The 283,072-nt window shown below is 33.5% G+C and overlaps 31 protein-coding genes, 2 long non-coding RNA genes and 3 pseudogenes across 81 annotated transcripts; 12 read left to right on the top strand and 24 right to left on the bottom strand.

The window, feature by feature from the left end:
* Positions 1-2,793: 2,793 nt before the first annotated feature.
* LOC107905396 (probable galacturonosyltransferase-like 1) lies at positions 2,794-4,609 on the bottom strand. The gene has a single exon (XM_016832043.2). It carries the CDS (start codon positions 4,269-4,271, stop codon positions 3,207-3,209), a length of 1,065 nt encoding a protein of 354 aa, XP_016687532.1. The 5' UTR covers positions 4,272-4,609; the 3' UTR covers positions 2,794-3,206.
* Positions 4,610-10,231: 5,622 nt separating this feature from the next.
* On the top strand, positions 10,232-11,599 carry LOC107905398 (pathogenesis-related thaumatin-like protein 3.5). The gene is made up of 2 exons (XM_016832044.2): positions 10,232-10,404; positions 10,606-11,599. Exons 1-2 carry the CDS (start codon positions 10,350-10,352, stop codon positions 11,283-11,285), a joined length of 735 nt encoding a protein of 244 aa, XP_016687533.1. The 5' UTR covers positions 10,232-10,349; the 3' UTR covers positions 11,286-11,599.
* Positions 11,600-11,960: 361 nt separating this feature from the next.
* LOC107905395 (leishmanolysin-like peptidase) lies at positions 11,961-18,318 on the bottom strand. 2 transcript variants are annotated; one of them, XM_016832041.2, is made up of 17 exons: positions 17,788-18,318; positions 16,779-17,138; positions 16,544-16,681; positions 16,326-16,458; positions 16,089-16,202; positions 15,917-15,990; positions 15,762-15,836; positions 15,403-15,495; positions 15,244-15,304; positions 14,739-15,071; positions 14,280-14,406; positions 14,071-14,170; positions 13,686-13,755; positions 13,451-13,603; positions 13,214-13,309; positions 12,594-12,916; positions 11,961-12,470 (listed from the first exon to the last, which is right to left on the bottom strand). In XM_016832041.2, exons 1-17 carry the CDS (start codon positions 17,866-17,868, stop codon positions 12,213-12,215), a joined length of 2,589 nt encoding a protein of 862 aa, XP_016687530.2. In that variant the 5' UTR covers positions 17,869-18,318; the 3' UTR covers positions 11,961-12,212. The 2 variants fall into 2 exon arrangements, with proteins under 2 accessions (XP_016687530.2, XP_016687531.2); XM_016832042.2 differs by lacking the exon at positions 17,788-18,318 and adding an exon at positions 17,264-17,449.
* Positions 18,319-28,415: 10,097 nt separating this feature from the next.
* Positions 28,416-30,538, bottom strand: LOC107905399 (calcium uniporter protein 4, mitochondrial). Its single transcript, XM_016832045.2, has 2 exons — positions 29,858-30,538; positions 28,416-29,375 (listed from the first exon to the last, which is right to left on the bottom strand). The coding sequence occupies exons 1-2, from the start codon at positions 30,413-30,415 to the stop codon at positions 28,890-28,892; spliced, it is 1,044 nt and encodes a 347-aa protein (XP_016687534.2). The 5' UTR covers positions 30,416-30,538; the 3' UTR covers positions 28,416-28,889.
* Positions 30,539-36,350: 5,812 nt separating this feature from the next.
* Positions 36,351-39,697, bottom strand: LOC107905400 (uncharacterized). The gene is made up of 6 exons (XM_016832046.2): positions 39,017-39,697; positions 37,902-38,028; positions 37,282-37,421; positions 37,116-37,178; positions 36,936-37,004; positions 36,351-36,792 (listed from the first exon to the last, which is right to left on the bottom strand). Exons 1-6 carry the CDS (start codon positions 39,218-39,220, stop codon positions 36,721-36,723), a joined length of 675 nt encoding a protein of 224 aa, XP_016687535.2. The 5' UTR covers positions 39,221-39,697; the 3' UTR covers positions 36,351-36,720.
* Positions 39,698-64,825: 25,128 nt separating this feature from the next.
* Positions 64,826-67,632, bottom strand: LOC107905401 (NAC domain-containing protein 22). The gene is made up of 7 exons (XM_016832047.2): positions 67,552-67,632; positions 67,027-67,071; positions 66,685-66,853; positions 66,379-66,605; positions 66,156-66,278; positions 65,468-65,789; positions 64,826-65,343 (listed from the first exon to the last, which is right to left on the bottom strand). Exons 3-7 carry the CDS (start codon positions 66,845-66,847, stop codon positions 65,120-65,122), a joined length of 1,059 nt encoding a protein of 352 aa, XP_016687536.2. The 5' UTR covers positions 66,848-66,853; positions 67,027-67,071; positions 67,552-67,632; the 3' UTR covers positions 64,826-65,119.
* A 3,339-nt stretch (positions 67,633-70,971) lies between these two features.
* On the top strand, positions 70,972-73,183 carry LOC107905402 (protein BRASSINAZOLE-RESISTANT 1). Its single transcript, XM_041094109.1, has 2 exons — positions 70,972-71,619; positions 72,043-73,183. Exons 1-2 carry the CDS (start codon positions 71,374-71,376, stop codon positions 72,736-72,738), a joined length of 942 nt encoding a protein of 313 aa, XP_040950043.1. The 5' UTR covers positions 70,972-71,373; the 3' UTR covers positions 72,739-73,183.
* Positions 73,184-73,652: 469 nt separating this feature from the next.
* Positions 73,653-76,563, bottom strand: LOC107905403 (probable GMP synthase [glutamine-hydrolyzing]). The gene is made up of 4 exons (XM_041094108.1): positions 75,896-76,563; positions 74,928-75,069; positions 74,586-74,727; positions 73,653-74,286 (listed from the first exon to the last, which is right to left on the bottom strand). Exons 1-4 carry the CDS (start codon positions 76,284-76,286, stop codon positions 73,954-73,956), a joined length of 1,008 nt encoding a protein of 335 aa, XP_040950042.1. The 5' UTR covers positions 76,287-76,563; the 3' UTR covers positions 73,653-73,953.
* Positions 74,191-75,070, top strand: LOC121217791 (uncharacterized). The gene is made up of 2 exons (XR_005914006.1): positions 74,191-74,326; positions 74,406-75,070. It is a non-coding gene; the product is annotated as an uncharacterized lncRNA (long non-coding RNA).
* Positions 76,564-77,678: 1,115 nt separating the features above from the next.
* LOC107905404 (peroxisomal membrane protein 11A) lies at positions 77,679-80,304 on the top strand. 2 transcript variants are annotated; one of them, XM_041094107.1, is made up of 2 exons: positions 77,679-78,653; positions 79,664-80,304. In XM_041094107.1, the coding sequence occupies exon 1, from the start codon at positions 77,883-77,885 to the stop codon at positions 78,651-78,653; it is 771 nt and encodes a 256-aa protein (XP_040950041.1). In that variant the 5' UTR covers positions 77,679-77,882; the 3' UTR covers positions 79,664-80,304. The 2 variants fall into 2 exon arrangements, with proteins under 2 accessions (XP_040950041.1, XP_016687539.2); XM_016832050.2 differs by having other exon boundaries at positions 79,659-80,304.
* On the bottom strand, positions 79,725-82,436 carry LOC107905405 (deSI-like protein At4g17486). Its single transcript, XM_016832051.2, has 4 exons — positions 82,029-82,436; positions 80,816-81,079; positions 80,346-80,633; positions 79,725-80,203 (listed from the first exon to the last, which is right to left on the bottom strand). Exons 2-4 carry the CDS (start codon positions 81,027-81,029, stop codon positions 79,971-79,973), a joined length of 735 nt encoding a protein of 244 aa, XP_016687540.2. The 5' UTR covers positions 81,030-81,079; positions 82,029-82,436; the 3' UTR covers positions 79,725-79,970.
* Positions 82,437-85,055: 2,619 nt separating this feature from the next.
* LOC107905406 (J domain-containing protein required for chloroplast accumulation response 1) lies at positions 85,056-89,582 on the bottom strand. 4 transcript variants are annotated; one of them, XM_041094104.1, is made up of 9 exons: positions 88,520-89,582; positions 87,590-88,218; positions 87,231-87,503; positions 87,063-87,134; positions 86,763-86,824; positions 86,474-86,539; positions 86,299-86,376; positions 85,840-86,016; positions 85,056-85,433 (listed from the first exon to the last, which is right to left on the bottom strand). In XM_041094104.1, exons 1-9 carry the CDS (start codon positions 89,014-89,016, stop codon positions 85,395-85,397), a joined length of 1,893 nt encoding a protein of 630 aa, XP_040950038.1. In that variant the 5' UTR covers positions 89,017-89,582; the 3' UTR covers positions 85,056-85,394. The 4 variants fall into 4 exon arrangements, with proteins under 4 accessions (XP_040950038.1, XP_040950037.1, XP_040950040.1 ...); XM_041094103.1 differs by having other exon boundaries at positions 87,063-87,503; XM_041094106.1 differs by lacking the exons at positions 85,056-85,433; positions 85,840-86,016; positions 86,763-86,824.
* A 547-nt stretch (positions 89,583-90,129) lies between these two features.
* LOC107905409 (probable protein phosphatase 2C 55) lies at positions 90,130-94,227 on the bottom strand. 3 transcript variants are annotated; one of them, XR_001686520.2, is made up of 7 exons: positions 93,939-94,227; positions 92,697-93,587; positions 92,277-92,601; positions 91,700-91,849; positions 90,989-91,279; positions 90,626-90,714; positions 90,130-90,385 (listed from the first exon to the last, which is right to left on the bottom strand). XR_001686520.2 is itself a non-coding variant. In XM_016832056.2 (6 exons), the coding sequence occupies exons 2-6, from the start codon at positions 93,425-93,427 to the stop codon at positions 90,694-90,696; spliced, it is 1,518 nt and encodes a 505-aa protein (XP_016687545.2). In that variant the 5' UTR covers positions 93,428-93,587; positions 93,939-94,227; the 3' UTR covers positions 90,130-90,693. The 3 variants fall into 3 exon arrangements, 1 of the variants encoding a protein (XP_016687545.2); XR_001686522.2 differs by having other exon boundaries at positions 90,130-90,379; XM_016832056.2 differs by having other exon boundaries at positions 90,130-90,714.
* Positions 94,228-94,699: 472 nt separating this feature from the next.
* LOC107905412 (cytochrome P450 734A1) lies at positions 94,700-97,293 on the bottom strand. The gene is made up of 4 exons (XM_016832058.2): positions 96,433-97,293; positions 95,730-95,974; positions 95,269-95,632; positions 94,700-95,187 (listed from the first exon to the last, which is right to left on the bottom strand). The coding sequence occupies exons 1-4, from the start codon at positions 96,919-96,921 to the stop codon at positions 94,768-94,770; spliced, it is 1,518 nt and encodes a 505-aa protein (XP_016687547.2). The 5' UTR covers positions 96,922-97,293; the 3' UTR covers positions 94,700-94,767.
* An 8,742-nt stretch (positions 97,294-106,035) lies between these two features.
* Positions 106,036-108,199, bottom strand: LOC107905410 (cytochrome P450 734A1-like; annotated as a pseudogene).
* A 1,289-nt stretch (positions 108,200-109,488) lies between these two features.
* On the bottom strand, positions 109,489-112,573 carry LOC107905411 (zinc finger protein GAI-ASSOCIATED FACTOR 1). The gene is made up of 4 exons (XM_016832057.2): positions 111,969-112,573; positions 111,429-111,825; positions 111,075-111,307; positions 109,489-110,432 (listed from the first exon to the last, which is right to left on the bottom strand). The coding sequence occupies exons 1-4, from the start codon at positions 112,114-112,116 to the stop codon at positions 109,723-109,725; spliced, it is 1,488 nt and encodes a 495-aa protein (XP_016687546.2). The 5' UTR covers positions 112,117-112,573; the 3' UTR covers positions 109,489-109,722.
* A 7,191-nt stretch (positions 112,574-119,764) lies between these two features.
* Positions 119,765-129,415, bottom strand: LOC107902640 (probable serine/threonine protein kinase IRE4). 7 transcript variants are annotated; one of them, XM_041094099.1, is made up of 18 exons: positions 128,926-129,415; positions 127,835-127,914; positions 127,535-127,744; positions 125,843-127,096; positions 125,268-125,440; positions 124,926-125,178; positions 124,388-124,480; positions 124,085-124,225; positions 123,913-124,005; positions 123,559-123,751; positions 123,390-123,475; positions 122,556-122,644; positions 122,383-122,434; positions 122,186-122,242; positions 121,618-121,764; positions 120,995-121,069; positions 120,775-120,902; positions 119,765-120,206 (listed from the first exon to the last, which is right to left on the bottom strand). In XM_041094099.1, the coding sequence occupies exons 1-17, from the start codon at positions 129,113-129,115 to the stop codon at positions 120,807-120,809; spliced, it is 3,282 nt and encodes a 1,093-aa protein (XP_040950033.1). In that variant the 5' UTR covers positions 129,116-129,415; the 3' UTR covers positions 119,765-120,206; positions 120,775-120,806. The 7 variants fall into 7 exon arrangements, 5 of the variants coding, with proteins under 5 accessions (XP_040950033.1, XP_040950034.1, XP_040950036.1 ...); XR_005914005.1 differs by having other exon boundaries at positions 119,863-120,206; positions 121,618-121,702; XM_041094100.1 differs by lacking the exon at positions 119,765-120,206 and having other exon boundaries at positions 120,525-120,902; positions 125,843-126,243; positions 126,328-127,096; positions 128,926-129,407.
* A 621-nt stretch (positions 129,416-130,036) lies between these two features.
* LOC107905414 (uncharacterized membrane protein At1g75140) lies at positions 130,037-132,529 on the bottom strand. Its single transcript, XM_016832059.2, has one exon. It carries the CDS (start codon positions 132,270-132,272, stop codon positions 130,188-130,190), a length of 2,085 nt encoding a protein of 694 aa, XP_016687548.2. The 5' UTR covers positions 132,273-132,529; the 3' UTR covers positions 130,037-130,187.
* Positions 132,530-133,264: 735 nt separating this feature from the next.
* On the bottom strand, positions 133,265-135,582 carry LOC107905415 (outer envelope pore protein 24A, chloroplastic). The gene is made up of 3 exons (XM_016832060.2): positions 135,270-135,582; positions 134,815-135,171; positions 133,265-133,503 (listed from the first exon to the last, which is right to left on the bottom strand). The coding sequence occupies exons 1-3, from the start codon at positions 135,465-135,467 to the stop codon at positions 133,423-133,425; spliced, it is 636 nt and encodes a 211-aa protein (XP_016687549.2). The 5' UTR covers positions 135,468-135,582; the 3' UTR covers positions 133,265-133,422.
* Positions 135,583-137,038: 1,456 nt separating this feature from the next.
* On the bottom strand, positions 137,039-138,082 carry LOC107902641 (transcription repressor OFP7). The gene has a single exon (XM_016828783.2). It carries the CDS (start codon positions 138,080-138,082, stop codon positions 137,039-137,041), a length of 1,044 nt encoding a protein of 347 aa, XP_016684272.1.
* Positions 138,083-145,501: 7,419 nt separating this feature from the next.
* Positions 145,502-147,260, top strand: LOC107903168 (uncharacterized). Its single transcript, XM_016829211.2, has 3 exons — positions 145,502-145,915; positions 146,025-146,363; positions 146,448-147,260. The coding sequence occupies exons 1-3, from the start codon at positions 145,619-145,621 to the stop codon at positions 146,928-146,930; spliced, it is 1,119 nt and encodes a 372-aa protein (XP_016684700.2). The 5' UTR covers positions 145,502-145,618; the 3' UTR covers positions 146,931-147,260.
* Positions 147,261-148,818: 1,558 nt separating this feature from the next.
* LOC107905416 (uncharacterized) lies at positions 148,819-150,331 on the top strand. The gene is made up of 3 exons (XM_016832062.2): positions 148,819-149,322; positions 149,404-149,619; positions 150,049-150,331. Exons 1-3 carry the CDS (start codon positions 149,056-149,058, stop codon positions 150,112-150,114), a joined length of 549 nt encoding a protein of 182 aa, XP_016687551.2. The 5' UTR covers positions 148,819-149,055; the 3' UTR covers positions 150,115-150,331.
* A 3,751-nt stretch (positions 150,332-154,082) lies between these two features.
* LOC107905417 (deoxyuridine 5'-triphosphate nucleotidohydrolase) lies at positions 154,083-155,745 on the top strand. Its single transcript, XM_016832063.2, has 3 exons — positions 154,083-154,907; positions 155,000-155,091; positions 155,200-155,745. The coding sequence occupies exons 1-3, from the start codon at positions 154,555-154,557 to the stop codon at positions 155,442-155,444; spliced, it is 690 nt and encodes a 229-aa protein (XP_016687552.1). The 5' UTR covers positions 154,083-154,554; the 3' UTR covers positions 155,445-155,745.
* On the bottom strand, positions 155,591-160,171 carry LOC107905418 (uncharacterized). 10 transcript variants are annotated; one of them, XR_005913996.1, is made up of 8 exons: positions 159,842-160,160; positions 159,203-159,753; positions 159,042-159,092; positions 158,693-158,765; positions 157,390-157,461; positions 157,157-157,263; positions 156,364-156,411; positions 155,591-156,221 (listed from the first exon to the last, which is right to left on the bottom strand). It is a non-coding gene; the product is annotated as an uncharacterized lncRNA (long non-coding RNA). The 10 variants fall into 10 exon arrangements; XR_005913995.1 differs by having other exon boundaries at positions 157,157-157,270; positions 158,693-159,092; positions 159,203-159,532; positions 159,705-159,753; XR_001686526.2 differs by having other exon boundaries at positions 157,157-157,270; positions 159,842-160,159.
* Positions 160,172-163,475: 3,304 nt separating this feature from the next.
* On the bottom strand, positions 163,476-165,916 carry LOC107905420 (glucan endo-1,3-beta-glucosidase 7). The gene is given in 6 exon segments (XM_016832064.2): positions 163,476-163,823; positions 163,912-164,224; positions 164,321-164,656; positions 164,758-165,035; positions 165,038-165,421; positions 165,723-165,916. Coding segments are annotated over 6 exon segments (1,416 nt in total). The 5' UTR covers positions 165,790-165,916; the 3' UTR covers positions 163,476-163,785.
* A 10,143-nt stretch (positions 165,917-176,059) lies between these two features.
* LOC107905421 (phosphatidylinositol transfer protein 3) lies at positions 176,060-190,114 on the top strand. Of its 19 annotated transcripts, none has more exons than XM_041094083.1 (9): positions 177,944-178,543; positions 187,344-187,478; positions 187,558-187,610; positions 187,708-187,791; positions 187,928-188,019; positions 188,160-188,336; positions 188,468-188,566; positions 188,635-188,880; positions 189,162-190,114. In XM_041094083.1, exons 5-9 carry the CDS (start codon positions 187,954-187,956, stop codon positions 189,459-189,461), a joined length of 888 nt encoding a protein of 295 aa, XP_040950017.1. In that variant the 5' UTR covers positions 177,944-178,543; positions 187,344-187,478; positions 187,558-187,610; positions 187,708-187,791; positions 187,928-187,953; the 3' UTR covers positions 189,462-190,114. The 19 variants fall into 19 exon arrangements, with proteins under 19 accessions (XP_040950026.1, XP_016687556.2, XP_040950017.1 ...); XM_041094089.1 differs by lacking the exon at positions 177,944-178,543 and adding an exon at positions 186,420-186,736; XM_041094086.1 differs by lacking the exon at positions 177,944-178,543 and adding an exon at positions 186,420-186,741 and having other exon boundaries at positions 187,558-187,598.
* LOC121217100 (uncharacterized) lies at positions 176,365-182,847 on the bottom strand (annotated as a pseudogene).
* A 2,580-nt stretch (positions 190,115-192,694) lies between the features above and the next one.
* Positions 192,695-197,114, bottom strand: LOC107905423 (respiratory burst oxidase homolog protein D). The gene is made up of 12 exons (XM_016832078.2): positions 196,278-197,114; positions 196,035-196,194; positions 195,899-195,947; positions 195,647-195,760; positions 195,129-195,554; positions 194,622-195,008; positions 194,434-194,529; positions 194,196-194,311; positions 194,006-194,108; positions 193,846-193,907; positions 193,202-193,740; positions 192,695-193,106 (listed from the first exon to the last, which is right to left on the bottom strand). Exons 1-12 carry the CDS (start codon positions 196,924-196,926, stop codon positions 192,997-192,999), a joined length of 2,811 nt encoding a protein of 936 aa, XP_016687567.2. The 5' UTR covers positions 196,927-197,114; the 3' UTR covers positions 192,695-192,996.
* An 8,452-nt stretch (positions 197,115-205,566) lies between these two features.
* On the bottom strand, positions 205,567-209,612 carry LOC107905424 (uncharacterized protein At1g01500). 2 transcript variants are annotated; one of them, XM_041094077.1, is made up of 3 exons: positions 208,897-209,612; positions 207,506-208,312; positions 205,567-206,098 (listed from the first exon to the last, which is right to left on the bottom strand). In XM_041094077.1, exons 2-3 carry the CDS (start codon positions 208,211-208,213, stop codon positions 205,865-205,867), a joined length of 942 nt encoding a protein of 313 aa, XP_040950011.1. In that variant the 5' UTR covers positions 208,214-208,312; positions 208,897-209,612; the 3' UTR covers positions 205,567-205,864. The 2 variants fall into 2 exon arrangements, with proteins under 2 accessions (XP_040950011.1, XP_040950012.1); XM_041094078.1 differs by having other exon boundaries at positions 209,205-209,429.
* A 305-nt stretch (positions 209,613-209,917) lies between these two features.
* LOC107902642 (phosphopantothenoylcysteine decarboxylase) lies at positions 209,918-211,893 on the top strand. Of its 2 annotated transcripts, none has more exons than XM_041094079.1 (3): positions 209,918-210,287; positions 210,593-210,950; positions 211,383-211,893. In XM_041094079.1, the coding sequence occupies exons 2-3, from the start codon at positions 210,606-210,608 to the stop codon at positions 211,662-211,664; spliced, it is 627 nt and encodes a 208-aa protein (XP_040950013.1). In that variant the 5' UTR covers positions 209,918-210,287; positions 210,593-210,605; the 3' UTR covers positions 211,665-211,893. The 2 variants fall into 2 exon arrangements, with proteins under 2 accessions (XP_040950013.1, XP_016684273.2); XM_016828784.2 differs by having other exon boundaries at positions 209,932-210,287; positions 210,603-210,950.
* Positions 211,894-212,517: 624 nt separating this feature from the next.
* Positions 212,518-213,835, top strand: LOC107905429 (ABC transporter F family member 4). Its single transcript, XM_016832087.2, has one exon. The coding sequence runs from the start codon at positions 213,101-213,103 to the stop codon at positions 213,560-213,562; it is 462 nt and encodes a 153-aa protein (XP_016687576.1). The 5' UTR covers positions 212,518-213,100; the 3' UTR covers positions 213,563-213,835.
* A 1,698-nt stretch (positions 213,836-215,533) lies between these two features.
* LOC107902643 (S-adenosyl-L-methionine-dependent tRNA 4-demethylwyosine synthase-like) lies at positions 215,534-218,062 on the bottom strand (annotated as a pseudogene).
* Positions 218,063-219,181: 1,119 nt separating this feature from the next.
* Positions 219,182-223,998, bottom strand: LOC107905426 (probable methyltransferase PMT28). 4 transcript variants are annotated; one of them, XM_016832082.2, is made up of 8 exons: positions 222,495-223,998; positions 222,262-222,411; positions 221,304-221,574; positions 221,105-221,197; positions 220,545-220,719; positions 220,107-220,349; positions 219,805-219,999; positions 219,182-219,688 (listed from the first exon to the last, which is right to left on the bottom strand). In XM_016832082.2, exons 1-8 carry the CDS (start codon positions 223,344-223,346, stop codon positions 219,490-219,492), a joined length of 2,178 nt encoding a protein of 725 aa, XP_016687571.1. In that variant the 5' UTR covers positions 223,347-223,998; the 3' UTR covers positions 219,182-219,489. The 4 variants fall into 4 exon arrangements, with proteins under 4 accessions (XP_016687571.1, XP_016687572.1, XP_016687570.1 ...); XM_016832083.2 differs by having other exon boundaries at positions 219,182-219,723; positions 222,495-223,827; XM_016832081.2 differs by having other exon boundaries at positions 219,182-219,999.
* A 1,429-nt stretch (positions 223,999-225,427) lies between these two features.
* Positions 225,428-231,744, bottom strand: LOC107905428 (DUF21 domain-containing protein At1g47330). Of its 4 annotated transcripts, none has more exons than XM_016832086.2 (13): positions 231,557-231,744; positions 229,931-230,219; positions 229,234-229,310; positions 229,070-229,153; positions 228,871-228,984; positions 228,606-228,692; positions 228,367-228,506; positions 228,189-228,276; positions 227,217-227,290; positions 226,822-227,009; positions 226,400-226,659; positions 226,140-226,186; positions 225,428-225,918 (listed from the first exon to the last, which is right to left on the bottom strand). In XM_016832086.2, the coding sequence occupies exons 2-13, from the start codon at positions 230,106-230,108 to the stop codon at positions 225,810-225,812; spliced, it is 1,446 nt and encodes a 481-aa protein (XP_016687575.1). In that variant the 5' UTR covers positions 230,109-230,219; positions 231,557-231,744; the 3' UTR covers positions 225,428-225,809. The 4 variants fall into 4 exon arrangements, with proteins under 4 accessions (XP_016687575.1, XP_016687574.1, XP_016687573.1 ...); XM_016832085.2 differs by lacking the exon at positions 231,557-231,744 and adding an exon at positions 230,570-231,452; XM_016832084.2 differs by lacking the exon at positions 231,557-231,744 and adding an exon at positions 230,319-230,541.
* Positions 231,745-246,843: 15,099 nt separating this feature from the next.
* On the top strand, positions 246,844-254,144 carry LOC107905430 (5'-nucleotidase domain-containing protein 4). The gene is made up of 17 exons (XM_016832088.2): positions 246,844-246,978; positions 247,696-247,997; positions 248,097-248,174; positions 248,292-248,512; positions 248,827-248,919; positions 249,087-249,170; positions 249,428-249,544; positions 249,739-249,844; positions 249,916-249,978; positions 250,056-250,109; positions 250,229-250,296; positions 252,553-252,622; positions 252,967-253,037; positions 253,318-253,378; positions 253,474-253,533; positions 253,646-253,708; positions 253,824-254,144. Exons 2-17 carry the CDS (start codon positions 247,725-247,727, stop codon positions 253,944-253,946), a joined length of 1,605 nt encoding a protein of 534 aa, XP_016687577.1. The 5' UTR covers positions 246,844-246,978; positions 247,696-247,724; the 3' UTR covers positions 253,947-254,144.
* A 6,833-nt stretch (positions 254,145-260,977) lies between these two features.
* LOC107902644 (transcription factor RADIALIS) lies at positions 260,978-262,002 on the top strand (the record flags this gene model as incomplete). The annotated part of the gene is made up of 2 exons (XM_016828785.2): positions 260,978-261,465; positions 261,714-262,002. Coding segments are annotated over 2 exons (513 nt in total), but the record flags the coding sequence as incomplete, so codon positions are not given.
* Between the last annotated feature and the right edge of the window lie 21,070 nt (positions 262,003-283,072).

Here is a 283,072-nt window from a genome sequence, read left to right as displayed (position 1 = left end):
GAAAACTAGAAATAAAAATCTTATATTATGTGTACGTGTAAAAATCACAAATTTAACATATAATAAATAATGAAACGTACAATTTAAAATTAATTAATCATAACAACACATAAAATATGTAATGATATTAAATTAAAAATAGATTAAAATTATTAGTAAAATATTATATAAAATATATTAAAATAAAATTTTGGTTAAGTAGTAAATTTAATATTTTATTAATTCATTTAGTACGGGTTCAAATCTAACCATTTTTATATTTTTATTGGCTTTTATTAAAATTAAAATATTAAAATACCCTTGAATAATATACTTATTTTAATTATAAAATGATAGTTCCATAATTTTTCTAACTTGGTTGATGCTTGGCTAACTTGTGACACCAACTCAATAAAAACTTAAATAATAGTATAAATTATATGTATTTGGCAAAACGTTTACTAATCTCATTTAAGAATATGAACATATTTTGGCAAGTAGGATATATCTAAATCATAATAATGGTTAACATATTATTTGTTCATTTATATATATAAATTTTTTATATTTCAGAGAAGTTAGTAAAAATTAAAAATCTTATCACACGTATATGTACATGGAAACTATAAATATAGAACATAAATGTGAAATATGTGTTTAAAAATCATATATAATAAATAATGAAACATATAGTTTAAAAGTAATTAATAATAACATATGAAATATGTACAACTCAACCGAGTTGGTGACTCGTTTGAGGGTGACACCGACTTAGTCAAGAGCTTAAATAGTAGTATAAATATACATTTGATAGAAGTAATAAAGCATGCATAATTAAATTTTAAGGGGGAGTATTTGATAAATTGACAAGGTACTTTTTTTTTATTCCACAAAAACAACTTTAAAAACTAACATGTGTCTCTTATTTTTTTAATATTTTATTATACCCTTATAAAACACTTGTGAGTCCCTTAATTCTATTTGTGAAATCTAAAAACTCGACTAGCAGTGTACTAAATATTTCCTTATAGCAAAATAAAGCTTTAACTAAGTGATAAATTAAAGATCTTATTAATGTAATTGATTCGGGATTAAATCTCATCATATATATATTTTTATTTTTATTTTAATAAAAAATTAAAATATTCTCAATAATATAAATTATTTTAATTAAAAAACAATATAATTTTCCATGACCCCATTGAAATAACATCAACTTAGTCGAAAATTTAAATAATAATATAAATAAACATTTGAACTTTGCCGCCTTATTTAGATAATCTCTTGTATTTTTATCACACTTAGTAACTTAATTGATACTCAAATAAAGCATTAAAAATGAATTGACACCTAAATAACTCCCTAATATTTAACTTATATTCAAAAATAGTATTAACCTTTAATTTATATTTCTTTATATAATATATTCTTATTACACTTAAATAAGTCATTAAACTTTAATATGTGTTCATATAGAACAATTTTAAATTTTTATGCAATATCTAGAATTATTCATAACCCCTTCTCAACCCTTAAATAGGAGAATAATACGCTTCAACGCATTTGAACATATGACTTCCTGCACTGATAATAATATTAATATCAATTAAATTAATATTCAATGCATTTGCTTGTGTTACTTTTTGTAGGTATTGTATATTATGTTTCTTTTTTTAGTTTTGATTTCAATAATGCTGCTTATTAATTAAAGTAAAAAAAGCATTAATTAAAAAAACTGAAAGCCCGTAACACATTCCATACTAATAATTAAAAAAAAAATGATTTGAATGTCACATGGTATCATATGGTGAACTGCCATGTTCGGCACCAAATGACTGCCATGGCATCAAAAACCTAATTTTCTTTTTTTGTAATTTATGTGTAAGAATCAATTTCAAAAGAAAAATATTTTATTATAAAATTATATTATTTTTTAAAAAAATATTTAATTAATAAAACACAAAAACGCGTTAAAATCAACGAATTAAAAAAAGAAGCGAATTCAGAAAAAGGAAACAAAAATTGAGTCGACAGGCAACAGTTTCCAAAATCATTTTAAAGAGCTACTCGCTTTCATATCAAATCAACCGTACAAGGCCGGCTTCAGAAAAGCTGGACCTACACGCTTTGAAAATTTCCTCATCCCAGCCGTACGATTTTCACAACTTTGCAAGTTTTACCACGTGGTAACCAAGGAAGGTCCAATGACCTTCATGTACTCCCAGAATGCTTAATCTACCGACACCCATTTTACTTTTCTTCCATGTCACAAAATTAATGTAACAAAGAATGCTGGCATTTCAGAATCGTAATTAACTGAACCGCAGACCAATACTGATTTTTGTTTGTTCTTTTTAAAAAAATAGTCATTCGAAATCTCATTTCAATTTTGGTTGAAAACTTAATCATAAAAGAATCTCATCAGCTGGCACATGTCTTTCCAGCCATTTCCACGTAAAAGACAAATTCCACCCATTTAAATACGAATTTCAATTTTAGATTTGAAAGATTTTGGTTGGATTTCATTTATCTTCTTATGTCATATCGCATTTTAATTATAAATTTCTATTTATACGTGAAAACCCATTTTTTATCGTTGCCCAACTAAAGCTTAACAAAATCCATTAATGTTCCAGGATGTAGGTCGAAGAAAGACGGAGCCTTTTTTCAGAAATTGGCAATCATAATTTATTACTACATGTACTATAAAAAAGATTAGATATGAATAAAAACTTATGTATTATGCTTTGTACAAAAGGAAAATTGAAAATCATGGAGTATTAAAAGGAAAGCAAGAAACTGATTATGTACAAATTAAGCCAATATTTATATTTATTAAACAAAAAATAATAATCATGAAAATTCACAAGACGCCCCATAACAGCTCTTTTGCTATACAGATTTTGATGGCAGTAATCATCATACATCCGAAATGAAAATCTCAGGAACTCATTATCTGGATTTTCTTCTCCTTATTCTTCTTACAAAAAATTTCATCATGTTCAAGGTGTAAAAGATTATATGCAGTATAATATAATACCTGTTATAATCTACAACAAACAACTTTATCATCTCCCCCATTGTTCTCCTCCATCATTACGCTTCCACCCTTTCTTGATGATTCCGTCACTTTCTCAGCAAACTAACACTTGCCCAGAAAAGTTGGCAGCTAACCAATTGTAGTCCAGCTGCAAATTAACAAGCATTTCCCGTTTCTTTCAATTCAATCAAGAATCTAAAGCGAATGGAGTTTCCAGGAGATCATATGGTGCCCACAAAGCGTCCAAAGGGCAGGGTCTGTTAGCATCAAGCCTCGCCCAAGGTTTCCCTTTTCCACTCCAATGCAAAAGACTAACCGGACCAGGATGCAAATCTCTGCACAAACCTCTAAAATTATCTCCCCCGAGCCCATGCTGGTTCCATCTATGATCAACCGGCACTATATTTCCGGCGAAAACTAACAAAAATGGTGGCAAAGAACCCAATTCGTAAATCCTTATTCTTTTCTGAAGCTCCATCCATTCTTCAATCTTTGTGGTGTAGTCTCCCTCTCTCCATCGATCAAGGTCGATTACCATAACTCCGGTGTTGAAGTAACAGGGTTTGCGGTTCGCGAAAGTTAAGGATAAAGAAGGGTTAGACCAAAACGTCGGGGTAAAATAGGTGGTGAAGTTTGCATTGCAATGCTCTGGTGCGGCCAAGACTGGGTCGTCTCCAAGTGGGGTTGCGGCGAGTTTAGCTATGTCATCGACGAGAACGAGGTCCGAGTCAAGGTACACGACACGGCGGACGCATGGAGGAAGGAGATTGGCTAAGTAGCTTCGAGCGTAGTTCAAAGGGCAATCCAGAGCTGAGCGGATGGAGGTCGAAATGAGGCGCGAGACAGAGGAGTCATCAAAAGGGTAGACCCGGAAGTTGAGGTATGGGAAGGAGGAAGAGATGGTGGCGAGTAAAAACGTCGCGTTGGCCGTGGCAGAGGCTACGAAATGGAAGGCGATGTTCTGAGGGCAAGAGGAGTGTTGAAGTACCGAAAGAATAGCCGCCATGGATCCCCGGATGTAAGCCGTGTCAAGAGTCATTGCCACATGAACCGCTTGATCCGAGCACAAGATGGAGGCTTCACCGTCTGATTCATCTTCATCAACCAGCACAGCACAATCTGGAGAGTTGTAGAATTGTGGGGCTTCTTTGAATTGTTGGGTTATTGGTGTAGCGGTGACACTATTAGAGGCCAAGGCAATGACAGTGAAGAGTAACACAATGAGCAAATCAAAGCGTGGTGGTTTACTCATTAGTGAAAAAGGGAGGGTACGGTAAAGGACTACAGGAGAGGATTTGAAAACAGGGAAGGGGCTGCAAATTGGTGGCTAAGGCTGAAGGATGAGGTTACGGAAGGGGACTTTTTAAGGTGGCTGGTTAGTCTTAGAATTTTCTTTGAGGGGAAGTTGTTGTGTTCACATTGATTCTAGATTGTTTTGCTTTGCTTTGCATAATGTGTTGAATTTTGTTCTCTCTATATATATGTATTCAAAGGGGTCCACACTATGGTCCTACATCCTTTTCCATCAACTCTCAAATGCTATTTCCTCATTTCACTCAATAAAGAAAGCTTTGCATTTTGGTAAAGAATTAGAGTTTCTCTCCGATGTAATTGAGGTTTTGGTCATAGTTTATATATTTGTATGTTTTTAGTAATAAACTATGGTTGATTACGATATTTGTTGAATAACATGAAATCTCAATTTCCTAATGAATATTCGGTGTAGTGCTAATAAAATATATTGTATTTGTTAACTAAACATAAACTATAAAATTGATATGAAAAGCATTTTCTTTCTTTTTTACCAATAAATCCTCATTATTGTCTAAATAAATGAAATTGCTCTTCCTTTCATTGTATTTACTAAAGAAAGCATGGACATGGACATATATTTTGATTGAAGTTTAAGAAAAATGAAATAAATAAAAATCTATTAAAGCAATATGGTAGGGTTGTTGATGCTTCTTCATTGTAAGAACATTTTAAGTATTTAGATATGGTAAAGAATCGCAGTCCCAGAAAACAATGGTTCATCAACCAGCAAAACAATTATGCTTTGTAACCAAGTATGCTCTCTTCTATATGTATTTGCTACCTTCCATCCCCACAAAAATCACCTATCTTCATAACTTTTTTGGTACATTGCAATTTTTTTTTAAGAGAACAGATTTGAACCTTGGCATATGAGATGCCATCATAGAGTGAAATCTTACAGTATTGTTTTAATGAAAATCTTGCTTGATACTTACAAAGACTTGAAGAATGTGTTTATATATATTCAAAACAAGTAGCTAAAATAGATATACTATTTGATTTAAAAAGCTATATATATATATTATCAGCTATCACACACAACTGGGGGAAAAAAAGAAGAAGAAAGGTTAAGATTTTATTACTTGATTATTTACTTTTTTGTTTTAAGGTGGTGTCTCAAATTTTTGGTGATTTTGAACTTTATTGATGGATGAGTAATTGCCTGTCATCACCAACTTTTGGCATAAATGTATACACGATTTAACATAGTAATTGGAAGGGGTTGAGTTGAGTTAGGGAAATAATGGGGGTAGTCATTCTCCCATATCATAGCCATCATCATTCATCACACTATCGACCCATCCCTGTAACATGCCGCTGTAATACGGATATGCATGTAACATGCAGCGCAAGGCAGTGATATATGATATTGTTGGGATAAAACATAGAATAAAGGATTCGAATTTCCATTTTTATCAAATAATTATGCAAATTTTAATATAAATTTAAATCAAACGCTTAAACCTAAGCTTTGGTAAACACTTAAAAGCAGATTCTAAGGTCACCGACAAACTCCCAGACCAGAGTGGTCATAAAAGTCGGCTCAAATGAGCTGCCCAGCACATGCTTCAATCATATCTGTCTCTTTTTTGGATCCAAAGTCATTCCAAAAGTATTATAAAAGGTATATATTCTACCGTGTTTCAGTTCAGTACAATTATGGAACAGGACGAACAATGGGTCCAAACTCGTTAACCCTTCTGAATAAATGAAAATCTTATTGGTGTTGAAATTTTGCGTGTTCCTCTTTTTGATTTAATCCATTAAAAGAAATAAATGTTTCTTTTTATCTGCAAGATCAAACAATTTGACATAAAATATGTGTATTTTCATCTACTTACAGAGAAGCTTCTTCAACCATGAGACTGAAGTTTCCAGCACACCAAAGTTTACATAAGCGTGGACCATGGTTCATGTCAAATGGTTCTTAGTATTATACGAATCAGTGAAAGAAATAGCCTATTTTATTTTTGAATAATTTAATAGTATTAAGCATTCGTTAATCCTAGGCCAAGATTATCCATTTCAGCCGCAACAACTTGCACAAAAACTGCTTCATGTTATGTCACTCAACCGTACATTGATGGTCACTTAATGCTTGGAAGATGGAAACACACCCAGGCAAGCCTGACCCTATTATGAGGAGCTTAGAGCTTTTGATTCAGTTCAAGCACACGTCCCCATTTTGTTTAGATGTGGAATCAATGACATTCACTTTTTTTTCATGCATTTTTTCACTCATAAAATTAAAAGAAGTCAAAATTTATGGAAAAAATAATTAATTAATAATAAGGTTTCATATTGGTAATGGTTGACCTAGCTTTTGTCATATATGAAGACGCCATCGAGAGCTTCTGAGTAATTTCACAAATGTAGACGTTCAAATTCAGGAAATGTAGTCTATGAATCTGTATGTTCACTAGGCCCCAAACTCGTCTTCTCCATTTTATTGTCTCTTTATATCTAATTTGAAAGATTTAATGCTTATGAAGTTTAGTAGGTTTTTTGGGAAGAATAATATTATCGGTGTCGGATTTAATGCATCTACAGTAATGTAAAATATTTATTTATTTAAATCACAACATCGAACCAGAACAATATATAGATATAAAAATTAAAAAATAGAAAATAAAATTAGATCGAAATATTATACTGATAGTTGAGGCATGTTTTGACAATTTCCTTAAGATAGATTAGGCCGCTCTTTTAGTGCTGGAGAAACGTTGGTCGACTGTCAAGGTGCAACAACAAGATGAGCACGACTGCAGTGATCAACGAACAGTGGCATTGCCTTCATCTATCACCAGAGAACAGTTTGAAAAATACATATTTCACACTTGATAACTAACCGATGTGAAACTAAACTTTCCATTTTCCTCAATATAATTCACAAGTGGTTTACTTTGAGCATCAATTTCTCATTCATCACTCAACCATTTTGAGCATATGATATACCACTGTAAAGGTCTCATGGAGTAAAATATAAAACAATAATTTAATGATTCAAATATTTACCTTTACTAATTGAGAATATATTTCAAAGCTTTCAAGAAATCTATTTTTTTTCCAACATTATCATGGCTTGTATGTCTTAAAGATCAAACATTTTTCTCTATGGCTTAATTTTTAATTAAATTTTTATACAATTTTCTTTAATATGTATGTTTTGGATTTTATTTTTAATGTATTTGAAACTTGGGACTCTTTTCCTTGATTGCAATGTTTTATACAGAATTATCTATTCGAACAAAAAAAAAAACAAAAACAGGCGCTAAACTCTAAGCCGAGAAACCTAATGGCTTACAGCTTTAGTCCTACAAACAAAATGGGGCCGCAATAAAAAATTAAAAATCTTGAAACTGGTGGATCAGATGAGTGCAGGATTCTTCGATCAAATGGGGCCTCATCTCAAACATGACTGATAAGTGATAGCAACAATTGAAGCCCATACGTACTTTCGACAAAATTAGTACTTGAAGCAGAACTCTATGATCAACAGCCAAATCATGCGATGGCCGTCTCAAAGTAGTTTGTGAAAGAAAGACTCCACCTTCATTTTGATCGTATAGGTCCTTTACAGCGCCAATAAAACCACTTATATGGGAGGCTCACGGGCCAGATTCATTGTTAAAATTTTTAGGTCCAACCCCAATGCATCCACTTCATCCTTTTACATAACTAAGGTTAACTTTGTAAAATATTTTTTAATTACGTTTAATTGAATTGTAAAAGTTTCAAAATTGTATCAATCTCGTCTTTTTATTAGCTAAATTATCAATTAAGGTTTTAAATATCGGTTTCGATCAATGTGAAGTATATTTAAAATATATAGATCAATTTGTAAATCCGTTTATACATATCACATAGATAATTTAGATTTGACAATTAATATATATATGAAGTAAATACAAGTATTTACAATTTAATCCACACACGTATTTTAAACAAGCCTAACATGACATTGGAGTTGCTGAAGGTAATGACAAAACTAATAAAAAATCATTATCGCTACAATATTGATACTAAAAGATTAGATTAGAATGTGTTGAATGAATTAGGATACAGTCTAATAAAAAATAGCTCAAGAATGTCTAAAATTGGTAAGACTTGAAGAATGCAAATGAATTGAATTCGGAACATAGAAAGCAAAGTTAGGCTCCTAAAAGGAATTGCAGTAATCTGTCATCAACCTTATATTGCTTAAACATGCAGCAGGGGAAGTATCAAATGAACGATTGGATTTTAGAAAGAGACTGAAAATTGATTACGTTCATTATTTCTACCTACCTGTGCTTCAAGGATGTTTGCCAGAATCGCTATTTTCATCCAACAATCCAATTCATTCACGAGTTTACTGTATAAAACTGATGCCTTGATTGCTTCCTAATTAATTTGAAGGTTAAGGGTTGGTTTGGTTTAGCGGGATTTTCTTCTTAGGGAAATGAATGAATCCTCATGAATTTATTTTAGTTAGAATACGATCCGTAGCTACCAAATATGAAATCGTTTCTCACACATTTCATATCCTTGAAAAAGGGTTTTTATTGTTTTTTAAGTAATAGTTGATTGTCAAATTTTTTAATCAAAGTGGATTGAAAGGTAATTAAAAGTTGGTTATTGAGTTCTCATCATCGGGGTGTGGCCAAATGAGACACTTTTGCCGGTTATTGTCAACTTTATTTTGCATGTGTTAGGTTTTCCTCTGTTCCCATCCAACTCCATTATTGCATCACTTGTTTGTTCCGTGTTATGTGTTTTTAATCTCAGCCCTTGGGGTTAGGGTTAGGGTTAGGGTTAGGGTTAGGGTTAGGGTTAGGATTATGATTATGGTTATGGTGCTAAAAGAGGTTATGGTTAAGGGAGGTATCTTCTGCTGTCTCCTTGTCAAAAACAAACATGGCAATGTCTGCAAAAGATTTAGATTCGATGTTGTTTGCCATTCACCGCATTATCAGACAAGCTTCGATCAGCTGTATCAATATGCCAAAAAAGGAAACAAACCTGCAGAGAAGTGTTTCATGTTTGGATTGAAGGAAAATGAGAACAAAGTCGAAACCCAAGAAATATATTACCGGAAATGCAATGATTAAGTCCCATAATAATGATTAAAAGAAGGGATTTTGGGTGGAGTTAAAATGAGATTAAAGAGGGGGTGATTATGGATTAATTAAGAAAGCTAATGGGGAATGGTGGTGGAAAATATAGAAAAGGCAGCTCGTGGGGGTTGTGGGGGGGGTGTTGGGAATGGCAGGTTGTGCTGATGTTGGCCACGTTTGTGAGATCAAATCTATTATGTTATGTTGCTTCACGACACACCATGATCACCAATCAACCTAGTCGTCTCACTCTTTAATCCTTTTTTTCTCTTTGCATCCTATGTATGTTTAAAACTGTCTCTTAATCATGCCCAATAATAATAACATTGGATATTTCTTTTTCTAAAATCTAAATTATTTGTCTATGAAGATCCACTTTTATGCTTAAATCAGTGAATGAAAAAAGTAAAAAGATGAAGTAAAGAGTGTATTTTGGAAAGATTTACTAATAATTCAGGCAATTTTATTGATTGAGTTCCAAGATAATGAAAGAACATATATATGTTGTATGACTCTTTCAAGATTTGGACCTTGATTCTTGGTTAAGGTACCAACCTGTTAAGCCTATGGCCAGGCCTGTAGGAAATTCAAATTGGAACTATCCCAACCCACCATGAAAAGATAGGGTTAAAACTTTTAATGTGTAAAAGAAAATGTAAAAGTTTTTGATAATTCTTTCAAAACTGAAAAATCAAATCTTGTTAATTTGTTTTTTTTTTTTCAATAAAACAAGCTAATCTTGTTCACGAAAAGATAGGGCGACCTTTATATATTTGCAACCTAATTTTATGGGGAACTGGCCTATTATAAATACGATAACATTCTATGTAGTTCCCCACATCATCCCAATTCTCCTTGCATCAAATCATTTAAATCCTTCCCATTTTCTTCTCAAATCTCTGCTTCTTCACAAAGCAGTAATGGCGATTTCCTCTGGGATTTATCTTCTTTTTCTACTGAATTTCTTCTCATTTGGTAAATGCATTCCCTTTATTTGCATTAGAACATTATTCTTTTCTGTTTCTTTTCCATTGTTTATTTTATGGTTTATGTAATAAAAGCTTTTATCTTTTCCACTTGAAGATGAGTATTTAGAATCAATGCTCAGTCGATGGTTCAAATTTTTTATTCAAATATATAACATTGACTGAACTTTGCTTATAACAACGATTTCAGGGACGATATTTTCTTCAGCAACAAGCTTTACACTCGAAAATCGTTGTAGTTTCACAGTATGGCCTGGTTCCCTGACCGCAAATGGCCCTCCCCTTGGTGATGGTGGTTTTGTATTGGCTCCTGGTTCATCATCCCGACTCCAGCCTCCACCTGGTTGGTCTGGTCGCTTTTGGGGTCGAACTGGCTGCAATTTCGATAACTCTGGCTCAGGCAAATGTGTAACCGGTGACTGTGGTGGCGCGTTAAAATGCAACGGCGGTGGCATCCCACCCGTTTCCCTGATCGAATTCACCCTTAATGGACATGACAATAAGGACTTTTATGACATTAGTCTCGTAGATGGTTACAACATGGCCGTAGCAGTCAAGGCAGTTGGTGGTACAGGGACTTGCCAATATGCAGGTTGCGTCAATGACCTCAACACAAATTGCCCCGCCGAGTTACAGATGATGGACTCAGGTTCTGTCGTCGCTTGTAAAAGCGCCTGTGCCGCCTTCAACATGCCGGAATATTGCTGCACTGGTGCACATGGTACGCCTCAGACTTGCTCACCTACGAAGTACTCACAATTGTTCAAAAATGCATGCCCTACGGCTTACAGTTATGCTTACGATGACGCCACTAGTACCATGACTTGCACCGGGGCGGATTATCTGATCACATTTTGTCCAACCAGCTGATGAACATGATCTTGATTTGATTGATAACCCATGTTTTATTTGGTACTACTTATCACTCTATCGTTTAAACCTGATTGGATTGCAAGGTTTTAAAGTTAAAAACACTTCAGCCGATAGTTTGCTTCATCTGTCTAGAATAGATGCAAAGTTAGGTTTTAATTAAGGATTTATGTTTAGATATAAAGATTGTGGTTTGGTTTGGTTTGTTTGGTGAGAAAATAATTAGTGTATGAATATGAAAAGCATTATTCACCAATCTAATGATAATATTCAAGAACCGAGAAATAAAAAGACAAGTCATAAGCTTTGCGTGAGCCACAGCTTCTATGGAGGATGCATGGTTTTTGAAAATATGACAAATACAAGTGTTGTTGTTCTTATGTTTTTAACGAGAATCCAAGTAAACCTCGACTTACTTTTTTACTTCAAACGGATAAAAAACTCTCTTATGGATGAAACCAATTTTAAAGGTGTTTAAAACCTTAATTTAAGGTTATTACGTCACTCCTTTTTGCACTTCATAATGAAGAACCATAAATTTGCTTTAGAAACAAATAAAAGAGTACTTGTTTTTCCTTTTTCTGAATAAATTACGAAACAATTACCGCCTGTATTACTAAAATGAACTAGTTTTGAGCATCGTAAGAGAAAGGACATACTGAGATAAGTACAAAATTAATGAGAATTTTGCTTTCCTTTCAAGGCCTTCGGCCAACAGTAAATGAGGTTTTTTTTTTTTGGGGGGGGGGGTTGTTTTCTCTACAAGTGGCTTTCATCTTTCAAAGCCTAATGATGTCCAAATTTTCTAATTGATTTTGGGGCCAAGCACAAACAAACTCTACAGCTGGGACACAGTATTATGTGCCACCTTTACTATGCTAGAATCCTAGAAAATTACAAGTCAAAAATTAGAAGAACAATTAGAGCCTATGACTGACTATATTCTATAGATGTTCTTTTCAAAGATGTATTGCTTGAAAATAAGCTAGTTCGCAACCAGTTAAACCACGAAAGCTTCAACTCACCAGTGCCGGTGCATTGGCCATCACCTTCCTCCTCACTACTAAAAAGTGTTTGGTCTGAGCAGTCTAGTGAAGCTCCACATGCTAAATTATATGACTGACATGCTGAATGGCATACTCGTAATCTGTTGTCCCCATCATTATCACATTTTTGGATAGAAATCTAGTGTCATATAGATTAAGCATTTTTTAGGGTCGAGCTCCTGAGATTGGTTATAAATGGAGAAAATAGGTACTACAAAAGAAAAATGCTTGGAAATAGAAGAGCAGGGATGAGTAACTTTACCCAGCAGGCTAGTTGCTTCGCAGCTGCATCACAGTAGCTGCTCCCGAAGAGATTATTAAATAATTTTTTAGCACCGCCAGGGAACAGACGGTAGTAATTCGGCATGACAACAACTTCTTCTAGCTGCTGCAATATACTTGCCTCACTGGGTGCACAGTGTTGCCCAGACAACTCCCTCTCCAACACATTTTTGCATACTGAAAGACTGGAGAGGAGTGTGGAGCTGTTCTGGCATGTGTAGCCTGCATAGTCAGAGCAGCGGAACTCACAAACTCCATTGTCACAGACCCCACCATGTAGGCTGCATTGTTCATCGCAGACAGCTGCATAAAATTCCAAGTAAAACAGTCTGAGTGAAAATTAAAGGGAACTAATTGACTGACTGTATTTATCCCCTCATGCAGGCATGAATAGGTATCTATGAATGCATTAGTATGTTGAAGCAGCAGTCAACGATGTCACAAGCTAGAACCCTCAAAGTTTACTCCACAAACACAGAAACTTACAGAAAACCATTAATAGGATAGAATAAAACATGTATACTCCAAAAGTTACATAAATAAATAACTATTCAGTAACTCTAAGAATATTTTCCAACTTAAATATTTATAACACTATACCTGTAGAGCAATCAACTCCGGTACGGCCATTTTCACATTCACAAACCCCATTTGACAGACACTTTCCACGCCCATTGCAATAGTTAGGGCAAGATCCTGGAATTTATAAGACAAGAGGACAAAGGAAAATAAGATCAATTTATTGAAAAGGATTAGTTAGGAAGAGAGTTCATATACGAGGTTTTGTATAACACGATGTCTAAATAATGGAATACAGATGGATCCTTGAGAGCTCACTTTTACTACAATCATGACCATGGAATCCAAGAAAGCAATGACATTTTCCATTGACACAGTCACCATTCAAATTACAAGAATTGGCACATTGCTCTGACACAGAAACAGGGCGATTGCTACAGAGTTCGTTGTAAGCAGGACAAATCAATTCTCCTACAGATAAAACATCAAAAGAAATTATTAATGCATATAGATAGGATCTTATTGATTAAAAAGTTAAGCAGATCAAAATTACCATTAAATCCAGGGAACTGAACTGGTCCACCAGCTTCAGGACATGCCTTCCAAATACCATCCACAGCAACCTAGAAAGAACAATTATTTAACAAAATTAATGATAAACTCCGAGGTGGAAAGAGTATAAACCTCAATGAGCCAGTGCTTCTTTGCCAAATTTAACTCTCTTTTTTTAAGCTCGAAATTTAACATTTAATGTTATAAATAAAAAGGGTATTTTCATTCAGCCATGGCATGACTGAAAGAAGATTTGTTTTAATTTGGACATTGCAGTAAATCAACATTTGCCAAAGAACTATATTTTGAAAAAAATACAATGACAGCCCACAAAGGTCATAACTCTCAAGCTATAAGGCTGCTTTTACACAAACACCAATCCATACCTCTAAAGAGTTATTTACACATCTGTGCTGATAACAACCATTTCCTTGGGTGATAGAACCCCGTACAAAACCAGTACGTACTAAGGACGAAGCCATGCACCTATTCATCACAAAAGAAAATTCATCAGCCATTGCCTTACAAGGTCAAACTGTGTCCCATGTAAGAAAAAAGTTTATGTCCCGCAGAAGTTTATAAGGTCAAAACACACCTAGAGTTGCTCCCTCTTACTTCACCTAACATTCTGTCTGGGGCCCTTGCACTGTTAGTATCTGTACAAGATCCATCGGAGTAAGCCACAAAGTATGTGCAATAATCAGCCAGAGAAGACTGGCCACCTGCAAAGGTCAAAAATAGAAGTTCATAAACCTTACAAGGACCAAACTAAAAATCCAACTATGTTGATAACCATTAAAGGTATTCCACTAAATGCCCATATCTTGAAACCATTTCATTGACTAGCATACTTGAGTTGCATGAAGAACATCAGCATCAGTTTAGGAAGTACATTTTGATGTAAACCAACATTAAAAATAACTTTCTTTATGTGTGAGCTAATCGAAATTTCATGTCAATACAGTGATTCTTCAATCTTCACAAATAATTCTAGGGCTCAGACAGTCTCAAAACATAAATGAGACAGATAAAAAGAACCAAATGAGAAAAATACCCTTGTTAGCCAGAGGAAAATACCGAGCCCATTTAGGTAGGTCTCCACTATAAGTTACAATCGGGCAGTAACCCTCTGCTTCCCTGTTATATGTACAACCAGAAAAATTGGTTGTGTTGCAATGATAAGCCCCCTTCCAGAGATTGCAAGGAGAAGTAATAAAATCAGTTCCTTGGTTGCGACCCCAATCAAGATGATCTGCCATGCTATAGTTAGCTTGATACCATCCACTATCCTCCAACAAAGCCAAAGTCATTTTTGAAACCACTGATCTTGTATCCACAGATCCTGTCATTATTTCATTCATCAAAAGCCTCTTTTCCCAATGAGATCCTGCAGCCAAGTCATCACTCAAGCATTTAGGACCAAACTGCTGCATCTTCAATTAAGAACCTTATTATGTATTGTACACTAGTTTTTAGATGGTTTCCAAGAGTTAAAAATCCCAAACCAGCACCTCAATAAAGTGGAAAGAGACAAAAATAACAGGGACAGAAGTCAATACCTGATGTGCCACGTCCTCCCCCATCTTCTAGCTCTAAGCCCGTAAAATTTTCTGAGAATGCCTGTCAATTAAACTATCAACTATTTGTTTGATTTTCTTATTTTGTTTTTCAGTAATCTAAAGCCACAAAACTCAGCACAACTGAGAAGTTAACAATACCCCATAATGATGTCGTGAGTGCATGACAACACGTGGAAGCACTACACGAGTTACCATCCTTCCAAGCTTTTCATCCATGCTCTGTTCAGTAACCTGCAAATTGCACAGAAATGACCGTGTGATAGTAAGGTTCTAAATTACATCCATGAAATACTCACACAATAAGAAACATAGGCTTTTCTTATTGGTAGTGACAAGACATAAGCAACAGAGTCTCAAAAGCATTCATACAACTATGAAGTCAAACACCATTTTCAAAGGCAAAGAACAAGTCCTGAGGATTTGTGCTTTGACTTCAGAAAGTTTATCACACAAATAGTTTATCAAGGGCATATTAATTCTAGATGTCAAGCAATTACCTTACTACGCCTCCTTTTTCTCTCGTCTCTAAAGTGGGCAAAAGCATGCGGATCAAAGCCAAGAACGTGCATAACCTGGAACAAGATTAGACGAGTGTTTAGGACATGAAATTTCCTTCTATCCTTCTATGCTAATGAAAATAAAATCGTCAAACCTCGTGGATAAGAGTAGCTGAAAGTAAAGTCTCTGCTTCAGCTGTTAAATGTCGAGGAGCAACATTCACGTGGCCTACAAAACAGAAGTTGGCCATTGCTTCTGATTTTAGATTTCTACTGCACATGACAGCAACATATTCCACGATTAGAGATGGAGAAACAAGAAATTACCAGCAATTGCACGGCCCCATTGGTCACGTTCACATGCTACCGCCCATGCCAAAGTGTTGCCAGTGGTAGGTCTCGTAGTCACAAGCAGGACCAAGTCCGCATCAACAACACCCTCTGCAAGAAAATTTAAAGATTTAACATATACAAAAGAACAAACCTAACAGGAAAATACTCTTAGAGGCCACATTCAAGATGAAAGTAGAATCTGAACAAAGAAATGGAACTGCAATGAGATACCTTCAATATATTCACGTGGAAGTTGCACACCTCCATCTTGTCCACATGCAGAATATCCACTCAATCTCAAATTCCCTTTCACAGGCTCTACAGCCAAGGCTCTCTTAAACCAGTCAGCTGTCTGTCCTAGAGCCTTCACAAAATTTCTTTTGAAAGTCAGCATTTGATTAATCATAACTCAAAGAAAAGAAAACATATTTGTAAATACAAAGTAAAACCTCGCGAAGGCAATGACGTTTATCCTCCCCGGATATATCATCCAAAGTGCAATTATACCAACAGCCACCATAAATTGGAGGACCACCATGGGGATTGCAGGAGGGTAATCCAGGAGAACTCACAGGAGGCTCCCCAAGCTGGAAACGAACAAACAAACACCAAATATCCAACATTAGATTCACAACCATGACCAGACCAGCAATATGGAGTTTATAGGAAACATATAGGACCCACCTTCACAATGTCACCAACTTTTCGACAATCTCTATCCCGTGAGTGACCAACAGCATCATAATTTAAATAAATTCTTATAGGTTGCTTAGCATCCTTTGTATGCCCAAGCAATTCAGGAACCCCAAGCAACGACCTTCCTTTGTGGTGGACATGATCTGGGATATCGGAATGTTCATAAACCTGAGGGGTAACCGAGTAAATATTACGACCTGGTCGTGTCCTCTGCTCAATTATCTGGTCATGAATACATGAATGTGAGACAATGTTTTCACTACTTCCTCTTTCTGGGACTTCCCACTGCAGATGATTCTCCCTAAATTTTGCAGCAGAAGCTTCAAACCATAAGAATATCAATAAAATCTGCAGTAGAAACCAGAAAAGCTTGAGTTTAAAGGGAAATGCACAAACAAGAAACCCCAAAATAAAAAACGAAGAACTCTATGCAACAACGGATCTAATAAAACAGAGCGACGAGTGGCTAATACCGGCACAAAGATTAATTTTTTGCAAATCATGAGCTCCGATTTAGCTTACTTGATGTGACGTTGACCCCAAAAATTTCAACTTCAAGTAACTCAAAAGTAATAAATTGGGGATATAGCAAAAAGCAGTAAATGTATGAGTTCCAGCTACTTTTCAGATTTCATTAAACTAAGAGCTCACATTTTTACCAACAACTAATCCTTAGTAAACACCTTCCAGAAAAGGAAAGCGCAGCAAAAAAGGAAACTAATTACGACGAATTAACTAAATATAAATAAAACTATGAAGTACAAAAAAGAAACATCTTTATACGAAGAAACAAACAAACAATTTTTCTTGATATACATATAAACAGTAATGTTCGAAATATCTCTTCCTTGTCGAACTAATTTGTCCTTGACACCAAAAGCTCTGCAACATTTTGTACTTATTTCCACAATCAAAAGCATACACCTTCCAGCCCTTTTACTATTCAAACAGTTTTTTTTTTTTCAAAAAAGAAATTAAAGTGAAATGGGAACTTTACCTTGAATATAATGGCGGCAAATCGAAGCTTAAAACCAAATCTGACTACGGTTGTTGAACCAAAGCGGATTAGGAGCTCCATTAAATATCTAAAAAGTAGACACTAACTCATCTAATCTCTATCGATTCTTCAATCGAGTTTACCACCAATAAAACCAACCCTTCCATCCACATTTCGACACCAAAATCCAATCCGAAAACCTTCCCAACAAAAAACAATTTTACGAAGCTCTTTCGATTTGTAGAAGCCCAAACAAACAAAAGAAGGAAAGGAATATAATGGTGAATAACTTACAATTTAAAAAAAAACAAAAAACAAAAAAATGGATTATTCTCGTGCAGTGAATCAACACTGCTAGAAAGACAAGATTTGTAAATTTTCTTTATCTGGCTTTCCCATGTGTCTGGTTTTTTCTCTATTCTATTATGAGAGATGAGAAACAGTGACAGTGAAGAAAAAAAGAGGGAAATGAAGAGAGAGGAGAGGAAATGATATATATTATTATATATAAAATATCAGCAGATGTTGTTGGGGGTGGGTGGAGACCATCATTTTTTATTCTATTATCATTGGCAAATTTTTTTGGTTTACATATGCTCTCACTCCTTCTACACTTTGGGCTTTTAAGAATTAGTCTTTTTCCAAGAATTTAGGTGTAGTTTGATTTTGAAAAATATTCTTTTCCATTTCTAAAGAATTTTATTTTTATGCAAAATTTTGATTTGAAACATAGATATAAGAAAAACATGTTTATTACCTATTTTTATACTATAGAAATATAAGAAATAAAATAAAATAAGTCCTACATTTGTATAGATTCGATCTAGTGTAAGAGATTTGATATATAAAACTAAATTTTATTATTTTTTCTATTTCTTGCATATTTTAATTTACTTAAAACTATTTCTATAAATTTTCAACCAGTGTTTCTAGAAGCTAAAGGAAGTCTTAGGCTTGAAAGTATATAATTTTTTATTAAATTTGAATAGGTGAGATTTTTAAAATTAAAAATGAATCCATAAATATTTAAATATAAGCAGTATTATTAACTGTACTTTTAATTTTTTAAACTCGAAAGAATTAAAAACAAAAGGACTATTTTGTTTAAATAGTATAGGTTTTCTAAATAAAATAAGTGGAAATGGTAATTTTAGGTAGACGTCTGGTAGCCCTCCATGCTTGCTTATTATAAAATACTAATTTTCCTTGCCAACGTTTCTGTATTATAAAATGATTAGTCAATAGCTTAATCTTTTCCTACATTAGGTATATCTGATGAATTTAATGTTGATAAATTATCAAATTAAATACCCTCACATATATTAATTAATATTAAAGCCAGCGTGCCCTACATCTACTTGCCAATCTATCAGAAGATATTTGGTCCTACAGTTTGGATAAGATGTGGCAAATATATCCTTATTTTTATTTTAGGTAGATCCATTTAGTTAAAAGAAAATGGAAGTGGTGAATGAGTTTACAACTATTATCATAAATATAAATATAATATAATCTATGTTCAATTAAAATGGTAACAATTTAGGGGCTTTCTCCATATAATATCTATTTCTTAAATTACTCGCCAAATATGCAAAGAGATGCGAACACGTTTACGGGGTCAATGGGAGAGTTTGATTCGCAATTCAAGCAAAGCATTGAAAATGGCAGAGCAATTAATAAGCCAAGGCACGGCTGCATAAATTCATAAAAATAACAACGTTTTTCTCATGCATGCTTATCAGACAGCAAGTGGGTATATTTGTACAGCTTGGTAACTCCTCACGTTATGTAAACAAGTAAGAGATTATTTATTAAAGGCAAAACAAAACAATACCATCATTTAAGAAAGGTAATTCAAATCCAGAGATCTGGAAGAATGCTTTCAGTTCACTCCATGGAGTGGGGTCCTTATTCTTAGAAAACAACGGAACAGCATTAAATTTCAGTTTTCCTCTTTGCCGACATTAATTACGGCAGGAGCTCCTTACAACTTGATGTTTATTTTATGTCGCTTCGGTTATTTAAGACATATAGACAAGTTGGAGTCCAGCTCCTTCACTCAACTATGAAAAAAATATACTGATGAGTTTATAGGATGGAAGGCTGTCAGTCACATGACAAGAGATCGTGGAAGCCATCTAGAAACCGTTGGATTCCAACGGTTGAGATGTGGATGATTTATTTGCGCTGGGAAAAGCTGAGCAGAGCAGGCTCTTTTGTGTTTTTTCTTTTCTGGATTGGAGTATATATGTTTGTTAAGATTTGAATGCTTATAAAAGGAGATTATTCCCCAATGGCCAGCATGCTTATAAATTAATGAGCACAACTCTAATTTAAAAAACATTCTGGATTAAGACCTCTTATCGGTTTCATTTAATTGAGTGTGATTCCAAATTTTCATCTGTTTTTTTAAAGGTGTGAATGGTTATTACCATTTCCATTTATTTTTAAAAATCTAATGGTTAAAAGATTTAACAGATATTAACATTTCCATTTCCATTTGTGAATATCTGAATTATAAAAGAAAAAATAAATAATTTAACACATTTTAGCATTTCCATTTATTTTGGAGTCATTTGATAAACAATATATAAATTTAATGGCTAAAAGAGATGAAAATTTAAATAAATGGCTAAAATGACTTTTTCTTTAAATTACAAGGTCATATAAATAAAGGTTTAAAATTTGCACTTATTTGAATTGAATTTTGTTTTTATTTAATTTTTTTATGTAACAAATATTTAAAATAATAAAAATAGCTTAAATTTGCATGTAAAGGATGCTTTTTTCAAAAATATATAGGCATGAAAAAGATTTTCAAACTTCATCTAATAATGTCCAAATGCTATAAAACAAGAATTGTCTTATTTTAATAAGTCCAAAAATAATCCAAAACTCATATGAAAAAATAAGAATCAAATCAATTTGAATTATCAATTAGTTCGAGTAATCTTACACTCTTGGAGATAATGTAAGATTCTGGAATAATATTTTCTTGCTTGGGTTTCAAAGATTACATGAAACGATAATCTTATGCTCCCAATAGTGTCAAGACGTTGAGATATATGGAGTAATATCAAAACCACGTATTCTCTATGTAATCTTATGTAAATCGAGATTTTAGACAATTCTACTCTTAATGATTTCAATTCATTTTACTTAATCTGAAATGAAATAATAATAAAATCTAATGATTTTTTAAAAGGAATAAAGTAATGATTTAAATTATCCCATTCTTTGATATATCTTCAAGTACTATTTCAATTATATTTTTTATTATAAATTGAAAAAATTAATATTTCGTTGTACTTATTATATTTTGGTCAAATTTACATTTAAATGATAACAAAGAATATTTCTTAATACAAATGTTTTTATTAAAAAGAAGTCCTAACTCCTAACTATTTATTATTATTTTTCAATTACATTTTATTTAAACTATTTTACTAAAAATATATATTAAATTATGAGTAAAATAAAATATCATAAAACTTAAATTATTGTGTTGTAAAGAATAAAAAATAGAATCAATTTTTATAAGAATAATAAATTTTGATATTTCGACTAAATACATCAAAGAAAGTAATATAAAATACCAAATATTGTGATAAATAATATTATATATTGATAATTTTATTACCAAAAATAATTTTACATTTAATTAATCAAACATGAACACAACAATGACCTAATAATACCTACTCAAGAGTAAGAACCGAAAATGAATGAAAAGGGACAAATGAGGTTGTTACTTGGTCTAATACCCACTAGAAATTAATACTAGGATTTTTAGGTTGAGAAAGGGTTATAGGAAAATATTATAAATATTGAATTTTAGAAAATAATTGTATAAAATAATTATGTGAAGTTGGGATTCAATTTAGCTAGTAGAGTTGATGGGATTAGTTGGACACGGTACAAGTGGTTAGATTTACTCCCAAAGAGAAAATGTTGTTTGCTTTTTCTTGATAACAAAAAGTGTTAGCTGGGTCTCGAGTCTAGAGCCGAATGCTGCTTCAAGCGGTATAGTAGTAGTGGTAGACAGGCAGGTCTAATTTATCTGAATAGCAAATATCTTATATTTACAATCATTAATCGAATTACGTTGGGTACTTTGTTAGGGTGGGTGAGTGGTGAGTGCTGAGGTCCAGGGTTGGGAAAACAAAATGAGCTGAGCAAAGCAGAGCAGGATTTGGATATGGATTTGGGTCGGGTTAATGGATAATGATGAATAAATATCATAATATGCATGGGACATGGCTACATAGCTTCTTAAAACGATGTGGAGTGGGCACCAAACTCTAATAATTTTGTACTCCATGCCCCAGTAGAAAGGGTTCAAACATCTTTTTCTCTGGATAATGATATGCAAGTGAGCTGTTAGACTTTGAGGGTGTAATATATATATATTGCTTTAAAAATAAGAAGTGGATGAGGTTTAGAAAATATGTTAATGTTGCTTAGTCCAAATGCTAAGAAAGAACCAACACTGGTTATCCGATGTGAATGTATAAATTGAAAACTTCAATGCAAAAAGCTGCTTAAATTTGTTGACTTTGTGGAATTGTATGCACCCGCCCACCATCCCCTTGGACCTCGATTTCCTCTTTAGTCTGCTCCAAAGCCCATTTCTCTTTAAGCCCCCTTTTCTTTTTTTCTTTTTCATAAAAAACTTTAATCCGGTCCGAAGACCCAATAAAAAAATTAGAGAGTTTAGATAAAAATATAAGCTCAAAAAATAGGTTTAGGCAAAAAATGAGGCTCGTTTTCTAAACAAACCGAGTCTCAGGTAAGCTTTTTTGGTCCGGACTTGTCTCAGCTCGAATTTGCAAACTATATAAATAATTGTTGATACGTTTTGCTACTGTGTTGTTATTTAGCTATTATATTGTTATTATTTTATTGTTATTATTTGGATACTGTATAATTATTTTTTATTAATTTTATTATTATTTTAGAGGTATTTGCTTGTTAAGTTACACCTATTTTAGTGTTTTTTAAGTACAAATATTTTTTAATTTAATTTCAATTTGTTGGGAAATATTTATTTTAATATTTTTAGTGTATTTAATGTATTATATTTTTAAATTTATTTTTATATAAAAATAATATTATAAACAAAATTAATATAGGCGAGCCAGGTTTGGGTTTTAGCATTTTTTATTCGAGTTGGGCTTTGACAAAATTTTAGGTCTATTTTTCAGGTCGGGTCTAGCCCAAGCCTAGAAAACGGGCCTAAAATTATGTTGAAGCCCAAGCCCGCCCATGATCACCTCTAGTCACAAATATTTGGACTCAAAATTAATATAATTCTATCGTCTCGATGATAGTATGTGCTTCGCACTGATTCAACTCAGTAAGTTCCACAAGGTGATGATCTACAAATAGGTAAAACAATTAGAGTAAACATGTAAATGCTTAGTAAGTTAAAATGGAAAATAATATATAACACCCCTAACCCTTATCTGTTACCGAAATAGGGCTACAGAGCATTACCGAACTTTACGAATTAAATACAAACATTTCCCAACTTTTGTTACACATATTAAGGATCAATTATATAACACTTATATTGTCCCTTAGAAGGACTTTCGAGGCCCAATATTCACCTTAGAAGTGATCCGGGACTAAATCGGTTACTCAGTAAATTTTCCCAAAATTTCAAAAATTTTCTTAAAAGCAGGGGACACATGCCTGTGTCTCTGCCCGTGTGGACGAAAATAGGTCATTTTAAAGCCACTTCTCTCACCCATTTTGACATTAACTTGTACTCAAAATTTACATACACCAATATATCCCAACCACAATTCAAACTATTTCATTGCCAAACCAACCCTATACATGCCATATAAACCAAAATTTAAATTGCAAAAACTATCGGAATAAACTGGATAGTGTAGCTTGATGTGTTGATCCGATCTTCTGACTACACGTTAATCTACAAGAACATTAAACAACAAAATTAAGCTTAATGAAGCTTAGTAAGTTCAATAGGTTAAACTTTGATCTTATAAAACTTAATATAATATAATAAATTAAATTGTAAATAAATTATACATTTTTCCCTGTCAATTACAATATAATCAATAAACACACTTCCTTCAGATCAATATCAATAATAATATATAAATCTTTCAATTCAATCACATAAGTCTTTTACCATTTCTTACTGAATTGAAGAACGGCTTACGGATATGAGTACATCGTTCTTTTTGTGCCATAGTCCAACTATGGTCTTACACATGTATTGCCATGGCCCTGCCATGGTCGTACATTTGTAGTGTCATAACCCAATTATAGTCTTATCATTAGAATGCCATAGCTCAGCTATGGTCTTACACATGTATCTATACTACCATGGTCCAACCATGGTCTTACGTTCAAGGTGCCATAACCCAGTTATGGTTTTTTCATTAAAATGCCATAGCTCAGCTATGGTCTTACATTTAAACATTGCCATGGTCCAACCTTGGTCTTATCCGTCAATTCATTCTTTGCCACAGAACGATCGTACTTAATCCTACGTTCTACTCGTTTTAAACATTCAATTCAATTTTTATACTTTTACAATAATCTTAATTTCAACAAAAAAAATATGAATAAATATATTATATCATTCCTAAATTGGCAAATAATCATGAAATTTTAACCATATGAACTTACTCGGGCTAGATTGTAAAATTTTTAATAGTTTAGAGACTCCTCGGCTAATTTCCCTTCTCGTTAATCTACAAGCTCTTGATTTAGAATATAAATTTTTCATTCATTAGCATATATTTTAATTTTAGTCCACTTCACAATTTTTACCCTTCAAATTTCAAAATTACACAATTACCTCAACTTTTACAATTTTTTCGATTTAGTCCCTCACTAATTAACTCATCAAATGAGCTAAATTTTCTCAATTAACACTTTATCTAAATATTATAAGCTACTACACAGCCTTTAATAAACAAAATTTAATACCAAACCCTAATATTTAATCTTTTTCACAAATTGGTCGTAAAATATATTTTTATCGAAATTACTTGATAAAATCATCATATAACAAAATTAAAACTTCAAATCCATGTTAATTCGTCATAAAATCCAACACTCATCAATGGTAACTTTCAAAATTACCCATAGAATCAAAAACTAATGAATTAGATAGTTGGACCTAATTGTAAAAGTCTTAAAAACACAAAAATTAAAAGAAAAGAGCAAGAATTGAACTCACATGATGCAAAAATATGAAAAACCAGCTTAAAGGACCTTCAATGGCGTTTTTGGACTGAAAAGTAGTAGAAGAATAGCCTAGAAAAGTTTAGAATTAAATTTATTTAAGTTAATTTCACAAAATTTACAATTTTACCCTTTTGTCACATGTTTTTTTTTCTTTTCTGCTTATGTCGCCTCATGCCTTTATTTTAGGCATAATTGCTCCTTAAGTCCTCCTTTGTTCAATAATTAAGCCATTTAATCACTATTTCTTTAATTAGCAAGTTTTGCACCTTTTTCAATTTAGTCTTTTTTAGTTAATTAACTATCGAAATGATAAAATTTTCTAACGAAAATTTAATACTACCTTAATGACACTTTTTAAATATTTATAAAAATATTTATGGCTCGGTTTATAAAATCGAGGTCTCGATGCCTCGTTTTTAAAACTAATTAATCTAACAAATATTTCTAAAGCATAATTCACTAATTCACAAGCCTTCCTAAATTCACAATCAACTCATAAACATTATAAAATAAAATTTATGAGCTCACTTGTCAGATTTAGTGGTCTCAAACCACTATTTCTGACACCACTGAAAATTGGGCTGTTACATAATATGTTTACCATATTTATATACAAGCATGTCAGCTACCTTAGTTTGGCTATGACATGACACATTAAAATTTCAATAAGGTGAGCAAAAAGCATTCATGCACCTTAAACATCATAAACAAAATTCAAAGCATAACCAATTTAAATCACCTTCGCATAACTTATCTCAATGTCATATTCTAACATCAATCTACAATGTTATTCCAATTCCAATTAACACATTTCAATGACATATCCCGTTATCAATCTATAAGGTTTTACCATTTAAACATATTCATTTCAGTGACATGGCAAATTATCAATCGATAAGGTTATACAATTACACACAATCATCACATTTTCAAGTTTCTTATTTCAATTATAATATTTCACCCGATGGAATCCTAATAAAACAGAGTTGGATACATGAGTGAACTACACCACACCAGGGTCTTTGTAGAGACATATAATGCTCGATGATCCACAACAGATGTTGGATCTCGATATAACTTGTAATAATCTCTGAACAATCTCATATCCCGTACAAGCACGCATATGACCCTATTGGCATGCCGATTGTATCCTAACCTTTTACCAAGTTCACATGGGCATTAATTACACACATTTCATTATCATCCCTGTAATCAATCATTTTCACACGTTTATACCCTGTAATTATCCATGTTTACTTATCACACCCTGTAAATGATCACATGTTTCATTTCTATACCTTGTAGTCATTCAGATTTTCACATTTATGCCTTATATTATTACGTAATAGTCAATCATCACATAACATTTCAATTTAATTTATTAATAGCCATACATGCCAAATTCACTAGTACTTCAAAGCATACTCAAGCATACATATACCAAATTAAATACAAGTACACATATCATACAAAATGAGATGTAAGTTCCATATGAACTTACTTATTCAAAACACAAACGAGTGGATTCTTCAGGGACTAATATGCAGATTTAGCTTTTCCCCTATTAACTCCAATTTGATCTAAATATTGATCTAGATAAATATATTGTTTATCAAATTATTGTCAAATAGTATTATACAATACTATAAGATGCATGGTTCTAGTAAATCCATTTTTCAATTTTCTCACATATTTTACATTTTATTCAATTTAGTCTCTAAACTTGGGATAGACATAACTTTCAATTCCTAGCTTCGGATTAAAATCTGATTTCATATATTCTCATTTGGGACCTTATATTTTATATTCCTAACATAATTTCATGATAGATTTTATATTTATTCAATTTAGTCTCAAATGTAACAAAGTTAACAAACAAGCTAAATTAACTTTACAATCTAAGCTTGAAATATATCAATTTCAAACATAATTCATCAAGTAATAAACCATGCAACATTCTAAAACTTTAACAATTTATCAAATTGATACATAGGCTAGCTAAATAAAGTTCTCATGACCCAAAATCTTTAAAAATTACATGAAAAATGACTTATTTACCTTCAATTTATTTATTGGCAGAAAGCTTCAAAAGCTTGAAGAGTTTTATTTGGTTTCTACAATGGTGGACGGTGAAGGAGAGAAAGATGATGCATTTTTTTTTGCATTAACTTATGCTTGTATACCATGATTAATCACTAATTAACATAGTTTAATTAAGTTAATCATGCCTTAGTTACTTTAATTATCTCTTAATCATTTGTATAGTAGAAAATGGTTTGTTCACCATTTTGAACATTAGGTTAATTGCTAGATAGGTCTTCAAACCTTTTGCCAACTAAAAATTTATAGCTATTAGATTTTATAATTTAGTCTCTGGGCCTTAATCAACTACTAATTTGACAAAATTATTCGACCAATCTTTAATATATTTTTATATTAATTCTGTAATTATTATTATTTTATATTTACAGACTCGATTTATAAAAATAGGGTTTCAAACCGCATTTTCTGATACCACTGAAAGTTGAGCCGTTACACATGGTTGGATTGTTTGCATAATACTTTAAATATTCATAATAATAAAGATATTGATGATGGTTCATAAAATTATTAATAAAATAAAATAATTAAAATTCTTTTATATTTTATATAAAAGCACTATTAATAAATAATTATAATTATTTTTATTTTATGCCAATAAGATTTTATTACTTTAACATATGCTAAACAATAATATATGTATCATTTATTTAAGGGGTTTTATTATTCTTAATTTATTCAAATACATTCAATGATCTAATAGTTAATTAATATTATTTTTTTATTATCACATAATAATTAGTAATACATTAATAAATATTATTCTAATATATAATATAATCAACAATAAAATGTATTATTGTCCATTTAAAAATTTCTCTCAATTCGTTTTTTATATATTATAAATAATTTATAGATGATAAATGATGTATAGATATTGCATGTATTAGTAATTATTATACAATGATAAACACAGATAATCTAATTGTACATTCAATTTTTACAACTATTATCACTGGGTGCATATTTGTAATTTTAAACTAAGTATCAATTAATTAGTGTTATAATCATATATAAATTAAACTACGATTTAGCATATTTTCATTCAAGTAGTACTTAGAGAATCATCGAAAAGTTACTTTTTAATGCGATAGGTTTTGTTTTCACTACCAAAAAAGTTTCGATTTTTAGATGATTTAAACATTTCATTTTTAGGGGTTTTTTGTTGTTGTTGTTGTTTATGGGGAAAATTTCATTTTTTGTTGTTAGGTAGAATGATAAAAGGTAATTATAAATAAAACTTTTTAGGCTTAAGTTCGATATTTAGATATTTTATTTTTAACTGATTTAAACCTAATATAAAAATAAAAAAGCTAATTATTTATTATTTTCTTAAAAAAAAAAAGGCTATTCGTTTGAAATTTATACTAGTACTACTCTTTACAAAGTTCCCTGAGAAAAGACTTGGGACCAATTTACAAGATCATTAGAGAAAGACCTAAATCAACTCACGCCCTCAAAAACTAGGACACGTGATCTAATACAAAGCCAGTTAGTTCATCGATAATAGCCTATTGCTGTACATCTAAGAACCACTATGCATGTGGATCTTGCTTCTTGCTTTGCTAATTTTGGTTTTACAGCACTCTACTTAATAGTACTCAATCGTCTGAAGAATCGATACTGGATAAGAACAATTATGATTCAAATATCAAAGTCACTGGCGATCCACATCATAGAATCCTTAGTTCCTTTTTCTATTTCGCATAATATTATATAACTAGTGCTAGAAGAAGAAGAAGAAAAAAACTCCATTAGTTTCCTTTGCAGGAGCGTCAAAGGAAGGCCTCGTCTTCATGTTTTAAGGTGGTAGAGGAGCAACGCTCCAAGCTCGGCAAGGCATTAGAGATGTTGGGATAAAAGGCTTGACGAAGTTTATTGTATTTTTCGATGTCAAAGCCGTGGGCCTTGACGAGTTTCTTTTGTTTAGTTTTGAAACGGCGTTGAAAATAGCCTTCAAAGGAGGGTTCGGTGGAAGTGGTGAGGAAAAACCCATAGGCAGAGGCAAAGTGCAGGGAGGTGACGAAGAAGCATATGGGCTCCATCACGTCCCAACTTAGTTCCCAAAACGTAAGCCTCATGAATCCCAGTGTTTGAAACAGTAGGAACCCCAGCCCACAATAAAGCTCACCACGAACCTGAGCCTTGGCCTTTTTGTCTATTTCAGCCTTTTGTTTCTCCATTTCTTCTAGCTCTTTTCTTCTTGGGTCATCTGGGAGGGCCATCGATTCCGAAATCATGCTTTCCATTGATTTAGCCAACTGCGGGAATAAAACTCAGTCAACAATCAATTCATACCCCCATGCTTTAGGTTAGTCATTCATGAACCTAATTTAGACTTTTAGAAATTAGAATGGTCATTTAAAAGCCTTCGTTTAGCCTACTATGACTGTCCACTGCAGCTGACCATTCGGCTGAACCAGACCCACTTCGCAACAGCGCGTGCATTGCACTCCAAACAGTTTGGAAGACTAGTAATGGATTATTTATATTTATTTTTAAGCTTTTATTGACTCAGGGTGAGTTTGGATGGGCAATTGAGTGCGGTGTGCGGTGCGTTTAGTTTAGTTTACTTTTTGTCTCACGCACCAGTATCGCTACAGTATCTAATCTCAATGTCACCGCTGTTTTTACGTTAACCGCAAGTAAACGAACCGCTCATTCAAACTCACCATTAGTCACCGATAATATATTAAATAATAATTCTTAAAATAAATAAGATGGAGGGAGAGAAATTTTATACCTCTTCGGGGCGGAGGAAAACGACGTTCCCTAAAACGATGACGTTTCCCGAATGATCCAGCACTTTGGCGAGTTCTAAACCTTGAGCTTCATTTCCACATCTATCAAGGCAGATCTGAACAAACTCGTAATAAGAAATCGAACTTTTTGGAATCTCTCTTAGCTTCGCTTTAAGCTTCTGGATTTGAGAAGCCCTCAATAGCTTCCTCGCATCTTCAACAGAAACCTTAGCCCTGGCATCCGTTGGTAGAGGTCGAGGCTGAGCTATTCCTTCCAACTGAAGCTGATCTCCAGAAATGTTTATGCCTCGAAGCTTTTCTCTCAACTTTTCACCCACAGGAACCGAGAAGATCTTCGGAAATCCCGGCGACGGCTGTTCCAAAGGCCTCAGGTGAAAGAACCGTCGGAAGAATCCTCTTTCACCGGAATCAGGCAGGGCCACGTACTCCCGGCGAGGTGCGGTATGGAGTGAGATCGGAGAGTTCTCTACGGTAGCAAGCGATGAGGTGATTCCATAACAGCTCAACGGACGCTTCCCAAGAGTTTTCCGGAGCGCCATTGATGAGGAATAGAAAAGGAGAGTTTTGTATAAGAGAGAAGCTGGGAGATCGTGGTGGGTGGGTGAGAGGATCTATATTTATAGTCCAAAGTTTGAGGAGAATCTTTAGAGAATCTAGCTAATTTTGGTTGTGTCATAAATTATGAACTTACGAAAATGAGAATATTTTATACTTAAAAATAATAGTGATAATTAAAACAATACATCGTCATGATTACATAAAAAATGCAAATTAATAGATTATTTGTGAAAAGTAAAAGAATATATATTTACCAAGGCTTTATAAGTAAGAAGTGGTTAAAAAGCATTATTAGAATCCTGTGCATACTTATACATTATTGTATTCAAGAATATCTTTAAATTTATTATTCACAATGTTGATTTTAATCTTTTGAAAGTTAATATTCATTTCTAAAATATTGGATCAAAACATTAATTGATCTTTGATCTTTGATCTTTGATCTTTGTCTTTGTCATTTTGTGACTCTATTTCTATTTGATTAAAATTAAATTTTGCTATACTATTTTAATTTAAAATCATTTGAATACAAAATTTAACCAAAAAATTATTTTTATATTTTACTTTAATATTTAACAATAATATGTTTATTAATATAATATTAAAATGATTATTTTATTTTATAATATATATATATTTGAGTTTTTATTTCGTTAAATAGAAATTTTAATTTAGTTAATAATTTATTTGAAAGAACTTCTTTTACCTTTATTTTCAAATCATCAAATTTGATATTAAATGGTAAATTTTAATTAAAAAAATTAAATTTGGCGTAAAAATTTAATAAAATTCAAAGTCTAGTAGTAAAATTCAATCATATAAGACTTGAATGACAAATTTACTCATAGTTTTAAAATATAATGACAAATGTCAATAAAAACAAAGTATCGTGGCAATTTTCAATATTAACCTCCTAAGATTTATTAAATGAATTTTTAATAAAGGGATAATGTTACCCATTATTAGTTAATTATTTTGGCAATTAATTAATTAATTAATTATACTATCTATTTTTTATCTTCAATAATTTTTACAATAAACATCTAATTAGTTACAAAAATATTCTAATTATTATTAAGTTAATATAATCATTTTATTGATAATAAAAATATTTCAATCCCCTATTTGATATAAACTCAAGATACATAATTTTATAAGAAACGAGACTTGAACTTAAGAAGTTGAAGTTTCAAGGTTTTAAGCATTACCATTAAAAAGGGCCTAATTGTTTATAACTTTATTCATTATCAATATTGAAATTTTTTTAACTTTATAGAATTTTTTTTTAATTTTTTTAAAATTATGCTTAAGCATAATTGTGATTTTTAAAATTATTTATTGACGTAAAATATAAAATAAATATTGCCATGTTAGTGTGAAGTGCATGTGAACTGTTACGCGAATGGCCACACCAACATTGTTAAAAAATAAATATTTCAGACATAATTTCGCTAAGTAACAATTTAACTCATTTTAAAAGATTAATGAAATAGAATAATTGTAAAATTGACAAAAAAAAATATAAATATTTTGAAACTAAATTTTATATTACACTAAATTTTGATGTGAAGCTTAAGACTTAAAAAAGAAATGCTGGCATGAAATTACCAATATATTTATTGTTTAATTAGATTTTGTATATATGCTTACAGATTAATTATATTATTTACTTGAATATTGAAGTAAATATTATTAAGAAGGCTTTACCTAATTTTATCTTGGCTCCAACAGTATTAAGTTAAAAGAGTAAAAAAAGAAAACCCAGGAAATGCAGGGCAACAGCCTGTTGGCGTGTTGGGCGGTGTGAGTGGAACTAGAAAGAAGACATTAACCTTACAAATTCACGTGCCCTGTCAAATTTGCCAATTTGCAGACAAAATCGCACGAGAGAGACAGAGACTTGGGCGAGTGTTGCTCGGAAATTTTAGGCGTATATTGTGGATAAAGAGGGTCACCATTTTTGCCCCTAATTAATTGATTTGGACCCTCTTTTCATATTTTTCACGAGCACCAGGTTATATATCTCAACCGGCCAAAACACATATTGTAATGCATGTTATGAAGCCGAAACATTTGAAATTGGGGATGGGAGATCATGATCCCGACCATGTCTCAATCAGACAACAACATTTCAGTTTTTTGGCTTTTAAAAAATTTGACAGCTAAATAAACTTGCGTGGAAACTTGATTAATCTTTTTCCAATAAAACACATGCACTTTTTATTTGTTTCTTTTGTATGCGCAGAGTTCTTTCACGAAACTTTCTGATTAGAATGCTTAATTAACCACTCTGGCACCTTTAGTTTACCTACAAAACTATTATCGTAGCAGTAGATATTTGTTTCTTTTTTTTACTTTTAAAAATTGACAGTGGGGCGGCTGAGGATGTGGAGATTCTTACTGCAAGTGGGTTAGATATTCATAGTTAGCCTTAATGTAGGGATCCATGAATCAATGCAGCCCTCTGGTAGGAATCTCGTGTTCATCACTGAATAAGAATTTAAGAATCCCCGCAATTTGGGGGGTTGGAACTTGGAACAAAAATGCAGAATAATTTTAGGATTTGATGATTACATCAGTAGCTGATGTAGTTGAGATTCTTGGGCACTACTGCTAGTGGCAGTGGGAAGTCTACTACCCCATTTCAAACTCGTTACAATGTAAGACTAATTAATGCAGGGAGAGAATCAGCTTCTGAATTCATGAAGAAGGCAGGCAGGATGCTCGTTAGCAAATTATATAAGAGAGTATTAAGCCTGAAATAGAATGATGTTTTGATATTTGATTCTTCCAGTAACAGGGACTGGCGTATCAGCCAAGGTGGCCTCAAATCTGCCACATAACCCAGCATCTGTAGTCGAATTTATAACCATGAATACTTTCATTTGTTTTTTCAAGTATCATTTTATCCGTATCCGAAAATGACTCGAGTGAGGTTTGACATTGTTTGTGGGGATGATGATGGCAGCAAAAGTAGGCAACCCAGTGGTAGAACATGCATCCATGCGATGTTAGGCTGGAATCCTTATCTAATGCTGCTTAAATATGACGCTCCATTTGGCCACCAAATTAAAACTTCCCTTCCTCCTTTCATCATTTGATGCAATTTAAGCCTCCCCCCCCCTTTAAATGTCATTAGAAGAATATAAGTATTATTAGATATGGTTAATTAGATTTCATAATTATGTCCAACTATTTATCCAACACCAACATTCATACAAGTTTCGTGTTGTCATCTATAAAAGGACTGTAGATAATTCTTTGGGGACAATTGTGGTGGGGATGTCAATATCTTTAGGATCCGAAGCATGCTTATTCTCGTGCATGGTGGTGTCTGAGGCAAGACCCATTTCGGTGATTGATTCAATCTTTTTTATTTAAAGTCAAATATCTTGTCAACTGTTTTAGCCCAATACACTTCATAATATATTTCTGTATATCACCATTAGTTTCATATCATCCAAAACAACGAGATATGACAAAAGTAAATTGTTGTTTTATTTCTATTAAAAAATAAGTAATTAGTCTGTGTATGTTCGATTAAAAAGTAAATTGTTTTTTTCCATGAAAATTTTCATTTTTTGTATTGTTAAAATTTTGCGTGGCCGAATAACTAGATAGTGACATGTGACATATCACGTGTACCTAATGTTGATGTACAAGGATCAATTTTTAACAGTAGAGATTGATACAATTTTTAACAAAAAGACTAATTTACTTTTTGATCTAATGTATAATGACTAAATTATTCAATTTTTAGTAGAATGACCAAAATACAATCTGATTTTTAATACAATAATTTCTATGATACTTTTACCAGAAGATAAACATGAACTATATTCCAATGACTTTCAAATAAGAGAATTAATACACATCATTTTGTCCTTTTAATATGGATAATCTTTGCTCAGATTTGTGAATAAAAATGTAAGATATGCGAAAATGAATATTTATGTCACTCATAATATGAGTAACAAATTTTATAATAAATATATCCATATATAAAAAATTAATAAAATTTTAATTGAAAATTTAAAAGCCCTAAAATCAAATCTTATTATACACAAAATTTAATTAAAAATATATAAAAAGAAACAAGGCATAATAATGCAATTTAGTAGATGTTGGTAGTGGGGGGGGGGGCAACTCTTTCTGAAAAAGCCTTTTTGTATATGCTTGATGACGCGAGGGAAAGCATTTATTAGCACCGACGAGCTTAGGTATAAAAGAAAATGAGAGCAGTGTTTAAAATGGGAGTGTGGAATTGGCTCTTTTTCATTCCCTTTACCGCCATCAAGGGAAAAAGCTGATTTAAAATAATCGTTGCTTGAATATAATACTCACGCAATTTCTTTCCTTTCATCACCTTCAATTATGATCCTTGTCATTACTAACACCTACACTGCATGAATAAATAATCATTCTTTTGTTCATACACTTTATGCAAATTGTCAAGAAATCCCCACTTTTTATCTTCTGAATCCAGATAAATCATCTTTTATCATTTTTAACAACACTGCTCGCTATCAACATTGGGTCGTATTAATGCTACTTGTCCATGAGTGTTGGTTTAATTACAAACTATGCACCAATATCGAATTAAAATAATAAAAAAGCAGTTTTTTGTTGAATTAAAGCGAAAATTGGTTTGATCTTTTTGACCAACGACCTGGGGCCATAAATCTGACAACACAACTTGTTAATTTTAAGAAACAAGACAAAGATTGGCCGCAAAGAAAGACCTAGAATTGTGGAATCTGAGAATGAATCTTTGACTTAAACAGGCTGAATCTTCTCAATTAATGGGAAAACCAAAAACTCTTTCCAAGCTGTGGCCTCTTTTAATTTAATTTAAACAATACACATCTGATTGGTAGCTGATTGTCCACAATTTTGGACATGATGCCGCCTACAGTTGCCTTTTCTGTCCAAGCTTGGAACTTTCAAATAAAAAGGTCTAAAACGAGCAGCTAAATCATAAAACACAAAAATAACCCTATGAATTTAGTCACTATAATTCGTTAAGTTTTAGTCCCTATACCTATAAATAGTTGTTATTAAAATCATTAAATTAAATAGTCAAATTTAACAAAGAATTTTTCAAAATTAAAAAAACATGACCTAACCACTCATATCATAATTTAGCCAATCAAAATAATTTCCCCCTGCTAAATTAATCTACTTGTTCAGATTCAACATATGAATATGTTTTCTTTTAATAAAGACCGTAATTTAAAAATGGAAATTTTAAACACACTGTTCAATATAATTACTTATATGTAATTATAGACCCTGAATAATTGTTTAGTCTTAGGTTAAAAGATCGACATTTTCCTATTCCTAGAGATTTAAGGGTTAAAATACATTATTAGTCCTTGTATAAAATACGAAATTTAATCTTGTACTTTGGAAGTTAAAAATTCAATCTCCCCATTTTTTTAATTTAAAAATCTTAACCCCATAAACTGTCACAACCATAAGTCTCGTCATATAAAGACAACTCAGTTTTAAATTTAACAAAAAATGCTTCTAATTCCAATAACTAGACCAAGATTTTAAAATCAATAAAATAAAACTTAAATTTTAACTTTAACTTTAACAATAAAGAAACTAAATCTCAAATTCTATACAAGTACAGGGACTAACATCATATTTTAACCATACCCAAATTTAAAGCAAGGGTTTATTGTTGAATATTTCAGAGTCTAATATGCATGCTTGTAGAACCCATTTAATGTCAAGATATTTTTAACCAAAATTCACTCTAATCAATTAGGCCAACTTGGTTTCCATTACCCATTTTGCAAACCATGCCGAGCCCCAAATTGATTAGAAATTGGGCCGCTCAAACTAAATCCACTAAGCAATTGCTTATCAATTAAATATAAATTATTTATTAAAATAATAACACCAATATGAAGCAGCCAAAGCAAGAAAGAAGAATATACACATTTTCCCCCAAGAAATCCACATCTCCAAGTTAGCAGTATGGTGAAGATTGAGGCAAGCTTTAGAAAGGAAAGAGGTCTTGTATTGTAACCAAGTTTTGGAATCAAATATCTACACAAACTTGTCTACGGTCTACCAAAATGGAAGAACCTCTATAACTCGGTGAATTACTAAACCTACTTGACAGAGATACCCGAAATGATTAACAAGCAACAAATACATTACAGTTATCACCAACAACAGAACACATCATTAGGATACCTGCATTTCTGTTAGCGGCTTTGGGATGTTGACAACCAAACTCAGAGGCATCTGAATCCCATCATCATGCTCCAGCTCATTTACAAACCGTCTTCAATCTCTTAGCTGCGTGAACAAATCCCACAATTACCTGCAGCTCATCCATTTGCTGCAACAATAGATGGCATTTTCATGGTGTAATCAGAAATTGTCCTTACTGTTCAGTCACGAGGTGGAAAAAACTACAATACAGTTGTCTTAAGCAACGAAGTCAAAAGAAGGAGAAGCTGCAAGAGCGGTTGAGTAAGTTACCTGCGACATGAAATGCCTTTGAACGACATCAACTAGTTGCTCTTTTGATGGATTGGGAATAGTATCTACCTAGCAATACCAAAGACGAATGACATTTAAACCATTTATTTCTTTGGCGGTAAATGTGGTACAGGCGAGCATCCATGGTTCTAATTAATTAGTTCTCCATGGAAAACTTACAAGATTGAAGTGTCGCCAATATCTCCATAAAGCAGCAATCTCTAGTTTGCTGAGGTCAACTTTCTACAGGGGAAACAATATAACGTATAGCTAACATCATGTTGCAATACACCCGAAGATTGAAGATTGTATAAAAAGAAAGCACAGGTTTAAAAAAATAATTTACCATGGATCCACGGGATGTAGAAACAGTCCCTTTCAACTGCGAGTCACAAGAAAGAGACCTACTCATCGTCTTGTGACAAGACCCAGACGATTTATGCGCTCTATGCCTTGATCTGTGGGACTTTTGAGTGTCATCAGATGCTGGGAAATTGAAAGATCAAACAAACTACATTAAAAAGACTCAAGTGTAGTGGGACCAAAAGAAGAAAGATAAGGAAAATGAGACACTGAAGCTTTTAGAAATAGTGAAAGCTAAAGGTGGCAACAGAAATGGATCCTATTCAACAATCTGAACTCCATCTCACAAGAGAATATTATCCAAAATCACAACACCAAAAGTATTAGGTATTAGAATAGTCAATCAAAACGTCAAGGATTGCAGCACTCTGCTTCCAAGATATAAACCTCTTACACAAGACCCAAGACGCATAATATCGGTACCCCAAAGTCAGCACAAGTAAAAGAAATATCTTTCCTACTAGTGAAATTTTAAACAAATTAACAGTTGAATGAAAAGTACATGGCAACAACAAAGCTTTAGACTTGAATAACTCACACAGGAAACTAAAATTTAGAGGTAGATGCAAATTTTGAATTAAACAAGTCAAAAAACAAACTCACCCATGTCTGATCCATTCCATTGCACGTTTTCAAATTCGATGTCATCGTCTTCTTCATTACCAGTAGGAGCTTCGATCACACTGAGGGCATTTCTCTGTAGTTTTACTTCTATGCCATTGGTAAGAACCTGTTGTTTTATTGAGTAGAGAAACAAAATATCACTATCAGCTAAAAGGTGAATGAATGCCTAATCTACCAATATTGTCCAATAAGGGGACGCATATGGAGACAAGTTTCCAGATATTCGGAAGTAAAAAAAATAATGTTTTTGTTAAAATAATCAGTTAGAGCCAAAATGTGTTTCAATCCACTAGCACATCTACAGTAAAAAAGAAAATCAAGATCAAAGTATGATTATTTACAGCAACCAAAATCATAAGAAACAATGGAAAAACAAAGAAAAAAAAGGGTTTCTTGTTGAGAAACATTCTGAAATCAATCAAACAAGAATACATGAATAACACAATCATGCAATTGAAAATCTAAGCTCAGTATAAGACAAATTCCTAATTTATCTATTTTCTTAAGAAAGGACAAATTAATCCCCTGGAAATCAAATCTCATTCTACAAATACCAGAACAGCATCGTACAATCTCTAAAACGAATCAACATGCCAGATCCATTGACGGACACTTACATGCAATCGAAACCTACCATCCGAGAACCCGAACTTGCGATTTTTGAGCAATAAAGAAACTTTTATTATTATTATTATTATTATTATTATTATTATTATTATTAGATGGAAGGATAAGCATCAAACTAGAACCAAACTAAGACAAGGGACAGCTAAATTTCCAGTTTCATTAGAAAATAAAATTTATCAAATACGCTAAAAAGGATTCAATGCGCAAAAATCACCAAGACAATATGTAAAACCATTGAATTAGCCAAAAAGCAAAAGGTTTATTTGATTATAAAAACCTTTAAAACTTTCAAAATTCCTCAAATTGAATCCACATTATCTTGAAAAACAAAACCAAATTTGAGTTCACCTATATAACTCTATGAAAATCCCCAGTTTTATAAACAAGAAATTCAAGTTCCTCCAATTCCCAGATAAAATCTAAACTCCGGGCCCCAGGAAAACGGAAAACAAATTCCAAGGAATTACCAGCCAATGCCACCCGCCAAGTCCAACAGCCTTCTTGACCACGCCTTGCAGACCAACGAGCACCGATTTAGTACGGTTATTGCCAGTCACGACCACCTTAGTATGACGGGGTAATACCGACAGCTCTTCTTCGCTACTGTCTCCATAGCTCTGTAACTGGGAGAAACCATCGCCATTGACGGAAGTCTCCATTGCCTCCAGCATGTTTCTTTCTCTTTTTTTCTGAACTAAAATGATTGCCCAACTCAGTGAATCAAACAGGGGTCAAACTAAGGTCGAAAACCGAAGCATTAAGGACCGAATTTGCAATGGATCGGAAGGTCATGCATCGCTGGATACGTATGTCGGATTTTCGTAAGCAAAACAGAGGGAAAATAAGGCGAAATATAGGAATTTCGGTGAGATAAAAAACACAGTTTAGAGAGAGAAACAGCCAAAGGAAAAAGATAGAACACATATGAAGAAGCAGTTTACATTAGTGAGAGAAATTTGAGAGTGACTGGCGTTTGTTTATTGGTTGGTGACGTTGTCAATCCCAACGACGTGAAATGCACCAATCATAAAACGCCACGTAAAAGGACGAGAGGTTTGTCTTTAATCATGTGCTTCATAGAGAGGGAGAGAGAAGCCAGCTTGGTTTGCGGCAAAATGGAGTTTGTGGGAAAACTGAAATGACGGTCTTACCCTTGTTTCACATTTCAAATTTGAAAATAATAAAAAGAAAGGCAAAAGGGTTTTTGGAGCCAATTTAATATTTGTGTCTTTTTGGGGTCTGGAATTCGGACATGACAGGTTTGTCCAATTTGAAATCCTTATATTTAATTACACTTTAATCAATATTTAACTAATTTTGAAGACGACTTACCAAATAAAAAGTCTTGAAAAATAATTAAGTTAATGAAGGGCACAACATAATCTTGATTCTAAAATAATTGTTTCTTACACAATGTCAAACAAGTACAACTTTAATTTGAAGTAACCGATGTTTCTAGTTCTACTCGTTTCTTTAGGTACATAATTACAAATTTACGGTGGATTAAAAGGTATCCTTTAACTAAAACTAAATATCATTATTCCATGTGATTTAGGAAATGGGAAAAGATTCAAATGGAAGGCAACCTGTAATGTAAACCAATCAAATAATAATGTTATAATCAATCTAAAACAATAAATTCTTAAAATTTACAAATACTACACTGATTTATAGCATATACAAGAGGTAATACAACACCATCATGGTCATCGAATTATGTTTAGATCGTTTGATCTATGATAATAATATCAATTTTTATTTAAATTTATTAATAATTTAATATTCTTTTTATTACTTATATTATAATAATATAAAAAAATGAAAACTAATATACCATAAACTTAAAAAATTGGGTCGGATTATATCCAACTCAAGCATTGAATTTAAAACTTAAAACTGGCTAATATTTTAAGGGAGGTTTTTTTTTTTTTTTCCGAATGCTTTGAACGTGTCTTCAAACTTAAGCAGGTAATCTGAACCCAACTCAGATAAAAGTCATAAAACCGTAGCGCAGGCTAAACGAATAGCCGTAACGGATCCCGGAAAGAAAAACATAAGCGGGACCCATTTGGCGGGAGAGGCGTACCTGCCGTCGGTGATGTCTTATCCAGTATGGGATAACACTACCACCCTTTCCTGAATTTCCCGCCAGATTAAATCCATCACATCCGTTGATTTAGAATGATTTCATTCCAGCGCCGTCAGATCATTTCTAAGGGAATGTAACCCTCTCATTCAAAGCTTTATTAAAGAAAAATAATGGTTTTGTTTTGTATTTTATATTTTATATTTTTTAGAGGAAAAAGGCAACATGTGTAATGATAATAAAGTTGAAAGAAGCGGACACCTCAGCATAAAAAGTAAAACAATTAGGGACAATACAAAACAAATAACTGCAACCAAATCAAACAACTAATTTGTGACCTGATACGTAATCACAACCGTTGTTTGTCTTTATCGGACGTACTGTATGGTTTGGTTTGATTTTGGTTTTGGTTTTTGTAGGCATTGCTACACTGAATTTATTCGAAGGAGTGAAAATGTATGAAATTGAGGCTGAGTATTTCTTTTTAGAAGTATTTTTGAAATAAAAAATATTTTTAAATAAGTTATTTTTTGAGAGAGAAAAATATTGCTCTCAATTTAAAATTTGGCTCAAATTTTTTTTTAAATTAGAAATTTTAGTTTCTCCACAAAATCTTTTTTTTTTAATATTTTTGAGAAGTATTCTTAGACTAGGCCTGAATTAATTAATATTGGCCAAATAATGATGTAATAACCCAATTTACCTGGGCTTGTATAAATAACAAAATAATAATAATTAATACAGTCCAAAATCAAATACAGTGGCCCAAATGCTTAAGTGCTACCCACTAAAACCCATTAAAATTTAAACCCAATTTGCCTAGACCCTAGCCCAATCACGGAGCGGCCCAACGTAAAATCAGAAGCAGGAAACCCTAGGGCAAACCCCAACGCCGCAACAGCTTCTCTCGTCTGCGCGTGCCAGGCCTCTGCTCTTACGTGCGCCTTCATACCCTCCATATCCGCCACGAACACAGCCACATCAGCCCCATGTACCTGGAACGTCGCAAACAAACAACAAGCAGACAAAAGGACAAAACAGGCTAACAACAAATGGGCAACGAAATTACAGCAAAAAGAGGGTAACAATGGGAGAAAACAAAGGGCAAGGAAAGAAAATAAATAAGGGGAGCAGAAGAGATTTTTGGGGGATTTTTATTATTTTTATTTTATTTTCTTGGATTCGGTTATATAAGACCGATTCCAACACTGTAAAAGGGGATCCGATTTTGAAAAAAAAAGAATAAAGAAAAAGAGAACGATAAACAGTTCAAAAAAAAAGAGGTGATTCACCATTTGTTATTTTTTATTTTTATTTTTCTCTGCGTTTCTCTACTGTTTTCTTTGATTCTTTCTATTTTCTATACAAAAAAGAGGAAAGAAGAGGGGTTACCTTCGTGTTTCACCGCGAAATCCTTGTTTGCTTCGCCGAGATCGGAGTTTGGCAAGGGTTTCAAGACTAAAAAATCGGCAGAATTTGAGAAAGGTGAAGGGGATTAGGGTTTCAGTGGTTTCGCAAGGCCTAAATTTGTTTTAGTTTTGTGTTTCTATCAATCTTGGAACGACGCTGTATAAGCTAATCTTAATGGCTCTAAAACGGCGCTGTATAGGCCATTGACCCGATGATCCGACCCAAGCACGGCCAGATCTGCGCGTTTTGGTCTAGGAAGGAATATTTTGCCGTTGGTCCTCCGATTTGTTTCATTGTTTTAATTTGGTTCTTTTATTTTCCGAATTTGCCCCGTTTGTTTTCAATTTTATTGTTTTAATCCCTTTAAAACGCAGTGTTTGAAAGTTTTGGATAATTTCCTGATTAGCTCTCCAGGTTACGCGCATCTTGCAAGATTGTCCTCTATTTTAATTTTTTTTGTTTTTTTTTAAATTCTGTTTTTATTATAATTTAATCCTTTGTATTTTTTTTACTAATTAAATTTAACATTAGTTTTTTTAATATAATTATTGTTATTACTAATTTTTCGTTATTATTGTTATTTTATTATATATTACTGTTATTTTTAGTATTATAGATTGCTATCATATTTATTTATATTTTTATTTATTCTCAAATATATATATTATTCTACTACATATTATTTTAAAATCATCCTATACTATTTACTTTAAATCAATTTGTATTAGTTATTTAAAGCTCATTTTCATATAATATTTTTTTTCACCTATTTAAATCATTTTCCATATCTTGTTTTAGACTCTATTTTATTTTTTTCTTCATTGCAACTATATGTATATATTATTATACTATTATATATATTAAATTATCCGTTTTATATATGCTATTTATCTAAATAAATATATATTATTTTATATCATTTATTCTTAATTTTCTTCATTTTCAATTATTTCAAATTTTCCTACTTATTATTTGTTTTAAATATTTTATATTGTTAATATATCAATGATTTTTAATATCTTTTCTTTCATACCATCTTTTAGTTATTTCAAAACTTATACATGGGATTTGTGTTTGTGTTAATTCTCTTGCTTGTTAGGTTTTACTAGTTTTTAATTATGGATTATAGTAGTTGCATAATGTATAATATAGGTTTGTTGCCCTTATGTATATTGTATTGTTTATTTGTATTTTATTGATTCTTTGTTGCTCATTAGCTTGTATTTAGCTTACGATTTTTTCTCTCTCACAATCTACATTGTAATCCTCTTGTGTTTTATTTGTCAAAAAGATTACCTTCTAATCAAATATTAAAATCGTTTTATTCAAAGGTTTTCAAGAAAATGCAATACTCGGTATTTGGGATCTTCGAGAGGATTGAGCCCTAACGTATTGGGTTCCAATTTTCCTTGTAGAATCTAAATAATCGAGATTTTTTTAATCAAAATATAAATAAAAAGCTTATTCTCGGGAATTCGATACGTGGTGTCCTAACGCATTGGATATGACATTGTTTTCTCGAGACGAGGATTTTTCTAGCGAATGAAAATAAAGTCAATATTTGATATTTAGGAATTTTGTAAAATCGAATCCTAATTTACTGGGTTTGATTTTCTCATTTGACCCAAATAATCAGATATCCTTCTCAAAATACATAGTTTTTAAAAGTCAAACTTAATTTTGAGGATTTGAAATGTTGCACTCTAACTTACCGAGTGTGACAATTTATTTCTTTGAAGTAAGTGAGCCTTATTATCCAATTCATTTTATTCAAGATAAAAGGATTGTATTTTAAAATCTTTTCAAAGTTTCGACACTAAGACATTAAACAATCGATTCGGTACCAATTTTGGACGTTACAAGGGTGATAACCCTTCCTCGTGCGTAACCGACTCCCGGACCTATTTTCTCAAATCTCGCAGACCTAAAATTATTTTCAAGGTGATCCGATCACACCTTACCCCAATAAATGATCGATGGCGACTCCCATTTTCATTTTCAAAGTCGATTCCCGTTTTTCAAATTAAAAGGTGGTTTCGACAAATGATTTAGAGGTTTTTTTTCCAGAGTTAAAATATCCACCATCGGTTGCAATGTTTAATCATTTCTTCATAGGTAAACGATTGGCTATGGAATATGCTTCATTCATATGAGTGGAGATCAAACCTCTAATCTCATGATTAATAGATCAAATGAGTAACTATTACATAATACCTTGTAATTAGGAGAATTTATTTTATAGATTTTTCCCAGCACATCATCCATAGCCCCTTTTCTAATTATTTAATAGTATTTCAACAAAAAAATTTCATATTATTGACACACAATTTTAATGAATTTTTTTATTTAAAACCCTAAACCTCAAACTTCAAATGAGTTTAAACTCATTCGAGGTTTAAAACTTAGGGTTCGGGGTTCATAATTCATGATTCATGATTTTAGGTTCAAAGTTTAGGATCCAATGTTTAAGGTTAGGATTTGGGGTTCAAGGTTAATAGTTTATGGTATGGGATTTGGGGATCAAAGTACAAAATTTACTAAAATTATGTGTTAATAACATAAAAAAATTACTGAAATGTCATTAAATAATTAAAAAATAACCATAAATGATGCGGTGAGAAATGTCTATAAAAAATAATTAAGGTATGTACTGTTTCAGTTTTGGGATTTAGTTTCTGTGTTTGTTTAGGGTTGATATTTCATAAAGACTTGTAATTATTTAATCAAACGTAAATGTATAAATATAGGTTTGTGAATTTTACAAGTTTAAATCATGTAATTGTAAACGCATCTTAGATGTTTTGGTAATCATAAATTCAGTTAATTATTATTTTCTTAGATATAAAAGTAGACTTTTAAAAACCAACTTTTGTTTATTCTAAGTTTGATTTTGTGATTTTATCTCAACAATTTTATTTATACAAAATAGAAATTTATTCGTAAAAGAAATTAAAAGTAGAAAGATGATGAATTTATATATTATTATTTTTAATTTAGTACGTGATCAAATAATCAAATGTCAAATCAACAGATAAGATTAAAATTTTACTTATGGTTAAAAGTAATATTCTCTCTCTTCTTCTTTTTTTACTCTACCACCTATCTGGAAGGTTAATCCCTCGTCACCGCTGTCAACGCGACTAGCCTTTGCATCAACCGTTGCGGGGCTCTCTCCTACTTTCTTTCCTTTTCTTCCCTTCTATTTTCGGCACAATAAGTTTGAGGCCCTCCTCCCCTTTTACTTGTCTCATGGATCCCTCATGGTCCTCCACTCGTCATTGGACCTGGGCTCCATTTTCCTTCTGGGAGTTTCATTGGTATTTTGCCTCTGATTTTGGTGAAGCCTTTGTTCTCATGGTGGTCTAATGATGGCACCTCTTCGGGATCTCACTGGTTTCGTTTCTCGACGGTACTTGGTGTAATATCACCAAATCTACTTTTTGTGGATGTTGTTGTCGTTGTCTTAGATGTTGCTCCTCCTTCAGTTAGTTTTCTCACCAGCATTATGGTGGTTTCGACGTTTATTTTGGACTTTACGATGACATGGGCTCTGCCAGAGACGTCCATGTCATTGGGCAAATTGCAATAACCTCTCGCTCTCTCCCAAAGCTTTCCCCGTCCCCTCCCATGCAGCGGCAACGAGGCAAGTGGTAGGTAGGGGTTTTGGTTGGGCTAAGTCTTGGGTTTTGTTGTATTTTCCTAAGCTTTTATCTATTTGTTTCGTATTTGATCCCTTTTTTTAATAAACCTTCTACGATGAGCAAAAAAAAAAAAAGGCTTTGCTGTAGCTAATAGATATCCAATGTAAGTTTCATCGCATATCTAAGCACTTAGACCACGAGTTGGCTTATGCTCCGAATTATCTTCATGATACTTCCTTTTTAGAATCCTCGTGTAATTTTAGAAAAAGATACCCCATGGAGACCAAAATAAGTTAAGCACCTTTAGCATCCAAAAAATCTAAGTTGATTAACAAGGCTCCAACTTCAATGCAGACTTCTTCTGTCACAATAAACTCTATGGAAGAACTTACATGTGAGTTACACACAATAGGATTCAATTTGATGTTGGAGCATGGCGCTATTGGAACCAGAGATCTTGGCCTCCCAAAGTTTTGTTCATTAAATCCCTTAAATTTCTTGAAAATGTTAGTTTGACACCCAAAATTTTTAAAAATTCTCGCTAAGCCTTCTAAAAATATTCATCAAGCCTTCCAAATGTTCTGAAAATCTTAATTAACCCCAAAAACATAATGTCAAGATTTGCCTTTGATTTGATGTATATGTTTTTTCTAAGATTTCCAAATATATTAGTAAAAAAAATGAAAAGAAAGGCAAAGTAATATTCTTTTTTTTTCTCTTTTCTAAAATGTTACAAATAAAAGTTTGAACAACTAAAACTATAATTAAATAATCATAATGCACTATCAATTTGTAACTAGAATCAAAATTTAAGGATGAAAAAGTTACCAAATGTATTTTTTAATAAATATTAAAATGCATCAAGGAGTAAAAGTTAATAAAACTAACCAAATCATATATTTAATATTAATAAGATGTGTATTAATATATATATATTTTATTATGTAATTTATTTATTCATTAATATGAAAGAATTATATGAAACAGCGACAACACATCATTTATATTATTTTTTTAATAGTTTAATGTCACATCATTATTTTCATCTTAAATTTTAATTTTTTTATCTTAAAAAAATAAATTCAAATAAAAATTCTGAAATTTAGAATAAAATTATTAATTTAACATTAAACTACTAAAAAATAATATTCGTAGAATTTTTTTTCCTTCGTACATCGAGCAAAAGACAAATAAAGAAATTATATTTTGTAGTCTGTAAATACGATGCATGTATGGGCAAAGGAAACAACCAATCCTGGAAAATGAGATTGTTTGAGGAAATTAGGAAAGGAAAAGACCAATAAAGACATGGGAGCTAAAAGCGGATAACACGCTGGGGGCTCCACCTAATTTTTAAAATTTCTTCTTTTGTGTTTTGCCCACACTTATTTCGTCTTCGCTCACAGGTCACAGCCATCTGATCTAAATTTCTCAATTCCACACTTTTATGTACGTACTTTAAGAAATAATCACAATTTTAATCCTTAAAGGTTATATTTTTTTGTCAATTTTTATTTTTAATTTCTTGAAAATAGTTAAATTTGAGTACTTGTAACAGTCTAATTTTCAGTGGTCCCGGAAACAGTGATTCGAGATCACTAAATCCCACCAGTGAATTTTAAAATTTAACAAATAAATACATATGAGTCAAGTGTGATTATAGAAGAATTTTGGATTAGTGAATTTTGTGATTTAAAAAGAAATTAATAAGTAACTTAGGTCTAAAACAAGGTATCGAAACCTCAAACTCATAAACCGAGCCATAAATATTTTTAGAAATATTTATATAGTGTTATTGAGTTGGTATTAAAGTTTCGTTAAAAAATTATAACGTTTGGATAGTCAATTAATTAAAAAAAACTAAATTGAAAATAGTGCAAAATTTGTTAAATTATGATTAAATAGCTTAAGTGACTAATAAGGAGGGATTAAAAAGGCAATTAGGCCCAAATTATATGGGCTAAACGGTTTGGGCAAGAAAGAAAATCAGCAAGAAAACAAGGAGAAACAAGGGCAAAATTAGAAAATTTGCAAATTAAACAAATAAAACAAAGACAAAATTGAAAAATCTAGAGATTTCTTCATAATTCATCTGCAAAAACGCCATAGGAGGTCTAAAACAAACCAGTTTCTCTTTTTATACCATGTGAGCTCAATTCTTGCTTTTTCTTTCAAATTTTTATGTTTTGTGACTTTTACAACTAGGTCCAACTATTGAATTCATTAGTTTTTGATTCCATGAGTTATTTTGTAAGTTACCATGAAGAAGTGCTGGGATTTTATGATGAATTATCATAGATTTGAAGCTTTAATTTCATTATATTATGATTTTATTAAGTGATTTTAGTAGAAAATGATTTTTAGGACCTAATTCTGAAAAAGCTAGGAATTGGGGTTTTGTACTGAAATTATAAATATAAAAGACTGTATAATAGCCTAAAATGATTAGATAAAGTGTTATTTGAGGAAGAATTAGTTTAATTAAAGTGTTAATTGAGTAGGGACTAAATTGTAAAAACTATAAATTTTGAAGTAAAAGTGTAATTTCAAAAAATGAAGGGAATAAATTACGAAGTGAATTAGTATTGAATTAGATGCTAATGAATGGAAAATTTTATATTATAGATCGGGAATCCGAAGTTAAACGCAAAAAAGAGAAAATATCAAACTAGTCCCTAAAATTTTACGACTCCTACAAGTTGGCCCAGGTAAGTTCATACGGCTAAAATTTTATGATTAATTGTTAATGTGAGAATGATTTAATGTATTAATTTGTGTCTTGTTGTTGAATTATGATTATTGTAAAAATGTGAAAATCAAATTATAAGTTCAAATTAAGGGATACGCAAGATTGAGTACGTAGGTTTAGTAACCAGTGATGAATTAACGAATAAGTCCATGGTGGATCCATGGAAAAGTGTGGAATGTAGGTATGGTAATTCAGTAAAGAAAACCATACTGAGTTGTGGAACGTATGTATGGTATTTCAGTAACAAAAACTATACTGAGTTGTGAAAAGTAGATATGGTATTTCAGTGAAGGAAACCATACTGAGTTATAGCATTGTAAAGGATTCAAACAAATCGTGGCACCGGGCAAACGATTTACTTAAATCCGTAAGACGATCCTTAATTTGACAAGAATTTGTAAGTGCAATTGAAGCTAAATGTTGGAATATAAGTTGATATTTGATATTGAGCTCGATTGAATAAATTCATTGTTTGAGATTGTGGTTGGCAGGGAATGTTGTACTATACTTGTTTATTATAATTGTTAGTGAAAGTTTGGTGAGATTTTATTATGAGCCTATGAACTTACTAAGCTTTCTGTAAGCTTACTTGTGTGTGTTTGTTGTTTCTTGTAGATTGATGTGAATATATATTCGGAGGATCGAATCTACATAAAGGATCACACTATCTAGATTTACTCCAGTAGATTTTGTTAAACAATTATTTGATTTATATGGCATGTATAGGGGTTAAAGTAATAAAGTAATAGTATAAATGAATAAGTATGCAAAGCAAATCTGAATGTGATGGTTAAGGTAGATATTGAAATATACATGTTTTAGCTTGAAATGGTTGATTGTGTTTAAGTTCGGTAATGTCTCGTACCCTGTTTCGCCATCAGACACGGGTAATGGGTGTTACATTTAGTGATATCAGAGCTTCAGTTCAGCCGATTCTCAAAATGCGTGTGATGTGTAAAGTACTTAGAAATACATGTCATATAAATCTGTGATAGTGTGATGTGTATGATTCGATCTAATCCTTGTTTTTATTATAGATTGTCTTCGACTTGTAAGGGTGTCAGAAATACCTGAACGTACTGAACAATAAGAAGTTAACAGTAGAGTACAGACCTCTGAGCAAGGAACAAGCAGTAATATTATAGTTTCTTTGGTTCAAGAACAAGATCTTAAAAATATGATATATGGAGTGATGAATCAGTGGTTTACTGATTTAATGCAATGAAGAACTCAAACTCAACAACCTCCTTCCCCTACTGCACCACCTGTGGCACCCCCGGTTGCTCCTCCACCTCATTCAACAATTGAATCTAGTAAACGTTCTCCAATTGAAAAGCTTAGGAAGTTTGGAGCTGAAGAATTTCGAGGTAGGTCGGATGATGACCCTGCAAAAGCTGAGTATTGGTTACAAAGTCTAGTAAGAGTTTTTAAACAAATGGCTTGTTCTTCGGATGATTATCTGAGATGTGCTGTCTCTTTATTAAAAGAAGAAGCATATAATTGGTGGGAAACTGTGGAAGCAGTAGTAGCTGAAGAGAAGCTTACTTGGGAATTTTTCAAGAGCGAGTTCAAAAAGAAATATGTCGGTAAGAGATATCTGGACAAGAAGAATAGGAAATTCCTTAACTTGCGACAAGGAAATCGAACGGTGGCTGAATATGAAAGAGAATTTGTATACCCAGTAAATATGCTCAAGATATTGTACTAACTGAAGAATAAATGTGTATTAGATTTGAAAAAGGGTTAAATGATGAGATTAGAATGATGATTGGAGGTACAGAAATTCGAGAATTTGTTATTCTGTCAGATTGAGCCCAGAATATGAAAGAAGTATATAACAGAAAGAAGCAAAGAGGGAGTCAGAATAAAGAATCTTTAAAGAGGAGTTATTCTAGATCAATATCGACAGTTCCAACTAAAAAGTTTAGAGATGATTCTAGCCCACCTACTTCAACTTCAAAAAGATCGAATAAAAGTAAGACAACTCAACGAAATGTTGCAGTAACTATTAAACCTGTGGCTAGTGTTAGTAGTGTACAGAATTCTTCCAAGCCTAGATGTAAAAATTGTGGGAGGTTTCATATTGGTGAATGTTGAGGCAGAATAGGAGCTTGTTATAGGTTTGGAGGTACCGATCATTTTATTCGAAACTAACCCAAACTATCAAATGAAGAAGAATAACAAAAGAAAAAACAAGCAGTTACCTCTCAGAAAGGCAAACGTTCGGGTCAAAGTAATGCAGCAGGAACTACACGCTTGGGAATGAAAAATTCTGCTGTTCGATCAGAAGCTCGGGCACCTATGAGTACATATGCCATTCGAGTAAGGAAAGAGGCTGTAGCTCCAAATGTGATAGCTGGTGTTTTCTATCTTTGTGATGATTCTGTGTATGCATTAATTGATCCTGGATCTACACATTCTTATGTTTGCACTACATTAGCATCAGAAAAGAAATTGTCTGTTGAATTTACTAATTATGATGTGCAAGTCACAAATCCATTAGGACAAAGTGTACTAGTTAATTTAATATGGCAAAATTGTCCACTGAAAAAACAAGGCTGTGAATTCTCTACTGATTTGATGTTGTTACCTTTTCGGGAATTTGATGCTATTTTGGGAATGGATTGGTTGACAAAACATGATGCTGTAGTGAACCGTCGAGAGAAACGAATTGATTTGAAAAACCAAGCAGGGGAAGTAATTTCAAATGAGTTTGGAAATATAAAAGATGGTGTCAGAATTATTTCAGCCTTTTCAGCTTAAGAATTGGCACAGAAAGGTAATGAAACATATTTACCTTATATTCTTGATACCCAGGGTTCTAGATCAAAGTTAGAACAATTTCCAGTTGTCAATGAGTTTGCTGATGTGTTTCTTGAGGAATTGTCGAGTTTATCGCCAAATCGTGAAGTCGAGTTTGTGATTGATATGATCCCAGGAAAAGCTCCGATATCCATAGCACCGTATAGAATAGCACCGACGGAATTAAAAGAGTTGAAAACTTAGTTGCAAGAATTATTAGACAAAGGGTTTATCAAACCAAGTACGTCTCCTTGGGGTGCTCCTATATTGTTTGTAAAATAGAAAGATGGCTTATTAAGACTGTGTATAGATTACAAACAGTTGAACAAGGTTATAATCAAGAATAAATATTCATTGCCTCAAAGGTGATTTGCTTGATCAACTCAAAGGTGTTGCACTGTTTTCAAATATAGACTTCAGATCTAAGTATTATCAATTAAAAGTTCAAGAATGTGATGTACCGAAAACTGCTTTCAGAACTCGGTATGGTCATTACAAATTTTTGGTTATGCCATTTGGGTTGACAAATGCTCCTGTAGCTTTTATGGGTCTGATGAATCTGATTTTTCAACCTTATTTGGATAGATTCGTGGTTGTATTTATTGATGATATACTAATCTATTAAAAAACAGAGCCCGATCATGAAAAACATTTGAAAATTATGTTACAGACCTTGAGAGAGAAGCAATTGTATGCAAAATTTAGCAAGTGTGAATTTTGGCAACATGAGGTCGGATTTCTGGGTCATATTGTGTTAGCTGAAGAGATTCGGGTATATCCGAGTAAAGTATTTGCAGTGGTGAATTGGAAAATTCCAAAGAATATAACAAAAGTGCAATGTTGCTTGGGATTAGCAGGATATTATCGCCGTTTTGTTAAGAATTTTTCAATGATTGCTTTGCCGATGACTAGACTACTATAGAAGAATGTAGAATTTAGTTGGTCTGAAGAGTGTTAGCAAAGTTTTGACCAGTTGAAGAAAATGTTAAAAGAAACTCCAGTGCTGACTCAACCAGAATCGGGTGTGTCGTATGTCATATATAGTGACGCATCTCCAAATGGTTTGGGTTGTGTGTTAATACAGTTGGGAAAAGTGGTAGCTTATGTGTAACACCCCTTACCCGTATCCAACACCGGAATAGGGTACGAGGCATTACCAAAACACATACACTTGTAAACGTATTTAACCGAGTTATAAAATTTCATCAAAATTAAAACTTTCAAAATAATTAACATGTTTCCATAACTTTTCACAATATATCCTCAAAATATTATAATCATAATAATTAGGGCCTGCGAGACCCGATACATACTCATGCAATTTAATGCTTCATTTCCATTTCATACAATTCGCAATTTCTCATGCTCATAATTTAAATCATATCACTAGCAATTTCCATTTAATTCACGTACAATTCAATGACATCAAATTCAAAACTAATACGTATTTACCATTTAACTCAATGTTTATTGATTATACCATTCAATAACACATTTATGAAATTCTCAATTTAGCAATGAAAATATCACTTTAGTTTGAATAACAACATCGTCCTGATATAAATACACTACCACTTATCCATTTACTTTAATTCTTTTGGGCCCATTTGTCACTTACCATCCTTAATCAAATTAGGGAACGGTCACGGAAAATTGAGTTCTTCACTTTCACTTTGCCATAGTATAACTATGGTCTTACGTATGATCACTTATCACTTGTCCCTGATCAAATAAGTGTAGCCACCTATCACTTTGTTTCTTGATCAGATAAGTGTAGCCACTTATCACTTTGTTTCTTGATCAGATAAGTGTAGCCACTTATCACTTTGTCTCTTGATCAGATAAGTATAGCCGAAGCTATCACTTATCACTTTTCACTTGTCACTTGATCAGATAAGTGTAGCCGAAGCTATCACTTATCACTTTGTCACTTGATCAGATAAGTATAGCCGAAGCTATTACTTATCACTTTCCACTTGTCACTTGATCAGATAAGTGTAGCTAAAGCTACCACTTATCACTTTGTCACTTGATCAGAAGTACTCAAATCCGGCGTTCCGCTCAATTTGATCATTTATTCATAGATCAGGCTTACCAACATGTGTTAATTCATAAACCATTCATGGTATTATTTCATGCCAAATCATATACTGAATATACCATACACACATACTATGAAACTTTATTTTCACACATGAGCTTAAACCATGACCAATAATGCACAAAAATAAGCATCATTCATATTTCATCGTTTATGAGTTATAATCAAACATATGACCATTTATACACGAATCATTCATATATTTCCCAATTTTCCTCCTCCTCCTCTCCATTCCACATCCTTAATGTGTATAACACACTTAAACAACATTAACCATAATTTCAATATTCACTAACATGTATATTCAAAGCTGTTTATCCGAGTCAGAGTCACTAAATTATTTTTATCCGGAGCTACAGAGCTCCAAATTAAGATCCGTTAATTTTCCCTGAAACTAGACTCACATATCTTCATATCATAAAATTTTCATAATTTTTAGTTCAGCCAAATAGTACAGTTTATTCTTTAAAGTTTCCCCTGTTTCGCTGTCTGACAGTTCCGACCACTCTTCACTAAAAATTAATTATCTCATTGTAAAGAATTCGGATGATGTTTTAGCTTGTTTCTTCTAAAAATAGACTCATTAAAGATTCTAACCATATAAACTATAACTCATAATCATTTTTTTACAATTTTTAATGATTTTCCAAAGTCAGAACAGGGGAACCCGAATTCATTCTGACCTTGTCTCACAAAATCTATTATATCTCATGATTTACAATTCCATTGCTCACATAATTTCTTTTATAAGAAACTAGACTCAATAAGCTTTAGTTTCATATTTTATTCATCCTCTAATTCAATCTTTACAATTTTTGGTGATTTTTCAAAGTTACACTACTGCTGCTGTCCAAAACTGCTTTAGTGCAAAATGTTGATTTCCATTTTGCCCCAAATTTCACAGTTTATACAATTCGGTCCTTTCTCAATTAACCCCTCAATTAATCTAATTTTCTCAATTAGTACTTTACTAGACATTATAAGTTGTTACACAACTATTGAAATTCAGAATTTCCACATATAACTCTATCTTCAAACTCTTTTACTATTAGGTCCCAAACATTCACTTTCTATTCAATTCTTTCAATAAAATCAGCATATGAACAATTTAAAGCTCTAATTTCATGCTAAATCATCATATACTTCCAGCACATATTCATATCAACTTTCAACTTCTTTCATAAAATCAAAAACTAATGGATTTAACAAGTGGGCCTAGTTGTAAAAGTCATAAAAATACAAAAATTTCAAGAAATAGTCAAGAATTGAACTTACTTGTAATAAAAATATGAAGAACCAGCTTGAAGAAGCCCTTCCATGGTGTTTTAGCTGATGAGAATTCAGAAAAATGAAGAGAAATCTAGATAATTCCACTTGGGTCCTAACTTTATTAAGCAAATTTTGCAATTTTCCAATTTTGCCCTTAATTCTCCTTACTTTCTTGCTGATTTCATGCCTCTGCCGTCCAGCCCAAATAGACCTTGGGTCTATTTGCCTTTTAAGCCCTCTTCCTTTTATCATTTAAGCTATTTAATCATTTTCCAAAATTTTGCATTTGTTACAATTTAGTCCTTTTTGTTCAATTAATTATCGGAACTTTAAAATTTCTTAACGAAACTTTAATACTAACTTTTTAACACTCCATAAATATTTATAAAAATATTTATGGCTCAGTTTAAAATCCCCGAGGTCTTGATACCTCATTTCGATTCTAATTATTTTAATATTTATTTCTAGTGCACTATTCACTATTTCAAAAATTTTCCTAACTTCATATTTAACTTATACTTACTAAATTAATAATATTTTCTACCCATTTGTCGAATTTAGTGATCTCGAATCACCGTTCCGACACCTCTGAAAATTCAAGCCATTACATTTTTTTTTCGTCGGATTTGTGGTCCCGAAACCACTATTCCGACTAAGCCTAAAATCGGGCTATTACAACTCTCCACCTTTAGGGATTTTCGTCCCCGAAAATCTTACCAGATGGTAGGTTAATGATTTACTTCCACAGTATATTTCAAATTCACACATGATTTTGGATTTTCATATCTTTTACAGATAATCACATAGATTCATAAGAAAATCAGGATAGCGATATTTCAGCATCTGAAGCTACACAAAGTATCGAAAAATTACAATCCATATAGAATGATATCCATTTTGATAACCTGAGTAGTTTTCAGAACTATCAAATATTTCTCTCTTTTTATATTGTCCTCATTTTCTAATTCATTCACTTTTCCGACCACATTATTATTCTCCCGTACACGAACTTCTGTAACACTACACTCGTAAGCTTATTCAACCAAAATCTCACAAATTTCATTGTAACATTTTACTAATATGGGGGTGAGTGTAGTAAAGCCTCAAATTTATCTTACACATAAATGCGCATAACACATACCATCACAAATAGCCAATTCATTACTAAGTTCACATTCTCAAAGCATTTAATAAACATTTGCTTTTAATCACTTTTGTTCTCAACACAAAATTCTAACTCAAATCACTAATTCACAATCAAAATTTCTATATAGCATCATAATCCAAATATCATAACTCATATGCTTGTATAATTATAACATTCATCAATAAAAAAATGTTTTATTCTTTGATCCATACCTTTATGAGTTTCAACTCATAATCATACATTTTCACTCAAACATTTTAGTATTTATTTCTATACTATTAGAATTAACTCAGTTGAAAAACATATCTGTCTCATCAAGATAATTTTCGTCATAGAACAATACTGATAAGGGGGTGATGGTGAAGTCATAAATCTTTCAACTTGCTCTCATAGATACATATATATATATATGATTTTGTATTCATCATCAATGTAATACCATCATAACCACGTAATTCATTCCAAGCAAATTAACACATCTATTTATTACAAATGTTTTCTGTCACTCACAATTTCACACAACGAATTTACTTACTCAAGCTCAACGTTAATATCTAATTAAATTCCAATACTTGGCTTCTATTTTACTTACCGACATTTGCCAAATTAAAGAATGTCTTACGGAATTGAGTACTTCGTTTTCTCGATGCCATAGTCCAACTATGGTCTTACACGTAATCACAAATCACATACCGATGCCATAGCCCAACTATGGTCTTACACGAAATCACATATCACTTACCGATGCCATAGCCCAGCTATGGTCTTACACAGAATCACATATCACACATATCACTTACCGATGCCATAGCCCAGCTATGGTCTTACACGGAATCACATAATCACATGTTCACATGTTGCCATGGTCAAACCATGGTCTTTTCCGTCAATTCATCACATATCACTGAACGAAAGTACTCATTCCTGCGTTCTACTCAATTTGACTTCCAATTCAATTTTTCATACTATTATAATATTCATGGTTTAGACATAAAACAAAATATCTTATTATCTTTAATTTAACAATTAAACATAAGATTCTATCATATGAACATACTAATTTCACTTATTCAAACAGATGTACATACACACGTTCCATCTATTTAAGTAAATTTGCTTATCATATTCACTTAATCAAATATGTTGAGCACATAGCATTATATAATCACCAACATACTTGGATGAGCTTGTCACAACATAAACTTTTTTTTTTTAACTTATAGTCATCTCTTTTCATACATGAACACATCCATATCACAAATTTTTATACTTACCTTTCCAAATTCCAACATAACGTGAGCATATTTCATTTATCTCAATATCATTTTTAGCATTATCGAAAATAGCTCGATTAAAAATCATCTCTGTCTTAACAAAGCAATTTCGTTAGAGCCCGGAGATATCACATCATCAAGAGTAATAACGTGGCATGTATAGCTAGGCTCACATATGCTACATTTGGTCCGAGAACCGACTAAACCGTAGCTCTGATACCACTAAATGTAACACCCCTTACCCGTATCCAACACCGGAATAGGGTACGAGGCATTACCAAAACACATACACTTGTAAACGTATTTAACCGAGTTATAAAATTTCATCAAAATTAAAACTTTCAAAATAATTAACATGTTTCCATAACTTTTCACAATATATCCTCAAAATATTATAATCATAATAATTAGGGCCTGCGAGACCCGATACATACTCATGCAATTTAATGCTTCATTTCCATTTCATACAATTCGCAATTTCTCATGCTCATAATTTAAATCATATCACTAGCAATTTCCATTTAATTCACGTACAATTCAATGACATCAAATTCAAAACTAATACGTATTTACCATTTAACTCAATGTTTATTGATTATACCATTCAATAACACATTTATGAAATTCTCAATTTAGCAATGAAAATATCACTTTAGTTTGAATAACAACATCGTCCTGATATAAATACACTACCACTTATCCATTTACTTTAATTCTTTTGGGCCCATTTGTCACTTACCATCCTTAATCAAATTAGGGAACGGTCACGGAAAATTGAGTTCTTCACTTTCACTTTGCCATAGTATAACTATGGTCTTACGTATGATCACTTATCACTTGTCCCTGATCAAATAAGTGTAGCCACCTATCACTTTGTTTCTTGATCAGATAAGTGTAGCCACTTATCACTTTGTTTCTTGATCAGATAAGTGTAGCCACTTATCACTTTGTCTCTTGATCAGATAAGTATAGCCGAAGCTATCACTTATCACTTTTCACTTGTCACTTGATCAGATAAGTGTAGCCGAAGCTATCACTTATCACTTTGTCACTTGATCAGATAAGTATAGCCGAAGCTATTACTTATCACTTTCCACTTGTCACTTGATCAGATAAGTGTAGCTAAAGCTACCACTTATCACTTTGTCACTTGATCAGAAGTACTCAAATCCGGCGTTCCGCTCAATTTGATCATTTATTCATAGATCAGGCTTACCAACATGTGTTAATTCATAAACCATTCATGGTATTATTTCATGCCAAATCATATACTGAATATACCATACACACATACTATGAAACTTTATTTTCACACATGAGCTTAAACCATGACCAATAATGCACAAAAATAAGCATCATTCATATTTCATCGTTTATGAGTTATAATCAAACATATGACCATTTATACACGAATCATTCATATATTTCCCAATTTTCCTCCTCCTCCTCTCCATTCCACATCCTTAATGTGTATAACACACTTAAACAACATTAACCATAATTTCAATATTCACTAACATGTATATTCAAAGCTGTTTATCCGAGTCAGAGTCACTAAATTATTTTTATCCGGAGCTACAGAGCTCCAAATTAAGATCCGTTAATTTTCCCTGAAACTAGACTCACATATCTTCATATCATAAAATTTTCATAATTTTTAGTTCAGCCAAATAGTACAGTTTATTCTTTAAAGTTTCCCCTGTTTCGCTGTCTGACAGTTCCGACCACTCTTCACTAAAAATTAATTATCTCATTGTAAAGAATTTGGATGATGTTTTAGCTTGTTTCTTCTAAAAATAGACTCATTAAAGATTCTAACCATATAAACTATAACTCATAATCATTTTTTTACAATTTTTAATGATTTTCCAAAGTCAGAACAGGGGAACCCGAATTCATTCTGACCTTGTCTCACAAAATCTATTATATCTCATGATTTACAATTCCATTGCTCACATAATTTCTTTTATAAGAAACTAGACTCAATAAGCTTTAGTTTCATATTTTATTCATCCTCTAATTCAATCTCTACAATTTTTGGTGATTTTTCAAAGTTACACTACTGCTGCTGTCCAAAACTGCTTTAGTGCAAAATGTTGATTTCCATTTTGCCCCAAATTTCACAGTTTATACAATTCGGTCCTTTCTCAATTAACCCCTCAATTAATCTAATTTTCTCAATTAGTACTTTACTAGACATTATAAGTTGTTACACAACTATTGAAATTCAGAATTTCCACATATAACTCTATCTTCAAACTCTTTTACTATTAGGTCCCAAACATTCACTTTCTATTCAATTCTTTCAATAAAATCAGCATATGAACAATTTAAAGCTCTAATTTCATGCTAAATCATCATATACTTCCAGCACATATTCATATCAACTTTCAACTTCTTTCATAAAATCAAAAACTAATGGATTTAACAAGTGGGCCTAGTTGTAAAAGTCATAAAAATACAAAAATTTCAAGAAATAGTCAAGAATTGAACTTACTTGTAATAAAAATATGAAGAACCAGCTTGAAGAAGCCCTTCCATGGTGTTTTAGCTGATGAGAATTCAGAAAAATGAAGAGAAATCTAGATAATTCCACTTGGGTCCTAACTTTATTAAGCAAATTTTGCAATTTTCCAATTTTGCCCTTAATTCTCCTTACTTTCTTGCTGATTTCATGCCTCTGCCGTCCAGCCCAAATAGACCTTGGGTCTATTTGCCTTTTAAGCCCTCTTCCTTTTATCATTTAAGCTATTTAATCATTTCCCAAAATTTTGCATTTGTTACAATTTAGTCCTTTTTGTTCAATTAATTATCGGAACTTTAAAATTTCTTAACGAAACTTTAATACTAACTTTTTAACACTCCATAAATATTTATAAAAATATTTATGGCTCAGTTTAAAATCCCCGAGGTCTTGATACCTCATTTCGATTCTAATTATTTTAATATTTATTTCTAGTGCACTATTCACTATTTCAAAAATTTTCCTAACTTCATATTTAACTTATACTTACTAAATTAATAATATTTTCTACCCATTTGTCGAATTTAGTGATCTCGAATCACCGTTCCGACACCTCTGAAAATTCAAGCCATTACATTTTTTTTTCGTCGGATTTGTGGTCCCGAAACCACTGTTCCGACTAAGCCTAAAATCGGGCTATTACATTATGCTTCTCGACAGTTAAAACCGCACGAGAAGAATTATCCTACACATGACCTTGAATTGGCTGCAATTGTATTTGCTTTAAAAATTTGGAGACACTATTTATACGGCGAGAAATGCTATGTGTATACAGATCATAAAATTCTGAAGTATTTAATGACTCAGAATGAGTTGAATTTGAGACAGAGACGGTATAGATCAGACCCTTCACATGTAGTTCCTTCACATGTGGAACCAGTGAAAATTTTAGCCCGAGAAGTTAAAGAATTGCGGAACAAACGGGTACCGTTGGTAAAAGTGCTATGGCATCGACATGGTATGGAGGAGGCAATCTGGGAAACAGAAGAATCAATGAATTCACAGTATCCGAACCTATTTTCAGGTAACAAATTTCGAGGATAAATTTTCTAAAGAGAGAGAGTTGTAACAACCTAATTTTCAGTGGTGCCGGAAACAGTGATTCGAGATCACTAAATCCAACCAGTGAGTTTTAAAATTTAATAGATAAATACATATGAGTCAAGTGTGATTATAAAAGAATTTTGGATTAGTGAATTTTGTAATTTAAAAAGAAATTAATAAGTAAATTGGGTCTAAAACGAGGTATCGAAACCTCGAACACATAAATCAAGCCATAAATATTTTTAGAAATATTTATAGAGTGTCATTGAGTTGATATTAAAGTTTCGTTAGAAAATTCTAACGTTTGGATGGTCAATTAATTAAAAAGGACTAAATTGAGAATAGTGTAAGATTTGTTAAATTATGATTAAATAGCTTAAGTGAGTAATAAGGAGGGATTAAAAGGCAATTAGGGCCAAATTATAAGGGCTGGACGGTTTGGGAAAGAAAATCAGTAAGAAAACAAGGAGAAACAAGAGTAAAATTGGAAATTTTGCAAATTAAACATATAAAACAAAGACAAAATCGAAAAATCTAGAGATTTCTTCATAATTTATTAGCAAAAACGCAATAGGATGTTTGAAACAAGCTGGTTTCTCATATTTTCATACCATGTAAGTTTAATTCTTGCTTTTTCTTTGAAATTTTTATGTTTTGTGACTTTTACAACTAGGTCCGACTATTGAATTCCTTAGTTTTTGATTCCATGGGTGATTTTTTAAGTTACCATGAAGAAGTGTTGGAATTTTATGATGAATTATCATAGATTTGAAGCTTTAATTTCATTATATTATGATTTTATTAAGTGCTTTTAGTAGAAAATGACTTTTAGGACCTAATTATGAAAAAACTAGGAATTGGGGTTTTGTACTAAAATTATAAATATTAAAGGTTGTATAATAGCCTAAAATGATTAGATAAAGAGTTATTTGAGGAAGGATTCGTTCAATTAAAGTGTTAATTGAGTAGAGACTAAATTGTAAGAACTATAAATTTTGGGGTAAAAGTGTAATTTTGAAAATTGAAGGGTATAAATTGCGAAGTGAATTAGTATTAAATTAGATGCTAATGAATGGAAAATTTTATATTATAGATCGGGAATCCGAAGATAAACACGGAAAAGAGAAAATATCAAACTAGTCCCTAAACTTTTACAACTCCTACAAATTGGCCCAGGTAAGTTCATACGGCTGAAATTTTATGATTAATTTTTAATGTGGGAATGGGTTAATGTATTAATTCGTGTATTGTTGTTGAATTATGATTATTGTAAAAATGTGAAAATCAAATTGTAAGTTCAAATTAAAGGATACGCAGGATTGAGTACGTACGTTCAGTAAACAGTGATGAATTAACGAATAAGTTCATGGTGGATTCATGACAAAGTGTGGAACGTAGTTATGGTATTTCAGTGAAGAAAACCATACTGAGTTGTGAAACCTAGGTATGATATTTCAGTAACAAAAACCATACTGAGTTGTGAAAAGTAGGTATGGTATTTCAGTGAAGAAAACCATACTGAGTTATAGCATTGTAAAGGATTCATACAAATCGTGGCATCAGGCAAATGATGTACTCAAATCTGTAAGACGATCCTTAAATTGACAAGTATTTGTAGGTGCAATTGAAGCTAACTGTTGGAATATAAGTTGATATCTGATTTTGAGCTCGATTGAGTAAATTCATTGTTTGAGATTGTGGTTGGCAGGAAATGTTGTATTAGACTTGTTTATTATAATTGTTAGTGAAATCTTGGTGAGATTTTATTATGAGCCTATGAACTTACTAAGCTTTCTGTAAGCTTAGTTGTGTGTGTTTATTGTTTCTTGTAGATTGACGTATATATATGTTCGAAGGATTGGATCTACATCAATGATCACACTATCCAGATTTACTCCGGTAGATTTTGTTAAACATCTTTTTTATTTATATGGCATGTATAGGGGTTGAAGTAATAAAGTAATAGTATGAATGATTAAGCATGCAAAGTAAATCTGAATGTGATGGTTGTGGTAGATATTGAAATATACATGTTTTAGCTTGAAATGGTTAGTTGTGTTTAAGTTCGGTAATGCCTCGTACCCTGTTCCGGTGTTGGACATGGGTAAGGGGTGTTACAGTACTTAACTTTTCAAAACTAGTCGAATTACTTATTTTTAAATAGAAATACAGATCAAAGCTTTAATTTTTTAAACATGTTAATCCACATGTCAATCCATGTAGAGTTCATGCTATTTTTTTATTTGTTTGAATGTTTTACAAATTTCAAACAATTTGTTAACGTGGTTATTGAAAAATATGAAATTGATTTTTAAGTGTCAAGGAAGTGCTTGCTTCCTATTTATTGAAATGTTTGAATGGATTGTGTTGATTATTTGGAGAATATTAAGCCCAACAATGAAAGTAATATTACTTGTGAAACTCACATGGATGGTTGGATCAAATTAACTCACCCGAGACAATCCATTGCAACATGGACATTTGGATTGGATTGAAACTTTATGAGATTGGTTGCCCAGAGTCCACATTTTGTTGTATTACCGTTTAAATGGGATTGTTATAAATATTCTATGTTAGCAAGTCTCGAATGGAAATTTGTTTAAGGGAGAGAATTGTATAGGTTTTTGTACTGGGAGTTTTTATAACTTATATTGTTCAAGTTAGGGAACTTTTCTTAAAGTGCAAATTGTTAGTAAAACCAATTGTGTTTTTTATTTTACTTGCTAAGTTCATAGTGGTGAAAGTATTGTTATTTAAGGTTCAAAAGTGAGATGAATCACCACTGGCTGTGTGATAGGTTAGGATCACTTGTTGTGGCTATTGAAGAGAGTGAATATTTCTCACAGAGCTAGGCTTTGCAAATGTATGGAAATCGAACTGCCTAAACAATTCCTATGTGTTCTCTGTGTTTTCGATTTCCAAATTTGGCCAAAGAAGTGACCACTTCCCTATCACTTCTTCCAAGCACTCGTCTTAAAATTGAGATGAGTGTAACTTTATTATTATTCAATGTTCCAACAGCATCGTAGCTAGCTTAACTCGCATGTTTCATATTACCTTTACAATGGGATAGCACAAATTACAAATAGTTACTAATTATGGGGTGATTTGACAAGTAATACAAGATCAATAGTTAAAAGAGATAAAAAATTAAATAGAAAGTTAAAATAATTTTTTTTGTAAAGTTGAAGAGCCAAATAAATCATTTTTTAAGTTCTTTTAAAGATGAAAAGTTATGGAATGATAATAGGCAATTTAATTTCCAACAAAAATAAAATGGATTATTTAATTAAAAATAGTGGATAGCTAGAGTGAATAGTTTTTTTTTTTTTAAGAAAGAAAAGATGACAGCTATTCTTACAATGAACTGAATGATATTTGAGGGTGTTGATGTACTAAATACCATGGGTTTTCCAATCGAATATCGAGTTTAATCTAGATCAGATTATTACATATTTTATTATAAATATATAACATAGACATATTTTCATTGGCGTCATAGTATATAGACAACAAATGTCCTAACATATGGTTACATACATATAGAGGAATTTAGGCAGACATGTGGGAGGAGGGATAAATTATGTCTAGTTTTTGTAATTATTGGTTGTTCTTTAATTACAAAGTTTGAAAATAAATAGAACAAGTCCAGCATGTACCCAAAGAAAGATTTAAAAAAACAACTCAGGATTATAATAAATTAAAGCTGGATCCCCAAATTAATGGTACCAAAGGCAATTCTACATTTTATTGGTGGTACTTAACAACCCCCATTTCATTTAGTAGTAGTAGTAGTGAGGTCTCATTTGGTTTGGTATCTAGGAAAAGTAAGATTAATCCAAAGTTTGCTATATTCTATGTTTTGATTTAATTTTGTTGTTATAACTACAAGTGTATATCTATACTATATTTAAATATTTTATTAATCGAGTTAGTCTAATTCAGATGTGAAATTACGAATAGAACTTTTAATTTTATAAAAAAATAAATTTATGTGAACGATAATAATTTTAATTAAAATAAATTAATAACGAGTCCACGTATGATTTACATATAATTAAAAATCAAATATGGCTATTAAGTCAAAGCGTTATTTGGCATCAAAATTTCAATTTATAATTTACAAATTTATAAATTCTGACTCTTAAACTTGATATTTCTATAAACTTAAATTACATCAAGTTTTAATAACGCATATAATATTAAAGTATCACGTTACTAAATTCAAATTAAAAAATGGAAAATAAAAGTTTCAAAACCAAGTATTACATGGAAGAAGGAAGTGATCGACCATTCTTAAAAAGAGGAAAGATCCACTGCTTCTTGGGCTTGCTAACTGAGACACTGGATGATCAAGTTTCTTTCTTTCATCATCTTTGAATAAGAATCTCATTACTTTGACTAATGCAGTGACTTTGCAGTTTTAGGTGCTGCTATACAGAACAGTACTTAATCTAAAAAACATGTTTCATTAATCATCTAAATTCCATGCTAATTTACTTTCTCTGAAATTACCATCCCATCTAAAATGGCATAAAGCAGAAGTACTTCTTTCTAAGCACTCCCCCTAAACTACCTCCCTTTCTTCTTCCACCATGGCTCTCCGATGGTTTACGAGATGACGATGGACCTTCCTCCACTTTGGCACGCTTTGCTACCTGATTGTTCGGGTCTCCACTCACCCCAGTTTTGAAGGATTCATCACCCTCACTGCTTGAGTTGCTTCCTTCAACACTAACTAAACACCCTGCTTATAATAAAATCAAACATCAAAACCTAGGCATGGGAACAGCTTCATCTCACCAATCAAAGTAATGCTACAAGTAAAGAAGAACAATGAGATGTGCCCGGGCAAAGAAAGAAACTTGTACCTAAAGTAGCTGGAACCATATCCAACTCATTTGGTTTGTCGCCTGCCAAGACATCGAGCTTTTTACCTGAATCTTTTTGTTCTAAAATTTGTTCGTCGAGTTCTTGCAAAATAGCCAACGAGTCGAAACATTCGCCCGATGAAATGCTAATGGCACTTGAATTATCAGAACTCGAGGAAGGTGATGCTGGGTTATCAAGGTCCTTCAGTTCCAAAAAATTGCCTCCGGCAAAGAAACCGATATCATAACCTCCCGAGTCCGTCCCAAAGAGGTTCTCTCCTTCATTTCTCTCTGCAACAGCCAATGCTTCTGTCTCTTCATGCTTGTTCACCAACAAGTAATGACAAAATCTCAGAGACAAAAAAAAAAAAAAAAATGAACACCAAAAACAACGTATACTTGTTAATGAATTGCTCATGTATTTTCTAAATCTGGTTGTCCACTGGTATCTTATTTATCCCAACTATAGAAAGGGAAAATTTTCCCTAAACAAATGTTTTAGGCGCATCTTGGCTGATATTTTAGGTAAATCCTAAAGGTGCGCAAAAGCCTCAATTCATAGTATGGTCTAAAAGCCATCAAGTTAAAAATTTTACAATAAATGTGCAATGGAATCTGGTATCCCCAAAAGGAAAAGAAAAAAAAATCAAAACCCGAATCGATCAAACAAATGCGAAGACCGACATACCTGAGGGTTTCTTGAACTACTGTGAGCATCGAGATCAAGATGTGGAATCAAATGATTCCCTGTTCCATTCTCAACCATCTCATGGCTGGGAACAAGAGAAACTCGGCACAGGGAGCTGGTTTCCTGCATATAATCCAATCAAACCAGTTAACGGGTTTAGTTGGAATCGAAATAGGACAAACATGTCAACAAAGTATACGACTTTCCAGTTTCGATCAAGTACCTGTTTCTCCTTCTCGTCGCACATCCTCTTCACAGTTACGTTGAACATCTCCATCACCCACTCAGTTTTACGTTGACGAGGTTCTCGACCCTCGTAATATTCAAGACTTGTTCTCCAACCAATCATCTCAGAGTCGGAAAAAACTTCACGACCCTCCTCTTTGGTCTTCCACTCGCCACCTTCCGTATCGACTGCCTCCTTGGAGTTAATCAAGAACCAAACGCCTCCTGCAAGTAGCAATCAAGTGGCAAGGGCATTAGTTAAAGAAACCCTGGAAGAGTTGATGACAGAAGTTAAGCCGTTTACCAGGTAAATTTTTGGGGTCAATTCCGTAAGGATTTACGTGATCGATAACATTGTTTGGCAGAGGAGATCCACTGGTTATTTTAACGAAACAGGTAAAGAGTTCGTCCATATTGGTGCACTTGAAACTGATATCCGGTGGTGGAGCAGCTACCGGCGTGGCCATCGTGATCTGATCACATTCAACAAAAATAAAAACAAGCTGATGACCAAATTCTTTTCTTTTTTGCCTTGTTTGATCTAAACTTTGATTCGCATACTATTTTTCGGATATATATAAAAACAGAGTAGACGCGGTCAAACAAGAAGAAGAAAGAGAAGAAGGAGAAAACTAAAAAAACAGACCTCACTTCCGGTGTAATCGATTTGCTCGAAATTCAATCGTACACTCTGTTCACACAAAAAATAAATAAATCAAAATTTAAAGGAACCGATCGACAACAAACTTCGATTTTTTTTTTGTGTGTGTGTGTGTACTTTCTGTTTAGTTTACAAAGAAAGTGTAATTGTAAACAAAGAAAAGGGAAAAAAAAGGGTATCTTTCAGCTTGGGGATCCCAGACAGAGTCATTGACTTTGTTTCATACCAACTTCTAGTCTTCTAATGCTAAAAAAACCATAAGAGAAAAACACTTTCACTTTCCTTATCTTTCTTTCCTTTTCTGATCAACCAAACAGAGACGACATCTCAGTTCATTTACAGATATATCTATATCTATATTATATATTCATATGGAATGGAACAACATCTCAGCTGGGTTACATGAACGAATTACTTTAAAAAAAACAATAGAAAACAAAGAACTTAACCAAAAAAAAAAAGAGAATGAAAAGGAAAAAAACATATTAGAAATAGAAAAAAAATCCTAACCAGATACTAAGCAGCCACCGCAGAGAGATAGTTTGGGGGGGGGGGTTCGCTTCCACAACGTTAGCAAAACTACGTATTTATAATAATGATGTAATTAACCCTGGTTAGGCACGTCGGTTCCTTATTAGTTAAACGAGTGGTAACACGCGGAGTATTAGTATTGGCTGCAATCATACAACTCCGGTGATCGTATGATTCCCTCCTAGTGTCGCGTGGCTTTGCTTTGTTTGCGTTTGTAATAAATTTCGTCATCGAAAATTTTAATTTCTACCGAAATATTTTATTATCCTCGTTAGGTAAGTTAAGCAAAACATTCTCAGTTTCTTTAAAAGTATTGATTCTACAAGTATTAATCATTTGAAATGTTTTCATCAAAATTAATTTTATGGCTTTTAACTTTATTAACATACTATTTTATGTAATTCCAAATAATCTTGGTATAAAGCTTAAAAGGGTAATTTACTATATATTAACAACTATTTAAAAATATCAATTAATATTTACCATAACTTATCAGATATATTTTTAAAAAACTTTGTAATAAAATGATTAATTATAAATAATTAGGGAAGTAAAAAGAAAAGCAGTCAAAATATTTACGATATAGTCGTTAAATTGTATCTTAATTTTGTAATAATAATTCCTAACAACGAGGGTTATTATTAGCCTATTTCTCTACGGAATTTTTAGGGGATTCAATTAATATTTTTTTTCACGATTACTAATATTTAATTTTCCATACAATGTTTACAATTAATTATAGTTTTTTCTTAACTTTAAATAAAAATATAATACGCTTCGATGCATTAGAACCTACATATTTTTATATTAGTAATAATATAAATATCAATTAAGTTAAGATTCAATCTACTAAAATTAATAAGAGCATTAAAATCAAGAAAATATATTATCTTCCTTCAATTAATAAAAAGGAAGTTTATAGTTTTTGCCATTAGTTGATTCATTTATGACCGGGGCCCACGCCACAAAATAAGGAAGATTGTAATATGAAACTTTGCATTTGCTAGAGAAGAAAATGACACAAATATTTTGTTAATGGTTAATATTTTTGTTATACAAATAATATAAAATGTGATTATTCAAAAGCTCACATGAGTATTAGTCACTTGCATGATCTTATCTTGGTCGCTTATAATCCATTGAGAAGTATTTAAGACACATATAATGTTTAAGGAAGATAACGTGTTACTGCGTATGACACCTAATTACCCATTACATGTTATATCAGCGGATCATAACTTATATATAGGTGTGAATGAACCATTCAAGAATATAATAGAATAAACACTCGACAATTTTATATATGAAATATTTTAATTTCATAAATTAAATTTTAAATATCACTGCAGATTTATTTTTTGTTTCTTTTATATTACAAATGAAGGTGTCAATGAATGTGAGATCAAAATTTATTTTAAAAAGGTGATGTAAAAAATAATTTTAAATAAGTTTTTTCGAAAAACATGACAACACTGCCATGGAAACGCGTACTTCACCTTAAGTGACTGAGATGAGAATTAAATGATTAGAACATTCTTTTCTGTACTCTTAGGTCCAGAAAAAGGAGCCATTCTTCATCTTTGTTTAATGTTACCCCAACTACAAGAACCAGAACCAGAACCAGAACCACCATAGTTCTTATCAACAAAATTGACTCAATATATATATATAAAATTAAAAAAGAGGAACTAACCAGCGTTAAATTCTAAACCCCACCGCAGTTTGTGTTTTTATTTATAAAAATGGTAAATTTCGTTGGAGGGGGAGGATGAGGTGGACATCGGTCGTTGGCTGAGGTCACGTAATCTATTGCAAATAGAGTTGTATGCTTCCCCGAAGCTTCCCATCCACGGTTAAGTCTCGCGCGCCATAAAACTAAAAATTTTGCATTTATTTAGGGATGGAATCATCTTGGATATATAAATTAAAGAATTTTGAATTATGGTGATGGATTACAGTTTTCTCTTTCTTTTCCAAAACATGAAACAGGCATCGACTTGATGATATACCGTCCAACATGTTTGAAAAAAAATACAGTGAAATCGTTAGTCAAAGAATGGACCACGTGGGTCACTTAAAATGGGAGTTTGTCAATGTTACGTAAAGTGTTGTAGAAGGACACTATAACACAAGAGAGTTGGGTCAACAATGAGTAGTGTTCCAGATGCAAGTTGAGGATAGGATTTAGACCTATCAGTTTGTTGCTCATTGAGTTTGGATAGATAATTTTCACTTTCTACTTGATAATCAATAATATGATTAATGTCTATAATTCACACTTTAATGATCAAAATGAAACAAATAATGAATTTAAATTTATTAGTTGAATAAAAAATGATATGATATTATTTTGTTAGTAGATTTTGATTATTCCTAAAGTCATCCTATCTAATAATTAATTCGTTAACATTTCTTATATTATCATTCGCCACACGATCAAAATGTACTTATCTTTTTGACCATTCATTTCAGCATAAAACAAAGTTGAACATATTTTGACTAATTATTAAAGATGGCTAGGAAAAAGAAAGTTGAAAATTACACCTAATACAAAAACTTCGCACCCAAAATGAAAAAAGTCTAGAAGCCTCAATATGAAACCTTCTACACCCAAACAAACCAAAGCACAAAACTCAAAATACTTCCTACTTAGGATGTGATATTTAAAAAAGATAAAATAATAATTTTAAAATTGCAAAAAAAAAAACCCAATATGTTTATAAACTTCTAATATTATGATTTAACTAAACTTATATCGTTGTATGTGAAAGCGTTCCAAGTTCACCAATGCTACTATAAAATATTTCACCCACTTAATATCATGAATTACTTTTAAAATTTTACTTAAAAAATATTTTATAAATTTTATAAATAAATTAATTAAAAATTACCAATTAAAATAGATCAGAGGATAAACACGGAATTAGTGAAGCTTTGAACGTAAATCTTGCACCATTGCTTCATGAAACAAATTAATTTTTATAATATTATATACTCCTGGCAATTATTTACTGCAACTTACCATGTACTGTATCGCACTAAAATACATGTTGTGGTCCAATCTAATGTTGGGGCCTTTTTGTCATGTTGGAGAGTCATCGGCTGTGATCATAGCCTTCGCCTTGGATACACATAAGATGGTATGGTATGTTTTGTTGGATTTTAGAGATGATGACTCCATAATAATTTTATTATTTTAACATAAAATGAAGGAATGAGAGTATATTGTGCATTTAGTATGTAAACAAATAAAAGGAAGCCGACAAGAACCCTGATGTTAGAAACTGATCAGATGAGCTGTCTGATACGCTCGTATCCGGTGGGGTCCCATCCTCTGCAACGACTTGGTCCCACCTTTCCCCTTCTTTTAGTTCTTTATGCTACTGCTATTATTATTTGGTCATTACTCGTAACAGTCCTTTCCCCTTTCTTTGTCCCGCTTCCCCACGTTTCCACCTTATTTCCACGTGTCCCCATCATCCCCCGTTCGCTCCCCTAATCCAACGCTCTCAATTCCTCTCTCTTCTATTCGCATAATTTCTATTAAAAAAAGCAGAGTGTGTGTTTCCTTTCTCTTCTTTTCTCATTGTTTCTTCTTCGTTTATTTTTTATTTTATATATATTTTTTCCAGCGAAGGAAAAGCGTATTCCTCGTGAGCCTCTCCTTCCTTATTTCTAATTCCCTTCTCGTCTTCATTTTTTCTTTTTCTTTTTAATAATATTAATCCTCTACAACGCACCTCACGACGTTCCCTCCCCTCCCTACATCTGCACCTTCACCGTTGTTGTAGAGTCAGAGAAATGACGTCAGATGGGGCGACGTCGACGCCGGCACCGGTGCCGAGGAGGAAACCGTCTTGGAGGGAGAGAGAGAACAACAGGAGGAGGGAGAGGAGGAGAAGAGCTATCGCTGCTAAGATATATACTGGGCTGAGAGCTCAAGGAAATTATAATCTGCCCAAGCACTGTGATAACAACGAGGTCCTCAAAGCTCTTTGTGCCGAGGCTGGTTGGGTTGTTGAAGATGATGGCACCACTTATCGAAAGGTACCTAATTTACCCTTCTCCTCTTCTTTTCACTACTCACATAATGGTAGATCTGTTCAAACAAGATGCAACTCTTTTCCTTCTCTGCTCATTTTGTTTTGGTTGTAATTTGGTTGGATCTAGTTCCCATAGTGATTTTAGTTTGGTTATGCTTTCTGGGTTTTTTTACTTGATCTGCTTTATTTCAGTTTGATTTGGCTTCTGTTTGCTTGCTTGGAATATTGGAAAAATCAAAAGACAGTCCTACATGAAAACAGTAGTTCTTACTTAAAGGCAATAATCTATTGATCTGTGTTGGAACTGAAACTTTATTGACTGGACTGTGAACAAATTTTCTTGATTAGCTGCTATTTTTTCTTGTATAATCCTCTTGAGCCTTGATTTGTTGATAATTTTTGGTTTTTAAATGGATTTGTTGTCCAGGGATGTAAGCCACCTCCGATTGATATAGCAGGCAGTTCAGCTAAAATTACCCCATATTCTTCCCAAAATCCTAGTCCCTTATCTTCTGCATTTCCAAGTCCAATTCCTTCATGTCAAGTTAGTCCTTCCTCCTCTTCCTTCCCCAGTCCCACTAGGACTGATGCAAATAATCCGTCTAGTCTCCTTCCGTTCCTCAGAAGCGCCATTCCTTCGTCTCTGCCTCCTCTCAGAATCTCTAATAGTGCCCCTGTGACACCACCACTTTCTTCTCCAACATCCAGAAATCCTAAGCCCATTCCCAACTGGGAGGCCATTGCCAAAGAGTCCATGGCCTCTTTTAACTACCCTTTTTATGCTGTCTCTGCACCAGCTAGTCCAACCCATCGTCATTTCCATGCCCCTGCTACTATACCCGAATGTGATGAATCAGACACGTCCACAGTTGAATCTGGTCAATGGATAAGCTTTCAAAAGTTTGCACCTTCTACATCTCAAGTGCCGACTTCGCCAACATTCAATCTTGTGAAACCTTTGGCTCCACAAAGTTTGCCCACCGGTTTTATTGGAGAGCAAGGGCGAGTTTCAGAGTTTCAGTTCGAGAGCGGACAGGTAAAGCCGTGGGAAGGTGAAAGGATTCACGAGGTAGGATTGGATGATCTGGAACTCACACTCGGAAGCGGGAAAGCTCGGTGTTGAAAAGAGGCTAACAGTCTGAGTGATTGTTGTGAAAGCGTGTTACAACAGAAGAAAGAGCCGGTTTTCCCTTCCTGATTCTAGGTTCTCACAGTCAGATACTAAAGAGCGTTAATTGTCGTTTCATCCACTCAGTGAAAGCTGGAAATCATAGAACAAAGGTGGCAGAAGAGTTACAGTTTCATCCGCATTGTTTCGTTTCTATTTCAGTCGGTTGATACTTGCATTCCCTGGTTGAATCCTTAGGGAATTGGGTTTGTTTTTATAAGCATTACTTGTAGATACTGTGGGATATTTCTGGTTGTGATAGAGTTGATTAAATCTTTTCCTCTTAGGCTTTGTAGTCTTGGGTAAAACCGCAGAGAATGATATTGTTGTAGTGGTTTGTACTGTTAAATGTTTGTATTGAATTATTTGATCATGTTGGTAAGCAAATTTTCTATATTCAGTGCTGAGATTCCATTCTATTTACGTGGCAATCACCTAACCAAGAAGCAAATCTAGTCGTACTAAACTTAGCTGATGACCTCCCACCCACTGCCAACACTGTTTTCTACGCTAGAGTTGGCTGCATCTATGGTGGGGATTGGCCCCCCGACAAATCCCACGTTCACTACAACGATGGGCGTCAAATAATTATAATAATGAGAGAACATGTTTTAGGTATTGCGCATGACCAGACTCTGATTGGAGTGGTCTGGCCTGGTCTTATCTACATCTCTTCGGTTGATTTGAGTCTCCATTTTGTTTCCATTCGAAGGTTGGCCCATCTGCTATGTAGCTTTATGTCGTCATCGTATCATTTTATCTAATTATAAGCATTTCCCATAACCATATATCATGCAATTCAACTGTTCAAATGATACAGACACGAGATATGTAGCAAGAAAGTAGTGACTGGAAACAAACAATGAATATCTATAAAGATTGAAATTTTATTACAACCACCAAATGACAAGAGAACAGCAGGTTTAAGCCTTAAAAACTAGTGTTATAAAGCTCTACAGAGGCTAACACAATTACAAGGAACACATAGGTTGGGTAGATGACACAGAAGAGGATGAAGAAACACGATACAATACAGTGAGGGAAATACTAACCAAATATTTCGGAACATCTAAGTCATCATCAGTCTCTTGCTACTAAATTCTTCTCATTACTAAGATTTGCGTGATTAGTCAAGAGAAAGGTAAAGGTGGCGTGTGGCTCAGGCATTCACTAGCGAGATAAGCAAATGTTCTCTGCATCTTTAGTTAGTCTCTCTATTTCCTCAATCTTTGGTTTTATGTCTTTTTTGACGGTTGCATTGCATTCTTGGCATCTGAAGCAAGTTACAAGATGATCATTAACAATACCGGCCACTTGCATGAACGAATAAACAACAGTAGGTCCCACGCAGCAGAAGCCTCTTCGCATCATGTCCTTGCTCAGGACTTCAGCTTTTGGGGTCTTAACCGGTACTTGACGCGCATAACGGAATGCATTTCTTAACGGCTTGTGGTTTACAAATCCCCAGCAATAGCTGCTGAAAGAGCCAAATTCCTGCTGAACCTGCAAAATTTCAATAAACCATGGGGCTTTAGCATAAAAGGTATCTTTTGTTCCCTTCAAACTTAATCCAGCTGCTATAGGCAAATTGATGCCTTTCTAAGTTTGTTTTATGCGTGTAGGGAGGGGAAGAGAGTTTGCAGAAGCAACAATTATCAGTTTTAGAAGTTGTCAATGCTTGCTTGCTATTACATTAGACATGAAACAAAACAAGGAAATATGAAAGATTTGATGCTACGGGTTTGACTTAAAGGCTCGCCCTTTTTCCACTCTTTTTCCCTAATAAGGTAACCAGATGATACCTTAAGAATAAGTTTAGCATTCTCCACAATTGCACGAAGCTTCGCTTCAGAAAGCAATAGACAACCGTCAACTTTCAATGATAGCATCTTCTTTTCGGTAAACTGTGCCATTGATGATGGATCAAAATCGTCAAAAAGCTTCCTGAAAAAAGAATCAAACAAGAAATAGAACATTGATAAAAAACATTCTTCTTCTACCATCTCTTATCTCCTTTTATGTCGACAGCTTAGAAAATAAAGGAACGAATAAATAGAAGAAAACCTAAAGAGAGGAAACTAAAGAATCAAGGAAGTATCTCGTCACGACCTAGTTCAGTTCGTAGAGAGTAATGACAAAGATACCTGAATATCTCCCTCTTTTTGAGAACCGTTGGCCAGCTGAGTTCAGCTAAAGCTTGCGAAAAGACTAGTAGCTCAAACAGCTTCCTGTCATCATGAACCGGAACACCCCACTCTTCATCATGGAAAGAAGTATACAAAGGGTCTGCACAAATAATTAAACTCTAAACATCAAGTTATCCCAATTCCCAGGACATAGTCGAGGACAAGCCATTAGTGAATCTTAGCAAGATTGATACACGCGCATGCACCTAGTTTTTGATTGTTAAAAAGTTCAAAAACATTAGAAAAGTTAATGGAATCACAAGCTGTTATATTGTATAACACAACAAGTTATTCTATAATAGCCTCAAATCTAATAGAAAAAGGGGCCGAACCAAACTTCATTCCTAAACAGGTCCGAGCTTTCACAGGAAAAAAGAGAGTAGCCTTTTCAATAGTGGTCTAATTCAATACCAAATAAACCTCAATGTGAGGGTAACTTTCCAAAAAGAGAATGCAGAGGTAATTTACATTTCTCAATATCAGAAGCTTGTTGGGGTCATCAGCTTGAAACAATAACGTTAATTGCCTATGATCTAATGAGAACTATGCTACCTAACTATCATAAAAAGGGATAGTACATTATAATCCTGACAGCAACATCAACAACAAAATTAAAGAAAAATAATTGCATGAAAAAAGAGAGGAAATAACTGAATTTCCAGACATTTACTTCAACTTGGTGTCATTTTCAAAGCACTATGTCATGTAATAAAAGCTTTCAACTTCTCCAGCAGAGAAGACTTGAGTAAAACATTAAATGGTTAAAGCCTCAATGTTATCACCATTTATTAGGCACCGCTAAGTTCCTATATCTAGTAAATTGCAACTATACACATTAAAAAGAGATTAACTTCCTCAGTAAAATTGAAATTTTTACCTAAAAAAAAATCAGTAATTTTAGATGGTTTTCTTTTTAACTAACTTACCAGAAAACGGCGTGATCCAATCACATCGTTTTAACGGTCCCAACATTGCCGGAGAAATTTCAGTGACAACCTCGTCAGCCGTCGAAGCAACCTTGGGTTTGGCTTGCTTCACCCCGTTTTGCTTAACGGTTTTCCTAGAACTTGCCGTTTTGAAGGAGGAATTGCTCGAAGAAGAGTCAGAGGAACAGCAACTGTCGACGAAGACATTGCTTTGTACAACGGACTTTGGGCTCTGAGAGACGGGAACTTTCGGTCTTTGTGGCTTTTTTAGAGCTTCGGTTCTTCTCTTCGACTCGTCCGAAACCCTAACTCTGTTCCCGGCCGGACCGAGAATCGCTCGCGGTTCCGTTAGCGGTTTCGTCGACGACCTGGGCCTCGTGGCTACCGACATTGCTTCGAAAAGTGAGTGAAACCTTCAAATGCGAAGTGTTTTTCAGCCTGATTTGAGCTTCAAAAACATTTAACTCGAAGCCACTGCCTTTTTCCTTTTTCTCTTTTTGAAGTGATAGGAGAAGGAATAAAAGGGATTTTGGGAGGGCAAAACGGTCTGGATATAGTGGATAAATTTTGGGTTTTTGAGGACGAAGGAGGAGAGGAGTCCGAGAAAAGCAGAGGAAAAATACTAAACGACGAAAAGAAACAGAGGAATCGCCGAAGGTTTTTAAAAAGGGATAACCGTAAAGGGCAAGTTACCGGTTTTAACCGGTGATGTGGCCGCGTGTCGGTTTCAATCCCATTTTGGAAGGGACTGAATTTATTTGTTTTCATGTACCAAATTGGCCCCTGCCTTGCGTGGCTTGAGCTAGTTGCCCACCCTTAATAATTTTATCACTAGTAATTTTTTCATAAAGGATAACCACCCAAAAATTTTATACCTTTAACTCTAAGCGACTCCTATAATTTTATCGTAAACAAACCCTTAGTTACATTTATTTCTAAGAGATAATGAAATAAGCCATTGTAGCATGCTAATTAAACGGTGAAATACGATCCGAATTAATTTGATTTTGATATTATTAAAAATAATTAAATAAAGTTAAATTAAAATAAATATTTTTTTAGTGAAATACAAGAATCGGGAAATTTCGAAGAACAAATGCGATTAACACGACTCAAATACAGACCACACTTGAGGCAGTGAATACTCTAACCATCAAGCCATCACATGGGGTTCGAAAAAGAGTACTTTTAAACCTATTTTTATATAGTAAATATTAACCCCTTTACAATTTAAATTGATTCATTTAATAATAAAAAATAACTTGATTGTGTGTGCTACTTTAACCCTAATTAAACAAAGGTAAATCATCGTTAATTATCAATGATTAATCATGGAAATTATCTTGTAATCATCATCACTGCTGATTTTGTGATCTTAAAAAAGGAAAAGAAAAGAAAAAAGATCCTACAAAGATTAATTATGATTACAGTTGGACATGATTATAAAAAAAAGAAGTAAATAATCCTCGTTTTACGATTAATCATGATTATGAAATATTGTAAATATCCGAAGGTGATTAAATAGAGGGTTGTCCAAAAGATAAGAAAAATTGATGATAAAGGAACCAAAGGGACTTAGGCTAAGGGTCGTATTCAGTTGGTAATATGTAAAATGGTAGGGAAAGTAGTAGCTTTGCATTGCAGGGAACGTTGTTTTCATTTCCTTACCGTTGAGATAAAGAATCCAGCAATGGAATTATCAGCCAACGGCTACATTATCACCATTGACCTGGTCCTTATAATCAACCCACATCCATTTTGATATATGGACTCTCGCATGGTTTATGGCCCAAAACATCTTTTGGACTTCGGATTAGGCACGCATACCAATTCATATCTGTCATGCTTTGCTGAAGTTGACACTTCCAAATTCCAAATGCATCCGCACGTCGCCGTTTCATACTATGAACCAAGAATGTTCCTCTGACTCACTCTCTCGCCTCCCATTTTTCTCCTCCAGCTTATTGCCTTCTCTCTCTCAACCCCCATGGATGCCAAAGCTTCAACCGTTGGTTCCTCCCAAACCGCAACCGCCCAATCGGAGCCCAAAGGAAAGGACTTCCTCAACCATCTCGAAGTTTACCTCGCGAAGCGAGACGGCGTCGACAAGCTCCTCAAGATCTCTCGTTACGCTACCAAGATCATATTAGCCTCCTCGGTTCTCCCGGAAACGGTCCCACTAACTCGCCAACTCAAGAGTTTCGAGTCGAGTGTCGGGCTGAGTCGGAAAGCATTTCGGCTCGGGAAATTCGTTCAGGACGTCAACGCTTTGAGGAACTCCCATTTGGATTCCAAGGAAGAGATTCTCCTCTCGGTTATCGCCTACGGCGGCGAGGGTTTATACTATTTCGTCGAACAGTTTATTTGGTTGGCGAAATCAGGATTAATCGACGCCAAACATTCCCGCAATTTACAAAAGATCAGTGCTTGGGCTGAGTTGATTGGGTACATCGGAAGTATTAGCCTTAAGCTTAGGGATTTAAAGAGGATTAAGGAAGACGAGGCGTGCTTGAATTCGAGTATCGAAATCGCGATTTCAAGAGGAGTTGGGCGTACGGAAGAAGAAGAAAGGAGGAAGAAATTGAGAGAAAAGAAACTGATGAAGCAACTTTCAGTTGTTCAAGATATTGCTGATGGGTTAATGGCATTGGCTGATATTCGAGACGGCAAAGGAAGGTTTACGGATCCTCTTTTGCTGTCTTGCGCCGGGCTTTTATCCGCTCTTATTAGTACGTATAAAAACTGGGTTTCATGCTAGGTATGATCACAGGAAACTTGCTTCACCAATCTTTATTATTATTGTTATTATTACATTTAGTCATTTACTGAATCTTGAGAAGAAAAAACTGTGGTTCTCTCGATTTACATTTTCATTTGTTAATAAGCGTATACACAGGCAGTGATTGGATATGGATTTGTGCTATAAATTCATTGTTGAATTAATACAGGTGTTGTTGACCCCAAATCCTGGTTACTGAAACTTGATGTTTCATAATGAATATTAGTATATTTTTTTTGTTTGACTCAGTTTACATGTATTCAACTGGTTAATGGGAAGCAAATTCCTTTTTTTGTGGTTGTCATATGTCAGCTTCTCTCATAATCTTTAGACAACATCATAGGTTCTCAAACAAATAGTATTTATTTCCACTACTGGGCTTTGCCTTCTCTCATCTTCCACTTCCAGTTAAGAGGAGTTTCTTTACTTCATGCAATAATTTTTAGACAATATCTTAGTCCCAAGTTCTTGAGTAAAGAGTCCTGGAGCTCCTTTGAAATTTCTGGTTTGTTCTTTACTTGGAATTGGACATGGACTCTCATCCAAGAAAGAGCTCTTGGTTAGGATGATAAAGAGTTAATACAAAATCCATTTCTTCCCCTGCCTTCCTATGTCTGCTCTTGATATACTAGAAAGGAATGCCCCGGTTTTGTATATCGTGATCTGTTAAATGTTCATGTAACACAACTTTTGTAATTAAACCATCCTCAGCTTGGTTAAGTTTTACTACTAACGTAATTTGAATGTATACACATAAAAGTTGAATTGGGTTCAGGTTTGGACTTAGCGAAATCATCCTATCTCGTCTCCATCCTTACATGTCCCTGATCTTTAAGTAAAGCTGAAACGAGACAAACGGTTTTTAAGGGAACGTAGAAGAAAGAAACTCTTGGTTGGCTAATTGGCTTGGCTCTATACTTGTTCAAGTTCTATGTTTCAATTAAGGTTGCTGAGTTTTTAATAATAAAAACAAAACATGAACAGAACAGAACAGAGCAGAGCAAAGCAAGACGTGGTTATCAAAATGCTGGAAACTGGAAAGCCCAACTCTAATCAATGGTTGATGATCTATGTCATTATCATCATCGAAAACTTGCATTAATACATAGGGCTTTTGGAAAAGAAGTGGATCAGCCATCTTCAAAACAGATCTTAACAACACGTTTATCCTTACAGACATTACAAAATACTCCACAACTATAGATGTCTACACTAAAATAAGATATCTGCAATCGTCAAGCTCATGGAGCCTCGACGCCGAATGTTGGATTTTTTCAACAAAGTAAGTCCCTTATCTCACCTTTCCTTCAACAAAAGTTTGTTTGATTTTTTTGGTTCCCACAGCGGTAGACAGCCTCTTAAGGGTGATTGTAAAAGTACTGAAGACTTCTGCCGTATTGAAACCGAAGATAGGCAACTGAAGGCACACCTCAGCCTCCTCTTCTCGCTATCGTATGGTTGATAATTTGGATCATGCTTCACAACCGATGTCTTCAGTGCTTCCGGAAGAATGCAGTTGCACATTGAACCTAACACAAATGAAATGATGTGGTTGGTTATTGTTTTATCGTTGTGAACATCTATGTTACTCGAACTTTTCGTTTTTCTTAAATATAAAATGTTGGGATAACAGTACAATCTTGCGAGCGGTGGGATGTCATAAGGATTTACCTATTCTTGCCAATCGATTTACCCATTTAGGAATGTGTTTCCCAGTCAGCCTGTAACAAATATCCTTGCAGAAGTGGTTGCAGTTCTTGACGATCAAATGATATGTATCCCCTTTGAACCTAGCCGAATTGCACTCCATGAACTCCCTTACTTGGAGAGGGTCCAATGAAGTGGTCCCGATGAATATTGATTTCCTGAACTTGAAGCCCGGACACTGCCGCGGTTCAACCTCAAAAACACCACTGGTCGGATAATCATGAGCTCCAAAAGCATATTCCACACCATGAACTGTACAGCATATGGATAAAGTTATGAAAAAGCTAAACTTAAAAGACCCAAAAACAGAGCAACAGACTGGCAACAAAGTTGCCAACACCATATCCTGCACATCCAATTTAAATGCATCCTGAGTTCTATAGAAGGACGAAAACAAGGGGGCAAAAGTATACTATTAGAAGTAAGATGGCTACCTTCGACACCAGAATGATAGATACCAAGGCCTGCCCAGTAAAAATAGCCATTCATGGGCGTTAGGTCATATACATTCAGATAGACCGGTGTGTAGCCTGGATCAGAACTAGCTGGCTTCACCTTCGGTAGAAAACAACGAGAGGCTGATTTGTTTTTCAACAGACGTGGCACCACAGACATAGATTTCCATCTCTTGTTCGACTCAAAATCCATATTTCTTGCAATAGTAAGACCGGACTTCAATTATTGCCTTATACAACAGCCTGGGGTAAACTAGTATACATTAGCTATTTGTTTGAAATAAACAACTGTTCACAATCACCATAGAGGTTAAAGCAAGAGAAGTTACAATGGAATCTGAAAAAAGAAGACGATGAAGGTAAAATCCGTTGCTCTCGTATTACAACACGTAACAATCTCGTAAGAGCAGTTTCAAGAAACAACAAGTATCAAAGCATCAGAGGATGTTCAAATATATGAAAAACATTTTTAAAAAATTTAACTTTATAGTCTGGGTAACATAGTTATGGAGAAGCATACAGATTTATCAAATGACAAATAATATGATGGTATAGAAGTGATTGATTTTTCATTTTAGTAGGCCAATGCCAGCTAATTAACCAGCATTTCACATGAAACTATACAAAACTATTACTCTGTGCGTGGGGTATAGAAATCATAATGAATAGTTTATCTTTCTGGAGATTTTTATCAATGAATTAAGTCATATAGCCAGGGGAAAAAAAAGAGAAAATGTCAACAAGAAAAAAAGGAAACCCCAATACAGTAGGATCCAAACTAAAAATGGAAAGAAAATTAAATTTAAATAAACAAAAAAGTAGTTTTTAGAAATAAATTTAACAATCGAGTCTAACATTTTCCAAATTCATCTCCAGAATCCAGATGGAAATAGATTTTCAACATTACTCAAACAACATTTTTTTTATACGGGAAAAAAAGGAGCAATCTTTATATGTACTTCACGAAAAGGGAAAAGAAAAAGAAGAAAAAAATCATGAGAAGAGAATCGCTTCAGATCTACTAGAAACCGTTCATAACCAGAAGAAAATACAATAAGTCAAACAAAACAACATCAATGTAATAGATCTGACAGATTTAAAAACCTTAATTTTAACGATATGAAATGTTTGAAAAGAAAACAAAGCAAAAAACAAAAAAAGAAAAGGGGGGGGGGAAGGAGAGAGAACGTACAGATTCAGAGAAGAAGGCCATCAAGCGTCGGAAAAAAAAGCAAACGCCATTACAATAAATCAATACGCAGACAGCACAGAACGAAACGTTTAGCTTTTCTGAGGCAGCGAAGGAAGACGACGATACTTTTTCCTTTCGAATAACTTAATCCCTCAAAGCATTTAAGAAGAAGAAGAAGAATAAGCAAAACCTTTGCATATTCTTCTTTTTCTTCCTCGCAAAATTTCTTTTTGTCTCACTTCGCAGCTCAATCACTGCCACGCTTTTTCAGTTTCTTTCGGATATATTACTGATTTTTTTACTTCTTAATTACATCAAATAAAATATCATTTTCCGTTTTTTCGTCAGTGACTCGTGGAGACTATTTTATCCACCCTTTTATCTTATCAAGAAAAAAAATATATTAACAACTGGTCCCTACATTCATGTTCTACTATTATGATTAATCCTTATTATAAATTTTAAAGCTATTTCGTATTTAAAATAAGGGTTGAATCTTTGATTACGGGTTAAAATAGGAGAAATTTTTATCATTTTACTTAATTTTGTGATTATTACTATTTTGATTTATGATATTAGACCGTAGTGTTTTATAACCTATGAAAGGGAAAAAGTATGATTATTTTAATAGAAAATTTCAACTAGTATTAAGAATGTAGTATTTGCCAAATAAAACCAAAGCTTGTATTACTTGGACATGTGAGGGGACTTAATAAAAAGTACTGTATCTTATAGTTGTCTTTGGTTGGACAAAAACATTAACTAATATTATTTAGACATGTTCAGTTTTTGGTATTCGAAAAAGACAAGTAGGAGAAGCGATTTATGAAAGACAGCAAACTTAGGCGGAACTGGGCGTGTTACCATTAACTTCACTTCAACTCGCTTCATTCTTTATTATTATTATGTTAAGCTTTGTTTATAAATTATTGATCAATAATTATTCAGTAATTAATTTTTTATTAATTTACCCTATAATCTATTAATTTTATAAATATTATTTTCATCATTATCGTTCAATATTATTCTTTTTTACTTTTCCATATTCAAATTTGATTTATTATATTTATTTTTTAAAATATTAAAATTTAGGTATACATGAAATTTTAATTTGATCCAATTCTTGTAAACCATTAACACAATTATTGATATAAAATTATTTTATATTTATATATTGCATACATACATAATTATATTTATTCAATATAAAAATAAATTAATATATTTATTTTTTTAAATGTGCATGATTAAATCAAAATTAAAATTTTAAATATATATTTGAATCACGTATATAATTACACCAAATTAAAATCTATATATAATATAATTTTAAATATTATTTATGCAACATTATCATAGGAGTGACCAAGAGACGTATTAAAGGCGGCATATGATAAGAGAAATCAACCCATATTTACATCTCATTCATGCCTAAGCCAAAGATTCTTTCCAGCCCCAACATCACTCATTTATCTTTATTTAATTAAAACTTTAGCCACAGTTGTAATTTAATTGAATTTTTTTGGGATGGTAAAACTTCACACGTGTTTGTCATAGGATGCTGACGCACGTGTGTTCCAGCAAATTGTCTCCGTAATAACTTAACACGTGAGATATGTTGCGGTTTGCAGTTACAGTCTCGTTTTAGCTTGGCTGTTTCAGTTGACTTCATTTTCCCACCCAACACCATTAACTTCCTTAGTTGTCTTTTGAAACGCGTAATATCCACAATAATATTATGTAAAAAAATTAAATTTCAATCTACTTTTTTGGGGGGATATAATGATGAATGGCTCGTGAAATTCACATCCAATGAGAAGAACATTATGGTTGTACCATCATCAATCATCATAGGGTCCATATATGGGAATTGGCATTGGCACTGCCATTGCCAGCTAACCCCTTACTCAGACCTACCTTTGTATTGTCTCTCTACCACTTTCAATCAATGTAACATCATCTTTGCCCTTTAGTTTTTATTTCAATAAATAAAAAGAGAAGTAAATCATCAAAGTGTAACTAAAATAGAAAGAGCACTTGAAATTGAATTAAATTGCATCCTTTTAATAATAGAAAGTTGAATTCAAGGTATGTCACTGTCAAGTCAAAATAACATCAAATTTAGGCAGTGGATTTGGTGTAATTTAGTTGTCAAAGGAAAATCCATCCACCAACTTCTTATTTCCAATAATAATTTCTTTTAATCTTGATATAATCAACATCTTTTATATATACATGTACTGAAATGATAATGGTAGTAATTTCAACCATAATAAATTAATTCCTACTTACTATAATCATCAAATACAAATATTTATTTTTATCGAGTTTTTAAGTATAAAATAATTTACATTAGTAGGGGATATTTTTATAAAGTAAAAAGAAATTACAAAAGGTGAAATTTAAATTTAATACATAATAAATCTTGAACATTTTAACTAAAATTTCGTATGCCTTTTTTTTTTTTAATACCATTCTGGATTTGTCACCCTTACAGTGAGGCAGCTACCATTCCAATAACAGCTGATTACTATATATTGGTTAGTATAATAAGGACAATGTAACGGGCAAGGGAAGAAGATGGTGAAGGTAACACAAATTATGGCGCAGTGTCTGTGGTGGTAGCCCCAAAGATGACAATCTTTTTTCTTTTTGGATGTATTTGAAAACGACAAGTGAGTCAGAGTCAAAACGCAACAATGTTGCCCATAGTCATGACTGTGTCTCTGCACACATGAAGCCAATTTGCACCTTATCTGGTGGACCCTTTTTCTTCTCACTCTGATGGATCATCAGATAATGACGCCAATGCTTTTAGGTTTTTAATCAATAAAATTGCATGCTTCATTTTCTTATTAATCACACAATACTTGAAATTAACCAATGACTTGTTTCCAAATTTTCCAAATTCAGTGGCCGGTACAAAAATATTAGTCAAAGTTAACGAAAGAGGAGCCTTTGCTGCAGAAAATATTATTCACTATAAGATGGAAGATGCCAGAAAGATGGGTAAATGAACACGAAGAATTGACCACCCGTACATCACCTTTATATTCTTTTTAGGCCATTACAATGTTCAAACAAGGTGAACCACCCCCCTTCACTTTTCTTTTTCTTTTTTTTTTGCAGAAACTGCAAACTAATAGGTACAAAGAAGGTGATAATGTTAAAAAGTCCTGTTCTTGAATCATATGCCATTGCTCAAAGGATATATGCATGTATATACATATACATATACATATACATATACATATACATATTAAATTATCTGTTAATTCACTCATTTTGGTTGTTCTTCTAGTGTAACATTAAACTTGGAAAACTCGGATTTCTGTCAAAACTTAATCGAATATAGTCGTGGGATAATCACACCGAACCGAGTGAGTTGAAATGAGTCCATGCGTCCTGAAAATTACAAGCAGACATTAAGGAATTAAAGATTGACAAATTTAAATGCTATTGTCCTAATAAGAAGAAAAGTTGGCCGACTAAACAAACTGTGGCCAAACAACCGGTCATCCCATGTGTAAGAATTTTCAAACTTGTGGAAGTCCTTAAGGGATCTGCCCCGAAATGTTCGCCCATTTGTCTTAACTTGGAGACAATTTTAAGTACAATAATTGATCATATGAAACAGATTTGGCAAGCCAGCATGGATTGACAAATGGCTAATTACTTCTGTTGTCACAGAGAGCTTGTTACATATGATAGAAGTGTTCATTGAGAATACACATATAAAAGACCATTCATCAAGAATCTATTGGATCAAGTTGACGCCATTTCAAGAAATTTATGCAAATTTATATATTACCTGCAGAATATCGAAGACTCGTTGTGCAATGTATTTTTTATCTGAGGCAGCACTCTTCTGCTGTAGCTTATCTGGATGTAGACACAGTAGAGCTTTTTGGTATGATCTTTTCACAGATGGTCCTTCAATTATGTCCACGAGAGGCACCGACTTCCAACCGCTATCGGGCCAAAGAACCTATGTGTACGAACACAACCGATGTTAGTCTTTTAAGAGACAATAGAAAGTTTATATTGGCCTCAGGTTCACATTTACATCAATGAGACACTGGACTGATAAATTCGAAATGAACTGTTGGGTTTTCGAACAATGTGGCTATGCCTAAAGCTTCTGAATATTTCAGGGCATTAATGAAAGTATTGATTTAGCCACTGAAATTAGAGGCTTGACTTGAGAGTAATTCAGTGAAAACATGAGAGACAGTTTTACTTGGGATGAGGTGAATCCGTTACTACTTACATATTGTAAGGTTGACAAAAGCGAACGAATATTGCCTTGTTTACCATCTGACCATTGCTGTATTTTATCATCTATGGCCTGCATTTAATGAGTACCAGCTGAAAGATCTGAAGCAACATGGATGTATGTGCAATTGGGCATAGGTTATAACGCTATTTAGTGCAATCTCTATTACCATGATTTCTTCAGGATCAATGCCAAATTGTGGCAAAATTTTCTCTTCTGGCCTCAGTTCTTCCACCTGCTCAAAAGCCAGAGTGGACCAGCTCATTAGAAGGTCAGCCAAAATTATATCATTCCTCCTAACAAGTAGCCAAGTAACAAATCATTCAAAGGTGTATAGTTTGGGGCTCCGGGGCCAATTTACTTATTAACCCTAAACCTGGTTTTCAGATTAAAATGCTGAATTCATAATGTCATTGGAAGTGTATGTTTGAACTCATAGAAATGGATGAGTCGCATACCAAAATGTAGTTATCAAATGACTCTGCTGGATCTTCAACAATAGTCTTGAATCCATCAGAAACTGATGCCAACAGAGTAAGTGAATAATCAGTATGAACATATGAAAAATCATGGTGTAGTAATTGAAAGAAAGATCGAATTATGTAGAAATAGAAACTATTTGATCGTAGCAGTTCATGTAAGTAATGAACTTGCTTCTATATGTGGTCCAAAGCACCAGAAGCAGATTATGCAGAATTCCAAGAACATAATGAAAAATAAAATCCCATATAGAGTGAAAAGGGAACAGATAAACTAACCGGTATCATTCACCGAGCTATTGATGTTCTTCTCGGATGCACCGTTACACATGTGATTCGCAGCAGGAATATCTGAATATGATTTCTTCTTCAGCACATTGTTCAAGTGAATTTTCTCAATCCTTTTATTCATGTTAATACTTGTTTCAATCTCTGGCTGGACTGTACCTCTTTCCTTCCGACTAGAGCCATGATTCTCTGGTAGTGCGGTGTCCGTTCTAGGTTTCGATGAAGCATCTTGGTTGAAAATTTTGATGAATTCTTTAACCTTTCCTCTAACTCTGGCTTTTGTATCATCCCAAGAGTTCCTAGGGGAATGTTTTATTCTTGTTGTACTGGCTTCTACATTTTTTGAAGTATCCCTTTTCTTTACATCTTGTTTCTTGGCACTCATTTTAGAAATGTCTTTGCTTCCACAATTTCTAGTTATCTCATCATTGCCTATATATATAATTGAAGGAAAACAATACAAGAAACAACACATCAGCACCAAAACACATAATGTAGAAGTGGAATATGAGACTAACCTTGTTCGTCATCGTAGTCATCATTGAAAATCAAGTTCAGAGGTTTCGGTTGAGGCTTGTGAATTGCTTTTTCAACTGCAGAAACTTTTCCCTTAGAAACATTCTTATCAGTGCTTTTAAGCTTGTTTATGATTTCTGACTCGGATTTGGTAATGTTGCCTTCCTCGATAACTTGACCGGGTCCTCCATCTTCATTTCTCGAATCAATTAGCAAGCCTACATTTTCACTCTTGCCGTGCTCTACTCTAAAAGATTTACAATTATGCAGTTTATCTTTTGGTTCCCTTGCTTTGCTTTCACTTGTTATCCATCCATTAGCACTTGAGCACCTCTGCAGTTTATCCTTCCCTTTGAGTTTATCACTTCCCCTTAAAGGAATGGCTACTGGTACACCTCCTATGTTTGCCCATTTGTATATTGAGAAGTGAAATCGGCTGCCGTTTTTCGAAATCTCCAAACTACTCGAATCTCCATTCGGATTGCATTTTGTCTCAGTCTCCACATGCTTAGTTGGGTTTGTCGACTCTCTCAAATAACTTAAGCCATTGGAAGCCCCATCCTTGCTTTTAGATGTGGTTAAATTGGGGAGGTCCATTCCTTTGTTCACTTTAGAAGGAAGGCTTAGAAGTCTGTTAATGGCAGCAAAAATAAGCCATTGGAGGAAACATGAAATCAGATGGGTGAATTAAACCTGTTAAATGCCAAGTTTACTTCTTCTTCTGTTTTTTTTTTACCATAGAATACGGGGGAATGTATATAGATGCAACCGAAACATTAAAGATACAAATGCAGCTGAAACTAGAAGATTAGAGACATAACTAAGAAACAAGACAAAAAAAAAATTCTGCAAAAACTGACAATATATATTGATTATGATCTTGTCTTTTGTATTGTCCGGTAATATGTCAAAAATATGAAGGCAAGCAGTACCTCGATTGAGCAGGGAATGAACTGCCAAAAGGTTCAGGCTTTGGTGACAAAGATCTAGCCGGTTTTATTAACCGTGAACTTGGTGCAAAAGGGTCATTCATTTCGTACTTCCTTGAAGAACTCGATGAATGGTTCCCTTGAAAAATATCATGGAAGAAATCACTTTTCGAGCGTCTTATCCGGGCCATCCCTTCTTCATCGAACACTGGCTTTTTGCTGAAACAAGACCATGGATTCCGTGATGATGAAGCAACAACCGGTTCATCACTTCTTTTGAAGGCAGGTGATGAATGATCAGTGTTGTTTTCAGTTTCACCAAAATCATATTTTGTCTCTTGAATTAGTGGCCTCCTCGGTGCGCCACCGAAGACATCATGGAAGTCTATATCTGAGACTGAGCTTCTACGTGGCATCTCCGGAGAAGAACATGAAGCCGTGAATGTAGCTTGAGGACTATAACCTGAAGGAACACTTTCTCTCTGAGAAAATCTCTGCATTTTGGGTCTTTAAAGTGTCAACATGCTTCCATAATTAGTTGAATCAAGTGGTACAGAACTAACATGTTTCCCATTGATGAAGCAAAGGAGGTTTCTTGAGAAGAAAATAAAATGTTTTGGTAGAGAAAGTTGGAGGAGGGAAAAGACAGACAAAGACAGAGTGGGGTTAGAAAAAACAACTTACATGTTTGAGAAGTTTTTATCAAAGATTTGCAGCCACAAATCATCTGTGGGTTAGAGTTGAAAAATGGTACAGAAGAAACAAAGGGTAGGGTGTTAAAGTCAATCACGCGTCATTCAATGAACAGTTTTCAAAATTGTTGAAGGTTATTTTTTGGCGTTACAAGGTTGAGTCTGAGTTAGTTTTCCGCAAACCCATCCACATGATTTTCCTTTTTTCAGTCCTAAGATCTTCAGGATGAAGGAAAAATAATCGAAGTAATGGTGTTTTGGTAGAAAAGTTCATCCAACTTCATAAGGACCCATGTGGCATGTAATTGATGCTTGGATGGTAAAGAGAAATCCCAAATTCAAATAGAGAGAAATGACCAGAAAAGATCTAATAAATTTGGCACTAGTATGGGGTTAAGGGGTTTGCATTGCATCCATACAGGGCCTACCTTGAATGCAAAATGCCTACAAATTTCAGATTTAACTGGCAAAGATTAATGTAAGTGGGTTGTGTGTGGTCGCATCAAAAATTTATAATCAAATACAACCACCTCCTATCTTGTGACACATAGCTCACTTATATAAATGTTGATTATAACAGATAATTCGAAAATTGACAAATATCATAATTGGTTTTTTTAGAGTTTGATAATATTCAAATTTGAATATTTCAAGTACTATTTGCAACAAATTTAGAGCGAATTTGAAGATATTAAACCTCAAATATTTATCATCCAAATCCAATTAATTTCTCACTCTACCTTCTATGAGCAGTTTTGGATTTTCATACAGCGGAGAACATACATTGAGGAGGCTTGTTTGATTCAGTGCTTCACCAGCATTCTATTGATCATTGAGAAGAGATGGATCAAATATTCAAACTGCTTTGGCGATAGAAAGAAATTATCCAACGTTGTATAGCAAGTCATTCAATCTTTCAAATGAACAGAATAGTCCTTTGTTTACTGAGGATTTCGTATACTAATGGAATGATATTAGTGTATTATTTATTATTAATTACAATAATGAGAGGTGTTGAACATGGAGAGCATATCATCTCACTTCACTCCACGAACATAAAAGGAATCAGTGTGACAAAAAACCAAAACAAACAAAAGACAACTGGATAGCCACAAATCAAGCCAGCCAACTCAAGTTTCCTGGCTACAAAAGCTCCAAATCCTTATCAAGCCTTGTTCTCCCAAGAAGAAAAGAAAACATGTATTATTTGCATTTTTCAAGTAACTACAATGAATGCAATGTAAACGAAATGATAATTAACAAATACAAATGTCAGATTGTTTATCACATCTAATTTTAATGCCTATGCATCAATGATACTTGTTAGCACAACAAGAGGAATTTTCTTTTTGCTCCGAAGCCAAAATATTTGGCAGTACTCCGGGAAAAAAACTTGGCAGTAATTTTTTATGAATACCTGAGTAAATGGTGTCACTCCCAATGTTCATTTCGATGTAGGTCAACTGGAAGGCAACTGCTCAGAATTCAACTCTTTTTGCTTGAAGCCTAAAACGCAAGGGTAATTAGGTAAACAAAAATAATAAACTCTATTAATGAGAGACATTAAACGAAATCCAGAAATTTGAAAGGAACAGTCAAATCATGTGTTAGGAAAGAAGAGCATGCAAACATGTTTTTACCAGAAAAAAAAAGAGTTTTTATCAGGAACTCTCAAACGCAACAAAAATTTTAATCTTATATTCATTTCTCTTTGTATTTTGACTCCCCTAAAATGGGATAAAAGAATTTAAGATCAAATGCATGAGAGAAAGAAACATACTTCATCAGAGCTAGTAACATATGACACAACAACAGTTATGTCATCAAGTTTTCCACCATAGTAACGGAACCCAGCATCTTGTGCCGCAGTTGAGAAAGGAGTTTGTCTATCTTTAGCCTGTGCTCGTTCTCGTGCCAATGCTGCTATCTTCTGAGCAGTCACTTCAGGCCCAAAACCAGCTCTCAGTGCATGAACCACCACTGCAGTAATTTCATTATTGTACAAGTTATCAAACAGTCCATCCGTGCCAGCAATGATAACATCTCCTGGAGCAATGGGAACTGCAAAGATCTGATTTGAGCAGACAATTTAGATTGTTCAGATATTTCATAATCAATCAAATCATTGAAAGCCTCACATGCAATAACCAAGCCAGAAAAATTATTGTTCAAGACAGAAAAAGGGAAAGTATAAGGTGTAAAAGATGAAACACGAATCAAAATTAGTAAACCAATGCTTAATAAATAATTTAGATAACCTATCAGTTCTCGAGAATAAAACGGTATCCTCTAACATTTAGATATTTAAGCTATTAACCAGAGGAAACATTCAGCAAACACAACATCTAACATGTCAGGTCCACCAAAGCAAACATCCATCAAACGTAGACATTTTTCTCATAAGACTACACAATCAAATTTTATTCCTTCAAGAGTCGCAAGAAGTTATCTTTTCCCAGAATATAAGCACAAGAGGAAATTGTATAACTACCTGACCGGAGCTAGGTAAATCAGCATTATTTCCACTCTCAAGTTGATATGTGAAGTTAAAATCATGCTGCTGAACAGGGGATCTAAATATAGTACATCCATCCCGAACCACCATAAAACCACTGTCCCCCAAGTTTATAGCACGAAGTCCCTGCAGGGAAAACCCAAAAAATAGAATATACTATCCAGCGAGTAACTTCATCCATTTATTCCAGGAAAAAAAAAAGGGTAGCTTAAGCAGTTTTGCTCGAAGAGAAATGTAGAGTAACAACAAAGAATCAATTCTCAGACCTCACTTTTCATCATTTCAGGTTTTGCCTCATTAACAAAGATTTTACCCCCTACTAAGGTCATATGCTATGGAAAGTTTCTATGAATTGCCATTATGTGGATGGAATCGCTTACAGAAACATTCATACAAAGATGTCCATTGTAGTCACTAATTTGTAGTTCATAAAGCAGAATATTGGTTTAGATGAGAGAGCTTGTGTTCAAAATAACTATCTCATGCAAAAGTTACTCATGTTGGAATACGAAAACAGTACATGATAGGCAAGCACAGAATAGAAATGGCTTACCTGGTCTCCAAGTGCTATGACACATGCTGTTGAGGAGCCTTTTGCCTTTATGCTAGAGTGAGCTTTCTCTAAGACTCTTGCAGGGTTGATTGAACCCTTAGGCTCCTCTTGGATAGCAGATACAGATTTAGACATGAGCTCCCTAGAAAACTGACCTGCATCAATACCCAGATCAGCCCAGCCACCAACTCCATCCGCTACACCTATTGCTTGTTCATCCGCGCATATGAAATGAGCATCCTCTCCTCCAGTATCTTCTTTATCAGGATGGGGAAGATAGCAAGAACCTGAGAGCAGCTTCAGAGTTTTGCCGGCAGAAATCTTCCTGTCATGATTGTCAAGCACAGTATAAATATAAATTGCATAAAAAATATTGTAAGATTTAGTAAGAGGAAATTCAAAACTGCGCAGAGATCATACTCTTCTGAACTGGTAACCTGTTCTTCACCTCCAGAATTATCAAAGGAAACATCACGGGCTGTCCCAGCTGATAAACAAGAAGGCAATGAACTGTGGAAAGCCCTTGAACCTGACCCTGAGGAAAGATTACAGTTGCACCATCTTTTTCCAATACTATGCAAGAGCTGTCCATAGATTGCATAATTGTTAGGTCTCTCAAGATTTTTCAAACTTATTCTGGGATGTATGCTTCTGTTGCCATAAAGTATATCAGCACTACTTGTAGACGATGAAAGGTGCCCATGCTTTAACTTCAATGAATCAACAAATCCACCAATTACAACTCCAGAACTAGAAACAGCCATAGGATTACTCTGACATTTGCTCACAGTTGGTGGTATTTGGCTGGAGTCAACAAGTGCACAATCAATATGATACCTACAAGCCTGGAAGGCAGGGCCTGAAACAGATGGAACAAAAACAGTTCGAGGAAATGCGCCCACAGCAGAAATGTTCCTTCCACAATTAACTGATAGAGAATCTGAGCATGCAGCCAAAACTGTCCCACTTGGAAAAAATCCTTGCAAATCAGCAAGTCCTGAGAGACTTGAAGAATGAAAAAACCTGTAATTTCTAAACCCTAGCTTCCCTTTTCCAATCAGAATTTTAAGTGAATCTTGTAGCTCGCATTCTGTTCTCTGGATTCCATTCCGAACCGCACTCCTCATCTTCAAAAACAAAGCAGATGGCATCCTATCTTCTTAGGCAAAGCAAATTTGCTTCAAACCGTCTATTTTACAGAGAACACAAAAGTCAATACTATATGCAGAAGAAATCTCCAAACTTTTTTGACACATCTAGACCATAGATAATCCCTGCTCTCCCTTTGAAAAATAGCAGGAATTACGAAACCTGAAAAGAAAAGTGTTGGCCGATAACAAGTTAACAATCAAACTAGATAAACAGAAACAAAAATAGACAAGAAACAAGATGTTGAACGGTAATACTGCAAATATCAATTATACAGAACATAGGAAAGTACGTAGAGCAAAGATTACCAAAGCTTAAGTTCAAAATTGATACGTAATCTAAGTCAGCTAAAGAAAGGAATCAAAACCTACCCAGATGATAAATCCAAATCAGTTGGTTAAAATAACTATCTAACAGATAAAAGGAGAAAAAACAATAAATTCCTTCAAACCGGAAATTTCAGAAGTCCACGCTCTAAAAATGAAACTTAAATTAACAAGGCGCGAAACTCACCTCTAAAAAGGCATCAAAGCCAAACATATAAAATCAAAGTCCCGAATCCCCAAAAGTTCTGGGAAACTAGAATGAACCGGTTGTTTGGAGGGAAGGGCCGGAAACCGGTTCTATTGTGGATGTGGAGTTCACTTTACGAAATCCAAAATAGAAGTCGAGAGTGTTCTACGTCAATGAAACCCTAAAAATATTTTCAGGGAGGTAAAGTGGGAATCAAAAGCCGCCAATTTCCCGTTTTCCTTCTTAGGATAAGATTAGATTTTTAATGTTGACCAACTAATTGCGTACGTATTGACGGATTTGACTCAATGGTTTCGATTATATTTGGGATCTCGACGAGGATAGAATTGTCTTTTGTCATGTTTATTTGAATCATCCAAATACCAAATGGGTCGGAGGAGGATAAATGGACTTTTTTTTTTTTTTTGAACTTCTATTATTAGACATGAATTTGGATGAATTAGGTATCCCCTCGTCCATGTCTTGGACGTATCTAACATAATACTGATGTGATAGAAAGTACTAGAGAAAATTAACAATTAAAATTTGTTATTTCATTCTAATTTTTTAGGCGTAAGTTTTCATTTAATTTTCTATAAATTTCTTCCTTTCTTGATGTTGTATTTGGATTATTCAGCATTCAACTACAACAATGGCGGCTTCATACTTGGGAGACAAAATTGGAGTGGTTTTTTTTTTTTGCTGGAATTCCCATTTAAGGAAACGCTACATCAATCTCACATAACAACAACGAGTCAGTGTTCACAAAAGCCTTGAAACCATATATACCATCTTTTGCATCTATTTTACATCGATAAAGAAGAGTTCTTTATTTCATAATCCTTGTCAAGCGTATCTGAATACCATACTGAGGCTGCAAGGTGATGAACAACAAAGGAGCATGAACATACGTTGAAGACACTGCCAATGAGTATTGCCGGATAATCATGGCTAGAACTATTTTCATCTCCGCCATGGCTAAATTCTGCCCAACACAAATTCTAGGCCCCAAGCCAAATGGAATGAACGAGGCTAAGTGCTTTCGGGGTTCTTTGAATCTTGAGGGCTTGAATTTGTTAGCATCTTCTCCCCATATATCAGTGTCACGATGAACAGCACTCAGTGCCAAATAAAGCTGTGTACCTGCAGGAACATCTAGCTTTCCTAGCTTAAAATCCTTGACTGCTTCCCTCATCAACATCACTGCGGGAGAGTATAGCCGAAGTGTTTCGTTGACTATCATGCTCACCTGTTCATTGAATCGTTTATGCAATCACATCTCTTAAACATGAATCGACCAGAACCTGAGAAATCAATTGATAAAACTTACAATTTTTAATTCACTCAAATGCTCTGCAGCTGGAAGCATATCGGTTCCACATATGCCAACCACTTCGTCTCTTGCTTTATCTTGCCATTCCGGATTCAATGCCAAAAGCAGAAGTGCCCATGATAAAGCATTAGCAGCTGTTTCTTTCCCTGCAAAATAAAAGGTCTTGCATTCGTTTATAATTTCTTCCTCTTCTAACCTCTCTTCTTTATCATCCTGATTCCTATATGAAGACATCAAAAGACTGAGTAGGCTTGAAGAGTTTTCTCCTCTCTTGCTGTTAGACCGGATCAGTGCCCTTACAGATTCACGAGTTTCATTTTCTAGTCTCCACCTCGCTCTATTATTTTTAGTAGGCAAAAACCTTACACAACAATTACTTAGGCTTTTTAGTACGATATAAATATTTACATGAAGAAACTAGTTAATTTCTTACGAAAACTGAAATAAGAAAAGGTTACCTGAACCCTGGGATATAGATACTTCTTATGGCCTTTGAAAACAACTCCATCTGCTGTTCTTGTAACATAAAGATACGTTTTCCTTCTTCAAAACTGCTACCGAATGCTGTTCTGGATATAACATCAGCTGAGAGGTTATGAAGTTCTTTGTTCACTTCCAATTCGAATTCATCTCTCCCACCTCTTTCTTCCTCCCATTCCTCAAGCATTTTCGTAGTAGCAGCTACAATTTCAGGTACCCAACCCTGCAGTTAAAAGGAGTTTTGTTCAAAAATAGTGTTGGTTTGAGTTACATCCATTGATAATCAAGATTTTCACCCCCCTTTTTATGGATGTTGGAGAATTCCACTACACTGGGTTTTTACATTCACACATTTTCTCATGTCAATGTCTGTAACTTGTATGCATCACGTAAGCCCTTGGGCCAGACTTAGGCTTGTTACCATCAGCACCAACCCAACTTGAGGGTACAGTTTATGATTTGAAGACAAATACAATCAAGTGAAGTGAGATACAAGGCCCACGACTAAACTGTACCATAGATACTCTGTCTTGGCCATAAAAAAAAGGGTACAGTTTAGATAACCCTTAATAAAAACAAGATAGAAAACTTTCACTGAGCTGATAAATCATTGAATTTGAGGCCCATAATTTTTTTATTAAAAAACACAAGTAGTATGAAGTATGAACAAAGGAATTTTACCTTTACTCTTTCCATGTTGAAGGCTTGATTTGCAATCCTCCTGTGAAGGGCCCATTCTTCACCTTTCAAACCAACGAGTCCCTGTCCGAAGAGCATCCTGGACATGGGGTTAAACCCAAGCTTATCAAACGACCCGCTCGTGTTGATGGTAACCTCCTTGATCATATCAGGATCCGAAATTCCCAGCCTGGGTTTTGACCCGAACCAATACAGAAACGGCGTCCCATACATGCCGGACCACCTGTGATAGAACGGAGCCACGCGGTGGAGGACATCGTGGTGGTCAACTGGAGCTGGCTTCAACTTAACTTCTTTATACAGACGTTGGATCTCAGCTGAGTTCCCAAAGATTGGACGGTAGCCAGGGCCCCTTACTCCTTGTTTCTGGAAATGGTTTTGGATCCTCCACGGGATCCATATGATGGAGTAGACAAATTTCAAGACACAGATGCAAAGAAACGATATGAAAAGGAGAGTTAAATGATTCATACTTCAATAATCTTAGTATCTCTAAAGAGTTTGGCGTAAGTTGGGAAAGATGAGGGAGAGAGCTGTTAATGGTGATAAGTCACATGGAGCGTTGAATATCTAAATTATATTTTTAATTCTGTAAAGTAATGCCTGCTTTTCAACAACTGTCGGACTTACATAGTCTACTTGTAGATTATTAAATTGCAAACGGTTATTGGCTTGTAAGCATCATATTCGGCCCCAGGTTTCCCAGATACAAGTGATCATTTGGAAATTGATCACACGATCCCTAGTTTCCGGCTTTTTTCTTTCATTATTTTATATTTGATATATGGCTTAGTGATTATTATATTTGTTATGGGCGTTCATTCTGTAATGGATTCGAGCTATATGGATTATTTGTTTGTGGTATGTAAGTTGAAATGATTTGTTTTTATTAAGGGAATATATGATTTTAATTCGACTTTTAAGTTATGAGCTTGTTGTTTTATCCCGTATCGATAGTTAAATTTTATCAAAAAGTAGTGTGCATCGCATTATCAATGGAGAATGAGGGATGGACTTTAGAGATAATATTGTCGGAAGGAATAACCACAAACCCCGAATATGACCGTAAAACGAACATAAAAATGTATAAAAAAATTAGATGCACTTGTTATCCACGTGTTCAAGTTGGTTGAATTTTTTAAATTTCTTTTAACAGTTAATAATAATTCGATTTGGTTTGATTTTTTAATAAAATGTAATTTTTTAAGTAAAAAAGTTTTATATAGTAATTTTAAAAAAAATATTTTATATATAATTTTAAATTATTTTTACTATTTAAAATATAAAATATTTTTTGTATCATAAAAAAATTAAACTTATTATAAATTAAATAAAAAATAAAATTCCATTTGTTTTTGCATATCTAAAGGTAAAGGGACACCAGTTCAAACAAAGGTTGACAATTAACCAAATCCTACCTTGTAATAGAGTTGTCCCGGTCCGCCCCTAACAAAATTTTAGGCTTGATTACTAGGCCTGGATCAAAATACTAAAATTTGGGCCCAATTTGACCTATATTAATTTTTTTAAAATTATATAAAAATTTTAAAAATATAATACACTAAAAATATTAAAATAAACATTTCTCAACAAATTGAAAATAAATTTTAAAAAATTCTTTATACTTAAATAACACCAAGATAAATGCAACTTAACAAACAAATGTCTCTAAAATAGTAGCAAAATTAACAACAAGACAAATGTTATACAATATTCAAACATTAACAACAAAATAATCTCAACATAATAGTGAAATGGTAACAAAATAGTGGTAAAAAATGGAAAAACAACAAAAAACAACAAAAATTTTTATTGAAAATTTGGGTCAGACTGAGATCAGACCAAAAAACCTTACTCAAGATTTGACCTGTTTTTTAAATGGGTCTTGTTTTTTTTGTCAAGCCCATTTTTTAGGCAGGTCTTCAAGTCGGGGCAACTCTATCGTGTAAACAAACAGGGATGGAGACTTATTACTTAGCCAATATTCAATCTTTGTAAGCAAAGTATTGAAGGCAAAATACTATCCTAATTAGGGGTGGATGGTAACGGTGGCAAAATGTGGCATTTCCAAATTTTGATAAATTTTAATATAACTCTCCTAAAATTTTTGAAAATTCTCATTAATCTTATAATTTTTTAAATATTTTAATTAAACTCAAATTTTGTTTAAAGAATATTCTCATTAATCTCTTAAAATTTTTGAAAATTTTAATTAGACCCACAAAATTAAGTCCCAACATCTACGACTCATCCTAATATAGTTTTTTTTAAGATCAAAACTCGGCACCAGCCTTTCATTTACTGGTGTAGTATTTGAGAATAAAGGAGAGTGAAAACAATATATCAATATGTACATAATTCGATAGGTGAATATCTGGCATCAATCCTGACCAACAGTTACTTAATAGAAAGATATTTGGAGTAAAAAACTAATCTAATTAAAGAAATATTTGAGGCCAAAATATCCAACAAAATCCCATGCATAATCATGTGTAGGTTGAAAAAGACATATGGTGAAAAATAGGGGTGAATATTTGATCGAGTCGAGTCAAAAAATTTGAGTTAGTCAAGATGACAAATCCTATTTTAGCAACCGAACTAAATTTAATTTTTTTTAATCGAATCGAATCAAGTCAAAAAATTTCGAGTCAAGTCGAGTCGAGTTAGCGAATCCTATTATTTATACTCAATGTTGCATTTACATAGACAAATTATTTAACTAATAGACAAAGTATAAGATTATTTAACTACATAAATAATATAATGATTTTGCCTTCTAATTTAATGGGTAAACATTTATCAAAACGATTTAGTTTTCCTTTTAGCTTAATGATTTTGACTTTTAACTTTTAAAAAAACAAATATTTATTAAAACGACGTAATTTTGCCTTTTCTTATTCGGATTTTCAAATAACTCGAATTATGTAATTCATATTCAAGTTAAACAAAAAACTTAATTTTTTATTCGAGTTGATCCAAATAACTTGATTAACTCAAATAACTCAAAATATTTAATTTAAATTTTAAATTTTTTATCGAATTTTTCGAATCTAATCAAATTTTGCTCACTTTTAATAAAAAAATGCACAGTGTTGAGGCTTCCATGATGAAAAAAAGGGAGGAAGGGCGAGAATCGTAGCTCGAAACAACAACAACAAAAAGGGGTGAAGTGTTGGCCGCGAGAGCAAGCCCTATGGAAGTGGAACATATTGCAAACCCATCAAAGCACTTGCTTGTCTGCTCTCACTTCACTTTGCAAAAGACTTGAGATTTGGGAATGTCATTGTGGAAGGAGTGTCACTTACCTTTATCAAATGATTGAAAGAAGGGTTATTGTGTAGATCTAATATTGTAAGACTAATATAAGATGCAAGACATGAAACCCTAATTTTCTTTTAATTGCTCCTTCAACCACAAATGAAGATGAGAAAATCTATTAGCTTATGAATCGAGAAAATTGATATTAAAGAGTTGGGCTAATACAATTTGGATTGAGCTAGAGGAGTTTGGTTCAAGTCATCCTACATTCGGTATAATATTTCTATTTTAAGTGCGTAAAGATTATTTTGAAACAAAAGCATTATATTTTCAATAATGTCAAAACTTCAAAATATAAGAGATAACTTTACCACTGATTATTTATTAGATAAATAAATTTATGAGGTAATCTTCATTTTATAATTTAGTAAAATTTTCTTACATTTGCATCAACTTTGTAAAACAAGACAAATTCTATAATAATGATAAATTTGTAAAATTTACTTTTTAAATAATTTTATATTGCATGAACTAAAAAACAAAATCTTATCTTCCACCTAATTGAATCAAACCCAATAATATAATATGCTTAATAATTTATTAAGTATTTTTTTATTTCGATAATCATTTTACCAAATAAAAAACTCTTTAAGAATATCTATGAATTAAAAAATAATTAAACTCTAGAAAACGTTGACTTTTTTATGCTTAACCAGAAGAAGTGTTGTAAAACACGTAACAGATAACAGAAAGTGTTGAATTAAACTGATCGATTATTTCTGAAACCAACAGACAATGGCAAACCATTACCCTTAAAACTAAGGGCACATCCTATGACAAACCATTATTAAATCAACATAAAACAATTAATAAAGACTCAATTAATAAATCAACATAAAACAATTAACTAGACCAACAATCTCTTGTAACAACTACGAGTCAACGATCACAAGAGCCTTAAAAGCATACCATATTTTGCATCGATAAAGAGGTGTCCTTGTGAGTATCTAAAACCCATTCTTTATTGTTGTTCCAATAGGGTCGGAAGCGTGTAAATTATTGTACTAAAAAATCACACAAAGTTCAATTCCCAGGGAAGAGAGGTGGATCACATGGATCTCTTAAATACCAAGTCTTTCCTTAGACAGAATATCCCTTCTATAGTAATTTAATAGCACAATTAAATACTACTATTATACCCTCAAATATTGAAAGAAAATAGGACAAGAAAGTTTTAACGAGGTTCGGTAAATTATACCTACGTCCTCGGGCACTAACACCAGATGATAACTTTACTATCTTCAAAGTATTACAAACAAATAGAATTCCTTAAGAATTCTCAAATGGGAGAAAAAGAAAACTAAGAGAGAAAGATTGGTTGGGATGAATTGAAATGAGAAATGAGAAGGCCTATTTATAGTTGAGGTTTAAGGACCAAACAATAAATAGCCCATTATCTCAAGGACCAAAAAAAAATTATCCCTTGCCACTTTTCCAAAGTTGGTGGTTGTCATTATTGATTGTCTCCCATTAATGTTAATGGCAACCATTATTAATTGTCTTCCATTAATGTTAACAATCTCCACCTTGAAGATTTGATTAGGATAATCACATCTTCACACACTTCCTTCAACTCCCCAAATTCGATAAAGCTATATTTTGTAGTGCCTACAAATGCGCTCTCGAGCGCCATACACCTGAAGGTGCTCAAATTCTCAGGAAGTTAATCAAGTTCAAACAATGATTAAACTTGATTGTTGTTACCACCTTGGTCATCATATCTGCGGGATTATCTGCTGTCGGAATCTTCTGAAGTAGAATTTTTCCTTTTTTAAAGACTTCCCGCACAAAGTGATATCTTACGTCGATATGCTTGGTTCTTGAATGATAGACTTGATTTTTCGCTAAATGAATAGCGCTCTGACTGTCACAATATAAACTTATGTGACTTTGAACAACTCCTAAGTCTTTCAACAATCCATTAAGCCAAATAGCATTCTTAACAGCTTCTGTAACTGCCATATATTCTGCCTCTGTAGTAGACACAGCTACTGTAGACTGTAAGGTAGACTTCCAACTCACTGGGGCTTTCGCAAGAGTAAACAGATACCCCGTAGTTGAACGACGTTTATCTAAATCACCAGCAAAGTCGGAATCAACATATCCAACTACAAACTGACCAAGTGCTTCATCCTGTTCAAAAATTAAACCAACATCTACGGTTTTTCGAAGATACCGTAGAATCCATTTCACAGCTTGCCAATGTCCTTTTCCAGGATCATGCATATACCTGCTCACAACTCCAACAGCTTGTGAAATGTCAGGCCTCGTACACACCATCGCATACATCAAACTCCCAACTGCATTAGCATATGGGACTTTCGCCATATATTCTCTTTCTTCTTCAGTTTTCGGAGATAATTGAGCACTAAGTTTCAAATGAGAAGCAAGTGGGGTACTTACATGTTTTGTGTTTTCATTTACACCAAAACATTATAATACCTTTTTTCAGATATTACTTCTGATTCAAACAAAGCTTGCCTCTCTGTCTATCTCTACTTATCTCCATACCGAGAATCTTCTTGGCCTCACCTAGATCTTTCATCTCGAACTCTTGATTCAACTGAGCCTTCAGCTTATCTATCTCTTTTTGGCTCTTCGAAGCGATTAACATATCATCAACATACAAGAGTAGATAAATGAAAGATCCGTCATGCAGCTTCTGCAAATACACACAATTGTCATATTTGCTTCTTGTGTACTTCTGCCTTCTCATAAAGCTATCAAATCGCTTGTACCACTGCCTCGGGGATTGCTTCAATCCATATAGCGATTTGTTCAGCTTACAAACCCAATTTCTACCACCAGCATCTGTGTATCCTTTGGGCTGAGTCATATAGATCTCCTCTTCTAACTCACCATGCAAGAAAGCCGTCTTAACATCAAGTTGAGCTAGCTCCAAATTCAACTGTGCTACCAAGGCCAACAAAATTCTAATGGAGGAATGCTTCACAACAGGGGAAAATACATCATTGTAGTTAATTCCCTCCTTCTGAGCGTAGCCTTTAGCTACCAATCTTGCCTTGTAGCGAATATCCTTCTTGCTAGGAGATCCATCTTTCTTTGCGAATACCCACTTGCATCCGATTGCCCTTTTACCTTTCAGTAATTGCGCCAACTCCCAAGTATTGTTCTTCCGGAGAGACTGCATTTCTTCATCCATGGCGCTTTTCCATTTATCACTTTCTAAGCTTTGCATTGCTTCTTGATAAGTGATAGGAATATCATCAACAACGGGAAGGGCGTAGGCCACCATATCAGTAAATCGAGCAGGTTTACGAATTTCTCTCCGTGGCCTTGCAACTGCAACTGGTTCTGGTGTACTTAGTGGTTCTTGGGTCAGAACCTCTTCAACCTCTAATTCCTCCATTGTGGCTGGAGAATTAGACTTATTAACTGGGCAAATCCCCATCTGCTCAAACTCTACCTGTTTTGGAGTACACTCCACCTGCTGTGGAGTATTGCTCGTCTGAATATCTTTATCTGCTACATTTTTCAATGTCGCAGATTCATCAAAGGTAACATCTCTACTACAGATCATTTTCTTTGTGCTTAAGCACCAAAGACAAAATCCCTTCACTCCAGAAGTGATTCCCATAAAGAGAGCTTTCTTTGCCCTCAGATCTAACTTTGACTCCTTCACATGGTAATATGCAGTGGTTCCAAACACATGTAAGGAATCATAATCTGTAACCGGTTTTCCAGACCATACCTCCATAGGAGTTTTTCTTTCTAATGCAGATGATGGCAAACGATTAACAAGATGGCCAGCGTATGTCACAGCCTCAGCCCAAAATTGCTTGCCCAACCCAGCATTGGACAACATACATCGAACTTTCTCCAGCAATGTTCGATTCATACGCTCTGCCAATCCATTCTGCTGTGGTGTATCCCTAACTGTGAAGTGTCGAACAATACCATACTCTTGGCACACATCGAAGAACGGATCACTTTTATATTCCCCTCCATTGTCCGTCCTAAGCCGCTTGATTTTCTTGCCAGTCTGGTTTTCGATCATAGTTTTCCATTTAAGAAAAACTCTAAGCACTTCATCCTTAGTTCTCATGGTATACACCCAAACTCTTCTGGAAAAGTCATCAACAAAAGTAACAAAGTAGTGTTTTCCTCCCAATGAAGGTGTCTTGGAAGGCCCCCACACATCTGAGTGAACATATTCCAAAATACCTTTTGTATTATGGATAGCAGTACCGAATTTCACTCTCTTTTGCTTTCTCAGAACACAATGCTCGCAAAATTTTAATTTGCAAGCCTTTGCACCTTTCAACAATCCTTGCTTTGCCAGAATTTGCAAGGATTTTTCGCTGGCATGTCCCAACTTCATATGCTACAACTGTATTGAGTCCAATTCTTTGTTGCCGGAAGCTGCAGCGACTGCTCCAATAACTGTACTACCTTGGTAGTAATACAAGTTATTTTTCCTGATGCCCTTCAATATCACAAGTGCGCCAGATGTCACTTTCAAAATCCCATCTCTCATAGTAACAACTGAACCATTGGATTCCAGGGCTCCCAATGAGATGAGATTTTTCTTCAAACTGGGCACGTACCGAACATCAGTCAGAACTCTGGTTGATCCATCTTTATTCTTTAATTGGATTGAACCTATCCCAACAGTTTTACAGGCATTGTCATTGCCCATATAAACAACTCCTCCATTTAGTTCTACTAAATCAGAGAACCACTCCCGGTTAGGGGACATATGATAGGTACAACCCGAATCCAATATCCACTCATCTGAATGGAACGACGATGATGATGCAACCAGTGATAGTTCAGAGTCACTGGTATCATGCTTTGCAACACAAGCATCTACAGTAGCTTTTCCCTTATTCTTCAGCTTTGGACAAATTTTCTTCCAGTGGCCTTTCTCATGACAAAAAGCACATTCATCTTTCCCGAGTCTGGACTTTGACTTTGATCTCCCCTTTTGAGTTTTCTTCCGAGTGTATGAACGACCTCGGACTACTAAAGCTTCTGTATCTCTGATTGAGTTTTTCTGTTTGTCCTTCTTTCTCTGTTCATAACTGTATAAGGCCGCACAGACTTCGCTCAGAGATATATCACTCCTGCCATGAAGTAGAATAGTTTCTAGGAACTTAAACTCCTCAGGAAGTGACCCCAACAACATCAAAGCCAAATCTTCATCTTTGAATGTCTCATCCATATTCAGCAAATCAGTGACTAACTGATTAAATTTGGTGATGTAATCATTCATTGTGGTACTTGGGACGTATGTGAAGCGAAACAGTCTTTTCTTCAAGTGGAGCTTATTTTGACTGTTTTTCTTCAAAAATTTTTCTTCAAAAAATTTTCTTCAAGTGCCACCCACAACTTATTTGCAGAAGTCTCCTTTGAAAAAGCATACCTCTGCTCTCGAGAAAGGCATGATCGAATTGTGCCACATGCCAACCGATTGATCGCCTTCCAATCTTTCTCCTGTACATCATCTGGTTTCTCTTCATCAATGGCAATGTCTAGACCCTGCTGAAAAAGGGCATCTAGAACCTCACTTTGCCACATACCAAAATGGCCCGTGCCATCAAAGATCTCCACGGCCAATCTTGTATTTGCAATTGTCGGTCTTGTCCACATGGACGATGTTGAAGCTCCTACACCGACCGTTTTCTCCATAATATTTCAATATACCTAAGGAAATCTTTTCTGATGTGGAAGATCAGTTTAAACTGCAACCACAGAGCATACTACGATTAACCTTCGGCTCTGATACCACTTGTTGTTCCAATAGGGTCGGAAGCGTGTAAATTATTGTACTAAAAAATCACACAAAGTTCAATTCCCAGGGAAGAGAGGTGGATCACATGGATCTCTTAAATACCAAGTCTTTCCTTAGACAGAATATCCCTTCTATAGTAATTTAATAGCACAATTAAATACTACTATTATACCCTCAAATATTGAAAGAAAAATAGGACAAGAAAGAACACAAGAGTTTTAACGAGGTTCGGTAAATTATACCTACGTCCTCGGGCACTAACACCAGATGATAACTTTACTATCTTCAAAGTATTACAAACAAATAGAAATCCTTAAGAATTCTCAAATGGGAGAAAAAGAAAACTAAGAGAGAAAGATTGGTTGGGATGAATTGAAATGAGAAATGAGAAGGCCTATTTATAGTTGAGGTTTAAGGACCAAACAATAAATAGCCCATTATCTCAAGGACCAAAAAAAAATTATCCCTTGCCATTTTTCCAAAGTTGGTGGTTGTCATTATTGATTGTCTCCCATTAATGTTAATGGCAACCATTATTAATTGTCTTCCATTAATGTTAACATTTATTTCATAATCCTTGTTAAGAGTATTTGAACACCATATTGAGGTTGCAGGGTGATGAACACCGTAGGGGCATGAACATATGTTGACGACACTTCCAACGAGTATTGCCTGATTATCATAGCTAGAATTATTTTCATCTCCACCATCGCTAAATTCGGCCCAACACAATTTCTAGGCCCCAAGGCAAATGGGATAAACGAGGCCGAATACCTTCAAGGTTCTTTAAATCTTCCGGGATTGAATTTGTTAGCATCTTCTCCCCATATATCAATGTCACGATGAACAGCACTCAGTGACAAATAAAGCTGTGTACCTGCAGGAACATTGAGCCTTCCTACCTTAACATCCTTGAGTGCTTCCTTTATCAACGACACTCCTGGCGAGTATAGTCGAAGTGTTTCATTTATTACCATGCTCACCTGTTCATAGAATCATTCATGCAATCATCTCTCTTTAATTTGATCTTAAACATGAATCAATCGGAACCTGAGAAATCAATGGATAATAAAACTTACAGTCTTTAAGTCACTCAATTGCTCTGCAGCCGGAAGCTTATCGGTTCCGCATATGCGAACCACTTCGTCTCTTGCTTTGTCTTGCCATTCTGGATTCAATGCCAAAAGGAGAAGTGCCCATGATAAAGCATTAGCAGCTGTTTCTTTTCCTGCAAAGTAAAAGGTCTTGCACTCGTTTATAATTTCTTCCTCTTCTAACCTCTCTTCTTTGTCATCCCAATTCTTATACGAGGACATCAAAAGACTAAGCAGGCTTGAAGGGTTTTCTCCTCTCTTGCTGTTAGACCGGATCAGTGCCCTTACGGATTCACGAGTTTCCTTTTCTAGTCTCCACCTCGCTCTATTATTTTTAGTAGGCAAAAACCTGACATAACAATTACTTAGGCTATTAGTACGATATAAATATTTACATGAAGAAACTAATTCACTACTTGAGTAAATTAAAATAAGAAAAGGTTACCTGAACCCTGGGATGTAGATACTTCTCGCAGCCATTATGAACAACTCCATCTGCTGTTCTTGTAACATAAAGATACGTTTTCCTTCTTCAAAACTGCTACCGAATGCTGTTCTGGATATAACATCATCTGAGAGGTCATGAAGTTCTTTATTTACTTCCAATTCGAATTCATTTCTCCCACCTCTTTTTTCCTCCCATTTCTGGAGCATTTTCGTAGTTGCAGCTACAATTTCACGTACCCAACCCTGCAGTTAAAGAGAGTTTTGTGCAAAAATAATTAGATTTAAGTTATTGGGGAGACAGTACCAGCACTGTGTTAATGTATTGTATCAACTGAAATTGATTTATACATTAAATATTGAGTATATAATTCAGTTTCAGATTTATTTTTGCTTATATTATCTAATAAGAAATTATTTAAAATAACTAAACATGAAATTGTTTTGAATTGAAATGATTAAAAAAATTAAAAACAAATTGTAAAACATTTTGAGATGGATAAAAACTTACGCAGATCGGCTTACCTGTTTATAAATCATTGAATTTGAGGACCACAAATGGATTAAGGACCATGTATGAACAAAAGGAGACAGTTTTATTTTACCTTGACTCTATCCATTTTGAAGGCCTGGTTTGCAATCCTCCTATGCATGGCCCATTCTTCACCTTTCAATCCAAGAAGTCCTTATCCGAAGAGGATCTTGGACATGGGGTTAACCGCATCTTCTCAAACGACCCGTCCGTGCTCATGGCTACCTCCTTGATCATACCAGGATCCGAAATCCCCAGCCTGGGTTTCGACCCGAACCAATACAAAAACGGCGTCCCATACACACCGGAACACTTATGGTAGAAGGGAGCCACTCGGTGGAGGATATCGTGGTGGTCAACTGAAGCTGGCTTCAACTTTGCTTCTTCGAACAAACGCCTGATCTCAGCTGAATTCCCAAAGAGTGGACGGTAGCCAGGCCCTGTTACTCCTTGCCTTTTGAAATGGTTTTGGATCCTCCGTGGGATCCATATGATGGAGTATATAAATTTCAGGACCGAGATGCAAATTAATGATATGAAGACGAGAGTTATAGGATTCATACTTCAAACTATGAGCTGGGAAAGATCTTGGAGCTCGGGGGCTGTTAAATAGTAGATTGGCCTTCATTATTATATTTAGAGTCGACAATGGAGATTATTAAATTGCAAATGGTTCTTGTCTTATTGTGTCATGGATGATGATCCTGCTGTGTAGGAAAAAGTGGCAATTAAAATCTCACCTCACCTGCGAAGGTATGAACTTTGTAGCTTTCATATTCTCGCTTGAGTCTCCCCAAACTATAAAGTGATTGTTTGTCAAATCAACACTTATAATGCCATATTATTCCAGCATACAACTGCATTTTCCAAGATTGAATAGGGCATGGGTTCGAAGTTTGACTCCATTTGCTTCGCTTTTACCACATTTTTTTTTATATTTTATCTATGTTTTCCAAGATTGGATGTGCAATGTAGATTATAATTAATATTATAATTAATGTGGTGGTGTCAATATCACTTTCATGGCTTCCCAAACAACTATGAAAACTGTGTTTAAATTTAATTATTGAATTATTGATGTGATGCAGTAAAAAATGAATTAAAATCCCAAACAAACGACTATCATATAGCCAATTAGCCAAGTTATTCCAAACATGAGTTTATTGATCAACGGAAATATCTTAGCTTGAGATTAACTGTTAAGTTGATAGTTATATTGGGATTGTTCAGCATTCAAGTACGACTATAACAATAATGTGAACTTGTACGTAATTTGTTAATGGAGTGTTAAACTCTCACTAATCAAAACTTACCAATATAAAAAAAATACTCCATAAAATTCCATGGGGAAAGGCAAATAAAAGAGAGGGTTTTTCCCCATCCCCCAAATTCCAATTTAAGGAAACCCTGCATGTAACAAAAGCCAATGAAGCTGAGGAAACAACCATTTGTTTCTCATTTATCTATCATATACTGGAGTCGGTGGACCAGGTCGAATTTTCCCACTCTCTGCATATATTTTCTGAAAGCGTAATGGTTTGAAACGCAACCCCACCATCCATAAAAACCGCAAGGGCCCAGCTGCCAGCATACACATGCACTTACGGCTTGCCAACTCACGTCATTAAATGGGGTTCCTCAGTTCTGAAATCTCTGAACTCCAAACTCCAATGGGTCCACCGTCTCCTGTTTAGAAATTGACTACCCATCCCCCCTCATTTGACCGACGCTTTCCCTTCATCCTCATCTCATCGTCATATATATGAACTTAAATTGGGGTTCGACGAAAGTTGGCAAATTGTTTTAAGAGTGTTATGTTGAGTCCATTTTTGGGAAACTGGACCCTGAGTCGACAGTCAAATTGGAACTTGTAGGTGAAGCCAACAATCAAGAAATAAATAAAAAGAAAAGGCTGTATATAGTAGCATCATATTTCGTGCTACATTTGCTAGCTGCTAACTAGAGGAGATCCTGTACAACCTTTTTCCCCCACCCATATCCTCCAGGTTTTACCTCAAAAGGAAATTTACTTTAAAAGCAAGTGCTAACAAAAGGAAACCCAAAATTAATGTCTAACTCCAACTTGTAATCTCCTTCTTTGGGTTCTAAGCACCCTAATCTCATTTTCTCTAAAGCATGGCATTGGCTGGGCCATTGGGTTTTCTTTCAGCTCCACCTTCCCAGGTTTCTATAGGCGAATTATTACTCCCTCCTGCTCCGTACGATGTGGCGGTTGCCGCTCCTGCATTGAAGCCACCTCCAAAGGAAGTGAGCAACGCGGATAGTCCACTTGAGGAGGCTCCGCCGTCGGCCATGCCAAGGCCAAGAAGATCGAGCGTTGTAGGCTTGTTTCCGAACAGCGAGGATGAGCCAATCATGGGATTGGTTAACTCAGAACTTCCGTTTGAGGGGAAGCCAAGGCCGAGACTGGCTGTTGCTGTATTGCTCTCGGACTTAACGTTAGGATCTTGACCAGCAGGGGAAGCTGATGATACTGCCAAGCCTAGACCTCGAAGCAATGAAGGGTTGGAAGCCGCGGCACCCATTTGGGCAGCTTTTTGTAGCAATGCAGTAGCGGACATGGCTGGCTGGGGAGATGGAGCATAGTGGCAATGGTCGTTTTCAGGTCTGGTGAAGATGGAGGAGCCATTGTTGGATAGGTAGAGTGGAGAGGAAAGCGAGAGGGATGTGCGCTCCAATGGTGTCGTCGCCTGAAGGAACGACGACGGTGCTGAGATTTTGGATGGTTGAGAGTTGGGTGCAAATATGCTAGCGAAAACATTGGTGGTTGCTGTAGTAACTGCTGCTGGTGAAAGTCCCATTGGATTTTCTGGTACTTCTGTAACCACAAATACACATAAAATAAGATTGTAAAAGCCATTGACAAAGGAAACAATGATTAAGAGATTAAGGTAGCAGAAAAAGAACAAAAAGATGAAACCCAAGAATGTAAAAAAGAAAATGAAAACATGGTGATTAAAAGGGAGAAGACTTTTCTTTATGCCCTATAAAACATGAAAAGCTTTGAGAAGCAAAAGCAAAAGGCAATAATGGCTTCCTTTCTTTCACTGATCAGTGCAGCCCTTTTTGCTTTTTGATCATTGAGATTTACTTATTGAGACACTGTTAACTATCTCGCTCGTGAACATCTTCCTCTCTCTCTTATTCTTCTTCTTATTAATATTATTCCTCTTCTCTCTCTCTCTCACTCTCTCTTTACCTACCACATTTGTTAGGTTCCCCAAGACTAAATTTCCAAACGAGAACGACAACAATAACAGACAAAAGAAACCACAACTATCATTTGAATGGACTCTCACATGAACAAAAAACAATTTCAAAGCTAAACACCCTTCAGATTATCTTAACTTTGACCTATATCTAAATAAACAAATGCAAAAATAGCGGAGAATCCTCAATATAAAAGTATATATACACAGTTTACACACACATAGAAAGACCCATGCTAAATTTTTTTTACCTGAACTCTGAATTGATAAACCTGGTGAAACTACACTAGTGGTAGACGGTGTTAAAGGCTGAGGTGGTGGCGATGTTGCGGCAGCTCCTCCTCCAACCATAGTGGTGTTACCACTTCCATTTCCGTTCACGTTAATGTTTCCTTCAGGATTAGCAACACCTAGTGTTTGGGTCCTCGCACTTTCCTCAGCTAACGCATCGCAGAAAGCTCTATGCGTTATAAAACTATCCCTCCTTCAAAAGCAAAAAAGCATCATCCAAAGTTAAAACCCAGAAGCAGAAAAGAGAAAAGAAAACGTACAGAGTTGAATTATGAACGGAAAACGGATGAATAATTGTAATTTGGATTACGTACCTTGAAAAGATGGTGCCACAATCGCATTTATATTCTCGCGTGCCGCAAGTCTTCATGTGGGCCTTCCAATCGGACTGAACGGCGTACTTTTTAGAACACCGCTCGCATTTCCATTTCCTTTCCCCATGTTTCCTGCAAAAGTGTTTCTTGATGCCGGTGAGATCACCGAGGGCTCTAGCAGGGTTGTGGTGGACGCAACTCGGCTCGGGGCACACGTAGACTCGCTTTCGAATTTCTTTGCTTGTCCTTTGGCGTAGCTTCCATGGTAAGTTATGGCCCCGTCGGTGGAGTTGCAGGTTTTGATCACGTTGGAAGCCTTTGTTGCAGATCTCACAAACGAACCGGTTGGTCGCCAGTAGGGTTTTGGGAGATAAAGCTATCACCTCAGCATCTGGATCTGAAAAATGAATCAAAAAAGAAAAAGAGATGATCGTATTTTCAACATTGCCAGACAACAATAAATAAAACCAGGAAAATTAAAAATTAAAAATATTGAGATGAAAGAAAAAGGTGGACTTTTGACTGTTCTTATAAATTCACCTGGCATCCCTGGAAGATTTCTTTTCTTCTTCGGTGGTCCTCCGCCTGTGAGTTGATTGTCTTGAATCTGATTACCTAAAGAAGATGCAGTGGCTTCTCCAGAAGCTGTAGAAACAGTCATCGCCGACGAATTTTCGAGCTCTACCATGCTTTAATTAACTCCAAAACCCCCCAAACAAACCTATTTTCTCTTGTTAATTCCTTTGTTTTCAGCTAAAAACGAATAGAAAAACCCAGTTTTACAGCAGGCTTCGATACAATAATTCACCGGGAATGATGGTTTGGGCTTCAAAGATTAAGAAACTGTTTTCACTTTTCGAAAGAAAAAGACAGTTTTCAAGTATATGGCTTTCATCTGAGTGAAAACAAAAACAAAACTAAGTCCCCCCCCCAACCCACCAAGATTCAACTAAGTCGTCGTTGAGTCAAGACCGGAAGAGCACGGGGAGAGGTCCCATAAGGCGGCTTCATTTCTATTATATATACATACAGATAAACAGAAAGAGAAAATGAGAGAAAAAAACAGAAGGAGAAAAGCAGAACGAAAAGAGAGAAAGAAAGAAAGAGAAATTTTGAATGTAAGTGAAATAAAAAATGAAAAAAAATAGTTAAAGCGGCGCCAGATTTAACCATGGTTAAGTTAAGATATCAGCTGTCCTTCAACTCCAAGTTCTGGCTGCGTTTCCGAATCTGACCGTCCACGTGTCGACTTTTCCAGCTTGCTGACATTTTTCGGGAGCAGTCGGGACTAGGCGGTGCTTGTCGTTTTGTTAGAAAAGCCAAATGAATTTTCCTTTAATTTTTTTTAACTCATTCCTCACTCCTCTAGAACTACTATTATTTTTGCAAACCTTGTTTTAGGCTCATAGTGAAAAGTCCATTATACCCCAAGGAGAAACTAAAATTCACCGTCCTCGAATGATGATATTTTGGGATTTTCATGCCAATTCAACGTGCGTTTTCTACAACTGAGCGATGATAATTATAATTATAGTTAAAGAGCATATAGTATAAATAAATAAACTGCTTTTTAAAGTAATTGTTTTGTTTATATTTGATTTAACAGTAATGGCATGCGAAGGTGCAGATAAGGACGAACAATACAAAGAGACAAACCTGAAAGATTTTGGTCCGAAAGTAAGTGGCTTTCTCGTGATTATTCTCAAAATTCTTGTCCGATATTGAAAATGCGGAGACAGGTGTTTTTCTTTTTCGTTTCTGTATAGTACCATATGAGAGAGTATTCACATCTCTTCGTCAAAATAACCATTATGATTTTTATGGCTTTCCTTTTCCTGAAGCTTTTGGTAAAATATGATTGCATTTTTCTTGTGTCGACGGAAATGGGTATCGTATCGTACAGTGAAATATCTTAGAAAAAAACAGTAAGTAAAATATTTTAACATTTATATGATGTTTTTGAAGGAATTTCATAAATTATTTTATTTCATATAAGTTTTGTTATAATGGTGTAGTCCGTACGTTACAGTATATTGAGGACGACAAATGTCCATGAAGCCCTAATATCTGCTTCAACATTGATTCATTCTTCTGCAATTTTGTTTTAAGGGCATTGATGATCTGTTTCATGAATTATCATGGCCTTTTATGCGGTTTCATAATAAGATCAAAGATTGAAAGACCACCCAACCCATATACTAACGAGGGCCAAGAGAACCGCCAGATGTGTGGAGTTTGCTTGTTGCGATCAAATGAAAAATGTTTAAATTGATATTTAAAATCTTTTTTATAAACATTATATTTGAAGTGACGGACAAAAAAAAGAGAGGGGAAAATGAAATCTATTTAGGAAATGATCGGAAAGTTGAATCCCACGTTGAATATATTGTGCAAACACGTTTTTCTTGTACGTAAATGATATATTTATTTTTAGGGTAAATTATAAAAATAATTATTTTTGTTTGTCTTAAATTATATTTTTCATTTATATTTGAAATGTTACGTTATAGTCATTTACGCTATTGTTTTGTTACGAAGTAGTTGCTCTACCGTTAAACTGCGTTACCTCCCTAACGGTAGTCCTACATGGCAGTCTAAATGAGTTTTAAATGCCAACTTGGATATCCAGTTGCTGAGATGATTAAATAAATTTAATTTGGACCGCCACACAGGACATCTAAGTTGACATTTAAAACTCATTTCGGCTGCCACGTAAGACCGCCGTTAGAGAGGTAACAGAGCTTAACGGTAGAGTGACTACTTTGTAACAAAATGGTAACGTAAGTGACTAAAACGTAACGTTTCAAACATAAGTGATTAAGATGTAACCTAAAACAAATAAAAGTGACTATTTTTACAATTTAACCTTATTTTTATTTAATTTTTACAAAAATATCTTCACAACCTAGCCGGAGCGGATTTACATCTAAAGAAAAAAGAAGCTTTCCAGCCTAATTTACTGATTATGGCTTAAATATTTTAAAAATTATAAATATAATGATACATAAAATATAAATTAATTTATAATTTTAAATAATTAATATAAATATTTCACTTTCATAACAAAAAGTGTAAAGTAGAAAACATTTAAAATTCAATTTTTTTGCATGTGAATGAAAAAAATATTCTTTTAACACAACTTTAGATTTTTTTTTAAAAAGAAAATGTTTAACATTATTTTTGAGGTTAAAAAATGGTTCTGGCCCCAAAGTGAAATTTGGTGTGTGGTGACAAATGCAGGAACTTTGTTCAAATACGAAGTTTAGATACGTATAAAAGGTAAAGTAAAATTTGTTTTGTAGTGAGGAAAAGGCACCGGCCTTTGCTTAAAAAGTTGACTCAATTTGGGTATGATTGGCGACGTCAACGTGTGTTTAAGTCATGGACGGCCCAGATGGATTTTCATTAAAGTTCAATTGTTTAACTTAACATGTTTTAATTATTCATAATCCACAAAATTATTGAACTTGGGATAATCATATCATTTGGCTTTATTTTAAGTTGCAAATGCAAACCCAATTATTAATTTCTCTTTTAAAACAATACTAGATTTTTATTTGTAATTTATAAGAAAAATTAGTGTTTAATTAGAAAGTCAAATTTGGTTTGATATTTCATTTTATTTTCTTTCTTTCTTAAGGTATTTTGGGTAAAAGATTGTATGAAACAAAGACATCACACTATTCTGTATCATTTATCAATTATTTAATGTTGTTTCAGTATTTTTTTCATGTCATTAACAGATTATTTTGATATTTTTTTTTAAACTTGAACCCTTAACCTTTGGATCCAATACCCTAAACCTTAGGTTTTGGACATTAAACCTTTGATCGAAGACTCTAAACCTTAGACTTTATACTCTGAAATCATGGACCCCAAACCAAAAATTAAGGTTTAGAGTTCGTGTTAAAAAGGTTACCAAAATGATGTGTCAATCGCATAAAAAAAGATACTGAAATGACATTAAATAATTAGTAAATAATATAAAATGATGTGACGTCTTTGTTACACACTATCTATATATGACGTGGTTTTAACGTGAAAATAACAAAATACAAAGCAAAGCTAGGTCTAGGATAAGTTTTAATGATGTTTTTTAAACATGGTCAAGAGTCGGCTTGAAAAAAAAAAGGGAAATTGGCTTGATTATGTTTAGAGTAATTAATTAATTAAATTAGTATGCATAAGTTTATATATAAAGAATTATAACAACATGCATCATCAATAAATTAATAAAAAATATTAGAAGTCATTAAAAACAAATATAGGTTTTATGTTTTTGGTCAAAAATAAATCTTTAATTAATTGGGCCCCACAGGAAAAGAAAAATTAAAAGAAATCTAACCCAAAGATTAAATAAGGCTAAAATTAGGAAAGGCACTTGTTTTACGTAGTTTGGCAAATAGTACACTAGATGCTATTAGTTTGGATAGGCTGCTAGAAAGATCAAGGGGAGATTTCGTAAGAGTTGAGCCAATCAAGTGTTTCAAAGGTGGAGCCATGCTTTGCATTAATGGATAATATTTTTTTTCCTTTTCTTTACCTTTAATTAATTTTAGAGTTTGGGATCTCATATTTTAGAGTACCCAATTTAAGACTTGTGTAAATTTGATTAAAATCATCCGTCACATCAAAAAATTAAAATAAGGTTACATTTAACAAGCTCTTTTTTTCTTTCTTTTTTTTTTTACAGAAACAAGCTTAATTTTTGGATCTTAATAGCAGGGTCTAACCAATAATAATCCAAGTCCTTTAATAAAAATATATTTTAAAATAATATATAATAAATAGTAAAACGTATGATTTAAAACTAATTAATAATAACACATGTAATATGTACGATATTAAAATTTAAAAAATAGATTAAATTGTGAGTAGAACAAAATTTAAACATGAAATACATTAGATTAAGAATATTCTCGTCTGGTTACCAGTGTAATAATATGAGGAAAAAAACTTATTGACTACATATGTTTTACAATAGATAGAAATAAAACAGAGAATAATTAGTACAATTTTAAACTTGAAATTAGCCAAATGAATAAAAAAAGCTCTTGTAAAAATAAGATTTTTTTTTCAAAAAAGTAAAAAAAAATTCTCTTTACTAAAAATAAGTCGTATACTAATACATACGTAAAAAATAATACTTCTACCAAATGTAGCATTTAAATGCACTACAGTTGTTAATTACAGTGTTGTCATTAATCTTGAGTTGATGTTCAGTTAACTTGTAACACCGACTTAATCGATAACATTATCAATATATAGAAAAATATCATGACACTGTATTTGTTGAGTGGCAATGTTAAAGTTTTATTGATTGAAATTTTATAGGTTCAAATTCTACTGTATATAATTTTAAATACAAATAAGAAACATTTTCATAATTTCTTTAACTGAATTGATTTTCAATTTACTCATGACACCGACTCAATCAAAGATTTAAATAATAGCGACATTGGTGTCTCTCTTTATTACCAATAATTTAATTTGTTTTTTTTCAAACAAAATTATTAATTTTAACGTTCGAAATTTAACAGTCCTCAACGTGAAATTCTTGATTTGGCCTCTACACAGAGGCGAATCTAGGAGGACTGGCAGGGGCCCGGCCTCCCATAAAATGTAAAATTATTATTTAGGCTCTTAAAAATTTTAAATTAGTAAAAGTAAAATTGTACTTTGGCCCCCTTAAAATTATAAAAATCCTATTTAATCTTTTAAAAATTATAAATATATAGACTATAAAAAATTAAGATTTCATCCGGCCCTTAAAAAATTATTTTGACTTCGCCCCTGCATCCATAATATTGTTTTTATATCATTCAATTTCTTTCATACATATTATAGAATCGATGGATGAAAAATGTGAAAATATTTCACCCTTAATTAGGTTAAAAAAAAAAGACGTGAATAATGAGTCATGCCATTGCCATCGAAACACGAGAGAGAGCTTAATTAACAAAGAAAAACCAAATATATATAGTTACATTTCAACAAAGAAGGCACACCGTATACCTTATCGTATAAATCATTGGTAAGGTGTCGTACGTTTATGAAGATGCCCTTTTTTACGTTTATCTTTACTAACTTAATCACAGCTATTTCACCTTAAACCAAATTATAAGCTATAAATGTGTTTTAATTAAAGATTAACCTTTCTAAAACATCTCATGTAATCATATATATACAAGAACACTGAAAAAGGAATATCAGTAAGTTCATAGGTACGGCTTTTGCGCTCAACTTGTCTAACAAGGAGGATGTGATTGATGTTATGTGTTAACATTCAACACCCATATAGGTCTGAAAATTAAATATTAGGTAATTTGTTTATTTTTCATCTCACAAATTTTCATAAAAGAATTTCAATTAAATCTGAAAAATAAAGGGACTTAATTTCAAATTTTTAAAAAAGTACAGGTATTTGTGGCATATTTTAACCTAAATCCTAGAATTAGTAGTATAATTGAATGAAAAAGAGAAGAAGAAGAAGAGAAAACCCCATCCTGTTTTAGCTCAATACATTTGTTGTTTTCCTCGTCATTGTAGGGAAAATGGATTGAGTAATAAAAGAGGGGGGGGGGGTTTGGTTCTAAAAACAAAACAACATGGTATCCAGCAAGTTAAATAATGAAGCAATCTACTTTTAACAGGTTTCAGGTGGAAGAAAACCTGAGCATTGGATTTTATCATGATTATGATTCATCTTCAACGAGAAGTGATGATCTATTTTCATCATTGTTGTATGCATTGACAATGATTTAATAGACGAGGATAAATAAATAAAACTCCACCATCAATGTACTAGATACAAACAACAATTCTATTATTATTTACATGCTGCAAAGGTAGAAATGTAAGGTGACGAGCATTTGTCAAAAAGGAGAGGAAAAGAAGGTAATGAATTGAAAGACAGGGCCTGGAGTAATCATCACCATTTTGATCAACTTTTTGGTTCCTTTATTTTTATTTGTTTTTCTGATTCCAATGGCAATAAGTAACAAAAGGTCCACCTTGAACCCAGACAGATAGCCCCATTCATCTCACACTTTTTCCACCTTTATACATACAAGCCAAGTATGATATTGTGAAGAGAAAAGGTGGGGGTCGGATTCAGGTACTAGCTTAGCTTCAAGCATTAGTGGGTTTTGGCCCTCATCCTATTGCTTACCTGTTTGCCACCACTCTATACCAATAGCAGCGCCAGGGTTATACTGAATTTAACCTTTTCAATTAAAATGATAATGCAAAGTAGGCAACGGCCGGTGTGAAAATGACACACTTTGGAAGGACTGGAAGACTGGCTTTTACTAACCTCCAAAGGTTGTTTCATTTGTATTAGGTGCAAGGAAAAGATGTGAATCTTTCTTTGCCCAAAATTCTTACAGTTGGAATTCACAACAAGTAGGGCAACGTGCATCCAAGACCTCCCTTTAATTTTTGGATTCCGATTTAAATTATTATTTTTATTTTTATACCTTTTTGTATATGTAAATTTGGCGACCACCAAAATTGAATATTATTGTGAGATCCATGTCAGTTTAAAAGCATGAGTACTTTCCTCTTTACGTAATGTTGTAGCATTTGTGACTGTGATTTAATTAATTGAATATTCCCACCGGGAAGAAGAAATTTTAATTTATTTCAATGTAAAAAGTAACGCCCCAAGGTTCCACTTTCCCACCCTTTCTTTATACTTTCCAACATGATTAATACATGAATTTATTTATGAATATAATATCTATCTATAGCTTAAAATATTTCTCCAATTTCTTTTATTTTTGAAATTGAGTAAAATGACCGCTGCCAATTTTAAAAGTGAGCAACTAAGGTAATTAATCACGGCTTTAATATCTTTCATCAATTGTACATCATTCTGATTGGTATAGTAACAATTTTAACCTTTGATGTTTACATATTTTGTCATTTTGACCTTAATTCTAATAAATTTTACAATTTACCATCAACATTTACATAGATGTTGCAGGATAATTTGGTTAAATTAGGGCCAAATGATAGGATGAACTTTTGAGGACTAAAATTATTATTATACTAATTAATATCATGCCCAATTGATGGAAAATATTAATCTCGTGATTAATTGTCTCTAATTAATTACTCACTCTCGAAATTGAGAGGAATCACTTGAAAGGTCTTTTTACGCTATCTATATTAATATTCAAAGCTATCACCTCAGACTTCAATTGAGTTGTGAGTTTACTAAAAAATTCCTTATTTTTATAAAATAATATTTTCTCAATTTTGCCATCTCAAATGAACATATATTTAGTACTTACGTTAAATACAATTGAAAGAGAAAAGGAAATATTTAACTTGGTGGCAAATTCATCTGGACCTTAAAGGGAAGGCCCATGCAGGCCAAGCCCAACTGTGGTCAAAATTAGTAATACCTTGAGCATTGGACAAAGCTTTAGCCATTTATAAATATACCAATATGATTCAATTCAAGTTTTCAGGCATGGTAAACAGGTTAGTGATTTCAAATGATATAAAGCTACTGATTTGATTATTTGCACAACATTAAGCTATACATTATAAAGCTACCAAATCTTTTGTAGGATAACCTTGGCGTATTAGTCTCCTGAATCTTCCTCCCATTCCCATCCACAGTTGCGTCTTCTGTGTCTACTGGTAAGTTCAGCCGTAGCCCAACCAACACCGGAATTCGAAACATTAGGGCTTACACCAAACGTAAAGTCCACCACCGCCAGCGTCTCGTTCATCTTAGCTTCTTCTTCTTTTTTTTCTCTCCTTTCACTTTATATTAAGCACGAATTTAGTGTTTATAATAATATTTTTAAGTTATTCTAAAACAAGTTTTATATATACATGATTTTATATGCGCATTAATATACTCAGAAAATATATATAAGACAAAATTGAAACAATTTTGCTTTCACTTAACATTATAAATTAAAAAAATTTAAAATATTAATTAAAATTTATTATTAAACAGTTAATCCAAATATTTATTAAGAATAAAATTTATTATAAAAATTAAATACATGAAAATGATCTTTTATTTAATAAGGGTAAATTCATAAATTATAATTACATTATTAGGAAAGTGCTTAATGAACCAAACATGATAATATAACTTTAGGACTTTAATCAGTATCTTTCGGTTTATACTAAAAGTTGAGAAGTAATTTTCCCATCAATCAGATTCTATTGAAATCATAACTTGAGAAATTACAAACGCTACCGAAAAGCAGGTGTGAAACTCTCTAATTATTTAGGGTCGCTTGAACCATTTTCTCTTTCCTTTCATCGATCATTTTGACTAAAATAAATGATCCAAAGACATGGATTTATGAAAAGATACCTTTGGTACTAGATTCAACAATGAATTTGAAGCTATATCCCCAAACCTCTGGATGGAGAGGACTTGGCTGAATCCTTCCCAGATTGTACGAGTACATCATGATTTATTGATGCCAATTGTGACAAGTTCTGCAAAACAAATAGTATATTTGAAAATTTGATCGCTACAAGTGTATGAGTAAATATACCTCTGTATGTCTCAACATGATTAAGTGCCATACCTTAAAGGAAAAATTTATTAATGAGAGATTAAGAGGAGAGGAATCAAACTCTGCTAAGTCACCGCATTCATCCATCTGAATAAAGAAGAAACGAGATAATCATGATAGAGCTGCCGCATGCATGTAGCAACAGAAAACAGATTTCATCGAAATTGAAAACATTTTTTCCTCTACAAAATCTCCTATCGTAAAGGATGAATATTGCATGTTCTTTTTTTTTGTTTAAGTATTTTTCATGTCCCTTTTTATGCTTCATATTTGAGATTTATGGCTGTTCTTCTCAAGAATGTTATCTCAAAAGGTTTGAACCTATGTTCTCTCATTAGGAGTGCAATATGCCTTGCCATTGCACCAACATTTGTTGGTATTGCAGCCATTTTCTTGATAGAATATATACTACTCAAAACCAAGCATAATAAAACCACAAAGCTTTAACCGCTAATTGGGTTTGGCTATGGATATAAATTAAGATCCTCAGTGGCATCATTCAAAATGAAAATTCTGGATTAAGACTGAATCTGTGCATGACTTCCGACATGTCCGTCCCTCTAGGTTAAGTAAAAAGTATCACTTTTTGATCAGATTCACTAGCGGATAGTATGGTCAATGAGTTAGAAGATTACCTCCGGTCCAGTATTTGATCCTGAGTCATAAGTCTCATTATCAGAACTGCTACATTCATTCTCAGGGATTCCGCCGGAAATTTGACTAAAACGTGACAAAAAATAGCTGGTGTCATCTGCACTATCAGTGTGTGGTACAAAGGCAGCCTACAACAAGTTAATGTTAACATGCTAATATTGGATCTCCATCAAAGACAAATCAACAGTTTCAACTATTCTCCTAACCATGCCCCTTTTCTTCTGCCAAAAATTGAACATTCTTGCTGTTATATACAGGATATATACATGCATCAAAAAGTAAGAAAACATCTATAAAATGTTAAAACTTTCACAACTTGAGAAGAAATTACCAAAATTACTGTATCAATACTAGAAGTGCTTAAGCATACACGGCAATACAAATGGGTAATGGTTATAAGCCCAATAGAAAAAGACAATAAAAACCTTAAATGATTGTAATGAGTAACACCAAGCCATCTTCAAATAGGTATTGAAAGACTATCCCAGAGAACATAACTGTCAGACATTCTGCTAGAAGCAAGAAAGAATGGCATATGTGGATTCATACCTTTTGCAATGCAAGACTATCCCAGTTAACTCCATTGAAAAAAGCATGTGCTTTTACCTGTAAGATGGTCCTCCTTAATTAAAAAAGTCACAGTAATCACGGTAGCATAATATAACCTTTTTTTCAAGTTTTACTAGTGAATGGACGGTATATTTAGCTTTTCCATGAAATAAAAAAGTTAGAAAGTGATGAAAAACCTCAGTTGCTCCATTTGCTCCTAACCGCTGTTTGGGATCATGTGTAAGCAACCTGTAAGAAAATGTACCAGAACTGAATAAGTTGTTCTGAATGAAATTTTCCCTCAACAAGAGAAGGCAATAGAATACAAGCTATCATCATATCTTAAAGATTCAAAAAAAAAAACAACAACCTGTTAATTAGATCTTGAGCCTCATAGGACATCTCACTAGGCACAGATGGCCATGGAATCTTTCTGTTCAGAATGTTGTCAAAAATTATCTGCAAAGCAATGACAAGAATGAGGCATGAAACAGAGCAGTTCCTAGTTGCCAACATACTTCTACAAAGCATTATGCTAATAAGAAGGAATCCTGTAAGGAGTGAGTTCAAGAGATGAAAGAGGAATCCATGCCACTTTTCAAACAAATTCAAAGAACATAAAATGCTTAAAAGATGCATGGCGGCTAGAGATCATACATTATGGTCACTAAAAATTGCAAGATGAAATAATATCCAGACAACTAAAGTTTAATGCAAAAGTTTCATCACTTAAACATGTATCCAAGAGACTAATTTGATAAACAGAGTTACCATCCAGTTCAACGAGAACAACAAAAACACAAATTCAAGTTAAGGAATCTATAAATGTTGCACTTATTATGAAACTTAAAGGCAAGATATTGTTTACATCAATCATATATGGTATAGAGACAGCCATTTGCAGTTATAAAACAAAACCTTAGCCGTGACTTCACTTCAAAAATAAAGGTTGTTGTATGTGTTCCCTTTTCAAGACTTAAGCTAAAGATCATAAAATTTCTTGTTTTGGGCAGTAGAATCATGTCGTTGGAACTTGAGAGGCAGCACAATGAATTAAAAGAGCCACATCAACATAAAGATTCAATGAAGCAGGATTCTGCTTGACCACAAAATGGAAATAAGAATTGAACGCCTTGATCAAAGTTACATACTGAATTAAAGATGAGGATATGAACGAAAGAAGAGAATACTTGAAGATATATACCTCAGGGCATTCAGCAGCGAAAGGTGGAATTCCTGTTATGAACTCAAACAAGATTATACCCACTGACCACCAGTCCGCAGCATAACCTGCATGAATCTCAATGTAGAAATATCAAATGTCAATTCTACGAAAGACTTGGAATAAACCTTACATCAGCTTGAATCCACACCATGCTCAGTGCCAAGAAGAATTTCGGGGGCCAGGTAATCAGGTGTCCCAACAGCTGAGTGCCGACTTCTATCCTCCATTTGTTGCTTATGTAGATTACAAGTGTCTAATGAAGTTGTTCCAGTTGTTTCAGGTCCAGATAAATCAATTGTGTTGTTTATGAGGCCAATTTTTGATAGTCCAAAGTCTGTAAGCTGGTAACATAAGCAATAATTAGCTCATTAACATTACAATAACATGAAGTTAATGAATATACGCAGAAAGAGCAAGTTAAACTAGAACTCGATGCTTCTTGATCAGCTACATAATGTACTTAATACATTGAAAAAACAAATCCACTGTTCATACACCAGACCTTAATGTGACCATCATGTGCAATTAGTATGTTGTCTGGTTTCAAGTCACGATGCACAATTCCAACGGAATGGAGATACTCTAAAGCAAGAACCTGAAATATGGATGTAATCTAAGAGAAGTCCAGACAAGAATTAGATTGGTATGCATCATATACAATGATTGGTACAAACCAGCTCCGCAATATATGTACGAGCTACTTCTTCGTCAAGGCATCCAACCTTTCTGAGTAATGAGTATAGATCACCACCATTGAGATATTCCATAACCAAATAGAGGTTATCTCTACAGGTGAATGAATAAAAAAAACGAACCTGAAATGATGAACTCACATCTTTTTATTCAACTAGCATCATTGTAAATAAGAAAATTTAAAGCAGAGCAACAAGATAAACTTGGAAAATGTGGTTAATGCATTTTATTTAAATTAAAGTGGAGAATTTTAGAGCTCAAAGCATGCTAGAATTGGAATTTACCACAAAAGGGTTCCGAACTGCTATTAGAATATTCCGTTCAGCTAATATACGCTCAATATCATTTTTACGTATCATATCCAATTTCTTGAGAACCTGCATAAGCAGAAAAATTGCATTGAGTTACAGAGTAAAACCAGACACTTCCCCCCCCCCCCAAAAAAAAACCACCACAAAAACAAAAGTGCTGAAGATTACTGTTCATCAATCTAATGCTTTACAAGAAAATTAAAACCTTGAAACTTATAATTAGACTTCTTTTTAGTATGTTCTGGCAGAAGAAATCATAATGTTGAATTCAAATTCCAATCAACTAACTCAAGAGATGTGTTGGCTGCACAAAGCTCCAAATTATTCTTAGAAGTCAATTAAGCAACCAGTTGATGCTGTCAAAGTTCAGTTTTTAGAAACAGAAACATGTATCATAATAGATTCTTTGGCATTTTCCTTGTCATGTACATGCGTATTATAATAGACATTATAGATTCTTGTATGTCCTTTATTTTCTGTTGGTGGAAAATAACAAAAAAAGGAATTTTACCTTTATTGCAAATAGGTCACCTGTCGTCCGTTTGCGTGCAAGAAAGACTTTACCAAAGGCACCTCTGCTAATTGGTTTGATGATCTCAAAATCATCTATTGTTGTTCTCTCTTTGTGGGACATATGTAAAGGAGTTGACACCGTGCTACTTTGAGATGCATTATCTGAGAGATGTCTAGAGTTTTCTCTTTGTTCAATGCAACTCGTTGGACTTTTTATATCTGCTGCTTCACATGCAAGTATACATTTCTCCCTGCATGATTAGTTAAGAAACACAATGACTGATTGAACAAGTTGAGATATGTGTTCAGTCTCACAAATATATCTTTAACATTGCACTACCTCAGAAGAGTTTCTATTCGGCCTCCAAAAGTATCTATTACAAGAGCTTTAAGCTCACTATGCTGTAAAACATCCTGCAAGTCTTGCATGCATGCAAGCAAGAACTCATGAGACCCTTCTTTCAACAAGTCTGTGTCTGCTACACAACGAGCTATATCTGCAAGGTCAACCATCTGCAGATACAACAATAAAAGTGCTGATTAACCTATAAAGAGCATCGAACTTTAACATTACAACATTAGATGCATGACAGAAGCTCATTGCGAACATAATATCAGAAAAATGATTGAAAGAAAGTATATATTCAGGCACAAGCATGCGCATATATAGATTTGTCAAAAACATACAGCCAGATTATTGTTATCCATTTAATTAGACCTTGAATTGGGTGAATATACAACTTAAGGGTTTCTACTTGACAGATCTGCATGAGAAACACATTAGTTCTATAAGATTCCTTACGAATTCATTCAGCATCTTCACATTTTGGCAAAACATTATAAATATTCTTCACAACAAGAAGACAGGATGACAATGTCAAATTACAAAATGAGAGATCCTCAAGATCAACAAACCTGTTGCACATCCTCTAGCTCAGAAGGATTGTTACGCTCCAACCAGAAAGAATCAAAGTGACTTCCTCTTGGAGTATTCGTAGAGGATAGTGAAGTCATGCTCCCAGTTGAGGATGCCGCTCCATGGTTGCCAAGCCTCATGCCCAAATGGCCCTTAAAGTCAATAGAGGCTAGATGAGAATCCTCAATACTGGCAGTGTCCATCTCATGTATGTCCTCAAACATTCCTTCAACACCCTTGTTTCGCCACTCACTTATCTTGGGAGAATAACCTTCAGATGTAACTGCAGAGCTCAAATTTTGCATTCTTGAATTCTCAGGGCTCCCAATGGAATTCAAATTCCGTGACTCTATAATCAGTTCCAATATTTCTGCCAGCTTTACTAGGCATTCGTCTACATCTATACAATTCAGTGCACATTTATCTGCATATGCACATATATAAGAATGAGATTCTAAATGAGAAATAGGTACAGCTACCTCACATATTCTACAGATCACTGAGTCAGATCCATCTAGTGTTTGTTCAGGCTCACTAAGTGAACCATGAAAATTATGGTTGTGCTCATGAAGTGAACTATAACAGAAATTTGTCACTGAATCCCCTACAAAATGACCACCAGGGTGACAAAATTGTTGCTCCTGTGAAGTAAAATCAGACTGAGATCCCTGTGCAGCTGAAATTTTCTCAGAATTAGTGGAACCTTTTCCAGAAGTTATACCATTCTGTCCACCTGGCTCAGGGAAAAGAGGCACCTTATTCTGTCCCTGCAAATTGTGTTCACCACCTGCCTTCTGATGCACAGCATTAGCTGAATGAGAATCAGCAACTTCGGAAGTGAGAGACCAGCTCATTTCAACAGCAGGAATGCTTTCTAAACATTTCTTAAATTTGTTAAGAGAATTCTCATCAATTGGTTCTTTCTCTTTCTGAAACTGCAAAAGCCTTGTACAGCGTGTCAAAATAAAGAGCATACGCGTGCACAGCCACTTCACCAATACTGTTTGACATTGTTGTCTTTTTTCTGTCAAATCTTGAACTATTGTTTCACACTTAAGACGAAATTCAGTACAGGTCATTTCAACACATTGCTGGGCAAGAAGCAGAAGATCTTCTGCCATTTTGCGACCCTCCTGAGATGAGGAGTCTATGGTCTGAAGAACATCCATCACATCCCCAGCAAAAGTAGCCAGCTCCGTGTCTACCACCTCTTTAGCAGCATCAAATCTTGAATGTAATGAACCAAATAGTTCCTGATGATCAATTCATAGAAAGAGAAAGGCAAAGGAAAAGAAAAGAAACAAGTATCAGAAACATAAGCACCAGCTTCTCCATTAAGGTTTCATAATGTTACTACTATTTTTCATGCAGAGTTACAGTAATAACGATCCACATAAAGTGATCAGATTTTTCTGCAGCAAACTGGTAAACTAGCCAAAATCTGATTAATGACATTAGAAGAACATAAATGAGAATAAAGCTGTTACTTCAACATGCAATATAGATGAAGCCTCTAAAGGAAAGAGAAAACTACATTGTACTATATAATACCATGAATGCTTCATGTAATATCTGGACTAATAATTTTGAAAATAAATTTCAAAATCCTTTTGTTTTTATTTTATCTTGAGAAGGAATTGAAAAAGCATGTTATGAACCAAGTTCTTTCTTGAATAATATCAGCACAGTACCTTTAAATCATTGTAACTGTGGGCTCGAGGATACGCAGATGGATTACCACCCTTAGGTCCTAATTCATGCGAAAAACTCTTTAGACCTTTTGACACTATTCTATAGCATGCATTCTCAGCTGAAGATTGCTTTCCATTCTTATTTTCCATGTAGCCAAGTTTAGTTCTCACAGGTTCTTTGTCACGTGTCTTAACTTCTGAGACACCATCCTGTCAATCATGGTTTCAATGCAAGCCAAGTATATCATGGAACTAATATGTAAGCCAATGTTTGAGAAAAGTAAGTACATTTAATTTCACCTCAATATTTGTAACATTATTGAAGGCTTGAGTGGAATTCCTTGAAATATAAGACAAAAGCCACCGTGCCATCTTCTTTCCTTTTTGTTCCAATACAGATTCGAAACAAAAAAACGTAACAAATGCACATTAATTTTTCTTCTCAACAATCAATTCTTCATTAGAAAATAAGGAAAGGTAATCAGAGACTCAAGAAAAGGATAAGATAAGAAAAAATGAATCCGGAAAAAATGAAGCAAGAATGTAAAGCAAAATAAGGAAAAAGGAAACAAACTTGGATAAATCACCCAGACCCTATCCTAAGATAGCAGCTTTAGCAGAGGTATTCTCCATAAGTAACCAGAAAATTAAGCCTAAGAACAAATGGCATGGTGAACTATTAAAGTTGCAAGAGTCTTAAGCAGACTCACCCTTTAATAGATGAAAAAGAGTTCCATTGCATAAGAAAAGGGGCAAAAATGATGAAATCAATGGATAACTATTTTCATGTGGCATAATTTAAATGACACAGTCTAGAAAACAACAATATTATAATCACTTTAACCTGCGTTCACAGTTTTGTCTGGGCATTCGTTATCTAATTGACAATCTTCTTTTTGATCAAATGGTAACTTTTCAGCATGAGCATGTCGAGTACATTCTGACTATGACGGGGCAATACGTATTGATTCAAAAGGTATAAAAAATGAGAATCATACTCTTTTATACTTAATCATCCTTAAGCTCTGTCAACAACGTGGTTAAAGCTCTGAGTGGGTACCTCAAGGTCCGGAGTTCGATTGGCTATTACATGCTCTTTCCCAATTTGTAAGTTTATAATGGCACCCAAAAGAAAATCATCCTTAAGCTGTAGAATGATTTGAACACGTTTGATATACATCAGTAAATTTTGTTAACATTGAAGAAGTTGAGTTTAATTTTTGTCCTCCACGTTTTCTCAGAAAACAAACAGTGAAAGCGATCCATAACACAAACGTGCTTTCTCAGGAAGCAAACAGAGCCTTAACATGGACGTGCGAGCTAAATTTGAGGAAGCAATAGTAATAATAATAATCATAATAAAAAGAAATTAGAACTTTCTCTAGACAAACCTGATTTTTGGCCATGTCCACGGGCGACTGACTTCTGTTTGTTCTTCGAAGTCCTTGACTCGTTCAACTCGCCCGGTTTCGAACTCGGTTGTTCCTTCAAAAGAACTCGTGGGGTCTTGATCCGATTCAGTCCGGAAGGTATCCCGACTTCCGACGAGAAAACGTGGTCGTTTCTTCTCGCATCAGCCATCAATAACAACCATCCAAAACTAAAACCCTTGCACGCGAGCTTCTTTCAAGTTGCCGGAGCAGCTTGTAACTAAAAAGAAATAATTCGAAATACAATAAACTTAAAATAATAGCAGAGAGGGAATTTGAAAATTAGAAATAAAAAGGGAAAAGGAAAAGTATGAAAATATATATATGGGGACTCCTCAGAGTGAGTAGTTGGCGAAACAGAGGAGTCGTTGTAGCCGGCGTAGTTGCACTTGCAAACCGGGAAAAAAATAAGCAAAAAAGGGAACTTGCGGCGCTCTATATCATTATATTTTTTATTATGTCTATCCATAAAAAATGGGTTATTCTTTTTATTTTTTTATTATTATTGGTGGAAATGATAGTATCTTTGAAAACTTTTTAAACTTTACTTTGATTAATTAGTCATAATCAAGTAAAAGATTTAAAACCATGATTCTTTATATTCTCAGTTATATTTATTTGAAATTTAAGAAAATGTTGGTCAATTAAAAATTATGCTTGCTTAATTTAATTTTTAATGACTATACTTTTTTGACAAATTCTCCAAGTTTTTACTTCACCAATTAAGTTAGCAAGTTTTGACTTGCTCATTTGACATTTCAGTAATAAATGGAAAATTATGACAAGAAATAAGTTTATTAGAAGATTCTTATTTAAAAAATTTAGTGTAATGATACAATTTAGCATCAACAGTTCAGATACGATTAGTTCAAATATGATTATAAATTGCTAGAAATAATTATCGGTCGTATGTTTTTAAAAAAATATATTTTTCCCCATTTAAAAGTCATATTGTCAAACATATGTTTGGATATATGTAAAACGCAAATATTTGAAGAAAAATGAAAAATAAGGGCAGCACACCATTAGCTATAAGAACAGAGATTTTTCAAACCAGAACTAATGCTAAAACTTCTGCAATTATTCTTTGTTTATGTTGCTAAAAATTAAAAATACAACATGGCAAGCTCAAATGGCTTTCATAATATCTTATGGAAGGCCAAAGGACAACTTAAAAGCAACCCACCTTGAAATGTAAGTTAATGGAAACCGGTTTTTAACAGTTAACTGTTGTCACCCACAACCTGGCTGTTCACAAATAAACTTTCTCTTCGTTTAGAAAACCCAGCAGATTCCAGGGTTGGACCCCTATACTTCAGCTCTGGAGCAGCTCTATAATTGGGATCAATCGGAGCAGTTCTAGCGCTTGGATCCGCTCTATAATTGGGGTCAATGGAAGCCACTCTAGAGCTCGGATCCACTCTATAATTGGGATCAATGGGAGCAGCTCTAGAGCCCGGATCCGCTCTATAGTTGGGATCAATGGAAGCAGGTCTGGGATCAATGGAAGCAGATCTGGAGCTTGGATCTGCTCTATAATTAGGATCGATGGAAGCAGGTCTAGAGCTTGGATCCGTAGAACTAGGCCTGAAAGAACCAGTTGCTCCGCCTTGATACTGAGAAGGGGATCCATACCTTCTACTTCGAAGAGCGGTGCTTCTCAAGTCGGCCATATCAGCCCCTCTTGAAGAAGAATCTATAAAAGACCTGTCTCCAGTGTTGGATCCTAGTGGAGCAGAATTTGTAGCTGATGTAGAGCTAAAAGGATCATCTGGTCCCCATGATGTAAGTGCCTCTTTCTTCTTTGCAAAGAATTGCCAAGCTCCAAATAGGAAAAGTATGAAGAATAGCACGGGACTGGTCCACAGCATCGTATTAGATTCCCCTTTCAAAACTGGAAGGTTAGAGCGATACATTCCAATATAATCACCTCCAAGGCCAAGAACAATGAGCTTTTCACGGTCACTCGCTATTAAGGGTGTCACGTGTCTTCTCTCTTTATTTGTATCCACCACTTGGTGAGTTAAAAACGAAGACCTGATCTCATCCAAGCCGGCAGAGAAAAGAAACCTTGGCGCACCAGCCCTAACATAATGCAGCGTAGAAACATTATACACAAAAATCTTTTCCAGATCAACGATAAGCAAATATCCCTTAATAGCTAGAAAAGCAAGAGGCTCATTCATTTCCAACTTTTTCTTGGACCTAACCCTGCACTTGAAGTTCATACTATCACCCAACAGCAAAACATGAATCAAATCACCGTCCGATGTGAAACCATATGCTTTAGACCGTTCCGTTGCATCAAAGACGTAATTTCGTGCAAGAGAATGATTCAACCCTTCGCATTCAGATTCCTTAATCTTCATACTCCGCAAATCCAATGAACCAGCACCCGTCTCAGTCAAGAATAAAAGCCTTTGCTTCAAGAACGCCAGCGGCCTACTTGTTGGCATCACAGATCCATAAAGTGATCCATTTTCTTTAAAAACCCTGATCTTTCCACTAAGATCTGCTGACAAAATATACCTCATCCTCCCAACATGATGAACTTCCAATGCAGTTATCGGGAACCCATCTTCCCCGCTTTCCACAGCCACAAATTTACCAACAGTCTCCATTACAGGCGAACCCGACTCTTCTCCATTCAACACTTCATAAATCCTATGTACCAAGATGACGCCGTTTTGATGTCCGGTAATGACAACACTCTCATTCTTATAAACAGACATGTATGAAACCATTGCCGTAATTGGCGACTCGTTCTTGGTGTAAAACTCAACCACAACATCCCCATTCCTTAAAAACACATAAACCCTTCCTTTTTCATCTCCGACAGCAACATACTTGCTAAGTCCCTCGTAATCACGAAATGGCAAAACATTTATACATGTTGGATCAGAATCTAATTTCACAGCTGACATGAACTGAAACCTCTCCGACCAAAAGGGACTGTATTTAGTAACCGAAACAGCCCTGCCTTTTTCCCCATCTGCAACACCATATTTTTGTTCACTAATTTGATCTTTCTTTCCAAAATCTGGAGACTCCGATATTTTCGACTCTAATCTAGAAACTATTTCACTAAGATTTCTAACTAGTTCTTCGAGTTTATGTAACAAAACTTCTTGAGGGATAAAATCATGTGGACTATTAGGGTCAGGTTCATGGTGAGGAATCCGATCATGTCGGTGCTCGTTTTCGATTGGGACAGAGTTAGAGCCAGCGAAAACTACGGGAAAAGGTGGAGAAGTGAAGATGAAAAGAAAAAGGAAGAGATAAGACTTGCCTTTGATGGGATTTGCCATTTCTGAAAGGGAGAAAGCTTGAAGACTTCGTTGATTCAATGTTTTGCCGTTACAAATCAAAGCCTGTCTCAAGTACAGATCTCTGTTTCGGAGAATTTCGGGTGGAATCTATGTTAGATTCGATGAATCTGATGTGAGAAGATTGGCGAGATGGTGAGCAAAGGAACAACTGTTGTAACGTTTTTGACTTGGGTTTTGTACGCTGTAGTACGAGTTAGGGCAAGAAATGCGGATTTTCCATGAAAATAATAATATAAAGGGTAAAAAGTAAAAACATAATCTAATCTGAAGAAAATAATTCAGTCAGGTTAGCTTATTTGTAGTTTTATTGAGACCCAATTGCAGCACGACACGTTCATTTTTGAGAGAAAATTCTTAGTACTACATTTGACTTTGCCCCCATCTTAATCGCATACGTTTTTAAGCCGCCTTGAAATGTATTACATTCATGCCCTGCATTTGCTGGGATTGGGTTTGGGCCCTTGTAAAACGCAGCGTTTAGTTACTGTTCCTTTTTGCCGGGAAACCATCCATCCAAGACCAATTGCCGTAATATCCTGTTGAATTTAGTTACAGACTAATAACTTCTTCAAATAATTATATGAACCAATTGATTTAAATTGCATATATTAAATTTTGAATTTAGTACGCAATTAGATTCCCGAGTTGCTAAGCTTGGATGATGCAATCTTGTTGATTGATTTTCCTTTGGAACTGCAGCTTAATGTCAGAAAATGAAAAAGGCAGCAAAAGTATTGGCAACCCACTTTTTGCAATAGCAGGGAAGATAACATCAGGTAATATATTTTATACGTTTAGAAGGGTTAACAAACATAATTATCAAGAAAACCATAAGGCTTCCCTTTCTCTTGAAAATATAAAATGAAAAAAAAAACATGTATCTTTGTGTATCACTGGGTCGGATTTATATGATATGACCTGCATAATCTCATCATAGAAGATGAAAACAAAGTCACAAAAATATCAAGGCCTTGCAAGAATGGTGATTTGTGATATTCAATTTGATCAAATGACTGGTACAAGTTTTGTTGCAAGCAACACAATTATGTTTTTGAGCTCACAATGAGCTGTTAGTTCAAATGTGTATGATTTAAACAAAGCAAATCGATAATATTGATGAGCAACAACATCACATTTCCAAATCCCAGGAACTCTCCGCAATAAGCTTCGGGATCTTAGTTTCTTCGGCCAGATTGACGGATGCTGAAATCTGGGAAAGACAAAAAAAATAGTTAGATCACTAAGCAACAAGTCACGATGTCAACAAATAGTATTTAAGTCTTCAAAACTTAATTTCTAACCAACACATCATAACTCAACATGACATGTTACCCAAAAACTCAATTGTCTAAAAGCTTTCAACATGGGCTATTCGTCCTCTCAATCGCTCCTCTGTTTCCTTCTCTTAACAACCAAATGTAGGGATCGGATCTGTTTTACTAACATTGCATGGCCAAGGCTATATGACAAGGCCGGTAAGAAGCCTACAAATTGATTCCAAAGCTGTCTTATCCGATGTTACACAGAACTTTGCCTTGTTGGGTCATTACCAATAGTAAAAGTTTGCTTCTATGCATCCCAATCGAAGAAAGCAACCTTAGTTGGAATGTTGTATCCCATCAAAGGAAAGCCTCCTCAAATATATCCATACAAGATGGTTCCTCTTCGATAAATCCACTCCTTACCACAGTGTGAGCATCTATAATCTCCCTAGGAAGAAAAGTAACCCTTCACTTGATTCAGTACAAAGGTTGCATCAGTATGAGTAACCCCCCCAATAAAACTCCAACATATTGCTTCAGAAACCTCCTTTATATCATTTAATCAGTTAGAAGTAATGAGAAACAGTGGCATTTTATTTCATTATATAAACACCTGTGCCATTCAATAAAATCCTCGCCTTAAGCAAATACAAATAACATGTACATTCAAGAAAAACGATTCAACAAATCCAGGGTCATGCTTGCTTCAAGCTCTTCTCAACGATTCCAGAAGTCTTTTATCAAGAAAACAACAAAGCTTCTGGTGGTTGCGGATGCAAGGAAACAGCAGCTATCCACTTATCTGACTTGTTCAGATAACCACACAAGACTGTGATTTAGAAAAATATCTTGCAGAAAATGTCTTCTCAGATTCGAACTTCCCAGGCATCATATTACTTCGTTTTCATTCTTGCACACAATTTCTTGGACAAATAGTTCATTCATACCAAATTCTTTGTTGAAAATAAACTTCAAAGCAAAATGGGAAAATGCAGTATTTTGCACTGCATTTGAGATTGAAAACCTGTAGCTATCTTCTATGAACCTTAATTTACCTGTGTCACTATTAAATTATATTTAGAAACCACATCAGTCAATTTCTTTCTAAAGTTCCCTAATTAAATTTATCAGTTAAATCAGATTGCAAATCCAATTTCAGAATAGAAATGGCAGACTTCAAGACTATACTATGCAACATAAACACTCAAATTTCAATTTAAAAAAAATCAAAGAAAAAAAAACTGATTAGTTTCAGTTACCTTAAAAGTCCCATTAAACTTAGAGTTCCTCGACCACTCCAAAGCCAAATCCCTGCTCCACGTCTGATACGTTGCCTTAAAAACATCGTTATACACTCTCCTTGAAATTGCAAAATCCCACGCATTCTTCCCGAAATCATAGCATGGCTCAAAAGTCGTAGCCCCTCCGTGCGAGTAACTGTACTTGACCTTACAGTTCCTCGTACCAAACATGTAATTAGCCGACACCTTGTTGGCAGAGTCTAAGGTGAGTGTCCCGTCCAACACGGTCCGGTTATCCCCTCTGCCGTGAATGTAAGTAAGCTTCAACGGCTTCTCCGCAACCCTAACTGAGTTCATGAACTGAAACCGAAAATCCTATCCCAAATACGCAAAATTCAGATAAACAACAAGTCAACGATTAATTAAAGGCGTAGTTAAAGGGGAAATTTTTGGGTCTTTCAAGTTAAGCGTGCCTTTTTGGGGACATCGTAGTCGATGATGAAGAAGCCAGGTTTTTCCACGGCAAGAGTCAAACCGTTCAGGCTGGGACCCTTGATGAATGTCGCGTCAGTCATGGAAGCGCGTAGCTTGATGTCGCCCGCGTTGGCGGAAAGGGAAACGACGGCGGTGCTCTTGTCATTGGTGTATCTGCCTTTCAATGACGCCTTCATTTTTCTTTGGGAAGAGACAATGAACCGAGACAAGAGGGAGAGGTTGGTGGAACCGTCGAGGGTTTGGGTTTTTTTTCGTGTCTTTTGTAAATATTTTTGGATTTATATTTTCTTTGGCGCACAATTTCCGGCTAGACGGCTCGAATCTTTAATTGATCCTCGGGCTTTTCGTTGCAGAATCTTTTGTCTGGAGAACAAACTAATGGGCCAAAGCCCATTACTAAAAATCTGATATAAAAAAGTAATATTAATTCATTTATATGGTAAAGAAATTTTTTTCAATTTTCATTAAAAAAATAGATTGCGATTGGTTTTTTTTTTAATATACGTTAAGATAAGTTTTATTTTTGCAATAATTGTGTTTAAGCTTTTAAATTTATATTGTAGTGTCAACAATAGCCTTCCAACAGTGGAAATGGATGAGGTTGGAGCAAACTTGTAATTAAAACAAAGTTTAAATTATTATTTAAAGTTAGAATTTGATAATAACTTTTATATTAAAATTTGAATTATTTTTGTTTAAACTAATTCCTGAACTTGATAATGGATTTTAATTGGTGCTTGAATTTGACAAATATTTTTACATTAGGGCTTCAAGTTTTTTTAAAAAATATTATGAACTAATTTGGACAAAAAAATTAATCCCAATGTAAAAATAATTGTTAAATTTAAAGATTAAATTGAAATTTTTTTCAAATTCTAATATAAAAATAACGATTAAATTCAAGGATTAATTTTTAAAAAAATAAAATCTTAAAATTGATTTTTTGAACGGTACTAATTACTTAGTATAGTTATTATAAACAATACCAATTCTATACTATAAAAATGATTATTTTACGCTTGGTCCGTCTAGGCTTTATAACTTAGGGTGGGTTTGGATGGGCGATTGAGTGCGGTACGGTGCGTTTAGCTTACTTTTTGTCTTACGCTACAGTATCGATACAGTATCTAATCTCACCGCCACCGCTGTTTTTACACTAACCGCAGGTAAACGCACCGCCTATACTATAAAAATGATTATTTTACGCTTGGTCCGTCTAGGCTTTATAACTTAGGGTGGGTTTGGATGGGCGATTGAGTGCGGTACGGTGCGTTTAGCTTACTTTTTGTCTTACGCTACAGTATCGATACAGTATCTAATCTCACCGCCACCGCTGTTTTTACACTAACCGCAGGTAAACGCACCGCCTATACAAACTCACCCTTAAAAGCATTTCACTTTCAGTAGTGGTGAGGGTGATTGATTTGTTGTTTCTTGATCCTCAGGGCAACTTATTATTATTTTTCAATAATCACAATTACTCAACATTGATGACAATAATTTCGCGAAGGCATGAAACACCTTCATGAAAAATACACATCTAATTAGAAAAGAAAAATCTTTGCTTTTATTTCAATTTTCTGAAAAATTTATGAATAAAAGAATTACATCATATATTTATAGTAATTGATTGCTTGCAACCCCCCCCCCTTGAAAACTGAAAAAGAAAGATTTGCATGATGCCTATTTCATTACAGGAAAATCAAGTGCTTACACCATTAATAAGTTTTGAAGTTCCATTTGTAACTCAGAGGAGATTCTTGGGGTGACCGCCGAACAAGGTCTCCCAAATCTCGGTAAAAGCCTCCACGATGATTCCATGATATTGCCTTGAATTTAGAGAAAGAAAGCACTGCAACAGCTGCTCCAAATCATTGGCCTCAAACATCTGTTTCTCCAATATCATTTCCAGCATTGACCTCTTGAAGTCCTCATAAGGATCCTCCGATTTCTGTACCACCGCAACGCTTTCCCTTACCTTCTCTTCAGCCGTGCGATGCGGTACCATCATCCGTCTCGCTGGATCAGTTTCAGTGCTCTCCGATGATAGAGCTCCCGTCTTTGTCTTTGTCTTTGTCTTTGAACAGTTAGGTTTCGAGGGTCCTCTGTATTTCTTTGAACCAAAGCTTCTCAGTCTCTTCACTTTCTTCCCATTATTTATCTTTTTCTCGCTCTTTTTGGTTTCGTTATGGGATTCGCCAGCCAGTGATTCATCCAACTCGAGGAATGAATCGTCCGAGAAGCTTAGTGAAGCGGAGATTAGCGTTTTGGTCTCCTCGTTTTCGGTACCTTCGCTGCTGAAACACCCACTGTCACGCGATGAAACACTTGCTGTTGCCCTCTCTTTCTCCATCTTCTTATCCTTCTTATCGACCTCGTTTTTGCTCTCATCACTAACCGATGCTTTACAGGTTTTCCTTTGAAGCTTGTGATTGTGGGCATTTACCACTGCATGCAACCGAGTTGTTACTTTCTTCGACGAGTAATCAGGTGACTCAAAACTAACGTCCACTGAGGGTAAGTATTGAGTGTGTGATGATCTTGCTCGGCAACCGCAGCCAACTGTCGCTATCTTTGGTGACAAATGGCATTTGAAAAAAGAGTAGTCCGGTGTCGACGGCGGCGGTGCAGGGAGGTTCGGATAGAAGATATCTAATGCTTTAGGATTCACCGGAGATAGCCGATGGGTCACCGGACCTGGAGTCTCCGGTAAATGGGAAGGTTTTTTTGATCGACAAAATTGGAATGATGGTATAACACGAGAGAATTTGAGCTTGAAACGTTTAGACATCTCCCAGAAGTTGGTTTTTGTTTTCCTTTCAAAGTGCTGAAGCTTTCAGGCCGAAGACAATTATATAAAAGTGAAATGGCCGGCTATATAGTAGTATATAGAAAATAACAACATCTTTCTACCCAAATTTCCCTTATAATTAACTGACCCAATCCAAGTGATGATCTCAGGTTTTATACACTGAAAGCTACATAAAATTCCTTAAAGTGAAACGTTGGGTTCATAAACGTCTGTATATTAGGTGGCTGGTCAACATTGACACATACACTAAAACTTTCAAATGAGTTCATATTTGTATCGATGCTCTTGTTTTAATGGTGAGAGACAAAAGCCCAAACACCGCACGTTGTACTATATGTTTTGTTTTGTGTGTATGTTTCAACGGAATAGATACATTATTTGTAATAAATATTGATAAACAAAGAATGTTAAAGGCTTTGCTGAAAAACGGAACTTTGATTTTAAATGCTGACAGCAATTTGATTCATAAATCTGACAGTATAGCATTAACTCAGAAGCTGACGATCTATTGGAATTAGACTCGGGAAAATCCCAAAGAAGACACCAACTTAAAGAAATTGAGGGGAAAGCCTGAGAACTTTGAAGCATTCCACGGGACGGTGTGGGTTGGGTTGGGTTCTGTGTTTGATGTACGATATTGGCAGAGGTATGACAGTTGGACAAAACATTAAACACTAAAAAACGAAGTTTGAAACTTGGCGACAATGCGCACGCGTTTTGAACTTCTGACTAAGCTCTTCCTAATCCTTCTAATTTTAACTCTCTTTTGTTTACGTATTTCTTGTAACATGATTGATGATCAAATGAATTATCATTTGGGATTTGAGAGATAGGATATCTCCAATTTCTCATCATCTTGGACATCATTCCTATAAATCATCATTTGGCATTCTCAAGCGCCATGGGTAGACGACCGAAATTACATGAGAGCGTCTCCTCTCGCACCTTTGAAATAAAAGCGTATGATTAAGGGCAATGGATGTTTGAACCAACAATGTTTATTCCTTTTTTTCTTTTCTTTTTCATCTACATTTGAGTTTAAAATCATTGGCAAATCATTGGCCTCCAAGGCTATGACTCATAGACGTTACGGGCCTTATTTAGGTCTTTATTTTATATGAGATTTAGGCTCAGACTTGTTGTAATTTCTTTCAGTTACGGAATAAATGATAATAAAAAAATGTTTGGTACAGATGAAAAGCATTTATTAAAATCTTGAAAAAATTATAATTGATTGACTAAACATTTTACAAAGAATATGATGGAAAATTTTAAGATTATGCTCTTTAGATAAAATACAAATTATTAGTTCTAATATTATCAATAATGTTTAATGCTAATAAAAATTTGTTTTGTAAATAACAAAATGCATCATTTTATATATCTATTTTCTAAAATATTATTCATTTACTTTAAATCGAAATTAATACATGATAAAATAGAATACTATTTTTAAATATTTAATATACATTCGAATTAGAATTATAATGTAAATTGAATTTCACTTTGATATTACTTAAAATAAAATTAAAATTAATGTAACATCCCCATATCCGATCCAATCACTAGATCTGAAATGTGAGATGCCACATTCGTTGCCGAAGTAACTATGATTTTGTTTCCATATCTAAAATACATTATACTAACAATTTAGTTTCAAAAATGTTAACAACATTACTTATTCAAATCTGTGTTATAACCGAGCTTAAAAAAGCTCTTATTACACTTTGGTAACGAATGAGAGAATAAAATGTAAAAATATATATAGGGGTAATGTCGCGACATCGAAGGAGGTATATCGCGACACTGGAGACATAAACATGATGTCACGACTTCAACTGAGGTAAGTTGCGGCTTTGAAAATAGGAACTTGGCGTCGCGACTTCAGCAGAAGAATGTCACAATATTGAGGACAGGGGAAATTCAATGTCAAAATCTCAATAGGGTAAAGTTACAACTATAGGAATAGAAGCTCGATGTTGCGACACTGATAGGGGAGTGTCACGACCAAAAGGACAATCTCCCCTTAATTTTGCGTTCTTCATCACAAGCTTATCAAGTACCTTTCCTATTGGTCTAAGTGACCCAAAACTCAACACATCTCATTTTTAAACATTAATTAAAATGCCAATTTACATTCTTGATACATTTAAGCATCTTATGTTGGAAGATAGGATTTGGAAAACGCAATGGAAAATAGGTTTAAGGGAAAATCAGAGTTTTAATTTTTTTTTTCCAGAACAATAAATTGATTATGTTATCTAAAGTAATAAACACTTAATTAAAATCCGTACATTTTTTATTTGTCTAGGATGAACGCTTCGACCGAGTGATATTCTCCGCTATTCTCAAGATCATGTCTGCTGAGTGTGGGCTAACTTCGAATCAGAATTTTTTTTCACAAAATTACTAGTAAGGCTATTTCACAGTTTCTTTAAACTTCTAGGGTAAAGTTGTAAATAACAAAATATATCTCTAAAACTATTCTGGAATAATTTATTAAGAGATTTTCTTCTCTACAACTTTTCTTGAATTATAGGAAGAGTTTAGAGAAAGTTCAACTAAGATTGAAATTACTCACATTAATTTTAAATTAATAAAATACTATTAAGATAAATATTAAATCAAATTTAATATCTCATATTAATATTAAAATTATAAAATACTAATCAAGATAAATATTAAATTAAATTTATTAAAATAGTATAATTTTTGGAAAATTTAATTTGAAATCAAGTTATCCGGAAGAGTCCCACTGTAACACCCCTTAACCCGAATCTGTCGCCAGATTAGAGTTATGAGGCATTACCTAACAAAACACAATGTATTACAGACATTCAATTGAGTTCAGGTACTAAACAATATAATCTTCTTTATAAAAGTTTATTAAAATAATTCATACATATATATATGTAGCTAATAATCAAACATAACAATCTATGTACTTATTTACAAATTCACTCATTAAGTCAAAACAAAACGTATCATTTAACATATTTAAAACTATGAATGCAACATTAGCAAACATTACAAATAATAGAATAGAACCTTGTTCCAAACCAATTCATAGGCATTTTTCAATAGTAAATTTTATCATAATCTATCATAAATATGTAAATAATATTACACCAAGCTCACATGCTCAACAAAATGAATCATGTACTAATGCCGAATTTGCTACCACATATTTAACACATTTCGAAATCACTCATTCAACATTTAAATAACAAATCACAATTAAACATATCATAGAAAGATATATTTGCTTTACCCATCACTAGCCGAATATAACTACACATTATTTATCACTTTCAAGCCTATCCATTTATCAAATTATACATTAAAATTGAATCCATAATAAACCATAATCGAATTATAATCATTTCCTATCTTTTGCCGAAACACAACACACTTTCAAGACATGCATAATACTTAATTCATATATTAAAATTGTACCTATATTTCTCACTTAACAAACTCAAATTCATACATTCCTTTATAACTTAAACACGCTTCTAAAATAGACCTAAATCATAATCAATATCGCAAATATTTTCCCATACTTTATAACTGAACTTAACTATCATCATTTATAATATACTTAGCATATCACATATTTACTCAATTCACGTAACAAAACTTTATCAATAAGCATACACCTAACATATATATATACATATCAAATACGTATGAAATATATATTACTTTCGATACAAGTATAGTATACTTGCTAGTACCTATCCACACATATATTTCATTTAGCACCAATATATATATATCACATTTATTATCATATCACAAACTTATACCCTAATTCAATATGCAAAATTATAAACCCCCATTTCCATGACCATTAAAACCATATGCATAAACACCAAACTTGATCAAAGTAATATGAGCCATTTTCGCATGGCCATTTATATACATGTTCCAAAACTAACCAAAAACATAAGCAAGCCTATACATGCCATAATATCGAGTTCAATAATTTATCAAAGTATCCAAAAGATGTCGATAGTGTGATAGACTTTGCTGACGGTCCTCGAGCTTGTAACCAACTTCCAAAAATCTATAAACGAAAAGCAATATACACACAGTAAGCTATTTAAGCTTAGTAAGTCATAAGCAAACATTATTCATTCTTTTTTAACGTTAATATCAAACTACTTTACCAAGCCAACCAAATCAAATATAAGTAAACATTGAACTTCATAAAATTTAATGCACAAATACTCAAATACTTGTATACTTAACATTTTTTAATTTAAAACTATCATAATAGGCCGATCTCTCTATACCCCCAAATCACTTATAATCACGAACATGCTCACACATTATTCATATATCAATCAACTTTGAATCATCAATTTAATACACAACTTACCTTAAATTTCATAGCTTGATATAAATACATACCTGAACATTATTAATTCGATTTCACATTCGGCCATCACTTAACATTGCCCGTTGAACCGATCAGAACTAAAAAGGATACATGGATAGTCGGAAACTCGTACAATGCCAACGTCTCAGATGTGGTCTTACATGCAATCACATATCGATGCCACTGTCCCAGACTGGGTCTTACACGTAAACACAAGTCGATGCCAACGTCCCCGACGTGGTATTACACGATAACACATATCGAAAATCCTATGTCATGACATATGTATCCTATCTATTCCTAGGGTTCATACGAGACTTTCAGACAACGTATCTCGATCGAATAGAACTTGAAATATCGCTCCTTGCTCAATATACATTCGGCTATACTAAATTATAATCACAAAAATTCCATTCATCATGTAACATATATAAATTATCAAATTTAACTACATTTATGTGCTTATAGACTTACCTCGAATGTCGTCTATTGCTAAATCGGCTACTCGACCACTTTTGTCTTTCCCCGATCCAAATTCGATTTCTTTAGTTCTTGATCTAAACATATTCAAATTAAGCTTATTTAAACACCATTCTATTCAATTTAGCCTAAAAACACATGAATGGGAAAATTACAATTTTGCCCCTAATATTTCACACTTTTACAATTTAATCATTTTTGCTCAAAACACAAAATACACAAATTTTGACTACACTCCTTGAGGGCCGAATTTTCCTAGTGTCCATACAAGTACATATTTTTCATTTATTTAGCATTTTAGTATCTCAAAAATTTATTTTCACAATTTAACCTTAATTACTCAATTTCATCAAAAATTCAAAAACAAAACATGTCAATCTAATACATATATTTCATATTTCACCTACAAACATCATAAAACTCATGAATTCATCAATGGCATATTTCACAAACATCACTAATTCACAAAATTGAAGCATGGGCTTTAAAGAACACAAAGTAACGATCTCAAAAACGTAAAAATTATCAAAAATTGAAACCTAAACATACCTTAATTGAGCACCACCAAAGGCCGACTGTTCAAAGTCTTAAAACCTTATTTCTTTTTCTTGTTTTCGGTTATCCCAAAGATGAACATGCATGGTTTTGTTTATTTTATGTTTTATATTATTTACATTATATTATACTATTATTATTTTACTTTTATAATTAATATATATAAAAACTATATATATTAGCCATCATGTCGTCCACTACCTTTATTATTGGCTAAATTACAGCATAAAACCTCCAAATTATAAAGACAACAACAATTAGGCATTTTTATATTTAACAATCAAATTTTCATTTTATGAGATTAAGCCATTTTCTCAAATTAAGCACACAAACAATAAAATTAATTCATGAAACTTTCACACATGTAAATTCACACATCATAAACACACAAAATAATATTAAAATATTTTTCAGACTTGGATTTGTGGTCCCGAAACTACTATTCCGATTAGGGTCAAAATTGGGTTGTTACACCCACCAAGAGTATAATTTTTCTACTGCATTACTGGCAAAGAACCATCGTCCTCGACCATCTGCTGACTGTCGGATCGCCACAGTCGCAGTCGCCATGCCCGGTGGTGTCATTGTTGGCGCAACTTCCCTTTAGCACCCCGAACTGTTGCTGTTTTTTTTCTCGAATGGGCCTGGTCAACTTGGCACCTCCTTGCGAGGTCGCCGGTGTTGTGGCTGGGGTAGGGTTGGCCGTTTGAATAGTTGGCCCTATGCCCAACCTCTCTTTTTTACCTGATCGACAGGTGCCTGCCTAGGCCAATCGTTCACACAACCAGCTGCAGGGGGTACAACATATATATCCCTCGGCTAGGCATTCGCTCGCCTAGACCGGTGCTGCAGATGGGGTTGGCCGAGACCCCTAGTAGGCTGTTCAAACAGCTTGCTGCCGTGATCGAGACACCACTGACTATGCATTCGCATCACTCAATGTCACAAAATTAACTATCAAGCTTAGTTAAATTCTTACTTAATTCTGTCACTTTTCACTACCTTCTAACTTAGTCCTAACAATATCAAAATTCATACTTCTCATCAAATCAAGCTTAATTTCTTCAAATATCCATTAATGACAACTTGCATTTAACTTAATAATTTAAAAATCAAATACTTGGCTAACTTAATCAAGTTTATTAGATCACAAAACTATAAAAATTTCAAAGAAAACACTTAAATACCTTGGAGATTTGGGATCAATTTGTAAAGGAAGCGAAAAGGAAAAATTCTTTCTTTTTCTTCCTACTTGGAGAAGATGAAGACTTCATCTTTCTCTCTCCACTGCTTGATATTTATACTAAGATTAATTAACTTAATTAATCAAGATTAATTTACTAAATTAAGACATATTTGTTTATTAATTACAATTATGAAAACTAAGTGAATATCATCATATTGTTTTACTATCTCATAAAAACTAATGGTTAAATAACCATTAAACCTTTTAATTAATTGTCAATTGGGTCGTCAATCATTTTTCAGTTTAAAATTCCATAAAATGATTGAGAGCTAAGTGAATTTTAGTGGCAAATGATGCACAATCCATGCCAAAGAACTAAAAAGGAAAAGAAGAAAAAATCGTCTTAATATAATGAAATTTGTTCTTCCTATCTATGGAAAATAGTTTAACTTATTTGGGTGATTTGATTTCACTTTTGTAGTTTTGTTATGTAAGTTATAAGCTAAGCTCAAAGTAATCATTAGTTATGATTCATAGGTTAGCATTTAGCATCCGTTTATGTGTCTCTTAAACCTATCAAAACCATTCGGTTATCCATGATTTGTTAATTATGGATAAGTACAAGGCTCGAGTTCTTTTCATTTTTTATTTATTTTAATTAAAAGTAAAAACAATAACTAAACTAAAACAAAATTTTAACAAATACCAAAAAATAATAAACAAGAAAGCCTTAAACTTAATATATTAAGTCATGCCAATGTCCTAAGTAAACCGACATTCCCGTTTAAAAATCTTCCCGGAATCATAGAATCTCGTAACCTATCTCATTTCTCTTGCAAAGGTTGCTTCACATCTTTCCTCTCTCTCTCTCTCTCTTTTTTCTTGGAGCCTATGCGAGTTGCTTTTAAGAATGATGTTAATGAAGCTTTGTCCTAACCTTGATAACCAAGATGGCCTGGAAACCGTCTTGGAAGTGCCTATACCCGAAGAAATGTACACCAAAATGGGCAGCAACGCGATTTTGCGATGGCAAAACTTGTGTAATTTCATGAAAGCTCAATCAGCTTTCTGTAACTCCTCCTATCTCCAAGCCAGTTCCGACAACGAGTTCTTGACATTGCTTAAGATTGTCGGAACTCCCCTAGTCCCTTTCCGTGTCGATTTAGAGAATTACATGCATTCAAATCCCATCCAAGATTCTTCCATCGTAACAACTCTTCCATGTCTTCTCTTTATTTATATGTTCACAAATTGAAATACTCGTATATATGAACATGAATAACGAAAATTTTCATTGTTTGTTGATGTACGAACAGGAAGCTTCCACAGCGAAATACATAATACAGCAGTTCGTAGCCGCTACGGGGGGACATCTGGCATTGAGATCCATTAGAAACATGTATGCAGTGGGGCAAGTGCAAATGCAGGGTTCAGAGACGCTGCAGGGTAATAGTAGCGTGCAAACAAGAGTCAATTGTGAGTTTGGGGGGTTCGTATTATTGCAGAAGAACCCAGATTTGTGGTATTTAGAACTTGTTGTGTCGGGTTTCAAAGTTAGTGCTGGGTGTGATGGTAAGGTTGCTTGGAACCAGTCATCTTCACAACCTGGTCATGCACATAGAGGGCCCCCTCGACCCCTACGTCGATTCTCCCAGGTAATTTTTTTAGATTGTTTCTTTGTTTTTTTAACGAATTGCAAAGTAATTGAAAGATATTTGTTGAATTTGTGGATTGTATAGGGATTGGACCCTAGATGCACGGCGAGCTTATTCATAAATGCGGTTTGCATAGGAGAGCAGGTTATCGACAACGAAGACTGTTTCATTCTCATGCTCGAAACGGATTCAAAGGCCCTCAAGGCTCAAAGTTCATCCCAAGCAGAAATAATCCATCACACCGTCCGGGGATATTTCAGCCAAAGAACGGGGCTTCTCACCAAATTCGAGGACAAGAAGCTGGTAAGGATGAAGACTACCGTTGGAAACGACGTGTTTTGGGAGACCAGCGTGGAATCCCTGATCCAAGATTACAAATACGTCAATGGGATCAACATAGCGCATGGCGGAAACACCATTACGACGCTTTACCGGTACGGGAAGTCCCACAAGCACAAGCGGAAGATCGAAGAAACTTGGACGATCGACGAGGTTGATTTCAACATTTGTGGGTTATGCACTGAGACTTTTCTGCCTCCGGCTGATCTCAAGAGGGAGCAAGAATAACATTGACGAAGTTAAAAGATGAAAGAACAACAACTAATGTACATAGGGAATTATTCTTTTTTTGAGAATCACTTCATTCTTTCAAAGCTAATTTGTTAAACTTTGAAAGAGAGACACGTTGTTGTTTGGATATAGGTACACAACCAAATTGCTTTCAATTGCAGTTCATCAAACAGGCTTACTCGTTCAGCTCAATGATGACGGTTTTCTGGGAAATTAATAAATATGCATGGAATCATGGAGTCAGAAAGGGAAGGTTACAGAAAAAACAGCAGGCTAAACTTAGGCATGGGAGGTGGAAGTTGATGTTTGATATTGATGGTCCATGGATTGTCAATGACGAACTTTCAGCCTTCTGCCTCTGACCAATTGTGGATTAATTTAGTTGCTTTTTTTTTAGTTTAACCATTGTGTTTTATTGAAAAGTTTATGAACAAATCGGAATTTAATTATTCAATAGAGATATCATAAATGAAGGATTTTAGCCTTTCTTTTACATTTCTTTGATTGGTTGCCTTTGTAAACCGACAAAAGTCTAGTTAGGGTTGAAGATGGAAGTTCCGTCCTTTTTTCCCTTTGTTCTTGCCGTGTCGTATTAATATGCATGGCGGTGGAGTTGGGACAACCGGACAAGGGAGTTTACTACCCAACTGCTTTGTATTTGTTGGTTGCTGTGCTTTAATAAAACAAATAAACCCCATTTACAAAATCTAATAATTATTACTTTTTTATATTAAAAAAAACATTACTTTTCAACTTTAAAAAAAGATACCTTTTACGCTATTTTTTTAAGGTTGTCTAAAGATCAGTTTAGAAAACCCAGACATGATTCACGAGGTTGGTTCGTGTAGGAGAAACAAAAAGCACGATGTAATGTTCTTCAACATTACCCTTGCCGTCTTTGCCTCTCACATAGTAACATAACAAAGAGTGGTTTTAGATCGCCAAAATCAAAATGGCTACTGATCAATTTATAACCCAATTTTACGTTGTGATAGTTTTGAAGGATATTTTCATCAGTTTCTGAATTAGGGTAGAAAACGTATAATCCCATTAACCTAATAAAAACAAATTTTCAAAAGGCTTGCGTTGCCTCATCAAACTTTATGTTAATTGCTACAAGGGTTAAAATCCATCATCAGTCCCTGTAATTGGAGAAATTTTGGGTTTAATTTTTACATTTAAAATGTAAAAATGAAGTTTTTTATTTTTATTTTTATTAATATTATTATTTTTAGAGTTTGTTAACTTTGTGTATTAACTAAATTATTTTCATATCATATGACATATGATTGATGAAAATTTTTAATAGAAAATGTTACGCTTAATATAATGAAAAGGTCCTATAAAACAATCTAATAATCAATTGAACCTTTAATGAATATAAACAATCAATTAAGTCCTTGAAAAATCAATTTCCATGTAAGCCCGAATGGTCGTTATGGTCGCTATATTGCATACAATAGGGAAAATTATAAAAATTATACAAATTATAATTTATATATAATTATGAAAATTATTTTAAAACTATTAAAATATTAAAAATGTTTGAGAATATTATAGAAAATTTTAAAAAAAATAAATTGGACCTTTAATCTTTTTTTTTCAAAAAAGAAAATCTATATTTTTTTTTGCAATTTTTATGATTTTTTAATTTTTTAAAACATTGTAAAGAGAGTTTACCATTTTTCACACAATCTTAACTTGTGACGTAATAATTGGGAACTTATAAAAATGTTAATTTTTAGATAATTTGATTATTTATATTCAATTAATAGTTCAATTGGATACCATTTTAGTGATAACTCAATTGATTATTAAATTATATTAAGCTAAAATATGAACCATATTAATTATAATTTTTAAATTTAATAACATGAGAATTTATTATTTAACTTTAAACTAAATTTCATTTTCTGTAAAGATACAAGGAGTAACGGCCTAGTTCGACCCACTACTTCGACACTTCACCGACCTAACAGTAGCGATTGCTTCTCTCTCTCTCTCTCTCTCCCTCTTTTGGGGCCAAAAGCGACTGCTTCTCTTTACTCTCTTCTACTTCACTGCTTTTTACATTTTAGCCAAAACAGGGGACGCCCTTGAAAGCTGTGTTTGAGAACTGAAAATGAAGGAGCAAGATTCACCCACAACACCGCCAATACCAATCACTTCACAGCAACTAGCAACGCCGAGTGTTGTGAAGAAAGATAGCTCCGTAACTGCTGGATTCTTGGGTAAAAGTGGGTACAAATTCTGGGTCTTGGCTGCAATTCTCCTGCTTGCTTTCTGGTCCATGTTTACTGGCTCTGTTTCTCTCAAATGGTCTTCTGGTCATCTTACTGCATTTTCCGATGACATCGATTTCTCTGTCTATGATGATCTTGACGTTCTCGTAAGCACCCAATCTTTCCTCCCTGTAATTTGGTTTGATTTTCTTTGGTTTTGGATTGAACAATTTGGTTTTGGAAAATAGGAATTGGAAGAAAGAGAGAAGGTGGTGAGGAAGATGTGGGATGTTTATACGCACAGCGCAAGCGTTCGATTGCCGAGGTTTTGGCTTGAAGCATTCGAGGCTGCTTATGAATATCTATCGAGTGATGTTCCTGGAGTTCGAGATACAGCTATGTCTGAGATTGCTAAATTATCTATGCGCTCCCTAAATCTTGATTCGCCCTCTCTTCGATCAAAGGTCACTCTCTTCTTCTTTCCTTTCTCATTTTTTCTTATATGATTTTGATCCTGCCCAATTGCGCTGAAATTAAGGTTAGAGCTTGGCTACTTGGGTTTATTTTTTCTGCGTTTTTGTGGTAATTGGTAATTTACACAAACACAAGATTCGTCCAAATGCTATAGAAATTAGATTCATATATAGAATTAAACTCATATTTCCTTTATCTTCTAAACCATTAATCCTTTTTCTCAAATGAAGCTTCAAAAATTCTAGAAAATTTACTTCTTCTAAAATCTTACCACACTACTTTTGCAGAGTTACTAAATGCTAAACCCATCATTTTAACCCCAAAAGTTCTAAGCTTGCCATGTTGAAATATATATATATATAAACAAAGAATCACAGAAACAGATTTTCTCATAGATGTCATGGTGTTGAAATGTGCAGAGCATCAGTGTAGGGAAAGAGAATTCTAACAGAAAGGAGATATCTGCAAGCAGGAGGAGCTTATAAGTGGAGCTTACGGTCCCTGTTGCTGTAATAAAAAAGGATGCTGTTTCAACCTCTCATACCACTTCATGTTCGGAGGACATAGCATTATCTTTTAAGTCTTTGGGATGAAGTTTTCCACCATTAAAGTATGAACTGTAGCTGTAAAAAAATGGATGCTGTTTCAACCTACTGAGGATGCTACTCATTAAATATGTTTATGAACTGAACATTTGCCGAATTTATTGTCTTCCAAAACAAAGTGTCGGTGCTTAATAGTGCCCTTCAGATCTGAAATAATTTCTTGATGCATGATCTGACAATTGAAGGAAATGATCCAAATCCTAAAACATAAAAATGCGTATTTTGGTTATATAAATGACTTTACCGCATTTCAGTTTATATATATAAAAACAAATATTCTTTTCACAATTCTGCTTGGTGTATTTTGGTTCAGTGTCAAGGCTTTGCGATTACAATAAACTATTACTAGATGAAATGATGGTATTGGATGGAAAAGGAAGCTAATCTAAATTTTAAATAAATCTTTACTTAAAATAATAAAATTAAAGATTTAAATTTATAATCACTTAGGTTAAATTTTTCATATTATGGATCTTTTAGTTTTATTTAAAATTATCACAAATAAAAATACTTTAAAAGTAATATTTATTAGTTTAAAAAATTCTATCAAAATTTTAAATAATAGTATAGAATAAGTTTAACAGGAGGTTAAATTTTGCATGCATGTTTTAATGTCTCGTTTGGTTACTAGTGTGATACATATTTAGCGCAAAAAATAATTAGACAGTAAATAAAAAGGGAAAATATCGATAAAAAAAATTTTATTCCACAAACTGGATTAAGGGGTTGCAAGTGTCATATAGTTGTATAGTAAAATATTAAAATATATATATACGTTAAAAATTTAAAAGTTACTTGTAGCATAAAAATGTATATTGTTGATGTACCAAATATTCACCTAAACATAAAATAATTAGCACAAAATAAAACTTAAAATTAGAAAATAAGTAAAAACTTTTATAAAAAATAATATCTCTTTATTAAAAGTATGGTATGGAGTGACTAAATATTACCAATTAAATTAATTTATTACTAACTAATGTTAAAACATGTGTAAAATATAATACTCATATCAATCGTAGCATAAGAATTCAATATCAAGTATCTTGGGTAAATGCCTACCCAATAGCAACAACAACAATGATTATGATGATGATAATGATGACAGTAATAATCATTTATACCATACATAACGTAATTAATTGAGTTGATGTCATTAATTAACTTGACACCAATTCGGTTAGTGAAATTACTTAAAATTAATCTTAATAAAGAAATGTATATTAATATAAATGTATTTTTTATTATTTTTATATGAGTACTTTACTACTTCATTTATAAAAAAAAATATTTGGTACTAATAAAATTTTTAAATTTAAGGGTGTACAAATGACTTACAAAAATATAGTGAAATATTAAAAAGAAACGTATATAAAATTTTTAAAATCACTACTCAACATTTTTAATGTTAGCTTTTCTTTCATTCACTCAGTAGATCTGATCAGATATAATAATAATAATGGTTAAATAACAATTTGACCCTTTAATTATCTCATTGAACAATGTGGTACCATAATACTTTTTTTTATTGATTTGGTACCTCTACTTTTTTTCGTTAAACAAAGCAGTCCATGCCATTTCAGAAAAATGATGTGGCAAGTTTCACATTTAAAAAAAAAAAATTTGCCCTGGCATTGTTACTTCTCAGCATTAAAAATTTAAACATTAAAATTTGTTTATTTTCTTTTTCGAGACTTTACTACTCAAAAAATGCCGAAATTTGTTTTAATTTATCAAACCGTTTTTTTTAATTATGGGAATAGGTCGATTTTTTAACTGGAAGTGTTTTCAAGTTATTTACAAAAAACGCTTCTAGATGGAAGCGATTTCTACCACGTAACGCTAAAAATGTGAATGGTGATTTGTGGTAAAGATCATATTAAAAAGTGCAGCTTTTAATATTATGTTGTTAGTTGAAAGAGTAAACAATCCCACATTGTCTAAGAAAAAGCTGCAAATGAATTATGAGTCTATATATAACCGTATCCTACATACTATATCGCTTAAGAAAATAAAAAAATGAGATTTGGGGATTATATAAAAAATTGTTTTATAAATTTTATTTTTACATTAATAGATGACACCAAAAAATAAAAAAAAAATATTGGTGCTGCTGTTTTTAGTGTTAAAAGTATTTTTTTGGCGGATTCTCATAATTATGCAAAGATTTAAAAAAAAGGACATTTTTTTAGTAATAAAGTCTTTTTTTCGAGGTCGATAAAAGGCCAAAACCTTCTTTTAAACAAAAGAGCAATCCCTCCAAGAGACATAGTTGCCGCCGCTTCTTCCTCCTTGCCCAGCGACCTTTCTTTGGCCAATGCCACCATCAAATGAGAGCTGTCCTCCTCCTTTTTCTGTTTGTTTTAGTTTAGTTTTTGAAGGGAACACTTCCAAAGTCAATATAACTCCAATAGCTTGAACACAAGAGAAGCCTTCGATCTGCCACCTCCAACGTCGGATCGGAGTATAAAATCATATTTGGCCTCTCCTTGGCTCAAGGGAGCTTTTGACTGTTCGAATTTAGGGAACGGTGCTCTGAGCCTCAAAAATCAAAGGAACCCGAGGTGGGTTTTGGAATTTCTCTTCGCATTGCTTGGCTTCTCTACTCCCTTTCATTTCTCGACTGTTTTCATATTTGGCTCCCCGTTTTTCTCTTTCTTGAGTCGTCAGCTTTTCTCTTTGTTATTGCGAAGAAATAAAACAATGGCATGTAATATATTATAGTTTTGCTTGGAAGAGCGGAATTAAAGCTCCATCTTCTTATTGATTTACTCGACTAATTGCACTCGACAAAAATCTAAATTGACATTAAATTTCAAGTTAATTGGCCATTCCTGACCATGGAGTGTGCTTTTGAACAAAGAGGAAGGTTGTAGAAACAAAGTGGATTCACTGTGATACTCAACATCTGTTAGCTAGAATCCCAAATGATATTTGAGTGTAATTTTTTAAATCTCATCATTTATTTTCTTAGCTTCAATTGTATATAATTTAATCATTGACATAAATGGAAAATTTTTACGTGATTTTATATGTTTTTATTTTATAGAAAATTTTATAATTTATTTAAAAATTGGATTATTTTTTATAATTTTTGTAGTTTTCTAATATATTTTTTTTGGAAATTTTATTAAATTTCTAGACTTTATATATATTTATTTATTTAAAAAAAATTAATCAATTTTTATACTATTAATGACGTGGAATATACACAGTTAGCATTTAGATAATTGTATACAAAAAAGTAGAGGCACGAAATTGATAAAAAGAAATTGAGATAGCTAGTTTAGCATTACTTTTGATAAAAAAAATGTTGTGAAAATTGTTTTTGAGAAATATTTTTGAAAAGTTTGGTTTAATATTTAGATGTTTAGTATTGTTGTCAAAAAGTACATTTGAGAAATAAAATATCTATTTTAGATATGGTGTTATAAAGTAATAAATATGTATTTAAATAATATTCAAATTAATTAATATTATGATATTTTAGTAAGAATATAAAAAATAATTTATTATAATTTATTGTTAATATATAAAATATAAATATTTTTTAAATAATTAATATAATTATTTATAAAAATTTAATTAGAATATATAAATTATACTTTAAATATTAAAATATAATAAAATAAAAATTTAAATATAATATTATATATTTAAAATAAATTTCAATGACAAAATAATTATAAATATTATATAAAATATTTTATAAAGGTTAAAATTATCATTTGTTGTTAAAAGTATTTTTGCCAAAAAAATTTAGAAGGTCCAAAAATAATTTTTAAAAGTACTTCTAACTTTAAAAATGATTCATTTAACATTATAGTTCCAAAAGCGCTTTTTATATCAACAATACTTTTGAACCACAATACTTTAAAAATTACCCATTTAATATCATAGTTCCAAAAGCACTTTTTATCTCAACGATACTTTTGAACAACAATGTTAAAATAAGCCGAACTACAGTTGTAGTGTAGGGCCAAATTGATATTTAACCCTAATAATAATGAAAACGCCTTCAACTTGTATTCCGATGAACCCTAGAAAAGGTTAACCACACAAAAATCGAAGCTTTAGATCCTAGTGGCACACGTTTCCAAGAAATGCAAATATGCAAATGATTAAATAGGACCTCCAAATCCAATGCCCCACTACTGGCTAATCCTCAAAAAGTAAGGTAACGTTAAATAATGGGTTGGGCCACTGGGTTTCCAAGATTTTACCCACACACATGGTTTTGGGCTTAGTGAATGGTCCGCAGGCCATTGCCAGCCGAGAGCATTTAAGCAGGGCGGCAGATAGGAGTGGGCGCTCTTGGAAATGGCGGGAACACTTGGCGCCATCAGTTCGTGGGTACCCAAAATCCCGGCTTTATTCTTATATAACAATAATCGCTGTGCTTCACGATCCTTAGTCTTCAAACCAGTCTGTTGGAATCGTCCCTCTGTTTTCTCTACCTTTCCAAGATCTCTTCTCACGATGGCCCAAGCAGATCAGATTAGCAACAGCCCTGAAATCAAAGAGCCATCCCCGAAAGTCCCAAAACTCGGTCAAAATGGAGTACATGAAGTTACCCATGGTCCAGCCTCCCTCTTGAAAGTCAAAAAGCTTTCTGAAAAAGCCGTGTTGCCGTCAAGAGGCTCTCCTCTCGCCGCTGGCTACGATCTGTCAAGGTAACTCCTCAAGCCATTCTCTATAATGGAAATCGCAGTCGATATACAACAAATTTGATGGACTTTTTAAAAAAAAAATTTTTATGGCACAGTGCAACGGATACAAAGGTGCCAGCCAGAGGAAAAGCGTTGATTCCCACTGATCTAAGCATTGCTATCCCTGAAGGAACATATGGTCGCGTTGGTAAGAATATATTGCTCTATTATGTTATTTCCTTCATTAGTTCATTATGATTTGGTTTCGTTGGCTGATTGAAAATGTGGGTACTTTGTTTTTTTTTTTTATGTGTAGCGCCAAGGTCTGGTTTGGCTTGGAAGCATTCCATCGACGTAGGTGCTGGAGTGATAGATGCTGATTACAGGGGACCCCTGGGGGTGATTTTGTTCAACCATTCTGATGTTGATTTTGAAGTGAAAGTGGGTGACAGGATTGCCCAGTTGATCATTGAGAAGATCATGACACCTGATGTTTTGGAAGTTGATGATCTGGATTCTACTACTAGAGGTGCTGGGGGATTTGGATCTACTGGCGTTTAAATCTCTGGGTTTTCTTTCCCAAATGTAATAATGGATTAGCGTTAGGTTTAGGATTAGGGGTTGTTTTAGAGGGTTAGGTTTGGGGGACTACTGCCTACTGGTGAAACAAAGCTTTGCTTTGTTTTGCTTATCGGTTATTGTCTTGTAAGAAACCCTGAATGGGTCAATGGTAGCATATTAAGCAGCAATCGGCAGTAACTAAGCTCTATCATGGATATTTGCACTACTGTTCAACCTGTGCTATTTTGTGGATTTATATGGTTTATTGCCTATAATATATTTGCTGTGCCGTTGATCATGAGCTTCAAGTTCATCTTTCCCCCCTTATTTTTCACATTTTGCAATAAGAACGTGCGTGGCTGAGAAAATCATAAAACGTTAAAAAATGAGCTTCAACATGTCAAACAGTGGAAAAAACAGGTTAATGGTTTTGTGCATTTACTCGAAACTGCTATTGGACGTCCGATGTCATAATTTTATTAAATCCAATGGGTAATTTTATACCATTTTCAGTAAACGTGCAGTGTTACTTTTTTCAGTGAATGCTTCGTTAAGTCAAATTTAAGAGAATAAGCTACTCACCTGCCCAATGTTGTAAGCATACGAGATGGAAGCAAAAGACAGAGAAGGTCCATATCTAGAGAATGTCTAAGGAATATAATAATGGTTAGGGCATTAATCTTGTTATGAACTAAAAGGCTTGGGACAAAAGCTAAGAGCCACCTTATGCGGAATAAGATGCTGTGGAACATTCCCCTTCCTCAATTTCTCTGCTGTCTGCAGTAAAATCAATGTTTTTAAGAATCATACAGAATTCAGGCAACTGTTTGTAAAAAGAAAATGATTTAGTTGCTTGAAACCTGAAATTGCCCCTATAGTTAAGACAGATAATTGTTACCTACAAAAGCATAAAACATACCTTCCCATAAGGGAGGCATCAATGATTACTCACCAGTCACAACTTCACCTGCCAATATAATGATAATGATGACTACTTTGAGTTAAAAGATGCAACATAAACAACCAAGTACATGGTCCAGTTAGTAATTGGTACAGTAATAGATTGGATTATACCATTAAGGTACCCAGGTTAACCGCTCTTGAAATACCAATGAAATCACATAGAATTACACGTCCCTGGCAATGTCAAACGAGAACTTAAAATGCTTATAGCTTGACCTTGCAGTTTAGGACAGCTTGATTCTACAAATACCAAAAGTTGAACAACCATCCCTACCCCATGCACTTTACCACTTCAGCATGATAACTAGAGAGTACCAAAAGCTGAATCTATTTATAATATGAGGTTATGCAGTGGCAGAATCGTTTCTTCCATCAGAGCTAAAGGTAAAGATTTGAGCAGTTAAGGCAATGAACTCTCAAGAGTTGGAACCCATATTATGGTGAATAACATTCAAAAGCAGTTTTTAATAAACCAATTCAATTTCTCCAAGTACATTTAGTACTTCTTTAAATTTGTCATGGTAACTAACAAGAATAATGTGCCATATCTGGCCAGTCTCCAACAAAGCTTTCTGGTCTTTATTTTTTGCACAAGCATCTTATTTTTCCTATGGGCAGAGATCCATAGCTTTGCAGGTCCAGGGTCAAATATATAATTGAGCACCTTCAAGGCGGTCTAAGATGTTATATATGAAACACAAATCTCCTAATATTCTTCTACCATATGCAAGATGCAACAGACAATTCACCTGGTTGACTAGTTGATAAAACTTGTTTTAGCCATTTGTTCCAGATTTGCCTTTCACCAGCCTCGTAAGGAAGCAGCACACCATCAATTGGCGCACAATCTAAATTCCTGTATTCTTAGATTACAGCCAAATCCGTAAACCCATAATAGCTTTAGTAGATGGCTCTCTGCTAATATTATGAGCAACAAAGACGCACAACTGCAGTGGGAGCTGATATATATTAAGGCACTTACAGGTATAATATATTATTCTTGAAAGGAGCTGAATGGAAATGTTGATCAATGCTTGAAGTCCCCATTAAAAACCTTGAAGTAGAACACACAAAATATATTCAAGATATTCAAGTATACACCAAAATCATGCAAATTATTATTATTACTATTTTAGGAGGGGGCAAAGTAAAAAAGATGAAGAAATAATTGCCAAAAGAACTACTGCAGTTGGAGATTTAAGAGCTCAGTTGAAGCTTAAAACTAATCACACACTCTTAGTTGTCATGGTATTTACAACTGTAAATAACAAGTTCTTAGTACAGCGTGTAAAACTGAATTTTGCGATAATAAATGAACTCCATAAATGAAAATTGAAGAACATTTTCATCCTTAAGTTCTGTTTGTTATATTTGAAGTGATTTATTTCCTTAGAACAATGAGATACTCTTTAAATTGCACAGATCAACATCACCTATCAGATACGGACTCCTAATGGACACTATAAACCATAATTTACAAGTTATAGAAATTCGAAAAGTGAATGCAGCACAACCACAATAAGGGCAGTCCTTTTATGCGGTTGTAGAGATCCACCAGTAGCTGTTGGTGTTAGAAGACGCTGCTCAAGTTGAGAAGCTTAGCAGCTCAGTTCATTAACCTACACAGACAGGTGCATGGATATTTCACGGCCAAAAGTTTATGGTTGGCAAGGTATGGAATGTGATAAGTGGCAGGGCTGATAAAAATCAGTATTCGGCAGCTTTGGTACCCATTTCATATACCAAAGCTTTCTTTGGTGTCTTGGTTGGCTGTTCAAAACAGACTGCCTACTAATGATAGAATTATAAGGAGAGGGCAAAATATTGATGGCAGGTGCAATTTTTTCGGCTTGGAGCTGGAGACAAGGGATCATCTGTTTTTTGAGTGTAGATACTTGGGAGCAGTACGGGAGGGGGCCAGATTCAAAAATCAGTTGAGAGTTTGCAGCAGGAGTTGCAATGGGTGACTGTTAAACTAAGAGGAAAGGCTCTTATATCCATCTTGCCGAGAATAGGATGGAATGCATACATTTGTTTGATTTGGAGAGAAGGTAATAACAGACAATTCAATACGACTTAGTTGACTGAGCCGGATTGGTTAAGTAGGATGAAATAGGTAGTTAGAATGTTTTTAACTGACCCAAATACAAGGCATTTTGATACTGTAAACTTGAGACTGTGCACGGCTTGGGAATAGAATTTACTTCATGGTTAATTATCTCCACAGCTCTACTACAAAAGGTCTTAATCCTTAACAGGAACCAAAGATATTGATAAAAACTTACCACTGTAATGACCACCAACCCAGTCCCAGAATGCAAAAGCATCGTTAGGATCAATGCCAAACTTTTTAACAAGCTGCATAGGAAACATTTATAAGCTGAATAGTATAGATACCAGTGTACCATATCATATGTTATATGAAGCAATATTTATAAGAGCTTTAGCAGTTAATGAGAAGTGAAGAAAACAAGCTATGAACGATAGGCTATCTGATTCAAGAAAAAGGAGAAAATACATTTTCACTTTATCAAGTTGGTCCATCTCTTCTTCTTTTTTGACACTAATTACCCAATGGAAGAAAGAAAGAACACAGAAAAAACATACCAGTTGCAGTAATAAACAACTACTTACAAACATAGATGGCGTCCTTTAGCAAATTCAACAGCCTGAGGGTCTGTGAGTCTTCAAGACTCAAAGAGAAAACCAAATGCATCAGCTATGCTTCCTTCTTCATGGGTTACAAGTAAAAAGGCCAACAACATTACACAATTAATAACAAAGTGCATCCGCACCTGTTTGGAGAGCCAAATGAACAAATAAAGGACCTAAGAAACTGGCATCAATGCCAATTGCAAAGATATCCTTCCGTGGTTTTAGGTAGCTCCAACCTGCCAACATTTACCTGCATATCAACAATTGAGGAACAGCATATTCGACTAGATGTTTAAGAAAACAGGAAGCTCCCCAGGAGGAGCCACTGAGAACTTTCTCTGAAAATTCCATGATCTTATCCAGAACATTACAAACATCTGGCACCACATCCTTTCCATCGCGAACATAACAGCATCCCACGGTGCCGGGACAGCTACATGAAGAACTGACCTATTCTCTGTTCTATTTATCTGAAAGGTACCAGCAAAACACGATGCAAAGTCTAATACACTAAAAATGAATAGCCATTAATTATATTCAACAATTATTTCAACATCACTAACTTTCACAACAAAGCATCAAAACTAATCTTTCTTTTTTCTTTTAAAAGAAATGGTGTATAAAGAGAAAGTTGAAACTTACATGCTCGCCGCTGAACATTCACTTAATTTGTTGTTTTCAGAGAAGCATCCTAAAAAGGTGGAAAGATTTAAACAAAAATCGAAAGCTATCCCAATTTAAATCCATAATCCCAGAAACAATAATTAATCCTAATTCACCTCAGCTATTTATAGAGTTTATCCATGATGTCAAGAGTGGCGCATTGTCTTGAATAGTCCAAAAGCATTCCATCGAACTCACTATAGGAACACGCGTTTTAATAGTGAAATATTTCATCATTTCTTTTTTGAACCTGTAAGGCTTTTGTGCAGATATCGAATCAGAGGAAATAATGAGCGTTCATCGATTGGCATCATTCTTTGTCGTTCATCAAATCACGGAGATGGGTACTATCAATATCCTCGATATGAGTCTGTAAAACTCCAAAAGAAAGAAAATAATTTTTTTGTTGCTATTTGAGCTATAAGTTTGTCTAGAGCCTAGAAAGTGACTGAAGAAGTTAAATTCAAGTCCTTCAATGACTGAGTATGGTAAAGTAGAGTGGTTAGTTAGGCACAAACGACACCGCGTATTGGAAAGCACTCATTGTCATTTACCAAATCCCCAAGCCCGACTAGTTTGCTGAATTACAAAAAGAGTTAGGCAAAACCACACCCGTGCATGCCTGGAAAAAGATAAAAAAAAACCTAATTCCGCTGCCAGGAATCGAACGCGGGCCTCCTGGGTGGAAGCCATAATCCTAACCGCTGGACGACAACGAAATGTGAATGGATTGCACCAAATTATGTTAATTACTTATAAGCAATTTTATTTTAAGATAAAGTCAATCTTTCAATAGGTGAATCATTTAACGGAATTAGGTTTCTTCAAATAGATGGGTTTTGTCGAGCCAACCCATAACACTAGCATAAGGACCAACTTGATAATCTTTTTGCCATGGTGAGTCAGCTAGACTATCAGAACTTGCCTATGAAGAAAATTTATAGCTTATCATTTTATTGAAATCCTTATCCCACAAATTTTTTACAACTTGTATCTGATACTAAGAAATTTTCTTTTCTTACAGTATATTTCACTATTTCATGTGATAATCAACCTTGTTTTTAATATATTATCCCGATGTCGTGACGTGATTTATGTCAACATTTTGTTTCTAGAAGGAGTGATATATATAGATTCTGGTCCTTCACAGAAATTTTTAGCAATCTTAGAAGGAAAAAAATTCAGTTCAAGGTGGTAATAATTTTCTTACCTCTAGATATCTGCTTAACAATGTGGTAGTACTGGCATTAAAGCCCTAGACAAGTTCATCTTTTGTTTTGTGATGCATGAAGCTGCTTTCGGACTTGAGTTGCTAGTGACTGCATTTTTAGTAATCAGTAAAGAAACAGACCGGATTATACGTTTACAAGACCAATGAAATCACATGGAATTACATGTCCTTGATAATACCAAAAGATGAACAACATCCCAACCCCAAACTTTACCCTTTCAGCACGATAATTTGAGAGTACCGAAAACTGAATCTATTTACAAGAGATTATGCAATAACAGAAACTATTCTTAATATGGAATATGTTATATATATATATATCAATGTTTTATTTTAGGTGTTTAAAATACTAGGTTAATATTTTATTAATATTATATTTATTTTTAATTTTTATAGTAGGTAATGACTCATTGTTAATGGCTCGATAATTTAAGCTGAGATAATATTAGTTAGAGGTTCTATTATTGTTCGATTTATTTATTTTTTAGTTGGTTTATTTTAGTATGGATACTGCAACTAATTTGTTTTTTACCCTTTTTCTTTGTCGTGGCTTGATGGATTTGATAGTCTATTTTAACAAATTGTCTTCTTGTTGTCTTCCATCCAATAATTAGCTGAGCAAAAAAAAAAAAAAAAGAAGAAGAAGAAGAAATTGCATAGAAAAAACACATTAAAAAAAGTTTTAAAAGTAATTAAAAAGCTTTTAAAAATTATTTATTTTTCTATCGGTTTCAAAGCACTTGGAAAAAATTACAAAATATTTAAGTATTTTAGAAAATTTTGATGCAATAAATAACAAATAAATTGTAACAATGAATTAAAACTCAAATAGAAAGGGTTTTAAATATAGTACTTAAGCAAATAATAAAACGGTAATCTAAATACTTTTGATAATTGTAATGTCTAAATAGATTAATAAAAATAAGTAATATATAATAATTTTTAAAATATAATTTATAATATGTTTCAAAGCGGAATTTATCATTAGTTTTCCATCTATTTAATATTTAATTAATATATTCAAGACAAAATCATTTTTAAAAATAAATCAAGTCGAAATCAAAATAAATTTAAATTTTTAAATATAAAATACTCAAGTTTTAAACATACGTTTTGTATAGAGTAAGTTATTATATTTTTATAGAAACTGTTATCTAATTATATGAAATTTGATAATTCAAAAGTTTTTGAAAATATCATGAAAATATGTAAACTGAAGCTATACTGCTATAGTTACATAGATGTTATATATTTTTGAAATTTTTATCTAAAATAAGTATAATATGACTCAGAATAATATGTATGTAAGTTACCCATAAAGTAATTGATCTTCCAAAAAAAAAACATAAAAAAATACTTAAAATATAATTCTCAACCAATAGAAGCAAAAGCAATAAACACATTTAAAAAAAACTAAATTGATTGCTTTTTATATTAAACTATTTAACATATAAATAAATAAATTATTATAATGAGAGGAGATGCATTTTCCTTAAAAAATATAAAAATATACATTAAATAGATTAGACTAACTGAAGAACATACTCCTATGTCGATATATCAATATTTTATATTTAAATCTAAAACAATAAAAATTTGAGTATAATTCATATTAAACTTTTAAAATAAGATTGGCAATAAACCTTCGAGTGGTCATTTTTTTGGTGAAAATCTCATCAAAAAATTTGTCAAAATTTGAAGCATCGATTTGTCTTTCCTTTTTTTAGGAAACCATAGTTCTCGTAGATGATAAGGAATGAATTTTGATATTTATATAAAGACAATGATGAAAATGGAAGAAAAATAAATCATCAAAAGTAAAATAAAATTATCACTAAACAAGAACTCAAAGACTTACTGCGCTTATGTTTATATAAAATTGATTTTTTATAACTTATATGAAATTAAAAGTTAAAAAAAAAAACTTCCAAACAATAAAAGAATAAAGCATAATATTAAATTAATAAATGGATTGTAATCTCTATGACGTTTAAAGTCATAAAATATTCTTGATTTTTTCCCCTTCATTTATACATAATTAATTAGAAAATAACTTAATTATATACAAATAGATTTATTTATAAATTAATTACTTAAAATTAAAAGTTATAAATGAACCTATATAGAATTAACTACAAAGAAAAAACAATTATATATTTAATAAATAAAAATAATTAAAATATAATGATAAATTTTAAATTATTATTTACTAAATAACTTTTTCACAAAATTTTAGGTCCTAATAATTAAATTACCTTGTGGTTTGCTTTTTCTTTAAAAGAAATGGTGGGTTTGACTAAGCTTGTTCAGTTGTTCCAAATACTTCCAACATTTTAATTTCACTTAAATGTACGTAGTTGAAGTAGTGACAAAAGTATTCACGATATATACTCTTCAAGAATGCAATTTATCACGATTTTCTACTCTTCTGCAATTACATTTTCTTTTTCCAAGATGTCGATGACAACGTTAAAAGTTACCATTGCTTTCTCCAGTTTCTGAGAAAACCGACGGCTGAATTACTTAAAAGTCATCTTCAATGTGCCTTTATAAAAAGACAGCACTTGCTGCTTTGAAGTACAACAATAATTTGCATCAATTCTTAAATCCTTTGCAAATACATGCATACATACATCCATATATATAATGCAACAAGACATGAGCTCCTAATTTCTAAATTAAAAAAGGTAAGCATTTCTTTCATCTTTTTCACACTCGAAGAAGTGCCAATCACTCAATACCATTACTGAAAGTTGACGAAAATAAAGAACAACAAAAGTTGCCCCCCACTGCCCTTCATTCATCTGCCCGAATTACTACTCTCCTTTTTCATGTACTCCCACCAGGGAAAGTGCAACCATTATAGCCTGTAAAGTGCCAAATATTCATATAAAATGAGATTAACAATTGTATTCGTACAGTAAAAAGCAGAGGTCCACTTTAAGAAATTTGTACTTGGGTTGCTAGAAGAAAGCATGGCTGCTTGTGAGAAATCACAGCTCGATGGATCCGGGCCAGAACTTTGATAATAGAGATTCATCGCATATGCTGCATGTGCTGATAGTGTATTTGGCTCGAAACAAGACCCTCCCGGTTGGATTGGACTACAATCTATGCCATGTGCACAAGCATAATCCAAACTTGCCTGCAATTCGGCATCTGTAACATCTTTCTTTGGAACACACCAAGATGCTTTCTTTGGCTCCGGCGACGGTGCCACTACTGACGGCGTCGCTGGTGTCTTCTCTGTTGCGGGACTGGCCGGAGTCTTGGGGAGAAAAATAAACAAATATAAGATTCACTGCCAATTATTAGCACTATGAAGATGAGAGCTGTTGAGTAATAGTCGTCGAAGTTTTCTCACCTGGGCCTGGCTGCTACTCTTTGAGAGGCCAACGTCATAGGTCATGGTGAGATCGGCGGATTGGTAAAGCCCGAAGGATCTTTCGGAAGTTGGTCCGGGTTTCAAGTTCTCATCGTAGAGAGCAAATAAATATGTGTCGACCGATTTCCCCGGCATCAATGGAGTCCCCACCATTGACCGAAGGTGCGCAATCAAGTTTCCATTGTAAGCCTTGGCGTTCTCAATGCTTGCTCCTACTTCATCGCTGTCTCCTTTGTACGGCCAACCTGTCTCGGCAACCACGATTTCGACGTTCTTAAACCCCATGGCATCCAATGCAGAACGAACAGCGTCCACCTGTGTATAAGTAAAAAATCCATTAAATTAAACGAAAAGAATCATTTTAAGTGGGAATTATAAAACATGTTCAATTTACATGCATGGGAGTATGGGACTACCTGAGCGTCGAACATGTTCATGTAATTGATTTTCGTGTTGCCATCCAAACGCCCCGAATTGGGTTGGAACAAGCAGAACGCCAGCGTTTCAGGCCTTGGATCGCTCCGGTAAGCGAAGAAAGGGTACGGGTTAATGGCAAAAGGTGAACCGGTAGCATTGTTAAATGCTAAGACTCCCTTCAACATGTCTCCATAAGCCGGGTCGAAGCTCCCAGAAGATGGCGGCTCAGACTGTTTCAACAGAGTCATTGAATGCACCGTCGAGACCTTCACCTTATCCCCAACGAAGCCGCATCGAGGGCATTCTTGACATTTTGCATGGCGGGCAACAACTGAGATATCAAATTGTTATCACCCGACATGATGACCTCGTTGCCAACGTTAATCAGGATGATTTTACTGGCTGGATAATAAGCAACTACGTTTGTATCCACCCAGCTTTTGGCAAAATTCGGGTCGGAGGCCAAGGCAGGGATGTCACCGTTGGCCGTGCCGATGACGATGCCAATTCCGGTGTTGGCTAGCGCTTTGATCATTGCGGCGTCGGAGCCGTATAGTCGGACCTTTTGGATTGAAGTGGATTGGAGAAGCTTTGCCGTGGCTGCCGGTGATGGTAGATTGTCGGCCACTTGTCCATAATTTACGCCAATAAATGATTGGGATTCTGCAGGTAAAGGCGTATCCTGTTAAACTTCTCTCGGGAATACAAATTTCCCCCTTACGTGTAGTTAAGTGAACTGTTTCCACTGTTCAACGATGTCTTAGAAGCGAAAACAAAGGAATGAACTGGTTTTTTCCATATATGATGTTCAAAGAAAAGTTTGCATAAACAAGATAAAAAAGTTATATTTTAAAATATTGAAAAAAAAACCAAAGGAAAAAAGAAGGTGAATTCTACATTTTACCATACAATTAATCTCAGATACTTGGATTAAACCGTGGAAGAAAGGAATGAAGAAACTTACTTGCTTTATTTACTTCCAGTAACAGAGTCAGAAGGAGGAAAGTTACAGTAAAATGAAGCGCAGACATAACTGAAGGGATGATCTCTCAGTTTTGCACGTTACAAAGTCTGATTTCATTCATTCGTGAAAGTGTCGCAGCGATAAATAAACAAGCAACGGGAAGGGAAGAAGGGTATAATCGTAAAAGGGAACTTTCGGTGGGAAAAGGATTTGAGAAAGAAAAGGATAAAAACTTCGAAATTAGTATCACGTGTTTAAGGGCCCACGTGTAATTCTTTACAATCAATCGAGTTTTGAATTGGTAGACGTGGCGAACATCACGTAGGAAACGTATCACGTATGAGTAAATTCATTGATTATAATTTTTGTTAAGTGCTAAATTTTAATATAATTTTATATTATAATTATATAATTGTAAATTTGTAACAAAATTTTGAAGGCGAAATCTATGTTTATATTACATATATTGGAATATTTTGGATTCCAATTATTTTAAAATATTTATACGAGGATGTTTTAGTTTTTAAAAAGAAACTAAAAATAATTATACATTTTTGAACGATGTATTTGATGAAATTTGAATATATATAAGTAAAATATTATATTTACCACACGTTTTTTTACTTATATTATATTTTAATATTTATATTTTATTGTATTCATCAATTGTGTATTTATATTTTTATAGTTTTATACTATTATTTAAGTATTTAATTGAGTTGGTGATACGAGTTAATTGAGTATCAATTTGATTAGGAAAATTACTTTAATGTCTTTTCATATTTAAAATAAATTATATTATTTGAGAGTATTCTAGTCTTATTCTTTAAAAACAAAGATATATATATATATGCACATGATGAAATTTCAATCCATGTCGTTTGCATTAATAAAATATTAGATCGACTACTTAACCAAATCTGTTTTTATTGCTCATAATAAATTTTAACATTTATATTTTATTACATCCATCAATTATATATTTGTACTGTTATTTAAGTCCTAACTGATTTAGTGTCACGAGTCAACCACACATCAACTTGATTAGAGAATTTACTTTAATGTCTTTTATATTTAAAATAAATTTTATTATTCAAAAATATTTTAATTTTTTATAAAAAAATTGCACATTATTAAATTCAAATGCAAATCAATTGAATTAGTAAATATTAAATTTATTAATCAACAAAAAAATTATACGTATTTTCTAACCTATATATTTGTACGATAAGGAAATTACCCATATATATATAAGTTTTTATTTAAAGCGATTGAGGGTGGGTTTGGACGGATGGTACGTTTACCTGTGATTAGTGTAAAAACAACAGTGACGATGAGATTAGATACTGTAGCGATATTGTAACATGAGACAAAAAAGTAAACTAAATATATCGCACCGCATCCAATCATCCATCCAAATCAATCGCACCGCATCCAATCATCCATCCAAATCCATCCTGACTGAAGTTTTTAATTCGGTTGGAGGTAGGTTTGTAGACAATTAAACATCAATTAAAACTATTTAATTATCCTATAAAAAATATTTCTATGAAGATCATCTAATTCGAAATTATTAAAATATTGTTCAACTTTAACTAACCCAAAGTTCATTTGGTTTGGAGTTTGGACATTGATTTGTATTTGTGTCTCTTGTTCAATGGCCGAACCGAAAGTTGCTTTAGTTCGGTAACTTTATGGTTCTCCATAAATGCCCTCCATCTTTGTGACCAATAATGCCCAATGTTTATTTTAGGTTTTTTTACTCCATTAATACCAAAAAAAAAAGTTTTTAACTTATACTGTAGCATTAGTATTATCTGATAAAATACAAGTAAAATACATATTGGAGGGGTGAAAAAATCTTGTCAGGCGACATCTAGGTGGAGAGAGTTTGTCAGGTAACACATTTTTTTGTATTATAATTTATTTGTTTAAGGTTTTGTAATATTTATTATTTGTTCGATTTTGTAGTTTGTGAAGCTAAGGAGCCAACAACAAATTTTATCTGAAATGTATTTTTTTTTTCTTTCAAGCCAATTGTTTTTTTTTTTTGACTAATGTTGGTCCTAGTCTTTTTCTCCATTCTATAAACTCTCTCTCTCTTTTTTTTCTCATTTACTCCATGTGCTTTCTCTCCGCCAGTTTGCAAATAGCGGTGTTTGTCGTCACAAAAACTCCAACAACCACAAGTAATTCTCTTGGAAAGTTGGTGGCTCTTCATCGACTTCTTAATATATTTATGTTTTGAGAATACTTTGGAATAATAAATTATTTCACGAGTCGGTTTGGACCCATGTTGTATTAAGTTCTATATATATTTTTTTTGTTCAATAAGTCTTCACTTTTAAAAGTTTTTGTCTGTTATTTTAGTAATTTTTTTAGTTTTGTTTACGCATATAGTCTTGTTTTTGCAAGTGATTTTGGGGATGATATTGTTGTTGTCCTCTCCAGTTTGGTGGATGCTCGATTCTTTTATCAATTTTTGCCCGTTGCTTTGAACTATCTGAAGCTAATTTTCTTATTGTATTAAATGTTTGCAATTACTCCAAATGTGTCGTGCATGAGTTATGAAAGAGTCAATTGTCAACGTGTCATAAATGTTTTATTGATATTGAGGCTGAAGTCATTGATGGAGCTTGCCTGTCAATGCCTACTACAAATGTTTGTTGTTTTTTTTCCTTGAATTGTATGGCCCCGTTGATGGAATGAATTAATAGAATTTATTTTCAAAATAATAATAAAATTTATATTTTTATTTATTTATCTATATTTACAATTAAAAATGAAGTACTTTATAAATTCTTTAAAATATTTAAATTTATTATAAATTTCAAAAATAAAATAAAAATAATTGTGCTAGGTATATATTATTTTAAGTCAAATTATGATCACTCTATTATGTTTAAATGTAGGATTGCAGTTACACATATATTAATCCCTTTATTTTCATATTATAATTAATTAATTCAAATCGTTAATACTTTTAACTATTCCAATTAAAATGGTGTGATGGAAGTTTTTCATCTATTACAATTTATCATGCCTAAATAGATGGAAGATTTTTAAAAAAATCATATTAATAATTATTCGCGTTGAATTAATTATAAATGAAACATACTATTTAGGTTCTAAACGTAAGCATACTGGAAGATTAAAAATACAATTTAACGAACTTCATGTAATAGTTTGATGGTCAAAGGTATTTACCGCCCCAAGTGTGGTTTGAGTTTGAATTGCGCTAGTCGCATTTGTTGTTTAGGTTTTGTCCTATTATTGTAATTTAAAAAAAAACAATTTAACAAGTATGAAAAAAACTTTTAGACTTGGGTTTGGTCTATTTGATGTATTTAAATGATTTGTTTTACTTTATTAAAAATAATAAAATAATAAAATTATTTTAATATTATTTAATTTGAAATTGAATTAAATTGAATTAAGCCTAATAAAAAACAAATCAAAATTATTAAACCAAATGAATCATCCACATGTAATATAAAAGCTACATGATTTAATTATATAATACAAGTTTTCTCTGATATTTTTTTCCTGGTAAATGGGGATTAGAGTTCGGAAGACCGAAATTAAAGTGAATAAATTTGCTACCAAATTCTTACGAGTAAATCACGAATATAATATATGTATCTAAAATATAACGCCGTATAACATGATACCTAAAGGTTAAACACCACCTCGGATTAAAGCATAATTTGAAGTTTGAATTCTGAATTAATCCAATTATGGGATTTTTGATCCATTTTAATATCATAGTGTCTTTCAAATGTCAAACTGAAAAAAGTTCTCAATTATTAAAACAGGACATTCAAAGGGAAAAAAAGAAAAGAAAGTCGAACAGACAAACATATATAAGGGAACTGCATGGATGTTGACTTTCCGTTCTTTGTTTTAAAAAATAAATGATCCATAATTTGGACAAAATATTGCGGATTTGGATCAAAGATTCAAATGTTGAAACTCAGAATGAGGAACATATTTTGGTATATTGTAAAATACTAATAGTGGAAACAGTTGAAAAGGGCAAAGGAAAGATGGTGGGATATGTGGTTTTGAGCATTTTCATGGTTCTTTTTCCTTACCCATTAAGAAACAACAAGACATTTCAAACACACTAAAGAAAAGAGGAGCTTTGAAATTAACTAAGAAAGTAAAAGCATATTCAAACAAAACCCAAGAAAGGAAGAGCTTCTCACATAGTTATAGAATATAGATTGCGATAGTCATGGACAAAAAGCAATAAAGGTGAAGCAACTTTAAGAAAGGAGGAGTAGCATGATTGCTAATTGGGTCACATATATTAAAGTGATTTAAGCCTTCGAAATTAAGTTTTCTACTTCCAAATAATTTGAGCATGTAAAGAAGAAAGATGAACCTACGTCGATTAAAGTGATTTTAGGTACCAAATACATTAATCCACCAGCGGGGCAAATAACCAAAAAAAGCTATTTTTTTTTTAAAATTACCGAAATGGGCCTATTATTTAATTATTTACCGGAATGGTCTATTTTCCGTGAAATCGCGTCCACGTCAGCACGATGTCAGGGTACGCTCCAGGAAATCGCGTCCACGTCAGTGCGATTTGCTGACGTGGCATGAACAGTTTATATTTTTTAGCTTGGAAAAATTTGAAAGGCCATAACTTTTTTACTCGGTTGTCCGATTGAGACAATTTTTTTTATTTCGAATAACTTTTCGAGATCTACGCGCTGACAAACGGCCGAAGGCGGTTTGCCGCACTTTTCGTCGAAAAAGATCCTTTTTCCCCTAAATTTTGATTTTTTCGGTTCAAAATTGAATTTTGAAACATTCAAATCATTATTTTCCTTATTTATTTGGAGTAAACACCGAATTTTTTTACAGAATTATTGTATTATTTTTTCTGATTTGACACGTATATGGAATAGGTCCAATAAATCGTTAGAACGTAAGTAATATAATTAAGATAATAACAGTATTTTTATAATATGTCAATTAATTAGTTTAGCTTATTTGGTAAATATGTTTGCTCTTTTCCCTTAGTACCTTGGTTCAAATCTTGTTTGTAACAAATTTTTTTAACTCTTCAATATTACATCAATAGCAACAAGTACAAAAAAGATTCAAAATTGTTACCAACAAGATTTGAACCAAAGTACTAAGGGAAAAGAGCAAGCACCTTAACCAACTAAGCTAAACTAATTAATTGACATATTATAAAAATACTGTTATTATCTTAATTATATTACTTACGTTCTAACGATTTATCGGACCTATTCCATACACGTGTCAAATCAGAAAAAATAATACAAAAATTTTGTAAAAAAAATCCGGTGTTTACTCCAAATAAATAAGGAAAATAATGATTTGAATGTTTCAAAATTCAATTTTGAACCGAAAAATCGAAATTTAGGGGAAAAAAGGATCTTTTTCGATGAAAAGTGCGGCAAACCGCCTTTGGCCGTTTGTCAGCGCGTAGATCTTGAAAAGTTATTCGAAATAAAAAAAATCGTCTCAATCGGACAAACCGAGCGAAAAGTTATGGCCTTTCAAAGTTTTCCAAGCTAAAAAACATAAATTGTTCATGCCACGTCAGCAAATCGCGTCCTAGGGGGCGCGATTTGTGTCCACGTCAGCAAATTGCGCTGACGTGGACGCGATTTCCTGGCGCGTACCCTGACATCGCGCTGACGTGGACGCGATTTCGCGGAAAATAGACCATTCCGGTAAATAATTAAATAATGGGCCCATTTCGATAATTTTTGAAAAAAAATAGCTTTTTTTGGTCATTTGCCCCCACCAGCGCCCAATATTTTTCAACCATAAGTAACACCTAGTTTCCAAAACCGGTTCGAATTTGATTTATTATTTAATCGTTTTGTTTTTGAATTCTAAATTAATTTTTTTATATATTTAAATATTTTTAGACGATTTTTTATACTTTCCTATCGTGGAAATGTGATTTATTGGCAATATGATTTTTGGAATGTTTATTTTTTTATTATATTTAATATAGGATTAATACTTGATGCATGTGTATAGTTTTATATACCATCAGTGAATAATAGAATGGCACAATTATCATTTGTGTAAGTTAAAAAAATTGAATGATGTTAAAATAAAGGATATTAATTTTATTAAACATAATTAAATATTAATGTATAATTATTTCTTTTTCTTTTGGGTTTTAGATTAGATTTTAGGGTTTTGGATTATGATTTTGGGGTTTGAGGTTTTGGATTTCGAATTTCGTATTTAATTTTTTTTCGTATTTGTTTATGTTTAACTATTATAATTAATATTTATTTTTAAAAAAATATAAAAGTTGTTTGTATTTTAAACCCTTCAATATTTTTTGTTTTATACAAGTGACGATGTGTCGTCTTATTATTAGCTAACAGTGCATAAGATCTATTAACTGACCATGCATCAAATATTTTCTATTTGATATATATTAAAAAATATTAATTAAATTTTTAAAAAAATAAACTATCACGTTTGGATCCCAAATAACTTGAAGATATAATGGTAATTTATAAGTTTATCTTGATTAGATAATAAATAATATTAATGTGTTTTTAATATATTAGAATGATGTTTATTCTTAACAAATATCTACTTTAATGTTAAAATTATTATTTTAAGCTATATTTTTAATCCACAATAAAGACGTTTTAAACTTGTCTTGCACGAAATATATATATATACTCCAAACAGGGGCGAAGCTAAAGTTATTGATAAGGGGTCGAATTTTATATAAAATATACATGTTGAGGGTCAGATTTATTATAAACAATGTATTTTTAAATTTAGGATAATCTCGATCATTAAAATTTAGAAAAAATAAAATAAGTGAAATGCTCGTTTTGTATTAGATATTATAATTATTTAAGCTTATTTTTTTATCTAATTAATATTTAAATACTATTTATATTTAAATATTACAGTTATTAAACTTTATTTTTACCGGTTTAATATTTAAATACTACTTTGTATTGCTTCAATCAGATTAAATTAAAAAAATATTACTAAATTTATCATTAAAATTTATAAAAATTTATAAAAAAAATCAAATTTAAATAAAACTTTAAAAAAACATTGGGAACCACAACTAAATACAAATTTATCTCTTTTTTTAACATTAATTATAATATTAAAAAAAAAACTCAAACAGCCTAAAAGAGTTTACATAATTTGGGGGGTGCCTCCCCCTACTGGTATTTGCCTCTGACTTAGACCTGTCCATAGGCCGGGCCGGGTTTGGGCTCGGAAAAAAATTTCGGCCCGACTCTTAGGCCCGGACTGGCCCAAAATATAGGCCTAAAATTTTGCCCAGGCCCGGCCCAGGAAAAATAATAAGCCCGAGTCCGGCTCGGCCCGGCCCGGCCCGGTTTTTAATAAACACGAAAAAATATTTTAAAAATAAAAAAATAAAAAAATATTTTTAAAGTATTTTAAAATTAAAAAATAAAAATAAAAAATATATATTTATTATATTCGGGTCGGGTCGGGCCGGGCTAGGCCCGAGCAAAAAAAAGTTGAGCCTGACCCATTTTTTAAACGGACCTCGTTTTTTTGCCCAAGCCCATATTTCGGGCCCATATTTTTACCCGAACCCTCTCATATTTCGGGCGGGCCGTCGGGCCAGGCTGGGCCGCCCAGCCCATGGACAGGTCTACTCTGACTCCACGTCGTGTGTTTTCTTTTGTAGAAGTGGTCATAAAATATTATTTTAATCCCATTTTACTCAAAATGGGGTAAAATACCAAAAAAAAGTTCTATTTTTTAAAAATTTATCGAAATGGGCCCAGTATTTTATTATTTACCGGAATGGGCCATTTTACCCAAAATCGCGTCCACATCAGCGCGATGTCAGGGGACGTGTCAGCAAATCGCGTCCACGTCAGCGCGCTTTGCTTACGTGGACACAAATCGCGCCTACGAGGACGCTATTTTCTGACACATCAGCAAAACACGCTGACGTCCACACGATTTGCTGACACATCCCCTGACATCGCGCTGACGTGGACGCAATTTTGGGGAAAATGGCCAATTCCGGTAAATAATAAAATACCGGGCCTATTTCGGTAAATTTTTTAAAAATAGGGCTTTTATGTGTAATTTGCCCCTTTTTTTGGTATTTTGCCCCTAATAATACATATTAATGTATTACTATAATATGTAGCTCAAATTATGTATTGTAGTTAATATTCATAATATTGTTGCTTAAATTGTCAATCCGTCTATACTATTGTACTAATAATATATATTAATGTAATATTGAAGAGTTAATTGATTAAAAAATAAATGCAACAAGTACAAAAAAGATTCAAAATTATTACCAACAAGATTTGAACCAAAATACTAAGGGAAAAGAGCAAGCATCTTAATCAACTAAGCTAAACTAATCAATTGACATATTATAAAAATACTGTTATTATCTTAATTATATTACTTACGTTCTAATGATTTATCGGACCTATTCCATACACGTGTCAAATCAAAAAAAATAATACGACAATTCTGTAAAAAAATCCGGTGTTTACTTCAAATAAATAAGGAAAATAATGATTTGAATGTTTCAGAATTCAATTTTAAACCGAAAAAATCAAAATTTAGAGGCAAAAAAGGATATTTTTCAACGAAAACTGCGGCAAACCCCTTTGGCGGTTTGTCAGCGCGTAAATCTAGAAAAGTTATTCAAAATAAAAAATAATTGTCTGAATCGGACAACCGAGCCAAAAGTTATGGCCTTTCAAAGTTTTTCAAGCTAAAAAACATAAATTGTTCATGAATTATTGCTTCCACGTCAACAAATCGCGCTTACTTGGACGCGATTTGTTGCCACGTAAGTAATCGCGCTAACGTGGACGCGATTTGCCGACACATCCCCTGACATCGCGCTACGTGGACGCGATTTCGGGGAAAATGGCCCATTCCGGTAAATAATAAAATACCGGGCCCATTTCAGTAAATTTTAAAAAAATAAGGATTTTATGTGTAATTTACCCCTCAAAATGTAAGGCATTCAATAAAATACATGCCATGTGCCATGTTTTTATTGATTAATATTGTTGTGATTAAAATATGTCACAAATTTTATCCTCTTCATAAAATTAGAATTTAATTCTTGTAATTTTAATTTTAAGAAATTAGTTTTTTTTTATTTTTTAAATTTAAAAATTCAATTTAATTTGTTAACATTGTTAAAATTATATTGCTAAATTTAAGTTCATTATAATGTTCTTTTTAGTTATATGACTACCAAATGATTTTTTCTTTATATATATTTTAAACAACAAGTTAACAAATTTAGCAAAAAAGAACAGTATTAACAATTAAACTATAAGGAATTTTATTTGGTATATTAACATGAAATCTTTGAACTTTATATTGGAAGATAGAAAATTACCATATGTACTATTTTTTCTATATTTTTTTATTATATGATACGTATCTTCAGTTTAATATTGTGAAATTTTAAGTACTCTTTACGTGCATACGCATGCACGCTTATTTAGATAATGTGGATTAAGATAATATTTAGATTTGTACATTCTTTTACTATCTACAATGAATTCAGAACGAAACCAAGTACTAATTCTTAGTTGTCCATTATTTGGATCTGCTTTATGTAATTCATTATCCACTTCACTTTTTCCTTTATTTTATTTAAATATAAATAATCGAATTCAAAATTTAAAACAAGTTTGCAAGTTGACATTCCTTTTTTTTTATAAATATATATAAAAGTTACAAGACCTGCTGCGGTCGCCACCTATAATCCGTTATAAATCATTGATGATAAATCTTTTATTCTTCTTAATTAGATTAAAAAAATTGATTAATATAATATTTGGTATATTAGATTGATTTCAATGTTTAATTTAGTATTTAAATTCTTTTTTGTCCTAATTTAATACTTAAGTTGACTTCAATAGTTAATTTAGTATCTAAGTTTTTCCAATTTGATATTTGAGTTTTTTTTTGTCTAAATTAAGTACCTAAAATTGGCTTCAATGTTCAATTTGATACCTCTTTTTTTGTTCCAATTAAGTATCATGCTGTTTTTACTAGAGCACACATGTCAAATATCCATTAAGCCACATGATGCCATTTGGTTTAAGTACCAAATTGAATATTGAAACCAAACTTAGGTACCAAATGGGATAAGGGATAAAAATGTCAGATACCAAATTGAATGTTGAAACTAAATTCAGGTATCAAATTATATATATTAACCAAAAAAGAGATCTTGAACTCGACATTGAGCCCAAATCAGAGGCCCATTCTAGATCAATGTGTACTGCTTTCGGGTTAGCTTTGAACTCTCTGGTTTTTGCCGCGCCGAGGATATAAACAAGAAGCAAAAGAAATGAAAGGTTTGAATTTACCGCTCCGAGTCCAACTTTCGTTGATTCTTAAAAAATTACATTAAAGTTGAAGTTTGGAGCAGAAGATTGATCTTCCATTTTCGTCCTTCAAAAAACTAGTTCAAGATCAGGTAAACGTCACCCTTTTTTGTTCATCTACGCCGTTTTTCCCTTTGATTTTGCTCCCTATTTATTATCTGAACTTTTTTACTATCTTTTTCTTTTTTCTTGTTTATACTTAATAATGCGCGTTCAGTAATAAAATCTGCCTTAGAATCCATAGAGAAATGGATAAAACTGCAATTAATCATTAATTTACAAGCAAACAATTGAAAATTTGGAATTCTGCAAATAATAATCACAATATTTATGTACCTAAGTGGAAAAAAGAAGCTATGGAGACGTAGAAGGTTTATCGCAGATACAAACAGAAATGTTAAACCTATTTGCTTAAATAATTTGGATTTTCTGGGAGAATATTACAGTTAAACTGAAACACTTACGCCTGTGAAAATATCTCTGGTCATCTCATCTAGGAGTCCATTAAGCACATACTTCTCCGCATCCCTTACAACATCATCTTTCTCAAGAAATGCAAACATCATGCTGTTCCGACCCTTGTCCCACATACAATTCAGATGAGGTTCCTTGTTGTTCACATCGGCTTCAAGCATTTTTGGTAGATAGTCTTCGAAGGGGGAATTTTCTCTTCGGCCCCTTCTGTATAATTTCAACTTATCGATGTCTTCACTCATTTGCTTGACCAATTCATCCAAAGTTTTCTCCTTGTTTGGAATGATGGTTACCTTTAGAAATGGGTGAACACTTAGCTCCTGTCTTATTCCTTTACTCTTCATTACTTCGTAGCCACAGTCTAAAACGAGCTTGCTCTCTTGTCCTGATGGTTGTGACTGTTTGTATGAAGAATGTTGAGTTTGAAAAGTGCTTCTGCTGTGTTCATAAATAGTCCACTTTTCGTAAGTATCTCATTTGGGTGATTTTCACTCTCTGTCAGTGGCTCTGGCATCTCTGAAGCACAAGTTCTTTGATACTGCGACTGGGGGGTGCAAGGGATTTCTCTACTCTCTTCACGAGTTCCTGAAATGCGATGAACTTTAGCAGATAATCTTCTTCCTTCCTCCCTTCCCAAACCACCCACCTAGCCCGAAACATTAAAAGAAGCATCTGATGCTGCCACTACTATGGACTTAATTGTTAGAAAGATTGGAAGTAAATTAAGGTTTTCTCAAGAGAGCTGGTCCGCTGGATAATATAGATATAGTCAACCTTCTATGATTCAGTCTCCATATATCATAAAACAGGGCACCTTATGCATGGTCATCTATACGTGCTTGTCTCATTGGGCGTGCTAATGAGCATCTATCTCAAAATCATAGAAATTGGTCTAAGCTAATGTTCATAGTCCTTTTTAGTTAAATAAAAGCATTTCATAAAATAATAATGGATAAAGGTCATCTTTTGAAAATGTGAAAATAGGCATTGGGTTCAAATTGTACTTACCATGTAGTGGTTCAGATATGTTGTTCTTAAACTTGAGCTCTTCGGCTTTGCCAAAATCAGGTTCTTGATCTTGCTGTTCTTTTGTAACCAATGGCACTGAATTTTGACACTGCATGAGACGAAGAGAGTTATTTTGGCTCCACCAATAAGTACAAAAGTGGCTTCATCTGATAATTGGTTAAGGGATCTTACATTCTCTCTCCAAGCCAAAGCTTGTAGTTCATTTAGGCTTTGGCATCCATCTTCTAGAGGACTGCACAAAATAGAATTTTTCTGTGCTTCTACACTTTGACTTATTGGATCTAATGATCTGTGGTTCCACTTCTTCAAATCTGCTGGTTTTCATTTGATCTGCTTCGCTTGAGATAGCAAGTTTCTCCTGCCTTGCCTTTTCCATATCTTGTGAAATGGAACTCCCATGTTTATACACATTTATGGTTCTTGCCTTCATTGTTGTTTGCCCTTGAACAGGTTTCTCATCCACAGCAAACAGGTTTTGATCTTTTGCAGATTCAGATTCGATAACTCCTTGAGTGTAATGCTGACCAGAGTTTCTGTCTAATGAACCTTTAATTTTTGAACTGCCAGCCCTGGCTAGGTTTTGGCGGTGCCTGCCACCTGGAAATCCATTTAATTTTGTTACATCAATATGTTTGCTGGGGCCTTTCCTACTAGTTTCTGCTTGTTTCATTTGTGGCTGCTTCTTTTGCAAATTGGTTGCACCTGACATTTGTTTGGAGAATAGTTCATTTCCCTTTTGTTTCTTCCTCTGCAATTTCTGTTCAGTACTTTGTTCTTCCTTCAGTTCTGACTGTTGCTTTTTGCAACGAAGCTCTGATTTTTGGAGCATTTGCACCCCTTGAAATCCATGGTTACTTTGCAGCTTTTGTTGATTGCCTAGGAGAAGCTTGTTAGCATGTCTGCTTTCCCTTTGAGGTATGCATTCGCTATATTCTGGTTTCTCTTGCAATGTAAGTGCAAATTCTGATGTTTTATGCACATGTGGTATCATGTGCTGCATCCCATCCTTGAGAATGAGAACTGGTTTCTTTATGTCAATTCTTTCAATGCCCTTCTTTTCCCTGTACTTTATACTATTCTGTTCGCTCTCCTTTTCCTGGATTTCCTTTCTATTTCCAGAGTTAAGGTTCAAGTGGTTAATGTCACCTTGTTGTTTGTCTACCTTGATCAAGGATTTTCTCAAGCTCGTCACTGGTTTTATGTCTTTGAAGTTCTTTTGTGGTGGTAATTTGTCATGAGCAGCAACTCTTGTGCTGCCATTTCTAGTTGTCAAAGTTTTTCCAGCTTGTGCTGTAACTTTGTCCTGAGTCAATGGAGTCTTGCTGGCTGTTGTTGCCTTTTCTTTTATTGGTGGGAGACGATGAGCCAGCGCTGCAGAATCTTTTGTTCCTTGTTCAGCCTTTGCTGGTGTCTTTGTAACCACTCCTACTACCTTTTGATTTCACGCCACCTTTGTGGTGACCTTTGAATCTATGTTTCTGGTATTTTCATCAAGCCCCATCAGTTTCGCGATTACATTTGAAATTCTTGACTTTCCTTGTTTGAAGTGCACTGAACTGGAGGGGCTTTGTTCTGAGAACGCAGTGTTAGATTTGGTGTCTGGAACATAGCTAACTGATCGCTTGTGAGAATGTGAATTTGAGGAACTCCTTGAATGTCATTATAATTCGAAAATCTTGGCCTTCCCAATTGCATTTGATCAACTATTTTGACAGTGTTCTCATCATCATCTTCATCCTCCTCTAGCAATGTTATCCGACTTTTTCTCTGTGGCCTTATCATGTACTCTGAATCCTCCTGCAGTTTTACAAGCATCCCTAGAGATTCCTCTAAATCCCTTGCTCCTTTTAATAGTTCCCTTCCAATTTCTATCAAATATCTGTCAAAGTTGAGTCCATTAGAGCAGGCTTTGAGGATCTGGTTCAACTTTTTTACACCCCTTGATATTTCTTCAATATGGAGATGTGAGAGAGTAGGTAGTTGGCATCTTGAAGGTTGATGACTATCACACTACTGTTTCTTCTTTCCATCTTTCTGTGACCCAGCTGTTTCCTACCCATGCTATGCAGAAACTGAAAATTGAACTTTTGCCCGAAGACTCTGCTCTTAGCTTTCCTCCATTTTCAATTGCAAAAGCCAGGGCATTGACAGATTTCCTATTTGTTCTGACTTCTGGCCTCTACCAAAAGGAACAATTTGATTCTATACCTTCTCAGTGGTGTCTTCCTGCCTCCACTAGCCATCTTTTGTGTGCTTCCAACTCTAAAACCAGTCTGCATGAAGCCAAACATTTTAACGAAATGAAATAATTAATATGATGCAGGAACCGATCACTACTCTTGATCTTTGGAAACTTACTGTTTTCAGTGTCTTTGATTCCCTGGATGATTTATAGGCTGTCTTGGAGTAAGCATATGCATCTGCTCAAGTGCAACAAAAGGAACAAAGCAAATTATGTTGTGTTGTATGTAAATTTAGGCCTGTAATTTTTAAGTATTGTTTAATGATAATTTTTCTTATAAATTTGGAATTATATGAGTAAAAAAGAGAGTAAATTATAATGTTAAATTGAAAAAAAAATAGGTAAAATAATTGTAGTAATTATAATAATAGTTGATGATAGATAGAAAAAATATTTAAATTAAATAATATTTTTAATAATAGTGATTAAAAAATAATTATTTGAAATTTAATTTTCTTTTTAAAACAAACTTACAAAACATTTTTCATGTGCAATAGTTAAAAAAAAAGGATTAATTTTAAGCGCTTGTTTTACATAATATAAATTTATAAAAAAAAAAAACCATATTATGTTATATCAATTAATTTAATCATTAATCATTCTTTAATGCCATTGTTGTTCAAATATGATTCAATATTACCTTTATTAAAGAAACATGATTTTAATTCTTCATTTTTTATAATTCTCTTATTAATACTAAAAATCTCCATTTGTTACTGTAATTTTTCTTAAATGCTACTTGATTGAATATGCCTAATTACATGGTGCTATTTATAAAGTTAAACTTGAATTTTAATTGGTATATAACTCTAATATTAATTAAATGATAATTAATATGCTTAAAGTTATATTCGAATAATAATTCTATTTTACATTAATAACCACATTTTTTAAAAATAAAGATAACACAACTTTGGTACCATTAAACTTAATAGTTAATATCTTAGAAGTCATCTTTGTCAAGTACACGAACCAATTCAATATTTATAAATCTATATTTATCAAACAATTTAATTATACTCAATAATTAATTTTAAGTCATATATCAAACAATTTTATTACTTAAACTCAATAGTTAAATTTTCAATACTTTATTTTTCAACACTTATATTTTTTTTCAGTTTATCAAATAACACCTAAACTAATATAAATTAATTTCAAATTAAATTTATTAAATGATAATACTTACAAGTTGTATTCATAAAATATAATATTTTATATTATTAATTATTAAATACAAATTATAGTACTTGTTCAGGGTAGGTCGAATATGACAACTAAATTGGTGTAAATACACGATTCAATCTTTTATATGTATACTCGCTATCATTTAAAAACAAAACAAAAATTAAATTTCTCCTTTAAAACGAATCGAATTTTCATCCAAAACTAATTTCATAATGAATGTGGGAGTAATGCCTTCAAATATATCATTTAAACATTAAATAAATTAATTTTAGTATCTTTTACGTCCATTTTATGATTCATATTTGAGGTTTATAATTATCTCTTTCAATAATATTACTTCTAAAAGTCGAATTGTATTGTTTCGTTAGAAATGTAATATATCATATCACTATGTCAATACTTGTTGCTATAAAATAATTTTATTTTTTAATATATTTAATTAATAAACCAACACATTACAAGAATTTATATAAAATAAGTAACGTAAAAAACAATATATATAAAGTTTCAAAACGGTTAATATATAAATATGTTAAAATATACCTAAAATAAAATTCTGTATGTAAATAGTTTTTTTTTTCCGAAAAAGGAACTTATTATCATTAAACTAATTTAAAATATTGTCCGATAGGGGTACTACCTTCCTTGCTGTTAGTTAATATAAAAAGTAAACTACCAAGGAGAATCCTACACGATCAAAATAAATTAATACCTCAAGGGTCTTCAGTAATATACAAGTTAAATTAGAAAGTAAAGCCTAGTGCATTGACACATTTATTTCCTTCTTAAAGGATATATTTGAGTGTGAAAAAAGTTAATATTAAATTTATAAACTCTCACTTAAAATCCAAAGTTAAATCTCAACATTATGTCGATAAGTTTCAATTATCCAAGATCAGTTAGAAGGAACCATGACCCACTTTTTTTAGAGCTTTGGATTGAAGAATAATTAGTATAAATTTAAGTGGGTACAAGGTGGTTTCCAAAACAGTAACTGCTAGAGAAAGGAAAAGAGACTCTTGCCGTTGATCTATTAAATTATGAAATGACCCTTACACATGAAATCGCCTCCTCCCCATTAAAGTCCAGCATCTAGAACCGTCTTTCACTAACAAACAGGCGCTGTTAGCGCCTTCTTTGCCCTTTCTCCTCTACTAACCATAATTCCCTAGGAAAAATGTTTCACTCGAATCCAACCGTTGATCTTGTCAACCACAAAACAATCAAATCCGTCGGATAATCCTATTTTCGTTCCAAAAATATCTGCCCCCCCCCCTCTATTTAACACTTTTCTGACGCGCCTCGATCTACATATCCGCCTCTCTCTCATTGCCGTTTCTTTCAACTCAATCGAAATCTTCAGGTTGTTTGACGAGCGCTTTGTTTTATTCTATCATGGCTTTTCACTGTTTGGTTGGAGTCCACGATTCCCACTTGTTTTTCTCTCACACGATTACAAGAATCGGTTTCTTCTCAGATATCTACTGAGGTAAGTCGATTAATAATTTTCTGTAATTGGTTACTAGCTCGCTTGTTTAGTTTTCATAGATGTTCTAAGCTAGAATTTCGAGCTAATCTTTCTTTTGAAGGTTTCAATAGCTGATGTGTCTGGGTTTAAGTCTATTCTTATCTAAAGAGGCCTATTTATCGTGTTATCGAACTTGGATATCTGCCTTTGGATCTTTGTCTAAGCGTGAGGTGTTAAGCTTGAATCCTTATTTTCTTTGCCTATGTTTTGATTTCTTAATTGCTTACTCTGGTTCTTTGGTGTTTTCAGATCTGGATACATCGTCCAGATTCGGTTTTAAGGTTGGGGAATTGATTTGCTGATTTTGGTGCTTGATGCGATCTGTTTGTTGCTGCTTTGGTGATCGACGACGTATGTGGGGCGAATGCATTTGGAGCAAGAATAGTTTGCAAAAGGGTTTGCGGATGTTTGTTAGGTTTTGAATTATTCCTTGATTTAACTTTGGTCTGTTTTACCAATCTCAGTATTGTAGATTGATGAGGTAGTCTTTGTTTTGTTATATGGAGCTCCTTTTGTAGTCTTATTAGGCTGTAGTTGCTATTAGAGTCGAAGGATCGAGAGTGTGAAATTAACATAAGAGGTGAAAATTTTGAGGGAAAAGAAACAGTGATTGATTTTGGTGTTATCAGACCTTTGCCATGACAGGTGCGCTTGCATGGCAGCTCATAAACCCTAATAAAATTTGAATTTTCTTTGTTTTTAAGGGGGGGAGATGGCACGGGATATATAAAATTTTATTTTCCCCCTGCTCTCCCCCCTTTGTGTCTTGGCTTTATTGTCTCTTCTAATTTTCTCCTGCATCTCCGGTTGCCTATTTGTGATCCGTTCTTTTATGTAAATCCATGCATTACGGCTCGCAATTGAAGCATGCCCATTTGATAGACTGCAATTGCAACTGCAACGAACAAGGTACATTCCTTCATTTCAATTTTAACCCAAAATGTTCAATGCTATTTATACACTATTTTAATAACATCATCCCCCATGTCATTCCTGGTTTTGAGTTGATACCGACTTTTAATTATTACCGTTTTACATCTCTATATAGACGATAGTTGTGTTTATCTCACTGCTACGCTTTTCACCAAAATCATACCGCATGTCCTTCCTGGTTCTCGTTTTATTAATATCTCTAATGCGATAGTTGTGTTTATATCAGTGCTATGCTTTTCATACTTTCAAATGTTCTTATTTATATATGATTGTAAATTGAAGTTAAATAAATGCTCCTGTGAATTGTGGTGATGTAATCAGTATAGATGCTACTTCAGCATGTAGTTACTACCTTTTGATTGAACATGAACTTAAAGTGAATGTTTTTTATTATAACCCATGGGTGTTAGTCCTCTACTGTCTAGAATTCTCAGTATTTTGTTGTAAGAGAAGTGGCATTGGTCCATTGTAAATTGTTAGGAAGACTGGGCCTTCTTATTTTAGCATTCCTGGTTATGGATCAATATATTAGTTCATAAGTTGTATGCTTCATTGATCCAACTAATGGCTTCCTCTGCAATCGAGGCTGTGGCAACTTTATATTGATGGTGAAGCAGTTTAGAGGTTTTTAGATTCTCCTGCTTCCTAATCCCCTTTGGAAGGTGAGCAACTTCTTGGATCTTTATTTTTGTTTTACATTAGCTATCTGTTGATGGCATATGTATTAACTAGTTGAGTTGACTATGAGATAGACTCAGCAAGCTCATTTCCAGAGGAAAAGAAGCTTGCTCCAAATATTGTTAATTTGGTGAATCCTTTTTTGATATCTAGTCCACAACTCTACATCATTAGAAGCATCAAACCATACGACTTGAATAAACCTTTTCTAAAAAGGTTCTGTTGATATCTTGGTTCACTTTTGAACTTCAAAGACACTGGTAATATGTACAAGTCTGTTTCCTCTTGTGTTTTTTATGTTTTAAGTTTCACGATTTGTCTAATCATGTTGGGGACTTAGCATGACATTTTCGGACAATATAACTTTAGGATTGCTGACGGCAAAAAACTTCGGCAGTGTTAACACCAATGCTATATGTAACCAAAGTTCATCCTACACTGCAGTCAGACATGGAAATCGACAGGTTTGTAATAATGTTCTTTTGAGTTATCTGGAACTTCTCCATCTTTTACTCCAATTTCAACTTATAAGTACTATTTTGTTTTGTTCTTTTTGTTGTAGACTGATATTCTTTAATGCTGCCTTTATTAAAGTTGACATTGAAGTCATCGACATAACCGTATTTTCTTTATCCCATTTGTTATTTTTCGTTTGTTATGATAAAATGGTGGTAAGGGCGAAAAAAACTTGATAAGAAAGGACCATTTTACTTATAATTTGTGGAATGGCTTAAGTTTCAACTTGTTTGTTGGTAGGTTGTCCAGTGGCTTATTGTATGCGAGTCACTTGTTTGTATTGGTTTAAGTCTGGTGTAGGCTGAAAGGCTCAATTTTTGGGGCCTTATATTTAACTAACTTGCATGTCTTATGGGCTATTAGGTGTTGTAGGAATTCGGCCGTACATCTGTCGTCCTTAATATGGATCCATAAGCTCAAAATCGGCAGAGCGCTCAAACATTGTTGTTTGGGAGGCTGGTGGTTCGAATCCACCTGGATCCTTAATTTCTTATGGTTTTAATTCCAACTTTTGATGAGAGATATACATGCAAAAATAATCGATTGATCTAAAAATAACAAAATAAAGACGAAATCAGGTTTATCTTTTCGTCAAACCGCATGATTTTTGAATAAATGTTTTTTGTTTCAACACAATAACATGCTGTTTTAATAAATTGTGTCCAACAAACAAAAATGTAGGGGTGAATGTGAAGAAACTTGGAATTAATTGAGTTCACTAGAATTTTAATTTAATTTGATATTTTTTCGAATCAAGTCGAGTGAAATCAAATTAGAGTTGAATTGAGTGAAATTGTTCGAGTTAATTTAAAAAATTTTAAAAATTTAAAAATGTCAAATTAAAATCTTATTACAATATGACTAATTCTATGTTCAATAGGTGAAATAAAATTTGAGTTGATTTTTTTTTGTAATTTTGGTTAAGAGAGACCTATTTACTCATAATCAAATAGATATTTACTCAAATCTATTATTTATCTGACATGGGCTACATGAGCCCCCAATAGTTTACCGGATAAATTGAAAAGCCAGGCATCCAAACCAAACCGGTGGTTTCTTGGTCATGACCGGCTAAAGTTAAATTTTCATTAAAGAGCGTTTCTACGGGGTAGAACCTCCTCAGGGAATATAAGATTTTCATGAGGCTGATCTTGAGCCGCCATCCAAACACGAATACCTTCGTTTAAAAGAATATTTTTAGTGTAGAAAGTCTCAAAATTAGAATTTAAGTAATTTGAGTTGTTTGTATTATAAAATTAAACTCGACTCAAACTCTAAACTTATTATTATTTTTTCAAATCAAAATCTATTATAAGAACAATAGGTTATGGTAAAATTTAAAACGTTATCTCTAATTTTAATGCTTCACGTTTATCATTTGAGCTCTGAGAGAAGTAATAAGATTGCAAAGCGACATTGATACTCCTGGAATGGCGTGGAAAATCTAAGGCCAAGGACAAGCAGAAAAATCCATAAAGAAGAAAAAGAGAAGCTTGCACGGATGAATTGACAGGCCACGTGTTTATGGAGACTTTTCCTTTTGGAAAGCCATTAGTCTAGTCTGTGGCGGCCGACTATCCATTTTCAATCCCGATTTGCTGTTTCCATTGTATTTATTTTCCACTCTTGCTTTCCATTCTGTCCACTATGTAATAATGGTTGACATTGTTTCCCTTTATGTCTGAATCATTTCCTTGTTTACTAAAAAGCTTAATGCATTAGTTATGCTATTTCCCACAAAACGACGACAAAATGTGGCCGTAGCACTTTCTCAACACCCGAAAAGAAAGAAGCTAAAGCCATAAAAGTTGGCTAATCAAGATCCGATCATTTAAACTTTTAACTTTCAATCTTCCTGTTGGATTAGCTACCTGCTCGTGTTTTAGAAGCCCATGCCACTTTCTTGATCAAACATCCACCCGTCTCTTTTTCCTTTCCCTTTCTCTCTATAGCAGAACAGAGTCTTTGCCCTGTTTCTTTTCACAGGCCACTACTGAAGCACAGCTATTGGGTTTTCTTTTTTGTTAGGTTTTCTCCCCCGCATATTTGACTGCGTTTTTTTTTCTTTGTATTCATTGATCTATATTTCATTTCCTTTCTCTTTCGATATTTACATTTTTTAATAACGCAGAAGCTTTTCTGGGTTATTATTTGTTGGAGTTAACTCTTACATGTTTTCTATTACAAAAATAAAGCTTTTATTATGTTGATGGAACAAGCACTAGGCTTTTGCCAAACTAGTTGAACTACTACTGGGGAGTGAGTAAAGACTAGGACAAGCCAAGCGTTTATTGTTACTAGTTAGGACGGTGTAAAAGGCATCATCTTTTCCTCCCTCCTTTATGACGTGTGGGCGTTATGGAATAAAGAATCTTATACTTATTTTCTTCCATTTAAATTAAAACTCAGTTGCTATTCCGTTTTATGAGATCAGAATTCATCAGATGTTATTCTGTCTTCTTCTGAAAGTTTGTAGCAGTTTGTTGAATCATGCTTCTTCCGTTGATTTAACTTTGTAAATTGCGTGAACAAGTCTAAACCTTTACTGCTTTTTATACGAATGCAAGTTAACTTTCGAGGAATCGATCCATAAGGAAAAGGCTAGTTAATGGTGATTTTGATGTCAACAGATCTGATGGAATAAAATGAAACCTGGTGGGTGGGTCTTCTCAGGCGTGGTGCCCCAGGCCTCATCCGTGCATGTGATTTTGCAGCACTATCTTCTGTTCCCCTAATTTTTTTTCCATTATAGCATCTAATACCAGGTCCAGGCACTTCGCAATGTTCATCTCATTTCAATGACATAGCTGCAGCTGTAATTCATTGCTGATTCTTGTGATCCAGGCATGCATGCTCTGTTAGCGGCTTGACTTGCAGTCTTGAAGGTGTTATCTTTGGTAAAGTTTGCTTTCTTTTTTTACTTTATTGTGGGTGAATATTACAATGAAGTTATTGATTTCTTGCTCTATTTTTTTTTTATGTGTTCCTTCTTAGACTGTAACTGTCTGGTTATTTTTGGGTGGGGAGGAACTGGAAGCATATTTTCTCTGCAATTTCTTTCACTGCTAAGTTGAATAGGTTAATTTCTCCTTTCTCAAATATTTTATTATTATTATTATTATTTACTTTGGAAAGCAGATTACCAGCCATTTCAGTTGATTAATTCCGAATAATAGGTCCCAAATCTTACGCAACGTAATGCTGGTTGACCTAGGTTGTTAGATTCTAGTATTAGTCACAATGTTTAGTAGATGGAGCAATTCACATCACAACAAGGAGAATGATTCTTTGCAGCAAGAATCCAAGGTAATAAAGTTGGACCAATTAGTGAGTTATTTAATTTATGGGAAAACCTTTGAGCTGTCTACTCAAAATTTTTTTTACTCAGTCTTTAGATTGTGCTTGCTAGTTGGTTAATAGTTGCTGTAATGCGGAAATACAATCAGATCAAGGAGCTTCGAGCTGCAATCGGACCACTGTCTGGTCGAAGTTTGAAATATTGTACTGATGCCTGCTTGAGGAGATACTTGGAGGCAAGAAACTGGAATGCTGATAAATCGAAGAAAATGCTGGAAGAGACCCTAAAATGGAGATCCACCTATAAGCCTGAGGAAATACGTTGGGTAAGCTATTACGTTCAATGTTCATAAAGAGAGTTAAATATTGGTGAATGGTGATTGACTGATATAATAGTAATGAATAGCTCGTGTTTAAGAATATATTTTGCCTAACCGAATTTGATGTTTGGTTGCAGCACGAAGTTGCAGTGGAAGGCGAGACTGGAAAAGTATACAGGGCAAGCTTTCATGACCGACATGGTAGAACAGTTCTTATACTGCGACCAGGAAAGCAGGTAATAGGTTTAAACTTGAACGAAAACCAAAAACACTTTAGTTACTAACATGGACAGAAATGTTGCAGAACACCACATCGTTGGACAATCAGCTTCGCCATTTGGTGTATCTGATAGAGAATGCAATCCTAAACCTTCCAGAGACCCAAGAACAGATGGCATGGTTGATAGACTTTACTGGGTGGACATTGAGCACGAGCGTGCCCATCAAGTCGGCTCGCGACACGATTAATCTATTACAAAACCACTACCCCGAGAGGTTGGCTATAGCATTTCTCTACAATCCCCCAAGAATTTTTGAAGCATTCTGGAAGGTTTGAGTTCTGTCCACTTAACAACTTTCCTTTTCGTATTTTTGTGTATGTTAGAGGATGCCAAGGTTGAACCCTGTTTTTTGAAAACTAAAACTCCAGCGTTCTCCCTTTAATGTCTTTGGACATTACTATTTATGCTTAGTCATGTTTAATAATTGCTTAAACCAAGGTTTGTGAAGCTAAATGAGATGATATTGATGCATTGCACTATAAATTGCAGCTCATACTGATTGATCTATTCACAAATAGTAATCAACTTGCTTTGCTTTCGTTTTTTGCAGATTGTTAAGTACTTCATGGATGCAAAAACCTTCCAAAAGGTGAAGTTTGTGTACCCTAAGAATACAGAGAGCGTGGAGCTGATGAGATCGTATTTTGACGAGGAAAATCTACCGACCGAATTTGGAGGAAAGGCTGTATTGGAGTACAACCATGAAGAATTCTCGAAACAGATGAACCAGGATGATATCAAGTCTGCCAATTTGTGGGGATTTGATGATAAACTCCAATGTATTGGCAACGGGCACTCTGGATCCGATGTTGCTCCAGAGCCAGTCTGCCTTGTACCATCAGCCAGTTGATCTACCTGCCTTATGCCAATTATGTAGGAATAAAATTCATATATACATATCTATATTGTCTATGCAACTGAAGAAGCTGCAGGTAGGAAGCAGTGAAATGTCCTTTTTGACTAACAGGGGCTACCCCTGCGAGTGATGCATGGGGATTATTTTCTGTCATTCCCCCGATGATGTACGGTACCTGCCACCGCCTTTACTCTCCTATATCTAGTAAAGAGAAACATGCATGTGAGATGCCTACAAGGAAGTTGCCAAATCCAAACCTAACACGTAAAACATAGTAAGATTTTGTGAATTTGATTCTGTCCCAAAAAAGCATGAAATTCTGCTACAAGAAGAAAAACGAGCCACTACAAAGTAAGCCCACAGCAGGTTGGAGATGCAAATAAGCTTTGATGGCTGAAGTTTAGGGTCTAAAAGGAATCAAGGTTTAAGCCTTGAGGCTCATCCATGAAATTCAGTTCAGTGTGATTTATGATAGTACTTGAATTTGATAATGATGTATTGAAAAATAACTCGGTGGTGCAACGTTTTCAATGGGCGAGCTCATAATTGCATATGTAGTAGGACAATTTTCATTTTCACCCGTCTTTAATTAAATTAATAATAAGTAGAAAAATAAACAAATACATATGTATTTTTTATAATTAAAAGTGATTTTATTCATTTTACGGTTTCAGTCTAATCTTATCCTGGTTGGAGGTAAACCCTTCAAACAATGTCAAATTTAAGATTTGAACCTAATCCAAATGTTTTCCCAAAATAAATATTTTAGAGCTCTTTTATAAAAATATATTTTTTAGTTAGTTTAAATTAATGATCTAAATAATAAATAAAAGAGTCTAATTTTTGTATATCATTTAAAGTGAGAAATATTATAAAAGAAATCTTTTTTTTTTACTTAATTGACTGGATTTATAAAAAGAGTCACCCTAGGTCATTTAGCACAAGAATCTTAGAAGGTTTCTGAAGAACGTCGCATAATCAGTTACGAAGAAAATTGTTCAATCGACAAAAAACTTTTGTTCAATTGAAAAAAAAAAGGGACTAAACCTCAATCCTATTTAATCGAAAAAAAAGAGATTAAACTCGATTTTAAAATCAAGTTTAGAAGGCCTTTGAAATATCAAATTATAACAAAAGAATATAAAATTTATTCTTCAAGATCAAGTCTAAAAAGTCGTTGAAGCAAAGTCATGTATGCAACATCAAATCTTAAAAACGCCTGGATCCAGACTCTCTCCATACTTGATCAAGCCCTGACAACCTTTTAAGTAGACTTGTTTAATTCAATATCAAGTCTAAAAGACATTTGAATGTAAATTAAATCAAATTCTCAAACAAGTATCACTCTAATCTCAAGTCTCGATAACTCTTAAATAAAATTAAATCTAAATGACTTTTAAATGGAAATTCAGTTAAAGAAAAGAATCAAAATAAAATTAGTTCTAAGTTTTAAAATATTATTTGAAATTAATAATATATGTGAAAACATATCCAAGGCATGCTCTACCCAAATCCAATATTTTGTGTTGAATTATTGACAAATATAGGCTTGTCTTCACTCTTCAATTTCAATTCCAATGTATAACAATTAACAACCTCTACCGATCGGGAAATCTCTTTTTAGTTTTTAATATCTTATTAGGAAAAACATATTTTTTATACGCTTAAATTATAAAATACTATTTAAATTGGCTTTTATTTTTTAAAACTGGTTTTTATTTTTTTATTTAAAAAAAAAATTTAACCAATCATATGACGGTTTTAAATTAAAATTAAATTAAAAGAATTAAACTAACAGTTGAGATAATTTAGGTGACGGAGTATGATTTAGATCCTAACTTAAAAAAGGTATGATTTAAATTATGATGTTGAAATTTTATTTTTTTTATAAACTAAATTATTATTATGGTTTTTCTTTGATATTTTTAGGGTAAAATATTAAAATAGTTACTTTTGTTTGTCTCAGGTTATATTTTAATCACTTAAATTTGAAATGTTATGTTTTAGTCATTTACGTTATCGTGTTGTAAAATTTTAGTCACTGAGCTGTTAATTGTCGTTAACGATGTAACGGTAAGCTCACGTGGCACGTTAAATCATCATTTCAAACATAAATTTTAGGTTAAATTATATAATTGGTCCCCCATATTTTTTCATTTTGAGCAATTTAATTTTTTTCTTTTTCTTTTCTTTATTTTCCATTCTCTTCTGCTTCTCCCTCTGTTTTCATTCCTTCTCTATCTCTTTTATGTTATTTTAACTTTTTTTTTCTTTTATGTTCCCTTTTCCCTTCCCTATATTCCAATGGCGGTTTCAAGAGTTGTCTCAAATGATTTTTGTGCAACCAGGCCTTTAAATCCATCATATGGCTAACAAGTAACCTTTAGTTGACTGTTTGACATAATCTGAAGATGCCTCATGTTTGAAATCTCATTTCTTTGAATTAATTATGTGGAAAATAGAGATGGAGAAGTGAGAAGCATAAGAGAATGAAAAATATAGAAAAAGAGAAAGGAAGTTAAAAGAACATAAAAGAAAAAAATTAAATTGCTCAAAACGAAAAAATATGGGGACTAATTATATAATTTAACTTAAAATTTTTGTTTGAAATGATGATTTAACGTGTCACGTCAGCTTACCGTTATACCGTTAATGGTAATTAACGGCTCAGTGACTAAAATATTACAATAGGATAATGTAAATGACTAAAACATAACATTTCAAACATAAGTGACTAAAATGTAACTTGAAATAAACAAAAGTGACTATTCTCATAGTTTACCCATATTTTTATATAACTTTAATATTATAAAAATAAATGAGATGATGTAAATGATGTAATTTTAGTCTATCATATAAGCATCTTCTTCTTTTTTAATCTAAAAATATAATATGGTGGCATTTCAGTCAAAACAAACAAAATCAAAAGTGACTCACGCAACTAATAACGGCTCAACATCCAATTTGTAGTAGACTTGTGCACCACAAAAGGTGGCCGAAAACAATTGCCAATTGCCAATTGCCATATACATCATTACATCCTCATAATAGCCACTTTTTTACTTTAGCCGTTTACGTTACGGGATTCTGCGACTTTGGATTTCAATCTGGTTTTTATATTTTCTAAAGTTTGGAGAATCGATGGATACTTGAAAACTGCGTAATAATGGCAGCCATTGAGAAAAGGTAGTAGTAATGATCAAAATTCTAACAACGAAGTTGTTGACAAACAATAAAGTACTTTCCCACTCCAACAACATGACTTTGATTACATATATAGAGGCGGTTCAATTGTTACAATAATTCTCAGTGTGCTAGAGAAATGTAACTCTAACCAAATTTTCTATATTCAACAAGGCCATTTTTATGAATGGGTGAATTTCAAAAAAAAAAGAAGCAGCAAAATACCATATTCATATATATATATATTTCTGAAAGCTATATCCACTTAAATTTATTAAATCATATACAAAACCTTAAAAACAATTTAACTTTGAAAAAATAAAAGAAAACACGAGTCTGGATTTTGTTAAAAGTTCTCTTTGTGAAAATCAAACTTTGTGCCTGTCTTGTGAGAGAAATCCAAAGCTAATTGTCTTAGCTCTTTAGTTAGTGCGGGTGCCCCACAGTAGAAAACACCTGCATCATTGAATTCATCCATGGGAAAACAATGTTTTAGTAAAGATGGGTATAGATTAGAAAAAAGGATGGTTAGGTGAAAAGCGAAAGCTGACCAATTCTTGCGCCTTGATGATGTAGAGCGATGTTCTTGTAGACTTGACGCCAATTCGGCTTGGCAAAGTGGGATTTGACCCTTGTTCCCGACACCACGTCCACACCGTTCTTGGCATGGTGCAATGATTGAAGCATGGTTATGAGAGCCGACCTGGCGTCTCCTTCCTCATACACGCTGGTGCAGTAGTTGTGGAGCTCGATCACCCGCTGCTCGTCCATCTCCGCTACTTCGTTCATTATCCCTTTGAACCACTCGAACGACCCTTGTTCCCTTGTTACCCAATAGAAGTAGGCTTTCCTTGTTTTGAACCCTTTGTTGTTCTTGTTCTTGTTCTTGTTGTAGTTCCCGTTCTCCAAGCCTGACCCTGGAAACGAATCCTCTTCCATTTCTTCCATTTTCATGTTGTTGATGATGTCCTTCACGATGCTGATCATTGGGGTGGCACCGATTCCGAGCCCCACTAGGAGGACCACGTCATATTTCTTATAGTCTTGCGCGGGAGCACCGTATGGACCGTCGATCAAAATCTTAGGGAAGCTGTAGATCAGTGAATGCAACATAAAGCAATTCAGTATTAACACATTAGACGTTATTAATGTTGGTTCCTTCAATGACTTGAATACGAGGATGAGGAAATCTTACCTTGTATTGGTTCCTTCTGCCCTAAGCAATCCACTTTTCCCAGCAGGTGGAGGCTGACAGACCTTTTTATTATCCAAATCCAATACGAGCAAAAACCGATAAGGCATTTGATTTCAGATTCAAGTTTTAACGTCATAGGAGAGTAGGAACATTAACCAACCTCAGAGAAAACAGTTTTGAGCTGCCTTGTCCAATCACCCAGAGTTCGAATATGAACGCTGAGATAGTCATCTCCTGGTGCTGAAGTGATGGAGAATGGATGCCTGGACTTGCAGATGGTTCGCTCGGTTAAACTAAATGGTAGACTTGAAGCAAAGCGAGGAATGGAACAAGGATCGAAATGTACATACCACTCAAATGAGGAGACTGCAGAGCAGTTGACAAACATGTATTGCCCGCTTTTGTATTTGAATCCTTGGGGGTTTGACATGTGCAGTGACAATACGTTTCCAGGATATACAGCAACCTTCCATATTTGTCAAGAAAACAAAACAGCATATCAGTATGTTTCAAAAGAAATGTGGACACTTTCAGTGCAATTGGCTGCAAATGTTGGATACTTGAAGCATATAGTATAGGCTTTTATACCTTCAGAATTTTAACCGCCTTGATACTGGATCTGAAAGCTCGAATCAACCTTTCGCAAGCATAAAGTGTGGTTGGCACTGCTAGATACATCCATGTCTGTAATTAAGGTACAAAGATTGACCACTGTCAATGCATGTACTAATGAAGGGAATCGAAATGAGAAGAAGAACAAAGAAGAAAAAGCATACCGTTTTCTGATACCATTTCTTGGTGAGGTAAAGGTAAATACCATGAACAATGAGGAGAGAGTAGACAATAACAAAAAGGTGATGAGAATACCAAAATGCATTGAATCCAGTGAGCTTCTTAAGGAACTTGGGAAGGTTGAGCTTGCTGCGCCTGAACCATGGAGTGGCAAGTGTGAAAGCTATGGCCATTAGCACCACCATTATAATACCTGTTATACCTTCAACTCCCTTCAAAAACCACCAATAGTTTGGAGGTTGCTCTTCCCCAAAGAAAGGTTCCATGGGTTCATATTCTTCTTCAGTGGCATGAAGAAGCCTTGGAAAATCACAAGCTAAATGAGCAATTCCGTGTAGGGCTACCCCAATGCTGATTCCAACAGCAATAACCTGAATATTACATTACATTAGAAAAGAACGATTGGATTTCAGATTTCAAAGTTGAAATAGAACTGTCACAATTCCAAAAGGCAACAAAGTTAAAAGACTTGCATTAATAGTATCACTGACCTTGTGGAAATTCAAGTTGTCATCAAAGGGAACAACAGCGCCCAAATTAGTCTTGTTTCTAAGCCAAGTGATGGTGTTTCTGCACACCGGTAATAAAATCAAAGCCATGTTGAATTTAAGAGTCTCTGCACCTCCTTTAGCAACACAAACACAGTAGCCCATCACATCAAAAACGGCCTTGTTCCGGTACTGTACGAACTTATAAGCGAACAAGCCTCCCATAATGCTAAGCCACAGCATCATAACCGAGATCCTTTGCCAGTTATCAATTATAAAGTACTTAGTCTTGTGATACCACCTTTTTAATGGGTTGTTCTCTTGACTAGGTTTCAGTTTCTGGCTTAACATTTGACTCAGAATACGGCTATCGCCTACCCTCACGGATTGGTTCGGAGCTTGCAATAGGAGAGTTTCCAGGTTGTGAATCTGTTCAGTGCCAAAAACCAATAACCATTAGGAAATAAAAATAGCTGAAGATAAAGGCAAGCAAGATAGATTTGTCTTTAGGGTATTTTTGCCATGATGTATCCAGCATTATCTGGATCCAATTCTTCCATGATCAAAGCTGCAAATTCTTCAGCCTGTTTCTGAATGTTTGAAAGTCTGTTTGCAGAAGCACTGAGACTGATAATCTACAATATGAAGTGCATACAGTTAGAATTTTTCTTTTTAAAATGACAAAATATTCAAAAAGTTACTTATTGTGAACAAAAATTGTCATTTCTAGTTAGTTGAATGAGGTCGGCATGACCAAGTACGTAGACTCCTACCTCCTTGACTTCCTCTTCGGTGATCCTTCCGTCAGCATCTTTGTCCACCCTGCATAATTACAAATTACATTTAAGAACAAATTCACGTGGTAAAAATTCAATTCATTTTTGAAAGAATGGAGAAAATTAGCTTTACATGTCAAAGAAAGTTTGGAGTCTAGAATCAAAGCTTTCGTCAGAAATCTGGTCCCAGAACTGTTTGAGTTGTATTTTATTGATGGAGTCACCAGTTACATTGTGCCTCCGAGCTAGTGCTTGAAACAGCTCACCGGCAAATTCTTTAGACTGGTTCATCCCTGTGTTTGAAAGACGAAGAAAGTTTTGTAAAGCTTTAGAATTGATGGTCCTTATGTGATATTTGGGTCATGAAAATACGAACCAATGCATTCAGCGAATTGGGAGCGGTGAAGGAGGCCATTAGTAGAGGCAGTTAAATCATCGAATCGTTTCTCGACCGAGGACCATCCATTTCCAGAGGCCCCTGTTTTTGTAGTGATGAACTTGAGTCCTTTCAAGGCATGAGCTGCAGCGGATTTGTTTCTATCGAATCTCCCGCCTGCATTAGAAGATCGTCTCGAAACTGCACGTTTCAGTTCCTGAGAAAACTGCTTGATTCGAGCCGACGTGTTCCTCGACAGATAGGAACGAAAAGAAGCCGACTTGTTCTCTAGAGTTCGCTTAGCTAACAACGATAACTCAGGGTCTTCGTGGCCTCCATCGGCACCTTGAACTCTGTGAACCGAAACGGAGTCGTCGAGTATATCAAGGGTGATTTCGACGTAGTCATCATCGCCAGCAGCAGCAACGGCCGAAGAATCGAAACTAGCGACGCTGCCCGCGGAGTTAGCCTTGGACATTGTGATTTCGGGTGGAAGATTGAACGTTGCACTCTTTTTGGAAGCTCTTTTGCTGGAAACAATGCCACCACCTACCCCTAATGGTCCACTAAACGTCGCCCTTTCGCTGGCTATGCTTTCTGTATCGGAATTGGTCTCCGAGTACCCTCCTCTCCAATCTTCATTCTTCATTTTTTTCTGGTGTTATTGAACCAAAGGGTGGGAATTGTCAACTTCAGATTTACAGACAAAGGGTTCAAAGTTGGGTCCTTTTGCACCAAATTGACCAATCAAAAGATTTGGAGATTCCGAAAAGAAAAGAAATGAAAAGGAAGATGTTTCTGAAGTTCGTTTTGGTTTTTGAAAGAGAGCAAAGAGCTTCGTTCCGTATAAATAGTAGACACAGTCTCTCAAGGGAAAAACACACACACTTATACGCAAATGCAATGAGAAACTCAACAGGAAGTCATCTTCTAGGCGCCGGTCAAAGTCAAACGCCGTTTCACACCCCATATTTATTTATTTATTATTTATTATTATTGTTATTAGAATTAGAATAGGGTGATCCATTAAATCCAAAACCGATTAAAATGAAAAAAAAGTATTATTTGGATTATTTAGAATATACAACTCAAATTCCTTTTTGGATAACTTAGAATCCCATATCTTGATTTTCACTTTAAGTACACTTTTTCATTTGTTTGATTAAAATCAGCAGGTTAGCCAAAGTCTGATATGTTTGGATTATTGAGTTCAGTAATTCAATTGTAAAAGTAATAATGATTATAATAATGTTTTTACTTTATAATAATATTTTGGTCTGTTTGATTTTTCTGTTCCTTTTTGTTTCTAAATAAAAGCATAAAGCAATGGAAACCTCATAAAGTTAAGTACGACAAAAAAAAAAAACATTAAGAAGTTTCTATTTGGTTTGATACGATTATTTATATACATCTTCCTTTATTATTTGGCTTAGGCTTGATGATTATTTAATATGAAGTCTTGAGATTTTTTTATTACAATTTGAAGTTGTTTAAATCAATAAAAAAAAAACATGAAAACAAGATTCCAAATAATCATCCTTATATCAACCTACCACCAAGAAAGAAAAGCCCGAAAATAAGAGTAGGTTTGGTTGAAGGTAATTATTAGAACCAATTTTTCTTTTATTCACCCCCAAATAATTTGAAAAAAATGTAAAATTTTCTTTCATGGGTTTGCCCACCTTCTCACACACTATGGTTTTATTTAGTTGTGATTTTCAAAAACATTTTTAATTTTAAAGTTGTGTTAAATAAATAACTTTTGTGTAAAATTTTTTAACTTTTCTTGAGCCAAAAACACTTCCAAAAATTAATTTACTTTTTTATTCCTCCATTTTTCTTCTCCCAAAACACGTTGTACTTCCATTTTCTTTTTCTTTTTCTCTTTCAAAGATAAAATTCTCTGGTTCTTTTAATCTAATGTAATTTGTATAATATAATATAGTAATATACAATATCTTTTAATTTATATAATATAAATTTTATAAATATTAACTGCTTAAAAATATTTAAAAGTTATATTTGATATATTAAAATATTAATAACAAGTTATAATAAATTATTTTTTATATGCTTGTTAAAATATCATAATATTAATTAATTTGAACATTATTTTAATGCATATTTGTTACTTTATAATATCATGTCTATCATGTCTAAAATGGACATTTTATTTCTCGAAGGTATTTTTTTACAACAATGTTAAACACTTAAATCTTAAACTAAACTTTTCAAAATCAATACTAGACCTCGATGAAAAGCTTGAAGATTTTTGGTTTCCTTTTTATGCTAAACCACTGGTACGTAGTTATGGATTGAATTTTAAGGAATATGAATTTATGTTTAGGGACATTTACTTTAAAAGTGACACAATGATTGATTTAAACTAAATGGTTGCTATCTTTCACAAGTAACATAATTTGTTTCATTACATTTTGGTATAACATGAGTTACACCATTACCAAGTAATGAATGGAAATAGAAAAATAATTTTTTTCTCATTTTTTTATCTCTCCTACCAAACACACCTATGGAAAAAAAATTATGTTTTTCATCCTTCTAGTTTTCTATCCTTCAATCTTTCATCCTTCCAATTTTCTTTCCTTTCGATCAAATAAAGACTAAGAATATGTTTGGGTAAGAGATTTGAAGGAGAAAATTTATTTCTATCAAAATTTTCGAAATGCCAAAACTGAATTTCCTTATTTGGATAAAAATGATAAAAATTTTCAAAAATTTTAAAAGATCTTAAAAAAGTAATTTTGAGTAGCTCAATTTCTCTATTTAAATTCCACTTAAAAATAAGTAAAAAAATTCCACTTAAAAATTAGTTTTCAAAATTCTTTTATTTTAATAGATATAATCCTACTATAAAATAAAAATATAAACTTCAAAATGCAAATATATTTTTATTTAATTACAATATATGTTTTTATATTTAATATTATTAAAATATTTTTATATTTTTATCAATATAATTATATTCATAGTGTTTATTTTTACATATATTTATTTTTAGTAATATTATTTTATAATTATTTTTTAAATTTATGAAATTTCAATAACCTATTTTTTATTAAAAATATTTATCCAAACAAAATAGATGCATTTTTAAGTTTTCTGAAATTTTATAATCCCTCACCTTAAATTTCAAGACTTGAAAATAACACCTTTTAATATAAAGTTATCCTATTTAGACTATAACTCTTATAAAAACATAAAAACAAATAAATATTTTATTTTGATTCACATTAACATTGGTGTCAATATTGAAGAATACATTAACTTTGACCAATTTGGTAAGAATATTATGTATATGATCTTATTCTTTGTGAAACAGAATTACCTGTTTGGACATGGCAATCACATTATGCTTTTTTGAACATCAAGAAAAAGCATTCGAGTCAAGATGAAAGGAAAATTTCGAACCATTTTTTTCTTATCTTAATATTATTTCTCTAATCATTATCTGTATATCCAACAAGTTGAGCATGAACAAATAATTTTACCATTATGTGTGCATTTATATATTTTAAAATGTATTTGATTGCATTAATTATACAAGTTGAGATTGTGAGGATACGACTTGCAAGCTCACGGGAGAAGTGTTAGTATTGTGCGAAATATTAATTATATAAATTGCATCCGCAGGAAATCGGATCATCAACCAATACTTAAATGCCTTACCTTTGTGTACTTGGTACAACCCTTTTGAGTTCTTCTCAAAATACACGAGACAAAACCCCTCTAGAAAACAATATGGAAAACAATATGGAAGAAAGAATCAGACATTTCTTAGCAAATACTCACCTCCAATACAAACAATGTCTGGTCTAGTGGCTATTAAGTATAGCAAACCTTCTATAGATTATCGAATTAACCAAATCACCACTGCCATTTTTATCAAGTTTCCTTCGTATTCCTGTTTAGCCTTAGTTGAGTGTGTTTAAAGCACTTTCTGCTTGAATCACAGCTTATTCATTTGTTTGGATTGTAAAGTTCAGCACAGTTGAAACTTTCCTCAACGCACTGGGAATTGATTTAATAAATAATTATAACATGACTGAAATTATATAGATAAATTGAAGACATCCGAATTCATGAGCAAAACATTAGCATTTCTTATGCGATAAAAATCATAGTTTATTTTTTAAAATTTAAGTTCATTATAACGTAATATTTTTTATATGAGTAAGTATTTTTTTAATTCAAAATGTCACATTAATAAATTTAACATTTTAACAACTAGACTTAAATTTTTAAATTTTAAAAATGTAAAAATAAATATTCAAATTTACAAAAAATATAAAGACTTAAAACATATTTTAATTTTCAAAATCATACTCTACAATCTAATATAAAAATAAAATTAATCTAACACGATAATATCAAAGTTTAGATTTTAATTTCATCATAATTCAAAGTTTCCATTTCGCCCAAACTCATTTAGACATAAACCCTATCCGACCAAATACACGGAATGCATGCACAAGTACGTGTGAATGTACACAAGTGGCAACGTCTGAAAAAAGATTGAACAAAAAAAGAAAAAAACAAACTTTAAAGTAAGGAAAAGGTAAAGAAATACACGTGCGTAAATACAAGGGAGTTGAGGGATGACTTGGGCCACGCCTTGATCCAAAAAGTCATTAGTGTTTTGGAACCGTCCAGTATTTGATCTTTTTGGTCAACTTTATTTGATTTATTTCGTTAGTTGGGTTCGTGTCAACAACGCCGCTGCCACAGGCTAAGCACTTTGCCGTTACCTCTCGCATTTCACTGCCCTGAAATTTCAAAACGCTCATCGATTGTTTTTGTGTGCCGCGTTGTACGCGTTACGACCCGAGCGAACGGATCCTAACATGGTCTTTCATGAATAATTTTTGGATTGAAAAGAGGGGACTTGAAGTTGGTATTTAATTTCTTTAGTAATTCATTAACTTATTTAAAATTAAAAAAATTATAATAGTAAATATTAGGTGCAACGATAAAATATATTATATTTATAGAAATTTTTTTATGTTGGAACTCAACTCTAAAAACAATATCATTAAAAATATAATCATGAACTCTTTGTTAAATTGTAAAATAAACAATATTACTGGAGACCTTCTTTTTGTTCCTTGCATAAGGCAGTTTAAAATTTTAATTTTTTGAATTAAATATATTTATATTTTATTTTTGAAAGAAGACACTTTGATTTAATTGGATTCCATATAAGGGTGATCTTTTCATGTTATGGTCTTTTCCTTAAATAGAGGGTTAAAAGTCAGGTCTCACTCATTTGAGTTTTTCAAGAAAAAGAAATCGTACAATTTCAAATTGGGGACAGGACAACTAAATCAAAATTTCAAAGGTTTTTTTTCTTATTTACTATTTGTTTATATTCATTCCAAATATTTATAATTTTTAAAAATTATTTATTTTAATTTTTATATATATTTAATTTAGTACTCAAATTTGACCTCTTTTTTTTCTAATGAACTATCTACGTTTTTTTGTCTAATCTTAAATATGTATTTAACAAAAGTTATATATTTTGATAACCAAATGCAACGATGTTAATTTTATAATGTTTAATTCAGGTTTGAGAGTTGATTTGATAAAAGTTAGTTGCTAATATTATTAGGTTTAAATTTTTCATGATTTTTTAATAGAATAAATTTAGTGTTTTAAGTGTGAATTTGTTTAATTTGTCAAATACGGTCTGATGAATGTAATTTAATTCGAGTTTTAGGATCGATTAGATGAAAGTTAATTGCTAATATTATTATCTAATTATGATTTTTTATCAAATTAACTCTAAAACTCAGGTTAAATACTAAAAAGTTAACAGTATTATCTTTAGGTACCAAAATATATAACTATTTTCAAATATAAGTATCACATTTGACAAAAAAAACATAAATACTACATTAAAAAGGTGTCAAATCAAATACCAAATTATGCCTTAAGCCTTATATATATATATGAAATTGCTAATTAAACTTGAACAAATTTTATAATTTGTCTTAGTTGATTCCATGTGAGAAAAAATATATAATTATTTTTATAAATTTTAAATATTTTTAGATATATTTTTTTAAATGTCAAGTGTCATAATGAGGGTTGCCGTGTGTTGTCATATTATTAATTGTCAATTCCATGTTAGCACATTTTAACGATGTTACTACAATAGTACCATAGTGTGACTAAATTGAAGTTTAGGTATCAGTCATATAAAAAAATGTATCGATTAAATACAAGTAACCAAGTTTAAGAGGCAAAATATATACAGTTAATCCTCTCTATAATAGCTACACACTATAACAACATTTAAATATAACAATCACATTTCTAGTAAAATCGATTTTTTATGTTTTATTTTAACCTTCTATAACAATTTTCCACTTATAATAGCAACATACATAGTTTTAAAGTACATTCTTTATTAAATTAATTCTCTACAAAAACATTTTGTCTAAAATTTTAACTAAAATTATATCTATTTCATATAAACAAACCTATTAATTATAAATTATTAAATAAAAATGATATTAATTAAAACGTTATTTCAATAAAATATTTAAATTTTATTTGAAAAAAAATCTATTAATCATAAATAAAAATAATATTCAATGAGTGGAATTAAATATGTCAGTTCAATAAATTATTAAGTTTCCTAATTAAATATTCTACTATGAATTTGAAGCATTATAAATTTATAAATTGATTACTCGTGATAAATTTGAAGCATTATAATTTAATAACTCGTGATAAATTAATTATTTTAATTTGATAACTCATACTGATTAATTGATCTTGCTATATTTATGAACTTCATAATTAATCATGTGAAATAATGTAAAATAAAATATGCATAAAGCAATAATGCATGTACCTTTAATATGTCTTTTAATTTTCCTAATTTGATTATTACTTTCTCTTCTATTTTTTCTTAACCTAATTCTCACTTTTTTATTTGATGGAAATTTACAATGTGAATTATATGGTAGACCTACAATAATTCTCCCTGTAACAACAAGTTATAGACGTATAACAATCACCTTTCTATAACAGTCAAAATCTTGATAGACAAATTGGATTGTTATAGATTCTCCCCCCCTGGCCCCGGTTAATTGGTGTTTGCATGTTAATAATAAAAATAACCAATACACATTAAATGGCTAAATGTTCAAATCAAGACTTAACTTTTTAAGGGTTATTCATATAAAGATCAAATATTTTAAAATAGTCATATAAAGCTCAAAAAAGTGCACAAATAAGAATTTTATGCACTTTCGGTCTAGTTGTAGTAAAAATTAGGTGGATGTTGACTTATTTAGAATAGAATGCATGATAGCAGAATCAAATATTGCATAATAAAAAAATAAAACATAAAAATATAATTTAAAACTTGATATACGAGACTTGAAAAACCCATTATTTGAATACTTTCAAAAATATTTAGTCATTATTTGACTATTTTGAAATATTTGACATTTATATAATCATTTTGAAAAGTTTAACCCTTAAATAAACCACCTCTAAAAATTTAAATATTTAACCCACATCAAATACCAAAATGCAGGCAAAATTAAAACCAAGCTAAGAAAAATATATTGTTTTGAGCCTCCATTTTAGCCAATGAATCTACGAATATCTTGAAAACATTTTTTTTAACAAACTCAAAATATGACACTATTGTTGGAATCCGGTTACATCGGTCGATCGGATAAAAATTGATTAGGGACTAATGTAGAGAGAGATTGAATCGGTTGACCTGAGCTAAAAGATTAGTTAAATTAGTGATTGAATTAACGGTTGAATCAACTTAATTATTTTTAATTTTTAATTTTTATAAATTTTTAATAATTTATTTGATAAAACTAAAAAATGATAGTCTAACCAATTCAATCATCAATCTAATTTTAAAATCTGACTGTCACACAAACCACTAATAAATAATTTTTACAATTTTAATATAAGATAAACACCTATAATTTTTAAACCAATTACAGGGTTGTTAAAAGAAATATTGCCTATGGCTAATACGGGTTGGGGGAACTCTGGGAATTTTAGTTTAGAAACTGACGAAGAAAAAAACAAACTGAATCCAAATATGTTATTAAAATATTTAAATATTTAAATAATAAATTTTTAAATTTGATTGAATTTTAGTTTTATTGGTATTGGTATTGTTGTCAGTGTAGGAGTTCGTGGGTTCGAGAGTGTTAAAGCGTATTTATCCTTCTAGTTTAGGGGTTGGAGAATGGTTATGAATAATTCTAGATATTTGTATAAAATAATGGATTTGAATGATTGATATGTAAGAGTTTATGTTTGCACACAATTTGAACATCTACAAATTTTTGGTATTTTCATGTCTATTTAATGGCTTATATTTGAGGTTCCTAGTTGCCCCTCCTAATAATATTGTTTTCAAGATTCGAATTTGCATCTCCTCTGAAGAAAAAGGCTAAATTCTTAAATTAGGACTTAATCTTTTAAGAGTTGCTCACATAAGGGTCAAACGTTTTAAAATGCTTATATAAGAGCCAACTTTTATAAAAAAAATTAAATAATGATTTTTCACGGACTTCAACTCGATTTGAGTAAAAATAGGTGAATTCTAATGTATTTATAGGAAAGTTGAATCAAATATTGCTTAAAAATAATAAAAACATAATTTGAGACCTAATATACGAAATTTGAGAAGCTTTTATTTAAGCAAAGTTTGACTCTTATTTTAAGTACTTTCAAAAAGCTTTAACCCTTATTTCAGCACTTTTGTAAAAATTAAACATTTATACGAGCATTTTGAAAATTTAACAGCAACCCCTAGAAGATTGGGTCACAATTTGAGCATTTAACCTACAAAAATTCATAACTAAAATTTTCTAGTTTATCCAAGTATTCATTCACATATATATTTTCCGGAAATCCTTTTGGGTATCTTTTATATCTAATTATCTATACAAATGTTGACATAATGGAATTAAATACTTTTAAGTAACATACGGGTTTTTCCATCAGTGCACGTAAGTAGGGCTAAAGCTTATCTAAACGAGAAGATTTCAGCATTCCAATTAAATTTCCTCATCCAGGTCATAACTATCACCCTAATTATCTGATATCACAACCATGAGTTATGAATTTATTTATATATAATTTCATTTAATATCTTTATTAATAAAAATATAAATATATTTGGAAATTTTATTTTATTTTCAAGTAATAATATCAAAAAATAACAATGAAATAAATGTATAACAATCCCTCCAAAATTGTGACAAACAAACCAACCTTGTACAAAAACTAAGTATACTTTTTTTTTTTACCATGAAAACAGAAGACACACCAGTTGCCTCAAAAGCAGAGTTATATACAGGGAAATACAAGTCATACAGGCTTTAACATGTAATACCTAAACAATCATTTACTTCCAAATAGCAGTAATAAAACTATCTAACAAACTAATTGCAAAGCAGCGCGGGGAACTACTCAGTCAAAATCTGTACTGAATGATGCATCCTTGTATACAAGATGGCGTTAATGCTTTTGGATCTCAACAAAGCAGGCTGTAATACCGATTTAGATGCAAGGACTCAGATAAGCCGCCTTTTGAAGCTTCGAGTAGTAGCTTGGTAAGTACGAACCAACAAGCCAACTCCTATGCCGACGCCAAGACAAACACCAAGACCGATCCCTACACCAACCCTTACACCTGCATTAAACCATGAGAGCTCACCATCTTCGCCATCCATGTACTCTGTCCTCCTCCAGAAAATATTACTGTAGTCTTCTTCGTTTGGTGGTTTGTAGTTTCTGTATTCTGAAAACTATAAAAATGGAAAGTAACATGAAAAGTTAGAGATGAGTGAAATGTGTCGCATGAAAGAAAACAAACTATCGAAATAAAAAACTTGAATTTAACAGGAATGTTAATTTTAAGGATTTGTCCCGAGGCTTTCTCGTCTCTCCATCTCAAACATATACTACACACAGGTAAAAAGGCAAAGCTTTATGATCCTCGTTAAGAATCAGATCGTAGAGGATGAAATGAAAGCCTGAACTGATTCAGCAGATATCCAATCCTGACGGTGTGAGAATATTCTAGTTTGCCAAAGACCAAACCTTATACCATCGAAACTAAGAGTGGCATTATACCAAGAAATCGAATGACATAAAGATAACGATAACCGATCCAAGAGATGCCAAAGAAGAAAACAACTAATACAAGTACATAAAGTTTTACATAAAAGAGGGTTCAACACATGAGTTTCCCCGCGATATGAGTTGCCTTCAAAGAGGAAGAGATCTCTACTTTCAATGTATAAGGTGAGTTAAAACAGCAGGCAATAACGGAGGTCTACAAAATATTAGGTCATGCTCAAACAAAATATTTGAGAAAATATGGTAGTATGTTTAGATGCTTCAACCATTTTTTTGGTAGCAAGAGTTCAGTATATCCATTCATGTAATAGGAAGTTTTGTGCAAAGTACCAAGCCTAAAGATCAACAGCAACTTTTCTGAGGCTGGTCTGATACAGGTTCGCAAAACAATTCCAAATTAAATGTGTTGATTCAAAGACAACATTCAGCTTATAAGCAAGATAAAGTAAACAACATTGACCCTCGATTGGCTAGCAAGTTGATACTTAATCAAATACTTGGATTGCAATGCACTCTATAACACAGCATTTGCTTTGAGAGAAGAGAATGGGGTACCCCCCAAAAAACAAAATGGCAAGAAACGGCCAGGAAGCCTCTACATAAAACCAAACCAGTATGGCTCTAGTGGGCCTATAGCTGTCACGATTGGCAGACCAATTATATTGGAAAGTACACAAGAGAAAAGGAAAGGGGGTATATCCTAATCCCATACTTGTCCATACACTGATGACACATATAGGATAAAGATTCTGTTTCCAATCCATTTCAAATCTTGCAAGTATGAACCATATTGCAAAAAGAAACATGTTTCGGAACAGGAAGCACATTTGCAGCCACAACAAGGAGGAAGGAAACTAACAGAAAATAAAAGAAAACTTAATGACTTTTAAATCACAGTAATTTGTCAGGATTAGCCATCCTTAATTATACAGAATATGAGCTGCTAAAATGGTAAGATTAACAATGCAGCACCAAAGCATGGCTCAAAGACAGTATACCTTAAAACTAGTCCGCTAAAGAGAACAGAAAAGATAAGAACTGGAATTTTAATAGTGAAATATCAGGTATGTTACCTGCATATCAAGTTCAGGTGACATATCTTTCTGGCATTCAGTGCTCTCGTATTCCGGGATTGCATCTAACGTTCCCTTCCGATTATGCTTCTTCCGGTAATTAAGTTGCAATGTTTTGGTCAAGATGATTGGTTTCCCAGAAAAGCAACCCGCAACATAAACCTCAATGGTTGGTGGTGATAATTTGGGAGAAGAAATGAGCTTTCCCTTCAGGAAACTGCTGCCAGATGTGATATTTGATTCACAATTCATACTCCATTGTTTCACGTTATTTTTCGATTCCCCAATGAAGCCATTACTACTAGACATTTCCAAAATACCAGAGAGAATGAGATCCTTTTTATCAAACACCTCAAATTTCACACTTCCTGTCAGCCTAACATTATCTGTGCTCACAAAGGTGACTTCTTCCGATCTCTTATCTACACGATCCCTTCTAAGGAGTATAGAGACCCCATCAGAGTATATGCTGCTTCTAATGCCATTAACTTCCAAAAGGGTGTCAGGGTCTAAGGGGATATGATTGAGAGTCAGAAACTCGGGGGTTGAATCATCAACCTGAAAATTGCTGACTCTAACATAGAAGACTCTCACATCAAACCAAAGTAATGATAATCCGGTACAGGGTTGGAATGGCAAGTACCGAATATTCCGAAGGTCGGGATCTGCTACTTTACCATTTTCTGGTGTTTCACAAAGACCTTCCATGATTGAGGAGCTTAATCCTCACTGAACCCCTCCAACATCAATTAGAATCAGAACAGCCAAAGAACCATAGAAAATGGTATTTGAAATGCCTGTAAAAACCTGTTGTAACAAATTGAGATTAATGCCAGTCAGATAATCACAAGGAATAAGCCATCAGAATCAGCTAGGTCGAAATTACGGGAGAGAGAAGGGTATAGGAACAGAGCATATATGAGAAAAATCCAAGGGAGATCTTGATAAGAGGTTTCCAAGTCAAAATCTAAATAAATGCCTAAACCACAAAAAAATTAGGAACAAAGACCCCTGAAATATGGAGGAAAAACAATAACAGAAAAAAAGAAGAAGAAGCATAAGCAGTCAAACAAGTAGTTAACTCCTTGCCATAAAAAGAAGATGAGTTTCCAACTTTACAATATGATATGATCATCGCTAATACAGATCAGGGAAAAGTCTAGATTTTTTTTCCTTCGAAAATATACACAATTAATTGTTAAGTAATCCCAAAGTGATAAAAAAAAGTTTCAGATTGCACAAAAAAGAAAAAAAAATAAACTTTCAATTAGCTTACTTGAAATTTCCATAGAACAACAAAAGAATTAAGACAACCAAGTGGGAATTTAAAACAAAGGTCAACTTAAAAATAATAATATTCATCATTTGGAAATTGAAATAAAAGTACCCACCACCACCAGCAGCTTCCCCAGGGGATCCTACAGATAAGCAAACCAGGGGTCAGCTTTCTCTTATCTCCAAGTTTGGAATGATAGCAAGCAAGAGGATCTAATTGAAGCCCTTATTTCAGTTTTTAACTATCTTCCTATCCTTGAAAGAGAAAATTAATTAAAAAAAACCTTTTAAGAAGCAAAAATAACCAGGCACATGACAATTAACAAATATTAAACACACACGTCACACAACCAGCCAAATTATGAAAATATCAGTTTCTCTAGAAATATAGAGCACCACAAAATGTGAAAAGGAACTTCCTTACCAAGGAAATAATCTTTACCAGGAAAATCTTCCATCCACAAAAATTCTAACTTGGGGAAATATATAAATTGTCTTCTATTAATCGAAAAAAAAAAATCTACTTTGCTAGTCACTAACTATTGACCTCTCAAATCGCTTTCAACCTCTAAGATTACCGCTTTTGATTTCCTAAATAAAAATTGTGGATAAGCACATATACAAAGACTACGAAGGCCGAAAGTCTCCAAATATACAAAAAACTTCTAGCCTTACATTATATATACTGCTACAGTGTTAATTGAAATGACTTGTCCCAATAATCTTAAAATTGAATGGGTGATGGGACTTTTAGATGACTAATCTTATTTATGATTTTTCTCTACGAGTAAATTTGTCAAATGGTTGAATATACTGAGAGAGATGGGTTACCTCTGTGACTTACGCTACCTATGTATTATAATATGTATATCGATTACCGTATCCGATTAGCACCCCCAGATTATTACATTTTACGAGGCCGGTGCCGTTTGAAAGGGATGTTCTGCCTTGTCCCTGCCTTGCCTCGCTTTGATGATTGACTGAGGGGCAATCAGCAGCTATGTCAACGTGGCGGTCGCCTGTTGCGCCATGAAAGCATTAGCATTTAGATGTTAGTCTCGTCGGACTTATTGGGCCTTCCTACTTTGAACTTGTACAAAGAAGCCTTTTAACGTATTAAAAACCCCAAAGGAGAAGCTTCGGTTTAGTAAGAGAAGCCCAATTCTTGAAACCAAGAGACCAAAAACCAAATACCCATTGTCACCTTTAGTGCTAGTGAGAAAAAAAGAGAGGGCAGAGCAACCGAGGAAATCCCCTTTTTTGTGCAGTGGAAGTAAAAATTACCTACCATTAGAAAAGGAGAAGGATTGGTGAAGTATTGCAGCGCTCCGTAAAGGCATTTTGGTATAGCAAGTAGCAGCAGTTCATCAAAAGGCAGCATTTCTTTTTGTACCAGGGGCCCTTTAACAAGCTCAACTCTCGCGCTTCTTTGCGTTTCAAATCTCTCTGCAAGTCGCAGGACATCTGAAGCAGAAAGCCCAGATTCCTCTCTAATCTTAGATTCCAGGTAAGCATCTCGTTTTTCTACGCAATGCGAAAGCTCTGCAACTCCCACGGTCCTGCTTACTTCATATTTAATCTCGAATTTTTCTCTAGCGTAATTGATCTGTATCATGAAATTTTGAAGTGGGTTTTGGGTTTCAAATTCTTAGTGGGGGAAAGTTCCTTTCTTTTGGGGATGGATTTGGGGTTTTACTTTCGATTTATTGTGGTGGCTGTTCTTCCTTTTTTCTGGGATTAATTAACTGATAGTTGAAAGTAGAAAGAAGACTGACAGTTTTGAAAGGTGTAATCAAGGTTATTCTTGCTTAGATTTGCATAGGTTATGGCGTATCCTGAGCCTCAAGTTGCAGATAGGGAGATGGTTAAGGTCAATCCTACCCCAAGAAAACCCCGGGTTTTACTCGCTGCCAGTGGAAGTGTAGCTGCCATAAAGTTTGGGAATCTCTGCCATTGTTTCTCTGAATGGGCAGAAGTAAAAGCAGTTGCCACGAAAGCTTCTTTGCATTTCATTGACAGAGCATCACTTCCTAAGGATCTAAAGCTTTACACTGATGAGGAGGAATGGTCTAGTTGGGGGAAAATAGGTGACAGTGTGCTTCACATTGAGCTTCGTCGATGGGCTGATATTATGGTCATTGCCCCATTGTCAGCAAACACACTTGGCAAGGTAATCTTATTTGCCCGTATTTTGGTATATATTTGTTCCTCTTTTCTTGTACATTGTATTAATTGTTGAAGGGACGCTCAACATTCATTATATGTGCATGTCAATGTAAAGAGAACTGAAAATGCGTTGAGACTTGGGACTAGTATCCCTAAAAGTCACCTAATTTTGAGCGATTAAGATGTGTTTTATGTAGCTGTAAAAAAGATCCAAGTACTTATTTTGTGCTTTATGTCAATTATATTTTTGGTTGACCATGAGTTTATAATTTATGCTAAGCATTCATGTACCTGAAGATTTTTTTCCTGCTGTCATATGCTTTTGATATTACCCTTTTCGTGAGCTGGTTTGTTGCTTAAATGATCTTATTGCACGATGCAATTGCAACTCTTCTCTTAAGCCTTTTTATTATTTTCCTAATATATGCTGATGCAGATTGCTGGAGGATTATGTGACAATTTGTTAACTTGTGTCGTACGAGCATGGGACTACAGCAAGCCAATGTTTGTTGCACCAGCTATGAACACTTTCATGTGGAGCAACCCTTTCACAGAAAAGCATCTCATGACAATTGATGAGCTTGGTATTTCTCTCATCCCCCCTGTCTCCAAAAGACTAGCTTGTGGGGACTATGGAAACGGCGCAATGGCAGAACCTTCTCTAATCCACTCGACTGTAAGATTATTCTTGGAGTCACGACCTCAACCAAGTGACTGAAGACTATTTATTCGCCATGAATTATAAATACTATATTAGTTGTATGGTAGCCCAGTTGACTCTAGGTTGGGTGTATGTCTATTAGCTGTCTAACAAGCTTATTGTACATTTATAGTTGCATTTCCGAGTTTGCTGAACTTTGCATATCATGAGGAATGGTCTTTGAATACTGCTGAAAATTTGATCCTGTAAGCTGATGATACTGATGAGAGTTGGCAGAATTGTAGTAGATTAACTATTGTTTGTGCCTTCATAATTAACATCTTTAGCTGGCCCTGAACCACAATGATTAACTACAGTGGGAGGGTTAAATGTTTATGAATCTCAACTGGGGTATATTGCTGGAGGGCTCCATGGCCGTATAGCGACACAAGTTGTCAGACTGAGACACTGGGTCTGACTTCTGAGTCATTGTACTGTACACTCCAACCCTTTAACAACGTTAAAGGCAAAACCCAAACCACCCTTATTTTATAAACGAGAATTGAGGATCACAAGTCACAACTCACTGGTTTCAAACCCCTAGTCATTATTTAACCACGGTTATCTTGGCAATTCCTCTAAAGTCATAATGTATTGGTATTGATTCGGTTAAAATTTTTTAAAAATTACAAAAAAAATTAAAAATTTTGGTTTAACTGTTAGTTTATTTAGTTCAATTGGTTCGTATCAATTTTTAATTTAATTTATTTAAAATCATATTTCAAATTAATTTTCAGTCCAATTAATTTGATCGAAGGAGGATTCAAACAGCAATTTATTCATTTTATGGGTACAAAATTTTATTTCCACCAATACTCGGTTATACGAGAGAAACAATTCTTCTTGTCAAAAAAGAAAAAAGAACGGATATACACAAACAATTCTAATCGTTTTAGCCATGGTTAGTATAGCCACTTCATTTTCTTAGTTTTTCAACTATCCATGTTGAGCAAAATCAAAAAGAAAATTTATGAGGGTGCATGGAAAAGGGTTAGCTTTCGACCATATTTTCTCCTGCTTGTCTTTTCTTTTGGTGCAAAAGAAAAGCATATATATGCGCACACACGCATATATTGGGATGGATGGATAGGGTTGGTAGATAAAGAAAAGGAAAGTAAATTTAATGGCTTTTTTAGCTTTGTTTATTCTTTGCAAATAGAAGCTGTTACTATTGATATTGGTATTTGGTAGTAGATTGTATAGTATATAGAATAGAATAAAAGGGAATTAGAGGAAAAGAAACTAAAAAAAAGAAGAGATTTGTATTAATGGGGTTTCCAGAATCTTGATATTGGTCAAAGATATTGGTCCAGTTGCTTTAAGGTGTTGTATAAAAAATAATACACCTAGGGGGCATATTTGAATGAATTAATTTTGGATTCAAAAAACAGAAAGCTTCAAACATTAAAAAATATATAGTAAAATAAAAACAAGTCATAGAAGATTTGATATTGATGGTTTATTTCTGGGTCGTTGAACGAAAGCTAATTGATAAGGAAAGATTGATGGGTAAGAAGAAGAAGCCTCAAAAGACAAAGGAACTTTCAGTAGCAATAGCTGAGGCTTCATCAACTGGTGAAGAGGTCCCTCAACAACAGTCTCAGCAGCCTCTCACTCCAAGAAAGAGAGGTAGACCACGAAAGACTGTTGAGAAAACTGAAACTGAAGAAAAAAAAGAAGAGGAAGCAGCTGAAGTTACTGAGACCCAATCAAAGCAACTAAGTATTACTGAGGAACATCATCAAAAAGTTGAAGAAGAAGATGAAGAGCAACAAGAGCAAAAGCCACAACCAAAAGCAGAGGCAGAATCAGCTTCGATGGGAGGCATGAAGAAAGGAGAGGAGCAATCAGTGGCACCTAAGCAGCCTCCAACAAGGAGAACGAGAAGAAAAAGTAAACCAAGAAAGAGCAGCTAAAATTGCTTCAATTTGCCTTTATAAAATCTGGTAAAATCCATTTTCTTCTTCTTCTTCTTCTTCTTTACTACATATATGGTAGCTCCAAGAAAGGAAGATTTTAAAATGAATTTAGCTTGTCATGCTTGAGTAGGATGAAGATGAAGCTTCCAGCTTTTATGATGAAAACTTCTTGGTTTCATCAAATTTGTTGCTTTATCAGTTTATCCGTTTCAAATGTAAACACAGAAAAGCATAATACAAAGGGCCTTGCTTTTTCTTTTCCTTTCTTAATTGCAGTATTTGGGCTCTCTTAACCATCTTTTTCCCATAAATTTTTCTGTATAAACAGAACATAGCTTAAAGGTACCAGAGATGGTTTTTATTCTTATACCATTGCATGAACTTTATAGCAGATTAGGGTTGTTACAACTATTACTATTACGTATTTTTCTTGTTAAACTGTTTCTTTTCATTCTGATTATTATTATTTTAATTGACTGTATTCTTTTCCTTTGCTATTGGACTTAATTACTTAAACAAAGGAAAAGAAAGCCTAGCTAGTAGCTACTGTATTAATCATATTGGAAGTTGAAGAAACTTGGAGCCAAGAAAAGAAAGGGATTTGCTTAGTTAACTCCATAATGTAGGAATTTTAATGTTTGGTGACATTGAATGAGGGGGTAAAGTTGAAAGCTGAAAGCAGAATTAAATTCTGAAGGTGGGGAAGATACGAGGCACTTTGCTGGTGCCGGTGCCGGTGCCGGTGCCAGTGCCAGTGCCAGTGCCAGCTCTGCTTTATAAATCATAATTGCAGTGAACAAGAAAGTAACTAGAGACTGCTGCCAACACATTAGCACCTGATATCAACAATACAGCCACAGCAACTCAATGCGCAGCAGGCAAATCTCTTTTATTGCTGTGTTCTTTCTTTACCACGAAAACTTGAGTGGCAAGTGATTCCCGAATGATATTAAGGCGCGTGAGAGTTTTATTTTAATTTGAGACACTAGTGATTGACAAAAGTCAAAACAGTTGGCTAGTTATTGCAAGAAACAGTTTTTCTAAGTAGCCGCAGCAAGAAGTGAAGAGGTTTTGCCATTTGCCACACCCAGACGCGCTCTTGCCAGTAGGACCCTCCTTATCTGTACCCTCTGCATAGCTTTTGACAAGTTGTTTGAGTGAATAAATAATCCCCACCCGAAAATCTCAAGCAACACTACTGTTTGATTGAAGTTGCCCAATTTTTTATCAGCAATTTTCTTTTATCTCTATCTTTATTATTGTCTGTAAATGCAAAAACCCAAAGCCTGAGTTGAGAAACTGAGATGTCACTGTTTTTACAACAGAAAGATATATATTAGAAGTTAACTAGCAAGTAGTATATTATAGTGCGGTAGATGTTGCACAGCGCAGAGGACTGAGCTTGTCATCCAACACCAATCTTGCTGTCATCCAACTACACGTTTCAATGATTTGATTTAACATTTTCAGGGCCACATTTGCCAATCTGGTTTCTTGTATATACATCTCAATCAAAGATTTATACACATGCATTGTGAAAGTCCGACTCTTTGAGCGCAAGGAGTGCTTTTAGAAAGAAAGCATTCCCTGATTCAACCTTGATAAACAAAGAAGTGGCTTTTAATACACTGTAATCTGTATTCGTCTTTTACCAAATAATGTGACTGGAAAATGACCATTTAGCCATTTTTATGCTTAGGGAAGTTAAATTTAAAAAACATAAGTCGAAGTCCGACAAAAGGAACAAAACATTAGGTTTAAATTTCTGAGTAGGAAAATGTCCCCACCTCTCAAATGTAAGATAAATTTGTAGGTTAATTAGTCTGCTGCTGAGTACTGTCCAGTCAAATTGTCTATCATACAAGGCCTCAATTTCTTCTGAAAATGATGTTTTTTTTTTCCGTTGGCAACTGGTTATTATGTTGCCATTTTCAAAGGTCGGTTCTAAAAATGTTTGAACCCAAAACATCCGCAGAAACCAGACAATTATTCAATTAATACATGCCCTATTCTTGGAATCAAATTTAAGAAATGGATTTTGCGCTCCAAAGTTAAATTTAATTCATATAACTATAAATGTAAAATCTAACTACTTGAGATTTGAAACTCTAACCTCATTTGTACTAAAAACACATAATTGAGCCACTTACATCATGAGCTCTACAACTAAAATGGCTGAAGTTAAAATTGTTTTCAGAGAATATGACTACAATAAAGCTACAGGCAGAAAACTGTCATTTGAATCAGACTTTTTATCCGTAAGCATAGCCACATAAAGCAAAACTGTAAAAATGCAAAGAAAATGATAACCCGAAATGGATTATGCTGCCCGATACTGATATAATTCTGAATTACTTAACTTTTTCACTTTTGATGTCACTTTTTTCCTGTACCAGGATTGATTGGGATAATATCTACTTTCCTCGGCTCCATAGATGGCCCAGGATGGAGTGAGAGCCATATAATCCTCGCTGTTGAAAGGTCTTCCTGAAGCCACCTGAACCATCAGTGAGAAACAACGTTTAAAACCAAGAAAAAAGGATGACTCCAGATACACTCCAAATGACGATACTGATGCCATTACTAACCATGTGTACAATAGGACATTGACCTTGACCTTTCTGGTTTTTGACAGGACACTGCATGAGTGTGCATGTTCACATAAACCCTCATACTCCCCTTCACTTTTAAGACTCAATGCCTCTGAGAAAACCTTCACATTAGAATGCCATGACACATTCTGCACCGTTAACTTTGATGTGGCAGAATTGTAAAAAAGATCATCATGACTGAGCAAAAGACTTCCGATCCACAGTATGTCTTGATTTCAACAAAACTAGGCTTCCCAATGCTTTTTACATCTACATCTTCTCTATTCCACCCTTTCACGACAGTCAAGCGATATACAGTTTGTTGTTGCTTTTCTTTGAGAGCTGTCAAGGAATCCTAAAAAAACAGATTTTAGCAATAAGAAAACAGTAACGCCATGCCAGCCAAAGAAAAATCATAAAAAATGGCTGTTAGAAAGATGTTTCAAATTGAGATTTAAGGCAACTGCCAATATTTCCTCCATAGCATGGTAAGTTCCAGATCAAATCAATATGCATTCAAGTTTGAAGAGGACGTTCGTTCCACAGTCCCCATGTAAATGTTTGAGCTCAAGTTTCTAAGCTTTCAAGAATGAAATACTAACAATGAATCTTTCCCAGAAGTCCCCAAAGAGTGGCCTATCAATTGCCTTCGAGCTATCTTTTGTTGCAGCATCTACACTCACATATAACTGCACAAGCCAAATAAGTTGACTAGGTTAATCAAGAGCACAGCATTTTAAATTGGCTAAATGCTTAAATTGGAGCCCGACCTTTTAGGGGTTGCTCATATAAGGGCCAAACCTTTCAAAATACTTATATAAGGGCTTAACCTTTACAAAAGTGCTCAAATGAAAGCCAAACCTTTCAAAGTGCTCAAGTAATGGCCAAAACTTTTGGGAAGTGCTCAAATAAGAGCCAGACCTTTTTGAAAGTGCTCAAATAAGGACTTCCTAAATGCCGTATATCAGGTCCCAAATTATGTTTTTATTGTTTTCTTTTATTTTCAAGCAACATCTGATTCAACTGTCATATATTTATTCCAAATACATTTGAATTCACCTAATTTTTATTCAAATTGGGCTGACGTGCATGAAAAGTCCTTATTTGAACATTTTTATTCAGGTTAGGCCCTTATATGAGCATTTTCAAAAGTTTGGCACTTATGTGAGCAACTCTAAAACGTTGAGCTCTAATTTGAGCAGTTAACCTTTTAAATTTTAGGCTAGAGCAATTTAATCAAATAAATTTCTTAACATAAATTCACAAGCAACAAACCTGGTTAAAGGCTTCACCATTTTAATTTCTTTCAGGGAACTGTACATTAGTGACTAGAAGTGTAGAGATTCGCCTTTTCTGCAGCTCATCCAAAAACATACTAATCTCTAGATACATAATTGGTTCACCAACAAGTGATAAGGCACAGTACCTAGCGGATAGACCTTCCACCAGTCGCTCTTGTGTAACACCTGCAACGGTAGAATGAGTAAATTTCTCTGCATGAAATAGAAAGATCTATGCTGCAATCTCTGTCCATGAATCTAAGTTGTAAAAAAAAATTTTGAGGACATTCTAATCCTATATTCCTATCAATTATTACTAAATGATTATGAGATACGTAAGAAGGGCATTGACTAAACTGTCAGTGTCACAAACTTGGTAAAAGAAAATGTTAATTGCAATGAATCCCATATTCCAAACGGGATGGTATAATCAGAAGAAATATATGACATTTACCAGGAACTCCTTTCATTTGGTTAATCATCTCGGTATGAAGGTCAGCAGCAGTATTGAAAATCTCTAAGGGATCATCCATCTTCCGTTGCCAACTTTTTTCCTACAGGATTCGAATGGTGCCTCCAGCAGAAAACATATTATCAGCAGATGCCACTCCAGGGGGAGCCTCCATGCATCTGTTCAATTCAAAAGTTTAACAAAAATGAATTGCAGTCTACAGCTGCAAACACGAAGTACAGTGTGCACCTACTTAAATGTGACTGACCCAAAAGGGTCCGGAGACACTTTTGCTGTCTGGCTCTTAACAACACTAAGACACACATATAGTATGGCGCCTTACTTCGCACAGACCAATGCTCTTTTTTTGCACTGCCTAACGTAATACAAGAGTTTTAGTGCCTAGAGTGAGCCTTGTGCCCTCGTCAATACTACTTCCCAATTGAGGTGTGAAAGGAAAATAGCAATAATGTGCATCAAAGGATGGCAAATTTACAATAGGGGAGTAACAGATTCCTGGCGCGAAGTCTGTGCTGGTTTCGGTAAAGCCAATTGAAGAAGAATTTTGAACTTTGAGGAGGGTTTCCATCTTCCCACGTGGAAGTAATTATAACGATTAGGGATTCCATAGGGAGGCCCTCGGGCTAGTAGTTTTCGGGATGGACGAGGTCGAAGGAGATGTTGGAAGAGAGGAGGTTGAGGAAGCGTTTGGCTAAGGCTTTGGATGTTCCTGTTTGGCTGATGAGGAAGAGTTCGCCTTTTCTATGGTTATGGTTTAGAGGTGGTTGCTTAAGGGGTTTTTGACGGCGGCGGTATTTGCATAGGAAGTAAAAAGTGGCGGCAGAGAGAACTGCCAAGGGGGTGAGGCGTAGAGAGCGAGGATGGGGACATGTTGGGACTTGGGATTTACTGTTTTCCTTTTTTGGTTCGGGTTTTTGGAGGGTTTTAGGGGAAATGAGCACGTAGACGCCGCAGCGCTCGTCGCGGTTGAGAATGAACTCGGTGGTGAATTGGCGGAAGACGGCGGCGAGCGAAGAGATCGTGGGCTGAAACCAGAATATACGTTTAGGTTTAATAGACCACAATTTGCGGTTAAGATTCTGGGCTTAAAGAACAAGCATCATTGGGCCATATTGGACTTAGAGATCATGATTTTTAACCCTCCAATAGGGCTTGTTAGAATTACAATATCTAGGCCTAACCTTGCTAACCAGCATTCCCTGTTTGATCATACTGGTTGCAACATTTAAAGCATTCTACTTGATCAAATTGCTAATAGTCCTGTGCAGCTCAGTTTTACCAGCAAAAATCATTTTGTATTTTCACATAGAAAGGTAATCAAGAGTGTGTCAAATAACCCCATAAGGTATTCTTACAAATGAACTTTGGGAAGATTAAATTGAATCAGCCGTGTTAATGTGATGATTAATTTACAAATATCTCGCAAAATTTGAATACTCAGCGACCCTTCATGGTTCGTCAATTGAGCCTGGACGTAAAGAACAACACAAAGGAGGCTTCTAAATCATGTTTCTGCAAAAGAAGAGAATGCATTGTGTTTCATGAAATTTGTGAATGTACAAATATGGAGAGATGTCATTGTCAAGGTCGCCATATGGTCTTTTGTGCACATATGATACCCTCCTTGTTCTGAGAATAAGTCATTCTGATCTCCCAACGTAAACTTCTCAAAATTGCCTCTAGGGGATCAAGTATCTCGACCTTATCACGCACAACCACCCAACCACCAGGACGTAGAATACGATCCATCTCAACAACAATTGAAACAGGGTGCTTACACCTGCAAAATATGATATTTTTGGTGTGGCACAATGACTCGAATCCACCAATGAGATTGATAAGAGTGCAGACAAAACATCTTTATACAGATGACAGTAAAGTTCAATGGTTACTAACCTGTTTTTTAGCCTGGAGAAAAAATGATCAGCGTGCAACAGGTCATACGATCTGGGGTAAGTCCCAAAAGGCTCGCACCAATCGTGGTAGATGCCAACGAGTCCGCGTTCAAAAATGAAGGGAAGTGTATCCGGTGCATGGACAGGGACCACGTTCATCACCCAAATTTTCTGTTGTAAAAGTGCAGCAGCAAATCTGTTTCAGAACATATACATTCGAACATCATTCCATGATACATAATATATTTGCAAAACTGAGAGGACCCTTAATATCCCAAGAATTTTGTTGTGCCATAAATATACCCTCCATAGATGGCTTTCATGTCCATCACATTCCTGATAGTTGACCAGTTGATGCCCAATCCAGTAAGATAGGACTTGTCAACAATATCTTTCCAGTGCTTGGTATCATCAATCGCTTTTTCTTTGTTGTTCAACCAATCCGGATATGTTTCGAGCCTCTTAGGCCATTCCTCGGGCCACTCTGTCCCATGTTGTTCAATTGCAGATGGAACAGTATGCAAGCAAGTTTTCATTGGAACATACCTATCAGGAAAACATTTACAGCCACCAAGTAAATTAGGTCTAAATTATCAAATATGTGAAGGTTAAACACGGTTACGTTTCACCAAAACTCAATTTCGGATTGGTCAGTTAAATGAGTATATAATCGAGTGGAGGAAATTGCATAGCATTAAAACTGAAAGATACACTTTGTGTAGCAATCACATCTGAGCTTACCAGGAAGCATCAGGATTTTCATTCTCCTTGCATAAAGGTGGATTTCTCCTCCTCCTTAACACATATATATCATTGGATTCAGGCTTCTGATATATTTTAACACCCACTTCACTGACATCATCGGTTTTATGCGCCAGAATATTCCAACAGATTGAAGAAGTCAATGTGTTCATTGCTGGAAAAAAAATATCATTAAAATCAGAATATCATAGTATAAAGCAAAAGAGAAATTCCTTTTTGTAGATTAATAATCAAGCACTAAATATGAAAACCGAAAGCGTCAAAAACTTTGAGAGTGGCAGATAGACCAACCATAATATAGCAGCAGGATTCACCGATGTTCTATGTAGTTAACAAAATCTTCTACCACACAGAAAGTGAAATCCAACAGAAGACACTCAATAAATTCCATGACTATTACAAAGAAGTCAAGGTGGTAAAAATCCTATGTTCATATTTGGTATGCATTGACAGAATAATTTTCAAGGGAAGGCATATGGCAACATTATTCCTGTATTCAAAACATAATAAACAGTAAAAAAGAAAAGACGAGGCCTAACCATTTTCCTCCTCGATGCTGTCGTGTTTAGTTGACAAAATAAAGTATCCACCAGGCCTCAAAATCCTATTTATCTCTAGAAGAAGCTTACCCTCTGAAATAAATAAATAAATAAAAAGCAGGTTTCATATTATCAAATAACGATGAGACTTAAAACATGAAATAAAATTTACAGGACAACAAAAGAAGGGAACAAGTACCATGGGCATGCCAGGGAATTGTACATCGACCACAATGAATAGCATCAAAAACTCCACTGGGAAAAGGAAGTCTTCTTCTTGCAAATGGGCTAACAAACGTAGCAAAACCGCGTTCAAGGGAAACCTGTGCTAGGTCGACAAGATCATCTTTCAAGCCCAGTGACAATGTTAATACATCCTTATCAAGAAGAGAGGCCACAAAGCTTGAATCTGAGCATCCAACGTCCAGCACTACGCGTATATTCTTTCCCCATTCAATATCTGGTACCATCTAAGAAAATCCACCCAAAACTTTAAAAATGCTAAATGAGGAAACAATTGCAACATAAAGGTTCTCTGGCTAAACAGTGAAGCTCACTTTCTATACCAAGAAATCAATGAGAACAATTTAGGCAGAAGGAACTTGAGAAATATCATTTTTGGTTAGGTAAGTGCAAAGTTAACAGGCATGTTTTTCAGAGGGCAAAACGAAATCAGGAAGAAAAAGGTGTTCACGATATTCATTGAACACAAGAATACTAGTTCAATTTCCATTATGCATGTGCAGTAAATAAATGAGCAATGCAAAAGCATTGTATATACCATACTTTGCTCTATTACTATATTTGTTTTAATAGAAGCCCAAAAATATTTTCTACACAAATTTCTTATCCTTCATTGCAATCATAGGTAGGAGATGCAATCCAAGAAAAGTTTTCCCTGAGATGATTTTCACTTAGCTTTGCCATTTCCTATATTGGCCATGACATTAGATGTTAAACACAAACAAGAGGTAGGCTAAGTCCACTTCGAATATGATAACAAAGTTATTATATAGTGACAACGACAGAATGATCTCTTATCCAGTAAATTTATGCTCTACTAATGAATGGTTCTTAATATCTATCGAAGGCTGGAACTTAAGGAAGTGCAGATAATCCATAAAATTTCATTAAAACATGCTAAAATAAAGGCTCACCTCTTCAATGGATTCAAGGTAGTGAACAACTCCACCCTTGAATTCAGATTGGTTCTGAGGGAACATTAAATATTCCCCAGATTTAATCAACCAATTATGGTTCTTCATGTACGCTGCTAGCTTTGGATGACCCACATTCTTGTACAATACCTGCAAAACAATTAGATTATTGCAGCATCAGAACTCAAAATGCATCAGCATAAAGTCAAATTAACCACACTCTATATATTTACCTTCAATTTGCTCTCAGGCCAGTGCACGGGAGAATCATAACCATCATGGGGAAGGGGAACAAGACACATTGGAGGAGCTTTCGGGCAAGTCCTCTCTCTATGCCTATAGCCGTGCAGCCTTGTGAAGCCACTTTCAACATCAATACATGGGATATAATTATGCTTGCTCCTTGTGCTACATTGTTTCCAACTATAATGTGCTTTCGGATCGAAAACCGGACCTTTGATCTTTCTCTTCTTCCCTTCATTCTCATTTTCCGCCTTCTCCTGTGTCTCTTGATCTACTGATTCATCCACGTCAGCATCACCTTCCATCTCCCCCTTTTCTTCACTTTCACCATCTAATCCTTCTTCCTTGTCATCCACTACCACTTCTTCCTCATCTTCATTCTCCTTCTCGGCTTCTTCACCCTGAGATTCTTCCTGCTCCTGATTCTCTTGATTTTCTTTTGATACTTTGTTGGATAACTTTGACTTAACCTTGTCTTTTTTCCTCTTTGAAACATGTTTCTCATTCTTTTTCCCAGATTTATGTTCATGAGCAGGTAAAGGCAAAGACCCATTAACCTTTTTCTCATCTTTTTCCTTTAAACTAGATTCAACCTTCTTTTTGTTGCCATTTGCATCATGTTTTTCTATATCTTTTCCTTTAGATTTGCTTACCATTGTGCTTGAAGCTACAGGTTCAGCGATGTCATCAAAGCTCTCCCTTTGAACAGTAACAGAATTAGAAGGAGAAGAAAACATAGACCAAACAAAAATAAAACAAAGACCCAAGATTGCCACTGCCGTCATCTTCACACAAACCCCATGCTGGCGCTTAACTTGTCGACCAAACCGAGCCAAAGCCATGTCCTCCTGTTTTTCAAAGCTCTCAATAAATGCTCCTTGAAGTAAGCAAATTTGAAACAAAACAGCACACCAAACAATGAAATCTAGTACTCAGATGGGAGAAAAACAAAGAATAAGCCCACCAAAAAGTATATATTTGTAACAAACAAAAAAAGAACTTCAGGAAAGCAAATAAGATCTGTCGAGATCTGAAGTGGAGCTTTAAAAAACTAAAAGCCTCGGACCCTCAAGCAAGCATTATAACGAAAGAGAAAGAAAGAAAAAAAAATGGTTTTAATAAAGTTTTTTTATTTTTTGAAAGATTAGGCATTAGCTTTCAAAGAACTGAAATTTTGGAGTACCCAGATTTAGAAAACGGGTGAAGCAAAGCTGACGTTTATATTTTTAGCTTTTGTTCTATTGAAAAATAATTAAAGGTAAAGACTGAAATTCCACCCACCAAATTTATATATAAATTTATCTTACTTTAAGAACACAAAGTTATCCAGAAAAGAGGGTAGTGGCTTTTTTTTTTTTTTACTACAACTATTATTAAAGTTCCAAATTTCCAAAGAAAAAAGAGAGAAAATGTTTGAAGCTAACAAGAAAATGAAAGGAAAAAAATGGTTAATATATTATTTAACACTCGAATTTGATTTTAAATTTTAATTTGATACTTGTATACGTAAATCAATATATATTTAACACATGTGTTTAAGTAAATGTATTTAATTGAACAAAAATTTAAATACTTAATTGAAATAAAAAAATTAAAGTATAAAATTGAAAATTTTATATTTTAATTTAAATATTGAAATAAATTTAAATATTAATTTAAAAAAAATTCAGATATCAAATTAAAGATTAAAAATAAATTTAAATATTAAATGATATATTAACAAAAGAAAAAGTGTTTGGAAACTGTAAAGATTACGTTGTCCAGTTAAGATAAGCAGGGCATCCAACTTCGTCGCTTCGGTGTAAAGTAATGAATTGTCATTGCGCTTTCAACAGAATGACCCTTCATAGCTGTGATTTCTTGTCTTTGACAGTCTAATTGTTTTGGACTTGGAAATGATAAAAAGACTCGAGAGCCGTCAAGCAAGGCAAGGCCCTCAAATTGGATCGTCGGTCCACTTGCAAGAGACTGCCGACAGTTGGCCCTCAATCTTACGTAGTCTCCAAAAGTTGATAAGAGTATATGTAAAATTAATATTTTCGAAATTTATAATTGTTACCTCAATATTATTATTAAAATTTGAACTCTTTAAAAATTGGTAAACTATAAAAATAGTCACTTTTATTTGTCTCAGATTACATTTTAGTTACTTATATTTGAAATGTTACGTTTTAGTCACTTACGTTATCGTTTTGTTACGAAGTGATCATTCTATCGTTAAGCTCCGTTACCTCCCTAATAGCGGTCCTACGTGGTAGTCCAAATGAGTTTTAATTGTCAACTTAGATGTCCTACATAACAGTCCAAATTGAATTTTATTTAATTAAAAACCTATTTTCATCCCAACAACTAGACATCCAAGTTGGCATTTAAAACCCATTTGGACTGCCACATACGACTTCCGTTAGGGAGGTAACGAATTTTAACAGTAGTGTGACCGCTTCGTAACAAAACGATAACATAAGTAACTAAAATGTAACATTTTAAACATAAGTGACTAAAATGTAATTTGAGGTAAACAAAAGTGACTATTTTTGTAGTTTACCCCTTTAAAAATACAACATATTTTAATAAAACTGACCATTATTAATCATGCCAACTTGTCAAAATCCCAATCTGTTTTCAGGAAATATAAATGGGAAAATGAAAACCCTGTAGAGAGTATATTAATGGGCAAGATGACGTTCAAATGAAGACCTTGTAGTATTGATATTCTAAACCATGTTGGATTATTAGGTCAAAGTTCAAACTCTAAAGCAAAATATCCAAAACCAAAAGAAAAATCTCAAAGAGCATTGGTATTTGACCGACACTTTAGGATTAAGATAAGGGATATGACTTGATTATCTTCTTGAAATCGGTTCCACATTGTCTTCCGTAAATTGCAATCTTCATGCAATTCTCTTCAAGAAAAGAGTATCGATTTCGTTCGTAAATTGCTTTGATATGAATGTAGCATATAATTCCAAGCAGATTTTACATAAAACAATCACCATCTATCTATATTGGATGACCTCAAATGGTGTTTTCATCCATTAAACTAAAAGAAAAGCATCTGTTCTGTATGCGATTTCACGTATCCTGCAGGCACTCCGTCTAAAACTAAAGTAGGGTCCGTCATTCGTTCTTATCAAGTAGCTAAACCTTAGCTCATATATTTTTTTCTTAAGTCTATATTTAATTATCATGTCCTACAGAAAAAAAAGAAGAAAAAATGCTGAGGTTTCACCTATCCTTTAACGAGTCTTTCTGCTGGAGCTCAATGTGAAACGGTTGGCATGAGGGAAAGTTGAGAAAGATTTCTCTCATGAACTGGTGATACCGGAGGAAGGGATGCCGCTGCCAGTCGCAGGAGGTTGTGTTGAATTCAAACGATGAGCATTTTCCTTAGATGTGTGCATATTGATCTTTATCCTGCATGGGACACATGGTCAGAACTCTTGGGAACTAAATCTCTTTAATCTTTCCATTTTCAAAAAACAAAAATATCTTTCACGGCGCTAGAGCTGAAATCAGAACCATACTCTGCTACATGAAGGTGACTGAAGTTAACTGGCTAGCATGATCCACATGCTATGACATTGACTTTAACAAGATACATACCAGATGGACATAGAGAAATGGTGAAAATTTACCTGTTGTGGATATTGACGTACTCATCGGTCTCGTCTAATATCTCCTCCTGTCAGAAGCAAGCATTGACAAAAGAGATTAACATGTAATTCCCATAAAGCTTTTTAGCATACTGGAAATAGTTGTTCCAAGCTATCAAGCCACCACCAGAGGTAAAAAGATTAATATCATTACACCATGGGGAAGGGAGAAGTAATATGAAGGTCCCAAAGATGGTTGGTCTCTTCATTACCCCCAGAATGCATGATTGCAAGAGATTTACCTGAAGCAGTTCTTCAATAACATCCTCCATGGTGATAACACCAACAACCTCTTCATTTGATGGAAACTCAGGAATAGGAGTGTTTTCAATGTCCAATATACAGTATGAGCAACCTCTGTGTCGTTTCTTAAATGCAGGAGTAGTTGGTGGACTCTTCTTTGTCTGCTGACCTCCATCACTGTTAGTCACAAGTGTCTGAACATCTTGCGAGTCCGACTTATGCCCTGATTTTAGGGCACTTAAGGCAACCTCACGATCATCTGGAAATGCATGAAGGTCGGTGATATTTTACTTCAAAAGAACAAGATCAGTCAACCTAATGAAGGTATACTTAACCAAGAAAGAAAGGTACTTGTGGTGTGTAACAATATGCTAAAAAAATTTGTTTAGAGCAATTACTATCCTAGTACATATATACTCACCTTTTCTTGATGTCTCGGGTTCACCTCTTCGCTTCTTACAGCTGTCCTTAAACTCAAGTCGTTCACCATCTTTACCTTTCTTCACAGATTCTTCACTCTCATTTAGATCCTTGTATACCACAGCAATGTGGCTGTGACCTTTTTGGAATTCATTAAGAATATCATATAGTGGCATGTCCTCTGGCACCCTGTACAGTGAACAAGAATAATAGAAGAATAGATTTTACTTCTTTCTTGTTGTAAGGAAACAAAAACAACAACTAAACCGACTGAAGCTGATTATGAATATTCCAAAGGGACATGCATATCCATTGTTAAATTTCGTGTCCTCATCTCTTTTCCACCTATTTAGATACTAAAAGGTTATGCTATAGCAGAAAGATGAGATACTGTACCGTGGGATTTTTCTTATTATCATATTTCTCAAAGGAACTGGACCTTCTGAATCAATTGTTAACAGATTTTTAACCTACATATTTCAAGCCAAACCCAGAAGAAGAATGCACTAATTAAAGAGAGGAAAACATAAAATAAATTCGAATAAAGACATGCGGGAGATAACCAATATAAATAATATTATAGAAATGATCTTAAAATGGAAGGAATTGCTTTTTTGGGAACTATTAGACAAAAAGGCAGCAATGGAAGTGAAGTGCATCCTTGCAGGAGCTAGTAGGAATTTGATACAAAGTTTTCAAGTGACAGAAATCAGTAACATGCATTATGAATGGTACAAACACAAACTATTTCCAAAATAATACCCAAGATAGGAATAGGATAAATACACAATGGGTGAGCTGATAACTGTTTAAACAAAGGTTTCAAGTTGTACCTATTAGAGTGTCTTAAAGGAATAAGAGAAGGCAAGCAAAGAACAAGGTATTTTTAGGACAGATAACAGCACAGCTAACGTGATACTCATAGCATTCAGCAACGCCCCAAAGGTGCATCTTAGCATTCTCTAACTCCAAGGTTTTACATGGCCAAAAAGAATCCAAGGTTTTACCAGCAAAATAAACAAGAAATAGTAGCTCAGTTCTAAATTTTGATTGCATACATCTATTGGGCTTGGTCATTATGTCATAAGCTTTTAGGTCAAGAAAATCACATTTGATTACCAATGGCTATTAGTCATGTCACTGGAACTCCCTGCCATTGTTCTTACCTTATTCATCATTTTGTCAAAAGAATCGCAACAAAAAAATAAAGGAGAGATTTCCGTCAAAAGTTTTTCAGAAACAAAGACAGAATGGGAGGCAAGGTCTCATATGACCGTGGAACAGAAGTGAATAGCTGGCAAATAAGTGTAAAGTATCCTAGCAAGAAACTATCATAAAATGATAGCTTGTGCGGAGAAAGGAAATTACCAGAACAAGTCCAATTATATTTGTTGGGTTTCCATAATACACTGGAACTCTGCTATGACCCACTGCCATTACTTTATTCAGCGTTTCCCTGATTTGCAAAGAGAAAGAGAGAGAAAAGCTTAGAGCATAGGTAGAGTGGTAAATCCTGTTAGCAATTCACTGGGATCCACAAACCCACGAATCAAGAATGGTATCCAGATCAAGGGAAAATGCGTTTGATATTGGCGTCATGGCAACTTTGGCAGTCTTTTCGGTCATTTCAAGTGCCCCGGCAATGATAGTCGTCTCATCATGAGTCAGATCACCACCTTTCCCAGCCTAAAAAAAGAGCATATATATAATGACATATAAAGAAAAGCCAAGGACTGCATAAAACATTCAAACATAAACCAGCGGTTTTAAACATATATATAGTACCTCATTGCCATGAAAATCCACAAAAGTCTTTAGCTCTGCTCTCCGAAGGAGGGCAGCGTGTCCCTTACCCAACATCCAGTCCAAAATCTGGAAAGTACATGATATTAATTGAGAGAATATAAAATATAAACCCGGTTTCTAGTATAATACTAGCAATTTAGTTGCCAAATTCAACTACATCTAGTAACAACTTATTAAGAGCACAATATACAGCAAATACCGATATTCCTAACAGCATAATAGAAAAATTTGTAGATGACTATACCTTGCTAATTGGATAAGAAATTGGAAAGAAAAGAAAAAGAAGAACACGGACAAGAGGTGCCATTATCGCTCCGACTTTCAAGCCATAACGAGTGCAAATGGCTTGGGGCAATATCTGCAGTCAGACATAAAAACATATTTTAGCAAGACTACTGCAACTTCCTCCTAAAGATAGCAAGCTCAATCCATTAACAACCAACCTCTCCAAACAAGAGGATCAGAGTCACTGATATCAGAATTGCAGCCCACGGAGGCACAAGCTTGTCCAAAAAAATGGGAAGAGTCTGCATAGAAGGAAAATAAGTTAGGAAACAAGCAACAACATTGAAGAGAGAAACCGATAATGATCATTTAGAGCATTAACCTCCATTGCCAAGGAGTTTCCAATCAATAGAGTACATAGCAGAAGATGCTGATTTTTTACCACAGGAAATATCTTTGCTGCCAAAGAGAAAACAAAACAAAACGAAAGTTATTATTGTAAAAAAGGCCATAAAGTTCTCACCTTCTTGTAATAGATCAGCTAACATGCTAAATAAAACCCAATTCTACATGGAACTGATTGTTGCTTTGTTTATTGACTAATTTACTTTTACTATTCTTTTTTTCTTCTTCCAGAATCTAGAATACAGTCAAAAGCAAACAACAAAATAACAACCAAGACAGAGCCTTTAAGAAACCCTGAAGTCAGTAACCGGCCGCCTCACTTCGGCATCAACGCCATGCAATAAACCTATCGTAGTAGGAAGTAGGAACCGAGTAACAGAACTCGGTGAGTGGACTCAATTCCAAAAGCTAATTAAACCTTTTTTTTTTGGCTTTTAACTATCTAAAGATTCTAAACATAAACTATATATGATCAAGCCCTTACATTGATAGCTTAGTAGACCAACCAAAGCATCCCTATTCAAAGCACCGACAAGCTATTCGATACAACAGTATTAAAACCCCGCAATAACCAGCTATACCCGAATTAACTGAATTGACAAAATCAAATGACGAAGTACAGATATTCCAGTCAATAACTCATTAAAAATGAGAAAGTAAGGAGAGAAGGTTACCGGCATGGGTACGATCTTGAGGACGGCCAGACTTGATGAGGACTTCAAGGTCCACGAGACCCAGAGACATAAGTCCAAGTGTTAGCCCAGCCATCAACCCAGCAAAACATACCAACCCCGCAATTATGAGCAGATACAACGAGAATTCAACCCCGCAACAAGGAACGTCTGAAGCCATCCTTTCTGTTCGCCCTTTTCTCTCTGTTTGTTTAGTGTTGTTTTATTAGCTCTCTTTGAAATAGCAATCAGGATTCTGTAGAACAGCCGGAAGTTTGTCTGTTGCTTTGTCCTTCCAAATGATCGGAGAGACAAAAAAAAAAAAGAGTGGAAATTTGAGCGGACCAAATAAATAATTTGCTCACGTGTAGTGTAAGGATTAGTTTACTACTGCTTTGTGTTGCTGAATTAGGGAATTCATAGGCTTTTGTCCCCTTTATTACGTATCTCTGCAGCTTCGATTTGCTTACGTTTTAACCAGCAGTCTCTCTGGGCTCACTTTTTTTTTGAAGGTAAACTCATTAGTTACATTAAAATAGAGTCATTTATATTTTAATATCTCTAAATTTTTTAATTTTTTTTTGAATTTCTCAACTTATTTATCGGAACAAACCCAATAAAACAGAGTAAAACTAAAAGTACCGCAGTTAAAAACAAACACCCATCCAGAGCTCGAATTTAAGCTCAAGTTCCATTTCTTCATTTCAAAGCTCACAAATGGTTGATCAGGGCCTCACGACATGGTGGCTTGTTTCTTAGCAACAAAATAGTTCCTTCCTCATTTCAGTAAAGACCCAGAAATGTTTTGTTGATAAAAATGAAAATGTGTGTTCGGTTTCTTGTTTTTCTAGTGGTCAGACTCAGCGTCCTGTGAAGTCGAGGAGAGGTGGTGGCAAAGGGGGCTGGGTTTTATAGGCGAGTTTGTCGAGGGAGGAAGGGTATGTTGGGGAATCAGGAGAAGATTGGGGGCAAAACGGGGATAACAATTTAGAAGCGGTGGAAATGGCTGAAGAGGAGAAAGGGAAGAAAGGATCAAGTGTTTTGAATACCACCAAACATCTCTGGGCTAGTGCTGTTGCTGTTATGGTTTCAAAATTTTATTTTTTCTTCTTCCTTTTTAAAAAAAAATCTTTTTGATTGTTGGGAAAAAATGGGTATGAAGACAATGATGGATGATTTGTTTTTGTCTTAGTTTTAACTTTTGTTTCAGATGGAACATTGAATAACAAAACTTCGATGGTGAAGATTCACTGTTTTAAGACTTTTTTTAATTTTCCATGACTGGGAAAAGAAACCAAACCAGCCCCGTCGGCAGCCTATTGTCCGGAAGCACCTCTGACAATTCTTCTAAAGAACAAGATCGATTCCTCCCCATAGCTAATGCGAATCGCATAATGAAAAAAAATCCCTCCCCGTCAATGCAAAAATATCCAAAGAAGCCAAAGAGACAGGGTAAGAATGTACATCTCCGACGGGTTAGATCTTTTATCTTGCGATCGGAGTTAGGCGATCTGTTCATCCAAGCCTTAGGTGATTTGTTCGTCTAATTTGTCTAAATTTATCTAAGTCAGCCTTTAATCAAATAAGAGTTTCTTAATAAACGATTTATGCAAAAGAAGCAACCTTTACCTCGATGGACGAGATTAATTATATCCTATGATCTCCATCTACACAATAAACCTCCATTAGATACATTTGGTGCGATGGTCATATGCTTTGAATTGCGGCCCGTGACACGTCGAAGTTCATCAATTTTATCATTGGCGAGGCCTCTGATAAGTGTCTGAGGGAGAAAGAGAATTGTTTGGGCATGTCGTTTTCCTATAACCCAAATGTTGTTTTACATTGTTTAAATCTAGCGGAATTTAACTTTTTAATTACGTGGATAATATATAGAAATTTGGCTGATTTGGCATTCTTGATCAGCTGCCTGGTAGTGAGATAAAAATTAAGTGATCATTCTGAAAAAAATATTAATAAAATAAATTTAAAATTATCAAAATAGAAATATCTTATTTTAAGGTGAATAATAAGGGAATTTACCCTATTTTTAAATTATAATTACATTAATTAAGAGGTTAAAGACAAGTGTTAACTGATAAGTTGGTTGGTGTAAAAAGTATAATATTACTTTTTTCAAAATTTAGTTTTGTTGCTGTGTTTGGGAAGATAAAGAAAATTAGACAATTTAAGTAAAGCCGTGGCATGCGATGAAACTTGAGTTTGCGTGTGATTGTAAACTTCTTAATTTTTAAATAAAAAGAAAAACATAATCGGAAAGTTCTTGATTGTCACTCGGGCTTCAACTTTTAACTTTTTCTCTAAAAATGCATTGCGTTTTTTCGGATTTCAATTTATTTCCAAAATATAAAGATTAATATGTAATAATATAACAATACAAGGAAATTTTAAGCGCCACTTCCACCGTGAAAATATAAACATGAACATTACCAGATTCAGATTTGATTCTTTTTAACAGTAAATTAATTTATTTATTAATAAAAAATTAATTAAATTTAACTTTTATAATATAAGGATTTACCAGGTAACTTAATTTAAAAAGTAATTATAAATCTTAACTATTGGATGACCAAATGTTTCATTTTACTCTTTTGCCTCCTTCGTATCTCGCATATCCTTTGTATTATGCTATTTTTCTTTTAAAAAGGAACTTATTGAAGTTGTGGGGATAAACAAATTAGATGTATTATAAACTCAAATTTCAATTTAATTAAATAAATTAGGGTAAACTACCTTTACTATTAGACTATTAGAAAGTTTACGTTTTAATCTTTTAATTTCAAAAGTTTATAAAATGATCACTATACTATTTAAAAGTTTTTATTTAAATCATTGTTGTATAGTTTTTTCTATTTGCACGGCTTGCGACAACCAAAAGCTCTCATTTCCCTTTTATTCTACAATTATTTTTTTGGATAAACTATGTAAATGGTCACCCAACTATGCTTAAGTTTCTATTTTGGTCATTCAACTTTAATTTTTTTTTATTTAGGCACTAACATTTGATTTCATTCATGTTTTGGTCACTCCTCGTTAAATTGATAACGGAAAGCCTTTTTCTAACTGGTATTATAATACATTTAGGGTGGGTTTAGATGGGCGATTGAGTGCGGTGCGGTGCTTTTAGCTTACTTTTTGTCTCACGCTACAGTATCGCTACATTATCTAATCTCACCGCCACCACTGTTTTTACACTAACAGCAGGTAAACGCACCGCTCATCCAAACTCACCCTTAGTCCTCAATACTTGCATGTTCTGTCAATTTGATCCTAATTCTAAATAATTCAATAAATTTAGCCTTTCACATTTATGAATTTTATCAATTTGATCCTTAAACTTCCTAACCAAAGCTTTCAACTTTTAAATCATATTTCACATCTTGAAACTATATCTTAAAAAAATTCTCTCAACTAATGAGTCGTTTTCCAATCCAATTCTTAATACCACTGAGTTTATCTTGAAACTTTATTTTATTTTATTTTTTTTTCATTAGTTTTCTTCTAAATATAATATTTTATAATATTTTATTGATAAAATTTTAGCTAAAGAAAATAGAAAAACCTTTAAAAATATACTTTAAATTTACTTTCGTGGTTAATTGTATGATATTTCCTTTTAAGGTACATAAAAATAGTCTTCAAAGTTGACCCTTGAAATTGGAAACTAAATTCAGAGTTAAAAAATATGGCTTTGAAAAATCCAAATATTCAATAAATGATTATAAAAGAAAAAATTATGAACATTTAAATTTTCATATGAAAAAAATATAAAAGAATTAATTGAATTTCATTTTGTTACATTGATAATGATTTTTTCAGATTTATAAAATGATTAAGAGATTATTACATGTTTTATTTATTTTTAAATTTTAAATCCACAATAAATAATACATATCACTAATAACTTGATTCAGTGTCAAATCATTTATCAAATTAATTAAAACTAAAATTATGCTAGTTAGAGTGAAAAATTATTTTTTATAAATATTAAATTATTTATACAATTTTATTATATATTGTATTTTTTTATTATTTTCAATGATATTTAGTTAATTTCTAACAATAACTTTTTAAAAATATAAACAAAAAGGATTATATATTGAATTGAATAATTTTAACCATAAATAAAACAATTAATAGATGTGGGATACCTTTGTTTTGAAAGTTGAAAGCTTTGGTTAGGAAGTTTAAGGATCAAATTGATAGAATTTATAAATATGAAGGTCAAATTTATTAAATTATTTAGAATTGAGATAAAATTAATAGAATATGTAATTGTTGAGGACTAAATGCGTTATTATACCAATTAAAAAAAGGATAGCCGTTATCGATTTAACTGCGAGTGATCAAAACATGAACGAATTCAAACTTTAGTGTCTAAATTGAAATTTTTTAATGTTGAGTGACAAAACAGGAACACGAGTATAGTTGGGTGACCATTTGTATAGTTTATGTAATAGCACGATTTTTTAGTGGTGTCGGATAAATCCGGCGAGTAAGTTTATAAATATTATTATTTAATATTTACAAGTCAAATATGGTTTTAATTTTTTTTTTGATTTGGTAATTTATGTTTTATAACAATTTATTAGGTTCAAGTGGTAAGACCCTAAGGTCAAGTGGTTTTAGAAAGTGAGGTATCGGGACCTCGTTTTTATAAACCGAGCCGTAAATATTTTTATAAATATTTACAGAGTGTCATGAAGGTGGTATTAAAGTTTCATTAAAAAATTTTAATGTTTCGATAATTAATTAATTAAAAAGAACTAAATTGAAAATTTTACAAAATTTGATAATTATAGAAATTAGGTGATGAAATGGTGTAATTATTAATTGAGGAAGGACTTAAATGATAATTAAGCCCTAAATAATATAGTGGGACGGCAAATTGATGGATAAGGACAATAATTAAATTATAATGGCAAACTTGTAATTTAGTTGAAATTAAAACAAAATTAAGTAAGAAGAAATAGATTTTCTTCTCCATTTTCTCCTTTTTGTCACTGCCGAAACACCATAGAAATAGCTTGGAGAATAGGTTGAGCATAGGAGCTTCCATGTGAATTCAATTCTTACCCGTTTATTGTAATTTATATGTTTTTGATATCGTTACAACTAGATCCGGCTAACTCATACCTTTGTTTCTGATTCTGTTAACAATTTTAGAAGTTTCCATTTATAAATATTAGATGTTTTTGATGAATAACATGGATTTGGAGCTTTGGTTGTGTCGTGTGATGATTTTGTAGAGTGATTTTTGTTAAATATTGATTTTAGAATTAAATTGTGAAAATGTCAAAATATTAGAGTTTGATAGTGAATTTTAGGTTTATTAGGGGCTGTATGAGGGCCTAGAATATTTTGATAGATTATTGATTTGAGAAAATTAGTTAATTTGATAGATTAACTAATTAAGGGGTTAAATTACAAAAATTCTAAAAGTTTGGGGTAATTGCGTAAATTTAAAAAATAAAAGGGTATTAATTGTAAAATGGATTAGAAATGAAATATATGCTAATAAATAGATAATTTTATATTTTAGATCAAGATTCTGTAGATACTCGTGAAAAAGGAAAAATAGCGGAATAGTCATTGAACTTCTACAATTACTATAATTCAGTCCAGGTAAGTTCGTACAATTAAAATTTAACATTTGTATAAATTGATGATTGCTACTATGCATATATTCTATTGTTGTAAATGAATTATTGTTTGAATTATAATATTGAATTGGATATTTGGTTTGAATTGAACGCGAGATTTGAGTACATTCGTGATTTGGTGTATGACGGGGGTTTAGAGTGGAAATGGTATTGGAGGGAGATATCGGCATTTTATCCAAGTAAATAGGGGTTCAGCATTTGTTGCGAACTTTCGTGTTTTACTTTCTGTTTGGTGTGATTGTGTGGATCAATTCTTACGAGCTTCTATTCAGCTCTTACGAGCTTCTGTTGATGATGTACTTTTATCTGTAAGTCGTTCTTCGAATGGAAAAATCTCGGTAAGGTGATTTATTTAATGGATTTGAAAGACATGTTATTTATTTTTGTATTGATTTGAATACATATGTATTTATCGATTGAAGTTGTGAATGACAGGGAGTTGTCATGGATGATTTATTATTATTTGATTTATTATAGTTAGTTCGGGAAGATTTTTGTTTATCTCGTAAAACTTACTAAGTTTCATTAAGATTACTTGTGTTATTTAATGTCATTACAGATTTTTGAAAGATTGGACGATCAGATCGATACTCAAGTCACACTATCTAGTTTATCTTGGTAGTTTTTGAAATATTAAATTCAGATTGTATGGCATGTATAAGCCCTTGTGCTATTTTGGTTAATGTTTGGCTTATGTAAATGTTATAAATGATATTTTGTGCAAATAACCAATTTGCAAAGGGTGTGAGAATGATGTATAGTTGTTATGCTAGTATGTGTGGCTTATATATATTTGATTTGTTGTGGTTGTGGTAACTTTATTAAATATTTTGATTTGGTATTGCTTGAATGAGTTGATGAATTGAATTAATGAGTATTTTGAGATTAAATTGTATATAATTGTGGTTATGTTAGGCACATATTAGGTTGGTTTTGATGTGTTTTTGACTCGATTAATGTCATTTTGATTTTATATTTTGGTTAGTATTTGAGTTTCTTAAGGTCTAAGTAATTTGATTATGTTTGTATTAATGTATGATTTGAATGATTTACTATTCTGTTGTCCTATAATACTCTATAATCCTATTTCGGCGACGGATACGAGTTAGAGGCACTACATTTAGTGGTATTAAAGCTACTGTTTAGTCGATTCTTGGACTGAACTTAGCGTGTGAAATGTCTAGAATTACATGTCATATAAATCTACGATAATGTGATGTGTATGATCTGATCTAACCTTCATTTTCTTATAGATTGTAAAGATGTCAGACGGATCTGATCATGCTGACAATGATGAGGTTAACAGTAACGTACAAACTTCTGAACATGGGATGAGTAGTAATGTCTCGATTCTTCCGGCTCAAGAACATGAGCTTAAAAATATGTTCTTTGGGTACATGAACCAGTGGTTCAACGAGTTTATGCAAGTGAAAAATTCGGCTCAGCAACACCCCCTATTGTACCACCTGTTGTACCTCTAGTTGCACCTCCACCCCCTCTAGTGATTGTACCTAATAGACGTACTCCGATTGAGAAACTTAGAAAGTGTGGTGCTGAAGAATTTCAGGGCATATTAAAGGATGACCCGCTTAAAGCTAAGTACTGGTTTTAAAATATATTACAAGTTTTTTGAAGAAATGGCTTGCTCTCTTGATGACTTTCTTAGATGTGTTGTTTCATTATTAAAAGAGGAAGCGTATAGTTGGCGGTCGACGATAGTAGCTGTGGTACCGAGGGAAAAAATTTATTGGGAATTCTTTCAGACTGAGTTTTAAAAAGAATATGTTAGGAAAATGTATTTGGACAAGAAAAAGAGAGAATTTTTTAAGTTACGTCAAGGAAATAGATTGATAGTTGAATATGAGAGAAAATTTGTATATCTCAGTAAATATGCTCGAGAAATTGTGCTTATTGAAGAAGAAATGTGTATCTGGTTTGAAGATGGTCTGAATGATAAAATTTGAATGATGATCGGAGGTAATGAAATATGAGAATTTGTTGTCTTGTCTGATCGTGCACAAAAAATGGAGGAAGTGTACAATCGCAAGATACAAAGGGATAGACGGATTCGAGAACTTCACAAGAGAGGTTCTTTCAAATCATTTTTGGCATCACCGGCGAAGAAGACTAAAGATGATTTTAGCCGAGCTACCTCGGTGTCTGAACATCTAAATAAAAACAAGACGATTCAACATGATTTCAGAGTATCTACTAGACCAGTTGATAGTGTGGGTAATGTACGAAATGCTCTGAAGCCCAATTGTAGATATTGCGGAAAATATCATCTTGGCGAGTGTAGAGGTAAAATAGGATCCTATTATAGATATGGATCAACTGATCATTTTATTCATAATTGTCCTAAATTGCCAAAAGGGGATGAAGATCAGAAAGAAAAGCAAATGTCTACCTCTTAGAAAAGTAAACATTCGAGCCAAAATAGTGTGCTACCGGGACTACTCGTTCGGGAATAAAATACACTGTCGTTCGAGAATGAAATACATTATCGTTCAGTCAAAGGCTAAAGCACCTGCTTACACATATGCCATTTGAGCTAGAGAGGAAACTACTGCTCCAGATGTGATTGGTGGTATATTCTATCTCTTTGATGTTACTGTGTATCATTGATTGATCCTGAGTCAACTCATTCTTATATTTGCACTGCATTAGTAACCGAAAAAAAGTTACCTGTTAAATCTACTGATTATGATATTCAAGTTACTAATCCACTAGGTCAGAGTGTGATAGTTAATTTAGTTTGTTGTAATTGTCCACTGAAAGTTAGGGGTTGTGAATTCCCTGCTGATTTGATGTTATTACCCTTTCAGGAATTTGATGTTATTCTGGGTATGAATTGATTATCTTTGCATGATGCCATGGTAAACTGTAGACAGAAACGGATCGATTTGAAATGTTAGGCAGGAGAGATGATTTCAGTTGAGTCTGAGAATATGAAAGATATCGTTAGAATTATTTCAGCTTTTTCTGCTCAGAGATTAATACGAAAAGGTAGCGAAGCATTTCTAGCATATATCCTTGATACTTGAGATTCAGAATCAAAGCTAGATCAATTACTAGTTATTAGTGAGTTCGTTGATGTATTTCTTGAAGAGTTGTCGGGTTTACCTCCTGATCGTGAAGTTGAGTTTGTGATTGATTTGGTTCCTGGAACTGCTTCGATATCAATATCACCGTACCGTATGGCACCAGCTAAACTAAAAGGATTGAAAGCACAGTTGCAAGAGTTATTAAACCGAGGGTTTATTAGACCGAACATGTCTCCTTGGGTGTACTTGTTTTGTTTGTGAAAAAGAAAGACGGCTATTTGAGATTGTGTATAGACTACAGACATTTGAACAGAGTCACAATAACCTTTTGCCACGTATCAACGATTTGTTTGATCAATTGAAAGGAGCCATAGTGTTCTTGAAGATAGATCACAAATCCGGGTATTATCAATTGAAGGTTAAAGATTGTGATGTGTCAAAGACTGCTTTCAGAACTCGTTACTGTCATTATGAGTTTCTGGTAATGCCATTTGGTTTGACTATGTCCCTGCTGTTTTTATGGATTTAATTAATCGGGTTTTTCAACCTCATTTGGATAGATTCGTTGTTGTGTTTATTGATGATATATTAATCTATTCCAAGGCAGAATCCGAGCAAGCTTAACATCTGAGAATCGTACTACAGATTTTGAGAGAAAAACAATTGTACACAAAATTTAGTAAATATGAATTTTGGCTTTGTGAGGTTGGATTTTTGGGTCACATAGTATTAGCTAACGGGATTCGAGTTGATCCGAGTAAAGTTTCTGTTGTGATAAATTGGAAAATTTTGAAAAATGTTTCAGAAGTGCGAAGTTTTCTGGGTTTAGTAGGTTACTATCGACATTTTGTTAAAAAAATTTCGATTACTGCTTCACTGATAACTAGATTATTACAGAAAATGATGAGTTTGTTTGGTCCGATAAGTGCCAACAGAGTTTTGATCAGCTGAAAAAAATGTTAATGGAAGCCCCAGTTTTGACTCAGCCAGAATCTGGAGTAGCATATGTTGTTTTATAGTGATGCGTCTCTCAATGGTTTGGGTTGTGTATTGATACAGTTAGGAAAGGTAGTAGCCTATGCTTCTCGACAATTAAAGTCGCATGAGAAGATTTATTCTACACCTGATCTTGAGTTGGCCGCGATTGTATTCGCTTTGAAGATTTGGAGACATTATTTATACGGCGAGAAATGTCACGTGTTTACAGATCACAAAAGCTTAAAGTATTTGATGACTCAGAAAGAATTGAATTTGAGACAGAGACGATGGTTAGAATTACTGAAAGATTATGATCTGATTATTGATTACCATCCAAGAAAAGCTAATGTAGTTGCAGATGCACTTAGTCGAAAGTCGTCATTGTTTGCATTTCGAGCGTTGAACGCTCATTTAGCTATTAATGAAGATGGTTCTGTATTTACGGAGTTGAGAACGAAACCCCTATTTCTACAACGAATTCTAGAATTGCAAGATGATGATCCGAAGTTGGTGTTGAAACGACAGATGGTTTAGAATAATTTAAGTTCAGAGTACAGTGTTGATGATAGTGGTACACTTCCTTATCGCGATAGAATTTGCGTTCCGAGTAATTTAAATTTGAAAAATGATATTCTTTCTGAAGCTCACAATAGTACGTACTCTATTCATCTGGGTAGCACGAAGATGTATTGTGATTTAAAACAGATGTATTGGTGGCTAGGTGTAACACCCCTTACCCGAGACCGTTTCCGGAGTCGAGCACGAGGCATTACTTAGCTTATCTTACCAATTCGGAGCATAAAAACTAGGTTTGAAAATTTATTTCATTATTCGCAGCAAATCTGTCCAATCGCACAACAGTTACTAAATTAATTATAACTTGAGCTACAGAACTCGAAATTTAATTCCGTAAATTTTCCCTGAAACTAGACTCATATATCTACTCACCATAAAATTTTTAGAATTTTTGGTTCAGCAAATTAGTACAGTTTATTAGTTAAAGTCTCCCCTGTTTCACCACCTGACTGCCCTGACCTCTAGTCACTAAAAATAAGTTTTCTCACTGTAGGATTTCCATATGAAGTTCTTACTTGTTTCTACAGAAAAGAGACTCATTAAGAAATCTAAGCATGTAAATTTCAACTCATAACCATTTTTGTACAATTTGTAATTATTTTCTAAACTCAGAACAGGGGACTCCAAAAACAGTTCTGACCCTATCTTACTAAAATTCACATATCTTAAAATATAAATTTCCTTTTTCTACACCATTATTTTTTCATGAAAATATACTCAACAAGCTTTAATTCCATATATCTTTCACCCTCTAATTAATTTTATACTATCTTGAGTGATTTTTCAAATTCACGTCACTGTGCTGCCTGAATTCTGTTTCTTTGCAAAATTTTATCCTTTCATGATTTCCATGCATAATTTATCACCTAATCTTTCATAACAACAAACACCTTCATCCTTAATCATTTTAATAACCATACATCATCAAATACTTACACATCACTCATTAGCAAAATCATCATTACAAACATACAAAATAACTAAATCCCTATACATGCCATAACTCAAACGTGTTTCGATATAAAATACCGAGCAGTTGTAGTTGATAGTGTGGACGATCTCCGACTTCTTTAGGATCCTTGAAGTAGCTTTGCAATACTATAAGAGAAAGAGAAATAAAAGAAGTAAGCATAAAGCTTAGTAAGTTTACTAGCAAATAAATAACAATATTTAACTTAAATAATTAAACTCAATGTCTATATCTCTAGTTTACTCTTTAGTTAATCTCATACTAGTTCTCTTACTTGTTTACTTAGAATACTTGTGTGCATAACTTACTCAATCCTTGCTGCATCGTTGAACATCAATTGATAGTATAATAAGTTCTTAAGTCTTACAACTTACCTGAGCTTGCCATTTATGCTTTAAACTGAACTTTCATGAACATGATTCGTTTACAAGCCCGTTGAGTTACATTGGAATAATAAGGATACTCGGGTCTCTTCTGATAATAACATGCCAAAGCCATGTCCCAGACATGGTCTTACATGGGATATTCTCGTGATGGTGCCCATGCCATGTCCCAGACATGGTCTTATAGGGGACCTCTCATCTCGGTGCCAACGCCATGTCCTAGACATGGTCTTACATGGGATGTTCTCGTGATGGTGCCCATGCCATGTCCCAGACATGGTCTTATAGGGGACCTCTCATCTCGGTGCCAACGCCATGTCCTAGACATGGTCTTACATGGGACCTCTCGTCTCGGTGCCCATGCCATGTCCCAGACATGGTCTTACAGGGGACCTCTCATGATCTTAAGGATGCCAATGCCATGTCCCAGACATGGTCTTACAGGGGACCTCTCATGATCTTAAGGATGCCAATGCCATGTCCCAGACATGGTCTTACATGGGATCTCTTTACCCAAATGTCATGACATTCGTATCCAGTACCATCCTTATGTATCAACGGGACTTTTAAATTTTAATTCTCTATCATTTCATGCTTGGATCATCATCAAATAAATTCATAAAATAAATTCATAATTGCTGGAAATTAACAGCATTAATAATAAATATTGAAATATTGCATTTATTTACCGTAAACTTACCTCGGTACCAATTATAGCCAAATTCACCAACTTAGTCTTCAACTTTATTCTTCCCTTTGTCTAACCTCGAGTTTCGTACTTCTTGATCTAAAATAGTAAATTTAACTTATTTAATAATCACATTCATCAAAACAGCCCTCGACTCTAACTTTTTCAAAATTACAATTTTGCCCCTAAATTTTTACATAATTACATTTTTGCCCCAAGGCTCGGAAATTAAACGTCATCTCTTATTCTTATGTTTTATAACATTCTGAACATTTTTCCCTTCTATGGCAACATCAAATTCCCACTCTAACATGTACTTATGAACATTAGGTATTTTTACCGATTATGTCGTTTTACTCGTTTTCACTTAAAATCGCTTAGCAAAAGTTGTTTAACATAATTTCTAGCTTCATATTCTATCATAAAACATCAAAATAACACTTTTCACCTATGGGTATTTTTCCAAATATAAACCCTAGGTTAAATTATTGCTAGAATAAGCTAAATTAAGCTACCGGGATCTCAAAAACGTAAAGAACATTAAAAACGAGGCTTGGGATCACTTACTATGGAGCTTGGAAGCTTGAAAACCCTAACTATGGCTTCCCCCCTTGCTGATTTCGTTCATATGAAGAAGATGATGATTTTTGCCATCTTTTTCCCTTTTAATTCATTTTAATTACTAGATTACCAAATTGCCCCTAACTTAAAAATTTTCTATTTCACTTATCTCATGTCCATTTTTGTCTACCAAGTTACCAATGGTATAATTACCATATAAGGACCTACAATTTAAAGTTTCATAACAATTGGACACCTCTAACATGTAGAACTCAACTTTTGCACTTTTTACAATTTAGTCCTTTTGACTAAATTGAGTGCCCAAACGTCGAAATTTTCGAACGAAATTTTCAAAAAATCATTTTGTGAAATTGTAGACCATAAAAATATAAGAAAAATAAAATTTTTCTCATCGGATTTGTGGTTCCGAAACCACTGTTCCGATAACCTCAAATTTGGGCCATTACACTAGGTATGAAACGAGAAATTTGTGAATTTGTACCTAAATGTTTGATTTGTCAGCAGGTGAAAGTAGAACATCAGGTACCGTTGAGTTTACTACAACCTGTTATGATTCTTGAATGAAAGTGGGAGTGAGTCACAATGGATTTCGTATCTGGCTTACCTGTAACTCCGAGAAAGAAAGGTTCGATCTGGGTGATTGTTGACAGATTGACTAAATCGGCACATTTTATTCCAATTAGAACATACTTTACACTTGAGAGATTAGCGGAACTATATGTATCTGAGATTTTGAGATTACACGGAGTTCCGACATCTATTATTTCAAATCGAGATCAGAGATTTACATCGAGATTCGGGAGCAAACTTCATGAGGCTCTAAGCACAAAACCTAATTTCAGCACAACATTTCATGCTCAGACTGACGGACAATTAGAACGAGTGATTCAGATTCTGAAAGATATGTTGAGATGTTGTATACTCGAATTTGAAGATAACTAGGAAAAGTATCTACCGTTAGCTGAATTCGCATATAATAACAGTTATCAATCCAGTATAAAAATGGCACCGTTTGAAGCTGTTTATAGGAGGAAGTGTAAAACACCATTGTATTGGTCTAAATTGAGTGAATCCAAAATGGTGGGAATTGATTTGATCCGAGAAACTGAAGACAAAGTTAGAATTATTCGAGATTATTTGAAAGCTGCATTTGATCATCATAAATCGTACGCGAATCTAAAAAGAAAAGATATAGATTTTGCTGTTGGTGATTGAGTATTCTTAAAAGTCTCTCTGTAGAAGAAAATATTACGGTTCGGTAGAAAAGGAAAACTAAGTCTGAGATTTATTGGACTGTATGAAATTGTTAAAAGAATCGACCCTGTAGCTTATAGATTAGCCTTGCCCTCTAAACTTGAGAAAATTCATAATGTGTTTCATGTTTCAATGCTAAGACGGTACAAATCTGATCCTTCGCATGTGATTCCTCATAGTGAGATTGAGCTTCAGCTAGACTTAACGTATTCGGAAGAACCGGTAAGAATTTAAGCTTGAGAAATCAATGAACTACGAAATAAACGAGTACCATTAGTAAAAGTCTTATGGCATTGACATGGTTCAGAAGAACCTACCTGAGAAACCGAAGAATCAAAAAGATTACAATATCCGAATCTATTTTCAGGTAACAATTTCAAGGACGAAATTTCTTAAGGGGGAGAGTTGTAACAGCCTAATTTTTCAGTGGTATCGGAAACAGTGGTTTTGAGGCCACCAAATCTGGCGAATAAGTTCGTAAATATTATTATTTAATATTTACGAGTCAAATATGGTTTTAAATTTTTTTTTGATTTGGTAATTTATGTTTTATAACGATTTGTTAGGTTCAAGTGGTAAGACCCTAAGGTCAAGTGGTTTTAGAAAGTGAGGTATTGGGACCTCGTTTCTATAAACTGAGCCATAAATATTTTTATAAATATTTATGGAGTGTCATTAAGGTGGTATAAAGTTTCATTGAAAAATTTTAACGTTTCGATAGTTAATTAATTAAAAAAGACTAAATTGAAAAATATGTAAAACTAGCTAATTATAGCAATTAGTTGATGAAATGGTGTAATTATTAATTGAGGAAGGACTTAAGTGATAATTAAGCCCTAAATAATTTAGTGGGATGGAAAATTGATGGATAAGGACAAAATAATTAAATTATAATGGCAAACTTGTAATTTAGTTGAAATTAAAACAAAATTAAGTAAGAAGAAATAGGTTTTCTTCTCCATTTTCTTATTTTTTCATTGCCGAAACACCATAAAAATAGCTTGGAGAATAGGTTGAGCATAGGAGCTTCCATGTGAGTTCAATTCTTACCCGTTTCTTGTAATTTATATGTTTTTGATATTGTTGCAACTAGGTCCAGCTAACCTGTACCTTCGTTTCTAATTCTGTTAAAATTTTTGGAAGTTCCCATTGATAATTATCAGATGTTTTTTATGAATAACATGGATTTGGATCTTTGATTGTGTTGTGTGATGATTTTGTAAAGTGGTTTTTGTTAAATATTGATTTTAGGATTAAATTGTGAAAATGTCAAAATATTAGGGTTTGATAGTGAATTTCAAGTTTATTATGAGCTGTATGAGGGCCTAGAATATTTTGATAAAATATTAATTTGAGAAAAGTAGTTAATTTGATAGATTAATTAATTAAGGGATTAATTTGCAAAAATTGTAAAAGTTTAGGGTAATTGCATAAATTCAAAAAATAAAAGGGTATTAATTGTAAAATTGATTGGAAATGAAATATATGCTAATAAATGGATAATTTTATATTTTAGATCAAGATCCCGTAGATACTCGTGGAAAAGAAAAAATAGCGGAATAGTCCCTAAACTTCATGCAATTACTATAATTCAGTCCAAGTAAGTTCGTACGGTTAAAATTCAACATTTGTATAAATTGATGATTGGTACTATGCATATATTCTATTGTTGGAAATGAATCATTGTTTGAATTATAATATTGAATTGAATATTTGGTTCGAATTGAACGCGAAATTTGAGTATATTCGTGATTTAGTGTATGACGGGGGGTTTGGAGTGGAGATGGTATTGGAGGGAGATATCATCATTTTACCTAAATAAATTGGGGTTTAGCATTTGTTGCGAACTCTCGTGTTTTACTTTCTGTGTTGGCGTGATTGTGTGGATCAGCTCTTACGAGCTTCTGTTTAGCTTTTGAGCTTTTGTTGGCGTATTCGGGAGGACCAGCTCTTATGAGCTTCTGTTGACGATGTACTCTTATCCGTAAGTCGTTCTTTGAATGGAAAAATCTTAATAAAGTGATTTATTTAATGAATTTGAAAAACATGTTATTTATTTTTGTATTTATTTGAATACAAAAGTATTTATCGATTGAAGTTGTGAATGACAGGGAGTTATCATGGATGATTTTTTTATTTGATTTATTATAGTTAGCTCGGTAAGATTTTTGTTTATCTCGTCAAACTTACTAAGTTTCATTAAGCTTACTTGTGTTATTTAATGTCATTGTGGATTTTTGAAAGGTTGGACGATCAGATCGACACTCAAGTCATACTATCCAATTTATCTTGATAGTTTTTGAAATGTTAAATTCGGATTGTATGGCATCTATAGGCTCTTGTGCTATTTTGGTTAATGTTTGGTTTATGTAAATGTTATAAATGATATTTTGTGCAAATAACCAATTTACAAAGGGCATGAGAATGAGGTATAGTTATTATGCTAGCATGTGTGGCTTACATATATTTGATTTGTTGTGGTTGTGGTAACTTTGTTAGGTATTTTGATTTTGTATTGCTTGAATGAGTTGATGAATTGAATTAATGTGTATTTTGGGATTAATTTGTATATAATTGTGGTACCAATGATATTAATCGAGTCAAAAACACAACTAAGCTTAATGAAACTTAATCGAGTCAAAATAACACATATTCTGTTTAAATCAAAATGACATTAATCGAGTCAAAAACACATCAAAACCAACCTAATATGTGCCGAACGAATGTACCCTCATTGGTACGGCACATATTCTGTTTAAATCCACCTTGCGAATTCCCAAAATACCAATTGCCTTTTCCCGCTCCCGTGACTTTCCTCCCCCTTTCTTCTTCCCGGTTTCTTCGCTTCTTCTCTGGGTTTCCCGCCAAAGTTAAAAGCTATCAGCGCTGCAGGTTACCAGTTACTGTTTTAATCTTTATTTGTTTGTTTGTTTGTTTTCTCTCACCTGCTATTTGCATGTTGCATTTGGAAGCTAATTTTCCTTTTTTGGTTGTGGTTGAGCTTGGGGAAATTTTTTTTTTGGTGACTTTTGTTAGTTTTGATTGATAAATTGGAGATTTAGGTGTTACTTGGAGCATATGTTCAAAGATTCTTTGTTTCAGAAATTAACGTGGTTCACTACGTGATAATTTTTATTTGGCTTCTGAAGTAAGCTGTCAAGTTTCTGTCTAGTCGTCTATAGGAAACCTCACTGTTTATTTTTATTGATTAGCAACTTCTTTAATATGATGGAAATAGCAGATGTTCTGAAATTTGCTATAGCTACTTAATGAAATTGAGTTTTCAGAAAGAGAAAAAAAATTGAAGTACCGGATACTTGGAATTTATACTAATTTATTAGGAACAATGCATGATGTCGTGTGGAACAAGTTAATATATGTCATCCATTTGGTTTCTATGTTCTAAAACTTGCAGTCTCACATGAACCTGACCAATCCCGTATGATGTCATCTAAAATGATTTTCAACATAAAGCAGAGCAATGCTCATTCTACTCATAGCACTTGGAGTAAATTTATTCCTCTGGGACATGAGGACTGCTTCATGTTACGGGTTGGACTCTAATTAACATTAATGCTAATCCGGTTTTCTCCATGCTAATCTATCCAGGGGCTAAACAGCCGCACTGTTTCTACTCAATGGACCATAGTGACAGGACTATGTTAGGTGACAAAGCATTACAATCTCATGGTGGTGAGAAACCACATATATGGTCATCTCTTGAAGGTGGACCTCGAATTGATATAGGAAAACAAATTTTCTGCAACAGATCATTGAATATGAGGAATATTGTTGCTATTGGATTTGATATGGATTATACCCTAGCACAATACAAGCCTGAGACGTTTGAGTCCCTTGCATATGAAGGCACAGTAAGAAAATTGGTGTATGATTTGGGCTATCCTCAAGAGGTTTGTCAACTTTCTACATATTTTACATCAGCCAAGAAAAATTTTCCTAAGTTTGAGTGGTATGTGCAAGCATGCTGATAAGGGCAAAATTTAATGCAGTTACTAGAGTGGACTTTTGATTGGAAATACATGGTTAGAGGTTTGGTTCTTGACAAAAAGAGAGGCAACATTTTAAAGGTCGATCCATTTATTTCTGCTGTAGTTTCTACATAGCCAAGTTAATGGAATATTTATCTCTCTCTCTCATCTACTTTGCTTGAATATGATTTGTATTCATGGTTGTGCCTTTTATAGATGGATCGACATAAATATGTGAAAGTAGCATACCATGGATTCAGAGAGTTGTCCAAGGAAGATAAAGTTGGCACCTACGGAAATACATTCATACGGGATTCCTTTGATGAGCCAGATTATGCCCTTATTGATACACTATTTTCACTAGCTGAAGCGTACTTGTTTGCTCAACTTGTTGATTTGAGGGACAATAATCCTGGAAAAGTTCCAGAGGGTGCTGAGTAAGAAATTAATTTTCTCTTTTTTTTTTTTTTTTTGGTTATGATCAATAGGCCATTTAGTCCCATCAGTGCAATGAGTAGTCCATGCTGGTAGAGGCATTTAAGATCATATCAAGCTTGAAAACAGTACATCGTGGTTGGAAATTAGATGTGATCCAAGTTTACCTATGTAGTTTCTGAACTTGAATTTAATGAACAAAGTCTATTTTATGCTGAACTATTAAATATACTTGGAATTACTAAGTATTTAGATCTTAATTCCTTTTATCAGGTTCTGTATATTAACCAATGCCTGCTATAAACGATTCTTTCAGTTACCCTCGCATGTACAAAGATGTACGGGCTGCAGTTGATTTGTGCCATCGGGATGGAACCTTAAAGCAAGTGGTTGCAAAGGATCCTAAAAGGTAAGTTGAAAAGAGGCATTGTTTTATTATTTAGATTACCACTAAGTTTAAGAATGGTTCTGAATTTCCATTTAAATTCACATGGGAAAATTTGATCTTTGTGTGAAGATATTCTTATAGTGCATCTTGAAGTGGTTTTCATGTAGTTTTTTTCCTTCTTTTTCAAGGTATATCAATGAGGACACTTCTATAGTACCTATGCTCAAAATGCTGAGGAATTCTGGCCGTTTAACTTTCTTGGTGACAAATAGGTATATTTCCTTGGTGATTTTAGATTCTAATTGTTTAGGCAAAGGTAATATGGGATTCAATGCAATTTTTCTTGTCCTCTTTTTTTTTTTTCTAATAAAATTTCCCTAAGTTGGAAAAGTAACATTTTATACCCATCCTACCAATGGTTTTGCTTTCATACTTATGATTCTCAAGGCTTTCTTTTTTGCGTCACTGACTTCCATTTCTAAAAGGTTGTGCAGAACAATCATTTGATACTTGATTGAATCTCTTGCAGTTTATGGGACTACACAAATATTGTAATGAATTTTCTCTGTGCATCGCATAAGTTGGAAGGTGGTATTACATGCAAGTTTGATTGGCTTCAATATTTTGATGTTGTCATCACTGGCAGGCATGCTCTTTTATTTCATATTATTGATTCTAAATGTTGGTGCTTTTTGACCTTTCATCATTTGGTTGTGAATTCATTTCAACCTAGTTTAACATGACCCTAGAGTTACTCTTTGGTTTTATTTAATATCTATGGTACATGTTATCTGTTCTATACTTTGATTTCTCGTGCTGAAAATGAAAGTATTCATGCAGCGCAAAACCTGGCTTCTTCCTTGAAGACAATCGTGCCAATATTTTTGAGGTTGAACCTGAGTCTGGAATGCTCCTCAATACTGACAATGGCACTCCTATGCCTCAGGTTGGGTAAAATATACTTTCCTCATTCTGTCTAATTGTCAGTTGATGATTTAAACATAACTTTGATATTAGGTGGGAAGTACTTCACCAAAAATGCTGCCGAAGGGATTAAACAAAAGATACCGAGTTTTCCAGGTATTTTGAATATTATCTATTATTAAAATTTAAAATAGTGGATTTTATTTCAATTAAAGTTTCTTCAAACTTGTCAGGGAGGCAGTGTTGGTCATCTACATAAGTTGCTTTCTATCGAGTCAAGTACGCAGGTGATTCTTGTTAACTTCTTAAGTTGTTCTATTTTGATCATTGTATCTTTGGCTTGTTGAATTCCATAATAATTACTCTGTTGTCTTTTATAATCTAATTAGTTCTATGCTTCTATTAGGTTCTCTATGTTGGGGATCATATCTATGGAGATATTTTGCGCAGCAAGAAGGTTCTCGGTATGAATTTGTATCGTTGTTCTCTTTTCCCCTTTTTGATGTAGAAGTTAAATTTCTTGTTTTTTTTAATTTAATCTTGTTAGATTGGACCTTTGAACCTATCTGAATGAGACAATTCTAATATATATTGGTCTATGGATTATAAAGAGGTTTGTAGTATTAATGCAGCACTGTTAGATGGAATTATGACTCTAATTTTTCTTCTTCTTTTTCTTTTGCCTAGACTGCAAGTATTCAGTGAATTATATTCAACGCTTGAAAAGCAATAGAATATAGGAACAATAAAATCCCGAATCAAAGGCAATGTTTATGCCAGAAAAAAGTTAGACGATATTAGTTCTTATTTTTGCTGTATAAGTATGCAATACTTTCTCATGATTTCATTGTGCTTTTGGGAACTTAATATTCCTTGTCTCATCGAATTTTCTATATTTCTTCATTAATTCTCATCAATAGTTTCACGATGATCATTGCCTTTAAAATGAGCTAATAATGTATTTTTGCGCAAGATGTTAACAACCTCATTTCTTTTGGTGCATGGGGCGCTTTTAATTCTGTAATTTGTCAATGATTAGGATGCAGAACTGTTGGAAATTGGCCATCCATGCTACTGTTATGTTTTTGTTGAGTGCATACGGCTTGTATGCATGCTGCATGCTGCAGCAACATGTTGACTGTTGTAGTTGCAATTTAGTTTAGTTTGGTTGAAAATGAACTTAGTTATTGATGTTTTGATGGGTTTAGGTGATGATTGAGCTGATAATTCAGCTTATTGATGTGTACAAGTAATGCTTAGCAAGTCCCTAGGCTACTAAGTGGGAGTAGGTAGTATTTGGTAATGTGTTTTATCTATAAATGTATTGTTTTTCTTATTGAAAAATCAAGCATATCAGTTGTAAGGCAGATTGCTTCCTTGCTGCACGTTTGTGAGCAAGTAAATTGTTTTTGTTTCTTCCTCCTTTGTTCTCTGTTTTGTTCTTTTTCTAAGAGCTGCTGCCATTGTTCTTTCTTTTTCTTTTTTCTTCCTATTAACCGAGAGCTTATGCTCTTGATGCTTTGTGTTTCTGCTTGCTGTTTGAAGAGCTTATGCTCTTAGTGTTTCATTGTTTGGTTGCTGCTGCCAAATGTTCCAACAAATGGTATCAGAGCCTAAGTCTTAAGGGACCATTGATTTTGCTTCCCCTGCTCAACATCAGCTCAAACTTATGAGACCTCCAAACAAGCTTCAATAAGTTTCAAGGAAAGGTGTGAGCTTTCCAAATGTGCAAGCTTAGCAAGAAGTGATAGTTGCGAGCCTATTGAAGACACCAACTGAAGACAGTAAGCCAAAGTGCGAGCCTGTCAAAGGTGTATGGTTGCAAGCAGCAAAGTTGAAGACACCTGTTGAAGACAGTAAGCAAAAAAGCGAGCCTGTCAAAGGTGTATAGTTGCGAGCAGCAAAATGCAAGCCCGAGTGGGTGCAAGCCAAAAATGGCAGATTGAAGGCAAGCAAACTATACTTGCAAGTTGTTTATGCAAGAAGAAGCAGGACTGTAATAGGGAACAAGGCAAGATGTGTTGTCAACCAAGGCTGTGAAGGAGGAGAAGACTCCATTTGCCAAGGTTGAAAATGAAGTGCTTGTGCAGGGTCAGCTTGAAAGAAAGCATCTAAGGACTGCCAAGTTCAAAAACTTGATGAATGAATGACATTTGCAGCATGGAGTCCAAGGAGGAGTGTTGGAAATTGGCCATCCATGCTACTGTTATGTTTTTGTTGAGTGCATACGGCTTGTATGCATGCTGCATGCTGCAGCAACATGTTGACTGTTGTAGTTGCAATTTAGTTTAGTTTGGTTGAAAATGAACTTAGTTATTGATGTTTTGATGGGTTTAGGTGATGATTGAGCTGATAATTCAGCTTATTGATGTGTACAAGTAATGCTTAGCAAGTCCCTAGGCTACTAAGTGGGAGTAGGTAGTATTTGGTAATGTGTTTTATCTATAAATGTATTGTTTTTCTTATTGAAAAATCAAGCATATCAGTTGTAAGGCAGATTGCTTCCTTGCTGCACGTTTGTGAGCAAGTAAATTGTTTTTGTTTCTTCCTCCTTTGTTCTCTGTTTTGTTCTTTTTCTAAGAGCTGCTGCCATTGTTCTTTCTTTTTCTTTTTTCTTCCTATTAACCGAGAGCTTATGCTCTTGATGCTTTGTGTTTCTGCTTGCTGTTTGAAGAGCTTATGCTCTTAGTGTTTCATTGTTTGGTTGCTGCTGCCAAATGTTCCAACAAGAACGATGCTTGTTGTTCCAGAGCTTGAGAGGGAGGTTGAATTGCTTTGGGAATTAAGAGATACGCGAAAGGTGGGTTTTCATGTTGAATATGATGTTAAACTGAGATATTGATCATGATATTTCAATTTCATATCATACTGTTTGGATAATTTATTGTAAAATTCTAATTTATTAGGAAGAATTTGTTGTAATAACACATTAGTGAAGAACAGTTTGTATGTTGCTTTTTTCTTGATGGTAATTTGATTATCTATATCTATATTTTCTCATGGTCCTTCTAACTGTTTAATAAGTTTTGAGGGGAATTCTGCAAAAAACATTTAGAAGTTGTAAAGCATGAGAGTTCTTACTACCGGTCCTGTTTTATCATAGTATTTTAATTCCTTGCAACTAATACATGTACTTTCATGCAGCAACTAAGGTTGTTGAGGAATGAGCGTGATCTTGTTGAAGACCGAGTTCATCATTTGAAGTGGTCTCTCAAGTATGTACTTATTTTATCATTAAAACTGATGTCATCAGTATTACTACCCTTGAATGATGCATAAGAATCACTACCCTTCTCCGTGTGTCACACATAATGGACATGACAAATTAATATTGAAACCCTGGATTTGATTTCTTATTAATTTCTACTTGATCGCATCAAATCTTAGTACAAGGGAGACTTTTCGTCTTTGCTTTTGTAATTTTTGGTTATTATTATATGGTTTGGTTCCATTGATTCTCTTTTGAGCAAAGAGAGTTGCATTCTTGTTATTTAGATTTGAAAGTCTTGGTGATGATGAAAAGCAGAATATGATTTCAAGTCTGGGTGAATTGGAGGTTAGACCATTTGACCTTGATCTGTTTTATGTAGTGCCAGATGGATGATTTGAAGCTTTCTAATGATTTTATTTTCAATTCTCTCTTTTTAACAGTCGCGAAGGGATCAAGTGCGTCTCGCTCATCAACAGGCTCAAGGAGATCATCACCAAAAGGTAGAAGAAACTTTTCTACATCCTTAGATTATTTCGAGACGTTAAGGGGTCTATCAGGCTTAAGCAACCTTTGAATAAAGATACTTTCAATGACTATTTTATTACGAAACAGTTCCATAAGATCTGGGGGCAACTCATGAAGACTGGCTATCAGAACTCTCGCTTTGCTCATCAGGTACCACTAGCTTTGGATGGAGTTTCTGAAGCATCTGAAAAAACTGCCTAGATTACTGTATCGTTAGTACTTGTTATTATCACTGATAATTTGCTTTACGCTTGGCACGACGCAGGTTGAGAGATTTGCATGTCTTTACACTAGCCAGGTCTCTAACTTAAGCTTGTATTCCCCAGACAAATGCTATAGGCCAAGTGAAGATTTCATGCCTCACGAATTTCATATTCTTCCCTCTTGAAAAGTGAAAACTGTTCCCTGACCGACAACTGAACGTAGAAGCAAATAATTTTTGTTCTGTTCTGGTGCCGCAGAAGTAGTAAAGCCGGATCCTCGTATTCATCTTAACCCCTTAATCAACGAGATTCATTGTACTTAAATTTCCCCATTTACATTCTTACTCAAAAAAATGCTTCTAGTCATCGATACTCGTTTAGTACATGCTGTGTTCTTTCTTTTTTTCTTCTTAAAAATAAAGTTTGACATAAGTATTATATACTATTCTCTAAATATCTGAACAAGAAATTAAAAAAGTGTTTCGGGACACACACATATATATATATATGATACTCATCATTGACGAATGAAAATGACAAATTACACAAGACCTCGGATTGATTATAATTTTTTATCTTTTTTATATTTTTCATGTTAGTTTTACTTTTTATGTTTATATTTAAGATTTGTGATTATTTTTAACAAGTTCATTTTTAAAACTTTAATGTATCTTATCATTATAACCTTGTTAGTTTAAATTGTTGTATTTTGATCGTTGATGGAGAGTACAATTTTTTTTTCAATGGCATTTTATGCTTCATGTTCTCGGTATTAGTAATGGCCATATTTGTAAATGGACTCAAATTGATGTACCTGTACCAACGTAGCCCATAGACAAATTATACGTGTAGATGACATTGGAGTCTTAGGACTAAGATGTCGACTCGCCCAAGTCTACATAACTGTGATTACGGTCCACCATATTACTTTTTTGTTTTATTCTTTTTCTAAAAAAACCCTTTAGATTAGGACCACATTCATATGATCCTTTATCCACGGCTCAACATTGGCTTTTATATAGCGGTCCTAATTTGTTCGGTCAAATTTGATGGTCATGATTGAACGAAAAAATCCCTCGATAGCTATATCAGCCTATCACCCTAGATTGGGACATATAAGTGTAAAACCCCCAGAAAAAGATCAAGAAATCGTCTAATTCCAATCTAGGTGAAAGTACTTGTTAAGACTCTCTATTATAGGTATTGAATTAATTTAGTCCCTTTTATTAGGTAGATTAATTTAATTTTTGTACTATTAAAAAAATCAAATAAATTTAATAATTACTGTTTAAAAGATAATATGAAAATTATTATTTTTATTTACTATGCAACTTTAAACAAAATATTTTATTTACAAAACCATAAAAAGCCTACAAAATATAACTATGTTAAACAATAAAGGACGTTTTTAAACGGTAAATGTTAACTCTATTAAAATTTAAATTATTTAAATTTTTTGGTAGTACAAAAACTAAATTGATTTATTTAATAATATAAGGACTAATTTGATCTAATTTGTATAATACAAATACCTACTAGTTGCATTCACTCATCTCTTTAACATTTCTGTAGATGAAAAAAAAAACTTCAAAATTACATTATATTTGAGAGAATAGAGTCAAACACAAACACCACAGACAACTCGTGAAATCTTTAATTTAATACATTCAAAGCTTCAAAATATCGTTGAAGACATTTGTTATTCTAAAAAATAAAAGATTTCCTGTATTAACAACTTCACCTCATTATAGCATAAAAAATAAGATTGGATCGTACTAGTATGTTGTATACTTAACAACTTCATTCGTAAGTAGAATTAAGATGATCCATACTTTGAAGAGTACACGAAAAAAAGATATATTGATACAAATTTATATTTAGAAGATGATAAAAAAATATATGTTAAATGTTATAGAGGGATAACCAAACAAATATAGAATGCTGGAGCAATTAGAAAAAAAAAACGTATGATGTTTATTTTTTTTAATAATTATATTAACATATTACATATTACATATGATTTTATTTCAATTTTTGTTATTCATTTAGAAAATTTTTATTGTACTGATATTTTTATAGGAATTGATATTTTTAAAAAATATATATAAATTATGTAATTGTGTGATTACCTTTAATAATTATAATTTGTACTACTAAATATGATATAATAAATTATGATGAAATCACACATAGTCAATCAAACACATCAAGAGAATTATAATTTTTTATAATTATTAAAAAAATGTAATTACTGCTCTAATAATTGTACTTTCCTCCAATTATTTTGTGTTACACAAATAACGCTGAGTGACTCTGATTTTTGTTTTCTAAATATATTTCCTGTTCCATTCAACTTCTTAATAAATAACTTTCTTTAAAAGAATTCTTAATAAATAACTAAATTAAGGCACAAGAAGTGATAAAATTAAACAAATTTGGTTAAAAGAGTAGAGTTAAAATGATAAAGAATATGATGTTTTAGGGTAAAATTTTATAATCCTACGTATTTTTTTAGGTTTATCAAAATATAAAATACATAAATACTTTTAATAATGTTTCATAATTGAGGTGGGATCGGTTGACGAGTAACATTAACTCAATTAAATTTTTAATAGTAATTTGATTGTGGTACACTATGTGTGTAAAAAAAATTATATAGAAAATATATTTATAAAAAATCTGATTGAAGAATAATACAAAGTTTTAATTGAAATGATAAAGACAATTAAATTTATGATATTTTAATTTAAATTTTATCAAACATAAATTTTAAGATTTCACGTGATTCAAATAATAAAAATACCCACCCTCACATTAATATTTATTATTTTATAAAAAAAATTTGGAGTGAATAACAATTTATTTAAAACTAAAGTTTGACATTCGAAAGCATTCTAGCCCAAGGCATAAATTTCTGGATATGGGTCAATTTTCGAAAATGAAATTGCACTAGAGTTGCTCAGAATAATGGTCCACAGATTTTAGTTGCATTTGGATTGGGCATAAAATGTGATCTCCAATGTGATGTGCTAATATCATGGACGAGGAAAGAAAATAATTTGGATTGGAATTAAATTGTAAAATTTTATAATAATTTAAAGGATCCAAAGTTGAATTTCTCCCCTGGCAGAAATGATTATTACACTCCAATTCTGTGTGCTCTTTGCATGGGAAACAAAGGGAGTTGTAATTTTACAGCATTGGGTCAATTGGCTAATGAATGTTTGATTTGAGCAGTGAAAAAGTTGTCATAAGAAACAACAAAACAGAAAAGGCAGGAGAATCTTCATCTCACGCTTCAGCACTGATTATTCAACTCTATGAATCTCAAGATTCGACTCTCATCTTATACAGCCTGGAAAAGTTTGACATTCTTATCTCTCAGCTCAACCCATGCATGCATATCTTTCTCATGATGCTGAACCGGACGATCCAACTTTCATTTGCTTTGTTAGCCCCAAAGTGGGGAAGGAATTCTCAAAGTTGAATATACCTAACTTTGTACTTACTCATATCAGTTTTTACTGATTCCTTTGCTTTCATGTATTTTTTTCCCCTCTTTTTTAAGACATTGGTCGACCCAATGAGATATTAGTTGTTTTTGACAAACTATTTAATTCAATTTATTAGTTATTTTGAATCATATTTGTATTAATTGCATGCATTAAGTATTGCTATATTGTTTAGGAGTGAAATTCCTAAAATCAAACTAATTTATGCATAACTTTTATGTGTGTAAAAATTACAAATTATTGTAAGAGTAATCTTTTTGTCGTTTTTGAATTGGGTAGAGAGCCCCAATCACATTAAAGTTAAACATGATCTCTTATAAATGTGATTGATAGATATTTTTTCCTGATTAGGTTTTGGTCCAGATAAATATTTCATCATTGTTCTTAGGGATCCACAACTTTTGACTTTTATTTGAAACACGTTGCTGGCTTGTCCTCGTATAGATTATTCCCCGACGACTTATTTGCTTGTTGGATGTTGCAGCAAGGTTAGGTCCCCCACAATGTAAAGAGGCTATGCGGTGCAGACAGCAGATTCATGGATCCTCATCACTCACCCTAAGCAGGAATAATATTCAGCCCCCTCTCGTCTGGTGAATATCCGACGGACACATCTTGCAATTTCAGACCATAATTTGATAGCCCTAGATGGCTAATCCTAATCTCTCCAACTAGAAAGCAGAATCTAAATTATTCAAGTCCTTAAAAGGCTGTTGATAGCAGGAAAATGGTATACTTTTACTTTTGGAAATGACATGGATAATAAGGTAGCCTGATATTCCAAGATAAAATAAGCATGTGTTTATGAACAAGCAGCCCTATCATACACAGCTTATATGGCATTGCATGTTGTTACTCAGCATTTTAAATTTATTAGGAAGTTGTTGATAAAAAACTTGTGCTGAAATTAATAAAAAAGAAGCTAAGTTTGTTTTTAAAATACAAGTAGTTATAAAACAGCATGCATTTTTGAGTATTATATATATATTTTTCATCAAGAAAGTGTTACTTAATACATAATTTTATGAAACAAATTTCATTTTTCTATAATATAACAACTTTCCAAAAAAACTTTATTTTCAAATAATTTAGGTAAGATCAAACAAAAATAATTATTTTTAAAAATAAAAAATAATACTTATGTATAAAAAAATATTTGTTCCACCAAATTTAAAACCTCTATCTTTTGATGATATATATATAAAGCTCAATAGGTATGGGTTCGGCACCAGCTCAATTATTCAAGTTATAAAAAATTTATATATTTGTTAGTAAAGTGGAATTAGCAAATTATTAATAGTTGTTTGAAAATTGATATAGGGATTGGTTAAGTAGGCTTAAATTTCTTGTAATAAATTGCGGTTGCAATGTAACGTAATAGTCACGTTGTAAAGGTTTTGCAAGTTACTGTGTTGCAATATCAATATAACGCAATGGAAGTACTAATATCACTACTGTTGTGAATAAAATCCGTTACGTAACACCACAAAACGACAATATTTAAACATAACGCCGCAACAATTCACTGCTTAAAAATCTTGTTTTTTATGTTAAAAAAATTATAGGGAATTGAGCAAATTAGATAAAGAATTATTGCCCAAAAGTTAAAATAACTTGTTACCTTCTTTGAAAGAGTTGGACAACATAATTGAATTATGCAATGAATAAAAACATAGCCATAGATGATTTGCATTTGAAATTTGGATTTCCGAGTTAAAATAATAAGTTTAGAATTATTCAATAGTTAACATAAAATTAATAGTATATGAGGAGTAAAAGGTTTCCTTTTTCAAAAGAAAAAATATATAAATAAATTAGAATTTTTATTTTTACAAATTAAATCAAACTCATAAAAAAGAATTATTAATATTAGAATATAGTATAAGTATAATGTTCTAAAATATTATGATTTTTTTGAAAAAAAATTGAGGTCCACAATAATCATTATGTGATGATATCCGCGATGGCGACCACAATTTAATACTTATTTTTGTGAGCAAACTGTGTTACTTTTTTGAGAAACAAAAGAAGTTACCTGGTTTGAGCAAGCACCTCAATGCAAAATGCCGACCTGAGTTAAACAGGACCGCTTTTACAAGTTGGGGTGGTCTTCAAACTGATGAGCTTTCTGAAATAAAGTCCTGGATTCCGTAGCCCCATCCTCAACTTGCAGAAAAGTTAGGACAGAAAAGATCTTGAAATATACAGAAAAGAAATGTATCCAATGGGAAAATGAAGTTCTCCTTGCAGTGGACATGGATGATAAGGATTCTAACCATCAAGATAATGTTCTTTCTTTGTAGTTATTCCCCCCCAAAAGTTGGAAACGCCATAGCCAACTACATATAATTGGCTTTGCCGTTTCTCCTGTCCTTGTCCAAACTAAAGATAAACTTAACGCTTTCTAATATATTATGTATGTACTTACTAGTTTACCTCAACAACCCTCTTTTCTATCCAAATTGTTTTGAATAATTGTAAAGTGATGTAATCTTTTAATAATGTGATCAAGATTTAATTTTTACTTACGAAAGTAGACTACATTTCATATAATCAAAGAGCAACCGCAACCAATTTCCCATGACCTATTAGAGACGTAATCTAACTTTCACATCTATAAAGTGAGATCATTTCATTTATGATTGATTGGTTTTTCAAGAATTTTTGCAATACTGTGTTTGACAACCTGTCAGGTCTTAGTGATAGTAATATTCATTAACTACGACCAGATTTCCAGTGCAACAATGTGGACTACTTTAAATTAATAACCAACATTTTCAGTGCGTTTACCATTACTAGCATCTAAGACCTGATGAATCATTCTCAGTAGGGGGAGGGGGGACTTGAACAAGTACAAAAAAATAGTACGGAAAGATCTAGGCAGCCATCTAAAACAAAACTGTCTTTGGATGCTCCTGAGAAGACATTAACAACTAATAATAAGGGCAGCTTCTGCCAGTTTTAAGATCAATTCACCACAGAGAAAACCCCTCGAAAGAAAACAAAATAAAAGAGGTACAGCAATCTCGACGTGAATATTTTACCGGTTAGCTATGGTGAACCCGTGAATATTGTTAAAAGATTATCAGCACACCCACTGGTTGGTCCACCCCTGATGATGAAGCCTGTATCTTACTTCTGCATACACTGGTTGGTACACCCTGATGTTATCCACAGCTACTGGAATAATCCTTGGCCCACCCTGCTCAAGGCTGTATCTTACACACTGCCATTAGAGTACTGAACTGTTGCTATGTGAACTTCACTTGGGAGATTTGTATATATTTATTTATTATCTGTATCCATTACTTGAATATTTAAGCAAGTATCATTTAAACCTGATATTGGAAAGTTGGGAATCTCAGATACAGGAGGATAACAAATGAACTAATAGCACTGCTTTGAATTCTAGTGTGAAGTACAATAATAAATGAGGCATTAATTAGTACCAATCTGGGAAAGGGGTTTTAATGTAGCAGGTTTAAATATATAACACATTGATATCAAATTTATATATAACACCTTAAATACGTTTATTTTGAAATTTTGATTCTTTCTATGAAATGTTGTCCACAAAAAATAATCAGTTCCAGCACATTTATCATGAGGGTGGACAGTACACTTTCGAATCCAGTGCATCACGAGTAAAATTTTCCATCCACTGTAATAAACCAAATCCTATTTGATCCTAAAAAAACCACCTATTTTTCTTACAAGGTCCCGCTGTTTTGCAAGGAAAGCAACGGCAGAGTACCAGACAAAAGCCCACCGGCCCACCATTTCCAACCCCCACTTTCGATTACTTGAGCTCCCCCTTCTATATAAAGAGCACCATTGACAGTTTCCTCATACACAACCTTCCTACAGTTCTTTCTCCACTTTCTTGTGCCTTCGCTGACCCTTGTGGTTATCGTTGCATAGTTTCTGCAATTGCAATGGCCTCAGGTTCGAGCTGGACACCAAAGCAAAACAAGTTGTTCGAGAATGCTTTAGTTATCTACGACAAAGATACCCCAGACCGCTGGCACAATCTAGCCAGGGCAGTTGGAGGGAAAACCGTGGAGGAAGTGAAGCTACATTACCAGAACCTTGTCGAAGACATCCAACAGATTGAGTCTGGCCAAGTGCCCTTACCTCCTTACAAGAAAGCTGGAGGGAACAAAGGATACAATTTCACGGATGGAGAACAAAGGTATACCCATGCTTTTCAGCCCCCCCCCCTTTAATTTTCAATGTTTTTCACTTCCCAGTGTTTATTAAGATGGGAGAGTTTCATAAACTTACCAGGAACCATTTATCAATGTACTTCATAGAGTAATGCATGGCTAACAGCTTACTAAACACTGCTGTACACTACTTGCAAATTGCAATATTAATTGTGGCATTTAAGTTACCCATGCACAGCGAAGACTGATGTTTCTTGGATCTGTTGTTCTGCAGAATGAGGAATCTGAGGCTTCAGTGAAATATGAGCAGAAACCGGTAGAAACAAAGGCCTTAGCCTTTAATAAAGCAAATGCAGCCAGTTGTCTGGTGCAACAAGCAGCAAATATGTCGCCTATTATTTCTTCTCAAAGTGTATCTTAAATTGAAAGTTGTATCTTCATTCTATATACTTGGTTTACACTAGTTGTGCTTCCTTATATGTACCAATTAATTATCTCATAGCACTGGTACATAAAAAAGTTCCTGTTTTTAATGAATATATATATCGTCCATTAATCATTAATGAATGTCTTTGTCTTCGTTTATATTAGAAATAGATGTTGCAACTTTTATGTATTATTTTTATCAGCCGATAAGTCTATATACAAATGTGTATTTGATATAAAATCTTTTAAATAATAATTATTCGGATCTCAACCAGGAATTATTTTTTTATATATTATAAATGTCTCAAATCTCAACTAATTAAATTAATTTTAAAAATATTATATGATTAAGTATATTCTTTAAGTTGTTACGATAATAACAATATCACTTAAATTAATACTCAATTGAAAATTTTATTTTAAATTGTACAAATTTATGTGATTAAAGTAATACTCAATAATCATGAAGTCTTGAGAATACTAATATCTTAAGTTTGAGTTTCACGAGGCGTGAATATTTTGTATTTTGTATGAATTTTCTCTTAAATTTATCTTAGTTTTAAGTCTACCATTTATGGGTTGATTTCAAATTTACTTGTTCCGCCATACTTAGTACTGATTTTATTTTAGTTATAATTATGTGATTGAATTTGTTTTTAAAAAAACAAGTCTTATTTGTTACGGGGTTGGGCTTCAATGTCAGAACAAAGTTTAGTTTAATATAGTAGCTGCATTGGTGGGCCTAATGGCCCTTAAGTTGAACTCTAGAAACGCAATTATGGCTTGGGACCAGATTTTATTCTGGTCGTCTTGCTAAACTCGCGCGCCCTAGCTAGATGAATCTCGTCGCTCTGTTTTTCTCTACTTGTTCGTTGGCTCCGCCTTTGACAAAATGGAAGACAAAACTTGTCCCTTCAAGATACGCTAAAAATCGTCGTTTGCTCAACAAAAAAATAAATTTGTTTTTATTTTCTCGTAGTTTTCCAAAAAATTCGGAACTATATTTGCCGGCAAACAAGAAATCTTAACACCTGCTTGTATAATTACCGAACTTTCTTGATCAAGGCCACATAAAGTAAATGTTCTCAGCTGTGTCAAGTACCTAATGAATCATATCAAGAGAAAATATCTTCAAGAGTCCTAACATATGTGAGGAACCTTATTATATAACACATGTTCTCAAGTACGAATACACAACACCCAAAATTGTTTTGGTTTGAACCCCTCTCATTCCAATGTCCTTTCATGATTCCTTGTTTATGTGCGTGTTGGCTACAGTTCTCCAGCTTTCTTGTTCCCATTATTGGTACCTGGACCCACCATGGTAGCCACAGCCGACGGAAATGGCATCAAATGCATATGAAATAGTAATGGGGTGTGTCTTTTGCTCTTACCCACTACTTCATGAATGTTCAATTACCATTTCTATTTACTTATCTGAAGGGGGTAAAAAGCCCATTGTTGATTGAAAGATCTGCACTATCTAAGGTCTTGGAATTATATGGCCATAGGCACTCGATAGATATTGTTAAGGTTACAAAGCTGGAATTATGTGGATTGCAGTTGTTCATACGTCCAGTCTGAAGCAGCATCTTTTTTTGTGGTGGTTGGTGGGTTTTTACTAACTGAAAAATAATATTTTAAATATCAGAGGTAGATAAAATGTCGTTTGTTATCTTTACTTGTAGGGTCAATAGAAAGTGTCATGGATTTGCCGAAAGCTCTCACAGAGTCACTAGTAGGAATATCTCTTTCTCCTCTAGGAGCTGCATCGTTTGATTCTATTGTAGGACCTTGAGGGGAAGCGAATTTCGTCGAAAGAAATTTGTGAGCTGGCAAATCCTTCCGTATTGTTCTAGGTGAAAATTGTGTCTCATGACTTTACTGAGAATCCGAGTGCCTAAAAAGGCGATTGGTTCAACCAATCATCTAATATATCATACCGAACTCGATCGTCGGGTCTAAGTTATAAGGTATCACATTCGTTGTTGGAGTAACTACGATCATTTTACACTCAATTTGAACTATAAGTAAAAAAAATTGTATGAAATGATATGTATTCATTTTTGGGTCTTATACGAGTTTATGAAAGCTCTATTGCTAACCCGAGATCAAGTTAAGACTAATTTGTAAATGTTTAAAAGTTTGAGGTTGATGTCGCGACTTCAGGACTTCCTCATTGCGACATCATATATTGACTTAACCTCGTCTCAACGGCAAACGCTTCACATTGTGACGTAACAAACTAGTTCAAAAAGGTCAAGATGACACCAACCTAAAACAACCAACCTATATTTTTCAACCACATTTCCCAGTCAAATACTCAACATCAACAAGTTTACTTCCAAACCTTTATACCATACCTATACATTCACATTTGTAATTTAAGTATCTAACCAATTCCATTAAACAAATAAACAATATTCATGGTTCTAACTATATTAAACTAGTAACATGGTTTCACACTTCATTTTATCAATGTAATAACATTCCTTACATTTCAAACTGTTAAAAATAGAACATCAGTAATAACAATTTATTTCAAAGAAAAAGAGAGAGAAAAATAAAGAACACACAGATTTTACGTGGAAACCCTTTCGGGAAAAAAAACCATGGGCAGAGGAGAAGATAATTCACTATGTCAAATTCGAATAATTACAAGAGGAGTAGACTATGTCTATTTATAAGCTTGTAAAATCATATTCTAATAGGAGTGTAGTAAGATTGAAACACCTTATTCTAATCAATATCAAATAGATGGAGTTTAATAAGGTTTAAAAAACCTTATTCTAAAATAAAATAAAAGAAGTATAGTTCTATATGGATTTTACTTTTATTTTATTTTACCAATGTATTTTATTTAAATAAGGATTCGGGTCATTTAATTCTAACAATCTCCACCTTGACACAAATTCTCTAAAGAGTCCCTTCAACCAAATGGCTTCTTTACAAGCCTCAGTAATCGCCATGTACTCAGCTTCAGTGGTAGACAAAGCAATTTTAGTTTGCAAAGTGGCTTTCCAACTGATTGCACAACCTCTGATTGTAAAGACATAACCTGTGAGAGATATTCTTTTATTAAGGTCTCCAGCAAAATCAACATCAAGATATATGATAAATCTGGACGTGAACAAACCATAGCATACATGAGAGATCCCACTGCACTAGAGTATGGAACATGTGACATGTACTCAATCTCATCATCTGATTGTGGAGACAAAACTGATGAAAGTCTAAAATAGGCTGCTAAAGGAGTACTAACATGCTTAGCATTCTGCATATTGAATCTGCAAAGAACTTTCTCAATGTACCCCTTCTGACTTAGATACAATTTACATGCTTTTCTATCTCTGAGAATCTCAATACCAAGTATCTTCTTTGCTGGTCCCAAATCTTTCCTCTCAAATTCTTCACTTAGTTGGGCTTTGACCTTTCTTATCTCTCATTTATCTTTCGCTGCTATCAACATGTCATCAACATAAAGGAGTAGATACACAAAAGAACCATCACTATTTTTCTTAAAGTAAACACAACTATCAAAGCTACTTCTTTTGAAATCATAAGAAGTCATAAAAGAATCAAACCTCTTGTACCACCTCTTGGTGACTATTTCAAACCGTAAAAGGGACTTTTTCAACAAGCAAATATAGTTCTCTTTTTCTAAGATTGTAAAACCCTTTGGTTGTTGCATGTAAATATCCTCCTCAAGTTCTCCATGCAAAAATGTAATTTTTTCATCTAACTGCTCAAGCTCCAAATCATGCATGGTCACAATACCAAGCAAAGCTCGAATCGAACTATACTTCGCAACTGGGAAAAACACATATGTGAAATCCATTCCTGGAATTTGACTGTAACCCTTTGTAACAAGCCTTGCTTTATATCTGGGTTCTTCAACTCCTAGAGTTCCTTCTTTCTTTTTAAACACCCATTTACAGCGAACAACCTTTTTACCTTTAAGAAGTTTCACAGAATCCCATGTTTGTTTTTGTAGAGTGATTCCATCTCTTCTTGCATAGTAAACATCCACTTTTCTGAGTCTTCATAGCTAACTGCATCAGAATAATTAGATGGATCTTAGTTTGCATCTATATCTTCAGCCACATTTAAAATATAAACAACTAGATCAGCCTTGACATACTTCTTTGGAGGTTTAATTTCTCTTCTAGTTCTGTTTTTGGCGATAAAGTATTGTGGTGAAGAAGTAACTCTATTTTGAATTTTTGTACTGGCTTGAGGAGTCGACTCTGTTGTAGATTCTGGATTAATCTGATGCTCAACCTGCTTTTGATTTTCTTTATTGGAAGAGTCTTTAAGAGATAAGTTAGGTAGCATAGCAGTTTCATCAAAAACAATATCTCTGTTAATCATAACTTTTCTATTTTTAGGACACCATAATTTATACCTATTACACTAGCTTTATAACCAAGAAAAACACATTTAATGGATCTCGGTTCCAATTTTCCATTATCAACATGAGCATACACAGGACACCCAAAGATCTTTAAATCAGAATAGTCAACATGATTACCAGACCATACCTCTTGTGAAGTCTTTTTCTCAATGGTAATGGATGGAGATCGATTGATAAAAAAACATGCAGTAGAGGCTGTTTCGGCCTAAAACAACTTTGGTAAGTTGGCATTTGACAATATACAACAAACCTTTTCCATGATCGTTCTGTTTATTCGTTCTGCAACGCCGTTTTACTATGGAGTGTGACAAACTATCAAGTGTCTCACGATCCATTCTGACTTACACAGTTTATTAAACTCATCAGAACAAAACTCTAAGTCATTATCTGTGCGAAGGTATTTTATTTGTTTTCCCGTCTGTTTTTCAATAATAGTTTTCCAAGACTTAAATGTGGAAAACACATCACTTTTCTACTTCAGGAAGAACGCCCAAACTTTTCTAGAAAAATCATCAATAAAAGTTAGCATATAATTAGCTCTACCTCTCGAAGGCTGTAATACCCCCTACCCGTATTCGTCGCCAAAATAGAGTATGAGGCATTACCAGATTTTATCGAATAAATATTTTTTTACTTTAAATTCAATATAACCCCTTTATAAATCTCTAATCTTCCCTGCAAATTTTAAACCGAGACCAATCCAACACAACCAATCCATTTCAATATATTTTCAAGATAGATTTATCGTATTCATAAGATAATCTCATAACATACCAAAACTAAAATTTGTTAGCCATACCAATGGCTAACTATACATTCATTTCACATTAACATCTACTTTACTAGCTTATACATGCCATTGATTTCCAAAATAAAGTTTCTTTATATACCGAGATCTTGAGGTTGATAGTGTGATGCGTCTCCGACCTCATTCGACCTTTGAGCTCTTAACACTACAAAATAGGGGAAAATGAAACAGGGTAAGCATTTTCTACTTAGTAAGCTCATGTAACAAGAATTATACTTACCTAATATTTTCAATACAATACAATAAACATTCATACATCCATTCAATACATTATTCCCCTATCATGCACAAACTCAACATTCAAATTAGTCCAATAATCTCCATGTATCAATAATTTATACCATGATTGATGAGCTTATCAATTCCATGATTTCCATTTCCTTGTAATTTTTCCATATTTATCCCGTTGAATTTCTCGAAATTTCGATGGATTTTCAGAGGTACACTTTAGTGTACAAATCTGGGTCCGTCAATTCATATTCATGTGCGCACATTTTCATTTCAGAGAGCACACTCCCGCGAACCTCATCCTTACAGCGGGATTACCAGTCCAGGCTAAATCTCCTGTAATATAAACTCATAGAGTATTGTCGGGATTACCAGTCCAGGCTAAATCCCCTGCAACGACAATTACTCTAATGAGCTTGGATCTGAATTACCAGTCCAGGCTAAATTCAGACCCTAATTCGGATTATCCGTCCGGGCTAAATCCATTTTCCACATATTCTTTGGGAGAGCTATATCAGGATAGGATCACCCGTCTGGGCTAGATCCTTTTTACCGTCAATTCCTTTTTAGAGATCCATCGAATTTTCCTTTCATTCAACCGGGATTTATTTTCTCTTTTCATCAAGAATATCAATAATTCATCAATTATCATACAATAAACATCTAAATCATATTCACATCAATAACAAACATTTCAGGCATTTAAGAATATAATTCTAGTTACACGAACTTACCTCGACACTTGTTCGTAACCAAAAATCTACTAATCCCAAACTTTTTCTTTTCCTCGATCTTGATTCGTATTTGAATTTTCCGGATCTAAATAAATGAATTTAATTATTAATCTAATACATTTCATGTTCATATGTAACATTCTCTATAATTCCATTATTATTTATAGTGCATTCAAAGCTGTCTCACTGAGTCACAGTCACAAAATTATTTATATCTTGAGCTACGGAACTCCAAATTAAGATCCACTAATTTTCCCTGAAACTAGACTCACATATCTTCTTACCATAAAATTTTCAGAATTTTTGGTTTAGCCAATAATTACATTTTATTCTTTAAAGTTTCTCATGTTTCACTATTTGACAGTTCCGATCTCTCTTCACTAAAAATTGATTATCTCATTGTAAAAAATTTGGATGATGTTTCCACTTATTTCTTCTGAAAATAGACTCATTAATAATTCTAACCATATAAATTATAACACATAATAATTTTTGTACAATTTTTAATGATTTTCCAAAGTCAGAACAGGGGAACCCGAATTCATTCTGACATTGTCTCACAAAATCTATTATATCTCATGATTTACAATTCCATTGCTTACACCGTTTCTTTTATAAGAAATTAGACTCAATAATATTTAATTTCATATTTTATTCATCCTCTAATTCGGTCTCTACAATTTTTGGTGATTTTTCAAAGTTAGAGTACTGTTGCTGTCCAAAACTGTTTTAGTGTATGATGTTAATTACCATTTTTCCCTAAACTTTCAATAAATGATAATTTCATCCCTGCTCAATTAACCTCTCAATTTAGCTGATTTTTCTCAATTAACACTTTGTCCCATCACTTTAGACTACTTTATAAGCTTTGGAAATTAGAATTTTAGCACTAGACTTTAATTCCAAACTGTTTCACAATTAAGTCCTACAAATCAATTTCTATTGAAATTACCTAATAAAATCATCTCATAAACAAATAAAATGTTCAATTTCATCCTATTTCATCATAAAATTCCAGCACATGTTCATAGAAACTTTTAAATTCATTCATAAAATCAAAAACTAATGAATTTAGTAATAGGACCTAGTTGTAAAAGTCTTAGAAACACAAAAATTATAAGAAAAAGGCAAGGATTAACTCACTTGGTGCAAAAATTATGAAAAAAGAGCTTGAAGAAACCCTTAGAACATTTTTTGGCTGATGAGAATGCAGAAAAATAAAGAGAATTCTAGATCTTCCACTTTAGTCCTAATTTTTAAAGTAAATTTTGCAATATTCCAATTTTACCCTTAATTCTTCAACTCTCCTGATTTTTCTAGCGTATGCCGCCCAAAATATCTTATTTTCTGCTTATTTTCAATTTATGTCCCTCTTCATTTAACAATTGAGCTATTTAATCCTTCTAGTAACTTTTACACCTTTTTCAATTTAGTCCTTTTCACTTAATTGACTACCCAAACATTAAAATTTTCTAACGAAATTTTAATACCATATTACTAACACTTCATAAATATTTATAAAAATATTTTTGACTCAATTTTACGAGTTTGAGGTCTCGATACCTTATTTTTACTCAATTTCTTCAATATTTTCTTTTTCTAACCAACCACTAAATCGGTAAAATTTTTCTATCGATATTTTCATACGATTTTCCTATCATACCAATATTCATGCAAAAATATTAAAATAAATTTCTCTTTAAATCGGATTTGTGGTTACGAAACCACTATTTCGATAACCTTGAATTTGGGCCATTGCAACTCTCCCTCCCTTAAGGATTTTCGTCTTCGAAAATCTTACCAGTAAAGAGGTTCGGGTATTGTTTCCTCATTGCCTCCTCGGGTTCCCATGTCGCTTCCTCTATCCCGTGCTTTTGTCATAATACTTTCACCAAATTTATCTTGTTATTTCTAAGCTCTTTTGTTTCCCGTGCCAATATCTTGACCGGTTCTTCATTGTAAGTCATATCCGGCTGAATCTCCACTTTTGTCGAAAAAATAACATGTGAAGGATCTGATCGATACCATCGTAGCATAGATACATGAAAAATATTATGAATTCTATCGAGTTCCGGTGGTAATGCCAATCGATAAGCGACTGGTCCAATTCTTTCTACGATTTCATATGGCCTGATAAATCTTGGACTCAATTTGCCCTTTCGACCGAATCGGAGAACTTTCTTCCAAGGAGCCACTTTTAAGAATACCTTATCACCCACCTGAAATTCAATCTCTTTTCGTTTAAGATCAGCATATGACTTCTGACGATTAGAAGCTGCTTTTAGACTATTTCGAATCACTTTGACTTTTTCTTCTGTTTCTCAGATCAAATCAACCCTATGTATCTTCTTTTCACTAAGCTCTGTCCAATATAACAGTGTTCTACGTTTTCTACCATACAAAGCTTTATACGGAGCCATTTTAATACTGGACTGATAACTGTTATTATAAGCAAATTCAATCAAAGGTAGATACTTCTCCCAATTACTTTCAAACTCTAATATACAACATCGAAGCATATCTTCCAATACCTGAATTACAAGCTCAGATTGGCCATCTGTCTGAGGATGAAATGCAGTGCTGGAATGTAATTGAGTACCCAAGGCTTCTTGCAATTTGTCCCAGAAACGATATATAAATCGGGGATCTCTATCTGATATAATGGAGATTGGCACTCCATGTAGCCTGACAATCTCATATATATACAGTTCAACCAATTTATCTAGAGAATAATCCATACGTACCGGGATAAAATGTGCTGATTTTGTTAATCGGTCAACGATCACCCAAATGGCATCTTTCTTTTTCGGTGACGATGGTAATCCCGACACAAAATCTATAGTAATTCTTTCCCATTTCCATTCCGGTATAGTAATTGGCTGGAGCAATCCCGAAGGTACCTGATGTTCTGCTTTGACCTGTTGGCATATCAGACATCTTGATACAAACTCAGAAATATCATGTTTCATACCTGGCCACCAGTACATCTTCTTCAAATCATTATACATTCTATTACCTCCCGGATGTACGGACATAATACCACTATGTGCCTCGTGTAAAATCTTCTGTACAAGCTCTGAATTCTTTGGTACACATACTCTGTCTCTGAATAATAAACAATCATTAGTTCCAATCTGAAATTCTGAATCATTACCTGACTCACATTGTACCCGTTTAGCCTGCAGCTTCTCATCATTTTTCTGAGCTTCATATATTTGTTGTAGAAATGTCGGTTTAAGTCTCAACTCAGTTACGACTAAACCATCATCAACCAAAGACAATTGGGCATTCATAGCTCGCAAAGCAAACAGAGATTTTCGACTTAAAGCATCAGCAACAACATTAGCCTTACTCGGATGGTAATCAATAATCAAATCATAGTCCTTTATCAATTCAAGCCACCTACGCTGTCTCAAATTCAGATCTTTCTGTGTCATCAGATATTTCAAACTTTTATGATCAGTATAAATATGACATTTTTCACCATACAAATAATGCCGCCATATTTTTAATGCAAATACAATAGCAGCTAATTCAAGATCATGCACCGGGTAATTTCTTTCATGTGGCTTAAGTTGTCTCGAAGCATAGGCTATAACTTTACCTTCTTGCATCAAAACACAACCTAAACCATTTAATGATGCATCACTATAAATAATAAATTCTTTACCCGATTCAGGTTGTACCAACACAGGAGCTTTCGTCAACAAATCTTTCAATCGGTCGAAACTCTACTGGCATTCATTAGTCCAATCGAATTTAACATCTTTCTGTAATAAACAGGTCATCGGAGAAGCTATCATAGAAAACCCCTGTACAAATCTTCGACAATAACCAGCTAAACCCAAGAAACTTCTAACTTCAAATACATTTTTCGGTGGACTCCAATTGACAATAGCTGAGATTTTACTCGGATCTACCCTGATGCCTTCTGCGGATACAATATGTCCAAGAAAACCCACTTCTCGAAGCCAAAATTCACATTTACTGAATTTAGCATATAGCTGCTTTTCTCGCAGAATTTACAACACAATTCTCAAATGTTCTGCATGCTCATTTTCGTCTCGGGAATAGACCAAGATATCATCAATAAAAACTACCACAAACCTGTCTAAGTACGGTCTGAATATCCGATTCATCAGGTCCATAAATACTGCAGGTGCATTAGTCAGCCCAAATGGCATAACCAAAAACTTGTAATGCCCATACCTGGTTCTGAAAGCTGTTTTCGGTACATCTGACTCATTTACCCTTAATTGATAGTATCCCGATCGGAGATCAATCTTTAAAAATACAGTGGCATCCTTCAACTGGTCAAACAGATCATCAATCCGAGGCAACGGGTACTTATTCTTTATGGTGACTTTGTTAAGCTGTCGGTAATCAATACATAATCTTAAAGACCCGTCCTTCTTCTTCACAAATAGAACCGGAGCACCCCAAGGTAAATGACTTGGTCGGACAAAACCCCTGTCAACAAGTTCTTGCAACTGTGTCTTTAACTCCTTTAATTTCGTAGGAGCCATATGATACGGAGCTATGGAGATCGGAGTAGTTCCCAGAATCAGATCTATAGAAAATTCCACTTCTCTTTTTGGTGGCAACCCCGGTAATTCCTCTGGAAACACATCAGAAAATTCACATACAACTGGCACTGCCTGGATCTTTGACTCAGATACCTTAGTGTCTAACACATATGTCAAATAAGCATCATACCCTTTTCTGATACACCTCTGAGCTGTCAGCACTGAAATCTCATTAGATAATTCCTCTGTTTGATCAGATTTAACCCGAAGTAATTCTCCATTCTGATACTTCAACACAATATATTTTTTTCTACAATTTACTACTGCATCATGCTGAGTTAGCCAATCTATACCCAATTTAATGTTGACATAATAGACTAGAAGTTCACCATCCCTGTAGTCTTCTACAACATCAGCTTTACCGAAATTTTTTTGTTGTTTTTCATTTTAATTCGTAGGCTCCTTTTTGATATTGTTCTGTAGCTTATAGCACTCAAATTTAATGAGTCCTTTCTTCTTACAGAAGTTACAAGTTTTACCTCTATTTAAAGACTTTGATTTACCTTTATATTTACCGTGAGGATTTCGTTCCTGTGTCCTTCCACGATCATGATCAGTATTCTGATCTTTTCTCCCACGAACAATGAGACCCTCTCCTTGAGAGTCAGTTTTAACCACAAGATACTTCATCTTATCATACGAGGTTAAAGAATCATAAACCTCATCAACTGTGAGAGACTCGTGGCTATATAAAATCGTATCTCTAAAGGTTAAATAAGACAAGGGCAACGAATAAAGTAGAATCAACCCTAGATCTTCCTTATCATACTGAACCTCCATGGCCTCCAAGTTTGAGAGAATTTTTTTAAACACTATTACTTGTGTTCATGCACAGACGCACCTTGTAATACCCCCTACCCGTATTCGTCGCTGAAATAGGGTATGAGGTATTTCTAGATTTTACTGAATAAATTTTTCGTTCTTACGAGTTAAATACTATTCATTTATCGAAACATGTCATGACGTCCCTTAGATGGGCCTCCGAAGCCCAAAACATACATCGGGACCAAACCGGGATGAAATCGAAACCATAAGAATTTTTTTTTTTGCAAAATTCAAAAGTTTTTTTTTTGAACTCAATATAACCCATTTTATAAATATCTAATCTTCCCTGCAATTTTAAACCGAGGCCAATCCAACACAACCAATCCATTTTAACATATTTTCAAGATAGATTTAACATATTCATAAGATAAGCTCATCACATACCAAAACCAAAATTTGTTAGCCATACCAATGGCTAACCATACATTCATTTCACATTAACATTTACTTTACTAGCTTATACATGTCGTTGATTTCCAAAATAAAGTTTCTTTATATACCGAGATCTTGAGATTGATAGTGTGATGCGTTTCCGACCAAATTCAACCTCCGAGCTCTTAACACTACAACATAGGGAAAAGGAAACAGGGTAAGCACTTTGTGCTTAGTAAGCTCATGTAACAAGAATTATACTTACCTAATATTTTCAATACAATGCAATAAACATTCATATATCCATTCAATGCATTATTCCCTTAACATGCACAAACTCAATATTCAAGTTAGTTCAATAATTTTCATGTATCAATAATATATATACCATGATTGATGAGCTCATCAATACCATGATTTCCATTTCCTTGTTATTTTTCCATATTTATCTCGTTGAATTTCTCGAAATTTTGATGGATTTTCAGGGGTACACTTTAGTGTACAAATCCGGGTCCGTCAATTCATATTCATGTGTGCACATTTCCATTTCAGAGAGCACACTCTCGCGAACCTCATCCTTACAGCAGGATTACCAGTCCAGACTAAATCCCCTGTAATATAAACTCATAGAGTATTGTCAGGATTACTAGTCCAGGCTAAATCTCCTGTAATGACAATTACTCTAATGAGCTTAGATCTGAATTACCTGTCCAGGTTAAATTTAAACCCTAATTCAGATTACCTGTCCGGGCTAAATCCATTTTCCACATATTCTTCGGGAGGGATATATCAGGATAGGATCACCCATCCGGGTTAGATCCTTTTTACCGTCAATTGCTTTTCAGAGATCAATCGAATTTTCCTTCCATTCAACTAGGATTTCTTCCTCTTTTTATCAAATATATCAATGTTTCATCAATTTTCATACAATGAACATTCAAATCATATTCACATCAATAACAAACATTTCAAGCATTTAAGAATATAATTCAAGTTACACGAACTTACCTCGATACTTGTTCGTATGCAAAAATCTACTAATCCCAAACTTTTTCTTTTCCTCGATCTAGCTTCGTATTTGAATTTTTTGGATTTAAATAAATAAATTTAATCATTAATTTAATACATTTCATCTTCATATGTAACATTCTCTATAATCCCATTATTATTTATAGTTCATTCAGAGCTGTCTCCTTGAGTTATAGTCACTAAATTATTTATATCTTGAGTTACAGAACTCCAAATTAAGATCCGCTAATTTTCCCCGAAACTAGACTCACATATCTTCTTACCATAAAATTTTCAGAATTTTTGGCTTAGGAAATAAGTATAATTTATTCTTTAAAGTCATCCCTATTTTGCTGTCTGACAGTTTTGACCCTTCTTCACTAAAAATTATTTATCTCCTCGTACAAAATTTGGATCATGTTTTCATTTATTTATTTTGTAAATATACTCATTAAGGATTTTAAAAATATAAATTTAATCCTTTAATTATTTTTCTCCAATTTTTTATGATTTTCCAAAGTCAGAACAAGGGAACCTAAAATCATTCTGACCTTTTCTCACAAAACCTATTATATCTCACGATTTAAAATTCCATTGCTTATTCCATTTCTTCTATAAGAAACTAGACTTAATAAGCTTTAATTTCATATTTTATTCATCCTCTAATTCAATTTCTACAATATATGGTGATCTTTTAAAGTTAACCTACTGCTGCTGTCCAAAACTGTTTTAGTGCATGATGTTAATTACCATTTTTCCCCAAAGCTTTCAATAAATGATAATTTCGTCTCTGCTCAATTAACCTCTCAATTGAGATGATTTTTCTCAATTAACACTTTAATATATCACTTAAAACTACTTTATAACCTTTGGAAATCAGAATTTTAGCACTAGATTTTGATTCCAAACTTTTTCACAATTAGGTCCTACAAATCTATTTCTATTGAAATTACCTAATAAAATCATCTCATAAACAAATTAAAGCTTCAATTTCATTCTATTTCATCATAAAATTCCAGCACATATTCATAGAAACTTTCAATTTCATTCATAAAATAAAAAACTAATGAATTTAGTAATAGGACCTAGTTGTAAAAGTGTTAAAAACACAAAAATTACAAGAAAAAGGCAAGGATTAACTCACTTGGTGCAAAAATTATGAAATACCAGCTTTAATAAACCCTTAGGACGTTTTTGGCTAATGATAATGAAGAAAATATGAAGAGAATTCTAGATATTACAAGTTGGTCCCATTTTTATTTTAGTAAATTTTGTTATTTTCCCATTTTGCCCTTATTTCACCAATTCTCCTGATTTTTCTCAGCTTATGCCGCCCAAAATATCTCCTTTTGGGCTTATTTTCAATTTATGTCCCTCCTCATTTAGCAATTGAGCTATTTAATCATTCTAGTAACTTTTACACTCTTTTCAATTTAGTCCTTTTCACTTAACTACTCAAATGTAGAAATTTTCTAACGAAATTTTAATACCATATTACTAACACTTCATAAATGTTTATAAAAATATTTTTGACTTGGTTTTACGAGATCGAGGTCTCGATACCTTATTTTTACCAAATTTCTTCAATAATTTCTTTTTCTAACTAACCACTAAATCGGTAAAAATTTTCTATCGATATTTTCATGCGATTTTCCTATCATATCAATATTCATGCAAAAATATTAAAATAAAGTTCTCTTTAAATCGAATTTGTGGTTACGAAACCTCTGTTTCGATAACCTTGAATTTAGGCCATTACACACCTTCCTCCAAACGATAAGCATAAAGACGATGCTTCATATGCAGCTTACTAGTTAGAGTTTTTGACATACATATTTGTTCCAACCTCTTCCATAATCCAGCGGCGGTCTTCTCATTTATCACATTCTGTAAAATTTCGTTAGACAAATACAGATGTAACTGTGTTAACACCTTTCGATCATTGCACTTCTTCTCTTCCTATGTTAATGTTGAAGGCATCTTCTCTACCCCTAGCAGGGCTTCCTCTAAATCCATCTGTGCAAGAACTTCCTACATCTTTATCTGCCACAACGCGAATCTGGTGTTGCGATCCAACAGCGGAATTTCATACTTTAAAGATGTCATTACTGTGATTGAGATGAACAACCCGAAAGCTCAGATACCAATTTGTTAAAAATAGAACGTCGGTAATGAAAATTTATCTCAAAGAAAAATAAAGAACACACAGATTTTACATGGAAACCCTTTCGGGAAAAAAACTACAGATAAAGGAGAAGATAATTCACTATGTCGAATTCGAATAATTACGAGATGAGTAGACTATGTCTATTTATAGACTTGTAAAACCATATTCTAATAGGAGTGTAGTAAGATTGAAACACCTTATTCTAATCAATATCAAATAGATGGAGTTTAATAAGGTTTAAAAAACCTTATTCTAAAATAAAATAAAAGAAGTGTAGTTCTATATAGATTTTACTTTTATTTTATTTTATTTTACCAATGTATTTTATTTAAAGAAGGATTCAGGTCACTTAATTCTAATACAAACTCTATAGTAAATTCACATTTGCAACATTTAACTACTTGCAAAATATCAATTCAAGTTTCAACCATTTACATTAAAATATATTATACCCAAAAATTGACTCAACCTAGGTATCTGTCACACTTAAAATAAAATGGGATTTATATAAATTTTGTTTAGTCAAGAGATCACTTTCTAGATGTTGGATCTACTACTCGAACTCTTGGGAATCTATTATACTTTGTGCACCAAAAAAACAAATCATACGCTGAGCGAAAACGCTTAGTGGTATTTCTATTATTCAAGATAATATAAAACAAGCTTATACAAATGCACACATTCAAATCATAACCTAATCTCATGCCATTTCATGTCATACATCTTCATTTTCTTATGGTCATGCATATAACCAATCTTACACATCAATTCATAAACATGTTCATGCCAAATCTACCATTATTACATAACTTGCACATATTCATTTTACACTTCAATTCATCATATGGGTATCTAAACATACCATTCATGTTATTCATCATTAAGTATCATTTCTTTCATTTGTAACAAGTTAATTAATAACATAATAAAATAACCAATTCATGTAATTAAACTATGTCATCTAAATATATATTTGTTGCATCACCCTTTTACTCATTTCACATTATAATTCACAAGCATACAATAATTAATTTGTATTTATAAATAAATGTATGCACTCAATTCATGTTACCATTTTAATCATTTCCGAGCCTATAAGCTCATTCATATTCAATCGACCCCCAGAACTCTTTTTCAAATTATTTCGGCCGATCTTTCACATGTTATCGTATTTTACAATTCAATATCATTTCATTCCTATATCATTTAAACAATTCATATGTTTATAACCCTAATAACCAGACATAGACTCAGAATGGATATGCGAATCCGTCACCCAGGGCTGCCTAGCAACGATGACGCTATACATGTATATATTACCACTTCGGGTTGTTTGGCGACGATGGTTTTCTTAATTTGATTAATTTGTCACCTCAGGTTGCCCGACAACGATGATTCTATATGCATAATCTACCACCTCAGGTTGCTTAGCAATGATGGTTTTCAATTAATAATTTGATCCAATGGCATGCTAACTATATTCGACTCGATCCAAACAGCTAATAAGGTAACCAAATTTCCGATTCATTATATAGTTCAATTCATATACCAATATTCTCAATTCATCAACAGTTCAAAATTTCATAACATTTATCACATGCGTCAATCCAATTTCATACCAATTATCACATATCAAGTAAGTCGTGTAACTTTCTATTCTATTCAATTTAGTCCATATAACGAAATTTAATCTCAATCATAGTAATCAATTTAAACAACCATTTCGAAATCACCTCAATACCATATAATGCAAAATTTTATGAATATACAATAAATAAATTGGTCTCGAATCATAGAAATACAAACCAAATTTTTGAGCTACTCGTCAACGACTTTCGATTTTCTTTTCCCTCTCAAAAGTTCTAAGTCAACATTAGCTAAATAAAATCACAAAACATATATTACTATCAAATTTTATTTAAATCAAAATCAATTACAGATTCAAGCATATTTTACAATTTATTCAATTTAGTCCCTAAACCTATGACAAAAATAACTTTCAATCTAGTGTTTCAGATTCAAATCTGACTTCACATATATTCATTAGGGACCTTCTATTTTTTATTCCTACCGAAATTTCATGACACTTTTAAATTTTACTCATTTTGGTCCCTAATATACAAAATCAACAATTAAGTTTTACAATTTAGTTCTTTTCTTAATCTAAGCTTAATTTCTAATAATTTCACACCAATTTCATCTAATTATCATCAATAGTAACTTTTTAAAACTTTAAAATTTTTACAAATTAGTACATGAGCTAGCTAAATTAAACTCCTATGATTCAATTTTCATAAAAATCAAAGAAAAATTGGTTAGGGACTTACTTGAATTAAGGGCCAAATACCTAAAAACCTAATAATGGTGTTCTCCTCCTTGGTTTTTTTTTGGTCGGTTGAAGAAGATGATATTTTATCGCTTCTTCCACTAATTTCCTGTAACAGCCCAATTTTAAGCCTGGTCAGAATAGTAGTTTCGGGACCACAAATATGACGAGGAAAAAAATGTTTTTTATTATATTTTTATGGTCTACAATTTCACGGAATGATTTCGTGAAAATTTCGTTCAAAAATTTCGACGTTTGGGCACTCAATTTAGCTAAAATGACTAAATTGTAAAAAGTGCAAAAGTTGAGTTCTACATGTTAGAAGTGTCCAATTGTTATGAAATTTTAAATTGGAGGTTCTTAAATGGTAATTAGACCATTTTTTAACTTGTTGGACAAAAATAGACAAGAGATGTAACATCCTGATTTTGAGCCTAGTCGGAACAGTGGTTTCGAGACCACAAATCCGATGAGGAAAAATTTATTTTTCTTATATTTTTATGGTCTATGATTTCACAAAATGATTTCATGAAAATTTTGTTCGAAAATTTTGACGTTTGGGCACTCAATGTGCAAAAGTTGAGTTCTACATGTTAGAAGTGTCCAATTGTTATGAAATTTTAAATTGGAGGAACTTATATGGTAAATAGACCATTGGTTAAGTTGGTAGACAAAAATGGACATGAGATAAGTGAAATAGAAAATTTTTAAGTTAGGGGCAATTTGGTAATCTAGTAATAAAAATAATTAAAAGGGAAAAAGATGGCAAAAATCATCATCTTCTTCATTAGGACGAAATCAGCAAGGGGGAAGCCATAATTAGGGTTTTCAAGCTTCCAAGCTCCATAATCAAGAAGAACGAAACTCGAGGTTAGAAAAAGGGAAGAATAAAGTTGAAGACTAAGTTGGTGAATTGGACTATATTTGATACCGAGGTAAGTTTACGGTAAATAAATACAATATTTCAATATTTATTATTAATGCTGTTATTTTCCAGCAATTATGAATTTATTTTATGAATTTATTTGATGATGATCCAAGCATGAAATGATAGAGAATTAAAGTTAAAAAGCCCCGTTGATACATAAGGATGGTACTGGATACGAATATCATGACATTTGGGTAAAGAGATCCCATGTAAGACCATGTCTGGGACATGGCATTAGCATCCTTGAGATCATGAGAGGTCCCATGTAAGACCATGTCTGGGACATGGCGTTGACACCGAGATGAGAGGTCCCATGTAAGACCATGTCTGGGACATGGCGTTGGCACCGAGATGAGAGGTCCCCCGTAAGACCATGTCTGGGACATGGCATGGGCACCGATAGGAGAACATCCCATGTAAGACCATGTCTGGGACATGGCTTTGGCATGTTATTATCAGAAGAGACCCGAGTATCCTTATTGTTCCAATGTAGCTCAACGGGCTAATAAGCGAATCATATTCATGAAAGTTCAGTTTAAAGCATAAATGGTAAACTCAGGTAAGTTATAAGAGTTAAGAACTTATTATACTATCAATTGATGTTCAACGATGCAGCAAGAGATGAGTAAGTTATGCACACAAGTATTCTAAATAAATAAGCAAGAGAACTAGAATGAGATTAACTAAAGAGTAAACTAGAGATATAGTCACTTGAGTTTAATTATTTGTGTTTAATGTTGTTGTTTATTTGCTAGTAAACTTACTAAGCTTTATGCTTACTTCTTTTATTTCTCTTTCTCTTATAGTATTGCAAAGTTGCTTCAGGGATCCTAAAGAAGTCGGAGATCGTCTACACTATCAAGAACAACTGCTCGGTATTTTATGTCAAAACACGTTTGAGTTATGGCATGTATAGGGATTTAGTTATTTTGTATGTTTGTAATGATGATTTTGCTAATGAATGATGTGTAAGCATTTGATGATGTATGCTCATTAAAATGGTCAAGTATGAAGGTGTTTGTTGTTATGAAAAATTAGGTGATAAATTATGCATGGAAATCATGAAAGGATAAAATTTTGCAAAGAAACAGAATTCAGGCAGCACAGTGACGTGAATTTGAAAAATCACCTAGGATGGTATAAAATGAATTAGAGGGTGAATGATATATGGAATTAAATCTTGTTGAGTCTATTTTCATGTAAAAATAATCGTGTAACAAAAAGAAATTTATATTTTAAGATATGTGAATTTTAGTGAGACAAGGTCAGAACTGTTTTTGGAGTCCCCTATTCTGAGTTTAGAAAATCATTAAAAACTGTATAAAAATGGTTATGAGTTATAGTTTATATGTATAGATTCCTTATTGAGTCTATTTTCTGTAGAAACAAGTAAGAACTTCATATGAAAATCCTACAGTGAGAAAATTTATTTTTAGTGACAAGAGGTCAGGGCAGTCGATTGGTGAAACAGGGGAGACTTTAACTAATAAACTGTACTAATTGGCTAATCCAAAAATTCTAAAAATTTTATGGTATGAATATATATGAGTCTAGTTTCAGGTAAAATTTACGGAATTAAATTTCGAGTCCCGTACCTCGATTTATAATCAATTTAGTAACTGCTGCGCGATTGGACAGGTTTGCTGTAAATAGTGAAATTAATTTTCAAAGTAAATTTTTAAGCTCCTAATTAGTAAGATAAGCTAAGTAATGCCTCGTGCTTGAATCCGGCAACGGTCTCGAGTAACGGGTGTTACAAGAGATAAGTGAAATAGGAAATTTTTAAGTTGGGGGAATTTTGGTTATTTAGGAATTAAAAATAATTAAAAAGGCTAAAATAGCCAAAAATTTGATCATCTTCTCCATGGTGAACGAAATCAGCAAGGGGGAAGCCATATTTAGGGTTTTCAAGCTTCCAAGCTCCACGGTAAGTGATTCCAAGCCCCGTTTTTAATGTTCTTTACGTTTTTGGAGTCCCGGTAACTTGATTTAGCTTATTCTAGCAATATTTTAACCTAGGGTTCAAATTTGGAAAAATACCCATAGGTGAAATGTGTTTATTTTGATGATTCATGGTAGAATATGAAGCTTGAAATTATGTTAAATAACTTTTGTTAACCGATTTTAAGTGAAAACGAGTAAATTGACAAAATCGGTAAAAATCCCTAATGTTCATAAGTAAGTGTTAGAGTGAGAATTTGATGTTTCCATAGAAGGGAAAAATGTTCAGCATGTCATAAAACATAAGAAAAAGCAATAAAGTTTAATTTCCGGGCCTAAGGGCAAAATCATAAATTTGTGAAATTTTAGGGGCAAAAATGTAATTTTTCCAAAATGTGATTTTTGGACTGAATTGAATTTTATGAATGTTATATAAGCTAAATATGTTATTATAGATCAAGAAAGAAGTGGAATTAACCTTGATCAGAGAAAAGAAAAGATTTAAGACTAAATTGTTAAATTTCTATATTATTGCACCAAAGTAAGTTTGTATGTAGATAATATATTGTTTTATTTATGCTTAAGTGTTTTATTATTTTATTTAAGATGTGTACTATACGTGGAACAAATATATGATGCAGATTATGAATTAAGATTGGTTAGAGAAGAATTGGTAAAATATTAAAAAGTAAGAATTTCCCGTTTGAAACTCGAAATGGAAAATATATGAATGATTGTAATTGGGTCACGTGTGGTACAAACTAAGTGTAGGCCACTACGTGTACCAGACTGATAGGTCGCATATGTGGCACGAACTAAGTGCAGGCTACTATGCGCACCGATATTCTGTTATGACACAAGGGTGGCACG

Source organism: Gossypium hirsutum, chromosome D05 (assembly GCF_007990345.1).
Source record: "Gossypium hirsutum isolate 1008001.06 chromosome D05, Gossypium_hirsutum_v2.1, whole genome shotgun sequence".
In the NCBI taxonomy this organism is placed as follows: Eukaryota; Viridiplantae; Streptophyta; class Magnoliopsida; order Malvales; family Malvaceae; genus Gossypium; species Gossypium hirsutum.
The sequence above is the reverse complement of the archived record's forward strand: the minus strand, read 5'-3'. Positions and strand labels throughout refer to the sequence as shown.

What these genes read in the sequence shown, in the direction of transcription:
- LOC107905398 (XM_016832044.2), top strand. Translation starts at nt 10,350, where the DNA reads ATGGCGATTTCCTCTGGGATTTATCTTCTTTTTCTACTGAATTTCTTC. An exon ending in ACTGAATTTCTTCTCATTTG is followed by an intron (nt 10,405 to 10,605) that starts GTAAATGCATTC and finishes CAACGATTTCAG; the next exon opens with GGACGATATTTTCTTCAGCA.
- LOC107905399 (XM_016832045.2), bottom strand. Translation starts at nt 30,415, where the DNA reads ATGGCGCTCCGGAAAACTCTTGGGAAGCGTCCGTTGAGCTGTTATGGA. An exon ending in TTTTCCTCCGCCCCGAAGAG is followed by an intron (nt 29,376 to 29,857) that starts GTATAAAATTTC and finishes TTATTCCCGCAG; the next exon opens with TTGGCTAAATCAATGGAAAG.
- LOC107905421 (XM_041094092.1), top strand. Translation starts at nt 187,954, where the DNA reads ATGTTTAGTAGATGGAGCAATTCACATCACAACAAGGAGAATGATTCT. An exon ending in CTTTGCAGCAAGAATCCAAG is followed by an intron (nt 188,020 to 188,159) that starts GTAATAAAGTTG and finishes AAATACAATCAG; the next exon opens with ATCAAGGAGCTTCGAGCTGC. An exon ending in TACTGCGACCAGGAAAGCAG is followed by an intron (nt 188,567 to 188,634) that starts GTAATAGGTTTA and finishes GAAATGTTGCAG; the next exon opens with AACACCACATCGTTGGACAA.
- LOC107905414 (XM_016832059.2), bottom strand. Translation starts at nt 132,272, where the DNA reads ATGGCAAATCCCATCAAAGGCAAGTCTTATCTCTTCCTTTTTCTTTTC.
- LOC107905415 (XM_016832060.2), bottom strand. Translation starts at nt 135,467, where the DNA reads ATGAAGGCGTCATTGAAAGGCAGATACACCAATGACAAGAGCACCGCC. An exon ending in ACTACGATGTCCCCAAAAAG is followed by an intron (nt 135,172 to 135,269) that starts GCACGCTTAACT and finishes TATTTGGGATAG; the next exon opens with GATTTTCGGTTTCAGTTCAT. An exon ending in AGTTTAATGGGACTTTTAAG is followed by an intron (nt 133,504 to 134,814) that starts GTAACTGAAACT and finishes TGTCTTTCCCAG; the next exon opens with ATTTCAGCATCCGTCAATCT.
- LOC107905428 (XM_016832086.2), bottom strand. Translation starts at nt 230,108, where the DNA reads ATGGCTTCAGACGTTCCTTGTTGCGGGGTTGAATTCTCGTTGTATCTG. An exon ending in ATATAATTGGACTTGTTCTG is followed by an intron (nt 227,291 to 228,188) that starts GTAATTTCCTTT and finishes TGAAATATGTAG; the next exon opens with GTTAAAAATCTGTTAACAAT. An exon ending in TACGTCAATATCCACAACAG is followed by an intron (nt 225,919 to 226,139) that starts GTAAATTTTCAC and finishes TGTCCCATGCAG; the next exon opens with GATAAAGATCAATATGCACA.
- LOC107902640 (XM_041094099.1), bottom strand. Translation starts at nt 129,115, where the DNA reads ATGGCTGATGCGAGAAGAAACGACCACGTTTTCTCGTCGGAAGTCGGG. An exon ending in TGGACATGGCCAAAAATCAG is followed by an intron (nt 127,915 to 128,925) that starts GTTTGTCTAGAG and finishes TGGAACAAAAAG; the next exon opens with GAAAGAAGATGGCACGGTGG. An exon ending in TAATAAATTTTTCCTTTAAG is followed by an intron (nt 120,903 to 120,994) that starts GTATGGCACTTA and finishes TTTGTTTTGCAG; the next exon opens with AACTTGTCACAATTGGCATC.
- LOC107905395 (XM_016832041.2), bottom strand. Translation starts at nt 17,868, where the DNA reads ATGGAGCTCCTAATCCGCTTTGGTTCAACAACCGTAGTCAGATTTGGT. An exon ending in TCAGTTCCCTGGATTTAATG is followed by an intron (nt 13,604 to 13,685) that starts GTAATTTTGATC and finishes TTTTATCTGTAG; the next exon opens with GAGAATTGATTTGTCCTGCT. An exon ending in CGGAGTTGATTGCTCTACAG is followed by an intron (nt 12,917 to 13,213) that starts GTATAGTGTTAT and finishes AATTTTATGCAG; the next exon opens with CTGTCTGCGATGAACAATGC.
- LOC107905426 (XM_016832081.2), bottom strand. Translation starts at nt 223,346, where the DNA reads ATGGCTTTGGCTCGGTTTGGTCGACAAGTTAAGCGCCAGCATGGGGTT. An exon ending in ACCTTGAATCCATTGAAGAG is followed by an intron (nt 221,575 to 222,261) that starts GTGAGCCTTTAT and finishes GGATTTTCTTAG; the next exon opens with ATGGTACCAGATATTGAATG. An exon ending in GAAAATCCTGATGCTTCCTG is followed by an intron (nt 220,350 to 220,544) that starts GTAAGCTCAGAT and finishes TTTTCCTGATAG; the next exon opens with GTATGTTCCAATGAAAACTT.
- LOC107905400 (XM_016832046.2), bottom strand. Translation starts at nt 39,220, where the DNA reads ATGCTGGAGGCAATGGAGACTTCCGTCAATGGCGATGGTTTCTCCCAG. An exon ending in ATGGAATGGATCAGACATGG is followed by an intron (nt 37,422 to 37,901) that starts GTGAGTTTGTTT and finishes TCAATTTCCCAG; the next exon opens with CATCTGATGACACTCAAAAG. An exon ending in ATTGGCGACACTTCAATCTT is followed by an intron (nt 37,005 to 37,115) that starts GTAAGTTTTCCA and finishes TGGTATTGCTAG; the next exon opens with GTAGATACTATTCCCAATCC.
- LOC107905423 (XM_016832078.2), bottom strand. Translation starts at nt 196,926, where the DNA reads ATGAAGAATGAAGATTGGAGAGGAGGGTACTCGGAGACCAATTCCGAT. An exon ending in GCAGTCTCCTCATTTGAGTG is followed by an intron (nt 194,109 to 194,195) that starts GTATGTACATTT and finishes CTGCAAGTCCAG; the next exon opens with GCATCCATTCTCCATCACTT. An exon ending in TCAAAACTGTTTTCTCTGAG is followed by an intron (nt 193,908 to 194,005) that starts GTTGGTTAATGT and finishes GATAATAAAAAG; the next exon opens with GTCTGTCAGCCTCCACCTGC.
- LOC107905403 (XM_041094108.1), bottom strand. Translation starts at nt 76,286, where the DNA reads ATGTCGGTAGCCACGAGGCCCAGGTCGTCGACGAAACCGCTAACGGAA. An exon ending in TTGGATCACGCCGTTTTCTG is followed by an intron (nt 75,070 to 75,895) that starts GTAAGTTAGTTA and finishes TTATTTGTGCAG; the next exon opens with ACCCTTTGTATACTTCTTTC. An exon ending in AAAAAGAGGGAGATATTCAG is followed by an intron (nt 74,728 to 74,927) that starts GTATCTTTGTCA and finishes TTCTTTTTTCAG; the next exon opens with GAAGCTTTTTGACGATTTTG.
- LOC107905402 (XM_041094109.1), top strand. Translation starts at nt 71,374, where the DNA reads ATGACGTCAGATGGGGCGACGTCGACGCCGGCACCGGTGCCGAGGAGG. An exon ending in ATGGCACCACTTATCGAAAG is followed by an intron (nt 71,620 to 72,042) that starts GTACCTAATTTA and finishes TTTGTTGTCCAG; the next exon opens with GGATGTAAGCCACCTCCGAT.
- LOC107905411 (XM_016832057.2), bottom strand. Translation starts at nt 112,116, where the DNA reads ATGGTAGAGCTCGAAAATTCGTCGGCGATGACTGTTTCTACAGCTTCT. An exon ending in AAATCTTCCAGGGATGCCAG is followed by an intron (nt 111,826 to 111,968) that starts GTGAATTTATAA and finishes TTCATTTTTCAG; the next exon opens with ATCCAGATGCTGAGGTGATA. An exon ending in TGTGGCACCATCTTTTCAAG is followed by an intron (nt 111,308 to 111,428) that starts GTACGTAATCCA and finishes TTGCTTTTGAAG; the next exon opens with GAGGGATAGTTTTATAACGC.
- LOC107905396 (XM_016832043.2), bottom strand. Translation starts at nt 4,271, where the DNA reads ATGAGTAAACCACCACGCTTTGATTTGCTCATTGTGTTACTCTTCACT.
- LOC107905404 (XM_041094107.1), top strand. Translation starts at nt 77,883, where the DNA reads ATGGATGCCAAAGCTTCAACCGTTGGTTCCTCCCAAACCGCAACCGCC.
- LOC107905405 (XM_016832051.2), bottom strand. Translation starts at nt 81,029, where the DNA reads ATGGATTTTGAGTCGAACAAGAGATGGAAATCTATGTCTGTGGTGCCA. An exon ending in CTATCATTCTGGTGTCGAAG is followed by an intron (nt 80,634 to 80,815) that starts GTAGCCATCTTA and finishes TATGCTGTACAG; the next exon opens with TTCATGGTGTGGAATATGCT. An exon ending in AAATCGATTGGCAAGAATAG is followed by an intron (nt 80,204 to 80,345) that starts GTAAATCCTTAT and finishes CATTTGTGTTAG; the next exon opens with GTTCAATGTGCAACTGCATT.
- LOC107905401 (XM_016832047.2), bottom strand. Translation starts at nt 66,847, where the DNA reads ATGGCCACGCCGGTAGCTGCTCCACCACCGGATATCAGTTTCAAGTGC. An exon ending in TGACCCCAAAAATTTACCTG is followed by an intron (nt 66,606 to 66,684) that starts GTAAACGGCTTA and finishes TGCTACTTGCAG; the next exon opens with GAGGCGTTTGGTTCTTGATT. An exon ending in GTAGTTCAAGAAACCCTCAG is followed by an intron (nt 65,790 to 66,155) that starts GTATGTCGGTCT and finishes TTGGTGAACAAG; the next exon opens with CATGAAGAGACAGAAGCATT.
- LOC107902641 (XM_016828783.2), bottom strand. Translation starts at nt 138,082, where the DNA reads ATGTCTAAACGTTTCAAGCTCAAATTCTCTCGTGTTATACCATCATTC.
- LOC107905416 (XM_016832062.2), top strand. Translation starts at nt 149,056, where the DNA reads ATGAAGGAGCAAGATTCACCCACAACACCGCCAATACCAATCACTTCA. An exon ending in ATGATGATCTTGACGTTCTC is followed by an intron (nt 149,323 to 149,403) that starts GTAAGCACCCAA and finishes TTTGGAAAATAG; the next exon opens with GAATTGGAAGAAAGAGAGAA. An exon ending in CGCCCTCTCTTCGATCAAAG is followed by an intron (nt 149,620 to 150,048) that starts GTCACTCTCTTC and finishes TGAAATGTGCAG; the next exon opens with AGCATCAGTGTAGGGAAAGA.
- LOC107903168 (XM_016829211.2), top strand. Translation starts at nt 145,619, where the DNA reads ATGATGTTAATGAAGCTTTGTCCTAACCTTGATAACCAAGATGGCCTG. An exon ending in CCATCCAAGATTCTTCCATC is followed by an intron (nt 145,916 to 146,024) that starts GTAACAACTCTT and finishes ATGTACGAACAG; the next exon opens with GAAGCTTCCACAGCGAAATA. An exon ending in CCCTACGTCGATTCTCCCAG is followed by an intron (nt 146,364 to 146,447) that starts GTAATTTTTTTA and finishes TGGATTGTATAG; the next exon opens with GGATTGGACCCTAGATGCAC.
- LOC107905424 (XM_041094077.1), bottom strand. Translation starts at nt 208,213, where the DNA reads ATGGAAGGTCTTTGTGAAACACCAGAAAATGGTAAAGTAGCAGATCCC. An exon ending in CACCTGAACTTGATATGCAG is followed by an intron (nt 206,099 to 207,505) that starts GTAACATACCTG and finishes CCATTTTTATAG; the next exon opens with TTTTCAGAATACAGAAACTA.
- LOC107905417 (XM_016832063.2), top strand. Translation starts at nt 154,555, where the DNA reads ATGGCGGGAACACTTGGCGCCATCAGTTCGTGGGTACCCAAAATCCCG. An exon ending in GCTGGCTACGATCTGTCAAG is followed by an intron (nt 154,908 to 154,999) that starts GTAACTCCTCAA and finishes TTTATGGCACAG; the next exon opens with TGCAACGGATACAAAGGTGC. An exon ending in AGGAACATATGGTCGCGTTG is followed by an intron (nt 155,092 to 155,199) that starts GTAAGAATATAT and finishes TTTTATGTGTAG; the next exon opens with CGCCAAGGTCTGGTTTGGCT.
- LOC107905409 (XM_016832056.2), bottom strand. Translation starts at nt 93,427, where the DNA reads ATGCCATCTGCTTTGTTTTTGAAGATGAGGAGTGCGGTTCGGAATGGA. An exon ending in CAGGTTACCAGTTCAGAAGA is followed by an intron (nt 92,602 to 92,696) that starts GTATGATCTCTG and finishes CAATCATGACAG; the next exon opens with GAAGATTTCTGCCGGCAAAA. An exon ending in ATTTACCTAGCTCCGGTCAG is followed by an intron (nt 91,280 to 91,699) that starts GTAGTTATACAA and finishes TGCTCAAATCAG; the next exon opens with ATCTTTGCAGTTCCCATTGC.
- LOC107905429 (XM_016832087.2), top strand. Translation starts at nt 213,101, where the DNA reads ATGGTTTATTTCTGGGTCGTTGAACGAAAGCTAATTGATAAGGAAAGA.
- LOC107905430 (XM_016832088.2), top strand. Translation starts at nt 247,725, where the DNA reads ATGGACCATAGTGACAGGACTATGTTAGGTGACAAAGCATTACAATCT. An exon ending in ATTTGGGCTATCCTCAAGAG is followed by an intron (nt 247,998 to 248,096) that starts GTTTGTCAACTT and finishes AATTTAATGCAG; the next exon opens with TTACTAGAGTGGACTTTTGA. An exon ending in CAAGTCTGGGTGAATTGGAG is followed by an intron (nt 253,379 to 253,473) that starts GTTAGACCATTT and finishes TCTTTTTAACAG; the next exon opens with TCGCGAAGGGATCAAGTGCG.
- LOC107905412 (XM_016832058.2), bottom strand. Translation starts at nt 96,921, where the DNA reads ATGAATCATTTAACTCTCCTTTTCATATCGTTTCTTTGCATCTGTGTC. An exon ending in TCAACATGGAAAGAGTAAAG is followed by an intron (nt 95,975 to 96,432) that starts GTAAAATTCCTT and finishes TTTTAACTGCAG; the next exon opens with GGTTGGGTACCTGAAATTGT. An exon ending in ATCTATATCCCAGGGTTCAG is followed by an intron (nt 95,633 to 95,729) that starts GTAACCTTTTCT and finishes TTGTTGTGTAAG; the next exon opens with GTTTTTGCCTACTAAAAATA.
- LOC107902642 (XM_041094079.1), top strand. Translation starts at nt 210,606, where the DNA reads ATGGCGTATCCTGAGCCTCAAGTTGCAGATAGGGAGATGGTTAAGGTC. An exon ending in CAGCAAACACACTTGGCAAG is followed by an intron (nt 210,951 to 211,382) that starts GTAATCTTATTT and finishes ATGCTGATGCAG; the next exon opens with ATTGCTGGAGGATTATGTGA.
- LOC107905406 (XM_041094103.1), bottom strand. Translation starts at nt 89,016, where the DNA reads ATGCAGAGATTTTCTCAGAGAGAAAGTGTTCCTTCAGGTTATAGTCCT. An exon ending in TAGCTCGGTGAATGATACCG is followed by an intron (nt 86,825 to 87,062) that starts GTTAGTTTATCT and finishes TGTTGGCATCAG; the next exon opens with TTTCTGATGGATTCAAGACT. An exon ending in CATTTGATAACTACATTTTG is followed by an intron (nt 86,540 to 86,762) that starts GTATGCGACTCA and finishes GCTTTTGAGCAG; the next exon opens with GTGGAAGAACTGAGGCCAGA.